Here is a 211,577-nt window from a genome sequence, read left to right on the forward strand (position 1 = left end):
CACTCCGGGACCTGGCGTTCACGGATGGCAAAGCCGTGAACCACTCGGTTGCATAGCCCACCACCACATTGGTCCTTTCTACTCCAGTGTAACTTCCCAGGCAGCTCAGCTCAGGCAGTTCTTGCATTTGGCCCCATCCACACTGATGAAAGGATCTCCATGCCCCCACGTCACCCCAGTGTAGAGGTTCCATTCTCCTTTCCAGAAGTCTGGGACAAGCTCGCTCTGTGTGTGAATGCGCGCGTGCGCGCACGCGAGTGTTCTGGTGGGCAATCTATCACTACTCTTCTAGATGTGTGTTTCTGCTACTCAGCCCCTGTTGGCATGTGCATAGGCCTGGTTAGTGAGACCACAGCGCTGCCCCGTAAGGGAGTTCTGAAATGAGTCATTCCCAAACCGTAAGCTCCACATTTTATTGACCACTCTTAACAACTGACCAGGAGGCAGGAGATGCTGGCTGACGGGGGAGGCAAGGCTCCACATTTCCTCATTATGTTTTACAGCTTACAGCTTCGCTGTGGTTGCTGAAAATTAAGGAGGAATGATCTTAAGACTTGACGGAGCAGGAGGCAGGGCACGCCAGGGCTTGATTTCTTCTGAAGCCGAGCTGGGAATTCCAAGCAGGCGGCTGTATGCCTCAACTGAGGAGACTACCCTGCCAGGCTTCATCTGGGGAAGCTTCTTTTGATGGGTGCTTCTACCCGTGGATCCAGAACTGTCTCGTAATTACCAGGGCATGCCCCCAACCCTGCTTAGTGCTCTGAGAGGAACTATAGCTAAACTATATGGGGAAACTAGGTAAATGCTCCCCAGGATTTTGGCCAGTTACCTTCAGGCCTGACCCTGGCTGACTTGTTTAAGGGCCACTCTCTCCTTCCTGGTATCCTGAATCCCTTGTATATGCAGCTTGGAGATCTCTCTAGTCTTCCAGAGGTACAAGGTCTATTGGATTCTGTCCATTTGATCCCCATACCCACCTCATGCTTCCCTTTTTCAAGATCTCAAGGTTCTCGCTACAGTGTGGGTAGACTGCGGCTCCTTTCGGGATACTGACTGGTCTGATGCTGGCTGTGTCCTAATCCAGAACAAGGTGGGCATGGAGAAGAGGGAGTTCTGGGAACAGTCAGGAGGGCAGGATCTGCTCCCTGGTTGGCCCATGGTTGCATGGTCTGCATAGGGCTTGGGGGCAGTAGATCAGGCAGGAGACAGAGGCCACACCTGGGGGCGAGAGAGTCCTTCCTCTCATCAAAGCCAGGGCTGTCCCTTGAAGGTGAATTGGGTCCCCAGATGGGCCCCTACCTAGGTGGGCTCCAGCCTGATCTGAGGAAGGGCATCCGAGATGCTTGCCCAGTGCAGAGCCTGGGAGAAAAGTCCCGTTGACATCCGCAGCAGGCGGCAGACAAAGGGGCCCTGTGTGAGCTCAGTGTGGGAACGCAAGGCCGCCACCACAGGGGCTGTGAAATCAGCGGCAGCCCTGGTGAGAGCTGGACGGCTCAGCTAGTTCTGGCAGAAAAGCATGGCTGCTGTGGCGGTCCTATCACGATAGAAGCTTGTCCTGAGGAATCCCTTCCCTGTGTCAGACTCGAAGGGCAGACGGATGTGCTTGGTCTGCTACCTCTGTGTAGCTGAGATGGAGTCCTATGGCCAGCTTCATGAGGGACTTAGGTGATGGCTACAGAATCCCCTCCCTGGCTCATGTTCCTTCACTATTGCTGTGCGCTGGCCCACACCCATGTCTTCCTGTAGCTGCCTCATAGGGGGATGGGCTTGGGGAAGCCTGTAGGGCCCTTGGTTTCTAGTAAGTGCCGCCCAAGTGTTTGCTGGAGGACACTTCCAAAAGGTGGACATTTGTTCCATGTTATTGAAGAGAGGGAGGGGAGGGGACTCACAGAAAGTCTGAGGGGACCCAGTATTAAGCTCCAGTGTTTGTGATGCTTGCTTGGGATTTAAGGAGACCCCATTCTGGCCGTGATGCTGGACCCTGACCCTTCTTCCCTGCACGAGCCTAAGAATGTTGGTCCAGGAACATCCTCACCACCATCTGCTCACTCCTAGAAGGCAAGAGTGGGCAGGACACCCTTCTCCCTCCAGATGCCCCTCTCCGGTTCTTCTTTCCATGGGTGCTTAGCAGTTGGCAGCTGTGAAGGTAGTGCTGTGAAGGGGTCCCACATTCTGGAATCCCTGCTGGGGAAATCTGGGTGGGGTAGTCCAGGCAATGTGAGAGGCCATAAGAGGACAGCACAGACGGGGCAGCTGGCCAAAGCTGGGCCAGGCCTGCAGCCACCTTAAAGGCACTGAGCAGGGGAGGGAGGCCAGTGGGCAGTGGGGAGGGGCGGGGCTTTCAGCTAATTCATTAAAATGTGTTGGGGAGCGTGGGAAAGAGGAGAGTGTTTCTTCCCAGCAGCCCAGACACCTGGTAGAAGAGAGAGGATCGGAATCAAATAACAAACACTCAGCTCCAGCCAGCCGGCAGAGCAGAGGAAGGAGGCCGGGCAGGAACTGCAGCAGACAATTGCTGTGGCCAGGGCTCCTGCCCAGGCCACTCAGCACGGCAGGCCAACACTGGGCATCCTAGCTGCCCTGTCAGCACTGTGACTATCCCCCAGTCCTGAGGCAACCTGTCCCTGCAGCTGAAGAAGGGACATTGCAACTGGTCCCCTATGTTTGGAGCTTGCTTCCAGTGCCTGAATCTGCATGGGACAAACAGTCTCCTACCCCTTGCCATGGCTAGGGCGGAGGTGCTTCACAACAAGTAAGCCTTGGTTAGAGGCAAGAGCAAGTGAAACACGCGGGGCAGTAGCCCTGAGGATGGGCCGAGGGCAAGACCTGGCCTGACCTGGTCAAAGCGGATGGTGCTGTCTTTCTCTCCTCCCCTGTCATCTCAGATGGGCTGGGAAGCAATCAAGTACCCCTTGGTGCTCACTTGTCAGTCCAGAGTGGGGAAGCGTGTAGTCGGGAACTCTTCCCAGGACAGGACATAGAGCCAGGACTCTCATTTCTAGAGCTAGCATGCCCTTGATACTGTCTGATGCTCAGCCCAGACTCCAGCAGGTTGAGTGGGGAGGGTCTGCACTGGAGGTGGCCCAGAGGGACATGGGGAGTTGTCGCAGTCCCTGCCCAGCTCTGAGCCCAGCTCTCCTCATTTATGAAATGTCTGCTGGGTTTCTGGGGTCTGAATGGGCTAGGATGCAGGTCTCAGGCATATTTGGGACAGTGGCATGCCCTAGTCTCCAGGTGAGCTGGTTCCAGGAGCGTGAGCAGACGTGATCCTCACACCACACGCCTCGGTCTGTAGTTATTCCCTGTACTAGGCAGAAATAGCACTCAGGACCTTGTTGCCTGGAGGCATCTGCTAGGTTCTTCAGCCAAATCTGAGCTGGTTTCCGCTTGAGGCAGGAAGCAAAAAGGAAAGGGATGTGAGCAAGGGGGTGGAGGTGGCACATTCCTGGGGAGTGAGAAAGGAGGAGGCAGGCTACCATAACACCGAGTGTGTTGGTTGCAAGCAGGCTGCATGTAGGAGCCTCCACCCTGGTTTTTCTTTCCTTGGTTCCCTTCCTCCCTTCCCTTTAGTTCCTGTTTGCTCTCCTACCTCTGGGATCCCTGGCATCAGCATCCTCAGCCCTTCCAGGGTGGGTAGCCGTTGTTGTGCGGACCTCAGCTTCCTCAGAGAGCAGAGAAAACAGTATCTACTTTTGGGCAGTTGTGCCCAGGCTTGGGTCCATGATATGGGTGAGAGTCCTACAGCATTAGGAGGTAGCCAGATGCCTCCAGCCTCCCACCGGGTTACAGTGGCTGCCGTTCTCTCTCCCTGGAGAGCCACCCTTGCCTGACCCAGAGTGACAGAGACCTTGCGGGTCGCACCTCGACCTTGGGTCTAAGAACCCTGGCCATCTAGAAACCTAATTGTCTTCGGTGTCTCTGGCAGCTAGAAGGCATATGGAGGGGCTCAGGACAGGCAGAGGGGAAAGATTAAGCAGACATCCAGGGCTCCAGTCTGAACTACATAGATCAATGTTTTTCAGGTTTATTGTTTGGCTGTTTCTGGCTGCCTTACCCTCTGAAAGGGTTACTAGTTGGGCTGAGTGAGGGCTTGGCTTGGCCCACCGGGGCTGGGGGTGGGGAGCGGGGTGGGAGACTTGGACGACTGTCTAGGACCTCATGGAAGTGTGTGATGATCCGGCCCAGGTGGGACCCAGCGCAGAAGGTCTTGCCACGTGGCTGAAAACAGCAGAAAACGCTGCAGCCAAGACCTCCTTAGCATGCCACACAGGACCCCCGCAGCTGTAGCGGAGTGCATTGCTCAGGGTGGCTGGAGTGTTGGTCTGTACCTCTGCCTCCATCCAGCTTCAAGAGGGACCATAGGCTCAATTCCTTTCCTCCTCCCTGTTCCCCTCCCCCGCCTCTGGGACCAGGCCTAGGCAGAGAGAGGGACAGTGCCTGATTTCTCAGTGGCTCAGGACATCCACTAACTGTGCCCAAGGTCTGGCTCCAGCAGCCCCTGTTTCTGCCCACTCTAGTCTCATACTTCCTCTTAAGTAGGAACCCTTGGCTCTGCGTTCTCAGTGCCCTTTGACCCCTTTCTTAGAGCTTCTAGGCGGTCCTCTTCCAGGACCAAGACGCTCCTGTCTTGGGGCGGATCACGATGGGCCCTATGGAGAGCTGGCTGTGTCCTTGGTGGGCAGTCATGGAACTCACTTGGTTCCCTTGAGCCTTTGCTCCTGGTGACTTTGTGACGACCTATTAATACAAGATGATAGGGCATGATGGAGCTGTCCTAAGTGGCACAGAGCCACCTGTGTGCCCACAAGGCCGCTGTGAGCTGGATCTCTGTTTCAGTGCCTGCCTTGTCTCCCACCCCCACCCCGGCACAATGGGGAGGTCAAAGAGCAGAGGCTGAGAAGTCTTGGTGCTTCTGGGTTCCTCCCTAGGGAACTCGAACGTAGGGACGTTCTTAGGGCTCAAAGGTCCCTGGGAAACAAATGCTGGGCATGAGATCTGGTGATTAGGGATCCAGGGGCCTGAGAACCAGTGGGTGGGGGTGGGGCGGACCTTTTGTAGCGATGAAGAGATAAGCCCACTGCCAAAGAGCCCATTTCGAAATCAGCCAGTACCAGGGCGGGGCCCCCGGGGCCTCAAAAAACGTTGGGGATGGTTTCTGCTGGCCCTTGTAGCAGGCCCTGGCCCGCTGTGAGCAGAGGGCAGAGGGGCCAAGGACCAGCCAAGGAACTCCTGCGGGACTGAGAGCAGCTAAAGGGAGTCTGGGAGCAGATGGGAAGGGCAGCCTACCTCCTTTGGACCCCTTAATTTCTTTGTCAAACATTTATTTGCAGACGGTCCAGATTAACTGTAGGTAGGACATGGATGGGTGCAGCTATCCCCCTACTAAGTGGAGGAGGGGACTTCTTCCTTGAAGTCTAGGAGGTCATGACCTCTATCTGGTCTTTCTGCCTCCATCTAGCCTGTTGAGCCCCACTTTTACTCTTCAGCCCCCCCGGGGCACTCACTAATCTGTGTAGTTGCTGTCTCCCAGGGAAATGGATGAGGTTTCCAGGTGAGGCCGTCCACCAAGGAGGACGCTCAGGAGGGCTGCAGCCGTTGAACCCTAAGAGGGGAACACTTCACTACACCTACCTCCTGGGGGCATTAAGGCTGGCTTGTGGAGGACTGAGAGCTAATCTAGACAAACTCAAGTGACCGTATTCCTGTCCACCGTAGGAGGGACAGACCCTGTGCCCTAAACTTAAAGGGAAAGTGACTGGCTGTGTGCCAAGCAACCAGCACCCTGCCAGCCCACAGACATGGAGGGAACGGTTGATTCGACCCCAGAGGGGTGCTGAGTGTCTCTGCTTCCTGGTCTCCAGGTTCAACTGCATGGGGAACAGGCTACTAGGCCTCAACCCTTTCCTTATACACCTTCTACGTGCCATCACCTGGAAAGTTCAGGGCTAGAGGGGGCCCTAGACACTTCCCTAATCCCCTTGAGATTCACCCCAGACCTTCCCCCCCATCTGCTTCGGAGACCCTCTCACCTATTCTGCTGAGGTTCTCCTGTTCACCCCTGGGCTGTATGTGTTGCTTCACCAGCTCTTCAGAGATCTTAAGGTCACATACAGGCCCGGGGTACCGAAAGGGGTGTTGAGTCATGATCAGGACTTCCTTGCTATGCCCCAAACCAAGCCCATGGAGTCGTGAGTTTTCTCCATTCTATGTACTGTCCGGCCCTCAGGAACCCTCCTTGACTTCTGGCCTCTCCTGGGCCTTGAGTTGCCTCGTCCATTTCCCAAGGCCTTGTGAACTCTGCCTGGCTCCCCTCTAGACCCAGACCCTTTAGGAAGGAGCCAGGCCTGCCCCTCCTGACCAGCCAGGCTCAGGTGTGAGATGAAGGGTCACTATGACCAGCTGTAGGCCTCCTTGGATCCTCTAGCCTATCTGGGTCTCCATTTTATAGCAACATCTGGGATAGTTGCCAAAGCCACAGGGTCTGGTGTGGCCCCGAAGTCCATAGGTCAGGAACAAACTCCACTTTGGACTTTCTGGAGACCTTGTTCCTGGACATGCAATGGACTCGTAGGGCATCTGAGTGGTCTGTGAGTGTGAGGGTCCAGGTAGGTCCTGTTAACCTGTGTGCCATTGACCAGGACGAAGATGTTAGTACTTAATCTCAGGTAACTTGTTCCTGACTTCCAACTGGTGGCTACCTGCACAAATAAATGAGTTTGGGTGTCAGGATAAGTTGGGGTGGGAGTCCTGGGCAGACATGGGTGTGCACATGGAAGTCTGCACTTCTGGGTGTCTGAGCAGCTGAAAGGAGGTAGGGTCCCCGAGTTACCAAGTAGGGCTGGAGGGAGAAGGTGACTGAGAGCTTGCTCTCCGGTGATCGTGCTGGGCCCCCTCCCCATTTGGGGGCTTTGGGTGAGCCAGGCAGGTGCCCTGGAATAACACAGTTGGAGCCTCAGGGTGTGCCACGTTGGGCGGCACCTGCCCCACCCACACATCCTTTTCCCACGGGCCTTTCGACACCACAAGGTTGCATTACCTGCGGCTTCGCTGCCACTTCAGCTCTGCAGCCCCCGCTGGCCAGGGGCCTGGGCTGGGGCTGGTAGAGAGCTAGGACCTGCCCTTCCTTTGCCCCAGCTCCCGTCTTTCCCACTGTGAAGCCCCCTTTCTCATAGAGGGTACTCCCCGTGTCTCCAGTCCCATCACCCAGCCTGATTCTGGGGGTGGCTCTGAGTGCAAGGACTTCCTTGGGGCAGGTGTGCAAGCAGAGGGCCATGCATTTGCCTGAGGCCACTGCCTGGTTTAGCTGGGGAAGGGTGGAGGCACTTTGAGTCTCTACCAAGTGCCCAAGGCTACCACCATAGTGGTCCATGTCCTGCTCCCCCCCGCGCCCCCCCCCCCCCGTCCTTCTGTAGGTGGGGCAACAGTATGGCTCAGCAGAGCTAAGGCTGCATGTCCTCAATGTAGGGTTTCGAGCCCTCCTAGGATCTGGCCCGGTGTGCAGTCTGGGTGAGGCAGCTGCTCATGCTGAGTCACCACCATGCAAACGCCTGGTACTGTCCACAAGGACCTGGCCCCACCTTCGGGAACCATGGGTGCTGGTTTTCCCACGGTCCGTTGCCCGCTCTTGGGCCTTGCTGTCACCCTTGTGGGGCCCAGGGAACCCTGCCCCCGCCTGGGCTGGAAAAGCCAGTTCTGCACTGTTCACAGCACCCGCCCTCCACCTCCAGGCTTGTAGTTGTAGTCCCTATGAGGGCCAGCCACTGGGGCCATCATGGCCAAGTGCTCACTAGGCCATTAAGAGAGTGACCATATCTGAAGTATTTAGCCTAATGCTGAGTGATCCTGGCACCCGGGGGCTCAGCCTCTCCTTTTTTGCAGAGAGGAGACTTGTAGCAGCTGACTCTTTCAAACTGTTCAAGGCCTTGGACAGGATCTTTATATTGCCTCTCCATTAGTGTCAGGCTGGGTGACTCCAGCTTTGGGGTATCACTGGATCTGGGGGTTTGGGGTGCGCTGAACAAAGGTCATGGTTCAAACCTAGATCAGCACAGCTGAGTGCCTGGTGGGCAGGCCAGTCTGACTGTAGGGAAGAGCACCTAGGGGGTGTGGGAGGTGGGGACAAGAGGAGCTGGGAAGTCCCTTGCTTGGTCCCAGGGGTCCCTGTGTGCCTGATTCTCATGGTAGCCGTGAGGTACCAACAGTGCATTCAGCCCTGACTCAGGGGACTTCTGCCCAGGAGTATTGCTGGTAAGCCGTGAGCCCCATGGGCAATGCTGCCTTGTTGAACTAGCCACTGGCTGGAACTGGTGGGCCTGCAGCCAAACATTCATTTGACTCCAGTCTCGATTAACCTGGGTAGGAATAAGGGAAAGAGCTACTTTAGGTGTGTCCAAGATGGCAACCCAGAGAAGTGCACACTGACCCTCCTCCGGCCTCCAGGGTCCGCAAAGAGAGGCCAAAGCACACAGGGCTATCCTGTAGCTCCATCTGGGCCACCATCTGCCTGTTTCTCCAACTAAAGCAGAGAGTTGTTGGGTGAGGGCCTGTTCCCAGAGGACTAGGGTCATAGCATAAGCGGACCTGCTGCTAGCCACTGTCATAAGGGGTGACCATGGCTGAAGGATCCAGAGCTGATCAGCTGTCAAGGTCACAGCAGATGTCTTGAATGGCCCCAAGAACAAGTATGGCTGGGTATCCACTCGTCCTTGTGCCTACTTGGCATATGGGCTGTATGGGACCAGCCTTGACAAAAACACCTCTTGCCAGGGTAGGGGGTGTGGGGATCAGAAATGTAAGCAAAGAATACGAAGATGCATTTAAAAATAATAAAACAAAAATATAGAATAGTACCAGAAGGGAGTTCCAGTGAATACTGAAATTGCCTGTGTTTAATTTTCCATATGCTTTTATACCCCAATACAAAAGGGGGAAGAAGGCAAAAGACTGTTTTAACGCGATACAAAGGGCAGCTCGAACAGTTAATTGCTTTAATAATTCGAGACATCAGGTTATTGGCAATCTGTTGTTTAGGCAGTGAAGCCACCCTAGACCAAGTATCCTGAAGGCAGCCACTCCCCAGGTCAGCTCCTACTACAAAAGTAGGAGAAGTATGTTTGCATATCCTGACCATCTGTCAGGATGGAGTGGATCTACTTGTCTGAGCCATCTTAATGTCAAAGAACCAAGTAACCACATCTTGAGTTAGGATGTGTAGCTACACTCGTTGTCAACCATTTTGAGCAACCTCCAAACTTTGATGATCAGACAAGGTGGAAATCGGCTCACATTTTTGGGTCTCCACAATGGGCCACAAGTTAGGTGGGTTTGTATGCCTACAGGTGTGCTTGCCCTGTGTTCCCCAAAAGTGGACAGATGACACACAGGTATGGCAAGCGTAGGGAGTGTACTCAGGGAAAGGCCTTAGCTAGGGCAATGGGTACAGGAGCAGAGCTGGAAAGGCGGCTTCAGTGTGGCCCTGCTCTTTTCCCCAGAGTCCACCAGGCCTTCCCTAGGTCAAAGGCACCAGAGTTCAGAGGTGCAGAGGCCGTTGGCCTCTCCAACATCCTCCAGCCCCAGGCATTCCCGAGGGTCCACCTCATCAAGCCTCATCAAGTCGGAGGCTCAGGAAAGAATGGGACACAAGCCCTGGGTCCTTCCAGGATGGGATCCTGTAGAAGCCATGTGCCCTAAGGTGCAGGGTAGCAAGTGGTGGCCTGCCAGGCTGGGAGCCTTTGCTAATGGGAACGGATCCAGGCATCTGTGGGGGTAGGCAGAGGTGACCGGAGCTTGCCTCCCACAGGCAGGCCGCCCCGGCGATTCCCACAGCCTGTTCTCCCTGCCCAGCAGGTACCTGGCACAGCTAAGAGGTCCATGCCCCACCTCCCAGCTGGGGACAAGAGGGATGATCTGATGGTCTGTAAGGGCTTTTTCTTCATGTTTAGGTATTGACCCATCAAGGAGATAGGGTGAGGAACTCAGAAATCTGGGGGACTTCTTGGGATCTGCCTCTAAATGAGGGGGCAGATGTGTGCAAACTTGGCCAGATCTGTTGCCAACGTCTCCCCAGTCAACCGATTAAATTTTCTGGGGCTCTAAGTAAGGCCTGCCTTCTATGCCCTTTGTCCATCTGGACCTGGGCTTCACAAAGGGGCTGGGAGAGGTCATTCTGAGGGGTACCCTGGCCTGGGCATCCCCATTCCACAGACAGGCCCAGACAGAGCCTTGGCCCAGTGGTGCTCTCTCTCCCAACCCCCAGCCAAGAGATACTTGGAACTCAGACGCTGGGAACATACTCCAAAGTAACAGGGCCATTTCTGCTCATTTCCCACAGACTGAAGAAAGCGATGCACAAAAGAGCAGAGAGGAAGTGAACACATCACACCCCGCTGTCTGGCAGGAAGTCAATCACACATGCAATACCTGGACACACCCACCCTGGCAAGGGATCCCGCTCCTGGGTGAGGGGCACCTCTGATTGTTGTCCTCAAGTACTTGCTGCCTATCAGGTCCCTTCAGCTCCAGGGAAGTAGAGCTTTGCTTTGTAGCTTTGCTTGTCCTTCTGACATGTTCTTAGGGACTTTTTGGACAAATGGCCTGACACCTTGCTAGACAGGGCGGGACAGGGACCAGGAAAAAGCAGTGAGGTGCTAGCCTGTCACAGCCTGGCTCTGCCTCACACCTCACTTTCCCAGGATGTCCTGGGAACATCTTTTGGGGCCCTGAACTAACTGCCCCAAATGTGTCCTGGGGGGGTGTCACATGCTAAAACCCTCTTTTAAGAGAAATGAATTGCTTGGTGAGCCACATTTGACAAACACACTAGGGCACAATAAAGGTCTCATTAGCCTGGTACTTTGATAGCACGGCTCTGACTTTCTTTTTTCTTTTTTTGGTTTTTCAAGACAGGGTTTCTCTGTGCAGCCCTGGCTGTCCTGGAACTCACGCTGTAGAACAGGCTGCCTCGAACTCACAGAAATCTTCCTGCCTCTGCCTCCTGAGTACTGGGATTAAAGGCCTGTGCCATTACTACCCAGTTGTGGCTCTGATCTTCTACTGGTGTCAGGCTAAGTGTAGGCAGAGTCTGGGTCCCAGGACCCTGGGGACATGGAGAGGTTTACTTATATTTGTGAAAGTTTCGCTTAAAGTCAAGTCATAATGTCTGACTGTCCTTATGTGGTGAGCTGTGCCCTCTGCTGGGGGGGGGGGCTCGCACTGTTAGCACATGAATATGTTTGGAGCCCGTGAGGATGGCAGGCCTTGGCAGGGGCTTTGCCCTCTGGCCCCTGCCCCGCCCCCTTGCTAAGGAAGGGCAGTTCCCACGGGTATGGCCCCTCCCCCACCTACCCATTGCCCAGTTCTTTTGTGCAACTGGGACAATGTCTCTACAGACAAGTGGGGGATGGGCCTTGGGGATGCGCCTGGGGATTGTCTTCCGGGTGAGGGTCCCCTCAGGGATCAGGGACAGCTGGGTTCAATCTGTACTCTGGTGCTCTCGGATGGGGCTGTAGGGCTGTCAAGAAGGGAGCAGCGGAGTATCTCTCAGGAAGGCGGGGTGGATGGGGTGAAGGGTTTGTAAGGATGCTTCAGAATCTCAAAAGCACCCAGTGGTCCAAGGTCACTTTCCCTTCTCTTAATGCTCAGATGGAAACCGGGGCCTCCAGCATGTGCTAGCACTTGACTTCCGAACAACACACTCAGTTTGAGTGTGTCTGCATGTGAGTGCCTGAGGGGGGCACATGTGGAAGCATGCGTGACTGCAGGTGTCTGTTGTCCATCATCTTACACCGGGAGAGGCCAGCATCGAAGCTGGACCTCCTACCTTGACCGGGCACCCGCTTACAGAATTAAAGTTGGCTACTGGCAGGGGTCTCACCAGCAAGCCCACCAAGCTCACCAGCAAGCCAGGGCCAGGGCCAGGCAGGACCCTTTCCTCAGTCTTCTCTGGGTTCTTAGGCCTAAGCCCTGGGAGTCAGGTTCCCATGGACTCACTGCTGTCCAACAAGCTGTACCATTTGACTGGCAGGTTCCAAATCTGGTAGCCTATCATTTAATATTGGTTAGTGTGTGAACCTACATTCAGTACACTTCATAGGGGTTTCAACTCCTCCGTGGATCAAGTTGTAGGGTGGCTAGATGAGACCCCTGGTCATATCCCACAGAGGTTCTCAGCTCCCTCCAAGAGCAGACCATTGGTCCCTTAAACATGAATTCCAGTAAAGTGTGGAATACTTTAAAGAAAAGAAATTAAAAAACAAAAACAAAACAAACAAACAAAAAAACAACCCAGGGTCTTAGGTAGCCCTGATTGGCCAGCCCTTGGTATTTAGTTGAGGATAACCTTGAAGTTTTGATCTTTCTGTCTCAGCTAGAATGTTGGGATTACAGGAATGCGCCACTGGGGGTTTGTGCAGTGCTGGGGATTGAACCCAGGGAGGCCTTCCCGCACGTTAGGAAAATACTCCCAACTAGGCTACCATCTCCAGCCCTGGGGGAAACTTTGTTCTCAGGAATTCTTATCTAGCAGAAATCTGCATTTGCTAAAACTGGCCAGGCTTCAAGAGTCCCATCCCAGTCAGTGGTCATCTCAAAGGTGGAGACTGGGGCCTTTGAGGACTGTGGCTCTCCTGCCCGGGGCCACTCCTGTCAGAGAAATAAAACAGGGTCTAGGCCACACAGGACGCCTCCCCCGAGGCCTGGCAGGGGCTCCCCCCCTCCACCCAGCTCACAAACGAAACACCACCCCCCCTCCTTGAGGCCCCGCCCCAGTCCCTGGAGCGCCATTCTCTCTGGGCTCTGGCCTCCCACAGATCCTCCTCTCCTATCTCCCAAGATCCCAGGGTGCCCTTCTCGCTGGTACGAGGGCTGCTCTCCCCAGGCCCCGGGGTGCCCTTCTCCCCACAGGTCCCGACTCATTTCTCCCCGGTGTTCCCGGGCGCCTCTCCCCCGCCCCCCAGTCACCGCACGGAGCAGGAGGTTCCCAGACGGGGGATGGGCAGCGGCCGTGAGAACGCGCCGGACCGGCCGGCGTGGGAAAGCGGGAGGAGGGGCGCAGGGCGGGCGGGGCGCGCCTGGGAACGGCCCCCGCCCCCGTCACCGCCTTTGAAAGGGCCACTCAGGGCGCCGGCGGGGATTCAAAAGCAAACGGCCGCCACCGCCTTCCCGCCCCAGTCGCAGGGGTACCTACGGCGGGCTGCAGTGCCCTCCACGGGCTTGGGCATTGCCCACTATGGGTCAGGGGGTGACCCCACATCAGGGCACCACCCACAGCAGGTGGTAGACCATAATCCATGCCTTGCCCGGTAATAATGTGGGCTGGGGGGTCTCAGGACTTGGAGTGGGGACCAGGCAGAGACCTACCCATCCAGCATGAATGGGCGAGGATTGTGAAGGGGCTGGTGGTGTCAGAGTAGCACAAGCAGGGAGGGCACTGATTCACAGGGTTCTGCAACCATTTGGACCACTCCAGGAACCCCCACTGCCCTAGCTGAGCAGGTGTGAGACATAGTGTGGAGATCTTCAGAGTGGGGGACATCTGACCAACGGGGCCCCTTTTTTGCTTCCTTACCGACCTGTATCCTGAGGTCCTAGAGGTGCCCCCCTGGTCTATCTAAAGTGGTCCTGGACTTTTCCTGGACAGTACTGGCTTGGGAGAGTTGGTGAGACCCCCGATATACCTGCCAGTGATCAGGGTTGATCCTGGGTCCTGTCAGAATGGGCCCCAGTGGCCACTGTCTGCGGTGCTGGCCTTCTTTCCTGAGCTCTCCCCAGACCCATTTCTGAACTGCCTGTGGCTTTTCTTCCTATCCTTACCTACCTCACCCCTTTCTTTGCAACCTCAAGGGGTTCTTCCTTCATTCATCAGTGTGAGTGAAAATGGAAGACCAGGCCCACTGTCTGGAGACAGGTGTCTCAGGCACCCTGTGAAGGACAATGAGCCTTATGCGGTGGACAACTTCTCTGAGCCTTGGATTTGGGGATCTCAGCAGTTTGGCCACACTGGGCTTGAGGGAAAGGCTCATGTCACCCATGAAGACAGGTCCTCTTGCTCAAGGTCTCTGAGAGGCCCCAGGCTCCTTTTTTTGCCCAGTGTCTAGATCCCAGCCTGAGTGGGGCCTTTAAAAGTTGGCTTTTGGCTTGTCTGACTAGTGGTGGCTATTTGGGCCCTGATAGGGTCTTATGCTTGCTGCCCACCAAACTTTTCATTTTTTTTATTTTTATTTTTATGTGTGTGTGTGTTTTGTCTGCAATGTGTGCGTGTGTATGTGTGTGTGTGTGTGTGTGTGTGTACCTGGTGCCCGTAGAGGCCAGAAGAAGGTGTCAGGTTCCTTGGAATTGGATTTAGAGATGATGTTGAGCCACCATGTGGGTGCTAGAAATGGAACCTGGGTCCTCTGGAAGAACAACAGAGCTCTTAACCTCTGAACCATCACTCCTGCCCTGCCACTGACTCCTTTTTTAGTGTGTGTGTGTGTGTGTGTGTGTGTGTGTGTGTAAGACAGGGTCTCTCTGTATAGCCCTGGCTGTCCTGGAACTTGCTCTTCTTCACCAGGCTGGTCTTGAACTTAGAGATCTGCCTGCTTCTGCCCCCTGAGTGCTGGGATTAAAGGTGTGCACCACCACCGCCGACTTGTTGTTTTGAGACAGAGTCTCTCTATGTAGTCCTGGCTGTCCTGGAACTTACTATGTAGATCAGGCTGGCCTCGAATTCACAGAGGCTCTGTCTGCTTCTGTCTCCCAACTGCCCACTTACAGGGAGTCTTTTTCTGTCCCACCAACCAGCTCCCAGATCACGACACAGAGACTTATGACTAATTATAAAAGCTCAGTCCATAGCTTAGGCTTGTTTCTAACTAGCTCTTATAACTTAAATGAATGAATTTCTATTAATCTATGTGTTACCACGTGACTTGTGACTGTTACCTCTCCTTCTGCATATCTTGCTTGTTCTCTATCTCTTGGTTTCCCCCTGGTGTCCTCTCCCTACTTCTTCCCAGTGTCCTCTGTGCCCCCCAAATCCTGCCTTGCTATTGGCTATTCAGCTTTTTATTAAACCATTCTGAGCGACACATTGGCACAGTGTGCTAAAAGATAATTCCACAGCATCAACTGAATCTTAACTCAGCCTGAGAATAGTTCTCATCTGTGTGTAATGGTTCTACCTGGCCGTGGGCTAGTGGGGGGAGAAGTCACACTGGTCTGGGCGGCCAGTGTTTACTCAGAAAGAAGCCTTCCACTTCTGTTTTTTTCCCCGCCTTTCCCTGCTTCTCCACTTCTGAGGCTGATGTTATAACTCTGGTTGCCACCCTAGTGGGTAAGATGTATGCCTACTAGTGCCAGGGTGGCCCAGTTTTCCCAGGACTTCAGGGACAGGGCAGCTCTCCCACATTTGCTCAAAGGCCTCCCCAGCCAGTTCATGAGGGGTCCTTCATGGTAGGGTAGGCTAAAGACAACTCCGGGTAGCCTTGTTGAAAACTCAAAGTAATCCCCGGGGACTGCTCATGGAGTTGCAGGAGCAGGGCTAAGAAGCAGGAAGGTCTGCCTCACATTGTGAAGGCTGAGGTTTTGGGGTGGTGGAGGGCAGGAACACTTGCTTCAGTGTAAGGAGAGAGGGACAGTGGGCCCAACAGTACCAAGAACCTTCCTGAAATGGCTGGGGTCTGCTCCGAGCTTCCAGAAGCCAGGTCTTTGCAGGGTAGAGTTCAGGTTCAGTCTCTTGGGGGCTACCTGGTTAGAATTTAGGCTATTTTCTTGAGGATTTTTTTAAAAAAATGTGCATTGGTATTTTGCCATGGGTCTCGGGTCCCTTGGAACTGGAATTACAGACAGTTATGAGCTGCCATGTGGGTTCTGAGAATTGAACCCATGTCCTTTGGAAGAGCAGTCAGTGCTCTTAACTGCTGAGTCATCTCTCCAGGTCCAGGATTTCTTCTCTTCTCTTTTCTTTCTTTCTCTCTCTCTCTCTCTCTCTCTCTCTCTCTCTCTCTCTCTCTCTCTCTCTCCTTCCTTCCTTTCTTTAAGACAGGGCTTCTCTGTCTGTCCTGGAACTCACTCTGCAGACCAGGCTGGCCTTAAACTCAGAGATCTGCCTTTCTCTACCTCCTGAGCGCTGAGTGCTCCTGAGCGCTGAGTGCTCCTGAGCACAAAGATGTGCTCCACCACCTCCCAACCTGATTCAGGGCTTTTCTAGAAGTGCTGAAGCCTTTGCTCCATCTGGACTCAAAGCCTGGGGGGCCAGGCCAGGAACTAACGCTGGTGAAGCCCTGTCTTTACTCTGTAGGATCCTGCACTGCTGGGACCTTAGCCTCCCTGAGGCTGTTTCCTGCCCCACACACAGCCACCTCACGGACTGCATTGGCTTGGGGGTTGGTGAGACTTTTAACTTGACTTTGTTTCCTGTGCTTTCTTGGGGATGTGTTAGGACAGGAGGAGTCAAGAGGGACCTAAGGAGTCTGGGCCTAGGGACGGAGGCTGGGGCATATTCCCTCTGGCACCCCTCTTTATTTTTTAAGATTATTTATTTATTATGTGTACAGTGTTCTGTCTGCATGTATTTGCATGTCTGCCTGCAGGCCAGAAGAGGGCGCCAGATCTCACTACAGATGGTTGTGAGCCACCATGTGGTTGCTGGGAATTGAACTCCGGACCTCTGGAAGAGCAGTCAGTGCTCTTAACCTCTGGGCCATCTCTCCAGCACGAGGATGCCCTCTTGTTCAAAGTGCCTGGACTTGGACCCTTGGAGCCTGTTTCCCCGACTGTGGCCCCTTTCCCTGGTGGGGAAAGCCCTCTGCTAGCTCTGCCTGAAAGCTCCCAGAGGTGGGGGTTCACTGGCCTCTTGGGACACACATTTCCGATGGCTTGACGTCACTCTTTCAAAATATACCCTCGCAGGGCCCACAGTCCATTCCCTAACCATGGGTCGGGACCAAAGGGACAGTAAAAATAGGCATTGCGCTCAGCTATCTCAGTGTTTCATGTTTAGGTTTTTTGTTTTTTTATTTTTTTTTCTAACCCAAATTTCTTTGATAAAATATTTTCTCATGGTGGACAGTACTGGGAATGTCCCTTTGATAGACATTCCCAATGGACAATCTCAGCCTCTACCCCCGCTCTCCCCAAAGCCCAGCTTCCAAGGCCATAACTTCCCTGGGAGACTCTCTGCCTCCTCTCCCCCCAGCTCCCCGGGACTCCAGGCTGGCCGTCCTCACTTTGTGCTCGATCCTTCTGTAATACAGGACTGTCACATACAGAAGGCTGGCCCTGCTGACAACAGTGTCTGCAGACCCCAGCTCTGCCATCACGGTTCACTTTCTCCTCGAGCCTCCTGCCCCAGCCACAGCTCTGGGAATATTGCTTGTCAAGTGGGTTTTCCCTCTGGGAACAGCACCAAAATAGCAGAATAAAGAGAAGATTCAGTTGGTGGAAGCTCTCCAGGGAGGTGACCGGCTCTCACCAATCCAAGGACTCTTAAGGCTGTGAGCCCGGGTCATGTGGGAAGGGTCCAAGATGGAAGGCATATACCTCCTGGAGCCAGGCTGAAGGTTCTGGGGGATCACCTTAGGCAAGACTTGTGTGTACTGTTCTCCATGGCTGAGACCCAAGGGAGGGATCAAAGCAGGGGTCTGTACCCGTTTGGAAAAGGACAACCCCTATACAGGTCTCTTGCTTCATCTTGAGATGCCTTCCCAGGGTCTTCACTGGCCTTAAAGACAAAGTCTCCCTTGGCCACTAGGCAGGGTACCGGTACCTGGTGCATGCAAGTATGTGATGTCCATGGCATTCCAAATTGCCTGCTCTGGGTCAAGCTCTCAGGTTGGCTGGGAGCGCTGCAGCTGAGGGGTTCCTAGAGAGGGTGTGAATGTGGCCCAAGGCCTGTGCAGGGCTGGGAAGAATGCCCTGGGATAGACACTCAACATAGCCTTGTGGCCTAGAGCCCTGATCCTCCATGCCCTCAGAACCTCTGGGGATTCTAGATCCAGACGTTGGCCTGCATATGGGACCTCTGACGGTAGCTGGTACATGAAACCATCTGTAGCAGATGCACTTGGGCGAAGCAAGGGCTGCCTGTCCTGTCTGCCCAGCATTTCCATGGCTGCTCCTCAGTCATTTTCTCTTACTCTCTGGACCCCTCACGTTGGCCCGCGAGTCCCTGGGTACACCAGTGAATGCTGTCAAAGGCTGTCTTCCACTAGCAAGGGTCCTGCCCTCAGACACAGTCGCTTGAGCCTATTGTCCCTCTTCTAGCATGGCCCCGTTGTGGGCTCTGCTCCCTGACGGGGGCAGTAACTGCATGAACTCCTGTGGAATGCATGAAGCTAGGTATGGTATCAGGGACGCGGCGGGTGAGAGCCTCAGCTGGGCAATCGGACAAGGACTAAGACAGCCTGGGAGCCTCTTCTCCTTGCTCTGCCTCTCTTGGAAGAATGGCCCCTCCAAGACCTCTGAGAGCCCCTAACCAACGTTCATGTCTGCAGCATCTGAAACCAAAGCCCACAGACTGCTCTCAACCCCGCTTTCTGCTCCATGCCTAGTCTCAGTCTGGGATGGCCAGGAACTGCCCCTTCTGGCCTACATAGTTGCTGGTCCCTGTTCTGGTTGCAGCATTGCCCCCAGCCTCAAGTTTAAAGTTCTTTCTCTGCTCGTATTCTGGGCCTCTACACAATGTCCGTGCCTGTGTGCTGTGGTACCTTCTTCACGTCTGAAGATCTCTGGGCAGATCTAGACACCAAGCTGTTGCCTGCACGCGGCTCAGGATCGAGTAGGGGTTTCCTCTCAGCTACCCAACTTCCTGTTTTCTCAAGAAAAAGCAGCAGCCGAGGTTCTGAAAAGCTCATTAAAATGCCTCCCCAGGCGTCCCGGACATCCTGGGGTCTTTAAAACACTTGCCCGGCAGTGCTCAGACAAAGAGAGGCAGCGGACAGACGTGGTTCCTGTCGCCCCTGGAGCTCCACACTGAAGGAAAAGGCCGGGGGGCACACTTCCTCACCGCACCAGAGTGCCATGGAGGAAGCCACTGTCCCTGTGGGGTAGTGAAGCTCGCAAGCAGACTGCAACCCCGTGTTTCAGAGGCAGGAGGCCCAGGAGCCCGAAGAGTGCTGCTGTTTCCCAATCCTTTCACCATTGTAGGAGGAGGCTGCCAAGTGCAGAAACACACAAACCAGGCTCCCGGAGGAGAGGAACCAGTCCTGGCTGGTCCCTCCCCAGCCAGGTGAGCTAGTCTGCCCAAGTCTGGGGAGGTGGGGCTGAGTTCCACCCTGCCCAGCCAGGGAGCTGGGTCGGGAATCTGGTAGTGGTCACCAGAGGGACCGAGAGTGCTGTGCCCATGGAAGGCTTCCTCACTGCTCCCCAGGGAGCATTCGCGTTCAATAACCCAGTTCCAGACCAGCAGGGATCCAGAAGATGTTCCTCCTTCACAGGTGGGAAGAATTCTCCAGGATGTAAACTTCACACAGCGGTGTGTCCTAATGTCCTCCAGGCCCTGAAAAGACTCTGACCCTGAGAGCTGCCTTCTCCACATATTCTTGGTTCATCCCAGAAGCCCCTCAAGGGCCGTAGCAAATCCCCCAGACCAGTGGTCACTGGGGCCGCTACCTTGATCACGTTGGCCTAGTTGGGATTCCGTGCAAAGACTGGCCCAGGCTGCAGCGACTACCCTATCTTGTGGAGGTGTCCAGATAGGGATGGAAGATGACCTGTGGCCACTGCTGCTGTGGACAGAAACTCAAAAGCACTTAATGTCTACCACCATCCAAGGACACAATAGTCCTTCCTGACCTGCCAGGGTGCTTCCCACCTAGGGGGACCCACCTGGCTGCAGCAGAAGCTATCTCCACAAATGGCTTGTACATTGAAGTGTCTGAGCATGTCTTTGGCTTGCTGTTGGGCCTCGAGGGTGCAGTTTGCAGAGGCAGCAAAGCATGGGGTGCAGACATGCAAACACACGACCAGTGAGTTCTGGGGTCCACGAATCCCAGACTCTTCCCTGGCTCCTCCTAAGTCTGCCAGGGATGGGCAATCCCTCACTCACAGCAGCCTCACAGGAAGAGTGACTAAGGGACTGGGGACAGGAGCATCCTGGCTGGGCTGAGGTCCCCTGGTAGATAGGCTTAGACAGAAACAGGGTCCAGCTCTCCCCTGATGGTGTGGCATCCCTGATGTCAGAATGAACCTCCCGTCCCATCAGGTCACCTGTGACCGGCAGGGTAAGGAGGCTCCACTGCCCCTTCCCACCCACTCACGGCTGTCTCCCATGTCACCTGGAGTCAAGCTTGCTGCCATCAGACCCTGCGTCCTGGGCCTACAGCCCACTGTGTTTTACAGATACACTTAAGAGCAGTGCAAACATTCTATTTATTTATTTATTTATTTATTGAGACAGAGTTTCTCTGTAGCTTTGGAGCCTGTCCTGGAGCTAGCTCTTGTAAGACCAGGCTAGTACCGAACTCACAGAGATCTGCCTGCCTCTGCCTCCGGAGTGCTGGGATTAAAGGCGTGTGCCACCACCGTGACACAGCAACATTTTATTTAGGTACAAACAAAATTAAACTTTAAAAGCAATCCCTAAAATCCCGAAGAAAACAGTCAGAGAAATGGAGAGTACTCTGAGAGGTTAGAAACAATAAATTCTTCACTGAGGGAAGGACGCTACAGGTGAAAATATTTAAAATACCTTTGGGTGAGATGGCTCAGTGGGCAGAGGCATTGGCTGTACAAGTATGGCTAATTGAATTTCATCTGATACCCAGGTGGAAGGAGAGAACCAACTCCACAAAGTTGTCCTTTGATGTTTCACTGTGGCAACAGGAGTCTACATATGCACACACACACACACACACACACACACACACACTAATGATAAAACAATATTCACAAGTACTGAAGCAATGGCTCAGTGGATAAAGTGCTTGAGAGAACCTGAGTTTGCATCCCTACAGCTCAAATAAAGCTCGGCTGTGCTTCCCAGTGTTCCTGTGGCCAGATGACCAGTAGAGATAGAATTCCCAAATGTTCACCAGCCAGCTAATCTAGCAAACTCAATGGTGAGCAACAAAGAGACCCTGCCTCAAGGTGGTGGTGAGGATCAACATTCAGGGTTATTCTCCGACCTTCATATGCCCGACTGCGGTGCAGTACACTCCTTCACACCATACATACCACAAAAAGTTAAAAAAAAAAAACCAAACCCACAAATATCACAGTGTTGGATCAGTGCTGATGCTGCCATTCTGAAAATTTTTGCTTTGTTTGCTTTGAGACAGTGTTTCTCTGTGTAGGCTTGGCTGTCCTGGAACTTGTTCTGTAGACCAGGCTGTAAAACTACTCACAGAGATCCCTCTGCCTGTCTCTGCCTCCCGAGTGCTGGGATTAAAGGCATGCGCCACCCCCGCCCCTGGCTAATTCTGAAACTTTTAATGAAGAATTACGTTAGGACAGTGGTGGTGCATGCCTTTAATCTGAGCACTTGATAGGCAGAGACAAGCGGATCTCAGTGAGTTCGAGGCCAGCCTGGTCTACAAAGCGAGTTCTAGGACTGTTACACAGAGAAACCCTGTCTCAAAAAACCAAAAAGACAAAACAAAAAACAAACAAACAAAAAACCCACTTAATTTGTGTGTGTGCATGAGAGAGAGAGAGAGAGAGAGAGAGCAAGAGAAAGACACAGAGAGAGTGCAAATACAAGCACACATACCAAGAACAAGTGTGGAGTTCATAGGACAACTTAAGAAGTTAGCTTACTTCTTCCACATGTGGGTTCTGGGGATCAGGGTTGTCAAGCTTGCCTGTGAGCATCTTTACCCATTGGTTTATCTTGCTTGATTCCCCAACCCCCCAGTACTAAGGATTCAAATTTATTTCTTTTTCATGCATATAGATGCTACCTGATGCAGGTGTTTGATCCCCAGGAACTGGAGTTACATATGGTTGTGAGCTGTCATATGGATGCTGAGTATCAAACCCAGGTCCTCTAGAAGAGCAGCAGGTGCTCTTAACTGCTGAGCCATCTCTCCAGCTATGGCTAGTTTTGCTAATGGTAGGGGTGCTGGGTTTGTAGCTAAGAGGAAGAGCATATGAATTAAAATTAAGAATTTTACATAAAAATGCTCAAATTTTTTTTTTTCAAGACAAGGTTTCTCTATGTAGTAGTTCTGGCTGTTCTGGAACTCACTCTGTAGACCAGAATGGCCTCGAACTCACAGAGACCCGCCTGCCTCTGCCTCCCGAGTGCTGGTATTAAAAACATGAGCCACCACCGCCTGGCTTCAAATCTTAATAGAAAGTTGCATTGTTGTACACTATCTTTATTTATTTAGGTAGTTTTTTTTTTAAAGATTTATTTATTTATTAAGTATACAATGTACTTCTGGCAAGGAAGGCACCAGGTCTCATTGCAGATGGTTGTGAGCCACCATGTGGTTGCTGGGAATTGAACTTGGGACCTCTGGAAGAGCAGCCAGGGCTCTTACCCTAGAGCCTTCTCTCCAGCCCTAGTTTTGGTTTTTTGAGGCAGGGTCATCTCACTACGTAGTTCCTTCAGGCCTATAATTCACTATGTAAATCAGTCTGGCCTTGAATTCAGAGATCTACTTTCCTTTGTCTCCTGGGTTTTGGGATTAAAACATCGTGCCACCACACCTGACTTTATTTTAAGTTTTTGAAGACAGGTAGCTTGTAGCCTAGACTGGCCTCAACTTGCTATTTAGCAGAAGATAACTCTGGGTTTCTGACCCTTTTCTTTCTAGTGCTGGGATTCCCGGTGAGCACCACCATATTTGCTTTGTGTGGCTCTAGGGATCAAACCCAGGGTTTCACACCATGCAAGGCAAGTAAGTGCTCTACCAAACTGAGCCCTCTCCCCAGCCCTGAACTGCATTCTAAACAAAGAGGTCTCTGCCCACTGCTGAGGCCTGGAAACACCACACTTGCTCCTGCAGCTGACCCAACCTCTACCTGCCAGGAAGGAGTGTCTGTCCTGAAATGAGGCCGGGCTTTGGGAAGGAATGGCTGCTTCCGGGTTTTGGAGTCAAAAATGCAGAAAATGAATGAGGCAGTAACATCTCACTGCACCCGGAAACGAAGATGCTATCAAAACCCACAAGTTCCATGTAAGAGGGCTGCAGATGCCAGAAGAGGGGCCACAGCAGACACAATATGTGACAATGAGGTGGCATGTGTGACCCACAAGGAGGGTAGACATGGGATACCTGTGTTTAAAAGGGTTTCTTTAAAGTCTTTGGTGATCTTTAGTGAATATGAGACCAACTCAAGGACACAGAGTGGAAATTACAAAATGCTTAGAAGGGAACACAGGGGACCATGGTGCACGTCACTCGACAGCACATTCATAGCTATGACACCAAGTGAAAGACAGACCAATCACAGCCCATCAAAATCAGAAGTTCCTGTGCATCAAAAGCCACCTTCCAGGGAATGAAGAGGGGCCTGGAGACATGGCCCAGCATGCAGACAGTCGTGGGTCAGAACCCCAATACTGCACACATCCCTGTAGTCCTAGCACTGGGGAAACAGAGTCAGGAGGATTAGAAATTCAAGATCATTCTCAGTTACATAGCAAGTTCAAGCCCATAGGAGAGACCCGGTCTCATTTCAAACCCCTCCCAAACACCCCACCACCACACACACAGAGCTATGTACCATATAATATAAAAGACATTTGCATCATACATCTGATCCAGGATTAACATTCAGAATATATAAGGAATCTCAACAATTCAACAATGAAAGAACAAACTGCCCACTTAAAAAAAGACAAAGGACTTGAGAGTATATTAGTCAAAAAAAAAAAAAAAAGTCGGGAGGTGGTGGCTCACACCTTTAATCCCACCAGTCAGGAGAAGGAGGCAGGCAGATCTCTGAGTTTGAGGCCAACCTGGTCTACAAATCGAGTTCCAGGATAGCACAGAGAAACCCTGTCTTGGAAAAAAAAAGACACTCAAATTATTTATCATTAGAAAGATGTAAATCAGCTGCCTGTGGTGGCACACACCTGTATTGCCAGCACTGGGAAGCTGAGGCAGGAGGATTGATATGAGTTGGAGAGCAGTCTGGGTTACAAAGCAAGAACCTGTCTCAAAATAAGCAAAGACTAGTGTTTGGGGCTGAAGGGATGGCTCAGTGGTTAAGAGCATTGCCTGCTCTTCCAGAGGTCCTGAGTTCAATTCCCAGCAACCACATGGTGGCTCACAACCATCTGTAATGAGGTCTGGTGTCCTTTTCTGGCCTGCAGACACACACACAGACAGAATATTGTATACATAATAAATAAATAAATGAATAAATAAATCAAAAAAACCCCAAAAAACAAAGACTAGTGTTTAAGAAACAGGGAACAGGCAGTGAGTTCCCTGGGAGAAATGTGGCCATTTCTCAAGAAGGTAAACACAGAATTGCTATGGACCTAGCTGTTACAGGATCCCAGTGTGCCCCAGAAAATAAGCAGACCCGCACAGAATTTATATTCACAGCGGCAGTACCCACAATCGCCACAAGAGGGAACCAACACAAGTGTCCACCAACAGCAATAAATAGAAAATGGTCTGAATACACATGGAGTATTACTCAGTCTTAAAAAGGAAGGAGACTCGACACGTGCCAGGATGTGGATGAACCATGGAGACACGTTGGGTGACATCATCACCTCTCCACATCCAAAGGCCCTGCATCTGTAGAGTCAACCCAAAGAACACTGAAAGCATTCTTTAAAAATTCTAGAAAGCTGCAGCAACCAGAACTTGCCATACATCCAGCCCTTAAGGAGGGTTGTGGGAGCTCTCCCCATATCCTCTGTGTGGCCTAGCTGGGCCTACGAGGATAGTAATCCGTACTAAACTTCTAAAGCTCTTTGTTCTCCCATGATTTCCCAATGACACAGTATGGTGTGCATGCTGTGTAAGTCATCCAAGGATGAGATGATGTGGCAGGTTACCTTTTGCGCAAGGGACTTGAGTGGCTGCCGATTATGGCATCTGCAGGGAGTCTTGGGACCAATCCGTAGTCAAGACTTTCAGGGCAAATGCCACACGGCTTCACTTGCACAAGGCCCTTGGAGAGCCAAGTCCATGGCAACAGAGAGTGCAGCATCAGTTACTAGGGGGTGTAGGGGAGGGAGTGTGGCTGCTCTTGGATAGTCAAGTCCATGGCAACAGAAAATGCAGCATCAGTTACTAGGGGCTCTAGGGGAGGCAGTGTGGCTACTCTTGGATAGCCAAGTCCATAGCAACAGAGAGTGCAGCCGCAGTTACTAGGGGCTGTGCCCATTACACAGCATTGCCATTGTGTTTCATGGCACTGAATCAGATGCCTACAAATGGTAAGAATGGCAATCTTTATTGTTTTCATTTTTTATATCTTTAGTCTTTTCGAGACAGGGTCTCACAATGGAGCCCTGACTGTCCTGGAACTTGCTATGTAGACTAGGCTGACCTAGAACTCATAGAGATCGACCTGCCTCTGTCTCTAGAGTGCTAGGACTGAAGGTGTGTGCCGCAGGGCCTGGCTGGCAAACTTTACGTATGTATATTTTACCACGAGTGTGAAGGGGCATAAACAGGCACTTTGTGGTGGTGGGAATACATATTCCAGGTGGAGGAGCACACCTTCAGTTCCAGCACTCAGGAGGCAGAAGCAGGCAGATCTCTGTTCAAAGCCAGCCTGGTCTACACAGTGAGACCTTGTCTCAAAAAAAGAGAAATACGTTTATATGATGAATAAGACTCAAAAATAAAAGCAAACTAGGGCCAGAGAGATGGCATTAGGTAAAGGTACCTGCGTTGCATGCCTGGGACCCACATGGTAGGTGGAGAGAACTTACTTCTGCAAGATGTCCTGTTCACCGTGGCACACACAAAATAAATAAAAACGTAAAAAAAAAACCTACGAAAACTGATAAACACAGGGCTACCAAGCCAAAGGGCACCCACAGCACAAAGCGGATTAGCCCACAGAGGGATAGATACAGTAATCCCCTGGGCAACAAAGAAGACAGGACACCTTTAATCCCAGCACTCAGGACACAGAGAAAGGTAGATTTCTGAGAGTTCCTAGGCCAGCCTGGTCTACAGAGTTAGGTCTAGGCTAGCCAGGGCTACACAGAGAAACCTTGTCTTAACTCCCCTACCTAGGACAAAAGAAGTTTTAAGGCGGGTGGTGGTGCACACCCTTTCCCAGAACTGGGAGACAGAGGCAGGAAGAACTCTGAATATGAGGCCAGCCTGGTCTACAGGGTGAGTGAGTTCCAGAACAAGCAGGGCTCCACAGAGAAACACAATATTGAAAAACAAACAAAGGTAATGATAAAAAGAAGCCTTAAGTAGCTATGACGACGATCACAAATTATTAGAACTAACGTGTGACGAAAGGAAAGGCTATGGAAGCTGCTGGAACGCCGCGCAGTCAGGGCCGTGGGGGATACTGATGAACTCCAGTGGTTAGATCAAAGCGACAGAGGCTGCAAACTAAACTCCGAAGTCGTCTGCTTGGGAATAACCCCAAGAAAGTAGAGGAAGGAAACTATAAGACAAGAATAGAAAAGAACGAGATGGGAACTCAGTGACAGAGTGCTTGCCTAGTATGCACAAGGCCTTATGTTCAATTCGCAACCCTGTCAGAGAGGAAATATAAAGGGAAGGATTAACAGAACCAAAAATAGGCCATCTTTTGAGACAGTAAATCTATCCCTCTTTGGAGTTAAAAAAAAAAGCAAGACTGCATGAACATGCTGCAGACTGAAGCAGAGCCAGCAAGTTTAGTGGCAGCCTGTCCCTGTGGGTGTGACATGTGACAGACCTGTTCTAGGAGGGTTACAATTGCCAACAGTGTCTCAAGGTACAGACAACCGAATACCTGTTCCTGAGAGTTGGCACCAGGCACAAAGTCCAGGGCATTTGCAACCACCATGCCTCCCAGGATATATTCCTTTCTAATCAGAAGTCAGCCATCGTCAGCACTGTAGCCAATAGCTGAGACCTTGGCTGGTGTTGTGAGGTCAGAAGACAAAAGGAACAGAAGGAAAGAAAACTAACATTTGCCGGGTGGTGGTGGCGCACACATTTAATCCCAGCACTCAGGAGGCAGAGGTAAGCAGATCTCTGTGAGTTCAAGGTCAGCCTGGTCTACAAAATGAGTTCCAGGACAGTCAGGGCTGTTACACAGAGAAACCCTGTCTTGAAAAACAACAACAAAAGCAAAAGACAACTAAATTTTGTAGGTACTACATCTTTGGAGACTCCTGAAGAACTGGAAGCCGGTTGAGTGAGCTCGTGGGCTGCTGTAGAAGGAGCAGCGGGCTGCGTTCCCGCCTGGCTCCCACATGGCTAGCCTTACACCCAGAAATAACAACACACAAACTGTATTCATTTAAACACTGCTTGGTCCATTAGTTTCAGCCTCTTATTGGCTAATTCTCACATCTTGCTTTAACCCATATTTAGCAATCTGTGTAGCACTACGAGGTGGTGGCTTACCGGGAAAGATCCTAACCTGCATCTGTCTCGGAGAGGAGAGTCATGGCGACTGCCTCACTGCCTTCTTCCTCCCAGCATTCTGTTCTGTTTACTCCTATTAACCAATGAAAGTAATACATAGACGAACGACCCTCCTCCATCAGGCTGCCTACTGAAATGGCTGGATCTGAGGGAGTCACAGAGAGGTAGCTTCTGGTTTGCCTATCAGCAGAAAATGGAAACAGCGTAGCTTATAACAGCACTCGGAAAAAGAAAGTTCTTGGGAGAAAAATCTAAGAAATGGCGTGAGATCCTTCCGAGAGGATATGAAACGTGGTTGGGTGGTGTCACAGAAGAGTTTGAAAATGCTCATGGATAACCAGGATGTTGCTTGCCCTGAGGAAACTTGCAGAGTCGGAGCCAAGAGCTGTGCCCAGGCTCAGCGAGTGTCAGGCAGAAGGGCTCTCTGATCAGATGTGCATGTCAGCCAGCGAGGGATTCACACTGTAAGCTGTGCCAGTGGCTCAATGGCTCAAATACTACGTGTTGAGGGTCCCAAGGCCTCCCCTCGGGTTCAGCATGCATCACTTTCGTGGTGAAACTTTGTGGCGTGGTAATACACACTGAAGTGCCGTAACTAACCGTGCCAGAGAGCCTGGTGTCTTTCTTAGGGTTTCTGTTGCTGTGAAGAGACACTATGACCCCTCTTTTTCTTTTTTCTTTTTCTTTCTTTCTTCTTCTTCTTCTTCTTCTTCTTCTTCTTCTTCTTCTTCTTCTTCTTCTTCTTCTTCTTCTTCTTCTTCTTCTTCTTCTCCTCCTCCTCCTCCTCCTCCTCCTCCTCCTCTCCTTCTCCTTCTCCTTCTCCTTCTCCTTCTCCTTCTCCTTCTTCTTCTTCTTCTTCTTATTCTTTTTTTTTTAAGTTTTGGAGACTGTCCTGGAACTCACTCTGTAGACCAGGCTGGCCTCGAACTCACAGAGATCTACCTGCCTCTGCCTCCCGAGTGCTGGGATTAAAGGCGTGCGCCACCACCGCCTGGCTCACAGCAACTCTTATAAAGAAAGCATTGAATTGGGGTGGCTCACTTACAGTTTCAGAGGTTCGGTCCATTATCATCATTGCGGGGAGCATGGAGGTGTGCAGGCAGACGTGGTGCTGGAGCTGAGAGTGCTACACCTTGCAGACAACAGGAAGTTGACAGTCACACTGAGGGAAGCTTGAGCAAAAGAGACCTCTAAGCCCGTCCTCACAGTGACACACTTTCTCCGTAAAGGCCTCACCTCCTAATAATGCCATTCCTTTTGGAGGTCATTTTCTTTCAAACCACCACACCCAGAAAACACAAAGTTTACGATCACCAACTGTGAATTTAATTTCTGTTCTACACTAGCCAGGAATGGCTGCAGGAGACAAAGAACTTCCTCTCTTCCTTCCAAATTCATACTCCCTCACCCATGCTGAGGACCAAACCTAGGGCCTTTGGCATGAGAGACAAGCACTCTATCACTGAATAATACCTCAGCATAGAGGAGAATTTACTTTGAGGGCCCGGGTTGCAGTTCAGTGGTAACAGTGTTTGCAAACAGGCATGAGACCTGGGTTTGAGTCCCAGCACTGCAAGTAGAAAAAAAAATCTTTTGGTTTATTGAGACAGATCTTATGTAGCTCAGGCTAGCCTTGAATTTGATATTTACCCAAGACTGACCCTGCACTCCTGATCTTGCCCTTAACTCCCAAGGACTAGAGACTGTATGTGCTACAATACCCAACTGGAAAAATTACTTTGAGACAGGGTCTCAGGTCCCAGGCTGGCCTCAGATTCAAACTCATTTGTCACCATGCTTGGCTGAGATGAGGGAACTTGCAGACCAGTTCCTTCACGTGGACCTAGAGCTAGGATGGCGTGGCCAGAGCTCCCAGCACAGCAGGATCCTCAACCAAGCTCATGGTTCTTATGATAGAGGCTCTGCAGTAGCATATGCTCAAATATCCAGAGCTGTTTTTTCAATATCCACTGGTTTTTTTGGTTTGTTTTGTTCTTGTTGTATTTTTGTTTTGTTTTGAGACAAGAGTCCCACTCTGTAGCTCTAGCTGGCTTGGAATTTGCTCTGTAGATCAGGTTGATCACAGAGGTTCACCTGCTTCTGTCTCCAAAGTGCTGGGATAAAGACAGGCGCCACCATGTCCTTCATCCACTGGAGGCTTCAGCAACGAAGTCTGAACATTGTTTACACACTACACCACGGCCGACTAGCATCCTCTCTGCCTCTGCAAAAGGCTCTTAGTGCTTTAACGCCTGATGATGGCACAGGACTGTGTATGAAGTCTGTGCTCATCTGTCTGCTGGAAGCTTGCTCTCTAATGTGGTGATGCTAAAGTGCTGGGACCTAAGGGGAGAGAGAGCCTGGCCTGTGGAATTGGTTAGATCACAGGGAGAACCGTCCATGGGAGAGACTGACTGGCGTAGTTCTTATGGGACCCATAAGCTCCGCAAGAGCAGAGCGAGCTGGCTAAGTTTTTGCCTCATCTTGGTGTGTGATCATCTCTTCTTGTTCCCGCTGATGCTGTCTGCTAGGTTTGGTGTAGCTAGGGGCCTTCACTAGATCAAGGACTAGGCCTTTGTCCAGAGCCACGATAGGTATGTGGAGTGGTACAGGGACAAGGTCAGGGGTAAGGAACGTGGGTGCCTACAGAGGCAGAGGTCAACAGGTGCCAGGCTGTGCTGATGGGAAACTGGCCATGGGCACCAGCCTACAGGTAGGCTAGAGTTGTGGCATGGGAGGGTTGTCATAGCAGCCCAGACACAAACGGGTTGCCACTGTGACTTCTGCTATGGCCATTGTTCACAGGCCACCACTGAGAACACCCTCTGTGTCTTCTGGGTTGCAGCCGGGAAGCCTTTTTCCGGCCACCGGACCCCCAGCTAGTCCCTTTATCAGTTCAAGCCCCTGACTGGCACAGCTGGGCACTGTGGATGAACAGGAGGCAGGTGCGGTGCTGGGTGCACGCATGCCTCAAAACGACCCTGGATTGCTTGCAACGCTCTCGCCTCAGTTTCCCTGCAGTGGTCCTGATTGCTGTCCAGCAAGCATGACTACATCTGCACCAAGTCAACACAGACTGTGTAAGCCCCTAGAGCATGCTGTCACATGCCATGTGGAAGGCCCTGGCAGGGATCCTGGAGACTGTAACCTCCTTGGTGGCCGCAGGCACCTGCCATGAGTCCCAGTCATGAGCCCCCTGTGAAGAGAAAGTCCAGTTCTGTTTTTTTTCTTTTAAAATTTTTAAAAAAAGATTTATTTGTTTATTATGTATTCAGTGTTCTGCCGGCATGTATGCCTGCAGGCCAGAAGAGGGCACCAGATCTCACTGTGGATGGCTGTGAGCCACCATGTGGTTGCTGGGAATTGAACTCAGGGTCTCTGGAAGAGCAGTCCGTGCTCTTGTCATCTCTCCAGGGCCCCAGTTCTGTTTTATGTTAAGGGTATCTCTATCTTTGCCGGGCAGTGGTGGCGCACACCTTTAATCCCAGCACTTGGGAGGCAGAGGCAGGTGGATCTCTGTGAGTTCTAGGATAGCCTGGCCTACAGAGCGAGTTCCAGGACAGGCTCCAAAGCTACATAAAGAACCCAAAAGAAACCATGGATTTGTTTCTCAAATTTGGGTCTCAAAGAACCCAAAGCAAACCAGAGCAAGAGTGTCTAACTTTATACTCTCCAGAATCCAGAATTACAGGCAACTAAATGATGCTACACAGAGGACCTTGGGTAAGTGCACAGAATGGGGAGTATTGGATATGCTGGAGTGGAGTGGGAAGCTCATGCAAGTGGCCAGGGGTTGCCCTGAACCATGGTGGGGACATAACGCCTGGCTGGTATCAGGAGGGACAGCCACTGTGCCCTCATCTCTGTATGGCCCATTAGAGCCAGTGCCGCCTTCCTCCAAGGTTGTGGTCACGGGCAGGATAGGCCCCTGTGATGCTGGTCTCCCCTGTGTCTGTACTTCTGCCTCCTGCTCAGGTCCCCTGGTAGAGTGGGCAGGCTCTCTGCCCAGGACTTGGTGAGCCTTCAATAAGCGGAGGCGTCGGCATGGAGTGACCAGAGACAGCCTTGGTTGCAGTGTATAGAGGGAGTCTTCATTAAGGTTACTATTGCTGTGATGAAGCACCATGACCAAATTTGGGAAGGAAAGGGTTTATTTGGTTTACACATCCATATCACTGCTCACCACGAAGGAAGTCAGAACAGGAAGTCAAATAGGACAGGAACCTGGAGGCAGGAGCTGATGCAGAGGCCATGGAGGGGCACCGTTTCCTGACTTGCTCAGCCTGCTTAGAGAACCCAGAACCTCCAGCCCAGGGATGCCCCCACCCACAATAGGTAGGGTCCTCCCCCATCAATCACTAATTAAGAAAATGCCTTACAGGCTTGCTTGCCTATAGCTTGGTCTTATGAAGGTATTTTTTTTTCAATGGGGTTCCCTCTTCTCAGAGGACTCTAGCCTGTGCCAAGTTGACATAAAATTAGCCAGCGCAGGGGACGAGGAGGTAGAGGGGGGAAGGGGTCACAGCTAACCCTGCTCCACCACTCTGTGCACCCGTAGAGACAAGCTGCTCCTCCTACAGTGGTCATGAGTCCCACTTGGAGAGCTGCTGTGGAGAGTCTTGTCCAAGGGCTTGCCCAGTACCTGATGCTCAGGCCATGTGGCTCCCCAGTTTCATCCACAGAGCTGGCCATCATGTTTCTCCCCCTACCCTGGATCTGTCAAAGCAACTCTGTTGGGGTTGATGGCTTGCCACACTATCCTGTGCCATGCCATTCCCGGGTCAGTAAAGCCCCATACCCTGCACTAACAGTCAACACAGAAGGTAGTACGGAAGACACTGAAGACGGCTGTGTGTCAGCCCCAGGACCGCAGCCCCCTGCCACCTAGGCCCTTCAGGGAGAATACCTGGCCTACCAGAATGTCTGCTCAGAGTACACTGCCAAGAGAATGCCTTTCATCAGGAGGGGTTGGGATGCTGTGCCAGGCAGCAGTAATGCCTCCCTTAAATTCTGTGGACTCTGCCATTGGGAGTAACATCTGGGGTCCTCGTGACCCATGGCCAACTTGATGGCAGCCCAGACAAGGAAGAAGGACCAAACAAATAAGCCCACAGAAGCCACAGGCCAACCCGGTGCAAATCTCCTCTTGAGCAATGCTGATTGGGAGGCTTGGCAGGAAGGAGAGGGCCTCAGGGATGCTGGGTGCTCTCTTATCTGGGCACCAGCGGAAGTTCTACACTGCCCCAATCTGCAGCCCCACACCAGCCAAGGCAGGGTCGGCATTGCCCAGTCTCTTCAGATTTCCCACCGTCCCATAGCCTGTGGGGTAGGGGCTGTCTGCATGGGAAAACCAAGCTGAGATGGGTTTTGTACTTCTAACTCTAGAGTCTGCCCAATGTTTCCTAAGGGCACGTGGAGGGGAAGGGGCTGGTGCAGGGGTGTGGCAACCTTCTTTCGTAGACTAGGTAGGTGTCTTGGGGACTGCACTCACCTGTTTGGTAATAGAGTGATCTAGAGATGTTGGGCCACCATCCTGGAGAAGGCCTGTGCCTCGCTTCCCAGGTGGCTACAAGAGTAAAGCCAGGCGGTGGTGGCGCACACTTATAATCCAGCACTTGGGAGGCAGAGGCAGGTGGTTTTCTGTGGCTTTCAAGACAACCAGGGCTGGCTGTTACACATAGAAATTCTGTCTTGAAAAATGAAGGAACAAACAAATGAACCAACCAACCAACAAACACACACACACAAAAGAGTGAGGGCAGATCCAACAACGCATGGCTTTCTCAGAAAGGATGCAGAAGGCTGGCCCAGTACAGCAAATGAAGGTCTCTACTTCACACCCACACCCATCATCCCGCGGGGCTACATGGACAGGGAAAGACAGTTGTGGTGGTCTGGAGTGGATTTGACCAGCAGGGACTATGAGCCAAGAGTGTCAGGCCAGCCTCAAGGATTAAGACTCTGGAGGATGCAGCCAGAATGGAGGAGGTGGCTTTCCTGTCCACAGAGGTTTCTCAGGCCCCAGCAGTAGAGCGAGGACACCTTGGGCACTGTGAGGACTGAGATTGTCAGCTTCTCGGGATCTAGCATTATCAGGAGACAAAACCCTGGGTCTAAGAAACCCTGGGTCTATCTGTGGGGGTTTCTAGGCTAGGTTAACTGCTCTGGGAAAGCCTCATCGATGGACTGAGGTCATGGCCTGGATAAAGAGGGGAAAGTGAGGGTGAGCACCAGCTCTCATCTCCGCCTTCTGACTGTGGCTGCAGTGACCAAGTGACACACACTCTGGCTGTCATGTCTTCCCTGACCTGGTGGACTGTGTCCTTCAACTGTGAGCTAAAGTGAATCTTTGTACTAAGTTGCTCTTGTCAGATATTTGGTCTCAGAAGTAAAAAGGCTAGTCCAGGAACCTCGGGCAGGCTGGCATGATTTGTTCACCAGTGCTCAGGAGGTCCTGGTGCCTTCTCAGCCTCAGTGGGTCCTTATTCTTGTCACGGGCATAGGTGGCTGATGTGAGCTTACCCTCTGTATGCTATGAATACCATTGGTTAATAAAGAAACTGGCTTGGCCTCACAGGGTAGAGCAGAGGTAGGCAGGGAAATCTAAACTAAATGCTGGGAAAAAGGAGGTGGAGTCAGAGAGAAGTCATGTAGCAGCCGCCAGAGACAGACGCTGGAAACTTTACCTGCTAAGCCACAGCCACATGGCAATACACAGATTACTAGAAATGGGTTAAATTAAGATATATGTGTTAGCCAATATGAAGCTAGAGCTAATGGGCCAAGCAGTGTTTTAAATAATACAGTTTTTGTGTGATTATTTCAGGGCTGAGCAGCCAGAAAGACCAGCTAAGTGGCTGGGAACTAACTAGTGGCCTCCTCACTACAAATTGGCACCAACATGGTAGACGATATCCACGTGAAACTTGAGAGGGCTTGAAAAGGAATTCTAGACACTAATAAACAAAGTTTAGCCATATTTTTTTTTTCCTGAATGGGCTTTGCTTGCTGGCGGCATGCTGCAGCTCCCTTAAGAGAGGTTTTCCTGATTCAGCAGTAGCATAAAAAAAAGTCATGATTGTTTTGTAATGCCGGCTCTCTGGGCTGTGCTGCCAGTTTGACCTCTGGCTCTTTCAAGAGACCGAACATTTGAATAGGGTTTGTGAGCAATGTGCTATGACTTGCTTGGGGGCAACATGGACTGGCTATGTGCCTAGAGATGGGGCATTGTGCACAGCTCTGGGATGCAGTGAGCAGCTCCACCATGCTGGGCTGGGCGGGGCAAGCAGGCAGTGCCATATTTCCCCTAGCAATGGCACAGCTTAAATGTTTAAGAAGCGTTTCACATTTTAAGAAGTGCCCCTGGACAATAAAGAATTACAGATTCACATTAAGACAGATTCAGACATAAAAGACCTCTAAATGGGTCACAGTGTTGGATAAATGTACGTAGGCTTGGGAGAGAGAAGAAAGAGAGAGTCATAAAAAGAAATACATGGTTTATAAAAAAAAATAAAACAAAGCCAGGTGGTGGTGGTGCACACCTTTAATCCCAGCACTCGGGAGGCAGAGGCAGGCAGATCTTCGTGAATTCAAGGCCAGCCTGGTCTATAAGAGCTAGGCACCAAAGCTACAGAGAATCCTTGTCTCAAAAAATAAAAAAATAAAACAAACTCTTTAAAGAGACAGTACAGACAGTCATAGATTAAAGGAGTAAAGATTATAAAATAAATATTAAAAAATAATAGGGTAAGAAAAGTCACGTAAAGATGGAATATGCAAAGAGAGTCTGGGTTATGTATATTATTGTGTTTTCTTTGAATTTTTTGACTGTGAAGGAGCTAAGTACAGACAGACATTCCATTGTATGGGCTGCTAAGCTAAACCAGAATATTTATTTTAAAGGTATTTTGATTTCAAAATATGGATCTAAGAATATGTTGCTTTGGAAAAGAGGTTCTTCTTTTGTTTCCACAGAGGATGAGAACCTGTGGATTGTTTCCAGACTAATATTGTTTGATGGACCAAAACCTCCTGAAAGGTTGTTGTGAACACCCCCCTAAAATTACTTCTCCCAACTGCTGACTGAGATGAATCAAGCACACAGGATACACCACGAAAGATTAATAGCACCTCCAATCAGCAGGAAGTAGTCTAGAGAACTATGCCCATATTTCCAAATATTGTTTATAAATGTTGATTTACATTTAAAGGGAGATATACTATAGAAATTTGCATTGGTATGGATCTTGATTTATTGATACAAATTTAAGGTCAATTTTGTTATACTGTGTATATATATATTTCTGCTCTTGATTAAGGTATTGTGTTTGTGCAGCTCATTTAAAAATGTAATGTATAATTAAGAAATATAAGTTAATAGATAATCATCTGTAATAGTCAAGCTTATATTCATGTTAGTTAGATTTTCTAGATGTACAGAGATGTATTTCAGGTAAATAGTTATTCTTCAAACCTTTCAAAGACTGCAGAATATGGCACTTAAAATATTTTAATAATTTAGGACTTTTCATGACGAGACACATCTGCTCCTGGCAGCACCAATTACTTCAGGAGGAAGATGGGCATTGAAGAGGCTCCTCGTGGAGTTTGCTAGTCATTTAGGCAAGAAACTGCTCTTACCTGGATTGCTTGATGGTATGCTGTGTGAACTGGACATGCAGAACCTACAGAGAAATGACTGCTGAACTTACCTAAAGGTGAGATGATCCTTCGGGGTTTCTGCTTCATGAAAGCATCTGCCAGACATTCTACAGGACACAAAAGAAAGTGACTGACAAACTGCCAATATAGGTGGAACTGTCTTTGAAATTTCTTGCTTTATGGAAAAATCTGCTGGATACTATGGGTCTGTAGGCTGAACATGGAATCCCCAACAGTATGGAAGAACTTTGGGTGACTGCCTAGGCAGCGAGAATTCTCTGTCAATTCTAGAGTTTTGGAAGTTGCTTACAATGCACTTCCAGTTTACTTAAGTAATAGTATATCCTTCTGGGGTCTTTGATGGAGTTGAAGAATTGATAGTTATAGTTTTCCTTAGATATGACAAAAGATAAAGTAGATATATACATTGTAACTGTAATTCTTACTTGATACCTCTTTTGTTATGTGTAATTTTACTATGTTGAAGGTAAAGCCTTCCTTTTTATTTAAACAGAAAAGGGGAGGTGATGTGGGATTCCCCTCTGGATGCTGTGAATATCATTGGTAAATAAAAGAACTGCTTTGGACCTATAGCAGTGCTATAGGGGAACAGAGCTAGGCAGGGAAAATGAAAAGGAATGCTGAGAGAAAGAAGGAGGAGTCAGAGAGAAGTCATGGAGCTGCTGCCAGAGACAGACACACTGAAACCTTGCTGGCAGGCCATGAGCCTCATGGTAAAATAGAAAATAACAGAGATGGGTTTATTCTAGATGTAAGAGCTAGCAATATGCTTAAGTAATTGGCCAAGCAGTGATTTAAATAATATAGTTTCTGTGTGATTATTTTGGGAGTCTGGCTGCCCAGAAGTGAACAAGCGGTCTTCCGACAGCAGGTCACCCTCACAGGGAACCTGCAGGTAGAGATCAGAGAGTGAGGTGTGTGGTGCATAGTATAGAGGTCTGGCCTGGCCTACAGCTCTCACCCCCTAAGGCCTCTACAATGTGGCTAGTGGGTAGCCTGTCCTCAGTCCCAGCCAAGGTACAGAACCTGGTGGGAACATCCCAGGAGGGCAGGTAGTAGATGTTCTCCCTGGTGATGGCAGCTGGTAGTAGCCCTTCTTCACACTCTCCTGCAGCTCCTTCAGTCCTGAGTTGGTTTCCCTGTGATGAGCAGGACTGGGGGTATTCTTGTACTGGGCACAGACCTACACACACTGGGACAGTGGTGTGCTTGTGGTTTACTCATAGAGGGGCTCACAAGGGTCCATTTTCATGGGCTTCTTCTTAGGACTGGTGTGGGGGTGGGGGCAAATCTGCCATCTATGGCTAGGAGACATCTAATTCTCCAGCCCTGGGGTGTGGCTGACCTGGCCATGGGTCTGAACCATAGGGCTCTGGACAGGCAGCAGATTGTGTCAATTGTTGTCCTTGCCCGAGAAGAACCTCACCTTGAGGCAAGGTGCTCACCTTGGAGCCTGAGTTGACTGAGTTTCTCAGCCACTATGGCTGGCAGTCAGGCAGTGAGACGCTCAGGGGTGATGGGGTCACCGAGAGAGTCACCAGCTGGAGCAGAAGCCACTGCAGCCAGGGCTCTGCTTTCCCAGGTCCTGTGGGGATTATCATGAGGACTTCCACAGTCCCCAGGGGGCTCCGCTGATCTTAGCAGATCTAGCTGAACCTTGCAGGTTCACACTGATATCTCCTGCTCCAAGCCCTGAGAGACCAGGTTGCCATGAACACTGCAGCCACCTTTCCCCAGGCCCCTCCACATCTTCAAGTCCCCAACTCTACATGGCTGTGTGGCCAGGGATGTCCTTCAGTCCTTCTGTGTGAGGCCAGAACCCTTTCTTAGAACATGAGCTTCCCTGCATTTCCTCCCTCTACAGGCCTTTGCCCTGTAGACAATATGCTGGACCTTCCCCTCTTCATCCTTCATCCTGTGGCCAGGTGGGCTCTCGGGGGATGTTCAGGCAACTTGTGGTTGAGACACATAGCAGGCATCAGCACCAGGGCAGCAGTGACCTGGTCCCCATAGAGCTGAGTTCTCCCAATTTGGCTACCCAATCCAACACCTTGCGCCCAGTGCAGGGGCAGAGATGGCTCTGAGGCTTGCAGAGCCCCTCAGTATCTGGGACATTCAGGATGAGGCCACAGTTGGGCATCATGGGTTTTATCAGGGGACATACACTGGACAAATCTTCAAGTCCATGAAGCCACAGGATGCATTGTATGGGGATCCCCAAGAGTTGCAGTCCCTTGCCCTCATGATCTCTGGCCTCCACAGCCTCAGTGTCCCCCAAGGAGATCACGCTGGCCCCTGTAGGGCTGCTGCCCAGATGGCTTCAGTGCCCCCGGCATCCTGAGGTTTCTGTTTCCCCCTGGCCACGGGTTCCCACGTGGACGACAATATGTGGAAACTCCTTCACATTCTTCAGGATGTCCGCTGCCCTTCCGGCCAGCTCGGCCTTGGCACCCAGGGGGGCTTGCCTTCCGGGCCTCACCCGAGGGCTGTGCATTCCACTCCGGTGACTCACTGTGTCCCTCCTCCCTAATGGCTTAGTGCCAGCCTGTCTGGATGCCACCCTCTGCCAGGTTGGGGAGGAGGGCAAGCTTCACCAGCCAGCCACACTCCTGTGCATACCACGCCAGGATCTCAAGAATTCCTCCATCCTCTCAGGATGCTGCATCTGGGGACCAAGCTCAGTTTTGCACCCACCAGACAACTCTGGATCTGGCCCCAGGACCTCAAGCATACCTAAGAATGGACTAAGTTACAACATGAACACATCCACCCAGGACAGGGTGCTCTTTGAGCGTGCACGAGCTCATTCCTGTTCTGTCCCTCCTTTGTACCCTCCATGACAGTTTCACCCCACCCCTGCAGCTACAGGGGCTCCGCTAGCCTGTGAGCAGCAGCTAAGTTCTCTTGTCCAACATGTGCCCCTCACCTTACGCTTATGGAAGCCAGATAGCATACATGTGCATGCTAACAAATTAACATACTGCACACATGTGCTGGCATGCTAACAAACAGGATACCACCTCCCCCAGGATGACTCTTGGCCTCACAGGAACTGCTTCGAGTCTCTCACGTGTGCAGAATGTACACGTATGACATCCTGTGTCGGCTCACCTGCATGGGATCAGCCCAGATCTCTTGAGACATGCTTTTCTGCAGGAGCAAAGAGAATTTTTTTTTTTTTTTTTTTTTTTTTTTTTTTTTTTTTTTTACCAGCGACTGCCTTAGAAGCTAGCTGTCGGAGGGACCAGAGCAAAGCTGTCCTCGCCACAGGCCAGCATTGTGGTCTCCTACCTAGAATGGCACATGCCCATCAGGCCCACCTTGGTAGGCAGCCAACGTGTTGACCTTAGAGGTCATGTTGCCTGGTGTGATCCCTCTAGCCCAAAGTGAAAGTGGAGGTCAAGCTCAGCCTAGCAGATGGCAGGAGTGCCCAGGTCAAGCCTGTACCCAGGGCTGCTGGGAATGGGTGGCTATGGTTTAGGTAAGGAGCAGCCTCTTCTCAGCCAGGCAGCCCGGGCACCTGGTGTGGTTGTGGAGAGGCACTGGCTCTCGGTGGCACTCAGTGGTGGCAGGACTCGGCTGCCTGTGGAGGTCACCACTTAGTGATTGCAGATTAGCCCGGTCACCTGCACATGTACTTCCTCAAACCTAGGCAATGATCCTGGGAGACAGTCCAGAAAGAGAGGCAGGGTTCAATTATAGCTGGGGACGTAGGGACCCCCAGGACAGGGAGGGCCCTATATTCCTGGGGGGCAGCAAGGCTATACATTTTCCAGCTTCTACTCTGGCCTCTCCCCAAGGTTTCCGCTGTGTCCTGGGCCAGTCCCACCAATTCCAGGCCCAGAGTCCTCCGCCCTGACCCCACACCCCCCAAGCCTACCCCAGCCTCTCCTTCAGTCAGGCCGTGTGTTTTGTGTGCAGCTGAGGCCCTTCCTCTAGACCATAAGCGGGGGAATCTGGGAGCAGCAGCCCCTCTAAGGGCTTTCATGGCTCTTCAGGGCAGGGCCTTCCTGACATTGTGGCGTGACTTCTGCTTCCTGCCTTCTCCCACTAAAACTGGGATTCCTCTAGGCAGGGACTGAGCGCTTTCACTGTGTGTGGATCAGGCCTCAGAGCCAACGCCAACCCTGCTGTTTACATAGTGACCCTTACTTCAGCCAGTCTCTGTCTTCAGGGAGAGCACGTCACTGAGCAGCACTGAGCCACCACTCACCCATGTTACCCCTTGGGTACGATGGCCCCTGTCCTGTCACTGTGGTTGGTCTTTATAGAACCCAGCTTACTCAGAGGGCCTCCTCAAGCTTCTGCCCTTGCTCCCAGCCTTGAACAAGAGCAGTCTGACCTCCACCCGAGACTGCAGGAGGTCACCTGAAGGTATGATAGGGATCTCTACTACCCAGAGAGGAGGTCAGAGGCAAGGCTGCCAGGGAAGGCTTGTGGATTACCAGGTTGGTAGCTCCCAGCAAGGGTTTGCCTAGATTTCCTCAGAGAGGCCTCAGAAGCTGCTGCCTTCTCCTACCCCCAACTCCTCAACTGTGCCAGCTTCCCAGACGGTTACCAGTGTCTGGGGACACAAAGGCTTTTGTCCCTTCGGGTCAGGTACAAACTCCTAGTTGGGGCTCAACGAAAGCTGGTGTCAGCTTCTGAAGGGAGGAAGGCAAAGGGAAGAAGGAACGCTTACAGTGAGTAGACATCTCAAGCTATGACTCGGTCTGCTCTGTGGGTGGAAAGAGGCTGTCCTGGCTCAAGAAGCTCAGCCCCCCGGAAGTGGACAGTGATGTCTGGGCTCGGGAGCAAAATGCATACAGGACACTCCCTCATGCCCTGGACTCTCAGGGAGTCAGGTGTGAGGGTGTCCCCCCAAACCTGGAAACCCTGGGGGCCATGCGATATGGTTGCTGCAGCAGTACCTGCTGGATGAGGACTTGGGGGGTTAGTCTTGGCAGTTTCCTGGAGGTCATCCTGGGGTACTGCCTGCAGGGAGAGAGCCTGTCTGTTGCTGATATCAAGTGTCTATGCTTTAAGGCTTTTACTTTTATTAAAGTCACTCCCATGGACAGGAGTTCTGCAGAGTTCTAGGAGAAATCTTGTGCACCTATCCCCGCCCCAAGGCCCAGTCACCCAAGGTCACCTTGGAGATAGCCCCACATTTGCATACTCCTAACACAATTACTTGTTCACTTTCTGGATGAATGGCCCAAAAGTACTAGCTCGAGCATTTCAAGTTAAAGTATTCTGCATCTCCAACGCCGTGCGCACGAAAATCTGACTCACAGCCCAGCCACGCGTTCCCACTGTCCCCAGGACCAATTCTTTCTGACCTGAAGCTTTCCCAGTCCACCAAGAATGGCTCTTCCTCTTGCAGGTGAGGCTCCAACTTCAGGTTATGGTAAAACAAAGCTTCTAGAAGTGTCCTAGCTATGATGCCTGAGAAGTAACGGGGTGGTGTCTGTCCAAAAAGATGTAAATCCTTCTCAAATCAAGTTCCAGAAGGTGGGGTGGCTGCTGATCCAGAAGTGGGGTAGCTGCTGATCCAGAAGTGGGGTGGCTGCTGATCTAGAAGGTGGGGTGGCTGCTGATCCAGAAGTGGGGTGGCTCCTGATCCAGAAGTGGGGTGGCTGCTGATCCAGAAGTGGGGTGGCTCCTGAACACCGGCTCCAGGTATGCATCAGGGAGTGATCCATTCTTATTCGTGACCCCTCGGGTATGCCCTGCTCTTTTGGGAGTTTAGAAGTCCTCCACATCACGTCAAGTCGGTTTGTGATATCATGCCTACACTACCTGTTTGTCAGCTACTGCATCCTCTCCTCCAGGGCCTACCTGATGACCCCCACCCTTCTCCCATGGCCTTTCTCTACTCATTTTCCGCAAGGCTCTCATTATTGAGATATTTGGCTTTCTTGAAAAAAATTTCATAATTAGGAAATCTTTACTTTCTTTCTTTCTGCTGACTTTCTTTCGTACTACTTTTTAGAAGGTTTGGCCAAGGTGATTTTTAAGTGTTTCGCTGAGTCTTTTGTTCTGTTTAACACCAAAGAGAAAGACAGCATGGTTCGGAGATTTCCTGTATCCCTGTTTCCTTCTGCTTCTCCAGGCTCCAGTTCGGTGGTCTGTGTTAGCATGTACAAGGCTGACCTATGACCTCCCTCCAGCTGCCAGCTGGAGCTCTGCACGGCGGTGCATGCAGCAGGAGCAGCAGCAGCAGCAGCAGCAGCGCCTGTCAGTTTCCTGCCGGTGTGGATGACGGGGTGGGGGTGGGTTTATCACCAAGAGCTTCTCGGGGTCAGCCTGGAGCCTGCTATGGTTTGGATAGTGGGTATGTGTGCTGGAGTCTTGGCCTCAGGTGTGGCTCTGCTGAGGTGTGGAACTACAGAGAGGTGGGGCTTGGTCCCTAGGACTGTGTTAGCTGTGAAGTGAGGCTACAATGTATACTTGGCCCCTCTGCATGGGGCCCCCTCTCTGCTCCTCTGCTGTGTGGTGGTATGGACTTTAGGGACCCTCAGAGAGGTCGTCTGCTGATGGAGCTTGCATGCTCAGCCTTCACAATGAAGGCTTTTTCTTTCTAAGTCCCCAGCATCATCCTGTCCTTAGCTTTGCCTGCTCGCTCTGTTCCCGAGAAGACCTCCTGGGATCTCGCTTTCAGCTTGACTACTCAAAAGAACCTGGCTTCTGGCTCCTGAGTCATCCTGGGCTTCATGACTGTTCTGGTATGTTCCTACATTTGCAGTTCTTGCTGTTGTCCTGCTTTGGAATCTCCGACCCCCTAATGTCAATCACTGTCATTCCTGTCCTCTCAGAGTTTTTCTCCACTTTAGAGCAGGGAGGCAATAAATGTTGTTTTCAAACCAGTTATCTATTTATTTATCTATGCTTTTTGAGACAGGGTTTCTTTGTGTAACGGTTCTGATTGTCCTGGAACTTGCTTTGTAGACCAGGCTGGCCTCGAACTCACTGAGATCTGCCTGCCTCTGCCTCCTCTCAAATGTTGAAATTAAAGGTGTGTGCCATCACCAACTGGTTATTAATTTGTCTTTTTGAGACAGGGTTTCTGTAACACGAATTCTAATTGGTCTTAATAATAAAAGCCCAGCATCAGCTATCAGGGGGTGAAAGCTGAAGGATCAGAGAGGCAGAGCGGCAGCCACTAGAGTTCTTACCTCTGCCAACGCTCAGACCACAGGGGCGATCCTGTCCTCAGACTGCATCCTCAGACTGCTCCTCAGACTGCATCCTCAGACTGCATCCTCAGACTGCATCCTCAGACTGCTCCTCAGACTGCATCCTCAGACTGCATCCTCAGACTGCATCCTCAGACTGCATCCTCAGACTCCATCCTCAGACTGCATCCTCAGACTCCATCCTCAGACTGCATCCTCAGACTGCATCCTCAGACTGCATCCTCAGACTGCATCCTCAGACTGCTCCTCAGACTGCATCCTCAGACTGCATCCTCAGACTCCATCCTCAGACTGCATCCTCAGACTCCATCCTCAGACTCCATCCTCAGACTGCATCCTCAGACTGCATCCTCAGACTGCATCCTCAGACTGCATCCTCAGACTGCATCCTCAGACTCCATCCTCAGACTCCATCCTCAGACTCCATCCTCAGACTGCATCCTCAGACTCCATCCTCAGACTCCATCCTCAGACTCCATCCTCAGACTGCATCCTCAGACTGCTTCTGAACTCCTGTCTCCTCCTGCCTTATATTCCTCTCTCCACTCTGCCATATCACTCCTGTCTCCACCTCCCTGGTGCTGGAATCACCTTTGTGTGAGCTCTGTTTCTCTTTTAGACTAGATCAATTTTGTGTAGCCCAGGATGGCTTGAACTAACAGAGATCTGTCTGCCTCTGTCTCTTGAGTCCTGGGATTAAAGGCTCTTGACTCAGAAATGGTCTCTTCAATGGTGCTCTGCCCATAAACAATAATGCTTAAAGGAAGACAAGGAATGATAAACGTTTTCAAGCAACTTAGACACAGGAACAAAGTTCAAGAATGTTTCTAACTGAATGTGGTAGTGTAAGCCTTTAATCCCAGCACTTAGGAGACAGAGGATCTCTGTGAGTTCCAGGCCAACCAGGGCTGCACAGTGAGACTCTGTCTTTAAAAACAGAGGGAGGGAGGGAAGAAAGAAGGGGAATAAAGGTCGTGTCTAGGGAAGCTGGAGGATGGCTCAGCCGTTACAGAGGACTGGGGCTCAATCTCCATCACCTACACAGTGGATCCCAGCCTTCTGCCCTTTGAGGACACTGAACACACATGTGTACATATGTACATCCAGGCACATACACATAAAGTTTAATAAATAAACACTTAAAAATATCAAGTGCCATAAAGGCAAAATGTATGGTGTCTACCCTTCAGGGATGAAGAAGGGGGAAATTTAGTCCTTGGGAACTGGACTAGAAATGGCACAATCAAAGCATCATGAGACAACACAGAAACACCATTTAGTCCGTTTCCATCTGAGGACGATATAAGTCCGTAGGAACTGTATTTTATCCCTTTGTTCTTCAGTGTCAGATGTGAAGAACCTTGTGCTGGCCGGAGGGTGGGAAGGATGTGGGATGTCCTTCTGCATATGTGTTGCTTTTATTGATCGATGAATAAAGCTGTTTGTGCCGATGGCTTAGCAGAATAAAGCCACGCAGGATCAGAACAGAGACAGAGAGAATAAGGAGGTAGAGTCAGAAAGACGCCACGTAGCTCCTACCTTACCGTAGGCCGCAGCCTCATGGCAATACACAAATTAATAGAAATGGGTTAACTCAAAATGTAAGAGCTAGCACGGAATACGACTAAGCTATTGGTCAAACGGTATCGTAATTGATATAGTTTTTGTGTGACTATTCGGGTCTGGGTGGCCTGGAAATGAACGAGCAGTCTCCACCTACATGGGAACCTTGTGTATTCCATTCAGTGGAGCACAGTCCAGGCAGTGAATGGGAGAAACAAACAAGGGAGATGGCTCAGTGGGTAAAGTGCTCGCCATACAAGCTTAAACATGGGTGTTCAGATCCTCAGCCCCACGAAAAAGCCAGGTAGGTAACTGCCTATAATCCTAACTCTTGAGGATAAAAAGGTTTCCAGATGAAGTTATATTAGCTCCGTTGACTAGCTTTGGTCTCAGCTAGAGACCCTGCCTCCGTAAATAAAGTAGAGTACAATAAATCAAGGAAATCATCTGGCCTCTCCGGTGCTGGGCTTATAGCAAGTTCTGCCAACAGCGGAGACTGACAGTGAGCCCCACAAATGACTCATTCCCCTGGATGGCCAGCCAGAAGCACACCGGTTTTCTATGTTGATGACATTATACTGATTGGACCAAGTGAACAGGAGGTAGCAACCACTTTGGACTTTTTGGTAACACATACGCTCAACAGAAACTAGGAAATACATTCTTCTACTGCAGCGAAATTCTTAGGAGTTCAATAGTGTGGGGGCTCGCAGAGATATTCCATCTAAGGTGAAGGATAAATTATCACACCTGATTTTTCCCACCACCAAGTTTGTTTGAATGATTAACTGAAGGGTTTGTCAGAAGCTGGCCTACTGAAAAGGAGTAGGCGATGCCTGATACCTCTTGGCTTAGTGTTGATGAGCGGATTTTAAGGCTCAGGGAAATTGCAATGCTAGAGTGGGTAAAGCCATTTCCTCTACAACGGGAAGGCCCGGAAGACACGCTCTTCACTAACTCTACAAGATACAAAATGGCAAGAGTGGAACCAGCACATTTGAAGAGATTTTTTTATTGTCCCTTGTCTCGTGCCACACCTTAGGGTCAGAGATGCTTCTGCTCAGTTGTATGAATTAAATGCAGCGGGTTTAATTAGATAGCAGTGGCCAGTTGACAGCAGTGAATTGACAAAGGTAAAATGACCATAGTTATTGTAATGGGCAGTGCAGATAAAGCAATGTCTGACCACAATGGTTATGGCAGGTGAAGTGAGCTTTATGGCGACATGACTTGCCTGGACCTTTGGTACTGGCTAATCAGTCATGGTGTTTCCAGACATGAAATAGACAAGAAACCTACTGAATTTTTGTTTGTTCTATATAAGAGGAAAAATTCTCAAATGAAAGAAAGGCTACATCGGTTCATGGCAAAAGATAGAACTTGGTCCATGAACCAATTTCCAGACTTGAGCCAGTTTGCACACTCAGAATCGCTTGACAAAAGGGATGCCCAGGTTCCCCCGAGGAAGGACATTGATAAAACACCTAAAAACTTTACTGTTAGCTTCTCCCCAGTCCTTTCTCAGAGAGACCTATGGCCCTTTACAAGGGTAACTGCGCTGGGATAAAGGAAACAATCGCACTTCCCAGGGTTCTGAATTGATGCTGATTTTGGGAGATCCCAAGAAACATTGTGGCTCTCCAGTTAAAGTAGGAGCTTTTAGGGCTGGAGAGAGGCTCAGAGGTTAAGAGCACTGGCAGCTCTTCCAGAGGTCCTGAGTTCAATTCCCAGCAACCACATGGTGGCTCCCAACCATCTGTAATGAGATCTGGCGCCCTCCTCTGGCGTGTGGGCATACATGAAGGTATAAATAAATAAATCTTAAAAAAAAAAGTAGGAGCTTTTAGGGGTCAGGTGATTGATGGAGTTTTGGCTGAAGTCTGACTCACAGTAGGTCTATTGGGTCTCCAAACTCATCCTGTGGTTATTTTCCCAGTCCCAGAATGTATAATAGAGATTGATATACTTAGAGTTGACCAAATTCTCACAGTGGTTCCCAGAACTGTGGAGTGAGAGCTGTTATGGTTGGAAAGTTTAAATGGAAGCCTTTAGCGTTGCCTCTGCCAAGGAAAATAGCGAATCAAAAGCAGCACCGCATCCCTGGAGGAAGTGCAGAAATGAGTGCCGTCAAGGACTTGAAAGATGCAGGCGTGGTGGTCCCCAGCACACCTCCCTTTAACTCTCCCATCTGGCCAGTGCAGAAGACAGATGGACTGTGAAGAATGACAGTTGACTATTGAAAACTCAGTCAAGTAGTGAGTGACTCCAACTGCAGCTGCCGTATCAGATGTGGTGTCCTTATTTGAGCAGATTAATTCCTATATGGTACATGGTATGCAGCTACTGACCTAGAACATGCTAAATGCATACTTTTTTCTCAGTACTTGTTCATAAGGACCACTAGAAGCAATTTGCTTTCAGTTAGCAAGGCCAGCAGTATAACTCTACAATTTTACCTCAAGGAAAAGTTGATTCCCCAGCTTGTGTCATAACTTAGTTAGAAGGGATCTCAATATCTATGCCTTCCACAAAGTATTAGACACTGTATTGATGATATTATGCTGATTGGATCAAGTGAGTAGGAGGTAGCAACTCCTATTTTGAACTCGATGGTAACACATATGCATATCAAACAATGGGAAATAAATTCAACCAAAATTTAAAGGCCTTCTATCTCAGTGAAATTCTTAGGAGTCCAGTGGTGTGAGGCATGCTTGCACCCAGCTCCGTCCCACCACCCAGAAAGAAGCACAGTGTTTAGTGGGCCCATTTGAATTCTGGAGACAGCACATTCCCCACTTGGGTGTGTTACTCAGACCCATATACCAAGTGACTTGGAAAGCTGCTAGCTTTGTGTGGGGCCTGGAACAGGAGAAGGCCCTTCAGCAGGTCCAGGCTGCTGTGCAGGCTGCTCTACCACTGGAACCACATGATCATGAGGACCTGATGGTTCTTGAGGTGCCAGTGGCAGATAGGGATGCTGTTTGGAGTCTATCAGTGAATCATAGAAGAGACCTTTGGGATTCTGGAACCACATGATCATGAGGACCTGATGGTTCTTGAGGTGCCAGTGGCAGATAGGGATGCTGCTTGGAGTCTATCAGTGAATCATAGAAGAGACCTTTGGGATTTTGGAGCAAGGCCCTACCTTCATTGGCAGACAGCTATTCTCCCTTTGAAAGACAGCTCTTGGCCTGCTATTGGGCACTAGTGGACACTGAACATTTGACAATGAGCCACCAAGTTACCATGCAACCTGAGCAACCCATCATGAGCTGGGTGTTATCTGACCCACCAAGTCATAAAGTACGATGTCATAGCTGCAGTCCCTTATCAAATGGAAGTGATATATAAATGATCAGGCCCAAGCAGGTCCTGAAGGCACAGGCAAGCTCCATGAAGGAGTTGGGCAAATGCCTGTGGATTCTAATCTTATTACAGTGCCGCCCGCTGCCAAGCATGCACCTGTAGCCACAGAGGTTGTGTCCTATGATTGACCAACTGCGGAAGAGAAGACTAGGGCCTGGTTTACTGATAGTTCTGCACATTCTGGGACGACCCTGGAAGACCCCAGTGAAGGGAAATCCTCACAGTGCTCAGAACTCCAAACTGTACACAAGGTCATACATTTTGCTTGGTAGGAGAAATGGCCAGATATGTAACTGTTCACTGATTCGTGGGCTATAGCCGGTGGGTTGACTGGATGGTTAGGGACTTGGAAAGGCCATGATTGGAAAATACTGAGAAAGACATCTGGGGAAGAAATATGTGGACAGATCTCTCCAAATGGGCAAAGGATGCCAAGATACTCGTGTCCCCTGTGAATGCTCATCAAAAGGTGACTTCAGCTGAGGAGGAGTTCAGTAATCAAGTGGATAGGATGACCCATTCTGTGGACAATCAGTCTCTTTCCTTAGCTGTCCCTATCATTGTCCAGTGGGCCCATGAACAAGTTGGCAATGATGGGGGTTATGTATGGGCTCAACAACATGGACTTCCACTCACCAAGGCTAACCAGGCCACAGCTGCTGCTGAGTGCCAGATGTGCCAACAGCAGAAGCCAACACTGAGCTCTAGGTCTGGTACCATTCCCTGGGGTGACCAGCCAGTGACCTGGTGGCTGTTGATTACGTCGAACCACTTCTCCTATGGAAAGGACAATGGTTTGTTCTTAGTGGAGCCCATATGTATCCTGGTTATGGATTTGCATGTCATGCTTCTGCCAAATTCTCCATCTGTGGATTTACAGATGCCTGATCCACCGTCATGGTATTCCACACAGAACTGCTTCTGACCAGGAACTCACTTCACAGCCAGGGAAACATGACAGTGAGCCCACGATCGTGGAAGTCACTGCTGTGACCATGTTCCTCAGCCTCCTGAAGCTGCTGACCTGATAGGAAGATGGAATGGCCCTTTGAAGAGACAGTTACAGCACCGCCACTTAGGTGACAAGGCCTGGAGAACTGGGGCGGGGATGTGAGTCAGCATCCAATATACGGTGTGGTTTAGGATCCATGGGGTGGAAAAGGGAATAGTTAGATCCACTTGTTACCACCACCAGTGACCAATAAGAAAGGTTTTGCTTCTTGTTCCCAAGACCTTGAAAAATCTGTTGTCCTAGAAGTTTTGGTTCTAGAGTGGTTAGTGCTCCTGTTAGGAGCCACAGCAAATGTTCCATTGAACTAGAAACTCAGACTGCTCTCGGGACGCTTTGGGCTTCTGATATCCTTCAACCCACACGCTGAGGAAGGAATAATAGTTTTAGGAGGGGCGATTGAGCCAGGTAACCTTGGGGTAATTGGATTGCTTCTCCACAGAGGAGGTAAGAAAGTTCACGTCTGTAGTCTATGTTCTTTAGGACAGTGGTTCTCAGCCTGAGTCATGCTCCCTTTGGGGGTCGAATGGCCTTTTCACCGGGGTGGCCGAAGACCATCAGAAAACACAGATATTTCCATTATGATTCATAACAGTAGCAAAATTGCAATTATGAAGTAGCAATGAAAGTAATTTTATGGTTGGGGGTCACCACAACACGAGGAACTATGTTCAAGTGCCTCAGTATTAGGAAGGTTGGTGACCCCTGCTTTAGGGCATCTCTTGGTTCTACTATGTCCTTGATGAAAGTCAATGGGAAACTACAATAACCCAATCTGGGCTGGGTAATAAAGGGCACAGACCCCCGAGGGATGACGGTGTGGGTCACTCCTCCAGGAAAAGAGCCAAGACCTGCTGAGGCGCTTGCAGAGGGTGGAGGGAGTACAGAATAGGTAGCAGAGGAAGGTGGTGGCCACGTGACCAAGCTGCATGTTTTCACATATTCTAAATTTACAGTGTGCTTGCAACTGTACAAGGGATAGTTCTATCATGTTAGGTGTGATTATGACCTGGTTATTGTTTCCATTTGGAAAGTAGCCGTGACATGACTGTGTATCAGGTTGGCAAAGGATGGACTTGTGACGGTGCTTCTAGTCCTCATTGTTAGTTTGACTAACCTGGAATTAACTAGCGCGCCCCTGGATGGACACACCTGTGAGGGGCTTTTGCTTAGTTTTAAGTGGGAAGATCCACGGCTGATCCGGATGTTTTAGGTGGGAAGACACCTTTGCTGTTGTTTGCCTGTTTGTTTTCGAGACAGGGTTTCTCTGTACGCCCTGGCTGTCCTGGAGCTTGCTCTGTAGACCAGGCTGATCTCTAATTCACAGAGATCTGCCCGCCTCTGCCTGCCGAGTGCTGGGATTAAAGGTGTGCGCCACCACCGCCTGGCTGGGAAGACCCACCTCTAATCTGGGCCCCACCTCCTGTGGGAAGCTCTGTAAGCATGTGGAGAGGGAAGCTTCAGTCGGCCCGCTTGCTCTCACCATTTCGTCACTGACATTAGAGCCTATTTCTCTGAGATATTGTCCTGTACTGAAGACCAGCTGAGATATCCAGGCTCGTGGACCAAACAATGCTTGATTCTTGGACTTCCCATTCATAGGCAGCCATTGTCGGATTAACTGGGCCACAGCCTGTAAATCATTATAACAAATCCCCTTTCTGTATGTGGAGAGACTCATTCCGTAAGCTTCGTTATTTTAAGGAACCCTGACTACTTTACATACACTTCATACCTATGGTCTCTGTTGTCCTGTTGTGCGTGGTCATGTCTTGCAATCTGTAGTTCTGCAATGCTTGTCTCTACCCGTTTGTCGTCTTTGGTGAGGTTCAAGTCTTTGGTCCAATTTTAAGTCAGGTTGCTTTCTTGTGTTGTAAGAGGTCTTTGTATATTTTGAGCAATGGTCCTGTACCAACTGTCTTTGGCAAACATTTCGATGTGAATTTGTCTTCTTATTCTTTCGATGATTTCTTTAATGTGTTAGTTGACCTGTTTCTTGTTTTTTTTTTTTTTTTGTTCAGTTTTCCCCCTAGCATTACCGTGGGTGGAATCTAGGGCCTCGTGAAAGCTCGGCACGAGCTGCACCACTGACCTCCTGGCACAGCTCTTTTGTTTAGTGTTTTTGCTTCTATGTTCATGAAATCCACTGACTTTTTCTGAGTGTTGGTGGCTGAGTTTAAGCCGGCTGAATAAAGCAGCTTACAATTGTGTTCTCTCAATACTCTTAAAAGTTTACGTAAATTGGTGTGATTTCTCTTTCCAAATGTTAGAAAGAATCCATGCCATCTTAGTCTAGAGTCTATTTGTCTGTGACAAAAATTTAAAATACATACTCCGTTTTTTTAACAAATAGTACTGTTCAATAACTATTCCCTCCCAATAAACTGTCTTTTAAGTATTTAGTCTCTTATGTCTAAACTGTCAAATACATTTTAATTAAGCTGCAAAGGATGTCCACATCACCATTTCAATCCCTGTTGTTCCCTTTCTAACCTTGTGTTGGTAATTTGGGTTTTTATTTTTTCTTTCTTAACGATCTGTACCTGAATCATTAACTTCTTTGGGAGTCACAGGGGGCAAGAGTGTCTGGTCATCCTTTTTTCATTCATCTGGGACACACCAGAAAGAACTTTCCGTTTCTTTTGAGCACCCCCAAGGCTTCATGTATTTTATTTATTTATTTATTTAATTCATTTATTTCCTTTTATTTCATGTGCGTTAGTGTTTTGCCTTTGTGTCTCTGTCAGGGTGTCAGATTCCCTAGAACTGGAGTTACAGACAATTGTTAGCTGCCGTGTGGGTGCTGGGAATTGAATCCAGGTCCTCTGGAAGAGCAGCCAGTGCTCTCAGCTGCCGGACTATCTCTTCTGTCCGAGATTCGTGTATTTTAAACATTCAAAGAACCATCATCTTGATATTCCATCTACAATATTCTACAGAGCCCCTGTTTCTTTTACTAGTGAATAGCATTTAGAAATCCAGATCTGGTTGCTAGGCATGCTTGTCACTATGGGATGTCCTCACATCTAGGCTTTCAGGGAACAAAGCTAGCAAAAAACGTTAAGTTATTAACTTAAGCCAATATCAGCAATTAAATCTAATCCCACAGTGTCTTCGCATGCGCCCACTTTCCAGAGATGCATCCCTCTCTCCACCAGGAAGCTCTGGTCCAGCTGATCAGCAGGCTCCTTCACTGGCTCTGTGCTTTCTGCTGGCTTGTTGAATATGGTTAAGTTTGCAGGAGCAGCTAACTTCCTGCCCACCTCAGACTGGCTCCAAATGCTGTTTGCTTCACATGGATCATAATCGCTCTGTAGGTCAGGTGTAGTACCCCATTCTTAGGATGTAGAAACTCAGTAAAGACAGTGATCACACATGAGTCCTAGGGAGGAAGGTCAGAAAGGGTGGTCCAGGGACCTGACTGAGTCCAGCTTCCTGTATTTCAAGTGGGATGCTTCATAGGTGGAGACAGGCATCTCACCACTGCTGCCTGATGAAGGACAGCCATGACACTTCAGATCTACGTGCTACTCTCCCAGGCCAGCTATCGGAGCACAGTGGGTTATTTCTCCAGAAGCAGTAACCCTCAGGGGGCACCTCAGCTCCCTCTCCCACACACACCCTCACACGGGTATTCCCTCGAATCACACAGACACATGTGCATACCAAACATGTGCACATGCAGAGACATACACAGGCACACATAGACACAAAGGGATGTGCACACCACAAATGGCATGTGCATATGTGCGCATATGTGCACACATTCATGCCACACTGACGCATGTGCATATTAAACGTGCACATGCGGAGACATACACAGGCACACATATACACAAAGGGATGTGCACACCACAAATGGCATGTGCATATGTGCGCATATGTGCACACATTCATGCCACACTGACGCATGTGCATATTAAACATGTGCACATGCAGAGACATACACAGGCACACACACACACAAAGGAATGTGCACACCACAAATGACATGTGCATATGTTCACATAAGTCACACACTTGTACCACACTGACACACACACACACACACACACACACACACACACACAGACTCCAGGAAATACACACCCTGTGGGGACCCTGCCAATTTGTTGAACAACTAGACAGAATCCAAATACTGGGATTTTAATCAGAGGCATGAATGAAAAAAGGAGCTGCTAGGTAGTGCTAGGGTTACCAGCAGGCTAGCTCCTCTAGCTCCACTCTCTGAGGAGTTGGGGGACTGTGTTCTGACTCACACGCATTCCTTGAGGAAGCACCTGTCTATACTATCTATGGTGGCCCTGACAGAGATGAGGAGCTCACGTTGAGAGCTTCCAGCAGTCTGCCCTCATCTTGAGCTCCTAAGAGACCACTCAGCATCAGCTACTAGGACTTTGTGGGATTTACTTGGCAATATCCAAGATGTGGAAGCCATGCTGGTACCAGAAATCTATGAGGGCAAGCAGCTTCCTCCGGAGCTCTGGAAAGACAGCTACCTATGTTTAATAATGTTCAGCTCGCCCTGGAGCAGAAGACGGGGTGCTCACCTGCAAGGAACCAAAGCCAAGCCAAGAGCACAGCTAGAACCACACACCTGCCTCCCACCATGGAAATTGAAGGAGCCTGACCATGGCCGTCACAAGCAGCCTTCAAGCAGAAGCCAAGCAGTGTCTTAGACAATATACAGAGGTCAGTAGTCCACCCTTTCCAGCCCATACTCAGAGTCTGTGATGCTGCACAGGCACACCTGTACATGTGGGCCTTGTCTCCAGGCGGATGCTTCCAAAGCCTTGTCCCTGGTGGTCTCTATGAGACTACTCATTCCATAACCAAGGTTAGAGATTTTGGGTCCCACGAACCATGCTCCCCAAGCTGGGCAGAGGCAGGAACAAGACAGCTGTTGTTCTGGCAGCAAAGAGACATTGTCTTAAGGTACGCAGAGCATGAAAGGCACCTATAGGCCGCTGGAGAAGCCCTGAAGGAGCCTGGGGCTATAGCCTTGGAACACACCAGCCACTTCCCAAGAACGAACCCTCAACAGACTCCTCCGTGGGCTCTGCGGAAGAGTCCTGACAGCTCCCTCCAGCCCATAGACACATTTGCTAGGCTACTCAGTTCAGATGGGGGCAGAACAGAGGACCAGTGCTCAGACTGAGCCCCAGCCTTTGTCCGTAGATCCCACAGACTGGGTACATGCTGCTGGGGGCACTAAGCCCTCCCATAGCCCTGCCATAGCCCCGCCGTGTCCTCAGAGCTACTGTGGATTTGTGCTGGTGTGTACAATGTGTGTACAACGACTTTGAAGACTACGTCATTTGTCCCAAGGGCAGGAGTGGCTGCAACTCTGGACTGAGCAGCCCACTGCCCAGCCCACCTTAGAGTTTCAGCAGCAACACCCCGTTTCCCCACAAGGTTCCTCTGTGTAGCCCTAACTGTCCTGGAACTAGATCTGTAGACCAGGCTGGCCTCGAACTCAGAGATCTGCCTGCCTCTGCCTCCTGAGTGCTGGGACTAATGGGTTGGGCCACCACTGCCCAGCTAAGTTTCAGGCTCTAGGTGATGTGGATCAAAGCACCAGCTCTGCAGTGGCTGGCTGGGCTTTCCCTGCAACAGGAAGGCAGCTTGGTGGCCTCTGCACATTATGCAAAAGCCTCCCAGTTACTGTGTGACAGGGAACTCCATGACCTCCTCTTTGGCCCTGCCCTCCAGGCGCTGGGTCTTGAAGGAAGCCTGGAGTTTGGTGCTGAGAGAGTCTCCCCAGCCCCCACCAAGCCCCGTTTCTGGAGACCTGGGCTTTCTCCAAGTCTAAACCTAAATGATTTGCATGAGAAAGACGTTTACCTTTTCAGCATCCAGCTCAGGCTGCGGCTTCAACTTCTTGCCTAACACAATTGCCTGGCAACACCGAGAGGGTGATTACATGTGCCTGGAGGCGGGCGCAGTGCCTCAGAGGGGGTCTTACCCTATGTGCTGACACTGGCCACCACAGACATAGTCAAGGGTCTTCCTATGTCCAGCAATTGCTGCTGGGTTGAGGCACTGGGAACCTTGTGTTTCAAAGCAGGAAGCTCATGACACCAACCCAGTCCCTTGGGGTGGAACAGACAACAGGGAGAGCCATCTATCTGTTTCCCCAGAGTTCTACTCGGGGCTTGCAAGGGACAGGCAGTTGTGGCAAGAGACCCACAGTGACCTATACACAGTTGCGTCATCTCTCCCAGGAGCACCCACAGGTCCAGAAGAGCAGGGTAGGCAGTCTTGGGTACATGCCACAGAGGGGTCAGGGTGTACCACATTTCTTGGAGGTTTAGGGGTGTAGGTATACATCAGCTTCTTGGGGTCTTAGTCCTTCTGAACTATATCTAAAGAGACTCAGTACCCCCTATACACACACACACACACACACACACACACACACACACACACACACAAGACCAGTCCCTGCTGGGGAGTGAGAGAGGTAAAACATAAAGGTCTGTGGTCAGATCTGCCCCAGGCTGTCATGAGTACCTGGAAAGACCAAACCAACTGATTTGGAGATAATGGGCGTTCACAGCCTGGGAAGCATCTGGTGGGGAGTGGGTGTAGCTGCGAAGCGATTTCCCCAAACCTGCTGTGTCGCTGAGACCTTCCCACCACTGGCCAGAGCACACGTTGGCCCTGAGTACCAGCACGTACCGTAGCCTGGGATGCTATTAATAATTTCCATATATCGAGCTCCCATTATGAGCAAAAAATAACCAGCAAGAGCAGCGGCAAAGCTATCTGGCACCCCACCCCCAAGGCTCAGAGAGCCCAAAATAGCGGCCTGGGAAAGGCTTAGCGGCATGTAGCCCAAGGGGTTCGGGCTGGGCTTTCCCTGTGCTCTGACCCAGTGCCTTCACAGCTGGCTCTTGTCCAGGGGGCTTGGCCTCACCAGGCCCCAGGGGGCACAGGGCGTGGGATGGTCTCAGGGCAGGGGGAAGGTATGCATGGTTGAAGGAGAAATTCAGGACAGGAGGATGATCTTCAGGACCTGGAGAAGCTAAGGGAGGAGTTAAGGGGTCACTACACCTACAGCTCCATGTGAGGACCTTGGTATCGTCTGGACCACAGATCCTTTAGAAACTGTAGGACCCCAAGGAAACCAGAGATGCCCAGCATCCCACCCACACATCATGTTCTAATCATGACCGCTCAGAGTCCCTGAAGACCCCTTCCCCTAGCTCCATCAAGGACAGGGGCGGGGGTCTAAGGACTAGGCTGTTCTCTTCCGCTTGTGGGTTCAGGCTCTCTGCCAGTGACTGGGGGAGAAGGGGGGCTGGACGTGAAGGCGAGGGGCAGTGGGTGAAGGGTCTGGGGGTGCCCACAACATCTACTGCGCCGTTACTGTCCTAGCAACATTCAGGATGGTCTGTCTTCCCGAGGCACGACCCTTAAAGGGGTCCCAAACCCCTGACTGGGAGGTTGGCCCCAGGGTGGGCTCTGCTTCTTAGGTGTGTAGGCTCAGGCCTCATTTGTCACGTAGACTGGGACTTGATTGGCCAGCAGCACCTAGGGGGTTTGTTTGAAGCGCCCCATTATTCTTTCTATATGGGGTCACTTAGAGCGGGAGGACAGCCAGGCTATATGGTTTTACGTATGCCAGGCAAGATCTCTCCATGCACCTAGGCTGCCCTCTGGTGGCCAGGTGGCCCTGGTGTGTGGCCAGCGTTCCTAGGTCTCAGGCCTCCTTGTCCATCCATAGTGTATATCTGTGGTGGTAGTGGGGCATTTGGGAGGAGGGTTTTTAAAAATAATTTTTATTTTTTTATAGCCTACCTGGGCAGAGACTAAGACAAGGGAGGAACCTTTCCAGTCCTATCCAGCTACTGCCAGGTGCCCTTGCTGACGGGGAGTGGGTGGAGGCAGCAGAACCCAGAGCCACCTCCTCCAGGAAGCCCCCTGGCTTTGGCCTAGCTTGAGCGTCAGGGTTCTTTGTGGCCGATTATTGTGGCTACACCAGCCTAGAATGGTTCTCTGGCCATTTGTGCCGAATCCTCTCTCAAGATAGAGAACGAATTGCTAGAATGAATGGCTCTTGGTCATGTGGGTGACCTAGCAGGCCCGGGCAGGCAGGAAGATCGCCTGCCTGTCCAGTGAGTAGGCACGGTAGAACCAAGGGCTTGATGCTAGTTTCACAGGAGGAAGAGGCTGGGACTAGGCTGGGGACAGATGGAGGTAACAGGACCCTTACCTCTGCTGCCCAGGGGGACACTCAGCTGAACAGCCAGCTGGGCCAGAGCAGCACTGAGGGACCCTCAGGTCTAGTGGCTTTCAGGTAAACAGTCAAGAAAACCCAGAGGGGCCAGGATGGTAGCTTCTGGAAGTATCCTGGCTCCCCTGCCCCCGCCCCCCACTCTGAATGGCAGGAGGGCTGGGCAGGTGCCCAGGCTGGCTGAGGCCCAGACTGCATGGCCTAGGACCCCAGTGCCAGCCCAGCCTCCCACCTCTGTGCCGGCCCCAAGCCAAACGCTTTTTTTTTTTTTTTTTTTTTTTTTTTGCAAAGCTATCTTTTTACCTTGATAAGCTGTTTTAAAAATGTAAATAAAATAACTCAGCGGACAAAAGCAGGCATTGATTCTGCCCAGAGCCAGCCGCTGCCCTCGACATGAAATATCGCAGCACATTGAGTCGTGAGTCCCCGCTAATCCGGGCAGACAGGCCTGAATGGGGCCCCTTTGGACGGGCGCGGCGGTGGGCAGTGGAGCATGCACTGCCTGCTGGGCGGCCCTGCTCCTGGACAATGGCTTTTCTTCCCAGAAGGGGCCTGTGCGGGACAAGAGCCCCCTTTGTGTCGGATGCCTGCCTTGGAGAGCCAGAGCAGCACATTCAGCAGCCCCAGACAGTCTTTGAAAAGCTGGAGTGTAACAGAAGACACCCGAAACACTAGCTTGCCTTCTGCCTCCCTGCACTCTCTCCAGGCACAGCCGCCATTCAGCCTCAAGAAAGGCCTCAGGGGGCCCCCAACCCCACATTGTTCCTGGGTGTGTGGCCATCTTGGTTCCTCAGTGCCCTCCACTGCTTTTGAGAGGCAGGTGTGACAGGAAATGAAGCCATTGTGGGCCATGGTGCTGCTGACACACGGGCCACCTCCCAGAGCCAGCCAAGGTCTCCAAGGCCCAGGTGGCTCCCGGTGCCTAATGTCTAAATCACAGCTATAGGTATGCTGACCCCAGAGCACCGTCCCTGAAGTGTGCCCATCTTTGACTCTCAACAGCGACGAGTTGGAAGTAATGATGCCTGCAATGGTGGCCTCCTAAAATGATGACCCCACTCAGAACAACAGGCATACCTGGGCCAGACCCCGTTCGAGGCCCCTCTAGCCACCCATAAGCTGGGATCTGTATATCTCGGGCTGCGTGATGCTACCAGAGCTGTAGTGTCGACCAGAGGTCTCTCTCTGTTTCCATGAGCCTCATAAAACCTGGTCACAGCCTGAACCTCCTGGGCCTGAGCCTCTGGATGTGGAACTTAGGACTGGGTGTCCCTCTCAGAACCTCCTGGGCTCACACCAGAGACAGCAGCACTGACAAAGGTGACCCAGGACCCACAATGCCCACAGTCCACAAGGTCTCCCCCAGAAACTGCTGTCCCAGGGGTGACCAGACGGAACACACTGGGTAGTCTTGGCCCTGAGCGTTTCTGTCTGGGCTGCTATGCTCGCTCAGGCCGAGGCTCCGCTCCGCGCACACAAACAGATGGCTTAATCAATTGACCAAAGGTCAAAGGAGAGGAGAGTGGCGTGCCAGCTCTGGCAGGTAAGTTTGCCCCGTGCCACACATGCCCCTGATGGTACTGACTGGCAAGGCTGCGCCGTCAGAGCGTGGGGTGGGGGCGCTAGTAGGCAGAAGGTTCATCCCTGGGTCAGCAATGAGCAGGGGTCTGGGTGGTAACAAAGCTGATGTCTTCTCTCGGATGAAGTAATATAAGAGGCTGCTGGGGCCCAGTCCCTGAAACCTCCGTCCTTGGAGGCCCATAGCTCCTTACAGCGCTATAGCGGGGCTACAAACAGCCTCCCTCTGGCGTCTGCCGCCTCTTGAACACATGCCCCAAGAGGTAGAAGATAGTCCTAGCCCGTTTCCCTGAAGGCCACGGGAGGTAGTAGGGTCACTCACGTCTGCTGTTTACTTCTTTGAATTTGCATGGTAGAGATGGTGGGATATGAGCGGGCAAGAGAGGCTGTCTGTGTCCTGCAGCTGCAAGATACTGGCCAATGACTCCACCCCCCCCCACCTTACCCCCCACCCCCGGGGTGGGGATGGCTCTGGCTGAAGACCTTGACTGCTATGGGTCAGCACTGAGCTGTGCGGGAATACCCAAAACCCACTGTCTGGAGGCCATCAGGACGTGGAACTTAGCTGGGGAAAGGCTTGGAGCTTGGGGCAGGCCTTGACTGAGAGATCAGAACCTCTGGCCTGAACCAGTAGGGAGAAGGTGAGGGGAAGGTGGGAGGACTGAGTCCAGCTCCCAGGAGGCTGAGATCAAGCTCACACCTGCCCTGAGCAATCGCGATGGACTACAGAGATCTCGTTGGTTTGGGCAAGGAGCTCAGAACATGGGGGGAATGACTCCCTTTCTCCCCTGTGCTGGTTGTGGGTGTGGCTGTGTCTGCAGCCAGCGTTGCAGCTCATGGGCCACTCGGGCCTCCAGGGAGAGCATGTCCAGCGGCCTGGCTGGAGGGTCATCCAGGGCAGCTAACTCCTGCTGGGCTTCCTCCCGGAGCTGCAGAATCACAAAACCTCATTATCACGTTGTCCACTCTCCAGAGGCCCCTTGCAGCCTTCCCCACTTGCACAGAGGTTTTAAAAATTAATCTATTCAGAAGGTAACTGTCGCTATTCAGCCACCATCCATGCCTCCCCATGACTTTTCATGCCGGTGAGATTCCATTCTGCTCCGCTGAGCCCCAAGGCCGTGGGCCCTGGTCATTGTCCACACTAATTATCCCTTAAAGACAGGAGCTTGTTCTAGGCCAGACAAAGGACTGCACTTGTCTAAGGGACAGGGATGGTCACAGACTCATAAATCACCATGTGCCGGCCGTACCTGGATCAGGAGAGACCAAAGGAAGCACCAGAACTCTAGCTGACGCTGCCTGTTGTTGACCTAACAGCTTCACTGCCGATTCGGGAACAGACTCAAGAGCTGAAACGAGAGTGACTAGGTATCCCCAGGGCCTCTGGCTTCCATTTGCATATAAGGACTAACAAGGGCTTAATGCGGCTGCCGGTGTGATCCTCTGCAGTAGGGTCTATGCAGCCAGCTGGCATTGTATAGACATCTTGGCTGTACCTTATCACTGTGGACGTCCACTGCCAAGATTATTCTAAGCCATGACAGCTTCTGGTGGATCATTTCTCAGAACTGCAAGCTATGTGGATGTAGATATATTCACAGACACAGCGCTGTTCTATGCCCCACCAGAAACTCAAGGCAACTCCACAGGATGTAAGCGGGGGTGTTTCTACAGTGTATGGGAACTTGCTTGTCAGGCCCAGGGAGGATGTCAATGCTTCCAAGATAGGAGCAGCCGTCGTTTGGAGTAGCAACAGAGGACATACTGCAGGCCAGCTCTGAGACCAGCAGCAGGGACCTGCATGCTGCAGCTCAGCTCTGAGACAAGCCGCAGGGACCTGCATGCTGCAGCCCAGCTCTGAGACCAGCAACATGGACCTGCATGCTGTAGCTCAGCTCTGAGACCAGCAGCAGGGACCCGCATGCTGCAGCCCAGCTCTGAGACCAGCAACAGGGACCTGCATGCTGCAGCCCAGCTCTGAGACCAGCAGCAGGGACCTGCATGCTGCAGCTCAGCTCTGAGACCAGCAATATGGACCTGCATGCTGCAGCCCAGCTCTGAGACCAGCAGCAGAGACTCGCATGCTGCAGTCCAGCTCTGAGACCAGCAGTATGGACCTGCATGCTTCAGCCCAGCCCTGAGACCAGCAACAGGGACCTGCATGCTGCAGCCCAGCTCTGAGACCAGCACTATGGACCTGCATGCTTCAGCCCAGCCCTGAGACCAGCAGCAGGGATCTGCATGCTGCAGCCCAGCTCTGAGACCAGTAGCAGGGACCCGCATGCTGCAGCCCAGCTCTGAGACCAGCAGCAGGGACCTGCATGCTGCAGCCCAGCCCTGAGACCAGCAGCAGGGATCTGCATGCTGCAGCCCAGCTCTGAGACCAGCAGTATGGACCTGCATGCTGCAGCCTAGCTCTGCCAGAGCAGGTATGGCTCCACTTTCCAGGATATAGGAACGAGGTGGCAAGGTGAGCAACAACAGACACCTTTTGCTCATGGATAAGGAAAAGTCCAGGAAGATTTTGTTTTGTGCTGGCCTGTCAGATTGTCCTTGCAACTATACATATTTAATCGTCTCTGCACCCCAACAAATTGATGCTGAGTGTCCAAAGACCAAAGTTCATGCCTAGGCACCAGGAATGCATCTGTTAAAATTTTTTCATGCCCCAGAGATACCTAGGGGATACTTCCCAGGAGACACACGCTCTGTGGTCTTACCTATTACAGGCGTAAACTTTTCTTTCCGCTTACTTTATTTATTTATTTATCTATCTCTTTATTTATTTATTTACTTTTATACCACACACTAAAGAAGGATCTGAACCTCCCAGAGGATGGCGAGACAGTTATGGCATCTAGTAGCACTCAGGGTCCCGGAATGCAGAGAGCTAGGGGTCTTTGTATCCCTACCGCAAACCGAGCCATGTCCCTATTACAGAGAGCTGGTGGCCCATTGGTAAGTCACTCAGCACACAAAGGAGGGATCCAGCTGGAAGAAGGCCACTCTAGTACTGGGACAGAGACAGCTTAGCACAGTTCCTGAGACCACTGTGGAGGGGACATGCCTCCTCCCAGCTCCACTGTCTCCTTACTCTGCTCTAATGAGGTACCGCATGGTCCCTAGGCCACAAACCTGCCCCTGAGCCAGTGGCTGCAGGATGGGGCTCCAGGTTGGATGTGAATATCAAAGAGGCACCTTGAATGGTACTTGGGCCTGTGCCACTTCCCAGATTCCCAGGCTTCGGGGCCACTCACTGCCTCTCTCTAGTTGCCTCTTAGGACTTGGCAAGGCCTGAAACTCTTGCCTGGGAATGAATGTCTTCATCTGGATTTCTGATGTCACCTACCTTCACCAAAGACCTTCTCCAAGCAAAGCCTCGTTTGCATGCAAGCAGGATCTGGCTGCTCAGGGGCAAGAAGACCTGCCCCACCTGTGTCAGCTAGGCTGTCCTTGGCACAAAAGTCACACACTCACTACTCTGGGGAAGGTAGTCCCCAGGGCCCAGAGTGGGGACAGTGTTTTCAAAGGACACTCCATAGGGCTTTAGTGTTACTTTAAAACTTCTGCAATCTTGACGGCAAAGCAGACTTCAGGGAACACCCAACAGTGCTCTCACATCAACGCTTAGCATAGCTGCTGCATGTTGGGAAAGGAAACTGGACAAGACAACATGAGCGTGGACGAGACTCCAAGGCCGTCTGGAGGGGCTGACTTGTGGGTAGTACACACGAATGAGCACCTAGGACCCTTCCAAGGATACCCAGGAAGGCAGAAGGGAAGCTTGTCTGTCTATCTGTACTCTGGGAATCAAAGGAAACCACACTAAGCATGGATTCCATCGTGGGACATGAAATACCGTTTGTACATGGGGTCTTGGAAATCATCTCTAATGATGTACCTGAGAATATTCTCTAGTCTGCTGTTCCCCCAGACTGGTTTCTCTCCACCCACTGAGTCTCACTCACTAGTTCCTGCAGCCACTTATGAAATAACCACTCTGAGGTTTAAAATAAATTATTCTTTGGCTTTTTTGCTCAGGCTTCTTATTAACTAACTCTTACATCTTAAACGAACCCATTTCTATTATTTTATATTTTACCACGAGGCTCGTGGTTTGTTACCTCTTGCTTCTTGGGAGGCTACATGGCGTCTGCCTGGCTCTACCTTCTTTCCTCTATCTCTGCTTGGATTTTCCACCTTGCTATATTCTGCCCTGCCATAGGCTTCTTTATTAACCAATGGTAATAAAACATATTCACAGCATACAGAGGGGAATCCCACATCAGTTTTCTATAGCACAATAATAGGTATCTCTGCTGATGCAGTAAGCCAGATCAAACCAAATTGAAAAAAAGCAAAAGAACAGATATATTTGAACAAAGCAACTCCTGGGTGAGTCCTCCAGTCCCAGATAGCAGAGCTGGAGAAGTCTCGTGGCTGAACTAAAGCTGGGAGCTTATATATTCTGTAGGTGAGGGGTGGTAACATGTCCTCCACAAGCTGGGTTTGTGCCCAAGTATGGTAAAAAGCTGACCACTTTGATTGGCAACTGCAAGGGAGGAGCTGCTATAGCCACTAAGAATGCAGGACTGGGCTGTTTGGCACCTTTTTTTGTTGGAGATTCTCTGAGAGGGTGGGGTTGGGAGAAAGTAATGGGACTCTCTGGATCCAGTATGAGTGAGCTGGAGGTTCCAACTGAACAGTCTCCAGTGTTGATTATTTGTAGAAGCAAAGCACAAATGTCCTTAAACCACTGACAAGGACACCCTGGCCTATGCCACCAGGGAAAATGTCAATTAAAAAGCAGACCAAGAAGTGAGCCACCAAAAATGATAATGTTCAGAGAATATGGGGCAACAGGATGTCAACAGAGAATGTGCACAGGAAACAAATGCCCAAAATCACTAAAGAAAATCTGGACAGTAGTGGTGCATGTCTTTACTCTCCAGCACTCGGGAGGCAGAGGCAGGAAGAACTCCTGAGTTTGAGGCCAGCCTGGTCTACAGAGCAATTTCCAAGATAGCCAGGCTGTTACACTGAGAAACCCTGTCTTGAAAAACAAAAACCAAACCAAACAAAAACAAACAAACCAAAACCTCCTGTGTAGGCAGAGACTGCTAGTTCATTCCATGTCACCCAGACCTGAAATAATCACACAGAAACTGCTTTAATTGCAGCACTGTCAATAGCTTAGGCTTATTCCTGGCTAACTCTTATATCTTAAGTTAACCCATTCTTATTAATCTGTGTATTTCCACGTGGTTGTGGCTTACTGGTGAGGTTCCATCCAGCGTCTGTCTCCTGTGACAGCTACATGGCTTCTCCTGGACTCTGCCTTCTTTTCTCCTCTATCTCTGCTTGGAATTTCTGCCTTGCCCCATTCTGTACTGCATTAGGCCCAAAGCAGCTTCTTTATTAAGCAATGGTGTTCACAGCATACAGAGGGGACTCTCACATCACCACAGAGAAACCCTGTCTTGAAAAACCAAAAGCCAAAACCAAACCAAACAAAAAACAAACAAACCAAATTCCCCTCTGTCCCTTCTAATTGTTCTCTGTGTCAACACTAAATTAATTTCTATAATGGCATTAGTTAACATTTTTTTAAAAAACTTTATTTAATTTAAATATATTGGGGTTTTGCCTGCATGTCTGTCTTGTAAGGGTGTCAAACCCCCTGGAATTGGAGTTACAGACAGTTGTGAGCTGCCTGTGGTCCTGAGAATTGAACCCTGGTCCTTTGGAAGAACAGCCAGTACCCTTAACTGTTTGAGCCATCTCTCCAGCCCCTAGTTGACATTTCTATGAAGAGTGTATGATGGCTTCTTCCTCCCTCATCCTAGCTGCTATTTGTTACTGTTCATTTTATTGATGACAACATTAGGGCTGGGGTGAGGTGACTCTCCATGCAGGCCAGATTTGTATTTTTCCAATGGCTAAGGACGTTGAATACTTTTCATGTATTTATCAGCCATTTTTATCTCTTCTTTTGAGAACTGTGCTCAATAAATTTGGTCATTTATTGACCTTTTTGTTTAATTTTTTTCATTCCTTCCCTATCAGGTGTTTAGTTGCCAAAGTTCCTTCTTTACTCTTTATTTTTTTTCGTTTAGTCATGTGTACATGTGTGTGTGTGTGTGTGTGTGTGTGTCTGTGGTTTGAGTATGTGTGTAGGACCTGTAGAGACCAGAAAAGGACATTCAATTCTTTGGATCTAGAGTTAAAGGAGATTGTGGGCCACCTGCCTTGGGTGCTAGGAACTGAACCCTGGTCCTCTGCAAGAGCACTAAGCTTTCTTAACTTAGCTCTCTAGCTCCCTGTTTTCTCCTCCTTCTCTTCTTCTTTTTTGGTAGTGGTGGTTGAAAAAGTCAGTGGACCCTTATTGCTTCTGGGTGTGGGACCCAGGAGCTCTTGGTCAGGTGAGTCTATTTCCTCTTCACCAACACAGGCTTCCGGCTTGGCAGGACGGCACTGGCCTTGCAGACAACCGCCAGGCACAGAGCAGGGCGGTTCTGGTTCTTGCAGATCACATGCCTGATCTTGCTGAGAGTGGCCCGTGCATTTCTGTTGATGGTGGGCCTCATATAAGAAGTGGCTGGTTTTCGCTGACCTCATGACCACTGTGTGACCTGGGCTGCGGACTCCTCTCCCATGGTCTTCTGGTGAATCAGCCCATTGTAGCGGAAAGAGTCGTGGGCCTTCAGATAGCTGGACTGGTGGTGCTGTAAGTCTGCGTATGCCTCTGGGTCAGGAAACTGGAGCTGTTTGGAATGACCCAGTGCAGATGCGCCGACGTGACCGAGGCCCCTCTCCCTATGGCGCCTGGAGACAGAAAGAGCCTTTACCCTTCTTCTTGTTCCCTCTGCAGTGAGGAAGCTTTTTAATCTCATGCGATCCTGTTTGTCTATTCTTGGTATTATTTCCCGGGTAGTTAGAGTCCTTTGCAAACGTCCTTTCTTATGATGCTGCCTTGAATGCGTTCTTCTAGTAGTTACAGCTTTTAGTTTCCTACCCTGAACTAACCTTGTTTTGAATAAACTTGTGTGTTCTGCCTTATCTAGTCTGCCCTCAGGCTATCTCCCCCAGTGCCTGCGAGCTGTGCAGCAGGCCCCTCCCCAAGTCCTGCCTTCACAGATCTTCCTGGCCTTTCTCCACCAACATGCCGGTGCTGGTCTGGACCTCACACACTAGAGCCTGGCCTGTACATTCTGGAAGAGTTCAGCTTCTGTCCTTGTCATGACTGTCCTAGTGAGATGTTAAAAGTGCTTTTGAACTCTGGCTATGTGACCATGCCCAACCAACTGTTCCTGCTCTCCTCGCTCCTAGACCACTAGCGGTCACCCATCCTCAAACGTCCCTCCTCACTCTCTGCCTGCTCTTCGACAGTGACACCAGGGACCCTGGACACCTCTCCCCAGGAAGCTGAACAGCTGGCCGGCTTTGCGTGACCTAAATCTTTGTTCATACACTGCTAAGAAGCCCTGGACCCTGAGACTGGCTGATGTCAGACACCCTAGGGATCTGTTAAAAACTAAGACCCTTACTGGAAGAGTGGTGGTGTGTTCCTTTAACCCTATCACTTGGGAGGCAGAGGCAGTCAGGTCTCTGTGAGTTTGAGGCCAGCCTGGTCTACAAAGCGAGTTCCAGGACAGTCAGGCTGTTACACAGAGAAACCTGTCTCAAACAACAACAAAACAACCAAAAAAAAAAAAACCCCTACAAAAAAAAAAACAAAAAAACACAAAACCCCAAACCAAACCAACCAACCAACCAACCAACCAAACAAAATAACTAAGACCCTTCCTTTCCTGACGGCAGCAGCCAACATTCAGGGCTCAGATGTTCTTAGGTGAGGACACCACACCAGGAATCCTATAGTTGGGTGCATGAACTCAACAGCCAATACCACCGTGAACCCCAGTTTCTACTGCTGTCCCCAACACTGAGGAACACAACACACCTAACCAGACCTCTGTGTTTCCAAGTTTCATTGCTTTTGCCCAGCTTCTCCCCAAATTCCAGTCCCTCTTCCTCTTGCCTTCCGTCAGGATATCCTAACGTGCCTGACACTGTCCCTAAAGATGACCCTGACCATAACCCTGAACCAGTCCCCCACTCACTGCCATCGGTATTCAAAACACGCTGACCTTCTCCCCAACACCCTCCATCTCAGAGAGAAAAGCCAAGGGGTTTTCTGAGCCCAGACTGTTCTTTCCTTATATGGCAAGGTCTCCTAGGAACTCTCCAAAGTCCAGTTTTCCATCTCTCTTTTATTGGGGTGCCGGAACCCCATCTGCAGCAGGCTGAGTAAGGCGTCAGCTCTTAAGATGCTCCTTCTCAAGGGTCTGAGCCCATCCAGAGACCTGGTCACTCCATGTTCACTTCTGCTTTGTGAGTGCTTGATGCGCCACACCTCGCAAACCCCAATGCTCCATCAACTCCAAGAATCGTCTGTGATCCATGTGGAAACCCAGGAAAAAGAAAAAAAAAAAAGAATCGTCTGTGTACAACAGGGCCTGTCTTTTTGTCTGGCTTCTTCACGCGCCACCTTCAGTTAGTAGCATATGCTGCTCTATGGTCACTGAAGAGCCTGCTAGCTTGTATCTCTGCTCCGGACGGTAGGCGGCTACCGTTCTACTTACCTGCAGGAAGCTATTACGTACAGTAGGTGGCTACTGTTCTACTTACCTGCAGGAAGCTATTACATTGCATTAAACATGAGTAGGAGTTCTGAGCCAACTACAGGGAACTAAGTCCTTCCAGCGCTTGGACAACCGACCATAGAATCGGTCTCCTCATCGAAAGGCACACAGTCTACTCTGTTGTTGGGTCCAGGTTGATGCTCTCAGGACTCGTGACTGGCTAGCCAGTAGGGATAGATCTACTCCAACCACCTCAGCACAGACCACTGAGCTTTGGCTTGCTTTGGGGCGGGGTGCTTTGGGGCACGGTGCTTCTGGGCAGGGTGCTTCTGGGCAGGGTGCTTCTGGGCAGGGTGCTTCTGGGCAGGGTGCTTCTGGGGAGGGTGCTTCTGGGGAGGGTGCTTCTGGGCTGGGTGCTTCAGGGCAAGGCCCACCCTCCGGGTGAAAGCGCTATGGCACAACACTCCTGCTTCCCCCTGCTCTCTCCCGTTCTAGACTTCACGCAGGCACCAGGAAAGATACAATGCATGGGATCTGTGCCAGAAAGCCAGGCCAATTCAATGATGCAAAGTCCTCAGTGACTTTAGTCCACAAATACAGTAAAGAAGCAAAACCATGGGACACTCGTCAGATGCAGAAAAGCAATTCGTAAAGTCCACTTCTGGTGCAGGCAAGACGGTAAAGGCACTAGCTGCCAAATCTGAGAATTACGTTATAAGAGAACCAACTCCTAAAAGTTGTTCTCCTCTCTCTCTCTCTCTCTCTCTCTCTCTCTCTCTCTCTCTCACACACACACACACACACACACACACACACACCATAACTTAATAAATAAAGCGTAATATAGTTTTAAAAATCCACTTCTGCAAGTCGGGTAGTGGTGGCGCACGCCTTTAATCCCAGCACTTGGGAGGCAGAGGCAGGCGGATCTCTGTGAGTTTGAGGCCAGCCTGGTCTACAGAGCGAGCTCCAGGACAGCTAGGGTTGTTACACAGAGAAACCCTATCTCAAAAACCAAACCAAACAAACAAATGAAATCCACTTCTGCCCATGAGTTAGGAAATAACTGAAACCAGAACAGGGCCTTGCCCTAAACTGGGCTGTAGAATGCAAAAATACACCCACACACATGGATTCCATGCTAATGTGCCCCGCTGGATGAAGTTATGACCCCAAGCAGGGTAGGTGACAAGAGGAAAAAACAAAAGCCATAAAACTTGGAAATGCAAAAACCCCACAAAACCAAAAGATATTCGAGTTACTGACAACAGATTAATTTTATGCAGAAAGCCATGAAGAATCTAAAGATAAATTAGAACTAGTGATAACTAATAAGTTTAAAGCTAGTAAGTTTGACACAGATGTTTTACACAAGGCCACTATTGAAAACCAATCGCTACCTATAAGCGAGAGAAAAAAAAAGTCACTTAGTGGTATGAAAACATAAGATTCCCTGGTGGTAAACATGGTATAAGAAGTTTATGTACAAAATCATAAAACATTATTTAAAAAGTTAAGTGACCTGAACCAGCAAGAGGACTCGGCAGGTGAAGAGAGTTGCCACCGGACCTGACAACCTGAGTTTGATCCCACACGGTAGGAGGGACCTGACTCCCACAAGCTGTCCTCTGACTTCTACATGTGTGCCATGGCATGCATGCCCACATATATACACACACAAATGAGTAAATAAATATTAAAAATTGAAAAATTCAAAGGTAAAGGCCACACCATATTATCTACAAAGCTCCTAATTTTGAAATTGATAGATTATACACCATTTCCATGAAAACAGCAAAACATATACTTGGTCTAAATATACACATTTGAATGTATGCAGGTGTGAGCATCCATCTGTGCATGTGAACATGTGTGTGTTCTTGTACTTATGTATGTTGTTAAGCACGTCCTTTCCCTTTCTGGTTTTGTTTTGAGACAGGGTTTGACTATGTAGACCAGGCCTGTCTTGAACTCACAGACCTGCCTCTCCAGGGCTGGGATTAAAGGCGCGTGCCGCCACCACCCAGCTCCTTACCTTTCTAAGGGGCCTTGCCACTTCCCTTTGTACCTTGCCAACCAGTCAGCCCAACATCTGCTGGAGGAGTCCTTGACAAACACTATAGAGACAAGACAGAACAAGCTGTGCCTGTTAACTCCCTAGTGGCCCTGGCATCAAAGCTAAAGCCCCTTGCATCCTTCAACTCCTGTCACCAGACCCTCTGGGCTACTGCCTGAAGGCACTCTTCCCATTACAACCTCCCAGTCCGTCATAGCAGCTTCCTTCCCATGGTCCTCTATGAGCCTGGTGAGTAGCTTCCTTCCCATGGTCCTCTATGAGCCTGGTGAGTACCGTCCTTTCCCATGCTAAAACCCCCGTGGCACCGACAGCCTTGTCTCTCTGGAGGATGTGGTCCGGTGTACTACCAAAACCCTCACGGTTAACCTCCCTCATGATCAGTCTCCCACGTCCACACCGTGGGCAGTCACATGACGGTGGAGAGACCCCGCTGCTCCAAGTGTCTCAGGCCAGAGGGGGTCACGCCTGTGGGCAGGAATGGGTCTTTACCAGGTCGTGCACCACCGAGACACGGCCAGGGCGAGGGGCGTGCTGACGCACATTGCAAACAATTGCTGCTTCCTGTCCTTATGACATTAAAAAAAGCCAGGATGCAGAGAGGAGCTCGTCTGAGTGAATGAGATAAGCGAGGCCTGGGACATTCTGCAAAGCCACAGAGGGGAGGCTCCAGGGAGCGGCTACGGCAAGCACCCCCCGGGGCGGACACCACTTCCATGCTCCCAGGTTGAGAAGTCAGGTGAGCACAGTGCTGACTTCTGGGACGTTCTCCCTCGCCTGTGGCCTGCTCTGAGGGCCTTTCACTCACACTCCCCGCGATGGTCTTCAGCCCCACCCCTCCCCACACCCGACCTAGGACCAGGCCATGCCCAAGTTCACAGCTGTTGCTATGAGGACATCCTGGGCCTGCCGGCAGAAGGTCTCGCTGGCAAGTCTGGGACAGCAAGACAGATGGCCTCTGGCCAGTGCCTGACCCCTGACCCCAGGCCCGGCTTCACAGGGACACGTGGTGGTGGGGGAGGAGAAGCTACAACCTCGGGACGCAGACTTACCGAAGTTCCGAACGGACAAATCACAGATTCTTCAGAAATGCCATGTCTAGTGTAGGGACTGTCTGGCACAAGTGCCCAGGGACAATCTCTACATCTTTAGGAGGGGTCCTGGGAGCCATTTAGGCCACTGACGTCTCCCAGCTGTCTTCATGCTTACACTAACACGGCTCTAAGGGCTGCAGGAGAGACTCTGAGGTGGTCCACGGGAGGACAGGGGCGAGGCACGGGGACATTGGTGGCAGCACAGTGGTTGATACTTGATTTCCATCAAGTTCTGAGCTGACTCAGTCACCGACACTTTGAGGACTTCGCAAACCCAGGTATGGACTCTTGCTGCCAAGCACCTCCCAAAGTCAACTCCAGTACTATCATACAGTTAGGGTAGGTGGTAGGGACCACGGAACCTGGTCTCTGGGAGGTTGGGCAGTGATTGTCCGGGCACCGTCGTGGCTGAGGATGGCTGTGTTATACTGGATACCTGACTGCTCAAAGGGTCCCGTGGCACATGGCCTCTCCAGAGCCACCCAGAGCTGGGCTCAGCTCTGGCCGGACTCTGTTGTCTGGGTCTGAACTGACAGCAACCAACACGATAGTCTGAGCCCTCTGCCTCACAGGGGAAGCTAAGTTGGTGCTCCATCACCAGGGCTGCTCGATGGGCAAGCAGCAGAAGGGCCCGAGAAAGGGCAGTGCCATTAGCCCCCTGGAGGTCCACAACACCCACCACGATGCCTGAAACTGCCATCCCTTCTGAGAGCTACACTCTGGTATCACCTTCTAACCTCTGTGGACTCTGGGCACACAGGTCCTCTACCAACGCCAGCTCTGTCTGTAGTCCGACCCTTCTTTGGCCACTGTTCTACCCACGTCTGCTGTGCTGTGTCAAGATACGGAACAATTGTCCCCATGCTCAGGTAGGCAGCTGGTGAAGAGACCAGCAGGCTGTATACACAACCCACCCCGATGTCCCCAAGGGAGCTGTCTGAGTTGAGGCCGGTGGCCAGAACCCAGTATGGCATCTAGAGTAGGAACCCATCCTCTTTATTTATTTATTTATTTATTTATTTATTTATTTATTTATTTATTATGTATGCAATATTCTGTCTGTGTGTATGCCTGAAGGCCAGAAGAGGGCACCAGACCTCGCTACAGATGGTTGTGAGCCACCATGTGGTTGCTGGGAATTGAACTCAGGACCTTTGGAAGAACAGGCAATGCTCTTAACTGCTGAGCCATCTCTCCAGCCCCCATCCTCAGTTTTCAGTGCTGCAGTCCATACATAGCACTACCTCTGGCCACATTCTCATTGCTCAGTGCACACTGACAAACGATGTCACACACTACACAGTACACTCACCAGCCCAGGTCACACAGTGCTCATTGGCTGGCCATGATCACGTACCATTCACTGCGTACCAGTTGGCCACAGTCACACACAGCTCACTGGATAGTCTCTGGCCGTGGTCACACTACTTATTGTAGTGGCCATGGCCACTGACTGTTCATTGCACATCCACTGGCCACAGTCGCACACAGCTACCTGCCAAACCATCGACTGCAGTCAGACAACACTCACTAGACACCTACCGAAGTCGGAACGCTTGTTGATACCTGTTTCCCGGCTCTGTCCATGGAGCCAGAAGCCTGCAGCAGAGCCGGTGTGGGCCCGAGCCTCCAGCTGCTGGCACCCATCTACAAAGCTGCCGTGCCCATTCGCTCAGAGGTGGAGAGGAAAATGAGGCTGAGAGGCCAGAAGAAGACAAAAGATGCAACAGAAAACCCGTAACTGCCAGGATGGGGTTAGATTCAGCAGAGCAAAAGTGAGGAGGGCCAGAATTCAGGGAGACACCGAGACATAAAGACCCAAGTTCCATGTTAGAGCAATGGCTCAGAGGTCAAGAGCACTGGCTGCTCTTCCAGAGGTCCTGAGTTCAATTCCCAGCAACCACACGGTGATTTCCAACAAAAGACTTAAGTTCCATCCTAGAACCTGTGTAAAAAGCCATGTGTGCTAATGCAAGTCTCTAACCCTAGTCCTGGGGAGTTAGAAAGAGGATCCCTGGGGCTTGCTGGTCAGTCTAGCCAAATGGTGACCTCCGGGTTTAGTGAGAGACCCTACCTCAAAATATAAGGTGGAAGCCAGGTGTAGTGGTGCATACCTTTAATCCCAGCACTTGAGAGGATGTCCGTGAGTTCAAGGCTAGCCTGGTTTTCTTAGAGAGTTCCAGGATAGCCAGAGATACACAGTGAGGCCCCGACTCAAATGAGACAAAATAAGTTGGAAGACAACTGAGGAAGATATCTAACATTCATAAGTCCCTGGAGGGACGAGACCTCTATACCAAGACACACACATATGTGTGTGCACCTCACATGTGCACATATACCCCTCAGGTCCACTTGCAGTCTGGGGAAAAAGCTGAAGGGGTGAAAAGAAACCTCACTGACACTTGGCAGAAGGCCGTAAGAGAGGTATGGTGTAGAAAAAGCTACAGAGCACCTAAGGACCAGAGACAAAAGTGACTCTTCAAGGGTCCCTTCCATAACTGTGCCAAGAACACACAGCCACGGGTTATCCTCAGACCACAGACTTGTCACATCCCGGAACTCCTCACACATGGTGCCTGTATCCCCAGGTGAGAGGCCTGAGACAGGCAGGTGGGAGCCATGTCCCTACCCTGGCTCGTCCAGCGCCTGCAGCATCCCATGGACCTCTGCCTGTTAGGACAGCCATGAGAACAACACATGAAGGAGTCAGATCCCGCCCAGCAAAAGGACTTCTGGGAACTTACGATCAGGTTTCGTAGCACCCTGGGCACGATGCTGGGTACCAGGAGAGCACCAGGGCACCCAGAAAAACTGTGAACAGCAGTACTCTGTGAAGACGACAAGAGAATCTTTGTGAGCCCGAACAGGCTCTTTCGGATGCTTAACAGGGAAAGGGAGACAGAAAAGCAAAGAGCAGAGAAGTGTTTTCAGTTTTACCAGTCTTCACCCCTCGGAGCAGCCTGTTAGTAGCAGGGGAACACACCAACAAGGGGGCAGAGCAGAGCCGAGAAAAAACGGACAGTGGGGTTGGCCTGGGAAGGAGGTATCTCACAGATCATCGGCTCTCATAGGGATATGTAAACGGTAGGACGCTGGGTGATTTTACATAAACTAACTTGTTTGGTGTTCACAAAGCAATGGAGCAACATATTGACAACATCACTTATTGTTCGAAACAAAAAAAAGAGAGAAGTCAGGCAACTCACCCTTGGCCACACAGCAAAGACTACAAGCCAGCACTCTCCGCCAGCAGGGGTTCTGTAGCCTCTTCTCATGGTTTTATGAAGCCAGCTTGAACCTCCCTCCTATGACCCCCAGAGACAGAAAAGCTATCCTCAGCCAGCAGCTAGGCTTGGGCAGGAGCTGGGTTAGGATCCATTTGACTCTCATTTCGGACAGCCGGAGGAGAGAGAGGGACAGCAGCTCCAACACTGGCTTAGGAGTAGTTGGCACCAAGGGAACTCAGGTGTGGGGAGGAAACAAGGTGGAGCCCAACAAGAAACAGGAGGAGCTAAAGGGGAAAGCACGGAGAAAAAGGGGCTGGCCAGGCCCTAATATGTCTGCCGGAGGCTATCCTAGCTGGAGGCCTCTCAGCTGAACTAGACACGTGGGTAGATCAGGCAGGTTAAGTTCATGTCCTGTACAGGCACATGGCCTGAGGTCCTTGTCTACCTGAAGATGACCTCAGGATAGGTGAGCAGAAAGGTCAGGGAGGCCCTGTGCCTGCCACCCTCAGACCCTGGCTGGAGTCCACGAGACAGACAGAGGGGTGGTAGATGGACAGGTTAGGAGACTGGGATGGTGATGTCTTGTCCCTCTGGGGACATTGTCTCGCCTCTTTGCTGCTCAAGGCCCTGGGACCCCTCTTCTTGTTTTGACCAAGCCTCCTGGCCAGAGCCAACTCTCAAGAGATAGTGACCTAGTTTAGAGCCTGCTGTGAAGAAAATTCGGTTCAGGCGGTCGCCAGGATGAACGAGGCATTCTGGGAATCCTATAATCAGTATGGGAGATGACAGCAGACAGGAGCTCCTGGCTTGATCATCCCCGTGTCCAGACCAGAAGCACTGCCCAGGCACAGGCCTCTGGCCTTCCGGGACCTAGGCCACCCACCAGGGGCGAACAGGGCACCGGACCCTGCAGGAAGTGCCTTGGTGTCAAGGCCGAGTGGGAGCAAGGAGACAAACCAGTTTTAGGTTCCCATACTCAGATCTTGGCCAGGCATGTCTTGTTTTTTAGGCATGTCTCCAAGTTCCAAGTCCCTTCTCCTCATCCCTTTTGGCAGGATGGATAAATGCCTTTATGTCACGTCAGAGCCATACAGATAAGGGCTCACGCGGAGAGCAGTACCAGGCGCAGGGAAGGTTCCCTGGCTCCCCCATCCTCAGTTCCTCTGGTCTTGCTCAGACTTTATCTTGCTACGTCTGGAGGTGGAAAAGTGAGGGATTCAGAAGAACTGACGAAGGTCTCAGCCTGGAGGACGGGACTCTCATGAAGCCAATGTGCAAATGCCCTTGAACATGGACCTGCACACGTCCCAGCCGGGACTGTCCTAAGCACAGAACCAAAATGGTGACACTTCAGGAGGCAGCAGGAGGCCCCAGGACAGCTAGCGCTGTGGAGAGACCGCCCCTCATCTGCCGAGAGCTTCTGGCTCCCAATGGCTTTGCCCACAGAGCATGCTAACTGTCTTTCTGTCATTTCAGCCTCCAAACTGTGAGGTGGCTGTTGTGGAATATACCTTTACTCTGTGTGAGGATGTGTCACTGTGATCGATTGGTTTAATAAGAAACTAAATGGCCAGTTGCTAAGCAGGAGGTATTGCGGGGACTTCTGGGCTGAGAGAGTTCTGGGAGGAAGAAAGGCTGAGTCACCGGCCAGATATCGAGGAAGCTGGATGGGGAACATGGAGTAAAGGTAACTGAGCTCCATGAGAGAACACAGATTAAAAATATGGGTTAATTTAAGCTATGAGAACTAGTTAGGAACAAGCCTAAGCTAAGACCGAGCTTTCATAATTAATAAGAAGTTTCTGTGTTGCTTTATGAGCTGGTGGCCCCCCAAAAAGTCCAACTGCAGTGATAGGTATGGATCTTAGCTTAGAGGGATTAAAAGGGTGACCCTTGATCAAATGGCAACAAACTTGAACGAATACCACGGAAGACCGGAAGACCGAAGAAACCAGTAGGCTCCTTGAATCTGCTGCAGGTGGGCATTGCCCCACCCCCAAGACAGGCAACAATACCTCCCTGGAAAGTCCCGGGCAGCAGCACAGTGAGGGCTCACATCCCATCCAGAAGCTGAAACTTGTTGCCAAGACTGTCCCTGGGTAGGTCTGTCTACATACAGAGAGTCTGATCTGTGGCTCAAGATAGTAGCCTTTGCTAAGGCCCGAGATGACCCTAGTCATAGGAGTCCTGCACTTCCTAGGTTCACAGGAGCCTAGGCTATCACCACTAAGGAGAGGTCCTCAGGTCGGAGCCTGCAGGGTCCCAGGGAGACCTCTGTGTGTAGAGACAGTCGTTACCATACTGACTCCCACACACCTCCATGTGCAGAGACAAGCCATTACCATACTGACCCCCCACACCTCTGTGTGCAGAGACAAGCCATTACCATACTGACTCCCCACACCTCTGTGTGCAGAGACAAGCCATTACCATACTGACTCCCCACACCTCTGTGTGCAGAGACAAGTTGTTACCATACTGACCCCCCACACCTCTGTGTGCAGAGACAAGTTGTTACCATACTGACCCCCCACACCTCTGTGTGCAGAGACAAGTTGTTACCATACTGACCCCCCACACCTCTGTGTGCAGAGACAAGCCATTACCATACTGACCCCCCCACACCTCTGTGTGCAGAGACAAGTCATTACCATACTGACCCCCCCCACACCTCTCCTAAACACACTCAACTGGACTCAGACATCTTAGGGTGCAGGCTCCACTGTGGAGTAGCCTGTGCCAGCAGAGAGAACACCGAGGGGATATCCGCAGCAGAGTCCCCAGCAGCCGTGAGCATTTCAGGAGTGGGCTCTCGGGCAGTGGGGTCTTCGGAAGTGGTGTGTCTAGCAGTGGGGTCTCCTGGGTTCGCCTTGGCAGGGTTGAGGTTGGAGACGCTCAGCTGGAGAAAGGGGGAGCTAGGAGAAAAACGGGCAATAGCGTCCATTTTCTCCCGAGATGGCAGCCCTGGGAGGAGGCAGAAGGGCTCTGGAACATCACAGCACGCAAATGAGCAGGGACCTAACCATGACCACAGGTGACCAGGGCGGTGACAGGAGAGACCAAGGGACTGCTCCTGCCACAGTGTCTCGAGCCCAGGGAGGGTCCAGGGGCTGAGAGAAGCGGTTACTGCAGCTGACCAGCAACCGTTCTGACCTTCTGCCTCCAGCATCGGTAGCAATGCTGCTCCTCAGGGAAGAAGCCCCTCCGTTAGATGCTAAGCCACTACTGTCACAAGCTATCACCCTGGACTGCTGACTTGAGGGCCTTGGTTTCCTATGGGACTTAGAGACACCTGAAGGGCCCACTCTAAACCCAGGCTGGCAACAGCCACGGCATTCCCAGGGTAGGGGATGCAGGATTACTGTAAATGGTTTTACTTAAGACCCTTTTCCATCCGTTCCTCAGGGCTGTAAAATGATGCTCTTGCTAACCTCGGCTTGAGTCTGCCTTCCACAAAGTTGATTGCGGCGTTCTGGATCCTGACTAAAGTGTGTAGCAAGGAGCTGCTCCTCCTGGTCCCCACATGAGGCAACCCCTGCCACAGGCATGACGTCAGACACTGTGATACTTTATCAGGAGGGGAGTGTCCCAAGACCCTCATGGTGGTCTGAAACAGCCGTCAGTTCTGAGCCCACAAATCTAGCTCCTTTTCTGTCTTAGCATGTGTGCCCTGTGGCCGTAATGTTTGCAGTGCAAAGTTTGACGGCAGAACTAGCACAGATGTCTTCCACCATCTTATGGAAAGTGAGTTCTTCGCGGTGCTCTTGGCTACCTCATCATTAAGACTTTTATTAGCTGGGTGGTGGTGACACACCCCTTTAATCCCAACACTTGGGTGGCAGAGACAGGCGGATCTCTGTAAGTTTGAGGCCAGCCTAATCTACAGAGTGGGTTCCAGGACAGGCTCCAAAGTTACAGGAGAAACCCTGTCTCGAAAATGAAATCTCCTATCTTTTCCCTAAAGGAAGCACTTCATGCTTCTCTGCAGTTTGGAAAATCACGTCTATCCTTGTACTTTGAAACGCGAATACGGCAGTGTGGAAAGTTCGTTGACTAGTGAGAGCCAACAAACAGGGAGCATGGCCAGTGTGGCCACACTGCACAAAAAGGTGACCTGTCCCCCAGTGGAAGAGAATGGAGACATGGATTTCTTCAACTAACTCGAAATGGCACCTGACTTAAAAGCTGTGAGAACCACTAATCTGTGGACTTTCCCGTTTCACGTGTTTGGTCGGGGGACCACCAAGACTGCAGGAAGCAGAGCTGGACGTGAAAGGGTCCTGGATTTACACTCAGGCACCTCGATTATCCACTCACACGGTCATTTCTTGGGTTTCTAGTTTGTGTGTTTTCGACCGCTTCCTGTGCAAGGCGAGAATTCACTGGCTATTGTGTTGGCTGACTGGAAGCCACAGCCTGGAAGGGCTCGATGAAGACCTGCTGCCACTCGGCACTCGGTGACACAGCACATCCTGAGCATGACTCTCAACAGGGCTGCCCTGCAGCAGGGTCTCTCCATATCTCTGCTCTGGCCAGGGTGGTCTCCACACCTTACTGCTGGACACGGTGCTTCAGGCCACCAGTTTCTGGAGAAGAAGCAGTGCAGGACCACACATCCTGACAGGCTACTTTCAGGGAGGTCATAGAGGCTGTCCACGCGTGAGTCACCTCCCACGCTGAGTCCCTGAGCAGAAGACAAGGAGGTAGCACATCGAAGAGTGGTGCTCTGTAGGAAGGGCCCACAGGGAGCCCTCATGGGTGTAGGACAAGACTTCCAAGTCTCCCAGGAGAAGCTATGTATGTAGGACGGCCTAGAGTCCAACTCAGCCAAGAGAAAGGTTCTTGAGTAACAATGGAATGGCCATGCCCTTGACCATGTTGAGAGCAAGGCCTGCTCATGAAGTGGCTCAGTCCAAAATTAAGCCCCCGCCCCAAATTCTCAGAAGGCTGCTACAGAGCATGGTCCCCTCCGGGATGAAGGTAATGAAGAAAAATGTCCTGAGAAGCCATGTTGTGGTGATTTGAAAGAAAATGGCCCCAAAGGGAGTGGCACTTTAGAAGGTGTGGCCTTGTTGGTGGAGACGTGGCCTTGTTGGAGGAAGTGTGCCACCATGGAGGCGGGTTTTGAGGTGTCATATTGGCTCAAGTCACGTCCAGTGAGACAGACCATTTCCTGTTGCCTGCCTATCAAGACGTAGGGACTCTCAGCTCCAGCACCATATCTGCCTGCACGCCACCGTGTTGTACCATGATGATGGAGGACTAAACCTCTGAAAACGTAAGCCACCCAATTAAATGGTTTTCCCCTTATAAGAATTGCCATGGTTATGGTGTCTCCATGAATGTTCAATATACCCCCAGACCAGTCTTCTAGAGTAAGTCGGTGCCTTCCACAGGATGACGGTAGAATTCAGCAGTCTGTAAGGTTTAATTAAAGACGATCAATTCAGCCAGGTGTGGTGGCACACACCTTTAACCCCAACACTTGGGAGGTAGAGACAGGAGAATTTCTGTGAGTTTAATGCCAGTCAGATCTACAGAGTGAGTTCCAGGCCATCCAGGATTACACAGCGAGGGGAGGAGAGGTTTTCCGCAATCTGGCATGTGTCAAACGCTTTTAATCCCAGAGTTCGAGGCCAGCCTACTCTACAGAGCGAGTTCCAGGACAGTCAGGGCTACAAAAAGAAAAAAAAAAAAAAGAAAGATCAGCTCAAAATAAAAAACCAGAGATCCAGAAAGAAGAAGGAAGATACGTCTTATCATAGGCCAGAGCCAGAGAGAGATCACAGAATGAAGCTCTGACATGAAGTAGCAAAGATCTGAGCACAGCTGTACGCGTGTTTAAAGATGAACAGAAAACATACTCTAGAAATCAAAGGAAAATATGGTCTCAATGAGCAAAGAAGAAATGGAAATTATATGGGAAACTAAATGGGAATCTCCCCCCCCCCCCAAAAAAAAAAGTCTTCCCAGGGCCTGGGGTGATGGCTCGGCGAGAACAAAGCCTGCTGTACAATCACGAGGACTCCGGTTTAGGTCCCCAGAAGTCACGTGTGTGCCATGCTCCTGTAACCTTAGGGCGGAAGGGGCCAACACAGGCAGAACCAGAACCAGCTAGCCAACAAGTCTGGCCAATCAGAGACTCCAGGTTCAGTGAAGGTCCGATCTCAAAACATAAGCTGGAGGGTCAGTGAGCCAGCCCCGCTTGCCAATAAAGCTCTTGCTGACAAGGCTGACAACTGAGTTTGGTCTGTGAGACCCCCAGGGTGGACAAAGGAGAGCCTTGGCAGGGCACTGCCTCTTAGTCAGAAATTAATGACCTAAAATACAAGGTCCCGTGTTGAGACGTAGGAGAGCCAGTCTGGCCTTGGTTGTCATTCCCATGGCCAGAGCAGAGACATGGAGAAGCTTCTGGCACATTAGCAGCTCAGCTGCAAACCATACTCCAGGGTACGCAGGACAGCTAATACAAGGTGTGGTAGTCTGAGTGTAATTGGCCCCCATAAACTCATAGGGAGTGGCCCTGTTAGGGGGTGTGGCTTTGTTGAAGGAAGTGTGTCACTGTGGGGGAGGCTTTGAGGTTTGCTACGCTCAGAATATCACCCAGTATCTTAGTTGACTTCCTATTGCCTGCAAGCTGTAGGACTTTCAATTACTTCTCCAGCACAATGTCTGCCTGCTGCCATGCTCCCTGCCATTATAATAAACTGACCCTCTGAAACTGTAAGCGAGTCACCCCAATTAAATGTTATTTTCTTTATAAGAGTTGTTGTGGGGCTAGAGAGATGGTTAAGAGCACTGGCTGCTCTTCCAGAGGACCTGAGTTCAATTCCCAGCAACCACATGGTAGCTCACACCATCTGTAATGAGATCTGGTGCCCTTTTCTGGTGTGCAGGCAGAACACTATATACATAATAAATAAATTTATTTGTTGTTTGTTTGTTGTTTGGTTTTTCGAGACAGGGTTTTTCTATGTAGCAACCCTCCCTGGCTCATACCTTGTGCCTTAGTTAGTGTCTCTATTGCTGTGAAGAGACACAATGACCACAGCAACTCTTTTTTTTTTTGAAGATTAATTAATTTATTTAAGCTGGGTGGTGGCACACGCCTTCAATTCCAGCACTGGGAGGCGGGGCAGGCGGATCTCTGCAAGTTCGAGGCCAGCCTGATCTACAAATCAAGTTCCAGGACATCTAGGACTGTTACACAGAGAAACCCTGTCTCAAAGGGGGGAAAAAAGACACAAGATTCCCCCCCCCCACTCACTACAATAAATAGAATAAACATTTTAAAAATAAGGTACAGAGAACACTAGAGGAAAGACACCCAAGGCTGACCACTGGCCTGCAAAGGCATACACAAACACATACACCCATGTACACCCATGCGCATGTGCATGCAGGCACACACACACATACACCTCCATCAACCCTCCCACAAATTTAAAAGAATGCATTATCACTGGGCAGTGTTTTCACATGCCTTGCACTGAGGAGGCAGAGGCAGGTGGATCTCTGTGAGTTTGAGGCCATTCTGCTCTAGAAAGCGAGTTCCAGGACAGCCAGGGCTACACAGAAAAAAGATTCAAAACAAACAAACAAAAACCAAAATCAGCGAAAAGTTCCATGACAGCTCAACATTCAGTTGGAGATGGCAGGAGTTAGTGAATCTGAAGGCAGAGGGACAGACCTAAGGTCTAAGGGGAGAGTGGAGGAAGACGGACGCCAGATCCCCACGGTCAGACCTCTCACCTGTCACCCTTGATACCGTGACAGCATCACATCTCTCCCGACACGGCCCTACAGTTGCCTACCTCTTGCCAACTTTTCCACAGGGTCTCAGGCTCTGCCTACTGCAATCTGGACAGCTATTTCCTGGGTCAGCAATGCGCATTAAAAACGCATATGCACCCCCACACAAAAGATGGGGGAAAAAACCAGCAGAGAACTACAGACTTTTCTTGCAATCAGGGGTAGGACCGGGGACCAGTGTTACTATGTACAGGAGAACCTAATCCAGTGTGGTGACACTTCCTGAGCATTCCGGAGCCAAGGCCATTCTCTGAACTTCCCCCGGGGTCCTCTCAAGGGATCATGTTGGGCAGAGGGGGAGTGGGACACAGCTCCTGGTCTCTTCTGGGTTGGGGGACTCTAAAGCCACCCTAGAAAACCCCTGCCAGTAGTACAGCCCCGTATGAAGAGCACAGAGTCTTTCTATGCAAAGGCCACAGACAGCCATTAGAAGCTGGTCTCTGGGCCCCTCTGCTGGCCAAGCCTAGTGTCTCCTCCCGGTCTCTCTACAGCAGCAGGATCAGTCTGTTCCTAGTCTCCTAGTTACTGTTGCCTCAGAGCTGCTTCCTGTTTGCACGCCCAGGCAACGCTCTACACCAGGCAGGCCCTGCCCTCAGCTAGCTACGGTGATAACTTACAAAGGAGCACGGGAACAACCATCTAGGGCCCAGTCCATCTGTCCGTCCTAACTGCAGCGGCATCTGGCGTCAGGGGGTCCATCACAAAACAGCGTCCTGTCTGGTATCTCTGTTCCTTCTCTATTCCACCCTCAGGGCCACCTCGTGCTGGCTCTGTTTGGAAGAGGCATCAGGCTAGGAGGCATCACTGGCAGGCAAGGTGAGTTCCTCCTGTCCTCCTGCTGGGTCTTGTATGGGGCACGACCTGGGTCAGAGCCTAGCGCCCTGGCTTTGAGCGGGTTCCCAGGTCCCTCTGCATTCTGACTTGCAGCGGGTATGGACTGATCCCCGGTAGTCTCCAAGTAGGTCTCCAGGTCCCTACATAGACTGGGAGGCCAGGGGAAGGAAGAGCAGCGCAGAGCAAACCTCTCTCTCTTTTTCAGAGAGAAGGTAAAAGCACAGTGCCCAGGGCCCTAGGCTATGCTTTCTCAGAGGAATGGGGTTTTAGGCAATGACCTCACAGACCTGGCTCGAAACCCAGAAGACCTCATTCCTACCTGGGCAGAGAGACAGGTTGCTTCCCAGGGGACTTCTGGAGCCATTAGACTATACGGGGTGACTTCTTGGTGCTCCTCCCTCAAGGTGGGGCAACACTGGGTAACATAGGGTGTCTCCTTACTCCTTACTGCTGTTAAAATGCATGGTGGTATATTCCTTTAATTCCAGCATTCAGGAGTTAGAGACAGACAAATCTCTATGAATTAGAGGTCAGCCTTGTCTACATAGCAAGTTCTAGGCCAGCCCAGGCTACACAGTAATACCTTGTCACCAAACCCCGAACACCAAGCCAAGCAACAACAAAAACAAACAAAAACAACTGGCCTCCAGCTTCTGAAGTTTTTCATTAGAGATGACAAGGCCAGAGGGCACCCTTTGGCCACATAACAATGGTAGATGTAGCAGGTAGGACTGCAGGGGGGTAGACAGGTGGGCTCCAGAGGCCCCTGCAGATTTCTGGGTTCAGTTGGGATGACAGTAGGGTAACGACCAAAAAGTGGGCCCAGTGAACAGTCCCTACCCCATCTTCCTGCTTACCTAGCCTCCTCTCAACTAGACCCCAGAGGTGGGTGTGGGATGGGAGGCAGGGAGGTTGGGTAACATTGGCCAGTGCCCCCAGGCAGCCCTGTCTCCACTAAGCCCCACAAGGCCCAGCACATTGCTTTCTCTGTATAAGGACAGGATAATAGAGCACACAGATAACATTCTTATGTCGTTCACATGTAGAAATAATTTGGGTAATTTGGAGTTAAAGCAGACTATTAAAATAAATTTTGGAGCTAGAAAGATGATTTCTCAGTTAACTGCTTATCCAGAGGAACTGAGTTTGCTTCCCAGAACCTACACTGAGCAGCTCACGATTGCCTATAACTCCAACCATGGAATCTGGTGTCCCCTTGTGGCCTTTGTGAGTACCTGCACCCGTATGTGTACACACACACACATATACATACAATTAAAAAGAAATTAATTTAACTCACTTCTCTCTCTTTTTTAGTGTATGTCTTAGGGTTTCTATTGCTGTGAGGAGACACTGTGACCATGGCAACTTGTACAAAGCAAAACATTTAGTTGGGGTGACTTGCTTACAGTTCAGAGGTTCAGTTCATCATGGTGGGACGTGGGGGTGTGCAGGCAGAGATAGTGCTGGAGAAGGAGCTGAGAGTTCTGTCTACATCTTGCAGGGAACAGGAAGTGAACTGTCTCACTGGGGGTGACAAGCACATATGAGATCCTCAAAGCCCGCCTCCACAGTGACACACTTTCTCCAACAAGGCCACACCTACTCCAACAAGGCCACACCTCCCGTTACTCCACTCCCTTTGGGGGTCATTTTATTTCAAACCACCGCAGTGTACTATTAGAAAATCCAGAATCACACATGTAGTTCAACTGTTCCTAGTAGATGTGCTAGGTTTGTCTGAGGAATAAGGTGTTGAAGTTGACTGTCTCCTACTAAAGGTCTGGTGTCTTGTCCTCATGATCAAACACATGTTGCCACCAATCCTCTCAACAGGGGCTGGAGAGATGGCTCAGTGGTTAAGAGCACTGACTGCTCTTCCAGAGGACCCGGGTTCAATTCCCAGCACCCACATGGCAGCTCACAACTGTCTGAAGATCCAGTTGCAGGGGATCTGACACCTTCACACCAATGCACATAACATAAAGTTAAATAAACCAATCCTCTCAGTAATACAGAGGAAACTTACAAATTCACTGTATCTCCCAGTTCTAGGAGGACAGAGCTGATACTCAGAGTCTACTAGGAACAGAACCCACCAATCCTCAGATTCCAGAGGCACCAGGACAGCCAGGATAAGGTAGATATTGAGGAGCCTGGCTGGCATAGCTAAGCCTCTGCAGCCAGGATGAGGTAGATATTGAGGAGCCAGGCTGGCATAGCTGAGCCTCTGCAGCCAGGACAAGGTAGGTATTGAGGAGTCAGGCTGGCATAGCTGAGCCTCTGCAGCCAGGTCAGCTCAGGCCTCCTCTGAGAACAGCGCTACTCACTTACAAGCTCTCCCCGTTTCTGCATGCATCTCAGAAACTTCCTATAGTTTATCTGTAAACAGAGACTGTGCCTTTTTTTCCCCACCCACCCAGACCTGAGTAATCACACAGAAACTATATTAATTACAACACTGTTTGGCCTATTAGCTCAGGCTTCTTATTAACTAGCTCTCACATCTTAAATTAACCCATTTCTATTAATCTGTATCTCACCACAAGGCTGTGGCATGTTGGTAAGGTCCCAGCATCTGTCTCTTTCGGTAGCTACCTGATGTCTCCTTGACTCCGCCTACTCTCTCTCTAGATTTCTTCCTGCCTGCTATATTCTGTCCTGCCATAGGCCAGAGCAGCTTCTTTATTAACCAATGACAATAAAACATATTCATAACAAACAGAGGGCAATCCCACATTACTTATTAACATAATTCACAGTAAAGCTTACCTTCTGAAAGTGCAGGCTCAGCACACAATTCAATGAAAGAACTTTTCATCGACAGCTAGGGACCACCCCACACCCATCAGTTGTTGCCTGAGATTACTGTCCTGCCTGGTCCTGCAGCCGTTCCATCCCAAAGAAACACACAGAGGTCTACATTAATCATAAACTGGCTGGCCTGTTAGCTCAGGCTTCTTATTAACTCTTACATCCTACATTAACCCATAATTCTTGTCTGTGTCAGCCATGTGGCTTGGTACCTTTTATCAGCGAGGCATTCTCATCTTGCTTCCTCTTCATCTGGGTGACAACTGCAGACTGAGTCTTTCCTCTTCCCAGAATTCTCCTGTACTCATAGCCCCGCCGCTACTTCCTGCCTGGTCACCCTGCCTGTACTTCCTGACTGGCTACTGGCCAATCAGCATTTTATTAAAACAGTACAAGTGACAGGGTACAAGACCATTGGCCCACAGAAGTCAGTAGTCTCCTCTCCCCTCATCTTCTAGCTACATTTGATATCTATAAATTTGCTTGTTCTGGATATTTTCCACAAATAGGATCATAATGTATCTGTGGGTTTTTTTTTTGTGTGGCATTATCTCCCCAACGTTCAATCATGCTATGTCCAAACCTCATGCCTTTTTATAGCTAAATAATAGATAACTGTATAAATATGCCCAAGTTGTTTATTAGTTTTGTGTGGATACATTTCCATTTATCTGAGGAATCATGAGATTATTTTTCATTCTGGTGTTGGTATCATTTCAGGCTTCTATTTGCAGTACCCAGGGCCTACTCTACCACAGCCTCACCCACACTTGTTAATGACTTTCTTCCATTTCATCCACTCTGTGGGATTACAAGGCTCAAGGATCAAGAGCTGAGGTCTCCTCTTCAATGAAGGACTTTGTTTTTCCTAGCTGTTATTGGGTTGTACCAGGCCTGGCCCTCAGTGGGTACACTGGAAAATGGGTGACACCATTGCTGCCCTGGACAGAGCTGTCTCGTGTACACAGAGGAGACACTAGAGGTACCTTTCCATTGCTTACTTTTATCTGACCTCTAGACCCTACAAGGCCAGAGAAGGAGCGGCTAAGAAGAACAGGCTAAATGACCCCATACCCTGTTCACCTCCCTGAGCATTCTGTCCTAAAGACAAACTGAGGCTTGGTCTCAGATATGGACTTAAAAAAATAATTTATTTATTTGTATTTTATGTACATTGGTGTTTTGCACTACATGTATGTCTGTGTGAGAATGTTGAAACCCCTGGAACAGGGGTTGCATTATAGACAATTGTGAGCTGCCATATGGGTGCTGGGAATTGAACCTGGATCCTCTGGAAGAGCAGCCAGCGCTTTTAACTACTGAACCATCTCTCCAGTCCCCAGATATGGCCTTTTGAAGCTGGTATAGCAGGTCCCTTGGACTCTTCAGCAAAAACTCAATCCCCAGCATAGAGACAAGGGTCTACCTTCCACCTGACTTCTGCAATCCTCACTCCTTCTTCAAGATTCATGAGTGGATTTGAAATCATTCCCAGAGGATCCCCTGACGCTCAAATGGCAGCCACACAAGGACTATGAACCCACACAGAGTCAAAGACCATGTGTCTGTCCAACTGGCATGCCTCTGGACAGGACATCATCACTACAGCTACCCGATAGGTTTCCTGTCCACTTGAACATAAGCTACCTGGCTTTCATAATCCATGTGAACTGTATGAGGAATTCATCACGCATGCTCAGGGAGAAGGCACTGTGGCTGACCTTTGGGGTTTAGGAGGAAATCCTTGTAGAACTCGGGACAACCGTGCAACATAAGAAAGCGGACTGTCTTAGTTATTTTCTAGTGCTATGCAGACACCATGACAAGGCAGATTATAGAAGAAAGGATTTACTTGGGACTTAGAGTTCTAAGGATGAGTCCATGACCACCAGGGCAGGAGGATGGTGGCAGGTAGGTAGGCATGGCACTAGAGCGGTAGCTGACAGCTTGAACCACAAGCATGAGGCAGAGTGCAAGCACTAACTGGGAATGGAGCAGGCTTTCTCGACCCAATCCAGTGACACACCTCCTCCAATGAGGCCACACCTCCTGGCCCTTCCCAAACAGTTCCACCAACTGGAGACCAAGCCCTCAAACATTTGAGACTATGGGGGTCATTTTCATTCAAACCACCACATCGGCAATGGCCACTCTAGGAAGGATTGTGACCCATGGGAAAGAATATGGGCAGGGATGGAGGTTAAGGTGGCCTTCCGGGAAGGGGCACTGAGTAACAAAAGGAAATGAAGCCCACATGGGAGTGTGGCAGCCTGCTTAGGGACAACACAGGATCTGGGGATTGGGCAGAATAGCTGCACCCGAACCTAAAGAAGGCAGGTTAGGCCAGGTGATGTAGTACACGCCTTCAATTCCAGCACTTGGGAGGCAGAAGCAGACAGATCTCTGTTAATTTGAGGCCAGCCTGATCTACAGAGCGAGTTCCAGGACAGTCAGGGCTACACAGAGAAACTCTGTCTTGAAAAACAAAAAAACAAACAAAAAGAAGGAGGAGGAGGAAGAAGAAGCAGGTTACTCCAGACGGTAAGTTTAGGGACGCTCACCCATAGAGGAAGGCCAAGGTACACAAAGCCCCAGGAGGTTTACAAACTCTGCTAAGAGCCAACAGTTGGCTGACACCGTCTGTGTGATCTCATTTCTTTCTCATAAAGGCCTTGCAAGGATGGAATTGATCGCTGCTATTCCTACACATAAGGATCAAGGGTATGAAAAGCTAAGTATCCGTTGGGGTCACACAGGAAGGAGAACCAGCTGTAACCCTGAGCACAGGAGACCAAGAACTAGGCCAGGAAGGTAAATGGGCCCAAGTACAGTTGATCCTAGCTGCTTGGGCTGGGTGCTGTGGTGCTTAATCGTGAGCCAACCTGGGCAAGTCATGGGGCCTCAACCCCTGGTCACGGAGAAAATGTCAGGAGAAATTTGCACCAGCAGTTTTGGGTAAGGCGGATTACCCATACTGTGGGTGGGCCTCATCCAAGCAGAATGTTTGAAGGTAGACATCAACCTCCATGTGTCCTGCATAGTCCATATTGGGCCACCCCACCTGTCTCTACAAGGACGCAAGCCCCGTCCAACTAGTAGTGTTTTTGGACAGCTTTGATCATACAGGGTAAAAGGCACGTGGAAGTAGACCCAGTTTTGGTGGCCACATTTGCAAGGGGGAGGAGCATCCAGGCCAGCTCCCACTACCTGAGAAAGGTATGCAGGCTGCACTACCAATAGGCCTATGCCAGACTCAGAGGCCCCAACCAGGCTTCTGAGCGCCCATGCTAGTCACATTGCAGCCAGTTCCGCACAATTTGTTGCTCCTGGAGACGTCAAGCCCATCCGGTCCCTACCGAAGAACACGCACTGGGCGGGGCCAGCGGCCGAGCTCTGTCAATTCCTGAGCAGCTTATCCTTCAAGCCTCCCACCTGGCTTGAAGTCGTTGATAGGCAACTCTGCGGTGCACCGTCCACACTTGTCCCAGGAATCCTGGCCCGATCGCTGCAGCGTTTCCGGACGACTTTCTCTTAAACACTCTGCTGACCGGCGTAAAAGACGTAGAGTGCCCAGGGCTCATTGCTGTTCTAAGCTGGTAGTGACAAAGATGCGGAGGGCCAGGCTTGAGTAAGGGGCGCGGTCACATCGGGCGGGAAGCAAGAACCGGGAGTGGGGTATGTGAGGGGGAGTGTCCATATGGAGATAAGCGAGGTCTTATTGGCGCTGAGTTGGGCGAGGGCGTGGACAGATAGGCCTGGAGGATGAAGGGGCGTGGCTATGTGATCGGAGACCGGAGTCCTCAGTGCAGTGAATTGAGGTTAGGTGGTTCAAGGCGGAGCCTCGGGGAGGGGCCTGGGGCGGGGGCGGGGCTACGGGCAATCAGTCTCAACCCACCTCGTGTCTCCAGTTGTCTAACGCGCGCTTTAGTCGGGTCTCATCAGGTGCTTTTCTCTGCTGTCCTCCTGGCCCCGAGCACTTGGCCCTGGCCCACGGTCCCACAACTTCTGTGAGACACCCTCTTCCCGTCCCGTGCTCTCCGACTAGAATCGCTGACTTCTTTTCACGGCAGAGCAGGTGTCCCCAGCTCCATGAGCTCTCTAGGGGATCAAGTACGGGACTGGCATCAGGGCGTACTGGCCGTGGCACGCGAAGACTGGGATCGCGCGCTGTGCCTTTTCTCAGATGTCCAGGAGCCGCGGGCCAAGATGTACTTCAACATGGGCTGCGTGCGTCTGATGGCGGGGGATCCCGAGGCTGCGTTGCGGGTAAGTAAGCTTCCTGGGACTGGTGAATATCCAGGGGGAATATCCCTGGTGGAGGCCTATAGTGGAAGACTGCGGGCATGAATCCTTATCTTGCAATGGACGCCCTGGAAAAGGACGCCCTTCTCCACTTCATAGACTCCTGGAAGTGGGAGAATTCCTGCCCCTTCACCTCGTTCTTTACCTAGAGATTGTTCCACAAATGCTTCCTCTTAGTGACTGCCTGACGCAGGTAGGAGGTTTGTGGTTGGGAGAGCTCTCTCTTAGTTGAGGCCAGAATGGGGCACAGGGCACATAGTCACATGTACCAAATGCATCAGTTCTGTACCAGTCCAGGTCTTCAGAACTGAGGGAGGGGGGGCACCCTGAAGGCAGGCTGAAAGCTGGGCGGGAGTCAGCTGGGATTCTGCCTGTCCTGTGAAGGCACATGTGTGGGTAAAGGGATTTAGCTGTTGTTGTGGGGATGGAAGCGCACACAGTTGTCTTCCCAGTCCCGAGCACTCCCATGTCTCCCCATTGGCTTCTGAAAGCAGAACTACTCAGGGACGCACACCTTAGAGGAGGCTGTCAGGGCATCTCCTGCTTGTGATCCTCAAAGTGACAGCTATTCTTGGGTGTGTGATGTAAACCCTCAGCACCCTGCCTCCCTGGAAAGTGCAGATATGGTCTCTCCTCTTATTTCTTTCTTGAAAGGTCGTTGTTTATTTATTTACATATGTGTGTGAGTTAGGAGTCCACGTGTGAGAGTCCATTCTCTCCTTCCACCACGTGGGACCCAGGGATCAAACTCAGGTCATTCGGCATGGTGGCAAGTGTCTTTACCCACTGAGCCATCTCGCCAGCTCTCTTCTGTTACTTCTTACATATGCATCTGCCCCTACGATTACTTCAGAATTGCTTCTTCTTTAAAAGGTTCTTGCTCAAGTCAGTCATGGTGGCGCCTGCCTTTAATCCCAGCACTAGGGAGGCAGAGGCAGGCGGATCCCTTGAGTTCGAGGCCAGCCTGGTCTACAGAGGAAGATTCAGGACAGGCTCCAAAGCTACACAGGGAAACCCAGGCTCAAGAAACAAAAGCAACAGTAACAACAGCAACCAAAACGAACAGCAACAAAAATACACGGAAAAGGTTTATTGTTCAGGAAAGGGAATGTAACGATCTGCTACCAGGTGGTTCACCAGTGAGTCATGTGTTAGCCTTCCAGCGCTCAACTCCTCACACTGTAGCTAGAAAGGCTTTGAAATGCTCTGCCAAAAGAAGACTGGGCACTGCCTTAAGTCAACAGAACTAATGTGTATAAGCCTAGGTGTATCGGTTAGACCCGGAAACTCTAAGAAGCAGGTGGTGCAGCAGCAATAAGGAAAACTAAGGGTGCAGCTCTGATGTGGCTGCACTTCACCCTGTTGGCGTGACGCTTGCAATGGTGGATGCAGCTACAAGCAGCCACCCCGTTTCCAGGTTGATTGTGGCGTGGGAAAACTTCAAGTCAGATGGAGTTCAACAGTCAGTCCACCTGACCAGTTTTGGTACACCAGGTTTAGCCAATGGCTGCTTTCCCTGCTGGGGACAGACATTTCTGTGTCTGGTTTAAGGATCTGTGCTGCCTGTACACAGAAGACTTGACTATTCTGATTCTAATAGATATCTAGTGTACCATTTTGTGTGAACTACCAAAGAGATTTTCAAAGATGTATTTTATGGACGTAAGTGCTCTGCCTGCATGTCTGCCTGCACACCGGAAGAGGGCACCAGATTACAATTGGTTGTGAGCCACCATGTGATTGCTGAGAATTGAATTCAGGACCTCTGGAAGAGCAGCCCTCTCCAGCCCCTGAAAAGAGATTTTAAAAAGCCAAAAGTCTTATACAATCCTGTCTCCCAGAGACATCTGTTACTGACATTTTGAAGCGTGTTCTTTTTTTTTTAAGATTTATTTATTTATTATGTACATAATATTCAGCTTCCATGTATGCCTGTAAGCCAGAAGAGGGCGCCAGATCTCATTACAGATGGTTGTGGGCCACCATGTGGTTGCTTGGAATTGAATTCAGGCTCCAGAAGAGCAGTCAGTGCTCTTAACCTCTGAGCCATCTCTCCAGCCCTGGAGCGTGTTCTTTTAGTTCTGTGCTCACTGTAGAGAGGATGGGTTTCTGTACCATAGAGATACACCCTGATCTTATGAGGAGCTTGGTGCAGCCGAGAAGTCTCTGCAGTGACACATTTGTGCCGGCTCCAGCTTGGCAGGCACCTGCTGCAAGCAGCTCTTGTCCGTTAATACATTTTCACGTGCATTTGTGGGACTGGGCTCTTGGGTCACTGAGCGTGCTGTTCCACAAGCATTTTTGTCCCCAGACATTTGACCAAGCAGTGACCAAGGACCCCTGCATGGCTGTTGGCTTCTTCCAGCGGGGAGTGGTCAATTTCCAGCTGGAGAGGTGAGTGCATGCAGCAGGTCCCCCTGTTCCTCACTGGCTGATTCACAGGCGCGGCTCCTCCCTCGTGGTTACTGAGAGGCCCCTGCTGCTCACAGGTTCCAGGAGGCTGTGTCTGACTTCCAGCTGGCCCTGGCACAGCTGAGAGGCAACGCTGCCATTGATTACACTCAGCTGGGTCTGAACTTCAAGCTGCATGCCTGGGAGGTGAGTGGACACTCCATGTGTGCAGAGTCAGACACCAAGTAGTGTCGCCAGGCCTTGGAGGTACTCCGTGGCCCTGGGGTTCTGCGGGGGGAATCTAGGGTTCATGGGAGTGCTAAGGTTCTGCCGTGGTCCTGGGTTGCAATAGGCATCCTAGCATGTAGTCTGGAGTCTTGGCTGGAGTTCTAGGGTAAAATCTAGAGCATTGCCAGGGACTGTCACCTTTGTGTTGGTGCTACTGTCATCGTCAGCCATGTGGAATGAGGTGCCCTGTCCAGCCAAAGACTTTTGAGCTCTGAAATCCCCCAGCTCCTTGATTGCTCAAGGAGGCCAGAGTGGCTACAGCGGGAACCGGCTACTCAGGCATTTGGGAGCCAGTCAGAATGGGCTCATGCGAGAGAAAAGGGGGACAGAATTGAAGATCACGACAAGGTGACAGACCGGTTTGGGAGAAGGGGAATGGCTCAGCAGTACCTGCAGCTGCACCAGAGGAAAAAGTAGTAACAGAGGTCTTAGGGAGAGTGGGTGGGTTTCTCTCCACATAGCAAAGCTAGATTTCTTGTGTGTGCACCTCTCCAGGGTGAAGGGAGGATGGGCTCTCAGCCTCGTGAGTTCACATGTCACTGGGTCCCTGAGATAGCCTTAACTCAGTTCATCTTGCCCATGAGAGTGGTCTGAATGTGGGGTTCTGAATGTCCCTGGACAGCCAATGGGAACCCTTAGACATACTCTAGGTTCTGGGGTACAGAGAGCAGTTAATGGGGGTGGCATAGTATAGAATTAGGAGGGTGTTAACCAAGGGAATACTTTGTGAGCTACCATGTGAGAGCCGGGAATCTAACCTAAGTCCTCTGGAAGAGCAAGAAGTACCCTCACCCCTGAGTAATCTCTCCAACTACCACCCCTTCCCAACACAGGAGGACACTTTAAAAGAGAGAGCTACTTCTGCTGTTTCAAGCAGAAAAGCTCAAAGCAAAACATGGCCCTCCGAGGTCTAAACAGATACTGGGAATGAGCACTTGGCATCTAACAACCCAGCCAGCCAGGCAGCAGGTGGCCTGGTCCCCACCCATAGCGCCTGTGGCAGCTGAACATACAGAAGAACCTTCAGCTCCAATGACTGGGGAGTTCAGATGAAGACCATCTGGGGAACCTGGCCCCTGCTGTCACGTCTGCCCTCGTTCCTAGGTCCTGTACAACACGGCATCAGCACAGTGCCAGGCAGGGCTCTGGACCAAGGCTGCCGATACTCTAGTGGAGGCAATCTCCAAATGGCCAGAGGACGTCCAAGATATCCTGGACACTGCCCTGGACCAAGTTCGGGTAAGGAGGGCAGGTGACAGGCACACTGGTTTGAAGCCAGGTTCTATAGCTTACGCCCTAAACACTAACTATAGGACATGGAGAGAGGGAGCCTGGGTACCCCATGGTGAGAGCCCAAGCATCCCCTCTGCTTCAAGACTCATTGCAGCCGTGGCCACCCAGGTTTACATGCTCCATTCCAGAAGCAGGTACCCCTGCAGCTGCGGCAAGTCCCCAAGGGTGAGGTCTTCCAGCCTCCCAGGCAATACCTACAGCATCTGGAACCCATGGATTTCCTCGGCAAGGCTAAGGTAAAGCACTAAGGTGTTTTCCAGCTTGGGTACCCAGCTACCAAAATGGCAGCTGTAGCCTGTGTCAAACTCACGGTGCGGTGGCTCCCACACTGGACAGCCAATGTGTTTATGAGGTGTAGTTCAGGCCACTGGAAAGTCAGACAGGTAAGAGAGTGGGCACACAGCTCCTAGGGTTGGGGTTGGGTGTTCATACATGAGGCTATAGCCCCGGAGGCAGAACTTACCCAGAAGTAAGTCAGTTTTAAAGGAGAGGGCTCAGGTCTTTGGATGGGAATCCCTATTGGTGCCCCTCCCCACCCCCGTATTCTTCTCCCAGATGCTCCCAGCGTCTGTGCGTCTTCACGTATTTCTGTTTCTGCATCTCTGGTACAGACAGCAAGGGATGTGGTGGCCAGCCTGGGCCATGTCAGGCCCCCTAAACTACAGGCTATGGGGGAGTATCCCACCTTCAAATATAAGAGAGGAACTCAAAAGACTCGTCACTTGGATGTCATTTAGAGTGTCACAAAGAGAGGCCAACTTGGTATTGCATTGATGACCCCTGGGCTGGCCACATACCTATGGTCATTGACAACAGCCCTTGTGCTGGACCAGCACTGTGTGACCATGTGCAGCTGCCTTAGGTGTGCGCTGCCTGTGCCTGTCGCCTGAGGTGGACTGCGTACAGATGGAAAGGATATGACCTGTGCGTCCATCAGAGTTCACTTAGATGGCTGTTACAAGAAACAAGAATATGTAAAAACTTGTACTAAAATTAAATTGATATTATCAGTACAGGTTTCTCTTGGTCATCTTTTTGTTTTGTTTTGCTTTGTTTTCGAGACAGGGTTTCTCTGTAGCTTTAGAGTCTGTCCTGGAACTGGCTCTTGTAGACTAGGCTGGCCTTGAACTCCCGAATGCTGGGGTTAAAGGCGCACACGACCACCACCAGGCTTTTTTGTTGTTGTTGTTTAAAGCCGTAGTGGTCCAGCAGTCTTGAGCTAGGCGTAGGCAGCCCACACCCTGCAGACTACAGCTACAGAGGTACCAGGAATTGGGGACCTGGAGGAGCAGCCTCAGTGGGGCCCTAACCCAGCTGTATTCCTGCCCCCACTAGGTGGTGGCTTCTGTTACCCCTGACAACCGCAGCGCAGACGGCTGGTCTCAGAAGGTAGGTGGGTAGGCATCGATATGATCTCTGCCTGGTTTGTAGAACTGTGCGCTGATAAGGAAACAAAGCCTAGGCAGGCTGGGTCCAGGGCTTGAGTTGCATCCTGGGAAAGCCTTGGGAGTGAGGGCCCCCTCCTCCTATGGCCTTAGACTTAGACCTTCAAAGAGCTGGCATCCACCACACCCCCACTCTTCCTGAGGAACAGCTCTGACCTGGCAGGGATGGCTGGTCACTTCGGTTCATTCACCTGTCATGAACCAGAGCAAGCGTAAGCTTCTGGAAGGGCAGGCAGCTCTTGGACAGCCAGGCTAGGGACATGCTCAGTCAGCCATGGTGGCCTGACACCAGGGGATGAGCTAGCAGGGCCAATTCACTGGCACATACTCAAACCCACCACAGGGACCCGACGGGGGCTGTCAACAGAAGGTTGGAGCCTCTGTTGGACATACAGTGATCACAAGACTGCCTGGGCAAGACAGGTCAGAAGGCCCAAACAATGCCAGCCTCCATTCTGGCCATTGCAAATCGTCAGAGCCCCTTGTGCCTGGGTAAGGAGTGGTTAGGCAGAAACCCCTGCTGCCCTAGTGCAGCCCTAAGAGCCAGGTGAGAGTTTAGGCGAAGGTGTGACGTCAGCGATGACAGGACACAGGACGTCACCTCCACCTCTTTTCTCTCCAGTATTCAGTTCATCCCAGTCCAGCAGTTCAATGTCCTTTACAGCTGTACTCAAACCCCCAGGTCCTTAAACCTGCATCTCCGAGCTCCTGCCCTGGGCTGTAAACCTCACGAGGGCCAAATGTTGCTTTCCCATAGTCTCCTTTTAAACCTAGTTCACAAGCCATGTCAATGAGTGCCCAACAGAGGCTAGCGGTTTCTACCTCCTCACCAACTCAGGGCACCCGAGGCTGGGCACCTCCTTAGAGCCTGTCCTGGGTTTCTCGAGGTCCATGGAGAAACCACCAAACCAGAGTCAGGGATCAGTAGAAGGCCTGGGGAGCAAGCTGACTCCCCACCATTGGGAAATAGTGCTAGGCAACCTGTTTGTGGACTCTAGACCTATGAGGACTCAACCCTGTCCCCAGATGTGTCTAGAGTTTGGGACTACCACGCATTTACTCCCAAACTTCCTGCCAACTGTTGGCCAAGCTCCCAGACCACGTCCTTAACCGCTGGCGGTGCCAGGGTAAAGCCTAAGGAGTTTCTCCCTTGAGACCAAACCCACCACCTCAAGACCTCTCTACTTTAGGTCCCACCCCAGGACCACACTCTTCCGGGGAGATGCAGTTTGTTTATAAAATTCAACAGAGGTAAAACCACATCAGGGGAAGTCTAGGAAACGTCACCACACAACCATGACACTTACGGATGCAGAGTTGATCACTAGAAAGTAGCCAGGTTACCAGTTTCAGTGAGAACTGAGCACTTCAAAGGGGGGAGGGGAGAGGCTGTGGATATGTTTATTCTCCTTGACTCATGGTAGAATTAGAGCTATGTAAATTGAAAACAAGAACTCATGCTTGGAGCAAAACCCTCCTGAGGACTGAAGTCTGAATTGTAGAACTTTGAGGAAAAGGTGACCTCTCTACTGAAACTTGGCATAACGTTTGGCCTGGACTGTACTTTACACTTAGCCATGCCATGCTTGTGTAACTTCTTGACACACAAAGCAGGCTCTCAACATCCAGTTAAACATGCTTTTAAGTGGAAGGTGGTAGCCCCACACCCTAAGCTGGGCACATCTGTAGACAGGCTCCTTATGTTGATTAAATTCCCTCCCACCTGGAGAAGAGCTGGCAAGCTAAATAATAAAAACACTGGCATGCATTCAAATCGTGCAAAAATAAATTTTAGACAATTTATGCAAAAACAGCTCTGTATAATGTGAGATGTCACAAAACCAACTAAACAAACTGTGTCCAGACCGCCGCAGGTGGTGTGTGTGAGGACCAGTTCAGAACAGAACAGCAACAACAAAAACCCCTTTCTCAGCTCAGGACAACGCTCACTTCCTTGTGGCTCAGATCCACCCTTTTCTCCTGCCGCCTAGGGTCCCCCCCCCCAGCTTTCTGACTCACCTGAGCTGCCCCATCTGTTGAGGTCCTGCTACCTCTGTCTTCCTTTGCAGAGGTCCGAGATGGAGCAAGTTGGCCATCAGTCTCCTGCGTCTATGGGTAAGAGGATGCCAAGCAATAGGGGGAGAGGGAGCCACCTCGGGAGAGCTGCCCATGTCCCTTAAAGTTTGGGGCAGAGGACAGCTGCCTGCCAGTCATTCATCACTTCAAAGTATCTTCTTTGTGGAAAGGTGGTCACATGAACCGTGCTCTATGCTACAGCTTGCTGGCATCTGGAGGGCCTGACCCAGGCCCCCCTGAAGACTCCTCGGAAGCTGGGGTAAGAACTATGCTCTCCAATCCCTCCCCACCAGCCACTTGAGGCAAAGGCAGCCCTCGCTCAGATTCTATTTTCCTCCTTTTAGTCCGGTCCCTACTCTGACCCCTTGGGTACAAGGGCCACCCTGCCTTCAAAGGCTATGCAGCCCTGTTTCTGTCCTCAGGGAGCAGCTGCCGAGGACCCTGAATCCCTGGTGACTGTCACTGTGCAGTGCCACCTCACTGTGCCCCTGAAGGCCCCAAGAGGCACTGACCTGTCCGGCCTTCGAACACTGCTGGCTCAAGCCCTCCTTCACCAGGCCCAGATGGGGCAGCTCAGGTGAGTCAGAAACCGAGAGGGAGGAGACCCTAGGCTGTGTGAGAAAAGGGTGGATCTGAGCCACAAGGAAGAGAGAGCTGTCCAGAGCTGAGCAAAGGGGATTTTTGCTGCTGTTGTTCTGTTCTGAACTGGTCAGTTTTCCGGCCCAGGAAGGGACCAAAGCTAAGGCCTTCTTAGCTCTATGCCTAAGATCCTAGGCAGTCACTGGAAGTAAGGGCTGGGGCTGGAGAGAGACCGAGATTAACTTCCTTTTGGGGGAGACACAAGGAACTCCCCTACATACTGTCGCACACACTCAGGACCCCCTTCGCAGTTACCAGGCCCCACGAGAGAAGTTCTGGACCCCAATCTCCACAGAGGACGCACTGCAGAGTGCATGGAGGAATGTGGCCGTGGGCCCACGAGGGTTGCATCTCCAGTGCCAGGTGAGGCGGGGGAAAGGCTGTGATGCCCACCAGCCCCGGCAGGTGGAGGGGAAAGCCCCTCTCTTGTGCCACCCCTGCAGCCCACCCTTCTGCCACAGGGGGCCTGGGGCCGACCAGTCCTCTACCAGGTAGTAGCTCGGCACAGTTACGCAGCCCGAAGGCCTGAGGACTTGGACTTCCGCCAAGGGGACACAGTGGATGTTCTGTGTGAAGGTAGAACAAGACGGCCCTTCCCCCACGCTGCTGGCTTGCCCAGACCTGGTGGGAGCTCTGTTCTATAGGGTTTGGTTTTGGCTGTAAGCAGACACGCCATCCAGCATGTCTCCACAGTGGACGAAGAATGGCTGGAGGGACACCGAGACGGCTGCATCGGGATTTTCCCCAAGTGCTTTGTGGTCCCAGCTGGTGCCTGTGCTGAAGCCGGAGCCGGTCCAGGACCCAAGCCAGCAGACCAGCACTAGCAACATTGTGACAAGATCACTTTTAATTTAAACAAACAAAAAGCTATCCCCCTCATCCCTGTGTGGTCTGCCTTCTGGGGTTGATAAAGAAGATCAAACTATCCCCCTCATCCCTGTGTGGTCTATCTCCTGGGGTTGATAAAGAGGATCCAACCAAAAGTTTTTGGCAGAGGGAAGCTGGCTGGCCCACAGACCTGGATTCTGGCTGCCTGGTCTAGCTTGATTATAGCGAGGAAGCAGGGGCTTCTGCTGGGCTGGCCACGCCTACAGAGGTAGCCCTAATCCTGCTAGGCTGGCCGCAGCCCTCTGAGGTAGCCCTAGTCCTGCTGGGCTGGCCACAGCCTTCAGTGGTCGCCCTGTCCCACAGCTGCCCCTTCCCAGAGCCTTCCTGTTACCATCCCTTGGAAGACTACACACCCCATAGCTAGAGCCACCCTGAGGGCAGAGGGGAGTCAGTACTATCAGGAATTGGCCCACTTGGTCTGCTTGATGGACTGGAGCCCTAAAAGGTCAGGGGTTCATGAGGGCAGGCATCCAAGATGTGCCCAGTAGGTCCTGTGTGCCAAAGGCTTCCTTTCCTGATGGTTGATGGTGGCTCACAAGGTAGACAACACAGACTTTTATACTGTGGCCGCTGCATCCGAACGCTGTCCCTGCTTTCGATGCGGAGCAGCCTGTGATCTATTTCCGCTTGGTTTCCCCTAGTCCTGGGTCCAGAAGAGCTGGACTGCAACTGCTCCTAGAATGGCCACCAGGGTCAGCACTGCAAACACCACTCCGGCTGTCCAGATGCTGTAGCTCTGCGCCCGCCACTGGGTCGGTGCCTCCGCTGGAATCATGCCTGTGAGGTTCAGCATGTAGCCCAGGGTCCAGCCGATGTCCATGCCCCCTGCCTGTGAGACACACGGCTGCTCAGGGCTGCCGGGTGGCTGCCCGAGGCCCCACCCCCTTCTCATCCCGAACCAGACATGCTGAGGCTCTGGGTGGCAGTCACCTGCTTCTGGAACTGGATGTTGGGCCAGGTCTCCTCGCTGAATTTGTAGCCCTCCAGCAGCAATACAAGGATGTACAGGCCTGAGGCACAGTAGTCCCGTAGCCAGCGTTCCTGCCCGGGGTAACTGGCTTCCACCTTGAATTCCAGAAGCCGATGTAAAAGTGAGTCCCCAGTACTTCCTAAGACTCCCCCTCCCCAGCTATAGTGGGACCTCCATACATCCATACAGTCTCCAGACAGCAGGAAAGTGTTAAATGCTTTTTTTAAAAAAAAGTCCTTCTCTAAGTCCCCATGGAGACCATCCTCCAGCTAAGAAGGGGTGGGGTAGCTAACGTCATGATAAACAGAAGCTGATCCCATCAGGGTTCTGGATTTCTTTCTACCACAAACAAGCCACTCTCCCTACCACGGCATTTTCCTTCCCAATCCTGGTACTTAAACATGGCTTTGCCGCGAATCTCTGTCCAGGAAAACCCAATAAGACCCCAGAGGCCCTGCTTGCTTATGGTGCGGTGTGGAGAGGGTGCTAGGGCCGTATCCAGGGTCACATCACCTACCAGTTTCCAGGGTGTCTGACAGAACTTCCACACGGTTTCATTGACCATGTTCAGTGGCTGCCTGGAGGTGAGGTTCAGGAAGTGGAAAGTATAGTAGAAGTTGGAAAATGCCTGGGGGAAATAAAGAAGGCTGTGTCAGCCTGAGGGAGACCCAGGACACTTCAGTCAAGTATCTGCCCCCCTACCCACCCAGTTTCGGAATCCCTAAGAGCCAGCCGGGGCACCTCAGAAGGACACCTGGGGCCCCCGAAGGAAGCCAGAGCTGGAAGGGAGGGGAACGTGCTTACATAGAACTGGCCATGTACAGGAGGCTGGTAGACTCCATTGAAAACACAATCTTGGTCCTTACAGCTGGAGGAGTTGAAGAGATTTCGGAGGGCCGCCACACAGTCCCTGGGGTTGCCTGTCCCTTCCACCGTGAGGTTCTGTGTGAAGTTCAGGAAATCTGTAGTGTGGACACAGGGCGACTCATACAGCGGGGCCAGTGACAATGTGGCCTGGTAGCCGCTATGGTAGCATGGGTGTTGGACCCGGGGTGCTGAGCTGTTCTGCTGAGAGAGGAAACACCATGAACTCTAGGCTCTGGTACACTCCCCGACTCTACCCCCATGCCATCCCAGTTCTCCACCCTTCAAATACCAGCCTAACCTGTGCCAGCTCAGCCAGGAGCCTTATCAGGACCTGGTCCCGCCCAAAACAGAGGTAGCTGTGAGTATAGACGCTGTAGTTGGCCCCGTACAGCCGGAAGGTAACCTGGTTGCTCTGGTTCAGGATGGGGCCCTGAGGCACGAAACTGATCTGGGTGGAGGCTCCACCCAGGTCCAGAGCACCAACCAGCATCCTCTCTTCAGGCAGAATCCACTGTCCAGAGGAATACTGACCACAGAGGGAATGCTTAGCTCTGGGCAGCCGCTGGTCCCAGCCGCCGGCCAGCGAGCTGCAGGCACTGGTCTCTCAGACCAACCCCTCACCCTTGGGCTGCCCGTGCACCTGGAGGAGCAGTCCCAGGACATAGTTGATAGTGATCCAACCAAAGGCACCTTCATCCTGCCCAGCTAGGATCTCGGCACCCCAAAAATCCACAGGAGACTTGCTTAGTGTCAGGGAGACTGCAGCTAGGATGTCTCTTGCCTGAGAGCTGTTCTTCTGACTGGGTAGAGGGGACCATGCTGGAGGAAAGCCTCACCCCAACCTCCACTGCACCTCACCCCAGGGTATTCAAGTCTGGCTTTTGGGAGTGACCCTAACAGATGCAACCTGGTACTACCTCACCTGAGCAGCCTCATGCCTGCGGTGGCCCCCAAGAATGTGGGCGTCTCTTGATGCTGGGTCTGTGGGATCAATGCCAGCGCCTCCTCCAGGCAGCTCTTCAGGCTTTCCCCAGCCTGTGTTGGGTCAGAGGCGTAGGAAGCGATCCCAGGTCCTGAAACACAGTACCCTAGGAAAAGGCTCCAGATCTGAAGGTTGGGACTCAGGGATGGCCCCCAAGGACATCATCACATCCTAATGCTTGGAACCTGTGAATGTGACCTTTTATGGAAGAAGGAAGGGTTCTCAGGTTTAGTTAAGGATTTTCGAATGGGGCTTGTTTATCATCGTAGTACTCAGGAGGCTGAGGCAGGAGGATAGAGGGTTCAAAGTCTTGGGCTACACAGCAAGACTCTGTCTCAAATAACAACAAAGGAAACCTACAAACAAGGCTAGTGTGTTTGTATAGTGCATTCCAAGTCTCGTGACTACAGTCCCTACAGGGAAAGGTGGGAAACCCTAAGTTTCTCCCTCTTCGGGACTTCTAGAGTATGGCTCTGCCACCCCCAGGCCTCAGGCTTTTGATTCTAGAACTGAGAGGAAGCCCAGGAAATGAACTCAGGACCCAGCACTTGATGGCTTCTGTTATCAGTGTGGTGTGGTACCTAAAAGAGATGCCCCAGGACACCAGAGAAGGCAGATGTGGGATCAGACAGGGAGCTGTTAGCCGCAGGGCCTGGGGGAGGTGCGGTGTCTGAGAGATCCGTGTGTGTATTCCCCATCGGAGACAGCCCAACCGAGTGACCCCGCCTCTCACTTCATGGCTCTGTTGAGGTGCCTTCCTGAGGACTAGAAATGTAGCTTCCACCGTCGTCAAGTGATCCTCCTGGCGTTGCCCGGGAGTCCAAGCCAGGTAGCAATGACCTACTAGGGGACTGCCCACTGACCTTCTATCTGGCAAGCCAGGGTCTGACTGACTACTCCGGTGTCCTTCTCCTTGTTTGCTGGCCACTGGTACACAAACAGGGATGTGTGGGAGGAGCCAGCGTCAAACACGATTCCAAACTAAGGACAACATTGGGATCAAACAGGTGTGGAGGCCAACATCCTGGTCACCCAGCCCAACCCTCTCAGCAGGTCCCTGAGCCAAACCTTGGTGTCTGCAGGCAGGAAGACGTTGGTGGCCTTCACCAGGACGAGTAGGAGCATGGTGAGGCCCGAGGCTGCTGCGATCCCCAAGAGGGCTACAAAGACCCGTTCCTTCGGGGAGAGTCCCATGGCAGGAGGGGCGAGCTGCAAGGGTCAGGTGGGTGGCAGTGGACACTCAGACTCCACCTGCTGTCCCAGCCCCATCCTTTTAGAGGCAGGGTCTTAACACGTCCCAATTTTCCTTAGATGTTGTCAAATCTGAGATTCAGACAGCCTCCCTTGGCCAGGATAGTAGCCAGGACAGTCACAGTTTAAAAAGGCCAAGAGCAGTGTCCAGAGTCCAGCTGGGCAGGCCTAGTATTGTCACAGAGCCTGGGGGCCAGTACACAGCCTGGTGGAGCCAGGACAGTCATTTCTGATGCCACTATCAAAGCTAATGGAGTCCCAGGTGAACCCCCTAAAGAAGCCTTGCCTTCTCTCTCCTTCTGGGCCCCTGCTCTCTTGACTCCCCATGAGGAGCCCCAGTTCTGAACTGAACCCAGGGCTTCATGGCAGGGTCTTCTTTTTGGGAGCCTCAAGGCCAGACCTATGCCACTTGGAGTCCAGGGACCAGATGTGGGTCCTTCACAGTCTGTGCTTCTTAACAAACACATCTGTTTCTTTTGGAAATCCTAAACTTGGGTTCCTCTGATAGGGATCTGAGAGAGTTTAGCTGACCCCAGATGAACCTGGGCAGCTGACCAAGGAATGTTATTATCCTTGGTACCCAGGAGAGCTACACCCCCATCTCCACTGGAGCCCAGCAGGGCTTCTGAGTCCGTACCTACTCCAACCCACCAATGTGAAGAGAGGTCAACCCTGTTTCACGGTAATCCGCACAACGGATGCTGTTGCTCACAGGACTGGTCAAAGCCAGAGTGTTCCCTGAGACTCCAGCAGTTTGAAAGTCTGTGACTTCGTATCTCGAGGCATATCTCCCAAGAATGAAGACATTCCCAGTGTTTCGTGAGTGACAGGCAGAGGACCCCTAGGAACAGGCTAAGTGAAGCACAAGCCCATCTGAAAGATGGGAGATTGTGGAAAGAACGGACAAAAGACCCAAACAGCACCCAAGTCCAGTGATAAATGGGCCACGGCGAGGAACCAAGAAGACACAGATCCCACCTCGGAATGTAGCCCCCGAGGTTAGGTAGTCATAAAAACAGGACGAGATAGGCTCCCCTCACCCAGGACAGGCAGTCTCCTACCAAGCGAGCCCACAGACCAGGACAGCCCCTTGGGCCCCTCACCTGAGCTGGAAGCCAACCTTCAAGGGTAGCTGGAGGAAGTTGTGTTCTTGGGTGCAACTGACCTGTGCACCTGCTGTCCTCCACACCCTGTCTCCGCCCACTTGAGCCTGGGGCTGTGGTAGGAGGGGCGGGTCCACTTTCTGTCTGCTGCTCAGGGTCTGATGGCTACCGTTTTCCTCTGCACCATCATCAATTCCAGGCTTTCGTTTTGCTCCTGGGGAGGGAGGAAGGGCAGTGCTCCTAGTGCTCGGGTTGAACTTTGGAACTTTCCCGGGAATGACAGAGAAGGTAGGACTGGGGACCCCCTCCCGCCCCATTACCGTGGACCTTGCCCTCTGTCCTGCTCACTTGGGCCAGGCCAGAGCAGAGTCAGGGAACAGGTGACGGAGCATCCTGGACTGGAGGCTGCGTGCTACATACCTGCAAAGGTAAGAGGGCCAGATGAAGCCATTCTCCTTTAGACCTGTTGAGTTTTTTTTAAAAACATAAGGTACAGGACCTGGATATAGTTCAATTGATCGAATTATTCCCCTATCAGACACAAGCCCTGTGTTTGAGCCCCAGAACCACATGAAGCCACATGTGTGCCTGGTGACAATCCTAGCCCTCTGGAGGCAGGAGGATCTGAAGTTTACAGTCGTCCTCTGAGTTCAAAGCCAGCTTGGGCAACATGAGCCCTTGTCTCAAAAATGATGAGAACAAATTGGAGCTGGAGAGATGACTCAGTCGTAAAGGGCTTGCGGTAGAAGCGTGTGGACCTGCGTTCAGAGGCACAGCACACACATAAAAGCCAGGTGTGGTGGCACACATCTGTAGACAGGGTCGGGGCAGAAGCAGAGGAATCTCCAGATCTTACTGGCTAACCAGTTTAGCTGAACTGGTGAGCTAGTTTCAGGTTCAGTGAGAGACCCAGTCTCAGATGGGTGGGTGGGTAGGTAGATAGATAGACAGACAGACAGACAGACAGACAGACAGACAGACAGACAGACAGATGGTGTCCTAGTTAGGACTTCTGTTGCTGTGAGAAAATGCCGTGACCAAAAGCAGCTTGGGGAGGAAAGGGTTTATTTTGCTTACACTTCCAGGAAACAGTAGCTCATCCCTAGGGGAGTCAGGACAGGACTCAAGCAGAACAGGAACCTGATGCAGAGGCCATGGAGAAACCTGCTTACTGGCTTGCTCTTTCAGGCTTGTTCAGCCTGATGGAGGAGGGTTATCTGTCTATTGTGTTATTTTCATTGGTCAATAAAGAGACTGCCTTGGCCCCTTGATAGGACAGAAAATTAGGTAGGCGGAAAAAACAGAGAAGAATGCTGGGAAGAGGGCTATGAGGCAGAAGCCATGGAGCCAGCCACCAGGTCAGACATGCTAAATCTTTTCCGGTAAGCCACCACCTCGTGGTGCTACAAAGATTATTAGAGATGGGTTAATATCTAGATATGAGAGTTAGTCAGTAACTAACTCTCTAGAGATAATGGGCCAGGCAGTGCTTAAATGAATACAATTTGTGTGTTGTTATTTCTGGGACTAAGCTAGCCGTGTGGGAGCCGGGTGAGGCGAAAAGCAGGCCTGCCGCAGCCCCTCACTACATCAGCCTGCCTTTTTATACAACCCAGGATCACCAGCCCAGGGGCAACACTGCCCTCCATGAGCTGGGCCCTCCCACATCAATCATTAATCAAGAAAATGCTCTACCGGCTTTCCCACAGGCCAATCTGTTCGGGACACTTTCTGAGCAGAGGTTCCCTCTCCCAAAATGACTCTAACTTGTGTCAAATCGACATAAAAACTGGCCAGGACAATTGCCCTTGCAATCTTGAGATACACATAACTGTTAAATACCTTCCTTTCTTAGTCATCCCAATATTTCATATTAATAATATCACAGTATAAAACATTTCAACTTTTAAAAGTCCCACAGGCTTTAAAAATTCAAAGACTTTAAAAGTTCAGTCTTGTGGTTGGATTTTCTTTGGGTCACCAACTTACAAATGACAACACAGAGATTTATTATTAATTATAAAACCTTGGCATTAGCTTAAGTTTGTTCCTAACTAGTTCTTAGGACCTAAAGTAATTGTATTTTTTATTTTTTTAATCTATGTATTTTTTAATCTATGTTCTCCATGAGGTTAGTTACCTCATCTCTATGCTACCCATCCTGCTTCCTCTGCATCAGACGACAACTCCATCTTTCTTCTCCGAGTCCGCTCTGTTCCACCTAACCTCTTCCTGCCTAGCTATTGGCCAGCCAGCTCTTTATTAAACCAATCACAAGGTGCCTTGGCAAAGACACATCATCACACTGTACACAAATGTTTAGCCATGTAGCCTCTTTAAAATACAAAGTCTCTTTTAAAGTCCCAGCCTCTTTAAAATTACCAGTTCCTAAAACATGCAATCTCTCTAAATATATGAAGTCTTGTAAAATAAAAAATAACTACACACTTTCTTACTTCAAGAGAGAAAAGTTAGGACACAGTCATTGTTAAGTTGGGAGCGTAGGTCTTAGTGCCTTGCATCTATTCTAGCCCTCTGGCCCTGAGAGTTAGCACTCTGGACTCCAAATCCCAGTAGGCCAGATCCTGAGCCCTCCCCCCCTCTTCCCACACACAGAATATTTAAGTGAACTCCCAAAAGAGGAACACATGGTCTCTTTTCCTTCCTCTCAGTGGTCTTGGGGCCACCCAAGAGTGCAGAACTCCCATTAAACCTGGATATCTTTTAATTTGACTTGTTTTGATTTGGCTTGATTAGGATTTTGCGTCGGCGGAGAGCTTGCATTAGGAAAATATTCCTAACAGTCATAGTCAAATGAAATCAAAACCAAAATTCAACAGCTTAAAAACTGCTTAGCCGGACGGTGGTGGTGTGTGCCTTTAATTCCAGTACTTGAGGCAGAGGCAGGCAGATCTCTGTGAGTTCGAGGCCAGTGTCATCTAAAGAGCGAGTTCAAGGACAGTCAGGGCTACACAGAGAGACCATGTCTCAAAAAACCGGAAAAAAAAAGTTCAATGCTTGACATCCAGGACCTATGGTCTCTCTCCAGCCTCTGCAGGATCTGGCCTCCAGATTAGCTTTTCAGGCCTGCCCTCGGCAACATACCCAGCCTGTCTGGTCGGCTCAGATCAGCCCCAGTGCATGGCTACTGCTGACCTCTGCAGTCACCGTGGTCCTGGCCTCTCCCAAAACACTGAGGTCTCTGCAGCTGGGCTGCATCTTCATCAGTAGCCTCTACTAGGCTCTCGCCTGGGACTCTGACTACCGCATAGTGACAAGCCTCAGCAGCTCTCCAACTTGTCAGTCCTGGCGCTTTGACTGCCACTGAGGACACACCTTCACCAATGGCCTCCCCTGGCATCCCTGAAACTCAGCACCAAGCCTCGGCAGCTCTCTGACCCCTTCCTGCCTCCAAAGTCAGTTCCACCTGTGTGGCTGCCAGCAGGAGGTTCAGCCCTAGCCACCTGTCTACCACAACTGCTGTGTGCTGACCCTGAGGAAACACTTCCCCGAAGAGTCTGCCTCACTGCTGTTGGTCTCTTCTGTTTTCTTTGGGTTTTGTTTGTTTGTTTTATTTTTTGAGGGTTTCTCTGTGTGGCCGTGGCTAAGGTGGAACTCAGTCTATAGACCAGGCTGACCTTGAACTCACAGAGATCTGTCTGCCTCCTGAGTGTTGGGATTAAAGGCCTGTGCCACCACCTCCCAGAACTTTAATGATTCTTAATTCAAAATGTCACATGAAGGACCCTGATGAGGTCTGAGGGGCACTCACAATTCTCTATTAAATTTTACATGGCAGGCTTCCATTGTCTAAATTCTTCCAACACTCATAGAACAACACACATAGAACAACCCGCTATTCAACAATCTATTCAAGGGACAAAACCAACTCCATTTTGTGCTAGGCCCCAAAGTAGATACCAGCAGAGCGGGAAGTTCCCTAGACTGGAGCCCAGATGCTCAGGACTGATATCAGCAGAGTCCCCTGGACTGGAGCCAATCAGAGAGTCACCCATACCCCTTATGCCCACAACAATAGATTTGTGATTTTTTTTTTTTTTGCCTTTAAAACCCTGCCTAAGAATGGTGGGGCACCTCCTCTGGTCCCCACTGCATTGGTGTGCAAGACGAGGTCCCTATCACAATTTGTACTACAGGATTAAACCTCGCTTTTGCATTTCGGTGAGTCTGTGTCTCTGGTGTCTTTTTGGGATCTCCACGACCTGGGCGCTACACTATGAGCCCTGAGTGTGCACCAGCTTTTCCACCCCGAAGCTCAAATGCTACCACAAGTCTCCCAAAAACACATGATCAAGTCTGTCAATACCTCACTCCTAGTGCTACTTTCTCTCTTAGTGAGGGCTTCTTGTTTTGTTTTGTTTTTTTTTTTTCAGAGACAAGGTTTCTCTGAGTAGCTTTGGAGCCCATCCTGGAACTCACTCTGTAGACAAGGCTGGCCTCGAACTCACAGAGATCCGCCTGTCTCTGCTTCCCAAGTGCTGGAATTAAAGGTGTGCACCACCACCACCTGGTTGCTCGGTTAGGGCTTCTATTGCTATGATAAAACACCATGACCAAAAGCAGTCTGGGGAGAAAAGAGTTGGTTTCACTTATAGTTCCTGGTAACTGTCCGTCGTCGAAGGAAGTCAGGGCGGGAGCTCACGCAGGACTAGAGCCTGCTGCAAAGTCATGGAGGAATGCTGCCTACTAGCTTGCTCCTCATGGCCTGCTCACCCTGCCTTCCCACACCATCCAGGGGTGGTGCTCCCACAGTAAGCTGACCCCTCCCTCATCAATCACCGATCACAAAAGTGAAGGACAGGCTTGCCCTAGGCCAATCTAGTGGGGACATTTTTCTTTGGATCTAAGTTGTTTCCTTTACCAATAAAGACTCGGGAGTCGGATGTTGGGGTGAAAACCTGCTAGATCGGAGAAGCCAAGAAGCAACCAGCCGAAGTTCCTTTTTGACCAGAGATCCAGCAAGACAGCATCTCTCTATCTGTCCCAAACAAAAAAGGCCTGAGAATCTCTGAGTACCTCCCTAGTCCTTATGGTATGTCTCTCTATCCATCTTCCCAGGTCCTCCATACTCTGTATGGCTAACTCTTGTCAACCAGTTGTTGGCTCTGCCCCTGATTCAAGGTTAATTTTGTTAACACAGTCTTGAAGTTGTACAGTGTGACCGAAACAAACAAAAATATCCCCAAATAGGGTGTTTTCTCAGGTGAGGTTCCTTCTTCCAAAATGACTCTAGCTTGGATCAAGTTGACATGAAACTCGCCATCATAGATAGACAGACACAGGATAGAAAGCATTAGAGGAAGAGACATCTGGTATCTATTTCGGACCGAAGCATACCCACACATTATACACATGGACACAAACACAAATTACACAGAGACATAGAGTAAAAATGAAATTTAAAAAGGTAGCTTGCCGAGCCATGGTGCTGCAGGCCTTTAATCCCAGCACTCGGGAAGCAGAGGCAGGCAGATCTCTGTGAGTTTGAAGCCAGCCTGGTCTGCAAGAGCTAGGTCCAGGACAGTCTCTAAAACTACAGGAAACCCTGTCTCGAAAAACAAACAAACAAAAACACAAAAACATTGTATAGAGTCTGTTACCACCTTTGCCAGGGTCTCCCATGCTGCCCTGTCCCACCATTTTGTCTCTCATTTGCTGCACAAGGTTCTTTCTTTGTGCCCCCATTGTGAACCCTGTGAAGAGGAAGTTCAGTTTTCTGTCCCATGGAAGAGGATGGAGGTCCCTACTTTTCTGACTGACTGAAGCTGCTGTCAACATTCTTGCAGAAAGAGTCTTGAACTTCAGCTTTATTTATTCAAGGGCACCCAAAGCTGTTAGTGTTGGCACACACCTTTAGTCCCAGCACTCAGGAGGCAGAAGCAGGCAGATCTCTGAGTCCCAGATCACTATGGGCTACATAGAGAGATCCTGTCTCAATAATAATAAGAGCTCCCAGGAAAGGGATACTGGCATGCTTGGCAAAAGTCTGCTTAATCTGGTGTGAAGTTACTCATCACAGGAGATCCAGTTTTCAAAATTCCTGTCAGTTTTTACTTCTGCCCAAGCCGACATAAGGCATCAGTGTGGATTTTAATTGTATTTTCCTTGGGACTGAGATGTGCATCTTGTTCACAGGCCTACCTACATGTACTTATCACAACCCTTACTTTAAGACTCGGCTTAGAGGATCCTGTACAGTCTTGATCCTGGCTTCATTTGACTGACAGTGCATGTTGGAGAAGCCATGGTAGCAGGGACTGGAGGCAGTTAGTCACGTATCATAAGTCAAGCCATAAAAGCAGGGGCCAGGCAGGGTGGCACATGCCTTTCTGTAGTCCCAGCACTGGGGAAGCACAGAGGCAGACCTGATCTACACACCTGACTCTATCTGGTGAGATCCTGTCTGATAAGGAGGAGGAATGACCACAGTTCCCAGTGCCACCAAGATGAATGAAGAGGCAATGGGGAGGTGGGAAAGGTGGAGGATTGAAATGGGGTTTTAATTTGGTTTTGTAATTTTTTAAAAATATTTATTTATTCATTATATATACAGTATTCTGTCTGCTTGTATGCCTACAGGCCAGAAGAGGGCACCAGACCTCATTACAGATGGTTGTGAGCCACCATGTGGTTGCTGGGAATTGAACTCAGGACCTTTGGATGAACAGGCAATGCTCTTAATCACTGAGCCATCTCTCCAGCCCTTGGTTTTGTAATTAATATTCTTATTTGTATTTTATCTTTTCCTCTTTATTAATTCTTTTTAAGTTTTCCTACAAGGTAACGGATGGATACGGAGGGACTGGGAAATGAATGTGACTGAGGTGCAAGATGTGAAATTCTCAAAGAATCAACAAAAAATTATGTTGGGAAAAAAAAGAAGAGGAAGAAGCAAGGTGATGGTGGTGAAGGCCTTTAATGCCAGCACTCAGGAGGCAGAAGCAGGTGGATCTCTGAGAGGTCAAGGCCAGCCTGGTCTACAGAGTGCATTCCAGGACAGTCAGGACTATATAGAGAAACCCTGTCTAGAAAAAAACAAAACAAAACAAAATTTCCTCCGTTCCTCACCCCCCCAAAAATTGGGCCCTTACCTTTACATTTAACCTCCCTCTCGTTCTTAGTACACAGATCAAATGCAGCTAAATTCTTTGCCAGAATATTATATGAATAGCCCCTAGCCTAGTTCCTAATAGAATCCTGTTCACCTCTGAAACCTCACAAACCCCTCTGCTGTCCATATTTCTCTTGGCATTCCTATCTTCCCACTTCCCACAAGAACCACCCATTATCCTGTACAATAAAAGAACTTCTGGAGGCATCACAATCCCTGACTTCAAACTCTACTACAGAGCTACAGTACTGAAAACAGCCTGGTATTGACATAAGAACAGACAGGAGGACCAATGGAACCGAATAGAAGATCTGGATATCAATCCACACATCTTCGAACACCTGATCTTTGATAAAGAAGCAAAAAATATCAAATGGAAAAAAGCATATTTAACAAGTGGTGCTGGCATAACTGGATATCAACATGTAAAAGAATGAAAATAGACCCATATCTATCACCATGCACAAAACTCAAGTCCAAATGGATCAAAGACCTCAACATAAAGCCAGCCACACTGAACCTTATAGAAGAGAAAGTGGGAAGTACACTTGAACGCATTGACACAGGAGACCACTTCCTAAATAGAACCCCAGCAGCACAGACACTGAGAGAAACAATTAATAAACTGGACCTCCTGAAACTGAAAAGCTTCTGTAAAACAAAGGACACCGTCAACAAGACAAAACGACAGCCTACAGAATGGGAAAAGATCTTCACTAACCCCACATCAGACAGAGGTCTGATCTCCAAAATATACAAAGAACTCAAGAAATTGGACACCAAAAGATCACATAATCCATTAAAAAAAATGGAGTACAGACCTAAACAGAGAACTCTCAACAGAGGAATCTAAAATGGCTGAAAGACACTTAAGGAAATGTTCAACATCCTTAGTCATCAGATAAATGCAAATCAAAACAACTCTGAGATTCCATCTTACACCTGTAAGAATGGCCAAGATCAAAAACACTGATGACAACTTATGCTGGAGAGGTTGTGGGGTAAAGGGAACACTTCTGCATTGCTGGTGGGAAAGCAAGCTGGTACAACCCCTTTGGATGTCAGTGTGGAGATTTCTCAGTAAATTAGGAAACAACGTTCCTCAAGACCCAGCAATACCGCTTTTGGTGATATAGCCAAAGGATGCTCAATTGTGCCACAAGGACATGTGCTCAACTATGTTCATAGCAGCTTTATTTGTCATAGCCAGGACCTGGAAACAACCTAAATGCCCCTCGACCAAAGAATGGATAAGGAAAATGTGGTACATTTACACAATGGAGAACTACACAGCAGAAAAAAATAACAACAGCTTGAATTTTGCAGGAAAATGAATGGAACTAGAAAACATTATTTTGAGTGAGGTAACCCAGAGAGAGAAAGACAATTATCACATGTACTCACTCATAGGTGTTTTTTAAACATAAAGCAAAGAAAGCCAGCCTACAAACCACAATCCCAGAGAACTTAGACAACAATGAGGACACTAAGAGAGACTTACATAGATCTAATCTACATGGGGAAGTAAAAAGTAGAAAAAGACAAGATCTCCTGAGTAAATTGGGAGCGTGGGTACCTTGGCGGAGGATTGAAGGGGAGAGGGGAGAGGCAGGGAAAGGAGCAGAGAAAAATGTAGATCAATAAAAATAAATATCAATAAAAAATGTATAAAAAATGACAAGGGCCAAAGTCCATATACAGTTAGCCATACCCAAGACTCCATACTCCATATTGGATTGGAGGCAGAAGTATCCAGATCAGCAGTCTCAGTCAGGACCATAAGGAGAATTTTTTCTTGTGGAAGAGGGACATGGAAAGGACCGATCTTATTGTGTCTAGGCAAAAGTGGTGCAATCAATCCCCCAATGTCTTGTTATTTATCCTCAATCCAGGCTGGGTCCTGGCAGCAGATGCTGCATTGGTGGGCAGTGTCATCATACCCCAGTGGAGACATCATGGTGTCTCATAATCTTTGAAGACCTTGGGTCAGGGCTAGGATCTCGAAGTCTCTGTCTAATATAATAAGCTTTTTAATCATTATTTTAAATGTCAAATTCTGCATATCTCTGAAGTATTTGAGGGCTGCCTAGGGATATCTGATTAGACAAATTTTGTTTCCAGTTACTTGTTTTAAGTTTGACTTTGAAAACATATATAGGGGACTAAATAAGGTTTATCCCTATGATTAATTATGTCAGTGCTTTAAGGATGACTGACCATTAACTTGTATTTCCTCACAGTCTATAGGAAGTTAGCAGCTTTCACAAGACTAGAACTGTACATTCTGTAATGGTTTTGAATTGAAGTTAATAAAGAAACTAAATTCCAGGATAAAAACAGAACAAGTTTGTATGCAGCTTTAAGGCTGTCTCCCGGGAAGGCAAGGAAAAGGTCCCTGGGTGAAATGGGAGTCTAGGGGCTAGCATTGCCTGTCATCTGTTCTAAGGCACCACAGCCATATGTTAACAGAAGGCCTTGTGGACATAGAGTCTGGGTGCGCTGGCTAGTTTTATGTCAGCCTGTTACAAGCAGGAAAGGAGGGCACCTCAGTAGAAAACAATGGCTCCATAAAATCCAGCCGTAGGCAGGCAAGTCTGTAAGGCATTTTCTTAATTAGTAATTGATGGAGAAGGGCCTATTGTGGGTAGTCTCATCCCTGAGCTGGTAGTCCTGGGTTCTATAAGAAAGCAGGCTAGCCAGGCAGTGGTGGCATACACCTTTAATCCCAACACTTGGGAGACAGAGGCAGGTAGATCTATGTGAGTTCGAGGCTAGCCTGGTCTACAAGAGCTAATTCCAGGACAGCTAGGATTGTTACACAGAGACCCTGTCTAAAGAAAAAAAATCAAGCTAAGAAAATCATGAGGAGCAAGCCAGTTAGCAGCCCCCTCCATGGCCCCTGCATCAGCTCTTGCCTCTAGTTCCTATCCTTCCATGATGAACAGTGATGTAGAAGTGTAAGTCAAATAAACCCTTTCCTCCCCAACTTGCTTTGGTCATGGTGTTTCATCCCAGCAATAGAAACCCTAACTAGCGGTTGGAGAGATGGCTCAGTGGTTAGGAGCACTGGCTGCTCTTCCAGAGATCCTAAATTCAATTGCCAGCAACCAAATGGTGGCTCACAACCATCTGTAATGAGATCTGGCGCCCTCTTCTGGCATAAAGATGTACATACAGACACAGCACTCATACATAATATAAATAAATAAATCTTTAAACTAAGACACTAGGTCTTCTGTAGGAGCAACAAGTGCTCTAAACCACTGAGCCATGTCTTCAGGCCTTCCTTCTTGCTACCCCATTCTCTAGCTGATAGTATAGGCTCCATCTAATCCATTTATGGTTTCCTTTCTCACTTGGCACTGATCCTGTAGATAAACCCTCCCAGGGACCCTGCTCTGCTCCTGGGAGTTGCAGAACTGTTTAAGCCTGGCCCTTTTCTGACCTGCATCTCTAATGACTCAATAGACCATTTCTTTCAGAGATCCCTGCTTTGAGTGTTTGGTTTAACAGTGTACAAGCCAGACAGGATTGGTTTGCCGCAAAACTGGGACCTTAGGTCGTGGCTAACTCTGAGGACAAGAAAATCTCTTTAGCTAGAGGACCCCACTGCAAGGTTTTCTGTTGCAAAAGAAAGACAGTTAACTAGGTCTTATTAAACCTTTCGTCTATGTCTCCCTGGGGGCCTAAAAGTGCTAACGCAATACCAACTAAATTAACAAGAGATGGATAAAGACTGAATCGTCCTGGGACTCCTCAGCAGAGTTGATGTTGTAAAAGTCATTATTAAGAACTTAAGTAGTGTGCCAAGCAGTGGTGGTACAAGCCTTTATCCCAGGATTCACAAGGCAGAGGTAGGCGGATCTCTGTGAGTTCAAGGCTAGCCTGGCCTACAGAATGAGTCCAGGACAGCCAGGGTTGTTACACAGAGGAACCCTGCCTCTAAAGACCAAACAAACAAAAACAAAAGTAAAAGAAACAACAACAACAACAACAAAAAACCTTAGGTAGTTCAGGTGGAAACCTAGTGCAATGTAAACTCCATGGAATCTATGACAGTAACCCTAGCAAAGACTCCTAGTGATGGGGATCATGGCACCTGGACCAGCCATTTTCTGTAACCAGGCAAGGCCTCAAGTGGAGGGATTGGGACACCAGCCCAGCCAAAAAGCTTTCGACCTAAAGTGTGTCCTGCCTTCAGAGTATTCTGGAACCGGAACCTAGAAGAACCATCTATAAAGAGACCAGAGAGACTTCACCCAGCAGCTGATGGGAGCAGATGCAGACTCCCATAGCCAAACGTTAGGTGGAGTGCAGGAAGTCCTGCAGAGGAGGAAGAAGGATTGGAGGAGCCAGAGGAGTAGGGAAATCATGAGAACACAGCTCACAGAATCAACTGACCAGGACTCAAGGGGGCTCGCAGAGATCAGGGAGCCTGCAGAGGTCTGACCCAGATCCTCTGCATATATGTAATGGCTGAGTGGTTTGGTGGTCTTATGGGATTCCTTGTTTGTTTCTTTGTTTTTGGTTTTTTCAAGACAGGGTTTCTCTGTGTAGCCCTGGCTGTCCTGAAACTTACAACGTAGACTGGGCTGGCCTCGAACTCACAGAGATCCGCCTGTCTCTGCCTCCCAAGTACTGGTACTAAAGGCATGCACCACTACACGTACCTACAAGGCCTTCTTTCTTATGGGACTCCTAACAGTGGGAGCGGGGGCTGTCTCTGACTCTTTGGCCTGCTTGTGGGACCCTTTTTCTCCTACTGGATCACCTCATCCAGCCTTGATGAGATGGTATGTACCTGGTCTTATTGCAGCATGTTATGCCATGTCTGGTGGCTGTCCCTGGGAGGCCTGCTCTTTTTTTGAGGGGACACAGAGTAGGGGTGGATCTGAGGGAAAGGAGAGGTGGGGGAGAGAGGCTTAGGGAAGGGGATGGAGGGGAAACTGTGGTTGGGGTGTAATATATGAGAGAATTTTTAAAAGGGGAAAAAAGAGAGAGAGAGAGAGAGAGAGAGAGAGAGAGAGAGAGAGAGAGAGAGAGAGAGAGGGATGAGGTAGGCTGGCGATGGAGCTCTGTGCTCTGTGGCAGAGCATTTGCTTGGCAAGTGGGAAGCCCTGTGTTAACACCACAGAAATAAGAGTAAAAGAAAAATGGAAGGAATGAGAAAAAGGAGCGTCGTAGAATCTCCCAGGGTGGAAAGCTCAGGTCTTTGCTGAGACATTTGGTGAATAAAATGGGTAGTGAATGGACAGCCCTAACGAGACCACTTAGAAAAGCGAGAGTGGAGGACTTGAGGTGACAGCTGGAGACGGGCTGGTACGCTTGGCCGCGTGCCCTGTAAGTGGCGGCGTCCCTCTTACTCGACTGTATTAGGTGGGGGACGTAGCTCCTGACTGGGCTGTCTTCTTACCTTGTACTGAAAACCAGAGAGCAGGTAAACTGCCCTTCAAATAAAACCCACTGGACTTGCTCTGCAGACCCAGGGAATTCTTGTGAGCCCCCAGTGTGGAGCGGAAGCTGTGGGGCTGGCTGCTCCATTTGATGGTCCTCGGTGGGAGAGTTGCTGGGACTTCATGAAGAGCCTGTGGTAGCCAGTAGCAATTATTGGGACTTTGTTTGGGACTGAGGGAGACTCATGAGTGACGGTCATGGTAGACCTGAATCTGAAGTCAAATGAGCCAAACTTCTTGAGTGTTGTCAGGGAAACCCCGAAGGGACACCCTTGTGCCAAAGGGTTCCACAGAAGAGGGGAAGTATCGGCACAGGGTAGTTAATACAGTCTGGTCAAAGGCGTGAAGAGTGATTCACACCCAAGACCACCTGGAGTTGTGGCTGTAACTGGGCTCTGTGTGTCCTTAGATGGTGTCCTATTGGGCAGCTCTCCACTGACCACTGAAAACTTCTAGGTTTGTGAAAGTTTCTGCTCTTGTGGGAGGTCTAGACAGCGGTTGACACCTGTGTTGGGCAGCGGCCTCCTAGAAGGGCAACAGACCCTGGACGGCTGAAGGGATGTTCGTATGGAGCGCGGCACTGTGGAAGTTGAGGTCCAGTGAGGTGAACACACCAGAAAACTCCTTTCTTGGTTGACCAAGTAACTGCAACTGACAAGCATGATGGCCGAAGTCACAAAATAATCCCACACGAGTTCAAAATTATAAGTAACAAAGGGTTATTTATTTAGGGGAGACTTACAGATCACTGTCCTAGATAACAGTCCTCTGCACAAATGGGGAACATGAACAGAGTCTAGCAGCCGGAAGTAGGGCCGGAAACAAGAAAGCAAGCGCATGCTTAACAGCTGCATTTATAGTATGAGACTATGCCCAAGTGGACTGGTATCTTAAGGATATTGAAGGAGCGGAGGGAGCCCGACAGTGCAAGCAGACATTTTCCACACTATTGATGGATATATATATATATATATATATATATCTCCATATATATATCATATATATATATATATATGATGTTAGCAGACACGGGGATAGCAACAGGGTAAAGAGGGACAGAGCCATGCATGCTCTTCCCACGCCTCAGATACAAACTGCCAGTAGGAACTATCACATTGGCCAGCAACGGAAACCAAGGCTGTGAGGGACACAAGGCGGAGCAGTATGGCGAGACGGGAGCTGCACAAAGTAGGACAGACGTTGGTTACCCCGGCGCTGCAGGTGAATACTGACAGGAGCAGACACCGGTTCATTGTTTATTAATTCATTTATTTTACATCCCAACTACAGCCTTCCCTCCCTCCTCTCCTCCCTCTCCCCATCTCCCCTCCACCCCCCCTCCATCCACCCCTCCCTTGTGTAGAAAGGGGCATGCCTCCCATGGGCATCAGCAAAGCGTGGCCTATCAAGCTGCTGTAAGGCCAAGCACCTCCCGCTGTATTCAGGCTGGGCAAAGTCATCTAGGAGGAGGAGCAGGTTTCCTAGAGCCAGCCAGAGCACCAGGGAGTCCTGCTGGGGAGGAGGAGGGATTGTGGGAGTCAGAGGAAAGCCCCCAGGAATGGCTAGCCTGGCTCATGGGAAACCACAGAGTCTTAACCAACAACCACGGAGCCTGCACAGGACTGACCTAGGTCCTCTGCATGTCTGTGACGGTTGTGTGGCTTGGTCTATTTGTGGAACTCCTGGCAATGGGAACAGGGCTGTCCTTGGTTTGGTTTTTTGAAAGATAGGGTGTCTTTGTGTAAACCTGGGTGTTCTGGAACTCAATCTGTAGGCCAGGCTGGCCTCAAACTCACAGAGATCTGCCTGCTGCCAAGTGCTGGGATTAAAGGCGTACGCCACCACTGTCCAGCTCAGACCTCATTTCTTAACCGAGCTTTGTTTACCCAGGGAAATGTATGTGCTCAGGTGCCACAGAGAACACACAGAAGGTACTGCGGGTTAAGATGACCAAGCATTGTGTTTTTAGACAAGAGACACTCAGTGCAGTCACGACGCCTGTGGTAGGGGACATGGTCCTCAGAGCAGTCGTGTTTGTCCTGGCAGATATGGCCCTGTCCTCTGGCTTTCCTGAGAGACTGGGACAAGGCAGTGGATGCCATCTGAGTGCAGCTTGCCCCGGGGCGAGCCACCAGCATGAGTGTACAAGCTTCTTTTTCTCCCCTTGCCAGGTCTTTCCTCCTCCAAACCCTGATCTTGGGACCACAAGGGAAGGAGACTGCGCTGAGTCAAGCAGGGGGCGACAGCTGCGTGTCCTTGTCTTATCAGACAAGCTCGCCAGCACGGGATGCAGCTGTAACTCCTGGTAGTGAACATTGTCCACTTGCCCTGAGTCCACCTTATCTGGATGAAGGAGGCCGAGGAGAGGCATCTGCCGGGTGGGTACTGTTGTCGCAGGCTGGCCCAGCAGTGACCTGCTGCCCTTCCAAAGGTGGTTTCTGTATTGACACAGAGACTAGTAGCTGGCAGGGAAGAAATGGATACATTGATAGTGAGGGTTGGGGACCAAAGGCTATGTCGGTATCTTCAGAGGCACAGGAGCAGGGCATAGCATTGTCTTTGCTCAGATATGTCAGATGACTGGAAAGGTGAGGCTGTTTGCCAAGACCGCTCCAGTTTCTGGAACCTAACAAGATCAAACGAAGCCTGCAAACACGAGAGGCCTTGCCTTGGGAGACATATTTAGTAGGATGACGGGTGTAACTAATTGTCAACTGGATGGTAATTCTACCGACGTCCTGGGATCTTTGGAGCTGCAAATTGCTTTGATTCGAGGATTTTGTGCTCAAAAGCCAGGAGTGGCCTGAGGAATTAGAGTTTTGGTTTTCATCTCCTCTCCCTACAACTCTCTCCCCAGCACAAGCCATGGACATTAGAATCACTGGCTACAAACATGGAGCGACAAGTGCAGAACTTCAGAGAAGCTGACCCCGTGGAGGGTCCCAGAGGTCAGGCTCCATCCAGAGAACACGTGACGCTCCTATTCCCCTTCCTTGACCTTTGTCCTGCACATCTCTTCTTCTGTATTTTTGTCACCTTCTTTGTAATAAATTAGAAAGCCTGAGTTCTGTGAGCCTCTCTAGCGAATCCACAAAGCTGAGGACCAGGGACTGCGGAGATGACTCAGCGGATAAGGGAGAGGGACCGGGGAGATGACTCAGGGGACAAGGGCCTTGCCAACAAGCCTGATGACCCGAGTTCAGTCCCTGGATTCCACATGACGGATGGTGAGGAGACTCCTGCAAGCTGTCCTCTGTCACATGCACACCTAGGCACGCGTGCACGCGCGCGCACACACACACACACGCACACACACACACACACACACACACACACACACACACACGCTCTCTCTTCAAACAGTGGAGGGTTTGGAGAACCTGGGGTTCTAGCCAGTTATTTCAAAGTACAGGGAAATATGACTCAGGACGTGAAACTAGAATCCAAAGCTGAATGAGGGCAGCAGCCTTAGGGACTTTGCCGTCCACTGTAGGTGATGTGACTGTTGTGTGTCCCCTTGACAGGCATGAAGGGTTGGCATGTGGAAACACAGGGACAGATGGCATCTGCAAGCAGAGGAGAGACCCCAGAAGAACCAGGCCCTGGGTCCCTGCCATGAGACATTAGTGGTTTTTTTTTTTTAATATTTCATTATTTTATGCAGATGAGGGTTTTGCCGGCATGTATGTCTGTGTACTACACGAGTCCCTAGTGCCTGTGGAAGTCAGAAGAGGCCATCAAATCCCCTGAGACTGGAGTTACAGAAGGTTGTTAGATGGCAGGAGAGCGCTGGGAATTGAACCTGAAGAAAAGCCAGGGCTCTTAACTTCTTTTTTTTTTTTTTTGGTTTTTCAAGACAAGGTTTTGCTGTAGTTTTAGAGCCTGTCTGGAACTAGCTCTTGTAGACCAGGCTGGTCTCGAACTCACAGAGATGATCCCCCTGCCTCTGCCTCCCGAGTGCAGGGTTAAAGGCATGTGCCACTACCACCTGGCTTTCTTTCTTCCTCTCTTTCTTTCTTTCAATCTTTCTTTTCCTTCTTTCTTTCCTTCCTTCCTTAATTCCTTCTTTCTCTCTTTCTTTCTCTTTCTCTTTCTTTCTCTTTTCTTTCTTTCTTTCTTTCTTTCTTTCTTTCTTTCTTTCTTTCTTTCTTTCTTTCTTTCTTTCTTCCTTGCTGAAACTTCCTAGAATTTTGAGCATTGTTTTACAATCTGCCCCTGCCTGTCTTCTTGTCCTTGGTGTCTGTCTTTCGTGGTTTGTAGTATCTTGAATCTTATTTCTGAGGTTGAGTTTTAGCCCTCAATGGGCTGTGGGCTCAAGATTGGTCCCTTTTCCTAGCCTTTGGGGCACTGTCTCATCTGGCAGCGTCAGGTTCCACAGTAGGGACTTGGGGATGGGCTGGATGGGTAGTCGGGGTCAGTTCCGACTTCATGCAAGTTGTGCACAAGCACATCGGGAAGTGGGACAGGGTAGCTGCTGAAATGCCATAGAAGTAGGGGATTCCGCAAGGGGACGGGCTACTTGTCCTCCTGGAGGTGGTGGGGCCACCTGCAGAAATAGGTCTTATGCCTTCTCCGCCCCAAGAAATGCACCCAGCAGAGGAATGACTGCGTGGCAAAGGAACCACACCTCTGCACGCCCTTAATGCTCTAACCTGGGTGGGATGGCTCCCTTGCCTGAGGCTGGTACTCTACGGGGGCACACAGCAGGACTGCCCGGCGGTATCCATTTGGAGTTGTGTGGATAAACCTAAACATGCTAGTCAGAGTGTCCTCACTTAAGAGCACAGGGCCTTCATAGAGCAGCACCAAAGGAGGCCCAGAAGGCTGAATGACCTCTGTGCTGTTGTTCCAAAGCCCTTTGGACAATTAGGGAGTATGTGCGTCAAGACAGTAGACAGGAGGTGTCATCAGCCTGGAACATTATCTAATCACTTCAAACAGATAGTATTCAGGGCTCTGGCAGCCAGAGCCATGCTTCCTCTGGAGTGATTAGGACTTTGAATATCTGGGTGGTGGTGCATGCCTTTAGTCCCAGCACTGGGGAGGCAGAGGCAGGCAGATCTCTGAGTTCCAGGCCAGCTTGGTCTACAGAGTGAGTTCTAGGCCAGCCAGGGTTACACAGCGAAACCGCCTCGAAAAAAACAAAGCAAGAAAAAAAAAAAACTGTCTGACTGTCTGTCCTTCCTTCCTTCAAGACACTACCCGGATGACCTGGCAATGCCCTGCTTATGGGCACAGCATGAACACTGGGAGGGCAGCCTCTTCATAGAAGGTGCCACAGGGAGCCTTCTAGCTGAAGAGTGGAGAGCTTGTCACCTGAATCTGCATGGCTGTTAGGAGATAACATCGTCTCGGGCTGGTGTCTTTTACTCATGCCAAGTCAAGGTGACAGGGAACCCCTCACTACTACTTGTGGTGACTTTCCTCACGGATTTCCTTGTACTGTCTCTTCTGGTCTTGCTCCTTCTTATTGGCTTCTGTATTATTCTACATGGGCTTTTTAAGGGGTCTGGAGACAGCTCAGCTCCTGCAGAGGACCTTAGTTCCCATCACTGTGACACAACACCATGACCAGAAAGCAAGCTGGGGAGGAAAGGGTTTATTTGGCTTACATTTCCACATTGTTATTCATCATCAAAGGCAGTCAGGAAAGAAACTCAAACAGGGCAGCAATCTGGAGGTAGGAGCTGGTGCTGAGGTCAGAGGTCATGAAGGTGTGCTGCTTACTGGCTTGCTCCCCATGGCTTTGCTCAGCCTGCTTTTCTTCTCTCTCTCTCTCTCTCTCTCTCTCTCTCTCTCTCTCTCTCCCTCCCTCCCACTTTCCTTCCCTCCCTCCTTTCTTCCTAAGTTGTTTTCAAGATAGGGTTTCTCTGTGTACCCTTGGCTATCCTGGAACTCACTCTGTAGATCAGGCTGGCCTTGAACTCAGGGATCCTCCTGCTTCTGCCACTCGAGTGCTGGGCCTAAAGAGGTATGCCACCACCACCCGGCTTTCAGCTTTTCTTTTTTTTAAAATTAATTAATTAATTTTACATTTCAGTGGCAGTGTCCTCTCCCTCTCCTAGTTCCTACCCCCATCCCTCTCTGCTCCCACTCCCCAATCTGTTTCTGTTTAAGAAAGGACAGGTCTCCCCTGAGAATCAACAAAACACATGGTATATCAAGTTGCAGTTAAGACTAAGCACCTCTCCATGCATTAATGCTGGCTGGGCAAGATGACCCAGTATGGGGAGTGGGGTCCCCAAAGTCAGTAAAAGAGTTGGAGGCAGCCCCTGTTCCCGGTTAGGAGTCCCACAAGAGGACCAGCAACATAACTGTAACATAGACGCAGAATTCAGCCTGCTTTCTTATAGAACACAGGACCACAAGCCCGGGGAGGGTACCACCCACCATGGGCAGGGCCCTCCCCCATCATTTGCTAATTAAGAAAATGCCTTATAGCTAGTCTTATGGAGGCATTTTCTCAATTGAGGTTCCTTCCTTTCAGATGACTCTAGCCTGTGTCAAGTTCATGTAAAATTAGCCAGGACAGCACCTATGTTAGGAAACTCAAATTGCTTGTGAATCCTCTTCTCAAAGGCTTCTGACTTCTCTAAGTGCCTGCACTCACATGCATGTACCCACACATACACACAGAGCCATAATTCATGATATTTTTAATTGAAAAACTTGTTATATATTAAGGCTAATAAGCTGAACTTGACAGGTACTAGAGAGGTTGGACAGTAGGACTGCAAGTTCAAAGCTAGCCTGTACTATAAAATGAAGGGGTTCAAGGCCAGCATGAACCAAAATAAAACTTACAGGGGGATGGGAATTAGAGCTGTGTATCTTAGTGGTGGGATGCTACGCATTAGCATGCCTGAAGCCTGAAGTTCAGCCCCTTGGTACCACACCCTCAAAGCTGCATCCTGACTAAATCATTCTTGCTGAGTGTATGGGTGAGCACCTTTAATACCAGCACTGTGGGACGGGGGAGGAGGGTCTTTATGAGTTTGAGGCCAGCCTGATCTACACAGCCAGGTCCAGACCATCCAGGCTACACAGTGAGACTCTATTTTGGAATTTAAAAAAAAATATATATTCTTAACACCTTGCATATTTTTCAGACATTTCTGCCCAACTGTTTTTGGTGGCTGCCTGCTAATGTTGCTGGAGGAAAGCGGGTAGGTAGGTGCTTCAGAAAGGTTCAAGGACACTTTGGATTCCTGCTCCCACGCTCTTGTCTTCCCAAATCCAATCCAGCCACCTTCATGCTGTCCTACACTTTCCCCATGTTTGGCCCTGGGTGTTTTCTGGATTTTGTCTCTTTCTGGAGGCTAGAAGCATGAGGAAGCTCTGATCACTGCCCTAGCTAACCTTCAGAGCTATGGGCAGACACCTCTGCTACCCAAGCCAGACCCCAGGCTGAGCCTGCAGGGTCTTCAGAGCAAATGTTTGCCTGCTCTAAGGCTAAGGTCAGGAAACAGAAGTGTTGGCAGATGGAATCACAGACACTAACCCATTAACCTGTATAACAGTATCATGTAGATTCCGTGTAGCAATGACTAGAAACACACACACACAGACATGCATGCACGCACGCACGCATGCACACATGCGCACACAGACACACACACTGCTGGATTACATGTGATTCTGTAAAGGTGCAGACTAATGTAAGCCAACCTTCTCAAACTGTTCATAGTGGCACCCAAACCATGCTTTCTTCCTCTTGGTCCTTTCTGGAGTGTCCTGGTGGCAGTCCCTAGCCTCAAGCCTGCCAGCCTCTGTCATGCTGCATACTGCACCCCTACCCCAGGCTCTGTCATGCTGCATACTGCACCCCTACCCCAGGCTCTGTCATGCTGCATACTGCACTCCTACCCCAGGCTTTGTCATGTTGTATACTGCACCCCTACCCCAGGCTCTGTCATGTTGTATACTGCACCCCTACCCCCCACCTCCAGCCCTTTATCTGCCCAGCTGGTCAAGTAGCTAAGTCAGGTTGTAGCCTGGATACTGAGGAAAGCTGGCACACAACTGAGGTTGTAGCCACTCTGACTTCTCGCTCTGGTCACATGAACAGAGTGGCCTGGAAGAAGCTGGGGGCAGCCCTCTCTCATCCTCATAGACGGGACAGGGACTGTTTTCATCTATAAGGAGAAGATGCCGTCTCCACTTTCTCCCGTTCCACTTGACGGACATTCTGGGAGATCCCTACCATATCTTCCTATGGGATGTATCTTAAGGGGGATGTTCTGTCCAGGCCCAGGTGTGAGGGAAGCCAAGCATCAGTGGCTCAGGCTGGCGTGCATGTGAAGAGTGAGTACCAAATGAGAAGACCCACACAGCAGCTGCAGCAGAGGGTCAAGTTTAATGGTCACTCTAAGGGATATCGTACATTGTTCAGAGCCCAATCCTAACTCCCCTTGGTCAGGGACACAGCCAGGTGCCCTCAGACCCCAGGCTCTACAAAAGGGGGGCCTGCCCCCAAGCTCCAACTATGTACAAGAGAGCCCACCCTGCTAGACCCTGGGCAAGACTGTGAAGGGAGTCACGGGGACTTCACAGTTCACCAGCTACTGGACTTCGCAGCCTGGGGGACAGATCCAGGCCCCCACTGCAGTGTTGGTGAGGTTCTTGCCTTCCAGGGCCCAGCCCCAGCTGGCCCCCACCAAGCCCCTAAGCCTCTGTGCTGGGATGTGGCTTCCAGATCAAGGCTGGAAAAAGCTGAGCTCAACAGCAGCAGGGGAAATGGGTAGGCTGGAGGAGCTGGGCGACAGGTGGCCACCCAGCGCCTCCTCTGAGAAAAGGGAAAGTGAGGCTCTTCCCTCCTACCGCCCAGGCTGCCCCTTGCCAAGATGAGGTCAAAGTAAGCAAGGGGTGACGAGAGGGGTCAAAGCAGACAGATGTGGCCAGTATAGACCGGGCCAGGCTAGGACAGATGTGGCCAGTATAGACCGGGCCAGGCTAGGCAGCCAGACAGTGCCGGCCCCACAAAGATGGGCCATCCTGGTGCTGGTGATCAAATACGGCAGGGCTGAGGGGCTGGGGGACAGGAGGACCTGAACACACACTGGGCCGGTTGTCTATACTGTAACTAGTAGCAGAGTGCTTAACTAGTTAACTAGTAATGCTGCTTCCCTTCAAATTGTTTCAGGGGTGTAAAAAAATTGCACTTATTTCTATGAACCCCGTGGAGGGGATTCCCAATGCTGCGGCCTCCAGGCGAGGCGTGACAGGACGATGGCCTCAGTGGCCCACTGGTGCAGCGAGGACCAGACCCTACGAGAACCTGAGCAATGTCTGAGGGTCCCTGAAGTAGCTGTGGGCAAGACCAGGGCCACATGGCTCTAAGGTACAAGAGGTGGCCCAGCCCCAGGTTCCCAGTCCAGAGGAAATGGCCTGGTGGTGCCTGGGCATGACCCATGCTCCTCACAGGACGTCATCAAAGTCCAGCAGTTTTGAGTGCTGGCGGCTCTTCCAGAGGCGGTAAAGCCGGAAGTCAAAGTAGGTCTCAATCATCTGCTTCCCTAGGCAGGAGAGGGAAAAGCCAGGAGGCTCAGACCTGACCAGGTCCCAGAAGGGTCAGACCTAGAGCAGCCGTCTACACGCTGGTCAGTCAGCTGGGACAACTCACCTTGGGCAGACAGCTCCAGGGGGGACTCAAAGGTGACCTTGTAAGGAGTCATGAGGGTCCTGAGGTTCTGGAATAGCTTCAAGGAGGGCAAGGTCATGAGCCTGGGGCTAAGGGCAGAACCCACCCTCCTTGCTTAGGACCCTAGACACGAGAGAGATTTCTGCAGGAGGGCTAAAGCAGAAGGAGGTGCCAGGACAGGAGAAGACCTTGCCCATCTCTCTCACAAGCCTAGAGCCCCTACCTTCTCCCCATTGGGGTTCCCCAGAATGTAGCAGCCCATGATATGGATGACATTCGGCTCTGGGTTGACTTTGCTCATCAGGCGGCTCAACCTCTTCCAGAAGCTGGAGGGAAGGACAGACAGCCTCAGCTCAGGCTGTCTCCACAAGAAGAAGCACGGTGGAGGGCGGGAGTCGGAAGGAATACGCCAGGTTCAAGACTTCCCTCCCGCAACCCACGGCCCCCCTCCCCTCTCACTGGATCATGTCCTCTTCCTTCTCCACTTTGGCAAAGGTGGCCACCTTGTTCTTGAGCAAATAAAGGTGTCCAGGGCCGCCCTGTAAGAGGTCACGGTCAGGCCTCAGGGGGGCTAGGGCGGCTGCGATGAGACGTCCACATACCCAGCCCACAGACGCACAGACACGCCCACCACGTGAACATATGCAGTGGGAGCTCAGGCTCGCCACCCTCACCGTACTGATCTCTGGTTCTACCTGGCAGAAAATCAGCATCTTCCAGATCTTGGCCCCCTTGTGATAGATGTTCAGCTTCTTCTCTATCTCCTCTGTGGACAGAAGGCTATGAGTGCTGCCCCTCCCCATACAGGGCCACCTTCCTGCCAGCCACCAGATGAAGTGAGCAAGATACATACCCAGGATGTCCTCGAATGTTGCATGCTCATGGTCCTGGGAACAGACAGGCCACACATCAGAGCTCTTGCTAGCCTCCCAAGGCATTCGGGCACCAATAGCTGGACCCAGAGTGAGAGGGATACCCAGGATTTGTCTGGATGCAGAGAGTTGGAAAGGGCACTCACGTAGAGGATGGGGATGATGGAGGGGTCGTCCCTGCGGATGATGGTAGGGATGTACTCTGCTTTTGGCACCTTGGAGGAGATCAGCTGTGGGGGACAGGGAAAGTCCTATGAGGTGCACCCCATAGTCAAGGAGGGGAGAGCCTAGGGATGGCCCCTCTACTCTGCTATAACCAAGGGCAGAACCCTCTGAAACTTCCCCCAGAAAGCAGAGGGCTGAGACCCTAAGGACCTTCACAACTAAGGTGGAGCCTGGAGGTTCCCTCCCCAAGCCAAGGACTGAGCGTGGGCATGGTGGGGAGAATCAGAGGACAAGGCTGTTCTTCACCCAAATGCCATGAGGGTGCATCCAGGGGCAGGCCTCACCATGACCTTGGGTGGCAGGAAGCCCTCAGTTTCACAGGCCATGGCCTCCAGGCCTTTCTCTGTGTCCCAGTCCAGGTCCTCACAAGCCTCATCCAGGGTGCAGTGTGAGCTCTGCAGGTCACTACCTAGGAGGCAGGAGGAGTCACCAAGACAGCGACATACTACCCATAAAGCCCAACCATGTCCTGGAGGGTCTTTGGGTAGCTGAGAAGGTTATAGGCACAGGCAAACTGCAAGGCTGGGCCACTGACACCAGTGGGAAGCAGCCTCACAGAGGAAGAGTAGAGACATGTGAAGTTGGGACCCAGCACAAACGTCACCTTTGGCTAAATGTGCCCTAAGAGACAGTGGGTACCACCTTACAGATGCCCCCGTTAGCACTGCTTAGCCATTAGTTAACCCCGCCTAAGAGATAGGAGATGCCAGGTACTCCCCTCTTATAGACAGGTAAACTGAGGCTCAGAGAGCAAAAGCGCAGAAGCCTAGCAGTACTGCATGGGACCCTTGGCAGGGACATGGGCCTAAGAGAACTTGTCAGGGACATGGGCCAGCCTGCAACTGGACACCTACTGTCTCGGGAGTCGTGGGAAGTGTCGGCTTTCATTGGGGTGGGGTCGCTCCAGGACCGGCTGAAGCTCCGTTCGCGCCGCTCAGCGAACGCTGTAGTGAGAGCAAAACCCCCATTAGCCAGAGGGGGCAAGAACAGAGCATACTCAGGCCCTAGACTGGGGGCTGAGGAGAGGCAGACACTGACAAGGATGGGGCCTGAGGTCACATAGAGTGGACAGAGACCAATGGTAAGTTTCAAGTACTCTGCTTCTAGTTAGGACACTAGGAGCAGAGTCTGAACTGGAGGACATTAGGGTGGAGACAAAAGGCACACTGCGGACTCTCGACTGGGCTTAGGGTGGAGCCTAGGCTAGGCAGAGCACTGGGTTAGGATACTGGTCGAGTAAGACCTGGGTAAGACAGAATACTGTTGGGGAAGCAAGACAGAACACTGAGACAGGGCTGGACAGGGCTGGACCAGGAAAATGGGAAGCCCGAAGGGAAGGCAGAACACAGCAAACGGTGGTGCCAGTAGATGTGTAGGGCTAGAACAGACCGAGGGAGGTGGACTGCCAACATGCAAAGCCCCAGCCTGCCACAAAGCCCCAGCCTGCCAAGCACAGCACTGCCCACTTCCCCAGTACCCATCTTACTCTGGGCCTTCACCCGCCGACTGCCAACCATGCGCAGATGTTTGCGGAAGTTCCTGAAGGAGAAACCACGGGGTGATAAGGGTCCATAGAGGGGTGCATGGTGGCTCCTGCCCACTTAGTCCCTGACCACGCTGAGGCTGGACACAGAACCATCTCCCCAAGGCTTATATAGAAGCCCTGCCTCCTCCTGAAATCCTTCCAGAACTCCAGACCACAGGCATGAGTATCTCTCTTGCCAGTTTTGTTTTTTGCTGAGGCTTCTCATGGTCATCTCCACTGTTGCAGAGATACACTAATATCCTCTACCTGAACCCACACCCACAAGTTGGTCTGGGGGTTTCAAATTGTCCCTTCCCTACTAGGGAGACAGGTGCTCTCTTCCCGCCAATTTTGTGCCCTGCCAAGATCCCATGTTTGAAACAGACAAAAGGTTTCCCAGGCACACCTCTGAGGTTGTGCCACCGGATGAACAGCTCTGGGCTTCAGGGCTCAGACATGGATGGGCCAGTTGGCTGAGGTATGACTATCATGTACCCTCAAGTATATCTAGGTCCAGGGGCTGAAATGCAGCCTGGTCACATGGCCTCTCCTGCCTGCCACGTCCCCAGAGCAGGGCCAGGCCAGTGGTCGCCACCACCCTTCCCCCATCAGGTCTTCCAGGGCCAGGAGGGCCCTGGCCAGGCCAGTGCAGACCAGAGACAGACCCTGGTGGCGAGTGGCTGGCAGGCCCTACCTCTGGATTACAGACGCGGAATCATTCTCCCGTTTCCGACGCTTCCTCTCCGCGTAGCCCCTGAATACCCTGAGAAACCGCCGCAAGTCAGCACTGCCCTTGGCTGAAGGCAGGAGGGACACAGACGTGGAGACAGAGGTGCAAGCACAGGGCCCGGGGGGCATCTGAGGCCCAGCTCCCAGCAGGCCCTGCTGAGGCCTAATTGTCCACAGGAAGCTGGACTAATGGGAGCTCAGTACTATCACTGCCCAGGCCCAGGGTCCCTGACCTGCAGACATCTATACAAGGGTGAGAGGGTCCCCCAGGACAAAGGCTGTGCCCCTAAGTGCACAATGCATGGCATACTTACGAGATGCTGAAGTCACGGTGTGAAGAGGCGGCAAGAGAAAGAAGACAAAGAGAGTGTGGGTCTCTGGCTCCCTGCAGCCCCCCAGGTCCCCTGAAGGTGGTTTCCTCCCAACAGGATGTCTACTGGACTCAAGGCCAGCTGTCAAAGGGCACCAGAGACTGAGTCACTGGCCCATTGCACCAGGTACTGAGTTCTGGCCAGGCAAGGATGAGGTTTGGCTCTACAGAAGCTTGCCTGTGTCCTGCCCACTTTGCCATAGCAACTGAAGGTAGGGTAGGACTGCTTTGGTGTGGGAACCTTGCTTCTAAGGCATATCGTTGGGAGGACAATTTAGATGCTTGTCAGATAAAGAGGAAGAGACCTCCAAGAGGTAACTGTCACCTGTCACGTGAAGCAGAATGAGGTTGGAGTATGGGATATAAATGAGGACCAGACCCCCACCCCCAAACCACTTAGTGCTGATGTTCAGCTGCAACTCTGTCTGGGTCAGGTCCCCTAGCAAAAATGAAGATAAAAGGCCATGAGGAAGTGGGTAGGCCGAGTGCACGGGACGACCCGATGGGATGTTAGTAAGGAAAGCAGCAGAGAACAGTGAAAGTATGGTCAGAGGGAACAGGGTATGGTCAGAGGGCACCTGCTGGGACTCAGAGCCCCAGCTTGGTCCATCAGCACAGTGTGGCACATGCAGCTGCTCACAAGAAGACCCCAGCTGGGCCGGGGGCCGGGAAAGGATTGTCACTGCCTCCTAAGCCCTAGACTCTTGCAGTGGACAGTGGACTCACGCTTGCATAGTTGTGGTTGCCGTCTGGAAGCTGAAAAGGTTTTCCTTGGGGAACCAGGTACGGATGGGGACATCATCTAGAAGAGAGAGAAGGCTATGACTAACGAGGACAGGTGTCCTGAAGCCTGATCCCTCCCTATTGGGAAGAGACTCTAGGCCAGTTGGGTCAGCCACAGTAGCAGAGTCAAGGCAATAGGACAGAGTCCTCTTAAGGAAAGCAAAAGCTGGCTTGGGATAGGATTCTGGGACATAACTCCACCCACCCATCCTCTCTGACTTGAGGCTTTAAAAAAAAAAAAAAAAGACTCAGTTTAATCTTTTTTTTTTTTTTTCTTTTGAGAGAGAGAGAAGGGAGAGGGAAGGGAGGAGAGGCTAGAGGTGTCTGATCCTGCTGGAGCTAGAATTACAGATGGTTGTGAGAGGTCTAGTGTGGATGATAGGAACCAAACCCAGGTCCTGTGCAGGAGCAGTCAGTGTTCTTAGCCACCGAGCTATCTCTCTGCCCCTGGCTTGAGGCTTGCTCTGTTAAATTTCCCCGTTAGCTGTTAAGAGTGTGAGGAGTCTCCTCAAACACTGGTGTCACATTTTTGTCTCCCTTGGACACAAGGTAGCCCTTCTCAGCTACTACCTGGTGAGACATTCCCCTCCTCTTAATAAACTAGAGGTCCTGAGAGTAGAGACTACCCTGCTGAGAGCTGTCCACTTCCCAGGGTTCTCTAGAGTTATCCTCTGAAGTCCAGGCTTGAGGCTGCTGGAATGTTCTAAGGGGACATTCATGCTTTGTGGGGAAGGGTAGAACACAGCATGCACTCAAGGTATTCAAACTCCTCCCTCCAGTTTACCAATACTAATCTCAGGGCTCAAATAACTTGCCCTCCCTTGCAGTTTCTGAAGACAGCCTTATCTTCCATTAAGCCTTTACCTCTTCAAGAACCTCCCAGGCCCCCTGGTCCAGGAAGTATCCTTGATAAACTAATAAATTTGCTTGGGATCTGAGGGAGGCCACAACTCATAGGATTTGGGAAGGAGGGGGAAGGGATTTCATCCTTCACACCAGCTCGGCAGTGTCTGCTGCTGCTGCAGGCCAGCAGGCTACCCCCAAACCGGCCCAGGTCCAGAGATAAGGCCTCTCACCAGACACGCGATCAACACTATACATCCTCTCCAGCTTCTTGTTGCGGCCAGAAGCCTCAGGTAGAGGTGGCTGTTCCAGCCCAAAGGCCCGAGGGGAGGGACCAGGGACCAGCTGGGCACATCCTGGGCATTCTTTGGAGCCCTGGCGGCTGCCGGCCCAGCTTTGGCAGGGCCTGTTGATGTCCTCCCGGCTACTGCCTGGGCTGGCACGCAGGGGCTGGCTATGATGGTGAGGGTGCCGCTCCCGCTGCCTCCTCCCCTTTACCACTGCTAGCTCAATGGCTTCAGCTCCAGAGCTGGGCAGCAGGGCTGGCTCTCTAGAGATGGTGTACACACGGGGCTGGGGGCCCTCTGTAGCCGGCTTCCCGCTGACCGCCTCATCAGAGATGCTGCCCTCATAGCGGCCATTGGAGACGAGGGAGAGGCGGCGCTTGTTCTGGGGGGCAGGCTGCATCTCTGGGGACCCGTCGTGGCCGGAGTAGGCGTCAGCCAGCAGGTGGTCTAAGGGAAAGGCACCAGGTGAGCCTTCAGCCTCCTGGTCTACCCTCCCAGTCTCTAGGGCAACAAACACTAAGCTTGATGAGGGGGTTCCAGGCGCTAGAAAAGGTTCTGCAAGGTGTCCCTGTTTCTCTTATTTGGGCCTGAAGTCCTTGTGTGAGTGTGGACTGGGGTGCCAAACAGGCCTTACTACCTGTGCACCATCATCAGGGGTAAGAACAGACAGGCCAGTCTCCCCCCATGAGCCTGCAGATACACCCATTTGCCTGATGCCAATTTCTCCCCTCCCCCCTCCCGACCAGCTGGCCCCCGAGACAGTGGTGCCAGCCCTGGGGGCCTGTTGCCATGCCAACAACCCAGGCTGGGAGGGCGCCATGGAGATGGGTGATTGGAGCTCCTCCTGGGGTTCTGGGCTCTGGAGGGCAGGGGATGTGAGGAGGAGAAGCAAGCAAGGTGTCTAGGCTGGCTCACACTCACACTTCGCTGGCCCTGGCCCTGGCCCTGGCCTGGGGCAGAGGACTCACCCTGCACAGCCCTTTTGTTTCCTGGGCCCCTACCTGCACCGTTGCGGTTCTCAGGGTGACTCTGGGACAGGTACTCTCCAAACGCTCGAGCTGCTCTGCAGGGTAGGCAGAGGGAACACAATCAGTGCACGCTGGCCACCAGCCTTCGACAACGGCAAGACCCTCCCCACCAGACCTCCCCCCACCCTAGCCCTTCACACCAACATAAGAGGTGGGCTCTTCTCCACCCACCACAGAGAACCAGGGCATCCTGGCCACGGACCTCCGACCGCTCTCTGTCCGATCTGTCCAGCCTGTGGGCGTCAAGTTGTAAGGCCGGAGGCCCACTCTAGTCGGAACAGGAAAGCTGCAGGGGGCCGGGGCAGCAGCACACACCACAGCGGAAGCTGGCAGCGTTTACCTGACCTCCGGTCAGCCCGCCGCACTCACCTTACTTTGGCCGCTACCGAGGACATGGCCTCGCTCCTCAGCGCCCTCCTCCTGGAGGCGGCGGCACCCATGGTCACGGTGCCCGCGCATCCCCCGGGCTTCAGAGCGCGCCCCGCGCCCGCCGCCTCTGCCGGGGGAGCCGTACAGCGCCTGAGGTCGCGCTAGGTCTCGGCCTCAGGGTCAGGGTCACACTCAGGCCCGGGCCCCGCATGGCCGCACCCAGCGCCCTGCACGTCCAGCCACTGTAGGAGAGCGCGGCTGGACCGGGGGCGGTGCTCCGCCTCCTGACTGACGCCAGGCCTGGCACCACCCCCATGATGACAGATACGGGCGTGGCTAAAAGGCGGCTCCTCCCGCGGGCTTTCTTTCTGGGGCGACCCTCCCTGGACTAAAGTGAAGCTTTTCCCCTCAGGGTCGGGCCCATGTATGCCTAGAGGTGAGGAACACTTAAGAAAGTCGAGAGCTCACCTTGTTTTAAAGGAAACCTTAGCTCCATTCAAACCCGGAGCATCCTGCCTGCCTAGCCTACAGTTGCTGCCAGGAGGTTGCAGGAACCAGCCAAAGGGTCCCGAGAGGTCATATGACCACCCAGCTGGGACCTTCTGGACCTCAAGCCCACTTAGCTCTTTACCATAGCAGCCTTCACACCGGAGTGAAATACCACACAATCAGACTGACTTTTATTAATACACCAATCCCACGCTTCCATGCCTCACAGAGGCTTCAGAGCCCCCTCAGTATTGCTTGCTGCGGGAATACAAGGCGTGCCGATGAAGAGGAGAGGCCCACAGCATGTGTCCACAGAAAAAACCAGATGGATACACCACCCAGCTTGATCTTGTCAGGCAACTGAAGCAGACTCCAAGGAGCGGGTGCAGCCTCAGCCTAGGAGTCAGACCCAAGGGAGGGCTGTGCTGTGCTGTATTAGCCCAGGCAGGAAAGGCATTAGAGTTTTGGCCCCTGCTCATCTTGACCAGGGAGCCAACAGCAGGAATCCTGGGGCTGTTCTGGGCAAGTCAGGCCTGAGGGCCCTTGCCATAGTGAAGGCTCATCCTCCTGGAAGCAAATCATACATGGTCAAGATATGTCAAGAAGCTGCCAGGTCCCAGGCTGCATCATCTGGAGTGGGAGGGTCTGGGGGCAGGCCCTGTCTGGGGACCTCAGAGTGGGCACAACTGAGGTGTACTGGCAGAACAGGGCCCAGCACCTCACCGAATCAGAGTCCGACTCAATCCCAGTGCTCTGGAAGTCAGCATATGTCTCCTTGGAGATGTCCGGCAGCTCCTCCTCAAACTCTGTCTGATAGTCAGACTCATCTGGAGCAGAAGAAAGGGCTACACTGGTCCCCTCCCCAAGGACAGAGGCTGTGTCCAGCACCGCTAAAGCTAAGGCAGAACACGACTGTAGACCCACTGTCCCCAGCTCCACGGTAAAACAAGCACAGTCCTCTATTCAGTCTCAGGGCTGCCAGAGGAAGCTGCAACAGACCCAGCAACACAGCACACTTGGCTCTGTCCGCCTCACCCACCAGCTGTCCTCTATGTCTTTCACAAAACCACGGAGGAAGCTGGCCCTCCTTACCTACCAAGCATGCCCGGGGGCCGGTCAGGGCTGGATCAGGAATGGCCGGCACAAACTCACCTCAGTGCCTGGGCTCCCACCCTGGGAAGCCCCCAGGGCACCTCTCAAGTTCCTCTTTAAGACGGAACATGAGGCAGGGAATGCTGCAGAACATGTTCTGTTGCAAAACGGGGGTGAAGGTGGGAAGGTGGTTGATGACCCCTTTGCAGGGCAGTGGTCAGAGCAGTGGCTGTTGGACCTGGCCCTCAGTAGGGCTCCCCTGAAGGTCCGTGTGTGGTTAGGATACTACGTGGAGTGATGAGGGAGAAGTCTGAGCGCCCTAGGGACAATCTCATTGCTATGGGAACTCTTGGGTGGACAGATGGTCTCAAGGTCTTGACAAAATGGAGTAGCAGTGGTTAAGCTTCTTGGTCAGCACAGCTCAAGTGCCAGCGACTTCAAGAGCAAGAGTGAGGGTCCAGAGTAGCCGGTCCCTACCTCTGTTACACAGGTCTACTTTCTGGACATCTAACTCACCGTCCACTGCAGTCACCTTGGCCGGCTCAATCCGTGACACAATCTCAGCGAGGTCCGTGAAGGAGGCACTGGGGCAGGTGAGCACCTGGAGGGAGGCAGAAGGCAGCACGGGGACTCAGCACATCTGGTCTCAGACTGCATACAGGAGAAGGGATACAGAGGATGCTGCCAGTGCCCCGGACTCCCACCCGGCTAGACCCTCCATTCTGCTTCTCACCCCACAGTCCTTCCTCTTGCTTGTCCCCTGCTGGTCCTGCAGCATCTTCTCCAGTACACCACTCCGAACCCAGATGTCGAACACCGTCCGCCCATGTTGATACCCAACTTCCTGTGTACATAGGAGGCCCCAACAGAAACTTGAGGGGGCCCCTTCTTGCGCTTTTAGAAAAGAGGCTGAACTGACCCCCAGTCCCTCGTCCTTAGCTGCTGACACTCACACAGATTTCGTCAAACTTGCCGAAGTCCAGGGTGCGGTAGTTGTCGATGGGAGGCCTCAGATACTCGCAGTAGTCGCTGTTCTTCACCATCTCCAGCTGCCGGACGCAGCACACGTAGGCCAGGCGTGTCTGAATCTCTGCCATGTTCAACACCTGCCAAGAATGCCTGAGTCTCCTACCTTGGCCCTCCCTCCAAACCCAGAAACATGATGGGCTCCGAGCCAAAGTCCTGAAGATGTGACCTAGTGAGCCCCTCGCGCTCCAGAGTCAGTCCCAGGGCCTGGGAAGCAGTACAAACAAGTGTCCCAGCTGGGCTGGGTTCTGAGCTTGGGAGGTGCTCCTACCCCCCTACCGCCAGGGATGGCACAGGGAGGATGAGAGCACAAGCCCCAGATAGCCTATCTAGTCCATCCGGTACCTTGACTTTTGTGGCTAAGGGGTTCCAGCGTTTCCAAAGGAGCCACCATCCAGACAATGAATCGCCGTAGTTGGTGAGGTCCATCTCATCCCGGCTGCCAACATCAATGGCAATCACAACCTTTGCCCCCATGGATCTCGCTACATCCGCTATGGAGAAAAAGGTAGCCTGGTCACCATCCAGGTTAAAGATGCAAAACCAGGGTATGGGGTAACACTCCTGGAGGAATGGGAAAAACAAATGGGAGGCAGACCCTGCTAAGCACTAAGAGGGCCTGCTTCTCTTGGTGGCTCCACCTGGGGACCAAGTGGTCCCTCTCTAGTATTCTTCCTGGGCCTAGAAGGGGATCAAATGTCCCAGCTTGTGTGTAGCCATGTACACAGAACTGTGTTCTGAGCCCTCCTGAGTATGTAGCCAACAGGTAGCAGGTACGGCCTCACACACAGTACACCCAACACCTGCAGACTGTTAGTTTCCAACTGTGGGCACAGATGGAAATCAATTGCTCCTGGTTTGTCTCCTTGGCCTTTGTTCTGTTGCTGCTGTGCTAACAGGCAGAGCCATATGCTGGGAGCATGCTGTGCGCATGTGCAAGCATGGGCACATGCGCATGAGTTTTCTATGAGCTGATGCCAGCCTGACATTTTCTCTTGGCATACTCTAAGGAAAACGTGTACCACCCCAGCCTTCCTGGTGTGGAGGCGGTTATGGCAGGCAGCCACGGGGCAGAATGACCAAAGAGCTCCGTACCAGCATGGGGGGCACTCCCCCGCCCTCAGCAGTACCTGGGAGGTTGTTGATGTAACCCCCATCCATCAGCAGGTGTCCATCCTTGGGGTCGCAGAGAGGGGGCATGTAGCCTGACAAGGACATGCTTGCACGGACATACCTCCACAGTGAGCCTGGAGCATCAAGAAGGTCTGGTGGGAAAAGGGCTAGAGAAGACCCTTTCTCTGCCCTCTGTGCTCCCTGTCCTGCACTGGACAATCAGAGCTGTATCTGAAAGCCCAGGGAGAACACTAAGCTTGACAGACCACCAGACCTCTCATCCCCAAAGGGCTTTGCCTTGAAAAGAGATGGCATTGAAGTACTGCTATGTGGTCCCCAAATATCCCACTTTGCCCAACTGAAGAATCCTGTGCCTGAGTACATCCCTAATCCTGCTCCTTTCCCAGAGGCCCTTTTACTCACCTGAGACCCTCGCCCCTGCCTTACTTCACACAGTGTGCCTATGGCAGAGACATCCTCTGCCCCCTATGCAAATATGGCTGTGACCTTCCTTTGAAAGACCCTCAGGGCCTTCATGGAGCTGTCTGTCTATGCCCCTATACCTGACTAAGATCCTAGAGCTACTGATCCCACTAAGACGACCCTATGGTGTTTTTGGTTGGAGAAGGCTCTCACCATCTGTGTGAACCCGCATGGCAGAGGCTGTGATGTCGGTGGTGATGGCAAAATAGGGGAGCCACAGGTCCTGTGGGGAGGACAAGAATCAGAGGAACCCTCCTCTCAACTGTTCCATGTCCCACACTGGCAAGGCCGCCAAGGGACAGATGAACGTGGAGAAAGCAGGATGGTGTCAGGGTCACTGAGCATCTACTGCAAGCCAGGTGTGACGGGAACATACCTCAATCTGCCGGTCTCTGAAGATGCTGCTGATGCTGCTATTGAAGCCAGTTCCAGAAAACATAGATGTGATTGGGTAGGTCAGATCTAGTATAGTCTTCACCACTGATGTCATATCCTAGAGACATGGGAGACCTTTAGTGAGGAAATCACATTTCTGCATCAGAATGGGGCGACCAAGAAAACCCACAGGTCCAACTGCCTGAAGTCTCAGGAAAGCACTCCCTGTGGGCTTGAGCCTTAGTATAGACAAAGAGGCCAGCAGAAGCTCTCGGGGCTTAACAGCTAAGAGCCCCCCATAGCTCCACACCCCTGCCCTTTCCCCACACAGCTATACACTGAGAGCCTTTCAGGACTCCAGAAGACCTTTGTGCTCTGGGCATCCAAAGTTTCCTACACAGCAGAGGGAGCACTTGGCTAGACAGAGCCCCCAGCCCTAGACCCTTCCATAAGACAAATGAGTGAGACAGAAAACAAGGATAAGACAGCCTGAGATTCTACCCAAGATCTGAACCAGGGAGGCCGCTGGACAAACTGCCCTCTTTAGCATGGCTGGTAAGTATGTCCATAGCTCCAATCCCATTATGTCCTGTAGTTGTCTCCTGCAGGGCAGCCACTTCAGCAAGGGAGCTAGCACAGCTTAGTTCACCCTCAGTGGTGGGAGGAACAGCCCAAAGGGCCCTGATTCTCCCTCTTGCTGATCCTTAGCACCAGCTGAGCAGGAGGAGAGAAGGAAAAACACTTCCCACAGGCCCTGGGCTGGGCTTCCCAGTCCATGACTACAATCTAAGCTGTTCTACACCAAGGGGACACATCTTCCTGTGGTAACTGCTCTTAGAGACCACCCCCAGTGACCACTGACAGAGCACTAAGAACAGGATGTGTCACCAGGCTCTCTTTCTCCATGAGAGACATATTTCTGGACAGAGCCTCAGCTGTGTCCTCAGCTTTGTGAATGCAGCAGAGAGCCCACTCCTCAGCTTCTGCACACAGATGACCAATTTTCTCCTCTTTCGAAAAGGAGAGCGCAAAATCTTTTGATCCCACGCATGGTTTCAGCAGGGTTCCATTTGTTCCACAGGAGCAGCCTAGCCTCGAGAAGGCTATGAGCGGCCTGCTGGAAGGACAGAGCTAAGGGAACCGGTTCTGCTTCCTTTGATTTTGCTTGATGCTTTGATTCTGATTCTGATGTCCATTTTTGACAAGGCTGAACGGAGAGCAGAGAAGTGCCAGCTCCTGTATAGCCTAGAGCCCACACTCAGCCCCTCCTGGTCTGACTCACACCAAGGCAGCACTCCCTTCCCCTAAGCCATCCAGGCCTAGGTAGGCACCAGGCAACAAGGAATATCTCCTAGGCATGCTGGAATGATCCATGCTAACCAAACTGAACCTGCATACCCTGCCTTGCCTTGGCCTCAGAAACCTGAGGCAAGGCTGAGATGTGGGAGACTGTTGGAATAGTTGGGGGAGGGGATGAATGTAATCAAAATATACTGTATGAAATTCTCAAGCAACTAATTAATAAAAAGGTAAAAACAACATGAAGTTGGGAAGAAGACATGTTGGGGGAGATTATGGGGGGTTGGAGAGGGTAAGTGGAAAGTAGATATGATAATATTTTTATACACATATAAAAGTCTCGAGAATAAAAATAAGTTTTTAAAAAGAAATCTGAGGCCTGTAGTCTCCTGATCTTGACTGACTGTAGTTCCATCTTGCCTCCCTGCCCATTGTAGCCTACGGTATAGCTGTGCCTCTTGCTTCCTGAGACCCTAGGATCCACTAGTTCCCCCTTCACTGGCACTGGATCTCCGTGTTGTCACCTGATAAACCTATGAGTTAAGACCACCTCCCACACCAGGCTTACGGCCTCATGCCCCCACCTACCTCAGGTCACCTCTTGTCACCTACTCCTGGCCATCTCCCACTACCTGCCCAATCTTTTACTGCTTTATGCTCTCCGCCTGCCACAGAGGCCACGCTCTGACCCACGAGTCTTCTTGAGGGTGGAGGGTACCTGCTTACCTCTGCCCATTGCTTAGCACGGATCCGCATCTGGCTGTAGCTCCGCTCCTCAGCAAACAGAGCACCCATGAAAGCCCCAATGGATGTCCCTCCGATCATGTCCACCGGGATGCCACACTCTGCTAGGGCCCTCAGGATACCCACCTGGGCACAGCCTCTTCACCAGCAAGAAGAGAGGGAGAAAATGAGCACCATAGTCAGGCCAGCCCTTGCCCTACATGCCCTGTGTGCCTCAGGGGAAGGTCACATGCTCAGAACCAGAAGTTTACCTGACTACAGACAATGGGGCAAAGAGAGGAGAGGTTCCCAGAGGGTTCTGGATATAATTTAAAATTCCTCTCTCTGGAGGTGTACAGGTGACAGAGGGGCTGAGACAGGAGAGGATGGCTTTACTGAGGAAAGCCAGTGGGTGACTGCTACCATCTACTGCTGAGTCCAACAGAGTATCACAGAGGCTGAGAAGCTGAACAGACTTTGCCACAGTTGTAGGTGGGGAAAACTGGAAATGACAGCCCTCTAGGGGAAAAAAGGGTCCTGGTAAACACCAAGGGCTGCCCCTAGGAATCAAAGTAAAGTAGAAATGAGTCAGCCCCCATGAAGACCAGAAATCCAGTTCCCCATTTTTTTTCAAACCAGGCTGAAGTTATGTCCTAAAGCCTCAAAACCAAGCATAACAAGTCACAGAAGAAGAAAAGACCTCATGACTACAAGACAAGATTAAAAACAAACACCACAATTGGACCGAGGACTAGGGGTGGTAGAGTACTTGCCTACCGTATGCACACTTGGTTGATCCCACCACCATACGCTTTAGAGAAGCCATGAACAGTCTGTGTTTAGCACCAGAGGTGTGGGTGAACTAAGCGCCGCATGTACGCCCTCAGGGAATATATTAGTACGCTTAGTAAAGGAGGCAGACGTGAGCACACAGCACACAGCGGTGTGACTCTGGTTACAGGAGGGGTCCTCTAACGCGCAAACTTATGAACATGGAAAGGAGGAAGAGTTACTAGAGGTGGCAGAGCATGGGTCAATGTGCAGCGGATACAGTTTATTCAGGATGACAAAAGAGCCTAGAAACAGAGAGGTCTGACAGCTGCACAACAGTGAGAATGTATTTCATTGCACTATAACGGTTAAAATATTCATTTACTGCGTATATATTTAGCACATAAAAAGAATAATATGTAATACCACCAGAAAAAAATTAAATAAGTAGAACTCTTTAAGCAAAAGTTGAGCTTGGCATAGTGGTGCAAGCCTTTAATCCCAGCACCTGACAGGCAGGTGGATCTCTGTGTACTCAAGGTCAGCCTGGTTTACTTTTATTTTAGGTGTGTGAATGTTTTACAAGCATGTATGTCTGTACAGCATGTGCATGTAGTGTCTGCAGAGTTCAGATCCCTTGGAACTGGAGTTACAGGCAGTTGTGAGCTGCCATGTGGGTCCTGGGAACTGAGCCAGGGAGAGTAGACGGTGTTTTTGAACACTGAGCCTTCTCTCCAGCCCTGGTTTACATAGTGAGTTCCAGGACACAGAGAGACCGCTTCCTCAAAAAGCAAGTACACAAAACAACAACAGAAACAACAGAGTTGAGAGCTGGATGTAGTGGCACACGCCTTTAATCCCAGCACTCTGGAGGCAGAGGCAGGTGGATCTCTGTGAGCTCAAAGCCAGACTAGTCTACATATAGAGTTCCAGGCCAGCAAGGTTATATAGTGAGATCCTGTCTCACAAAAAGAAATCTCCAAAAAGACAAGAGTTGAAGAAATTAAAGACAGGATTGATAACTGACAGAGAATGGGAAACTATAAGCGGAATGAAGTGGAGATTACAGACATGAAACACATAACTGGGATGAAACAACCAACAAATGAGTTTGAAGAAGACTAGACACAGCCGAGACGCGGTGTAACTCTCTCTTGCCAGCAGAACTCAGATATTGCGGTCCTGAAGCCAGAGCAGCTGTGACAACCTGCATGACGGAGGCCTTGCACAGCAGGGCCTCCTGCACCTTTCTCCTTTTTTCCTTAGCTGTCCTTTCAAAGGCCACACTTTTGCTTTGTTGACACTTCATAATGTATGCTTTAATTTCAGCTCTTGTCTGTTTTGAAGACACTGTATCCTGTACTGGCCTCAAATTCACCGTCCTCCTCAGCTTCATGGGCGCACTGTTCCAGAATACAGGCAGGCTGGTCTTTCCACTACGTCAGAATTTACTTTATAAATAACGAGAAACTCACAAGCTACCTTGATTTCATTGGCGGCAACTTATCAAGCAGCCCTGATTTCCCTAGATAGCTGGCTCTCCCAGGCTCTTTCACTGCAGTCTTAATTACTAATTAACTTTCAAACTGCATATTAAATAGTGTGTGTATGTGCGTGTGTGTGTGTGTGTGTGTGTGAGAGAGAGAGAGAGAGAGAGAGAGAGAGAGAGAGAGAGAGAGAGAAGAGTTACAAAAGAGCAGAAGAGGGCCTTACTGGCAGTGGAGTCAATACGGATCCAAAGAGTAGTAAGATACTAACTACATAGTTAACATAGCTGCTGGAGGCCTGGAGAGCAGCAGGGTTGAGGAGAGCCCAGCCTAGTCTACTTGGCAACTCTATTCCAGCAAAAGAAGCAAGGCAGATGGTACTTTGAGGAATGACACTGATGTTATCCCCTGCGATCCGTGCCGCAACGCACATACACAGAGACAGAGAGAGCAGAAAGGCTGGGATGTAGAGAGACAGATAATGAGAATGATACAAAAATTAATACATTCATTCAGAGATGTCAATAACAGAGAGCCAGAGCCTGAGAGACAACACTGGCATAAATGTGCTTGGAAAGAAATCTCTTAAGAATAAATAAAGAACATTCCCAACTCAATAAGGGACGATCTGTTCAAACAGGGTGAAGACTGCACAGCGAGGGCACAGGGGAGCGACCACAAATCTAGTCACAAAGAACACCACTGCCATCATTAGAGTGGCGACAGTTTCAGTTCTGACAACACTAAGGGTAAACTAGAAAACCTGAACTCTCTCACACTGCTGCTGGGGGTGTAAGAGCTACCACTACCCCACCATCAGGTAATTCCACGCCTATGTATTCGTCTAAGAGGGAAGAAGACATAAACTCACAAAACAATGATAATTATGATTTTGTTCCTTATAACTGAAACCAGAAACCAGAAACAGAATGAGGGGATGATGGAAGACTGTCCAGCCACACCACCATGAATCCCATCAAGAGCACAAACCTCAATCATCACGGTGAATGGACAAACCTGACACAGGAGATATATGAGAAATGCCAGGGAGGGGAAAGCTACCACGAGCTGGAACATGATGGTATATACTTGTAATTCCAGCACTTGTGAGGCTGAGGCGGGATAATCTCAAGCTCCAGGCCAGCTTGGATCACACAGGGAGAATCTGTCTCAAACAAAACAGAATAAACAGGGCTGGAGAGATGGCTCAGTGATTAAGAGCACTGACTGCTCTTCCAGAGGTCCTGAGTTCAATTCGCAGCAACCCCGTGGAGGCTCACAACCATCTGTAATGAGATCTGGCGCCCTCTTCTGGCATGCTGGCATACACGGAGGCAGAATGTTGTATACATAAATAAATAATAAATAAATAAATCTTTAAAAAAGAAACAAAAAAACAGAATAAACAAAAATAACATTGCAACTGTTAAAACATTTTAGCACAAAAAAAAGAACAGTTGATACAACTGAAAAAAAATCTCCAAGAAAACAGAACAAAAACAGAGATTAAAAAGATTTGAGACTCAGAAGCGTTTTTTAGAATATCAGTATTAAGCTCTAGAAAGAGAGAACAGAGAAAAGCAAGCATTATTTTTAATGCTTTAGGGCTGGAGAGATGACTCAGCAGCTAAGAGCACACTGGCTGCTCCCGCAGCAGGCCTGGGTGTGATTCCCAGCACATGTATGTCAGCTCACAACTGTCTGTAACTGTAGTTCCAGGAGATCCAACACCCTCTCTGTGCTCTGCGGGCACCAGACATGCATGTGGTGCACAGACATGCATGCAGATAAACTAATTAGAAGCGAAACATTTCCTAGAGTTGAAACTCATGAATTTCCAGGTGTGAACGGCCTAGGGAGAATTCAGGGTCATGGGTGAGAACAGCAACACTGCTGAGACACCATAGCCTTCCAAACACCAACATGTAAAGAACCCCTGAGGTCTCCAGAAAGAAAAGTAAGACCAGTGAATAAAAATAGCACTGGTAATCTCAACACCACCAAAGCGACACACACAATACAACTATGCCACAAATTTTCTCAGAGATTCTTTTCTTTTTTTTCTTTTGGTTTTTTGATTTGTTAGACAGGATTTCTCTGTCTAACAGACCTGGCTGTCCTGGAATTCACTCTGTAGACCCAGGCTGGCCTCAAACTCACAGAGATCCTGCCTGCCTCTGCTTCCTGAGTGCTGGGACTAAAGGTGTGCACTACCACAGCCTGGTTATTTAATCTCAAATTCTATGCCCAGCCAAACTCAAGTTTGAGAGCAGAGTGAGGATGTCCTCAGACAGGTCCAGTGTTAACACTTTTACCTCCCACAGTTTCTCCTCGGGAATGTTTACAGAGGAGACGTGAAATGTAGAAAATGGAGCTCAACCAAGAGATATAACGCTGGCATTTTTCAGGATGATGGTAAAGAAAAATTCCAAGGGCTGGAGAGATGGCTTAGAGGTTAAGAGCATTGCCTGCTCTTCCAAAGGTCCTGAGTTCAATTCCCAGCAACCATATGGTGGCTCACAACCATCTGTAATGGGGTCTGGTGCCCTCTTCTGGCCTGCAGGCATACACACAGACAGAATATTGTATACATAATAAATAAATAAATATTTTTTAAAAAAAAGAAAGAAAGAAAAATTCCAGGGTAGCTTTCCAACAGTTAGCTGGAAAGCAATCAGTGAAGATGAAGGAGGGGGTGCTGGTGGGCTGGGGGGTGTGAAGCCTGGGAAATTTGAACAGAGATGATCTGGTCTGTCTGAACCTGCTAAGAGGATATGAATACTCTGGCAGTGTCTATTGGTAGGTACACTGATGGCATCAGAAATGGAGGTGAAGCAAACACAATAATTAGAAGCTCCTTTCTCTCTCTCTCTCTCTCTCTCTCTCTCTCACTTTCTTTTCTTCTTCTTCTTTTTTTTTTTTTGAAGATGGTTTCTCAAGTTCTGGCTGTCCTGGAACTTGACTTTTTTTTTTTAAAAAAAAGATTTATTTACTTATTATTATGTATACAATATTCCTCCTGCCTGTACACCTCCATGCCAGAAGATGGCACTAGATCTCATTACAGACGGCTGTGAGCCTCCATGAGGTTGCTGGGAATTGAACTCAGGACTTCTGGAAGAGCAGTCAGTGCTCTTAACCTCTGAGCCTCTCTCCAGCACCCCTCCCCACTGCCCCTTTTCTAAGACCAGTGTTGAAGAACATTATTTTAAGGTGTGTTACTTTTGTTTATGCTCTGGAACATTTGTTTAATGCTGCAAAGATGTGTTTGATTAAATAAAATTCACCTGTGGTCAAGAAGTTGCTTCACAACTAGCTGACAGGAAGCGGTAGGGAGGAGCCAGGTGAGAAGGGCTTTGAAGGAGCGGGGTGAGGCGAGGAGGTGAGCGCTTGCTGCTCGGCCTCTCTGAGGAGCAGAATTTCACCTCAACCTTTGAATCCTGAGTTCTTCAGAGGAACAAGATTTAGATAAGTTCCCTTCATCAGACAGCTGTGGTGTAAAGGGCAGAAACAATATAAAAAAGAGGACAACAGACCAGGCTGACCTTGAACTCACAGAGAGCCGCCTGCCTCTGCTTCCAGAGTGCTAGGATTAAAGGTGTGTGCCACTACGCTCAGAAACTCCTAAGAAGGAAATGTTCAGAGTCCCATGGGTATGATATATGCCCTCACAATGGAACCTCATGAGGATTAGGAGAGAGAGGCTGAGCCACAGGCAGATGAGGGTGCAGAGAGACCAGCAGATGTAGGTTATTTGAGAGTTAGGAAGTCAGTGTTCTAAAATTTAAGGAAACATTAGTCAGACAGGACTACTACTTAGGATCACAGAATAGTCAATGTCCAAAAAGACTTTGAAAGTATTTGGCTCCAGAAAGGGCAAGCAGAGGACTGTTCTTTGTGTGCCTTGCAGAACCACTCGGCTTTTAAGTACACCTTGAGCCAAGTGGTAGTCTCTTCAAAAATGCTGTTGGCCTGACATGCAAACCAGGACCAGGTCTGTACCTAACCGTTCTAAGTTTCTATTATCCAGGTCCACAGGAAGGACTAGGGCCTCCCCTACCTGATAATGTCACACCCCTCCTCTAGGTCAGTTCCCCATGATTCAAGATACAATGAGCACACGGGGTGGGGGTCACTTCATTGTAGACTGAGCAAAGCCAGGACTCAGTTCACAGTGGGTCAGCTCCAGAGCAACCCTCCTCCTGGGGAGATGTGGGGTCTGACAGGCTCCTCCTGCATATCTGGATCACCACTTCATCCTCCCACGATGCCATGGGCCTCTACATCTTTCAGCTCAGAAGGGTCAGATGACAACTCAGGGCAGGAACTGCATGAGCTAAAACTCCTTTAAAGAACCCCAAGCCTAAAGAACTGAAGGATATTTCTCTAGTTCATGAGCAGAGCAGGTCATTCCTTCATAGAGAATATATTAAAATGGAAAGAACCTCATGGGGAGCCCAATGGGGAGCTGGCAAAGGACAAGAACAGACAATGTTCAAAGAGGAGACACATGGCTAACCAAACAAATGCTAAGCATAGATAGTCAGACAACGCACATATCTTCTTCTACCAAACTGGAAACAGTGAAATCCAAAACATTTAGGTTATAAACACATATGCACCTAGACACTTTGGTATGCGGACCACACTCTTGCCATCCATAGGGACTTTCCTGAGAGTACGAGAGTGGTCCAAGGATCTTTGCATCTGTGGCACCTATGCTCATGGTAAGGCCGATGGGAGTGGGATACACAGTTGGGGGGGGGGGTGTTCACCTTGCTCCACCTCCTCCAAGCACCAAGGCAATGGCATTGCCTGTCAGCACCCGTGCCAGGCGGGAAAAGTCTGAGTGACGGTCTGGTGGTCGTTGGAAAACGCGTGTGTACATCTCAACCTGAAAGGAGCCAAAGGAAGACAGAGGTTTGTGCGTTTCTTCAGCTAAAAGTTGGCATGTCCTGATTTGTCCTCTCCTTTCCAGGACACAGGACACATCATAAGCACCCATGTGCCTGACAGGGTCCAAGCTCACCTGAGGGGTGCTGACAGAGGACGAACAGACCTAGAGGAAGCTTCTAACTGCCTAAGGCCACAGAGCCCCTCAGGATGCACTCACAGGAGTCTCTCTGCTGGCCCTTTGTGTAGGAAGTGCTCTTGAGGCATATGGTCCCAGGCAGGGATGCAGTCAACAAGATGCCCATTGAGCCAGGGTGTTGAATGGGCTGTAGCATGTGGACAGCACCAATGCTTCCCACCACCTAGTTTTCACACTGAGCTAAAGATGGCCCAAGGAAGAGGTGTCTTAGGATTGTATCTGCCTCTGCTCTGAAGGGATAGCACAGTGATCTAGCCACAATATCTCTTTAGGACCTCAGCTAAAAGTGAGACTCTCAGCCTTGATCCCTGAACCTAAGTCAAGCCCAGATTCCTGAGCTCACTGGTTCCCAGGTCTGGACGGCCTCTCTGTGCTTTCTGCTGTGACTTCCTCAACCTGCAAGGTAGCCCAAGAATCCCAAAGTTATGATCACAGAGTTCAGAAGCAGAATAGGCAAGCTCAGTGGGAACCCACAAGCCCTGATGCGCATAAAGAAGGAGAAAGACAGCTCTAGATGTATAACAGGAGGCCAGAGGTAGTGTAGTCAGGGCTAAGTCCTGCTGGGCCAGCCCTCCAGGCCTCACCAACTTGGGCAAGCTCCTCTTAGAAAAGACACGGCGTGGGCAGCGGAGGTGCAAGTGGCCAGAGCACCAGCTTCGCATGTTGAGCCACTCCACTGTGCGGGCAGGCCCTGGACCGTCCTCTTTGTGCAGCAAGATCAGCTGCTTCTGGGCACGCACGGCTGTGTTCTCCAACATCCGCTCCAGCTAGAGGAGAATAAGGCCTGGTCAGCAAGTCCAAGTAAGCCTGAGGGCTGAAAACAGAACAGAACCAAGGACCACCACAGAGCTACCTCCAAGGTCAACACTGCCCTGATAGCTGGCCCCAGAGAGGACAGTGTGGGATGGGTCTAGTTAGTAGCCGGGCTGTAAAGATGGCTACTAACACCCTGACCACATGGTCCACTAATTGTGCTGGGTGGCCAACACGGCTACCAGGGGTGTGCTGGGAGTATGAGACAAGAGTGCTTCCTCCCGTGTCTCAAACACTGCCTTGTGGCTGTATGCTGTGACCTTCACAGAGGCACTTTTTGGGCACCTGCCTTACAAAACAGCACTGCTCCTGCATAATGGGAACAGACATCAGCGGTCAGAGGGGGCTGACTTTAGCTGCTCCAGGATTAGACAGGTAGGGCAGATGCTTGAAATGGAAGCTGATCAGGTAGAGCAGAGAGGAGATGGGCACACTAATTCAAATGACAAGAAATCACTTCATACTGCTTAAAGGACATGAATGGAGCCAAAGTTCCCACTCCCGAGAAGGACGTGAGCTTTTCAGCCACACCTGCATCCATTGACAACCGGGGAAGCAACTTAGCAGCATCTAGTAAATACACACATATCCTTTGGGGTCAGCAACTTGAAAGTATCTGAAGATAACTTGACCTGCTTATTACTATAAAGTAACTGGTAGAGACTGTACGGTAGACACAAACGGAAAACCAAACAGCCATAAAAAATGGGTAAAACAGTGGGATCTTTATCAATCCTGGGTATCAAGAAAAAGTAAATTTCATGAGGGATGGTGGTGGCACATGCTTTAATCTTAGCATGTGGAAGGCAGAGGCAGGAGGATCTCTAGGTTCAAGTCCAACCTGAGTTCCAGGACAGACAGGGCTGCACAAATAAACCCTGTCTTCAAAAATCAAAACAAACAAACAAACACAATTACAGCACTATTTCTATATAATCTTTAGGCGTGAACATAGCAGAGGTCTCTAAAGAGACCAGCAAACACATGGATCCTCTCCTGAAAAGTATTTCCACTAACTGAAAGATAGACGGGTCTGGTTGGAAGACCCCTCTGAGCACTCACCTCACCCACTGCTGGCTCTTGCTCACCCAAACCCACAATGAGGATGCAGTCAGCCTGCCTGATGCAGCGCTGGGTCCAGGGTGTGAGTGTGCTGTCTGCTTGATACAGCACAATGCGGTGGATGTCCTCCTGCTGCCCCAGCCAGCTGGACAGCCGGTACTCGTGGATGCTGGAAGACAGAAGGCAGCACCTCACCTTTTTTAAAAAAATTTAAATTAAAATTTAAAAGAAAAAAGTTTTTTGAGACAGGGTCTTACTATATAGCACTGGTTGGCCTGGAACCTATGTAGACTTAGGGAGCCTCAAACTCACAGAAACTGGCCAGCCTCTGCCTCCTGAGTGCTGGCACCTCACCTTCTATGGGGTCTCCTAAGGCTCCTCATCTTCATTAGCACCTCTCCCACAGAGCAACAGCGGGTGCTTGGAACTGGGCAGCTGAGCAGAGGCTGTGACCAGGCCTCGAAGTTCGGGGCTTAAGAGAAGGTGAGATGTAGAGCTGCCTGTATGGTAAGGAGGGCCTGTTTGTCTCCTGGGACCTCTGATGGTACCCAAGCACATATAAAGTCTAGCATGGACAAGAAACATGCTAGAATGTGCAGACACCAAGGCACAAGGTTAATGAGGTCCATCTCAAGACTATTCCAGGACAGCTAAGAAGGAAGTTCAGGTTGACTAAATTTCTCTACATGGGATCATACGGGGGTCAGAAGCGCACCTGTCTAGAGCAGCAGAACCAAGGCGTCGTTTGATGTTGTCACTGGTCAGCAGCAGGACAGGACCTGAGAACAACCACCCATTTCAGAAGTCTGTCCCAGCAGCCACCTCTAAGGACAAGCAAAGGACAAGAGTGTTTACACTTTGTCCTGAGGTCAGCTCCCTGGGAGGGACTGCTGGCAATGGGGATGCGGCAAGTTTTTAAGCTGCCTCTCCAAATCTGGGTCTCCTGTTGACATATGAACCAAGTCTTTGCAATCCTGCCATCACGTGTGTGGACACAAGCTAGGGCAAGGACAGCATGCAGCAGTAAAACTTGAAATCCTGTAATTTCCCAAAGAAACATCTAAAGTGGCCTGGATCCAAATCTAGTTCATTCACATACAGATGCCAATCTTTCACATCCGTGCCTCTCAGATTAGCCAAGGAAAGGTCAGAGGTGGATCAGAGGCAATGCAGAGTGGAGAGCACCGGTCACTCTCGGAAGCTGCCTCAAGAGTACACTGGCTATTGGTAGAAAAGAGCCTAGCAGTGGGAAAGCCAATGATAATATACAAGGATACCTAAATCATTCTTCTTTAATGGTGTTTAGCCTGCATATATGACTGTGTGAAGGTGTCAGATCCACTAGAACTGAACTTACAGACAGTTGTGAGCTGCCATGCGGTTGCTGGGAATTGAACCTGAGTCCTCTGGAAAAGCAGCCAGTGCTCTTAACCACTGAGCCATCTCTCCAGCCCTTTAAATCATTCTTAACAAGCCAGTTGTTGTAACTCAGCCTTTAATCCCAGCACTTAGAAAGCAGAGGCAGTTGGATCTCTGTGAGTTCAAAGCTAGTCTGGTCTACATGCTTTCAGTTAGTCTAGGCTAGAGCTAAACAGTTAGACCTTGTCTCAAAAAAAACAAAACAAAAAAATCATTCTCAACAAGCTCATCCAAGAGTGTATAACTAAGAGCTAATTCAGGCTGGGTGATGGTGGTGCATGCCTTTAATCCCAGCACTCGGGAGGCAGAGGCAGGCCGATCTCTGAGTTTGAGGCCAGCCTGGTCTACAGAGTGAGTTTTAGGACAGCCAGGGCTACCCAGAGAAACCCTATCTCAAAAAAATACCAACAAATAAAAAAGCTAATTAGCTAACTCATAAGACACCCCCCTCCAACACACACACTCCAGGGTCTTGGGCTCCAGCACCTTGAACTCCTAAATTCAAGCAATTGCCCCAGCTCTGTATTTCAAGTAGCTAGGACTACAAGTGGACACCACTGCATCTGCCAACAGTATCATATTTTAATTTGCAGCAGTTTCTGGGAGGCACACAGAATCAGGGCATCTTTACAGTTGGGAAGGCTGCTGCAGTGTGCTTATCACAACTCTTGTTAAATTGTACAAATGTAGCCAGGCATGGTGGCACCTGCCTTCAGAGAGAAGGGGATCTCGGGGAGTTCCAGGTCAGCCTGGTCTATACAGTGAGTTCCAGGTCAACCTTGCCTCAAAAAAATTAAACAACCAGAACAATAACAACAACAACAACAACAACAACAAACCAGTGGAAATCTGCCCCACCACGGAGGTGAAAAGCAAAGGGCAGCAGGTCCTATATGTACTTTGAGGCCAATCCTTCCTCAACCTGGACAGTAGTAGATGGGCAACACCATCTCCACCTCCTCCTGTTAAGAGGCCTTCCTGCATAAGTTAGATGGATTCTTGCTACATAAAACATCAAGGTGCTGGTCTGACCCCAGGCTAGACCCACTTACCCTCAGGGTACTTCTCTGTCTAAGCTCCCTTGCTAGATTTGGGAGCTAGAAAAGAAGTGTAGAGCTCCCTAGAAATTGTATTCTAGGCTCTCACAGTGGAGACTTCCAGTTCTTCCCCTTAAGCAACGCTGATCATGTCTCTGCCAAAGGATCTGTGTTCTGTGGAGGGAGGCAGGATGCTTCCTCCTACAGTGTACAAGGTAAGCAAGCCTAGTTGAGGGGAGCCTCTGGCCTCATTGGAAGCAGGTATCCCAAAAGTCAGGAGGCTCACCAGAACTACCTGTCTCTACTTTGTGGGATGTAGCCTAAAGGCAGCATCCAGCCAGGTTGCTATCCCAGGTCCCTGCAGGCCTGGACAGCATTGCCACCAGGCTGCCTGACAGCTTCGCTTCTAGGTTCCTAGATCCAGAGAAGCTAGGGGAAGGGAACACCTTCCACAACGAAAGAAAACTTCTCTGCCTGGATTCTTCACAAGCAATAACACCCTTGGAAATGAAAGGAATGTACCAAAGGCCTGACTCAAGGCAAAGGTAGGCACAATGTGGCTTTTCTAAATGAGGGTTCTGGTTCAACTGACAAGACAGTTCTTCCCTTTCTTACTTGTAGTTCTCAAGAATCACCATGGGGTGTGCTGGTTCTTGAGATAGGAAGGGGCAGGTCAAGAGAGCTGGGCTCAGCTTCTACTCTTAGACACAGGATATTCTCCAACATTTTGACCCAGCTAGTCCTGTCCCATGGGGCATGATGCCCAAGGCAGGCTGCTTTCCAGGTTCCCGCACAGCCTTCTTGAGCCCTAAAGCCCAGCTGATAAGGAGCCAGTGCACCTGTTGTTCCTTGCTGCCCACACAAAGAAACTTGGCCTGGGGGCAATTTCCGGGCGGTGGTGCCACAGGCCTTTAATACCAGCACTCAGGAAACAAGAGACAGGCAGATCTCTGTGAGTTCAAAGCTAGTGTGGTCTACAGTGAGAGTGCCAGGACAGGCTCCAAAGCTACAGGGAAACCCTGTCTCAAAAAACAAAAACAATAACATCAACAACAACAAAAACCCTCCCATCTTCGAGGAAAGTTCACTAACACACAGGATATTAAAAGGGGGAGAAACAATGGGATGTTAAAAGGGAAGAGGAAATATTCCATCCTCGATGCAAGTTCTATAAGCTAAGGAAGTAAACAACTCACATAAATCTAGGAAGTCACTGAAACTAACCTGATTCAGTAGGCTCTTCCCTCCCCAAGGGTATATAAGCAGCAAGAACTGCTGAGAGACACTGTCTCAGACCAGCTGAATGGCCTACACGAGGCAGATCAGCCAAGTGCCTGAAAGAAGCTACCTGAGAAGGACACTCTCCAAGATGTTAAGCTGCCTATGGTTGCGTAGTGAGCTCTAGGTTTTCAGCTTTCATGGTTGTCACCCAGGCTGGCTTTTTGATGAGTTATTTCTGCTCCTGTAATTAACCCTTCACCCAGATTCCTATAAGAAACTGAATAAAACTTAGTGGTTCACCGAGTTAGACTTTGGTGGTATCCATCCATGCTTTAGCTTTTTATTGGTTCCCCATCAGGGTTGAGCAGCGAGCTGTTTGCTCGTGTTTTGTTGCAGAACATTTGCACACTATATGAAGACACGCTGCTGTGGCTGGTGTAATAAAAAGCTGAGTGGCCAATAGCTAGGCAGGAGGGATAGGTGGGATTTCCAGGAAGAGAGAACTCTGAGAAGAAAGGAGGAGTCGCCAAGTAGATATGGAGAGGAAACAGGAGGTGCACAATGGAAGAGAGGTAATGTCACGTGGCAGAACATAGATTAATATAAATGGATTAAGTTTTAACAAGCCTAAGCTAACGGCCAACTTTTCATAATTAATAAGAAGTCTTCGTGTTGTTATTTGGGAGTTGGCCATTCAAAGAGTCTGACAAGAAAGCGTGCTACAATGTTTCCCCAGGAGTAGTGTAACATACATGTGTGCTTCTTGCATGTAACTATTCTCTCTCACCAGATTCAGACCAGCAGATAAGCAGAGCACTGGTGATGGCAACCCAAAGACATGATTCATGAAATAAATGGCCAGTAAGGTTTACTTGCATTATATAAAAATTCTTACTCTGTAAAAGGTACTGTTCAGTGAATGAAATGACAGGACACTGACCAGGAAAAAATAGTCACAAAAGGAATGTCTTATAGAAAACTGTTATCTAAAATAGATATAATAGACTCTTAAATTTCAACAATCTGAAAACAACCAGGGAGCCTGGAGAGATGGTTGAGTTCGCCAAGTACTTGCTATGCAAGCTCGAGGACCTGCATTCAGATCCCTAGCACTGGCGGAACAGAAACAGGAGACTCCTGGAGCTTGCCAGCTGGCTGGCCTAGCTGAATCAGTGATGCACAGATGAACACGGCACATGAAAAAAGATCCTGCATTACAAACCATAAGGGAAACAACAAAGAGATTAGCGGTTTCCACGTCTGTTTGGAAGAAGGGATGAGTAGGCAGAGCAGAGGACACTTAGGACAATCGATTGAAACCACCTTGAGTGACATTGGAGTAGTGAACACACACACACACACCCCTAAACACACAAAACATCAATAGGAATGACACCCCCCTCCGGCATGCCCACTCTGAACCCTGGGCAATGGTGAAGTGAAACAAGCTCCATTCTGACAAGGAATGCTGATAGTAGGGATAGCTGTGCATGGTGAGGGAGCAGCGATGCATGTGAAATCCATGTGACAACTCATGTTTGCTTTACTCCCACAACTCTTCACAAATCAAAGGTCTGTTTCTTTATTTGTTTATTTATGGCATCAAGGTCTTTCTATGTAATGGTGACTGGCTTAGCACTTACTATGAAGATCAGACTGACTTAAATTTACAGCAGTCTTCCTGCCTCTGCCTCCCAAGAGCTGGGATTACAGGTGTGTGTCATCAGACCTGGCAAAGTGAGTCCCCTTCTCCACTAGCCTCCACAGTAAGAAAACTAATGACCCAATTAGAAAAGGAGACTAGGATGTAATTGAAAGTGTAGTGCTTGTTTAGCATGCGTGAGGCCCTGGGTTCTACCCCAGCAGTCAATAAAACAAACAAAAGCAGAAAGAAAACGCAAGGAAGAAGAATTATATGAACAGACATTTCATCAAGAGAATACATACAGAGAGAAAATCCGTACATGGAATGTTCAGTGCCATAAACCAACAGAGAAAAGCAAATTAGAATTAGTGCATATGGACCAGGCATGGTGGCACATTCCTTTAACCCCAGCACCCAGGAGGCAGAGGATGTGGAGCTCTGTGAGTTCAAGGTCAGCCTGTCTACATAGTGAATTCTTGGCCAGCAAAGGCTACATAGTAAGACCCTGTTTCAAAAAACAAAACAAAACAAAAAAACAACAAAAAACACCAAACTATAAATGAACAACAACAACAAAAAACCCCAAGAGTTGAAAAAATTAAAGAGCTTCAGACCAGTCAAGACAACATAATGAGACCCTGTGTCAAAAAAAAAAAGAGTAAATAAATGAAAAAATAAAATTAAGGCATGCTATCACTATGTCCCTATTAAAATAGCTAAAATTAAAATAGTGACAACACAGAATATTGGCAGGATGTGAGGAAACTGGTCCTTCACACGCTGCTGTTGGGAATACAAATGATATAGATACTGTGGAGAAGACCTGGCAGTTTACTATTAGACTGACACACTCAGATGCCAGAGAAATGAAAAAATTCCATCCATTACACAAATGGTCACAACAATTTAATTCACAACATTCCCAGCTGGAAACTATCCAAACATCCTTCAATAACGTGTGGCTAAAGAAACTGAAACGTGTCTTAGGTGGTGTGAATGTGCTGTAGCAATAAGAAGAAAGTAAGCCATGTTTGCTTTGGCAGCACATATACTAAAATTGAATAAAAATAATGCAAAGATAAGCATGGAAAAAGGAAGATATTTCAATTTGTGAAGGGTTTCATATTTAAAAAAAGAAAGAAAATCTCATGTAGGCACACGCTGTGATTCTATGTTTATAAATTTCTCAGAATAGACAAAAATCAGAGATTAAGGAGAATTGTTTGGATGTCAGTGAGAAGGGTGTTGATACATTGTGACAGCTTTAAAGTGGAAGCTAGTAGGGTTTCTATGGCAATGAGGGCTCTGCAGTGTTCGTATGAGCCTGATGCCCTTGGCAAAGGAGGGGCAATGTGCATTCACATACATATATGTGCAGGTATACAAACACAAGAACAGCTAATGAGTCTGGAGCTGGCCTTTGAGTAGTCTTAGCATTCTATGTGGTGTTATCATATGGGACACTGGAAAAGGTTAGGGGGCCTTTCTTTACTTCGCCATTTCTTGTGATTCCATAATTATTGAAATAAAAGTTTTCTCCACAGAGCAACCTGACAGTGCACTGGATGCAGCCTAAACAATCTGACCAATATCAGTGAAAATGAACGGAATTTTCTATACACCTACAATATGGACTACAAAACAAATATGAAGACTATCAAGCCAGGTATGGTGGCGCACGCCTTTAATCCCAGCACTCTGGAAGCAGAAGCAGGCTGTTCTCTGTGAGTTCAAGACCAGCCTGGTATACATAGAGAATTCCAGAACAGCCAGGGCTACACAGTGCGTAGACTCGGTCTTTAAAAAAAAAAAACCAAAACAAAACAAAGACAACAACAACTCAACAATAGACTCAGTAATTTTAAACTATATATACCATAACATTAAATTTTTAAGAGTAATTTATAAATAATAGATACTGTGATATCTTTCAATTTTACAGATCTTTGGTTTGCAATATTTAATGTTTTATATCAGTGGTTCTCAACCTTCCTAATGCTTTGATCCTTTAATACAGTTCTTCAGTTCTACAGTTGCTGTGTGACCCCAACCATAAAATTATTTCATTGCTACTTCATAACTGTAATTTTGCTACTGTTATGAACTGTAATGTAAATATCAGATATACAGGCTATCTGATGAGTGACCCACAGCCTGAGAACCACTGCTGCACATCATTTAAGTGTCCGCAGGGTAGATGAGATGTCTGTGCTGTACTGAAATGGTTTATGATCACGGGACATAGGGACTGCATTCACTGTTATACCACTGTACAGAGACATTCCTGAAACTTTACTATAACACACCATGAGTATATATAGGCATATGCTCACTTCAAAACTGCATGAACACTTATAAATAAAATGTTAAGAAAAGAGGCCTTGACCCTCTGCACATGGGTGGCAGTTGTGTAGCTAGGTCTATCTGAGAAGCCCCTGGCAGAAGGACCAGGATCTATCCCTAGTGCATGAGCCAGCTTGTCGGAGCCCACCCCCTATGGTGGGATGAAATACTCAGCCTTAATGCAGCAGGGGTGGGGGGGCTTTAGTCCTGCCTCAACTTAATGGGCCAGGCTTTTTTGACTCCCCACGGGAACCCTGATAAGGAGTGGATAGGGTATGCTGTGGGGTAGAGGAGGGGGGGCTGGAAAGGGGGAGAAGGAGAATTGTGGTTGGAATGTGAAACAAATTTTAAAAAATCATTCAAGAGGGCTGGAGAGAAGACTCAGTGGTTAAGAGCACTGCCTGCTCTTCCAGAGGTCCTGAGTTCAATTCCCAGCAACCACAGGGTGACTCACAACCATCTATAATAAGATCTGGTGCCCTCTTCTGGCCTGCAGGTATACATGCAGGCAGAACACTGTATACATAATAAATAAATAAATCTTTTTTAAAAAGTCACTAAAGAAAAAAAAGAGGCCTCAAGCCAGAGAGTGACCTGTGGCAATGAACACTTGCAAGTAAAGACGAATGAACTAAAGGGTGAACTCTGTGACTCAACGGGCCACACTACGGCTTCCATAGCAACATTATTGTTGTTATTCCTTCTTCCTCCTCCTTTTCTTCCTCCTCCTTCTCCTTGTTTGTTTTTGCTTCTTTATTTTGTTTGACTTTTGTTTCTTCTTTTAAATTTGTTTTTGATTTGGGAGGGGCAGTTTGCAAGGACGGAGGGTGGATGCAAGGGGGAGCTAAGTAGGACTGGAATGCAAGACGTGAAATTCACAAAAAAATCAATAAAAGTTTTTTTTAAAATGTCGAAAAAAAAAAACAGAATACCTTACAAACTTGGAAATTCTCAAGAACTCTCCTGAGTTTTAATTTCTTAATCTTAGATTATAAAATTTTAAGCATGCATGTATTGGTTGATCTGCACATGTGGAGAAGTGGGTGCACATGATTTGTGGAGGCTGGTTCTGTCCTTCTACCATGTAGGTACTGGGGATCAAACTTAAGTTGTCAGACTTGGTGTAAAACATCTTTAACTGCTGAGCCATCTTGCCAAGCCAAGGCTCTAAAATTTAACAGCTTCTTCCTGATGGACGATTAGCTCTGGGTTTCATCTACAACTAATATACTCTAGCTGTTGACCCAAGAGTGGTCTCATTCTAACCAACCCCTACCAAAGCTACCTGATCCCATCCAAGCACATTTTCCATCAGGTCAGCAAGTTCCAACACCCACTCCAGCAGGCAGGGTGCTGGCATATACTTCTAGCAGCCTCAGAACCCAAAACGAGGGTCCCGTGACGGGGGGATGCCTACAAAGAGACAAAGGAGTCTCCTAATGTCTCTGGGGCCCTCCATCTCAGGATTTCTAATACATCATATACTATTACATACTCTGTGCCCATGAAGATCTCAGAGCCTGGAATTCCCTTAATGTGGAAGGTTCAATTAAGCAGAGCCTCCCCCAGATCAAGATCCACCCAGAATGTAGAGGGCAGCCCACAGCTCCTGGGGAACTGATAAATTTTTACCTTCAGAACCTCTATGTAGCTTACCAATGGCACTGAGGGCATGCTGGAGTTCCAGCGCAAAGGCAGTCAGGGGCACATCCTCAGACACAGGCATTGCTGCTACCGTGGACAAGTTGCCAGGTGGGTTCCCCAAGTCCCATTTGTCATTTGATGTGTAAAGTCCAAGCTGGTGACCTGTAAGCACAGAACCAGGAGTCAACTTGGAATGTTAGGCCACCAGTTTCCAAAGTCCCAGATGACACAGGGTGCCACCAACAAGGATCAGAGTCTGTTTTTATTCTTACAATGTCAAAAGCAGGCCCTTGGATCAATACCAACTCTAATGTGTTCTAAGTTTTGGCCCAGCATAAATTATCTTGACCCTCCAGAGCTTAGAAATTCAAGGAGCAAGAAAATTTGGAAAACATTTAGTCAGATGAGAGCCCCGCCCCAATGGTCTCACTATGTAGCCTGGGCTGGCCTCAGCTCCGCCTCTCTTAATGGGATCCATACACGCCTGGAAGAACTTGCTCGCTATAGTTTTTGTTTTTTAATCACTTGGGAAACTGGAAACTTAGAAGAGCAACAAACACATCTTTATCATCTCTTAGCCACATGGATTTTCAAAAATCAAAGGAAGCAGAGAATAAATGCGGAAGGTCATTCTGGGGCAGGGGCAGGAGTATCCTAAGGAGACACCAGAAGGAGAAATGGAAGCAGGCAGAGCTTCCCTAAGACCAGGATATCCAAAAGTCCCATGGTGTCTCACCCAGACACAAAGAGCCCGAACCTCTTCCCAAGGCCCTACTCAGCTGCAGGGGCTAAAGGCCACTCAACTAACACAAGTGCAAGACCAAAGACGTTTTTGTTTGCTATCCTATAGCAGAAGATCTTGGTACAAGTTCTCCTCCAGTACAAAGTTCTCTTGAGTGAGTCCCTCCTGCGTGCACAAAGGTGGCTAAGCACATCTCATGACAGCTGACAGGCAGGCCCCCACTTGATCAGGTTTTCTGTGGTACCGTCATGCTATGGGCTGCCTGGCCACTGGTAGCCCACCCTCCTCTACAACATCCCTCCCACCCCTGACACAGACAGACCTATCTTCAGGCCTGGGCCACCTGTCTCCCTTAAAGGCAGTTTCCAAATGCCTGGCATCTTCTCTGCTCCTCACCCCAGGAGCTTCAGGAAACTATCAGATACACAGTTCCAATTGGCTGGGCACGTGTCGCACACAGACTGACTTAGAAGTCCGGTGCAGAGGTACAGGTGGAGCTCCAGGGATATGTGGAGCCCCATTTAGTAACTGGTAGGCACAGAACCAGGAAAGCCCCCCGTTTCCAGATGACACAGATACAGGATATAAGAGAGAGTTTAGAAATGGTTTGCCATTTCAAGCAGACCTAAGAGCACACTCAGGCTGTGACAAGCGGACACAAGTCTGCAATCTTAGGAGGACATATACATCTCACCGACACATACAACAGATATTATACATATATCCTCCTACATTATACATAAATCACACATACACTATGCATACAATTCACACATATCTCACACACATCATATATATACCACACACACTACAACTTGCGTACATACCTCCCAGACACCATGTATATACCACACACATAACTCATTCATGGCTTCATAATTACCATATGTGTACCACATACACATACCTCACATATGTATGTCACATACACACATACACAAAGATTTTACTGCAGTATTGTTTAAAATAGTTGGGAAGGTCAGAGATAGTGGCACACACCTTTAATTACAGCACTTGGGAGGCAGAAACAGGAGGATCTCTGTGGGTTTGAGGCCAGCCTGGTCTACATAGTAAACTCCAGGCCAGTCAGATAAAGAATGATACCCTGTCTCAAAAAGCAAAACAGAACAAATAATATGGGCTGGAGAGATGGCTCAGTGGTTAAGAGCATTGCCTGCTCTTCCAAAAGTCCTGAGTTCAATTCCCAGCAACCACATGGTGGCTCACAACCATCTGTAATGAGGTCTGGTGGCCTCTTCTGGCCTGCAGACATACACACAGACAGAAAACTGTATACATAATAAATAAATAAATAAATAAATAGAACAAAAAACGCAACAACAACAAAATAAATAAATAATGGAGTTGAGGAGAGATGCTTCGTAATGGGGAAAAACAGCTAAAAGCTATTAAAAAATAAAACACATCTTTAAGCTAGATAGTAATATTATACACCTTTAATAATAGCACTCAGGAGGCAGAGGTAGGTGGATCTCTGTGAGTTCCAGGCTAACCTAGTCTACAGAGCAAATTTCAGGACAGCCAAGACTACACAGAGAAACTCTATCTCAAAAAATAAAATAACAACAACAAAAAAATCCACATCTGGGGCTGGAGAGATGGCTCAGTGGTTAAGAGCACTGACTGCTCTTCTAGAGGACCCGGGTTCAATTCCCAGCACCCACATAGCAGCTTACTCCACATAGCATCTGTAACTCCAGGATTCAGCACCCTCACACAGATATACATGTAGGTTAAAACACCAATAAAATAAAATAAATAATTAAAAAAAATCCACATCTTTATACAATGGTGAGAAAAGTTACTGGATGAAAGAACTATAGTTAATTTATAAAAATAATTCTTTTATTAAATACACATCTCAAACCTTCCATAACTAAAGTACCTGTATCTCTAAATAAACAAAAACAAACTGACATGGCCTGCTCAGCATGACCCAGGCCTGCTGTGGACTGGGCACCTGTGATCTCTGCTCAGCTCCCTCGGTGCTTGTGCCTGATACTGCTCCCTGTTGGCAGGCCTCAGCCCCAAGAGGTAGCTCTGGGCCTCTACTACATAGCCTTTTATGGCTTTGGTCACAAGGCCTAAAATGGGCCCTCTTTGGTGCCACATTCTCCAGTACCCTGCTCCTCACTCAAAGTGAACTGATGGTGACAAAGCGGGTATGGCTCCTGTGACATCTGCCATTTCTTAGTTACATCCATGTCCTGCCCCTTCCCCTGCTCTCCTAGGTCTTCATTTCCCAGGCCTATGGAAGGAAGCCTTCTTTATTTATCCTCCTGATCCACTTCCCCTGCTTTCCTGATCTAGGGGCAAAAGTCCCTCTTGAGGAGGACTTGTCCGGCCCAGAGGCCCCACCCAGGAAACTCCTCCCTTGGCCACTTTTGTTCCCTCCACCCTTTTTTGTTTTTGTTTTTGTTTTGAGCCGGGTTTCTCTGTAGCTTTGGAGTCTTCCTGGAACTAGCTCTTGTAGATCAGGTTGACCTCGAACTCATAAAGATCCACCTGCCTCTGCCTCCTGAGTGCTAGGATTAAAGACGTGCACCACCATTGCCCGGCTGGCTCTTCTTGAAAGAGTCCTTTCCAAAGAGGCTACTTCAAAGGAGCCTTACCAGCATGAACAAAAACCAGTCTTTCTCTCTAGCAAGCAGAAGCCCTGCCCCAGCCAGAGGAGGGAAGCAGAGAAAGCAACTCTTCAGCTGTGCCTGTGCTTGTCAGATCAGAACCCACAGAGGATCGGAACAGAGGATGGCACAGAGCTCCAGCAATCGTACTGGCTCAAGGAAACACAGGGTGACCAAACGACCAGGGCCTTGACAAATCACAGTTCAGAAAACTGGGGCAGAACTTGAGCTATGAATACAAACACACTGGCAGCCGCAGAAGATTTAAATGGGAATATGATATTCGAAAATACAAACTTGTTTTATTCAATATATTATATATTAAAAAAATTCAGTATACTACAAATAACCAGGTACATTGAAAACTAAGAATCTTTGTTTGTTTGTTTTTGTTTTTGAGACAGGGTTTCTCTGTGTAGTTCTGGCTGTCCTAGAACTCACTCTGTAGCCCTAACAGGCTGGCCTCCAACTCAGAGATCCACCTTTCTCTGAAACCTGGGCCCTCGGATTAAAGGCATTCATCACTTCTAGAGCAAGGAATCTTAATTTGAGTGAGAAAAGTCGGTCAACAGACAAAATAACAGCGCAAAGGTTAGAATATTTGCAGGAATAATGAAATATGACCAGTTATAGCCAACAATCAAAATCGTGAACATTTCTGAAAAAAAAAAACAAAACAAAACAGAAACAGAAACAGAAGGCCTTACAAAACAAAGAAGAGCCAGACCCTAAAAACAAATAAAAGGTTCTCTGGGGGCCAGAGTGATGGTGACATACACCTGTGCTCCCAGCAGGGGGTGCTAGACTAGGAGGGAGACCAGAGCAGGAGGATGGCAGGTTCTAGGTCAGTCTGGGCTATATAATGAGTCAGAGGCCAGCCTGGCATACACAGCAAGCTCCTGTCTCAAAATAATAATAACATCCAAAAAATATTTTTAAACTACTTTGTATAGGCTAAGTAGGAGAATCAAGGTGACAGGAAAGAGCAAGTAATATTGAGGACAGACCAAAGTAACAGTTCTATTTGAACATCATAGCAACAAAAGATAAAAAAAGTGACCAGTGCCCCAGATACCTCTGGAACAATAACAAAAGGCCCAGCATTCGTGACATTTTGTTTTCAGAAGAAAGGAGAGAATACAAGGTTGAAAGAAGATGTGATGAAAGAAAAGCTAAGAATTTCCCAAATTTGCTAAAAGATATAATCTATAGATTAAAGCAAAATTAAGTCCAAAGGCATAAATCCAAAGATTCTCAAATCTCTGAACTGTGAGATGAGAACAATGTAAGGGCAGGTCAAGTGTCATTTATCTACAACTCCTGGGGCCAGAGTGCTCTGGAGTTCTGACTTTCTCAGGCTTTAGAACATTTCCAGACTACCGGTTAAACATTCCTCATCTGAAAGTAGCAAATGCTCCAAAATTCACAACTTCTGAATGCTGACATGGCACTTAAAAAAAGTTTTGGATTTTTTTTAATATTTTTATTTATTTATTTATTTATTAAGTATATAGTGTTCTGTCTGCATGTATGCCTGCAGGCCAGAAGAGTGCACCAGATCTCATTACAGATGGTTGTGAGCCACCGTGTGGTTGCTGGGTATTGAACTCAGGACCTCTGGAAGAGCAGTCAGTGCTCTTAACCTCTGAGCCATCTCTCCAGCCCCAAAAGTTTTGGATTTTGTATTGCAGATTTTTCATGGTAAATGTTTGGTTCTCAAGGCATACAGAAAAAATGGTTAAGATGTATCTCAAGGGCTGATGAGATTGCTCATTGGTTAAGAGCACCGGCTACTATTCCAGATGACCCAGGTTTGATAACCAGCACTCATATGGTGGCTTACAACTGTTTGTAATTCCAGTTTCAGAGGATCTGACACCCTCTTCTGGCCTCCAATGGTACTGCAAATGTAGTATACAGACATAAGCAGGCAAAACACCCAGATGCATAAAAATAAATAAATTGGGCTGGAGAGATGGCTCAGAGGTTAAGAGCACTGGCTGCTCTTCCAGAGGTTCTGAGTTCAATTTCCAGCAACCACATGGTGGCTCACAGCCATTTATAATGAGATCTGGTGCCTTCTTCTGGCCTGCAGGTATATGTGCAAGGAGAACACTGTATACATAATAAATATGTAAACCTTTTTTAAAAATCTTAAAAAAAACAACCAACAACAAAACCCAAAACACATTAAGAGAAGGTCACAGAATAATGTGACCTAAACGGTGATAAAGCACTCTCATTCCACTTAAAATGAAAATTATTGCTATTAATGGATTAGAATAAGCATAAAATACTATATTCCCTAGACTGATCATAGAAACCATCCAACAAAGAGAATGTAGAAATCAGAATTAATAAAAATAGGATGTAGAAAAATGGTTAAGTAACCAAAAAAAAGAATATTGGAAGAAAATTTAAAAATAAGAAAGTAAACATCAGTCCTAACAGAATAGTATGTTAGATGTCAGTGGTCTAAATAGTTAAAAGGTAAAGATTGCCGGAAGAGTTGATAATAAACTTGGCCTCACTATGTCTTCCTTTAAGAAACTTATTTCAAACATAATGGTCAGACAGGCAGAGTAAAGTAAAAAAGAAATCGTATGTGTTGAATAGTATGGTGTCTCTCCTAAAATCCATGCCCACTCAGAACTTCCGAATGTAATCGCATATGGAAACAGAGCCTTCAAAATTGATGCAGTTAAGATGAACTGATCCTGGAGAAGGGTCACAGCTTCCCATTGCTGTGTGCATACTGCAAGCACAGACAGTTTGATTAACAAAATACCTGAAATATCAGGATGTGACCCAAATGATGAGGCGTGCTGAGAGCAAAGAGCTAACCAGCAGCATGCTTACCCACAAATTTGACCTTTCAACACACATTCAGTACTGTACACCAGTCTCAGATATGTATAAAGACTTTATGTCTATACAGGGACAGATCACAAATGAGCTAGCCTGGGAGAACGAGTAGAAAAAGAAACAAAAGACGAGGGCTGAGATGACATGAGGGCTGTACAAAAATGTAGACTTGTTACCTAGTCAGGGAACGAGGAGGTGGAGGCAGGAGAGAGCCATGGGCATGGTGCACACAGAACAGTAAGAGCCAAAGAGCAACATCAGGTTCTTAAATATCTGGGACAGAGGCTCCCAAATGATGGGCCCTCTTAGAAGAAACAAACACGGTGGGGTAGAGTTCTAGTTCCTGGTACCGAGGTTATTTCACCATCTTTTCATACTTGGCACTTGATAGACAGCGACAGCTGCCAACCATACCACTCTTGCAGAGGCTTCCCCTCTCTCTCCTTTTTCTATCAGCTGACAAAAACAGAAGGCAGATATATCTCACTTCTTCTCACAGAGCATTGGGTTTCCTTCTGTGCTGCCCATGTTGAGACAATCATGCTGGCACCGTCACAGTTTAAGCCCTCCTTACTCAGAGCTGCAGGATAGTATCCCACAACGCTCCAGAGGTCTGCCCTGGCTTCTCTGCTTCTTTCCTCAACCCCTGCGTGGGGAAGGGTGGGGCCATCGTTGGGCTGGGAAGAGCTGAGACTCACCTGTCGCAGAGCCCTGCTGGAGGCTGCCTAAAATCTTCTCACCCAAGAGATGAATCAGTCGGGTTACAACCTTGGGGTAAGGAAGGAGGAAAATCCCAAACCACATCGTTAGATAGTGAAACACTGGGAACTAAAAAAGTCACAATGATGTTCAAGCAGCACACTGGGCCTGCTTTTTCAAAACTGTCAGTAACTGGAAGCAAATATGGGCTACAGATGACAAGAGCCCATGCACAGTTTTCTAGGTGCCAGATGAGACAGTGTTAATTGCCAACTTGACAAACACAGACTCATCTGAGAGATGGGCCCCTAGACATGCCTACGGGGATTCTCCCGACAACATTAGCTGGTGTGGGAAGACAGGACCTGGGCTACAGAAATAGAGAGGTGAGATGAGCACCATCATGCTCGCACCCATTGCTCTCTGTCCTTGATTATGGATGCAAGATGACAGGTGCCTACTCTAGCTCCTGTCCCTGTGGTTTCTCTACCATGAGGGATAGCAATGTGAGTCAAAATAAAACATTTTTCCTTTGAGTTGCTTTTGTCAGGGTTTTTAATTTATTTATTTTTTTGTTTTTTCGAGACAGGGTTTCTCTGTAGCTTTCGTGCCTATCCTGGAACTTGCTCTATAGACCAGGCTGGCCTTGAACTCAGAGATCTGCCTGCCTCTGCCTCCCGAGTGCTGGGATTAAAGGTGTGCACCACTACTGCATGGCTCACAAGGGCCACTTCACAAGCTAAATTAGGGATGCTTATTCACCCCAGGATGGTGGGGTCAGAAACCATAGAAGATGTAAATGAAACTGTCCACATTTTCAGATATGAAACAAAAATAGTCTAAGTGGAGAAGTCTGAAAGTAAGTGCTGTGGGAAAATGCTCTTGTACAGTGTAAAGATTTGTCACTTGTATTAGTTTACTAAAACACTGATTGGCCAGTAGCCAGGCAGAAGTACAGGTGGAGCAACCAGACTAGAAAAATTCTGGGAAGAAGAAATGCAGAGTCAGTCACAAGCCAGACACTGAGGAAGCAAGATGAGAATGCCTCACTAAGAAAAGGTACCAAGACACATGGCTAAACACAGACAAGAATTATGGGTTAATTTAAGTTGTAAGAGCTAGTTAATAATAAGTCTGAGCTAATGGGTCAAACAGCTTATAATTTATATAAACCTCTGTGTGTTTCTTTGGGACTGAATGGCTGTGGGACAGTGATGTTTCCAGATGAGGCTATTGTTAATATATTCTACCATACACATATGAAGTAGAGAGAAGAGTTCAGGAAATTCCCCTGTCCCTTCACTCACCTTAGTAGTATTATTTTATAAACAAGCCCTTGGGAGTACTCATAGAATTCTATTATGAATATCTAAATGTTCTCTAAAGGCTAAGAGCCAAAACAAACACCTACACTCAGCAAAGCATGATAATGTGCACCTCTCATGGGAGGCTGAGGTATGAGAAGCTTAAGTTTGAGGACTGCCTGGACCACAAGAGAAGTTCAAGGTCATCCTGGGAACCTAGCAACACCCTGTCTCAAAATTTAAAAAGAGCTGGGAATGAAGTTCAGTAATATAGTGCTTGCTTAGCATATACAAGGTCCTGAGCTTAATTCCAAGTACCACAAACAAATAAATAAAATTTAAAAACAAGCAAATTCAAAGTGAGATTAATTTTTTGTTGTTGTTGTTGTTTTAGTGGGGGGGGGGGGAGACAGAGTTTCACTATTGTAGTCCTTGTTACCCTGAAATCACCATGTAGATCAGACTGGCTTTGAACTCACAGAACTCATACCTGTGACCTTGGCTCTGACTTCCAAATACTGGGATTAAAAGCAGAACACTATGCCTGGCCATTCAAGCTAAATTTTTAAAAGGTTATTACTCTGTCAAGTGGCAAAAGTTCACAAAAAGGCAGCTGATATCTTAAAAAAAAATAGAGGAAGCACAAATTCACACCACTGTGATGTACCCATAAGAACTGTTGTTAAGCAGCTGCCTGTGTGTTTGCTAGCATCCTAGGCTCAGGAACTACATCATACAGGGCTGGGAAGCAGCACAGCCACTTTGGAGAACTGTGCAGTTCCCAAAACACACATCTATCTTGTGACCTAGCAAGAGAATAAGGGAAATGAATCATCTGTTTACAATAACATTAGTCAAGGATGTGTTCAACAGCCTTTTAAACCCAATAGTGCCAAACTGGAAATCATCCCAACACCCACCACAGACAAAGGGACTGAGTACACAGTGGGATACTGCTGGACAATGAACAAAGCCATTCACAAAAAGCTACATTTTGTACTAGTTCATTCATCTACAATTAACAAACAGGCTTGGATTATAAACTCAAAGGTAAAGTAAATACTAATATACAGTGCGCTGGGTTTCATTACCAGTACCACACACATACCCACACCAAAATAATAATAATAATAATAATAATAATAATAATAATAATAATAATATAATAATAGGAGGAGGAGGAGGAAAAGCTGGAAGGGAGGAAGAGGAGGAGGAGAGTTGGAAAGAAAAAAATAGACACTGAAAAGCAGTTTTAAGACTAAGGACGGGGGGGGGGGGGAGGGTGGCACACACTTTAAATCCCAGCACTCAGAAGGCAGAGGCAGGTGGATCTCTGAGTTCAAGACTAGCCTGGTCTACAAAGAGAGTTCCAGGGACAGTCAGAGCTGTTAAGCAGAGAAACCCTGTCTTAAAACACAAACAAAGCATCAAAACTAAAAGCAGAATGCTGACTGGGAGCACCACCATGGGGTTCCCTGGGTTTTAGGCCAGAGTGCAGGTTTTCCACTTCTCTCCTGTGGCAACCTTGTCACTCACAGGCAGGGAGGACAACCAGAAAAGGAAGCTGACTAACAGCTCAGAGAAGGGCCTAAATATTCCTCTTCTACCAACCATGGTGGATACCAAAGCGCTCGCTCTCTCTCTCTCTCTCTCTCAAGATATATTTATTAAGCATACAATGTACTGCTCTCAAGGAGGTTGTGAGCCACCATATGGTTGCTGGGAATTGAACTCGTGACCTCTGGAAGAGCAGGCAGTGCTCTTACCCTCTGAGCCATCTCTCCACCCCCAAAGCTCTCTTTATTTAAGTTGTTATCCTAAGTTACAGATATTGTAGCAATTTCCTCCTATATAACACCTTCCATTTTAGAGGAAGCCCCTTAAGACACAGGATATTCTAAGGGGGGTTATTAATCTATCCTTCAGGGAACCCCTCAGGTTCAGGAAGTAAACTACTCAAAGGCTTCAGCACATTCCTGAAACTTACCACATACACAAGTCTCCTCTATGTAGAAGCATACATAAGCAGTAAAGTCTGTCGAAAGACACTCTCAGACCAGCAGAGCTGCCTGAGAGGCTCAGGTCGTCTGGTCTATCTGGGAAAGATGCCGTCCAACTTTTCTGAGCTGCCTGCAAATTGTGCAGTGAGCTCCAGCTATTTTAAGCCATCACCCATGATGGAGCTGTCTTTGGGCCATTTCTGCTCTTGCTAAGTAACCCCTCACCGTACTCCTGTAAGCAACCCCAATGAAACTCACTGGGTTCATCAAGCTGCACTCTGGGGGCATTCTTCCTTTAGTCTATACCAGTTCCGTACCTGAGGTAAGTCTGGTTTTTGCTCATGTTTCCCCAGGAACAGTGTCACACAACAATAGGTAAAAATCCCCTGTCTGAGAGTATGACCTCGTGTGTCACTTTTACAACCTTCCACATACCTGTTCCATAGTACATCTGTGTGATGTGGGATTCCCCTCTGAATGCTGTGAATATCATTGGTTAATAAAGAAACTGTCTTGGGCCTGTGCAGGGAATACAGGTAGGCAGGGAAAACTAAATTGAATGCTGGGAGAAAAAAAAGGAGGAGTTAAGGAGAAGCCATGTAGCCCCCGCTAGAGACAGATGCTGGATGGAACTTTACCTGGTAAGCCCCAGCCATGTGACGATATACAGATTAATGGGGATGGGTTAGTTTAGGATATGAGTTAGCCAGAAATATGCTAGAGTCATTGACCAAGCAGTGTTTTAAATAATATAGTTTCTGTGTGACTATTTTGGGACCGAGTAGTCAGGAACAAACAAGTGGATCTCCTTACAACATCTAGGTGTACTTGATGAAATCCTACCTGGGCCAGAAATGCAGCTAGAACAGGGGCTGTGCACCACCCTTACCTGTGGGTACCTGCGCTTGATGGATGTCAGAGCTCCTGCTGGCAACTTGGCCAGTTCTGAGTCCCGGACAGCATGCACTGTGGTTGCTCTGGCCTGGTGGGTTAGTGTCTCCACCTAAGGAAGAAGAGCCAAAGTCTGAGGTCTCATAAATCAGTCAAGGTTCCAGAAGGCCAGACTGACGAAACCTGAAATACAGGCAAGTGTATGTGCAAGTCAGGTGGATAGAAGTTGTCTTAGAGTGTCTATTGCTGTGATAAAATACAATGACCAGAAGCACCTTTGGGAGAAAAGAACTTATTTCATCTTATACTTCTAGGTAACAGTCTATCACTGAGGGAATTCAAAGCAAGAATTCAAACAGAGCAAGAACCTGGAGGCAAGAACCAAAACAGGCCATGGAGAAACGCTGTTTACTGACTTGCTCCTCTGGCTTGCTCATCCACTTTCTTAAACCACCACAGTGAGTTAGTACCCCCGTCCCCAACACCAATCAGCAATCAAGAAAATGCCCCATAGTCTAGCAGGGGAATTTTCTCAATTGAGGTTCCCCCTTTTAAAATGACTATAGCTTGTGTCACGGTGACATAAAGGTAGCCAGCACAGCAGCCTAGAGGAACTGTATGGTCAGGAAGCATGAAAAGGAACAAAATGGCCCTGCCAAGCCTTTACTCTGCATGAAGCTGGTGGGCTCTCACATGTGACTGCTGTCCAAATTATTGGGATGTTCTAGAAGCCACAAGCACTCCTAGCAACCTCGAGAGTTCTCAGACATGGGTAGGGGCTGTCTCAGGGAACTCTGAACACCCCTCCAGATACAAATGCCTCTAAGGAAGACACTCCCCTCCACTAGGGGGCATCATCAGATGTATCCCTCAGAGCCTAAAGGACTCCTGGAGCAAGACTCCTGTTTCAGCTTCTGACCCGTTATGAGAGCTCCCAAGTAGGAGTCTGCATCTAGACTCACAGGCTGCACACAGCATGGCTACCCTAAGGTCAGGGAGTCCCAGACTCTGACATGGAAGACCCACTGCGAGGCAGAACACAGTGGGAGGTTGCCAAGTGGGAGCAACACTGGAATGGGGGTTGCACAAGAGGAAGTGGCCATTAGCACATGCTTGCCAACACCAAGAGGCTTCCCTAAAACCTGTTATCGGTAGCAAAAGCCCCTGAGCTTCCTAAAATAGCAGTTTAAAACTTCTTTACAAGCAGAAAGTGGTCCTGGATGTATAGGAAAGTGGGATGAGCAAGTCCTGGGGAATCTTGTCAGTAAGCAGCACTCCATGCCTCTGCCTCAGCTCCTGAACTGACTTTCCTCAGTGATGGCTTGCTATCTGGAAGTATAAGAGAAATATTCCCTTTCCTCCACAAGTTGCTTTTGATCAGGGTGATTTACTATAGCAACAGAAACAGAAGACACCGGACTACACAGTGATACCTTGTCTCAAAGGAGAAGCAGAGAAGGGGTGTGGGTGGCTGGGTGATCAGGATATAATCAGGGTACAAAAAACAGCTAACCAGACTCCAAAAGGAAACAAACTAAAGGGTATAGCCTTTTAGTTGATTTTGTTTGTTTATAAAGTACAGGTACTTTTTAAAAATATCTGTGCGTAGGGCAGAGAGATGGCTCCATGAGTCTAGGATAGTCAAAGCTACACAGTGAGACCCAGTCTAAAAACAAACAAACAAAACAAAACAAGACAAAGGAGCAGTGGCTACTCTTCCAAAGGACCTGAGTTTGATTCCTAGCACCCACAAAATGGCTCACAAATATCTATAACTTCAGTTCCAGGGACTCTGATGCCCTCTTTTTTTCCTTTCCTTTTTAAACTCTAGCCCAGGCTGACCTAGAACTCACAGAGATGCACTTTCCTCCACCTTCTGAGATTAAAGGTGTGTGACACCACGGGAACCTTTGATGCCCTCTTCAAGGCTCTATGGGCACCAGGCATGCAAACATATCTACAGGCAAAACACCATGCACATTAATATGTATATTTGTGCTAACCCATATAGGTTTACTGCTTTAAAAACCTATAATCCAAACACAGGATGCTGAAGCAATAGATTTATCACAATTAGGCCGCTCAAATCTTATGGTGAGTTCCAAGCCTACCTGGGCTACAGTAAGACCTTGTATCAAGAGAAAAACAAACAGCAGAAGTCAGACGTGCAAGCTGGAATTTACTGTCCTATACTGCTCTACAAGCCCAACACTGCAACATCCTGGGGCTGATCAGTAACAGATCAGGACAGAGAAACTTGTCCATGTAGACAGTATTGGGAAACTAGGATAAGCTGCTAGCTACTCTCAACCAAGTCCTTCTGGACACTATTCACCATGGCTTCAGCATTGGCTGGGCACAAAGAAGCAACCAGAAATCAGGGACCAGAATCCTGGACCTCCCTGAAGGCTAAACTAGGGCTCTAGACAAAGGACAGACCAGCGGGGACGGGGGGATGGCTATCCCTCTGCAGGTCACTCAGGCTTCCTCCTCCTCTCCAGGCAGGCAGGTTCCACACTACCATGGAAGGCAAAAAGGGTAGCTGGCACCTACCACACCAACAAGGTCTCCGCGGCCATATTCCCCTGCCAGGCGTTTTTTCCCATTATCCTTCCGGATCACAGAGCGCAGCCGGCCACTGAGAACGATGTATGTGCAGTCAGACTTGTCCCCTTGCCTGCAGAGACACAAAAGTGCTCAGTTCACCAGCCTAAGCTGCTCACAGAACCAACTTCACGACAGTCAACTGGACCCCAGGATGCAACAAATTAAAAGAACATAGACTTCTGGGTAATTTTTTGGTTTGTAAAGTACAGTTACTTTCCCAGGCAGGGGTGTCACATGCCTTTAACCCCTGCACTTAGGAGACAGAGGCCAATCTGGTCTACATCTGTACATTCTTAGCCAGCTAAGGCTACATAGTGAGATCCTGTCTCAAATAAGAAAGTAAATAAGTAAATAATTTTTAAAATGCAATTACTTTTTACTTTAAACTATTTGTGCTAACACATGTATTTACCACCACTTTAAACAATTTCAACTTTTTCTTGACTTAAATTTGAAGTGCCAATAAATATTGCTAGCTATAATCTAGGTCTTTCTATGACCTGAGCTAGGGTCAGTTAGCACAGCAGCACCTTACAAAGCCACTTCCAATGGCTCTTGGGTCTCTTGATAGGATGGTTTGGGATTATGTGTATGCACGTGGAAAGATGTTTGTTGAAAATGCTTTTGTGTCTGTGTATATGCACTGAACCCAGGATGACATCAAAGAATGTCACTATGGATGCCAGAGGTGGGGGAGTGGATAAGGAAACCTACTCTTTCCATTGTACAGCCTTCACAGGTGTGGAGCCTTGTCTATTAGCAATACCACTATACATCAATAGGTAGATCCAGTGATGGAGACAGACACTTGCAGGCCTCTGAACAGTGCACACCTTTGGACCCCTATATATACTATCTGTGGCTTCCTTTGTACACTACACATCTGTGAACCTCACCTGTATATGGCACGCCCAGCTTCTACTTCCATCCAGTCTAGAGCAAAGTCAATCTGCCGTACAAAGGACGACATCCTCTTCACAACTGTGTGTGCCACACCCAGGACGATATCTGGCCGTTTCCTCATGATCCTGTCATGCGATCTCAAGTCATTTCCGTTCCATCAGGTCTCCTCTCACCTCCCAATCTCCAAATCAATCCTGCTACACCTACTCCTCACACAGAGTCACGGCAACTGAGAGCAGGCACGGCAACTGAGAGCAGGCAGAACCTTTAACCCCGCCTATCTCACAAGGACTCTTGATGCTTACTTTGAGGGAAAAAGACACTAAGGGCTGAGACAGAATGATGCCTAGGCAGCCACCTGCTCTTAGCTGCACAGGGACAATGGATTTGAGGGAATAAGAGAAGGCCACCCATAGGACTGTCCACTCTATGGAAGTCCCCTGAACACAGGCTGCACATAAGTTCCAGGTTTTGGCAGCAAGGTTCCACCCACCACATACTCAAACCCATGAGTATAAGCAGCAGCAAATACAATGAGGTATCCCAATACTAGCAAAGTTGTTTCAAGGGACTTTGAACCTGAAAGACATGGAGTCTATCATGGTACCATGGTACAGAGTGCTTAGGTTCTGACCCAAGAACACTATCATCTCTCTGGTGACTGTATGTGGACACACTATGGAAGGTAGGGCAACAAGGTTATCATGGTAGCTCCAGGGCTGGGGTCAGCTCATGGGTGGGAGAGAAAGAACCAAGGCTGAGGGAATCCAGACCTTGGCCAACTAACAGGAGCTGGAGTTGCCAGTCTATAAGAAACAGAAAAATAGAGCATTGCCTCAGGCACTAGATAATGGAAGTCCCTTCACCATCTCAGGGTAGTAAGACAAATACTAGATGATGATAGCTTCAGAGAAGTTGGCTAGATGTAATTTTATCCCCAAGACTGGATTAAAGTCCCTAGGACATTTGCTGGACCATGTCTACAGAGTGAGAAATACCTGTATCAGGGGTTTTTACGCATATACAACCACATATATCCAACAAGGACATTCAAAGGCATGCTCAGACAGAAAATATAGGCCACATAGAGATACACATGGATAAAGATATGCAACACATGCACACATAGACAAAAATATGTAAACAAGGTCATATAAATACAAACACATTAACAGGTCACAGAAACAGATATATATAAACAGAATATATATAAATATATATATATATATAAACAAAGATATCTATATGTGCACAAATATACATACACACAAATGTGGACATAGACAAGGATATGCAAACACACATACACACAAACACTCACAGAGAAATTTAAGGACATATAGACACATGTAGAGGAACACAGACTTGCATACACAGACAGTACCATATAGATATACCCAAATATGCGGACAAGGACATGTAGTGACACACACACACACATAGACATCCTATGTAGACCTGTAGGATAATAGGCAGACACACATGCACGGGCAAGGCTATGTCAAGGCCAAAAGGGCAAAGAGAAAGAGAACAAGAATGGGGTCCTGACAACCATATGAGGCTATTCCTGTTCACCCTTCTGACTATCCTTGAGCTTTGCCCTGGTACAGACAGACAGGGACAGGGACAGCAGATGGACAGCATGTTCTATATCTGAGTAGATCTGTGCACCTCAACTTCATCCTAGGGCCCCTTGCTACTAGAGGGACCTAGGCATAGATCTACCTGTCTGGGTATGCCTCCCATCTGTAAAAAGTCCCCCTCCCAGTACATTGAAAACATCAGGGGACACAGCATTAGGGTACCAGGCCAGAGGCATTCTGGGAAGCCCTAGAAGAGGGAGGCTATACAGGGAGGAGGCCTTCCCTTTCCTTGTCCCTACCACTGATTTGGAAGCACCTTGGTTAAAACCTTTTTTTCTTAATATCTATTTTTTTTAGGGTTTTGCCTACTTGTGTGTCTGTGTGAGGGTGCCAGATCCCCTGGAACTGGAGTTACAGACAGTTGTGAACTGCCATGTGGGTGTTGGGAATTGAACCTGGGTCCTTTGGAAGAGTCGCCAGTGCTTTTAGCTGATGAGCCATCTATCTCTCCAGCCCTAAACATGGTTTCTAAGCTGCTGCACCTTCCACTACCTTCTGGTCCCTGACCTCCATTCTCTGTCTGAGCATCCATCTAACTTTTAAGCAGGAGACCTACAAGGTCATAGTAGGCATCAGGCATGGATGAAGAAGAGGCCTTCTAGCACTGTGGATAGAAAGATGGGTGCTGGCTAGCTCGGATAAATGTGAGGGTAGGCAGCTCAGAACTGTGGACCCTGATGGTCCAAACCCCTGGAGCAAGGAACAAATTAAGATAGTTTTTAATCCTGTGCTCTGGAACTCACAGGGACAAGTAGGAAGGCCAGCAGAGGATGCAGCCTGCAGCCCCTCAAACAAGCTGAGGACATCACGGGGGCTGAAGGACATAATTGGTGATAGGTAGGTAATTTTTTAGTCCCACAGATACAAAACAACCTATACTACCTTAAGGAAGGAGAGTGAGCAGGACACTCCATGATCAACATCCTGCCCTTCCACCCAGACCCATCTACTGTGAACAGGCAGATGGACAATGAGTCAGACCCTAATTCCAATGTGTGTGGCCACAGAATGTAAACAAAGAGATGTGACTGGGCCACAGCCACACACCAATAGAGAAAGCAGCATACGTCAGATATCACAAGTCAGGTGGAGGTTCTCTGACCGAATGACTGAGCCTGTGTATGGGTCACCTAGCTAGAAAGCCAGGGAAGTGCAGCAGCAGGTCCTACCCTGAGAGCCCTCGGGGACAGAGGACCCAGGAGACAGGTGAGAAGGGCAGAGAAGGGCACAGAAAGTGCCTCCGCATTTCAGAGTGGATCAGAGAAGGGAGCAAGGTGACTCACTCATAGAAGTGGGCCTTAGAGATGGACAAAAAGCTGCAGTCTCTGTTGGCTTTGATGGTAAACATTAGGGGCTCTCCAGTGAGCACGGCCAGCTGCCCCACCATTTCCCCAGGATGTGTGAGAAACAGGCACGTGTCCTCCAAGCTGTCGATCTTCTGTTGGTACACATGCAGCAGCCCCGAGACCACAAACAAAATATTGACATCCTGACAAAAACAGAGAAGCCTGGCTTCAGGAAGATATAAATGATAGTGGCCTAGTAGGCCCCATGGGCCCAGAACCTAGGGATGACCACTGAGCCCCACAGAATCACACATGGTACAAGCAGGGGCTTCTTTGCCTATTCTAGGGTATATGTAACCTAGTCTTGGGAACATGTTTCTACTGAAAACATTATAGCAGCCCTATAACTTTATTATTTAGTTGAATGGTGTCTATGACTTATTTATCAATTATAGGAAATTTAGTTTTTCAAATCTCAAACACACATCCCTTCCCTCCTTACACACCCTTCTACTGCTCTACATAAATGTCAGCCAATTTCCTAGAGAAGCGAAGGTGCAACTCCACGTTTTGAAGCCTGTCTATAGAACTACACCTCTGCCACCCTTTAAAGTCACATATTTTAATTCAACATCCACAAAAACATGCAGGTCCAAATTCCAGCTTCTTTATATCTATTATGGGACTCTGCAAATCTTCTCACCCCAAGTCTTTAGATTCCACAAAAGTAGCCAGGGTAGCAGGAACAACCATGGAGAAGCCTGGCGTCGAGGCCCCAAGCTGCCCAGAGACTAAGACAGAGCCCAGAGGTGAGAAGTCTGGTATCGGGACAACTTCACCCATGCTCCACCCAGCATTGAGCTGCAGGCCAGGCAGCCGGATGACCAGTTCTTTAGGATTGAGGTCCTTCACTCACCTGGTCTCCCTGTTTTGACACTATGGTGCCTGCAGGAACATGAAGAAATGTCACCCGGCCATCCAACAGGGATGGGTCCTAAAACACAGAACAGATTTCAAGAAGGAACATGAAGAGGTACTTAAGAGAAGACACAAAAGATGGGACCTGAGAGGATAGAGCAGAGGCATCATGGATATGGCTGTATCAAGTGTTTATATCTAAGGACTGTCTACTAACTCAGACAAGGCAGTATTCTTCATAAAAGATCAGTGGAATACAGCAGAAAATGCAGGGATGCAGACCAGTATGCACGTGACTTACACAGGAGAAGGAATTTAGTTTCAGTAAGAAAAGGCAGTTCATTTCATAAAGGTCACTGGCAAAAAGAGAAGACACCAAACTGTCCACACTCATTACAAAAACTAGCCAACTGCCAAGTGCAGCAGTATGCACCTAGATCCCCAAACACTCAGGAGATCAAAGCAGAAGAATTACGTCGTCTTAGAAATCAGGCCCAAGGGCTGGAGAGTTGGCTCAGTGGTTAAGAGCACTGGCTACTGGCTGTTCTGCCAGAGGTCCTAAGTTCAATTCCCAGCAACCGTATGGTAGCTCACAACCATCTGTAATGAGATCTAGTGCCCTCTTCTGGGCTGCCTGTCTACCAGCCTGGTCTACAAGAGCGAGTTCCAGGACAGGCATCAAAGCTACAGAGAAACCTTGTCTCGAAAAAAACAGAAAAAAGGAAAGAAAGGAAGAAAGAAAGAAAGGAAGGAAGGAAGGAAGGAAGGAAGGAAGGAAGGAAGGAAGAAAGAAAGGAAGAAAGAGGAAAGGAAAGGAAAGCGAAAGAGAGAGAGAGAGAGAAAGAAAGAAGGAAGGAAAGAAAGAAAGAAAGAAAGGGAAAAAAAGATTTTCAGGTCCAGCATGAGAGCTCTCACTCCTTTCTTCTTTCCTTCTTGAGTCATGGGCTCATCTTAGATAAATCTAATGAGGGTACCGTCTCCTATTCCATCTGCAAAATTTGGCTTTCCTACAAGCCACACATGGTCAGGAACAGGCTGGAATTCAACATGACTGGGGAATGGCGAAGCAGCCAGGAGCCTGCAGAGATTGAGTCTGTATATCTGTGGACATGACACCTGCAAAGGCCTGAAAAAAAATCCAAGTGCTTAGATCCACAGCTCTTGGTAACAATAAAACAAAAATAATAACAAAGGTCACTGGCCACCATTAGGAAATAGCAGTAAGGGGCTGGAGAGATGTCTCAGCAGTTAAGAGCATTTGTTGCTCTTGCAGAGGATCCAGGGTTGTTTCTAAGCACCTACATGGTGTTTAAATCATGAGAAGCCATCTCCAAACCTTCGCTAAACTCGAGGGGAGAAAAGTTAGCTGAGAGAAAAGAAAAGAAGTTGTGAGGAAAAAGTCAGAAAGGGAAGGGAACCAAAGAAAAAAGCTATGGGAACACAGATAGCCCAGCAGAGACCTCTCAGTCACTTACGGAGTTACTGGGCTAACTAGAAAGTCAGACACTAGCCAAACAGTCTTGTCTACTGCAGAAAGAAGAGCGTCATCTTAGGGATCCCATAATGTCAATAGTGAATGCTCCAATGCCACACAGAACCATAGATGGCCTGAGCAATAGCCAGAAGGGTTCCAATGGAATGACCTCTTACAGAGAGCACTACTGAACAAAAAGGAAACTCTAAGACATTTAGCAATACCTAAAAATATCTTTGTGAGTGTGTGTATGTGTGTGATAAATGTGTGTGTTTTCACAGGTGCCCATATGTGTGTATGCAAAGGTCAGAAGTTGGCATCAGGTGTCTTTCTCTACAATTCTCCACATTTAGAAAAAGTTCATTGCATTTATGTATGTATTTGTGGGGAAGGTATCAACACACATGTGCCACACTGTACATGTGGAGGTCAGAGGACAACCTGCAGGAGATGGTTCTCTCTCCTTCCATTATGTGGGTGCCAGGGACCAAACTCAGGTCATCAGGCTTGGTGGCAAGTGCCTTTACCCATGAACCACCTTGACATCCCAATTTTTGTTTGCATTTAAAATTTATTTGGGGCTGGAGAGATAGCTCAGTGGTTAAGAGCACTGGCTGCTCTTCCAGAGGACCTGGGTTCAATTCCCAGTATGCATACGGCAGCTCACAACCATTTGTAACTACAGGTCCAAAAATTTCCAATTTCTACATAAAAACATGTACACAGGCAAAACACCAATGAACATAAATAATTTTTTTGAAAGAAGGTTTCTCTGTAGCTTTGGAGCCTATCCTGGAACTAGTTCTTGTAGTCCAGGCTGACCTCAAACTCAGAGATCCAACTACCTCCGCCTCCCGAGTGCTGGGATTAAAGGTGTGCGCCACCACTGCCCGGATAAATAAAAAAAAATTAAGTATTTATTTTTATTTTATGTGTATGGATGTTCTATCTGCATGTAAGTGTACCAGGTGCATGCAGAGCCAACAGAGTTTAGAAGAGGGTGTCAGATACCCTAGAACTGGAGTTACAGAGTTGTGAACCAACATCTGAGTGCTGGGAACTGAACCCTAAACCTCTGTAAGAGAAGCAAATGCTCTTAATTGCTTTAAGACATTGCTCTAATCCCTCCACCTTATTTTTTGCAACTGGGTCTCTAACTAAACAGGGAGTTCCCTATTTCAGCTGGGCATACTATTCAGCAAGACCCCAAAACTTGCCTATTTCTGTCTATGCCAACACTGCCCTAGGCCTGAGGTCACACACAAAAAGCTACCTACACACTATGATAGCCACTCCCCCTATGAGTGCTGGGGATATGTCCTCATGCTTGGACAGCAAGCAAGCACTTTGCCCACTGATTCATCTTCCAAGCCTCAAATTAGAAACATCTCAACAATGACAGCAGATTTCTCTAAGTAAAAATCATAGAATCGTATAAAATAAACAAACTTAGGCCCCCAACTTGGGTGACATTCAAGTGCAGGCCATATTAGTCAGAAGAACAGGTATGCAACAGTTCAGTTGGAGACTTACTGATAAATTATAGGCCACACTAGCTGCCAGAACTCCAGACAGGCCACCCACAGACCTCCCCCACTCCCTCCATGCCCCTGCAACATGATTCCCAATCCCCTCTCCCCTCCTCATCACCACATCCCAGCCCTCAACTTACGTGGAGACTTTCTGCTCAACCACAGACCACACTGGCCACCAGAACTCCAGGTACGTCACCCACCCGTGGACCTCCTCTACTCTCTTGGTGTCCCTCCACTAACCCAAGCCTTCCTCCTGCCTGTGACCTCCCCAAGTTGGGTGGAAACCTCCTGCCCAACCACAGGCCACACAGGCCAGAAGACCAGAGCGGAAACAGAAACCAAGGAACAAAACATCCATCAAAAGAAGACAAACTCAGAGCTGGGCAGCACCTAGATCTATAATCACCTCAAACCCAGAAGCCTAGACACAAGTTTAAGAATAAATAACAAGCCGGGTGGGGTGGTGCACACCTTTAATCCCAGCACTCGGGAGGCAGAGGCAGGCGGATCTCTGTGAGTTCGAGGCCAGCCTGGTCTACAAGAGCTAGTTCCAGGACAGGCTCCAAAGCTACAGAGAAACCCTGTCTCGAAAAACCAAAAACAAAAAAGAACAAATAACAACAACCAGGATCACCATCAGGGTCTAACTATCCTACTACAGCGAGCCCTGGATATTCCAAGACAAAAGAAGCACAAGAAAAAACCTTAAAACCAACTTTATGAAGATGATAGAGGTCCTTAAAGAAGAAGTGAAAAAATCCCTTAAAGAAATCAAGGAAGAGACAAACAAAAATTGGAGGAAATGAATAAATGCCTTAAAAGAAAGTCAAGAAAACAAACAAACAGTTGAAGGGAATAAAGATGTTTAAGACCAGAAAATGGAAATAGAAGCAATAATGAAAGGTCAAACTAAGGGAATTCTGGAAATGGAAAAATCTAGGTAAATGAACAGGAACTACAAAAGATTGACGAGATCTCAGGTGTTGAAGATATGATAAAAAATTGATGCATCAGTCAAAAAAATGTTAAATCTAAAAAATTCCTGACACTAAACATACTACAAATCTGGGACACTATGAAAATGCCAAACCTAAGAATCATAAGGTGAAGAGAAGAATCCCAGCTCAAAGGCCCAGAAAATATTTTCAACAGTATCACAGAAGAAAAATTCCATAATCTAAAGAAGGAGACACCTATAAAGGTACAAGAACCTTACAGAATGCCAAATAGGTTGAACCAGAAAAGAAAGCCCTCTCATCACACAATAATCAAAGCACTAAACATACAGAAGAAAGAAAGAATATTAAAAGCTGTAAGAGAAAAAGAGTAAGCAACATGTAAAGGCAGACCTATTGGAATTACACCCAACTTCCCAATAGAGACTCTAAAAGCAGAAGAGCCTGGACAGATGTCCTGCAGACCGGAAGAGACCACAGGTGCCAGCCAGCCACTATACTCAGCAAAACTTTCAATTATCATAAAGGAGAAAACAAGATATTCCATGACAAAGTCTAATTCAAACATATCTATCTACAAATCCAGCTCTACCGAAGGTACTAGACAGAAAACTGCAATCCTAGGAGGTTAATTACACAGGTGAAAACACAGGAAATAAGTAATCTTACACCAGCAAAACCAAAAGGGAAGCACACACACACACACCCCACCACCACCACCACCACCAAAAACAACAACAAAATAACAGGAACTAACAATCATTGGTCACTGATGGACTTAATTTCCCAACAAAAAGACAGAGACTAACAGAATGGATGTGAAAACAGGATCCATCCTTCTGTTGTATACAAGAAACACACCTCAACATCAAAGATAGATATTACCTCAGAGTAAAGGGTTAAAAAATGATTTTTCCAAGTAAAAAAACCTAAGAAGCAAGCATACACAAACAGACACACATGTGCACATGTGAGGTCAGAAGACAACTTTATGGAGTAGGATTTCTCCTTCCACCTTTACATGGTGTCTTTTTTTTTTCTTTTGAGACAGGGTTTCTCTACGTTTAGACCCTGGCTGACCTTGAACTCACTCTGTGCCTGCCTCTGCCTCTGCCTCCTGAGTGCTGGGACTAAAGGTGAGTGGCACTATTTGACAGGGCCTAGGAGGGGTGGCTTTGTTGAAGTGTGTCACAGGAGATGGGGAAATAGAGGGGTAGGCTTTGGGGTCTCAAATGGTTAAGCCAGGCCCATGGTCTCTGTCTTCCTGTTGCCTACCCATCCAGATGTAGAACTGTCCCCTACCTGTCCAGCACCGTGTCTGTCTGCGTGCTGCCTTGCTTTCTGCTATGACAATAATGGACTCTGAATGTAAGCAAGCCCCAGTTAAATACTTTCTTTTATAAATGTTGCCATGTTCATGACACCTCTTCACAGCAACAGAACACTGACTAAGACACACGTATATACATATATGTTCATGCACTGAAAAAATATGAGGGATACACTGGGCGTGGTGGCACATGCCTACACGCTCTAGCACTCAGGAAGCTGAGGCGGGGCCTAGATTTAAAAATAACAACACCAGGTGGTGGTGGCACACACCTTTAATCCTAGTGCTCAGGAGGCAGAGGCAGGCAGATCTCTGAGTTTGAGGCCAACATGGTCTACAAAGAGTTCCAGGGCAACACAGAGAAAGCCTGTCTCGAAAAACAAACAAAAAACCCCAAACGAAACAAAATAAACAACAACAAACAAACAAAATCCACACACCAAAAAAAAAAAAAAAAAAAACAAAGAGGGAAAATTACTAAAAATATGTGAGAATGACGCTCTGAGTGCCCAGGTGATTCTAAACGCCCCCACACACCTGCAGATGGGGAGCCCCACTACCAGAAGGCCTGGATTAAAAAGAGGACCACCGTGCAGGAAGCATTAGAGGGATGTGCCGCCCAGAGCATGGGAAATGAAGAAGCAGTACTGTGGGATCAGAAGTTGTCATGTCCCCTCTCTGAGCCCACACACTTACATCTAACTTCATCAGCATAAGGAGGTCCTTCATGGCGGCTTTGAAGATGGAGTCTGCTTTCCCTCTGGCCCCAGCCTCATTCCAGGATTTTTCTGAGTAGTGGAAGATGGTGGAGGGGAGCTCTGCAACAACCACGCTTTTCTTGGACTTGGAAAGGACAAAGACACAAGCCGTCAGAAGAGGTGCCATGAGCAAAGGATGCAAGCGCATCTCCAGGACCCACTACTGACACTGGTGTTGTCAGACACGGACCACATCCCAAAGCACTAACAAGCAGGGGAGTGGACAATAGGGAGAGGCAGGGATATACCTTGCTGGCCACAGAGTTCCCAAGTTGCTCATCTGAGTGTGGCCAAACCCTGGCACGGTTGTATGCCATCCCAAGGTCTGAGGTGGCCCCCTCGTGGCTTTCTAAAAACAGAAAGAAGATTCAGCTTACTGCCCTCCTGTTAGCCCATATGCACAGGCACAGGCACACAAAGGGCAGGCTGACTGAACATCTAAGAGCATAAACTTGGAAGGTAAGCACTGCTGGTACTTCCATTACGGCATCATTAGTCCATTCTGTATGCTATAGCAGGACATCTGAAGGGGGTACTATAGAAAGTCAAGATGTTCATTTAGTTTCAGAGGTTGGAGGTCCAGGACTGTCTGGCTCCTTATGGTCAGTTTCTAGTAAGGACACTCTTGTTCCATCACAATAAGTCAAAACAGCAGAAAGAGAAACAGTTACATGTGGAAAAAACTAACCAAATGTAGTGGCCTTGCTTTACTTTTATTTTTTTGTTTTTTTTGTTTTTTGAGACAGGGTTTCTCTGTGCTACCTTGACTGTTTTGGATCTTGCTCTGTAGACCAGGCTGGCCTCAAACTCACAGAGATCCACCTTTCTCTGCCTCCCGAGTGCAGGGATTAAAGGCATGCACTACCACTGCCCGGCTTGTGTCCTTACTTTTTAAAAATGTTTTATTATATTTTTATTTATTTGTTTGTTTGTTTATTTATTTATTTATTTTGTGTTACATGTTATTTGTGTATATAAGTTTTTTTAAATTAATTTAAAAAGAAACAGCCAAGCCAGGTGGTGGTAGCGCACACCTTTAATCCCAGTACTCGGGAGGCAGAGGCAGGCGGATCTCTGTGAGTTCGAGGCCAGCCTGGTCTACAAGAGCTAGTTCCAGGACAGGCTCCAAAGCTACAGAGAAACCCTATCTTGAAAAAACCCAAAGAATAAAAACGAAATAAAAATAAAAAGAAACAGCCTTAGGACTGGCAAGATAACTCAGTCAATAAAGTACCGGCCACACAAACACAGAAACTGATTTATATCCCCAGTACCCACATTAAAAGTCAGGCATGAAGTTGGAGGGATGACTCAGTGGTTAGCATCCACACAGCAGCCCACAACCACCAGTAACTCCAACTCCAGGGAAACCTGCACCTGCTTCTGGCCTCTGTGCCATGCAGGTCACTTACATTCATGCAGTCAAAATAATCACACACCTAAAATAAAAATAATCAGGAACTGGAGAGATGGCTCCACAGTTAAGAATACTTGCTGCTCTCGCAGAGAACATGGGTTTGATTCCCAGTACTCACATAGTGTCTCACAACTGGCTGTAATTCCAGTTCTAGGGTACCCAACACCTTCTTCTGACCTCTTCAGGTACCAGGCACACATGTGTTGTGCATATATACATACAGGCAAAACACTCATACAAATAAAATTTTAAAAAGTATGAAAATTACAAATAATAAATATTTTTAAAGAAATAAAAAGGGGCACACATTGGTGGCGTAGGCTTTTAATCCCAGCACTTGACAGGCGGATCTCAGCGAGTTTGAGGCCAGCCTGGTCTATGAACTGAGTTCTAGAAATTGTAGCCAGGGCTACACAAAGAAACTTTGTCTCAAAAGTAAATAAATAGATGATAGATAGATAGGTGGATAGATAGATAGATAGATGGATGGATAGATAGATAGAGACAGATAGACAGAAAGAAAAATTAGTTGGGAAATGGAAACAGAAAGATCCTTATTGCTCACTCATTAGCCAGATTGGTTGGTCTAGCCTACTGGGCAAACCCTAGGTCCCAGTGAGGAACTCTCTCTCAAAGAAAGCTATGGCTCCTGAGGAATGATATTAGTGATTGTCCTCTGGTCTTCACAAGTGTACACACACACACACACACACACACACACATAGATACACACAGATACACATACAGATACACACACACGAGAGATACATACGTTCATAGATACATACATACGTTCATACGTTCATACATACATACATACATACATACATACATACATACATAGAGAATGTACAAGCTCAAGCAGGCTTAAATCTGAAGCCAGACTGTAGCAGTGAGGGTCCACTATGTTTTCTCTGATGAAGGAAACTGGCTTTCTGAGTGACAGGGGAAGCACCGGAAAGAAAATTTCAGGTCAGAATTACTGATTTAAAGCAGTTCTAGAAGCATGAAAAACGGTTCCGTATTAAGAGCAAGTACCATCCTGGTCTTGCAGACAACCTAAGTTTGGTTCCTAGAATCCACACTAGGTGGCTCACAATCCCCGGTAACTCAAGGTCTATGGGGATTCAGTCCTCTGACCTCCACAAATACCAGCACTCACATGCACATACCTACACAAATAATTTTTTTTTAATGAAAATCAATCTTTAAACTGGCTCTAAGTGATCACTGAGGCTGGCATCAAACTCTGCGGAAACTGTCAGTAATGTGGATGCTCAACTTTAGACAAGAGCCATCGGAAAGTAGCGCAGGGATGGGAGCCCACGGCCAGATGTTTCAAACCTGCACCACGAGAAGGCACATTCTACCCAGAGCAGTCAGCCACAGGATGCTGACAGAACCAGAGAAAAGTGCAAAGAGCTCAAAGAGAAGCTCTTGACACACACTACATACCATAAGAGAGCATATGCCCGTCATCCATGCAGAAGGCTCACACTTGAAACCTAAGCGTTCAGGAGGTAGAGGTTGGGTATTATGAATTCAAACCTGAGCAATACAGCAAGACTCTGCTGAGGTAGGGAAAAAGAGAGGGCTATGCCCTTAATATAATCTTTCATATGCTAAAGGAACATAGCTATAAACAGAGGCTTGGGAGCTGGATAAATGGGTAAAGTGCTTGCTATGCAAATGTTACACCCTGAGTTCAGATCCTAGTACCCATCTAAAAGCCACTGTGATGGCATATTAGGAATAATCCCAGTGCTGGGAGGCAGAGGCAGGCAGATTCCTGGAAACCACTGGCTAGCTCTGGTTACAGAGTGAGATCCCAGCCACATCTCAAAAAACAAACAAACAAACAAACAAACAACAACAAATAACAAATAAAAACTAATACTTTAGGAATGAAAAACTCACATAGACTCAGAAATATAATACCTAATAAAGACAGCATTTTTAAAAAGCCAGAGAATGGGGGCTGGAGAGATGGCTGAACAGTTAGGAGTACTGACTCCCTAAACTAGGAAGTACTAGGAGTACTGTTCTTCCAAAGGACCTGGGTTTAGTTCCCAGCACTCACACGGCAGCTCACAACTGTTCGTAACTCGAATTCCAGGGGACCCAACACACTTACACAGACACACATGCAGGCAAAACATCAATGCACATAAAATAAAAACAAACAAATAAATAAGTAAAAGTCAGAGATTGTTTCATGAATGATATTAGGTACACTATCATACAGAATACAACATGCTAAGTTTCACTGGTTTACACTATAAAAATGAAAAACAGATGAAACTAACAAAATAATCTAGAATATATGTATGATCCAAGAATAAGCAAAGAATAAAACATATAAAGCTAATTACAGCTGGGTGGTGGGGGCTCACACGTTTAATCCCAGCATTCAGGTGGCAGAAGCAAGTGGATCACTATGAGTTTAAGGCCAGTCTGATCTCCAAAGCAAGTTCCAGAGCAGCCAGAACTGTTATACAGAGAAACTTTGTCTCATGGGCGGGGGGGGGGGGGGGGGGGGGGAGCGGGGCGGGGACTAACTACAAAGGTACCCAATATTCACCCTGCCTTCCTTCCTTGGTTTCTTTACTTCCTCCTATCTTCCTTTCTGCCTGCCTTTCTTTCAAGACAGAATCTCACTATATAGCCCTGACTTTGAACTCATCATGTAGACCACTCTGGCTTGAATTCACAAAGATCTCCTGCCTCAGCCTCCCAGCTCTGGGGTTATGAAATTGAGCCACTGAGCACAGTCAATTGCTTTCAGTAGAAGCACATTGTCCTGAAGACAAGAAGGCCCCTGCTGCAGTGAATTTTCTGACAGAAGGAGACAGGAGAAAGTATTTGTTAACAGTTAAGATTAAAGAAGCGGTCAGGCAGTGGTGGCACATACCTTTAATCCCAGCACTTGGGAGGTAAAGGCAGGCAACTCTCAGTGAGTTTGAGGTCAGCCTGGTCTACAGAGTGAGTTTCAGGACAGTCAGACCTGTTACACAGAGAAACCCTGTCTTGAAAAAAAAAAAAGCAAAAAAAAAAAAAAGATTAAAGAAGCTGGGGAAATGGCTCAGAGGTCAAGAGCACTGGCTGTTCTTCCAGAGGTCCTGAGTTCAATTTCCAGCAACTCCATGGTGGTACACGACCACCTATAATGAATCTGGCACCCTCTTCTGGAGTGCAGGCAGAGCAATGTATATATAATAAATCTTTGAAAAAATAAGATTAAAGAGGCTGAGGCAAGAAGATTGTGAGTTTGAGGCCAGCATGTAAGTATGTAGTAAGACCTCGTCTCAAAAAAAATTTGTTAAAAAAAAAGAGGTGAGACCTCCACTAGAGCACATAAACAAGGGGGAAAAGTTCCAGAAGCCATGGAGAATACAGTGGCCATCAACCAGGCATGAAAAGATGAAGTCTGACAGCTTTTAAATGAAACAGAAAGCCAACAAGCTACACGGTAGATATGTATGCAAGGCACAAGCCAGACAGTACTTGGTACCATCTCAAGTTTCAGGTCGTCCCCTGGAATGTGCCACACCCTCAGATGTCCACTGCACAGTGACTCTCAATACTGATGATGATTATGGCCTAACACAATTCCTGTGAAAATGTTAGCAAATATTGAGCCTTGTTCCTAAAGGGGGTGTGTGTCTGTCTGACATATAGCTTATCATCCTAACTGCTAAAAATAAATAAATAAGGGAGCTGGAGAGATGGCTCAGTGGTTAAGAGTACTGACTGCTCTTTCAGAGGTTCAATTCCCAGCAATCATCTGTTAGTGGCTCACAACTATCTATAAAGGGATCTGATGCCCTCTTCTGGCATGCAAGTGTTAAAAGTAAATAATTATCATTAAAAAAAAATTCTTGCCAGGTGGTGGTGGCGCAGAGGCAGGCAGATCTCTGTGAGTTCGAGGCCAACAGGCACCAAAGCTACACAGAGAAACCCTGTCTCAATCAATCAATCAATAAATAAATGGAGACAGAGAGGAAGGGAGGCAGTGAAGTCATTAGGCGGCAAACAAGAGGAGGCTGAGGGTACATGGAGTATGTCAATTTATGACGGGATCCCCAGCAGAGGTAAGATGGGGCCCCCAGGATGGCAGATGGTGTAGGTGGGTCCAGGGCTCAGCAGAGGAGGCATCATGCATAGGTCTGGTAGCAGGCAGTGAGCAGAATTCACCACACACAGCAAGATACCACCAAAGACTCAGTCCCAGGAAGAGAGTGCTCAGACCACAGGCTCTTGTCCAACCATACATGATACCAAGTTCAGAGTGTCTAGGTCAGGACAAGATAATACTGGGGGGAGGGGAGAGCTTGACTCATCTTCCAGACATACAGAACCTGTCATTAGAATGAGCTGTAACAATAGGGGACTTTTACCTTGAGAGGCTGAAAGATTAAAGCCTCTTCCTTGGGACTGCCTGAGCTCATCTAAGATCTCCCCATGGATGGAAGGCAGAGGGACGGAGCAGCTCCTCTTCAGCAGAGGTGCACAGACTGCCAGGCGGCCACTCTCATGATCTGGTGGAGACAGGAATGAGCTACTCCAGTTCCATATGGTCTAGTGTCTGCTTTAGTTACTACCACAGATGGCTCAAAGAAAGGGTCCTCCAAAACAGCACATGACCAAGGCCTTCCCAAGTACCCTGTGAACTTGCAGATAACTTACCCAAGCAGGGCCTTTAGGAAATCTCACTGGTAGCACTTGCCAGCAGAGTAATGCAAGAATGTGAGACTCAGGTTGGTCCTGCTCGCTTCCCTCCAACCCTGCATCTCTCTTGGCCATCCTTCTCCATGGGCCTCCTGAACTGACTACCCCTGCTGCCACCAATTACTTTGAAGATAAACCCTAAACCAGAGAATCTGCCAGTTGCCCCTTTTCCACGGCCTTCTTCTTCTGAGATGACCATTAGCACACCTAGGGCACAACGGGGCTTGAATGTTCTGCTTCAACTTCAAAGGACCCTGACCTTGCCCACCACACAGGACACTTTCTGCTACCTGCAGACTCTGATTCCAAAGAGGTTCATAAAACTCAACCCTGCTGGGTGGTGATAGTGTTGCACTCCTTTAATCCCAGCACTTAGGAGGCAGAGGGAAGTGGATCTCAGTGAGTTTAAGGCCAGCCTGGTCTACAGAGAGAGTTCCAGGACAGCCACTACTATTACACAGAGAAACCCTGTCTCAAAAAAATAAAAAAAACAAAAACAACAAACAAACAAACAAACAAAAACCCTCCTCAACCAACCCCAATCTCTGTGAAGATGCAACACTGGACAGCTTCTCTGAACCAAACACCTTCAAGAGGACAGGCCTCAAGGTTCCATCACTCAGGCTGACCAAAACTTCAGAGAGAAAAGCACTACTCAAGAAAAAGATTTAAATGACACCTATTTTTAAGTACATTTCTGGGGAAAACCAGATCAAAACCAGGGATGTGTTTCAAGGTCATTAAGGTCCAAAGCCTCACCCCAGGTAGAAACATATGGGCAGCTTCAGTCTACCTGGCACCAACGGCCATTTCACTTAGTGTCTTGCTCTTTTTTTAGTCCCTACAAATCCTTCACAGTTATGATAAACTATTAAGACGCTGAAGGTCTATCTACTTTCAAAGCAGGATTGTGGAAATAATGCAACGTAGACAATAGATGTTGCTCAAGCATTCCTGGGCAGCGTATTCCCCAACCTAATTTGTTCTTGAGACTGAAAGCAGTTCTCAGGTTCAGGTCTGAAGACAAAGTTGAGAACTTGCTCCCCTGCACAGCATTCCCATGGAGCAAATCTCTCACCAGGGTACCAAAAGACAGAAGGGACGATTCTTGGACACATGCAACAGAACACGGGAGGTCACCTGAGTGAAGTTAATAAGACCCGAGGACAGTGAGGTAATCCTAGACCATGAAATCTGGGCACCTATGAGGGGAGGGCAGGTGAGGAGACCTGGGATTACATAAACAGACCTGGGGTCTGTGAGGAAACCTGAGGGGCAGATCAGGAAGCACGGAGCCATGGAATAAGACCTAGGGACAGGGGAAGAGACATGGGGCAAGTGAGGAAACTAGGAGGCATGTGAGGAACCTGAGATTAAGGTGAGCAGACCGGGAGGCACATGAAGAAGCCTGGCAAGTGGAGTGAGAAGTACCTGAGCCGGGGTAGTACCTGAGTTGCAGGGTGCCAGGGACCTTGGGAACCTTTCAAACTGCTCTTCTGGGCCGTATGACATCTGTCTCTTGGCCTGTCCAGTTGCCACACTGGCTACTGACAAGAGAGGGATGGCTTGGCTCTCCTGCAGATGAGAAGAACATTAGATGTGCTCCAGGAATCCCCTGGATTCCCTATAAACATGCCATTAGAGAGTGCAACATTTATCAGCGGTGAGGACAACAGCAGACACTATAGGATCCAGGCAGTCAGAGAGGATGGGCTTAAGTCTCGCCATGTTCTTCTCTTAGGTTCTGTATACATACAGAACACACGTACATACAAACTCTTCACACAGTCAAAATAATAGCCCATGTAGTCAACTCTTCACTAATGGATAACATGATAGAATAACATGACAGAATATTCAACTCTTCATTCATAGGAAAAATTTTGTAACATAAAAGAATATTCCCTGGGGGCTGGAGAGATGGCTCAGAGGTTAAGAGCATTGCCTGCTCTTCCAAAGGTCCTGAGTTCAATTCCCAGCAACCACATGGTGGCTCACAACCACCTGTAATGGGGTCTGGTACCCTCTTCTGGCCTGCAGACATATACACAGACAGAATATTATATACATAATAAATAAATATTTAAAAAAAAAGAATATTCCCTAAATACTGAGTATGACAAACTGTAAAACATCACCAAAAAAATGATAACTCGCTGGGCGGTGGTGGCGCACGCCTTTAATCCCAGGACTTGGGAGGCAGAGGCAGGCAGATCTCTGCGAGTTCGAGGCCAGCCTGGTCTATAAGAGTTAGTTTCTAGGACGGGCTCCAAAGCTACAGAGAAACCCTGTCTCAAAAAACCAAAAAAAAAAAGATAACTCATTGGTACCGAGCACTTCTTACCAACTGCCAGGAGTTCTGTTGGGGTGTCACTTGTAGGTTTCACAGTGACTTCCTCTGCCCTTGCTTCAGGTACAGGAATAGAATAGTTGCTATTGAGCCCTTCTAAGGTGAGAACCAGTTCTGTCCCATTTCACAGGCTATGACTGGTCAGGTTTTTAGCAGTAGGTACAAAAGTGAAGATTCAAGGCCTTGGCACCCTTGGCAATACCCCACACCTTCCAAGTCACAGTTTAGTGTTAGCTCAGTTCAGTGTTATGTCAAGGGCAGGACAAAGAGCCAAGAACTAGTAAGAGGGACAGGTGGAAAGGAGTGAAGGCCCAGCCCACAGTCTCAGGACCTGGGCACCGGATTCTTGTCTTAGGGGTACAAAAGGACTACTGGCAAGCAACAAAGCAGGCTAACATCTCAAAAGCTTGACAAGCCTACATGCCCCGAATCCTGACTGTCTGTCGTGGAGTCACTCAGCCCACCACCACTTCTCAGAGTGCAGGCCCACAACCAGGACTGCTTGCAGGACAGCTGCACTGGCTGGCACAGGCAGAGCTGTCCTGGCGAGAGCTACAGCATCCTGACAGGAGGCAGTGTAGGAGGCCAGCACTCACGGGGTTGAAGAGCTCGGTAGTCAGCCCCAGGTAGTTGTGCAGAGCCAGGAAAGTCACCCGCTGCAGCCGGACCATGATGATCTGCAAGAGACAGAGGTGGGACACGTGAGGCTGGGCCCCAGCCGTCCACAGCGACTCCTGCTGACCCACAGCACAGGCCACAGGCCACAGGCCACATTTTCCAGGGCCCAACGAGCCACCACTGTGCAGCAGGATGCTAACGTGAGGGACAATGTGGGACAGAGGGGAATCAGGCAGTGTTTTCAAATCTTCTGTAAATCTGAAATTACTCTAAAATACCTTGTAAGAAATTTTAAAATTTTCTTTAGGGAAATGGGAAGTCTGAAAACTTCTATGAAGTTAATAATATTAATCTCTGTGTGTGTGTATGTGTGTGTGTGTGTGTGTGTGTACATGCATGTGTGTGTAACAAGAGCGAAAGATGCGTGAACACGCACATGGAGAGCAGAGGTGTTTTCCCCAGGTGTCAGCTAGGTTTGCTTTCTGAAAGAGGATCTCATGGCGACCTGGGACTCACTGATCAGGCTGGGCTGGCCAGACAAGCCTTAGGGGTCCACTTGCCTCCCCAGGTGATATGCTCTCGGCTTTTTCACACTGAGTTTTGGGAATCAAATTCAGGTCCTCACACTTAGAAAGTGAGCACTTTACTGACTAAATTACCTCCTCAGCCCCCCCCCCTTACCCACACACATTGCTCTATTTTGTGACGAGTGTGGGTATGAACATGCCACAGGACACATGTGACTTACAGGAGTAGGTTCTTTCCTTCCACCACACAGGTCCTGGGGATCAGACCCAGGTAGTCACGCTTGGCAGCAGGGTCCCTTACTTGCTGAGCCGTCTTGGCAGCCCATTTTGTGTTTTTCTGAGGCAGAGTCCTGCTCTGGCAGCCCTAGTACATGCTGTGTAGCCCAGCTGGCCTTGAACTCAGGTCAATCCTTCTGCCTCATTTTTCCAAGGGTTGGAATTACACTCATGTGCCACGGACATGTGTCCAATTTATGACTAATTTTTTTAAAAAAAAATACATTTTTCTAGCTGGGCAATAGTGGTGTATGCCTTTAATCCAAGCATTGGGAGGCAGAGGCAGGCAGATCTCTGAGTTTGAAGCCAGCCTGGTCTACAGAGCAAGTTTCAGGATAGCCAGAGCTACAAAGAAAAACCCTGTCTTGAAAAATATAAGAAACTTTTTTTTTCTATTGAAAAAAAAATTCTCATACAATATATTTTGACCATGTCCTTCCTACCGTTTTTCTGAGACATGGTATTAGAACCATGGCTGTGGCTGGCCTGGAACTTGCCACATAGAACAGGCTGACCTGAATTTACAGATAACCCCCTGCCTCTGCCTCCTGAGTGCTAGGCTAAAGGTGCGCACCACCGACACAGACCTGGATTACAAAGCATTCCCTAGATTCACATCCCCAGTAGCAAATCCTGCCAGCAAAGCCAGGTCTACATTCTCTGAATTCACCCACAATGCCGAATTCAGATCTGACACAACCAGAAACAGCTCTAACAGGATCCACGCCAGTGCCCAGCTCTGGGGCCTGAGAAGGCCCATGGCAGACAGGAAAGGCCGCTAGAAAGAAGCTCACCTGCACTACCCTCACCAGAGTTTCTGGGTACTTCTCAAAAACTCCTTGGAAAGCTGCTGCAGGAAGCCAGAGGACGGTGGAAGAAACAGCTGCACGGGCAGAAACGGTTTTGTAGGGTGCAGTGTGGCCCTGCAACAACAACTTGGTTAGTCCTACACAGCAGACCCATAGAGCTCCTGGGGAATTTCCACAGCCCGCAGAGGTTTCTAGAGGTCCCGCCTGGCTCCTACTCACACAGCTGTACTCTTCCCAGACATACTGTGGACACTGGCAATTTTGATGTAAACCATAATTTGTCACAGGAAAACATAGCAAAGGTTTGGCTGACAAGAGTTGTGGATAAGGCTGTTACATGCTCTTTCCTGAGACTCTCAGGCCAGGTTCTTCAACATCCTGCCCTGTCGACAGCCCCTTGCCAAAAAGGCACAACTCAACCCAAGTGTGTTTTCTGTAAAGGTCACTGTCATCAAACAGTTACACAACAGTCATCAAACACTCACTAGGCCTGCTATGCATATTCCTGTAACCCCAGCGAGGGGCTGAACTACTTCAAAGACACAGTAACTATAAAGATGCGATAATACACACACATAGGGTTCTGTGAACATATTTCTTGCTGAATATATGGGAAGGGGGTTCCTAGATTTCACAGTATCTGCATCCTTAACTCTGTAAAAATCAATCAAAACAAAGAAAAATTTCTAGCGACAAGTAAACAACAACAAAAATCACACCAGATTGTCTTCCACAGTGGTTGTGGCCTTCTGCATTCCCATCAGCCGTGAGCGTGAGCTCCTGCCGCTGTCAGAGTCACAGGGCTCAGCAGGTTTATGAACCCTACCTCCCGCTCACGTCAGCAGGTCTTCCCTGCCATGATGGAACTCAAACTGTAATCCAAGTAAACCCTTCCTCCCTTAAATTGCTTCTTGTCATGGCAGTAAGATTAGTAACTAACATACAGCTGTTTGGGGAGAGGGGTCATCCATGCTCCTATGCTTAAGTCAAATAAACACACTGGTTTAGCAAGCTACACTTGGGCTTTTTTACTTACTATTTTTAATATTAATAATTTTTTAATATTTACTTTGGTCTGTGACTGGTACCCTATCTGAGCTAACTATATGTCTGACCATGTATCCCCATGAAAAGATCATACAACACTATAATCTCTCTTTTACTGTTGTGATTACACCTTGTGGGTTTTCTTTAGAAGGCTGGTCTTTTAGTTGCTATATTGTAGAATCTTAGACTGGTTAGATTCACACCACAGTACACACCTATGAGCAGTGGATTTAATTCCTTCATTTCCAAAGACTCTGATGTTCCAGTGGCTCTGCTATCAAATGTCACTCTGGAGTTAATCTGGGATTTGATTGAAGTCTGAATATTAGTTTAATTCTCATTGTCTCTGCTATGTTGCTTACGACTTATTCTGAGTTTAAAGAGGTTCAAGGACAGAATCAGTGGATTTTTTTTGCTTTCATTAAATACACGATGTTTATCTCTACTCTCTAAAAGGATATAAATGGTCATAATCTCAACAATTAAGACAGAGGTCCGCTAGGAATGGTAGGCACAATAATCTCAGTGCTTGGGAATTAGAGGCAGACAGATTCAGAACAATACTGTCTCAAAAACACAAAGAACCAGGAGTATCCAGTTTATTCTGTCCTGTCTCCTGCATAGACTCCCCAGTTAACAGCCTGACCATATACATGAGTTTGTCTTTCTTAGTGTGTGCATCCACAAGCATATGTGTGAGCACAAGAACATACAGTGCAGTGTGCACGTGGAGGCTAAGAACAGTATTTGGGTATCGACTCTCTCCTTACACCTTGTTAAGTCAGGATCTGTCTTATTTCTGCTTCTGTGAAGCTTACTCCAAGCTAGCAGGTCTTCCAAGCTTGTGGCCTCTGCTCCTGTCTCTGCCTCCTGACTGCTGAGATTAAAGGAGTGTGCCACCATACCTACTGGACCTTGGTTTTAAATGGCATTTTTCTTTTCATAATTAATCCTTGTAATTACCAGTTGAGTCAAAGACTTTTCCAGCAACCAGAATGTCTTGTGCTATCCTGAGTCAATACCCAGCATAAACCCCTGACATGTAGCCACTGGTCCTATCTCAGGCACAGGGCTGGTACAAGCAGTCCAGGGTCCAACCTTCTCATCACCTGCTTTGGAAACAGTGTTTTGGGCTCCCTATCACTCATTAGTCTACATACTGTTGATAGACAATATAGCCTATAAAGCTAACATATCTACAGTTGATCTTGGGAGGAAAGGCTGGCTAGTCTCTGCTCTCCCGCACACCCATATCAGCAGCCTCCTCAAAGCTGAGCATCAGTCTTCACAGGCAATTCTGCCTTGCTCAAGAGTGGGTGTCATTTTTCATTAGGCAAGCAGCCTTCCCAACTCAGGTCAAATGGGGCACAGCAATACACAGGGGTCCCATCTCTGCCTCTTGGCCACCAAATAAGACAAAGCATTCACTGATAGGCAGCAGTGTAGACACATAAGACATCACAGTGTATGCAAGGAATTTGCTGCTTCAGTGACAAGCATGCAGCTAAGGGCTGCATCAGTGGGTCCCACCAAGGAAGGCTCTCATGTGATCCTATACAAAAGCCTGGACTCTGGGTGCTGAATCCAACAAACATGGTTCTATTAGCTGCTCTGGAGACATAGTAACAGTCCAGAAGAATGGAGCGGTGATAATTAGTCATCATTGTTAATGTGACTAGATTTGAAATCACCATAGAAACACATTTCAGGGTATATCTATGAGGATGCTTCTAGAAAGGTTTAGCTTAGAGGGAAGGTCCACCTTGGATGTGGGCAGCACTATGCCAAGGACTAAGATCTCCGACTGGTAAGAAGGAGAAAGCGAGTAGTATACCGGCACTCGTCTTTCTGCGTCTCAACTGTGGACACCCCCTCCTGCCGCCACGCTTTCTCCACCATGACGGACTGCACTTTTAAACTGCGAATGGAAACAAACCTAAAACTTCCCCAAATTGCTTTTCTCAGCTATTCTTGCCATAGCAACAAGAAAAGTAATTAGCCAGGCATGGCGACACACACCCTTAATCCTATTTGGTGAAAGATATATGAGCTGGTGTGATGATTCTGTACATGTCTGTGTGTGAACAAATACAATAAAGAATGAAAAGAGGAAAGCCGGGTGGTGGTGGTGCATGCCTTTAATCCCAGCACTCGGGAGGAAGAGACAGATGGATCTCTGTGAGTTTGAGGCTAGCCTGGTCTACAGAGGGAGTTACAGGACAGTCAGGGCTGTAACACAGAGAAACCCTGTCTTGAAAAACCATTTTTAAAAAAATGAAGAGTGGAAAATGTCTGGCACAGCAGCACACACTTGTAACCTAGTGTTCTGGGGGCCACGACAGGAATGAAGACTGTGAGCCAAGTCTGGGCTAACACAGCAAGATCCTGAACCAGACAGAAAGACAGACAGACAAAGAAGAAATAGAAAGGACCACTGAAGCCTTACTAAATACATTCTACCTAAAATACAATGTCAAAGTTGTTCCCACAGACAGACACCTCCTTAACTACAGAATGAGAGCTGTTCTCATCCTAGACAAACCCTCTCACTGTGTTATTGCAGAGACATAGCCGTTAACAATAAGCAACTCACTGTCTAGCAAGACAGGAAGAACAGGCCTTGAGGGCAGGCCAGAGGTGCTTGGGCTCCTATGGTGGCGGGCAGGGGAAGGCCGGGGGTGGTACTTACAGTGATCACGTCCAGAATGCTGAGGAGGCTGTGGACACTGTCCCCTGGCAGAACCTCTTTGACCACCACCTCGGTGCCATCCTGCGCTTAGATACAGAACCACAGGTATCAGGACAGGGACTGTCAGTACAGGGCAAAGAGGCCAGTCAGCACCCAGGACAGTTGGCACATGACAGTTCATCTCTGAGTTGCAAGCTCAGAGAAAAGCCAAACTATGAGATACCATAAGCAGGGCTGGAAAAACGGCTCAACAGTAAATAGCACTTGCTGCTCTTCTAGCAGATCCAAGTTTGGTTACCAGCACCCACATCAGGGGGTTCACAATCACAGGGCGTCTGATGCCCTCTTCTGACCTCTACCCACACACATGTGTAACACATACACACTCATACACAAATTAAACTAAATCTTTTAAAGAAAAGAAGAAGAGATACCACAAGCTTGCAAAATGTTAAGAAACAATAATAGCTGGGCGTGATAGTGCACGCCTTTAATCCCAGTACTTGGGAGGCAGAGGCAGGCGGAACTCTGAGTTTGAGGTCTACAGAGTGAGTTCCAGGACTACCAGGGATACACAGAAAAACCCTGTCTTGAAAAATGAAATGAAACAGAACAAAAGGTGAGGGTGGGGAAAACACATCTCAATCAGTAAAGTGCTTGCCTTAAAAGCATAGAGACCTGAGTTAGATCCTCAAAATGCATTTTAAAAATATCTAATTGGATCAGAGGTAGTGGTTCATAACCTTAATCCCAGCACTCAGGAGGTAGACCTCTGAGAACTTCAGGCCAACCGGTCTGTAGAATGAGTTCCAGGCTAGCCAGGGCTACGTGTTGGCTTGAACACATTAATGATAGCTTCAGAGCATCCAAAAAGTTTCAGTGTGGCATTAGGGAGAAGAAATTAAAAAGCACTTCCCCTTGCTGTAATTTAACACAGAGTGAGATCTGAATTCTCTACTTCTTTCTCCCTGTGTCTTCTATCATTCGTGTCTGTTGTATGTTGTGGAATGTTCCTTTATGCTGTATGAAGATGTGTCACTGTGATTGGTTTAATGAAAAGCTAAATTGCCAAAAGCTCGTCAGTAGTTATAGCAGGGACTTCTCGACAGAAAGAGCTCTGGGAGGAAGAAAGGCTGAGTCACCAGTCACAGAGAGGATGCTTCTCAAGACATGCAGGGGGAGAGGTAAAAGCCACGAGTCACGCGGCAACACACGGATGAATAGAAATGGGTTAATTTAAGTTCTAAGAGCTAGTGGAACAAGCCTAAACTATAGGCCAAGCTTTCATAATCAATAATAAGTCTCTATCGTCTGGGTTTTCTTGTTGCTGTTTTTTGCTTTTTTGGGTTTTTTGTTTGTTTTTGGGTTTTTGTTTGTTTGTTTTTTGGTGAGTTGGTGGCCCAAAGGGAAAAATCTATCTATAGTTGTTTAAGTCTAAATCTGTGTCTACATGAATATTGCCTTCTGAATTTGTCTGTCCCTGTCTCTGTATATGTTTGTTTGTCCCTAACAAAGGGCTTTTCTCTTTCTTTCACTGAACAGTACAGAAAGCATCACGTGGAGGAGAAGGGATATGTCACAGAAATCTTTAGCAGAATTTAACAAGGGTTTAAGTCACTGACTCCAACTGGCCCAGATAAGTGAACAAATGCTACCAAGCAATAGTCACATGTAGTCTTAAACACCATGGCAGATATTCATTTCATAAGGTTGTCTTCAACCTTTATTTGCTGTTTCCAGCATTAACTACCAAAACATACATACATACAAACAGTATTTGTGGATCAGGGGTAGGAAGAGTACATAATTTAAGATTACAGCTATACATTAGCTTAGCTTGTAAAAGTTTATACATGGGAATTCAAGGCAAGAAAGGTTGATTGTCACATTGTCCTCTTAAAGGCAGGCCAAACAAACAGGCTGAGTGCACCACAGAGTGTCAGTATGGTCTTAAGTGACCTTAGGGTATATCATTAACTCTGACTGTAAGGTTCAGAAAAAGTTCCAGTCTCTTAAAATGTAACATGTATTTTCACAACATTTTATTGTCACACAGAGTGAGATTCTGTCGCCACCCAACTTCCCCAAAAATGTCAAGTATGGCCCAGCAGGATGGCTCAGCAGTTAAAAGTACTGCCCTGCAAGACTAAGAACTTGAGCTTGATCCCTGGAAGCCCACAGTAAAAGAAGAAAACAAATTTCCAAAAGTTATTCTCTGACCTTTATGTGTACACACCACAGCATACTCACGCATGCATACATGCGTGCACACACATCACACACACACACAAATTAAAAATGTTAAATGTCGGGTCTAGTGGTGTGCATCTGTAATCCCAATGCTGGAAAGAGATAGGCAGGTCTCTGGGGCTCACTAGCAAGTCAGCCTAGCCCACTTGTTGGGTTCAGACTAGTAAGAAACCATATCTCAAAAAACAAAGTAGCCAGGCATGGTGGTACACGCATTTAATCTCAGCTCTTGGGAGGCAGAGGCAGCCAAATCTCTGTGAGCTTGAGGTCAGCCTGGTCTACAGAGTGAATTCTAGGAGAGCCAAAACTGTTATATAGAGAAACCCTGTCTTAGAAAATAAATAAATAAATATAGCAGCTGTGTTTGAACACTGAATTTTTACCAAAGAACTACAGTTTAAAAGTTCTACACTAACTTTTTGATGGAGAGTTTTTGAAGCATCCCCTTTCCCACCTGGCCCAACTCACAGCATCTTGGATGCAGACCTCCAGCCGTCCATCCTGAACCACATAGATACTGGTATCAGGCTCCCCAGGCTGGAATACGTGCTCCCCCTCCTGCAGCTGCACGAAGACCATGTGCTTGCAAAGTTCCAGGAACAATGGCTTCTCAAAGTGGCCCAGGACCCTGCAACAAACAGACTATACTACAGAACATGCTCTCAACGAAGGCAGAGTAAGAAATAAAGGCCACTGTCCCCACCAGCAGCAGGACCAGGACTGGCCTAGATCTCTATAAGGCCAGTTCAGCTCATCCGGATTCATAGTCAACAAGAGTCTTAAACTTCTGAGATAACTATCAGCTCAAAAGACTTCTCAAACAGCGACTATCAATGTAAGCCAGACACAAACCAGAAGACAAGACGGCAGCCCCCTGGAATGATGTACTAACATCAGAAAGAGGAAGTGGGCCAGTGAGGTGGCTCAGCATCTAAGCACTTGCAACACACACGCCCCACAACCTGAAGTTTAATCCTCAGAGCCCACGCCTTAGTTGCTGTCCTCCTGCTGGGAAGAGACACCATGACTAAAGCAACCCTTATACAATTATTTAATAGTGGGATTGCTTACAGTTCCAGAAGTGTAGTGCACTGGCACCACGGCGGGGTACATGGAGGCACACAAGGCACAGGAGCAGTAGCTGAGAGCTATGTCCTGAGCCACAGGACGCGGGAGTGGGGTGTGAATGAGCACAAGCACACCTGGGCCTGGTATCCCCAGGGACACACTTCCTCCAGCAAGATTACATCTCCTACTCCTTCTCACATAGTGCCAGTCCCTGGTGACTAAGAACTCAAATATATGGGAAGTAGAAAACGACAAGATCTCCTGAGTAAATTGGGAGCAAGGGGATCCTTGGGAGAGGGTTGAAGGGGAGGGGAGAGGCAGGGAGGGAAGCAGATAAAAATGTGGAGCTTAATAAATAAATAAATATATATATATATATATATATAAAGAATTCAAATATATCAGTCTATGGGGCCATTCTTATTCGAACCACCATATAACATAAAAGCAGAGAGAACTAACTCCACAAAATTGTCCTCTGAAATTCTACACAGGTGCTATGGCACATGTATGCCTGTCCTCACTTATATCACACACACACATGCACAGATAATAATAATAATAAATTTCAAAAACTGAAAATAATGTACCTTTTTTTAAAAAAAAATGAAGCTGCTGGGCAGTGGTGGCACAAGCCTTTAATTCCAGCACTTGGGAGGCAGAGGTAGGCGGATCTCATTGAGTTCGAGGCCAGCCTGGTCTACAAGAGCTAGTTCCAGGACAGGCTCCAAAGCTATAGAGAAACCCTGTCTTCAAAAACAAACAAAAAAATGAAGCGGACATAATAGTACACAGCTATGATCTCAGCATTCGGGAAACCGAGGCATAGGATTGTAAGCTGAAGACCAGCTTAGGCTACATAGTAAGATGCTGTCAAGAAAGGCAAGAGAGAGAGCGACAGAGAAGAGACGGGAAAACCCAGCCTGCCGTTCTTGATCCACAGACACACTTCTCACACTTGCTCTTGAATTTGCTGAATTGCTGGGTAGCACAGGGAGGAACAGCTAAAAAGGTGAACTGACTACAAGATTCCACACACCTAAAGCACATTGACCCTGCTGACCACACCTACCACCATGAAGCACAGAAGCCAGCATGTTGAGGCGGAAAGGAAATAGGCTTTGCCACCCATCCCTGACATAGGGAAGCTAGGTCAAAGACAGCCCAGGACGGAAGGAGACATTCCAGCAACACAGGCTAGCCAGCACCTCCTGCTGCCCAGTCACTAGCTATCTTACCGAACATTCTTCAGCATGTACAAAACTTCTGATGGCAGATGAGAGTTCTTCACATCAAACTCTGTAAGATCAGCCTCTAGCAGGGAGGGTGGGGGCTCTTTTGGCTGCAAAGTAGGGTATTCTTTCTTAAAGCGTAGAATCCTACAAAGTAGAGATACTTAGGAAAGAATTGAGGAGCCCAAACCCAATACTGTGAGCACGCCAAAGCCCCAAGGAGCTCTGCTTTGGTGTGTCCTGACGTGGGAGAAGCCACAGCAGTGGAGAGGACCTTCAAGGAATTCCCAGTACCTCTTGGCCAAAGAGAGCACTTTGGTTCTCTTCCTGACCCGCTGCCGAGGTGCAGTTGTATTCCCAACCAAGGTATGGGGGAGCGTGGTCACCTGCGGAATCAAGAGAACGACTGAGCGCTGACCTGGGGACAGGCAAGGTCTACGCTCTCAGACTCGGGGTCTGTCCCCAGGACCTGCCTGAGTTGCTGCCTTCCTGACCTCAGCTACTAGGAGCTGCTCTCACCAACCCCCACCTGCCTGGCTTCTTGAGGAGGATCTAGCAGTCAAGGAGGAAGGGATATCATTTGCACAAGGGCACAGCACAGTCCCATATGCCCCACAGTATGATCCTCACTGCCCTCAAGTGGCTCCATGCCTCTGGTAAAACTCCTGAGGTGAGTGGGAGAGAGCAGAAGGGACCAGCTGTGGCAGTTCACCAAAGGCAAAGATTCGGACTAGCCTTCTTATTCCTGGCCACCAATTTCTGACCCTCAGGGCCGGAGGACCATACATTTATGATTCAAAATTCCCATATGGAAAAGAGGGCTTTTTACCTTAGGACAAAGAAGGCCATTGGGAAACTGCACTGCTCCACCCGGGTCCCCAGGAGCCAGGCAGGGTCCTTCCTTGGCTCAGCCTTCCAAATCTGGCAGTGACCACTGACCTTGGAGCAAACACACGCCCCCCTGTGCCTGTCTGTACTGTACCCAGGGATGTTTCTGGAAAGTGGTTTCCTATCCTATTTCTTGTTAACACAAACCTGCACCTCAGAAAGTACCCCTCTCCTTGGTTGGCACTTGCCAAAGCAGTTCAGGTGTTTCAAACCAGACAGAATAAAAACCCACCAGCACCATGCCTCCAAGTGAGGGATTTCCAGGTAAAAATGTTTGCTTTCACTGGGGAAGTAGATAACTAAGACTTAAAACATCTCCTAAACTTGTACCCAGTGGCAGGAGCCATGGGACCAAAGGAGAAGGGGCAGCACAGATCAGGAGCCTCATGGCCTGGGAAGCAGCAGGTCCGTATTCCAGAAGAGACACTTGCCCGGTGGAGTGCACACTCCTTTAATCCCAGCACCCCAGAGCAGAGGCAGACAAATCTCTAAGTTTGAGGCCAGCCTGATCTACATAGTGAGTTCTAAGACAGTCAATGCTACACAGAAAAACAAAAAATGGGGGGCCTGGAAAGATGGCTCAGTAGAGATCACTGGCTGATCTTTTAGAGGACCCAGGTTCAACTTCCATATGGCAGCTTATAACTACCTATAACTCCAGTTTCAGGGGATCCAACACCTTCACACAACAGACATACACAAATGCACATTAAATAAATATAATAAATATAATATAACAAATTATTTAAAGAGAGAGAGAAAAAGACTCTCACCACCTCCACCTTGTGCAACCCAGGGATTCCATACAAGTTACCTTCCTCATAATCTTTCGGCCATAAAACATTACTTTGTCTCTCTTCCGGAACCTGTACTGAGGAGTGGGCTCTGCTTGTCCTGTGAGAGGAGGGAAGAAGGGGCATGGTGAGAAGGCAGGGATCTGGATACAGCCTTGAATGGGTAGGCAGTGCACACAGCTGGAACCTGCACAAGACAGGCCCTGAAGGCGCTGACAAGAAACCATGCTCCCATTGCTCTATCCCCAGCTGCTGCTCAGACAGCTGGTGTCAGCGGTAACATTGGGGACTCACCTTAGCAGAGTCAGGAACTTCTGTTCTTACTGAATCCTAGCTTTGGAAAGAACAGAAAAGGGTAGGGACAGAACTCAACCTGATCCTTAGTAGGTGACCTGGGAACCTCAACCTGATCCTTAGTAGGTGACCATATTTCAACAAGGCTTTGAGGGAAGCTTCCAGGAGCTCCAAATACCTCGTAAGATACAAATGCAGAACCCCACCCCACCCCACTGCTCAGTCAGAGTCCAAACGAAGATACTTACGCAATCTGCTCACCCTTCTGTACACAAAAAAGATGGCAACACTAACAAAGGCCAGTGTTATGAGGGCTCCAATTCCAATCCCGACCAACTACACAGGATGGGAGATAGATAATAGGGTCAGTAGGGCCAAACACAGCCACAGGCCAATCACAGCCCAGTCCCTGGGAAGCCCATAGTGATTACCATGGTGAACTGTGAAGACTCCTCCATGAAATGCAGCCCCCAGGAGCTCAGGGTACTACCCAAACAATAGCCAGCCTGAGAAAAGAACAGACAGGGTGCCCAAGTTTCTCAGTCTGGGCTTGGTCAGAGAACAAGAGTAAAGCCAGGAGCTAGGGAGGAAGTCACTAGCCCTGAAGATTTTTGAGAAATGGAGCCCATCAGACAACTCAGTGCATAAGGCATTTACTGCCAAGTCTGATGACCTGAGTTTAATCCAGGAGACCCATACCGTGTCAGGATAGAACAGATTTCCATAAATTGTCCTCTGACCTCCACATTCATGCCATTACATTTGCACAGCTACACACAGAGAGAGAGAAATATTATATATATATATATATATATATATATATATATATATATATATATATATATATAAAATTTTAGAGAAATGATTTTGTCAGAGGAGCCAAGACCCTCTGAGCACAACTGCAAAAACAGAAAAGCAGCAACCTGTCTCCTTTGGCACTGGGATGAGTAGGCACAGTAGCTATGCTATTGACAACTGCCATGCATGATAATGCACAACTTCCAGCTCTCCAGTCCTCAAGAAGCAAGCCTAGGGGAGGTCAAAGCCATCTCTTGGAACCCTCTGGAAACCAATAGGTCTAGGGTTGTAAATCCCAAGATTCATGAGAGCCCACTCAGAATAAATGCTCAGACACTCCTAAGAGTGTGTGAAGCTGCTGACACCCACATTCGCTTTAGTCCCAGCTACCTGAAAGGCTGAGGAAGAGGATTGTGTACACCCAGGTTCAAGCCCTGCCTAGACGATCAGTGAGACCAAGTTTTAAAAACAAAAAAAAGGATGGAGAACAAAAAGAAACCCCAAGGGAAGATCCATTTGGATTTAGAGATATCTAAAATCAGTTCACATGTCAAAGAAGAAATGGAAGGAAGGTTCTGCCTCTACCCCCCTGCTTTCTACAGGAAGTCACTGACAGGACTTCAGTTGTCCAAGGAAGGGAAGGAGACAGGAAAGCAAGGGCTCAGGATATAAGGGTGAATGTGTGACCAACAGGGGAAGCTGGTTCATGGCAGGGAAGGTTACATGGATTTAGTCCACCACGTTGGGTGCCAATCTATTGGCTTTTTGGTTCCTGGCTGCCCAGTTAGCTTAGACCCGAAATAATCACACAGAAACTGTATTGATTAAATCACTGCTTGGCCCATTAACTCTAGCTTCTTATTGGCTAACTCTTGTATTAATTTAACCCATTTCTATCAATCTGTGTATCGCCACATGACTGTGGCTTAGCGGGTAAAGATCCCAGTGTCTGTCTCTGGTAGCTCCATGGCTTCTCCCTGACTCCGCCCTTCTTTCTCCCAGCATACAGCCTAGCTTTCCCTGTCTAGTTCTGTTCTTCCCTGCCATAGGCTCAAAGTAGTTCTTTATTCATTAACCAATACAAGCACCATGTAGACAAAAGGACCTCCCACACCATTCCCAAATGCTGAAGACAGAAGGCACTTGACCTGCAGCTGTCCCTCGGTCCTCCAGTCTTCACCTACCCCGTCCTCTCGAACAGCAGTCAGGAACCGAACAGGGCAAGCGCCCACTTACTCACCCTTTGCAGTTTCTACCTAACTGCCAAGGACCAAAGCCTAGCCTTAAAAACAAACAACAAACAAGTCTCAGACTCAGCAATCCCTGCCAGAAAACCCAAGGAGAGCTGAAGGCCACTCAGGAAGGAACCCCAAAGGCACAGATCTGCCTCAGAACAGAGTAAGTGGGTCGCCTAGAAAACAGCCTTGTGATCTTAGCTCAGGGGACAAATAGCTGAGAATTAGTTAAGGGAGGGAAGAACATGTCCCAATAAGTATGTTCTTAGGTGACTGCATCATTGAGTGACTGTCACAGGGTGCATTTACACAAGCACTGTTATCCCACCAAGCAATACAGTCTGTGGGATCAATATTGCATGCGGTCTATTGCGCAATGTACAGCCAGCAAGCTTCTGGTTTCAAAACTAAGGCACTCAAACTCTCTTTCTCCCCGGCTCCAGCTCAGCTCTCAAGACTGGGGTGCACAAGAGCACCCCAACTGCACCTTCTACTTTCCTCTGAGCTTGCCTTATCCAAGGAAAAACACCTACCTGCATACACAGTCTACCACAGTGGACCACCTCAGCCAGTCTAGCTTTTTATGGTTATTCTAATGGGTCCACTCTTCTGGTTTAAAAATGGAGGTGTGGGGTATAGTGGCACACACCTTTAGTCCCAGCACTTGGGAGGCAGAGGCAGGACAATCTCTGTGAGTTCAAGGCTATCCTGATTTACACAGAGTACTAGAAATGTGTAGATCAACCCTGTCTCAAAACAAAGCAAAACAACCACCAAAATACTACTTCTAATAAAGGCCTTTGGGATGTGTTGAATTGAGAAAAAGACTTCAAATACCAAAGTTCTATAAGAAAGCAGGAAGTAACAACTGCTACCTTAAGGGAAGAAAATAAGGTTTCAATAACGACTTAACAGCCAGGTTCCATTGTCCACCCTGTGAGGAACCATTGTCCAATAACAAGTGTCAAAGCTCTGATAGGGAAACACATTAAGTCACCATTCCCACATTTTCTTGGTCTTCTAGGAGTTTCTGTAGAAACCTGAAGCAAAAGATCCTTCTGTCCTCTGGAAATGTTCTCACCTGCCTGGTCTACCTACCTTAAGGCACACATCGTCCTCTTTCTGCATGACTGAAAGCAAGGCAATGTGGAGGGCGAAAAGGAGGCAGGCTGGGACAAAGCTGCTCTCCCGGAACCTTTGCAGCAGGACAGCTGTAGTTCCAGCCTTGCCAGCTCCTTTCCAAGTCAAACGCTCTTATTGGAAGGGACTCCAGAACTCTGTGCTCCAAAACAAGTTGTTTTCCAGAAGCGTCGGCTCTCTGTGTGCTTCCGTCTCCTGTAAACAGCCCTCACGTGGTCTAAGGGGAACCCATAACTGTGGCTCGGGGTGGGAATGAGAGTGGCGGGGGTGGGGGGAGGTAGGGAATTGAGCGACACTCAGGGATCAAGCAGCCACCCAGAGCGGGACAGTGGCTGGGGTGGGGGAGGAGAGCAGAAGTGTAAGTTGGCTGACAGTTCATGGAGGGGAGGTGGGAGAGCTTGAGACTGGCGGTACAGATAAGAGAACGGTTCAGGAACGCGGCGAACCAACAAGCTAAGAGGAGGGAGACTAGGAGGGGGTGACCGACTGGAGGGTGAGCCTCACCCGGGAGGCTTGATGTCGCCAAGAGGAGAGACGAGGGATGGGGCGTAGAGGCTTTACATCTCAAGAAAGGGCCAACAGGGGTCACAGCCCAGAAGGGGTCTCGATTAGGAGGGGTGAGGGACGGGAAGGTGGTTATAGCCTAGGAGTGATCACGTGAGGAGAGCCTTGACAGCGAGGGAGGGAAAAGGAGGGCATGGTATCAAGAAGCGTGAAGGGTGAGGAGGGACCTAGACACAGCGGGTAGCGTGTGGAAAGGCAGCGCAGGCACGGTGGGTGTGTTGGGACCAAGGATGATTAACTAGAGGGCCATTAGGACCCAAGTAGACTTGGCCACGCGCCAGACCGCCGTTCACTGGCCTAGTCCCCAGCAGCGCGTCAATCCCGGAAACCACGGTTCGGTAGTGACTCCAAGGGTCCACAAGCCCCGACCCCCAGACCTAGGGCAGCACCGATGAGCCCGCGCCAGTCCGGCAGCCATCCTTCGGCGCCGCGGTGGTGAACGTCCGGTCGCGGGGCTGACAAGGGCCAAGAGCGATCTCTGCACAGGCCAGCCCTAGACCGCCACCTCGCGGCGTAGGGTGAGTACGCACGGCCGCGCGCGCTCCACATCCGGTTCTGCGCGGTTGAGGCTGGGCATGGGGCGCGCTGGCGACCAATCCGCGAGGCTCTTGCTGCGGAGTGGCTGGCCCCGCCGACGGCCGGAAACGCAAGGGTGGACCTTGTAGGGGTAGTTTTATACGACTCGGGTCGGGGTATCGGTGTCTGAGCGGTCTCAAGTCGGAAGCGACAAGAGGCCTGCGGGCCGAGCTCGAGATCCATCTGCCCAGGTCGGTTTGAGCGTTTCCATTTGGCGCCACCCCTGCGGAGTTCTTCAGGGTCCGGGATTAGGGATAGTCTCCACCTTTGGGGTCTTGGGTCCTCTGCTACACGGGTCATCTGCCCGCAGGGCCCACAGCACTCTCGGCTCGTGAGTTCTAGGGTGCCGAGTCCCTCTGGCTCTAATTGGCCCCCTCAACTGCCTTGTTCTTTCAGAACTGTCTTCTGCAGAGCCCGGCATGGGTTTCCTGACCGCGGTGACTCAAGGCCTGGTGCGGGGAGCGGACAGGATGAGCAAGTGGACAAGCAAGCGGGGACCACGCACCTTCTACAAGAGCCGAGGTGCTAAGAGAACAGGCATCTATGCCTCAAATGGGAAGTTTGTGCAGATAAAGGAAATGGTTCCAGAATTTGTCGTCCCGGACTTGACCGGCTTCAAGCTCAAGCCCTATGTTAATTACCGAGCTCCTGCAGGCGTTGACACACCCCTGACCGCCAAAGCGCTTTTCCTGGAAACTGCGGCACCTGCTATTGAAAAAGACTTTAAAGAAGGGACTTTTGATGCTAACAATTTGGAGAAATATGGCTTTGAGCCCACACAGGAAGGCAAGCTGTTCCAGTTGTATCCTAAGAATTTCCCACGCTAGAAAACTGTGACAGAGACCAAAAGTTTGCCTATGAAGTGGAGACAATACAAGCCTTCGATTCTGAGTGTCTCGAAAAGGAGGAGCAGCTTCTTTGTGCATTTCTATTAAAGGCCTTTGGTAACTCATGCAATGTGTGTTTTGAATCAAGTCACTAAAGTAAGTGAGCCGCAGGGCAGAATACATGCAGTAGCTACAGAGTCTATAACAAATTCCAACCGAGTCAGGTCTGGGTACCTCTCTGGCTCCAAGTCAGAGAGTAGTAAGTATCCCCAAGGAAAACGTAAAGATGGAAGTGACAAAAGCAATCAATGCCAAACTGCTTTTTCATGACCCCTGTACCCGATTTGTCACCGTTCCTCAGATGTTATATGTCCCTTTAAGACTTAGCTGACCCTTACATTTAATACCTTTTATTGAAATAAATGGGCCAGTAACTGAGAATTTTGTTTTTTTTCAGTTTTTCGAGACAGGGTTTCCCTGTTTATCTCTCTCTTGCTGTCCTGGATCTGTAGACCAGGCTGTCCTCAAACTCACAGAGATTTGCTTGCCTCTGCCTCTGCTGGGATTAAAGGCGTGCACCACCACTGCCCAGCAAATTGATCACTTTAATGATAATCAAAAAGCTACAGAGAAACCCTGTCTCAAAAAAATCAAAAAAATAAAAATGTTATTTCATCAAAAAATAACAAGGACTGGGGAAAGTTATGCCCATCTAGTGCTTGCCATGCAATCATGAAGACTTATGATTAAGCCCATGATTATAATCTCAGCACTAGGAAAGACAGCAGGATCTCTAGGGCTTGCTGCCCAGTCAAGTCTAATCAGTTAACCTCAGATCCCAGTAAGAGACCTTAGCTCAAAAAAAGACAAGGCCATCATCTTGAATGGCACCCAAGATTGGCCTGTCTGCCACACTCAGGCATATATGTACACACACAAACAAAAACAAGGCATAGTGTTGCACACTTGCAGTCCTAGCATTTAAGACTAGGAAGGGATTACAAATTTCAGATCAGCCAGGGCTACAAAGGAAGATTTTTCTTTCTGAGACCAGAATCTTTCTGCACATCTTTGGCTGTCCTGGAACTTGCTATGTAGACCACCAGGCTGGCCTCAACCTCACAGAGATACACCTTCATGTGTTTGCTGAGTGCAGGTATGAAAGACATGCACCACCACTCCTGGCTAAGGCCCTGTATTAAAAGAGCAGAAGGGCATAGTAATCTCATACCTATGAACCCAGCATTTGGGAAGATTAGGTATGGAGGCCGCCAAGAGTTCAAGTCAACCAGCCTGGACTACACAGGCATGGGAAAGAAAAAGGTAGTGAGGCTAGGAGTACAATTCATTGATGGATAACCGTAAGCCCTCGAGCACGTGCAGTTCCTGCATTTGATGTCCAACATTTAAAGAAACAAAAACACCATTTTCTCTTCAAAACACTTGTGTACCCTTCAAAGGGTTAGACACATTCCAATGCCTTTTCCTCCCAGATATTAAAAATGGGAATGTTGGTTGCTGCACACCCGATATGTTCCTGCAAAACCCATCTATCTAGACATGAAAACTGATCAAGCTATTAATGCTATAAGTATCTCATACTGACCATGCCAAACACTCCAAGTTTGTGTTCCCTGAAGCAGCTTACAATGTTTACACGCCTCCTTTTATTCTAGTATCCATTTTTAAAATTAGTTCAGAGCTGGAAATAGTGTTTGGCTAGCATTCCAATACCAAAAAATAAAACTATAACCTCTGTTTAGGAAATGGCTTCTAATGTGATAAAGTGAGACTTTAAATGAGGTACTATGGGGCTAGCAGGATGGCTCAGTGGTACTTACTACCAAGACTGCTAACTAAGTTGGATCCCTGGGTCCCATGTTAGGAGATCCAACTCCTGCCAGTTGTCCTCTGATCTCCACGTGTGCACAGTGGTGTTTGTACCCACACAAAAATTAAAAAACCAAAAACAAAAAAAACCAACTTAGGGACTACAGGCTAAAGATGGTTCAGGAGTTAAGAGTACTGCCTGCTCTTTCAGCACCCACAAGGTGGCTCCCAGCTGTCAGTCTTTCAGGTGATCCAACATCCTCTCTTAACCTCTGGGAGCACAGCAAAGCACTCATATACATAATTGTTTTTTGTTTTTTCTAGATAGGGTTTCTCTGTGTAGTCCTGGCTGGAGTCAAACTGAAATCTGCATGCCTCTGCCTCCCAAAGGGTAGAATTAAAAAGGTGTGCGGCACCACCACATGGCTTTTAAATCTCTCTCTCTCTTCAAGACAGGGTTTCTCAGTAGCTATGGAGCCTGTCCTGGAACTAGCTCTATAGCCCAGGCTGGCCTCGAACTCACAGAGATCCACCTACCTCTGCCTCCCGAGTGCT

The 211,577-nt window shown here is 49.1% G+C and overlaps 5 protein-coding genes and 1 long non-coding RNA gene across 26 annotated transcripts; 3 read left to right on the forward strand and 3 right to left on the reverse strand.

The window, feature by feature from the left end:
* Positions 1–89,494: 89,494 nt before the first annotated feature.
* Positions 89,495–98,983, forward strand: Noxa1 (NADPH oxidase activator 1). Of its 4 annotated transcripts, XM_087899902.1 has the most exons (13): positions 89,499–89,890; positions 92,238–92,320; positions 92,416–92,524; positions 93,710–93,844; positions 94,027–94,134; positions 95,234–95,287; positions 95,687–95,766; positions 97,415–97,458; positions 97,590–97,678; positions 97,842–97,996; positions 98,310–98,421; positions 98,520–98,634; positions 98,752–98,983. In XM_087899902.1, exons 1-13 carry the CDS (start codon positions 89,714–89,716, stop codon positions 98,880–98,882), a joined length of 1,392 nt encoding a protein of 463 aa, XP_087756028.1. In that variant the 5' UTR covers positions 89,499–89,713; the 3' UTR covers positions 98,883–98,983. The 4 variants fall into 4 exon arrangements, 3 of the variants coding, with proteins under 3 accessions (XP_048281798.3, XP_087756028.1, XP_048281802.3); XR_007230324.3 differs by lacking the exon at positions 95,687–95,766 and having other exon boundaries at positions 89,495–89,890; positions 93,982–94,134; positions 97,335–97,458; positions 98,296–98,421; XM_048425841.3 differs by lacking the exon at positions 95,687–95,766 and having other exon boundaries at positions 89,498–89,890; positions 93,982–94,134; positions 97,335–97,458.
* Entpd8 (ectonucleoside triphosphate diphosphohydrolase 8) lies at positions 98,888–105,265 on the reverse strand. 7 transcript variants are annotated; one of them, XM_048425837.3, is made up of 13 exons: positions 105,197–105,265; positions 104,468–104,539; positions 104,182–104,333; positions 103,654–103,857; positions 102,834–102,974; positions 102,629–102,746; positions 101,706–101,856; positions 101,424–101,583; positions 101,082–101,309; positions 100,721–100,984; positions 100,434–100,544; positions 99,877–100,011; positions 98,888–99,775 (listed from the first exon to the last, which is right to left on the reverse strand). In XM_048425837.3, exons 5-13 carry the CDS (start codon positions 102,957–102,959, stop codon positions 99,584–99,586), a joined length of 1,485 nt encoding a protein of 494 aa, XP_048281794.3. In that variant the 5' UTR covers positions 102,960–102,974; positions 103,654–103,857; positions 104,182–104,333; positions 104,468–104,539; positions 105,197–105,265; the 3' UTR covers positions 98,888–99,583. The 7 variants fall into 7 exon arrangements, with proteins under 7 accessions (XP_048281794.3, XP_048281793.3, XP_048281789.3 ...); XM_048425836.3 differs by having other exon boundaries at positions 103,668–103,857; positions 104,120–104,333; XM_048425832.3 differs by having other exon boundaries at positions 104,120–104,333.
* Positions 104,447–119,768, forward strand: LOC125394772 (uncharacterized). The gene is made up of 3 exons (XR_007230326.2): positions 104,447–104,547; positions 118,876–119,082; positions 119,562–119,768. It is a non-coding gene; the product is annotated as an uncharacterized LOC125394772 (long non-coding RNA).
* Positions 119,769–125,041: 5,273 nt separating this feature from the next.
* On the reverse strand, positions 125,042–133,643 carry Nsmf (NMDA receptor synaptonuclear signaling and neuronal migration factor). Of its 8 annotated transcripts, XM_087899903.1 has the most exons (16): positions 133,376–133,642; positions 132,980–133,041; positions 131,925–132,425; positions 130,792–130,867; positions 130,010–130,015; positions 129,661–129,729; positions 128,928–128,980; positions 128,292–128,385; positions 127,726–127,846; positions 127,363–127,446; positions 127,198–127,231; positions 127,040–127,110; positions 126,804–126,883; positions 126,568–126,670; positions 126,327–126,402; positions 125,042–126,219 (listed from the first exon to the last, which is right to left on the reverse strand). In XM_087899903.1, the coding sequence occupies exons 1-16, from the start codon at positions 133,444–133,446 to the stop codon at positions 126,122–126,124; spliced, it is 1,599 nt and encodes a 532-aa protein (XP_087756029.1). In that variant the 5' UTR covers positions 133,447–133,642; the 3' UTR covers positions 125,042–126,121. The 8 variants fall into 8 exon arrangements, with proteins under 8 accessions (XP_087756029.1, XP_048281832.1, XP_087756030.1 ...); XM_048425875.3 differs by lacking the exon at positions 128,292–128,385 and having other exon boundaries at positions 127,726–127,850; positions 133,376–133,643; XM_087899904.1 differs by lacking the exon at positions 130,010–130,015.
* A 385-nt stretch (positions 133,644–134,028) lies between these two features.
* Pnpla7 (patatin like domain 7, lysophospholipase) lies at positions 134,029–207,422 on the reverse strand. Of its 4 annotated transcripts, none has more exons than XM_048425869.3 (35): positions 207,184–207,422; positions 204,484–204,558; positions 204,301–204,388; positions 203,779–203,858; positions 202,371–202,462; positions 202,083–202,223; positions 200,245–200,404; positions 197,527–197,607; positions 193,776–193,904; positions 192,157–192,237; positions 190,659–190,785; positions 188,880–189,020; positions 183,314–183,414; positions 183,004–183,150; positions 177,011–177,088; positions 176,092–176,297; positions 173,159–173,290; positions 172,209–172,332; positions 169,654–169,767; positions 165,460–165,529; positions 158,522–158,671; positions 149,916–149,979; positions 149,201–149,369; positions 147,910–148,092; positions 147,009–147,127; positions 139,979–140,135; positions 137,955–138,071; positions 137,732–137,801; positions 137,113–137,229; positions 136,328–136,476; positions 135,910–136,062; positions 135,690–135,800; positions 135,473–135,557; positions 134,588–134,691; positions 134,029–134,431 (listed from the first exon to the last, which is right to left on the reverse strand). In XM_048425869.3, the coding sequence occupies exons 1-35, from the start codon at positions 207,211–207,213 to the stop codon at positions 134,321–134,323; spliced, it is 4,056 nt and encodes a 1,351-aa protein (XP_048281826.1). In that variant the 5' UTR covers positions 207,214–207,422; the 3' UTR covers positions 134,029–134,320. The 4 variants fall into 4 exon arrangements, with proteins under 4 accessions (XP_048281826.1, XP_085537354.1, XP_085537353.1 ...); XM_085681228.2 differs by lacking the exon at positions 207,184–207,422 and adding an exon at positions 206,035–206,253; XM_085681227.2 differs by lacking the exon at positions 207,184–207,422 and adding an exon at positions 205,999–206,253.
* Positions 207,423–208,168: 746 nt separating this feature from the next.
* On the forward strand, positions 208,169–209,317 carry Mrpl41 (mitochondrial ribosomal protein L41). Of its 2 annotated transcripts, none has more exons than XM_048425882.3 (2): positions 208,169–208,307; positions 208,762–209,317. In XM_048425882.3, exon 2 carries the CDS (start codon positions 208,785–208,787, stop codon positions 209,190–209,192), a length of 408 nt encoding a protein of 135 aa, XP_048281839.3. In that variant the 5' UTR covers positions 208,169–208,307; positions 208,762–208,784; the 3' UTR covers positions 209,193–209,317. The 2 variants fall into 2 exon arrangements, with proteins under 2 accessions (XP_048281839.3, XP_048281838.3); XM_048425881.3 differs by lacking the exon at positions 208,169–208,307 and adding an exon at positions 208,398–208,556.
* Positions 209,318–211,577: the final 2,260 nt, after the last annotated feature.

Source organism: Myodes glareolus, chromosome 21, assembly GCF_982192425.1.
Source record: "Myodes glareolus chromosome 21, mMyoGla1.1, whole genome shotgun sequence".
Taxonomy (NCBI): domain Eukaryota; kingdom Metazoa; phylum Chordata; class Mammalia; order Rodentia; family Cricetidae; genus Myodes; species Myodes glareolus.

Bases quoted from the DNA above. Each gene is read 5' to 3' on its own strand.
- Noxa1 (XM_048425841.3), top strand. From the start codon at position 89,714: ATGAGCTCTCTAGGGGATCAAGTACGGGACTGGCATCAGGGCGTACTG. The intron at 97,679-97,841 runs GTAAGAACTATG...TTCTGTCCTCAG, and splicing joins AAGACTCCTCGGAAGCTGGG to GGAGCAGCTGCCGAGGACCC. The intron at 98,422-98,519 runs GTGAGGCGGGGG...CTTCTGCCACAG, and splicing joins GGTTGCATCTCCAGTGCCAG to GGGGCCTGGGGCCGACCAGT.
- Entpd8 (XM_048425837.3), bottom strand. From the start codon at position 102,959: ATGGGACTCTCCCCGAAGGAACGGGTCTTTGTAGCCCTCTTGGGGATC. The intron at 101,584-101,705 runs GTGAGGTAGTAC...CCCTCTACCCAG, and splicing joins GCAGGCATGAGGCTGCTCAG to TCAGAAGAACAGCTCTCAGG. The intron at 100,985-101,081 runs GTTAGGCTGGTA...TTCCTCTCTCAG, and splicing joins TCCTGGCTGAGCTGGCACAG to CAGAACAGCTCAGCACCCCG.
- Nsmf (XM_087899903.1), bottom strand. From the start codon at position 133,446: ATGGGTGCCGCCGCCTCCAGGAGGAGGGCGCTGAGGAGCGAGGCCATG. The intron at 132,426-132,979 runs GTAGGGGCCCAG...CCTTTCCCTTAG, and splicing joins TGAGAACCGCAACGGTGCAG to ACCACCTGCTGGCTGACGCC. The intron at 130,868-131,924 runs GTGAGAGGCCTT...TCTCTCTTCTAG, and splicing joins TAGTGTTGATCGCGTGTCTG to ATGATGTCCCCATCCGTACC.
- Pnpla7 (XM_048425869.3), bottom strand. From the start codon at position 207,213: ATGCAGAAAGAGGACGATGTGTGCCTTAAG. The intron at 140,136-147,008 runs GTGAACACCCCC...TTGCTGGTGAAG, and splicing joins CTTGGAGGAGGTGGAGCAAG to AGGCTGTGCCCAGGTGGGTA. The intron at 135,558-135,689 runs GTGAGAAGCAGA...GCCTCCCTCCAG, and splicing joins GCAAGAGGAAGGACTGTGGG to GTGCTCACCTGCCCCAGTGC.
- Mrpl41 (XM_048425882.3), top strand. From the start codon at position 208,785: ATGGGTTTCCTGACCGCGGTGACTCAAGGCCTGGTGCGGGGAGCGGAC.